The sequence below is a fragment of the Pogona vitticeps genome, chromosome 12, assembly GCF_051106095.1.
Source record: "Pogona vitticeps strain Pit_001003342236 chromosome 12, PviZW2.1, whole genome shotgun sequence".
Lineage (NCBI taxonomy): Eukaryota > Metazoa > Chordata > Lepidosauria > Squamata > Agamidae > Pogona > Pogona vitticeps.
In genome coordinates this window covers 17004775-17243519 of record NC_135794.1, presented here as the reverse complement: position 1 = coordinate 17243519, position 238745 = coordinate 17004775, and the positions used below count along the sequence as shown (strand labels likewise).

The 238745-nt window shown below is 44.3% G+C and overlaps 3 protein-coding genes and 2 long non-coding RNA genes across 14 annotated transcripts; 2 read left to right on the top strand and 3 right to left on the bottom strand.

Annotated features, from left to right (window-relative positions):
- Positions 1-19714: 19714 nt before the first annotated feature.
- On the top strand, positions 19715-68410 carry RGMA (repulsive guidance molecule BMP co-receptor a). Of its 3 annotated transcripts, XM_072981578.2 has the most exons (4): positions 19715-19874; positions 29346-29461; positions 62728-63239; positions 64479-68410. In XM_072981578.2, the coding sequence occupies exons 1-4, from the start codon at positions 19861-19863 to the stop codon at positions 65187-65189; spliced, it is 1353 nt and encodes a 450-aa protein (XP_072837679.2). In that variant the 5' UTR covers positions 19715-19860; the 3' UTR covers positions 65190-68410. The 3 variants fall into 3 exon arrangements, with proteins under 3 accessions (XP_072837679.2, XP_078237034.1, XP_078237033.1); XM_078380908.1 differs by lacking the exon at positions 29346-29461 and having other exon boundaries at positions 19730-19874; XM_078380907.1 differs by lacking the exons at positions 19715-19874; positions 29346-29461 and adding an exon at positions 36900-36969.
- On the bottom strand, positions 30934-36881 carry LOC144584571 (uncharacterized). The gene is made up of 2 exons (XR_013538915.1): positions 34045-36881; positions 30934-31321 (listed from the first exon to the last, which is right to left on the bottom strand). It is a non-coding gene; the product is annotated as an uncharacterized LOC144584571 (long non-coding RNA).
- A 4249-nt stretch (positions 68411-72659) lies between the features above and the next one.
- Positions 72660-142862, bottom strand: CHD2 (chromodomain helicase DNA binding protein 2). 8 transcript variants are annotated; one of them, XM_072981586.2, is made up of 40 exons: positions 142295-142862; positions 141807-141945; positions 122416-122626; positions 121819-121905; positions 121041-121106; positions 116167-116228; positions 115112-115234; positions 113537-113686; positions 111399-111532; positions 110328-110553; positions 109497-109597; positions 107667-107711; positions 105638-105813; positions 104137-104261; positions 103052-103268; positions 100234-100323; positions 99114-99304; positions 97882-98070; positions 97241-97403; positions 96208-96360; positions 95125-95196; positions 94182-94331; positions 92879-93027; positions 91252-91348; positions 89639-89731; positions 88822-88995; positions 87568-87743; positions 86807-86848; positions 85820-85959; positions 84276-84414; positions 83558-83708; positions 82920-83042; positions 82463-82588; positions 82079-82219; positions 81116-81250; positions 80719-80897; positions 80360-80459; positions 78239-78446; positions 76707-76956; positions 72660-76101 (listed from the first exon to the last, which is right to left on the bottom strand). In XM_072981586.2, the coding sequence occupies exons 2-40, from the start codon at positions 141866-141868 to the stop codon at positions 75765-75767; spliced, it is 5553 nt and encodes a 1850-aa protein (XP_072837687.2). In that variant the 5' UTR covers positions 141869-141945; positions 142295-142862; the 3' UTR covers positions 72660-75764. The 8 variants fall into 8 exon arrangements, 7 of the variants coding, with proteins under 7 accessions (XP_072837687.2, XP_072837688.2, XP_072837689.2 ...); XM_072981587.2 differs by having other exon boundaries at positions 141807-141885; positions 142295-142802; XM_072981588.2 differs by lacking the exon at positions 121041-121106.
- A 2030-nt stretch (positions 142863-144892) lies between these two features.
- On the bottom strand, positions 144893-158955 carry LOC144584569 (uncharacterized). Its single transcript, XR_013538914.1, has 5 exons — positions 158818-158955; positions 156174-156239; positions 155502-155569; positions 151485-151550; positions 144893-145278 (listed from the first exon to the last, which is right to left on the bottom strand). It is a non-coding gene; the product is annotated as an uncharacterized LOC144584569 (long non-coding RNA).
- A 60745-nt stretch (positions 158956-219700) lies between these two features.
- FAM174B (family with sequence similarity 174 member B) lies at positions 219701-235767 on the top strand. The gene is made up of 3 exons (XM_072981649.2): positions 219701-220370; positions 229037-229168; positions 232479-235767. The coding sequence occupies exons 1-3, from the start codon at positions 220069-220071 to the stop codon at positions 232480-232482; spliced, it is 438 nt and encodes a 145-aa protein (XP_072837750.2). The 5' UTR covers positions 219701-220068; the 3' UTR covers positions 232483-235767.
- The last annotated feature ends 2978 nt before the right edge of the window (positions 235768-238745 follow it).

Here is a 238745-nt window from a genome sequence, read left to right as displayed (position 1 = left end):
TGACCTAAGTTCATCTTAGGTCAAAAGAAGAAAAAAATAAAAAAAAAACCATCCCCTAGTGGTTGAGTATGGATTAACCGTTTTTGCATTCGTTCCTATGGGAACGAATGCCTCTACCTACGAACAGCGCCTCGACATACGAACGAAAACCAACAGATACAGATTAAATGGTTTTCAATGCATTCCTATGGAAAAGTTTGCCTCGACTTACAAACTTTTTGATGTACGAACTTAATTCCATTACATTCATAAGTCGATGTACCACTGTACTCTATGCCTAGAAAACCCTGGGAAAGGTCACCAGAAGTCAGAATTGACTTGACAGCCCATACTTTTTATTATTATTTGGGACTGAACACTTGACTGATCGTTACTGGCATTAATATGGCCGTTGTTGTTTTGAAAGCACATTACCAATGTAATTTGTCACCCTTATGTTCTCATCTCACTTGGCCCTCACCCTCACTTGACCCTCACGGAGTATATATAGGCCTGTGGCCTACTTAGTACACTCTACATGTCTGAGGAAGTGAGGTGGAATCCCTGAAATCTCACAATGAAATACATAAATAAATTAACAACAACCATAGACCTACAGAGCTGGAAGGGTCCCTATGGATCATTGACTCCAGCTCCTACGTATCAAGAAGGCCTGGTGGGGAATCGAACTCCCAACTTCTAAACCACTGAGCTATCCAGCAGTTCAATCTGCAGGTCTTTCAGGTGCCCCCTCTTTTCTGTTATATTAATACTGATAAATGCATGACGTCAATTCTGACTTATGGTGAACATTTCAGGGTTTTCCAGGGAGAGAATGGTTGATCATCCCCTTCTTCTGGGACTATGCAGCTTGCCCAGGGCCACACAGGCTGGATCTTTTCCTAGGAGGCATAATGGGGGAATCAAACTCCCAACCTTTGGCTCTGCAGCCAGATACCTAAACTTCTGACCTATCTAGCCAGCTTTTTCTGTTATATATGTACTCATATACAGTGGTGCCTCGCTTAACGGCGATAATCCGTTCCAGGAAAATTGCCGTTAAGCGAAAACATCGTAAAGCGAAATTAAAAACCCCATTGAAACGCATTGAAGCCCGTTCAGTGAGTTCCAATGGGGTAAAAACTCGTCGTCCAGTGAAGATCCTCCATACAGCAGCCAGTTTCACTGCCTGTATAGCGAGGAATCCATCCCTAAGCACAGCGGGGAGCCATTTTAAGCACCTGGTGGCCATTTTGAAAACCCGACGATCAGCTGTTTTTGATCATCATAAAGTGAAAATCGGTTCCCGAAGCAGGAAACTGATCATCGCAAAGTGAAACTCCCCCATTTAGACCATTGTTTTGCGATCGCAATTGTGATTGCAAAAAGATCATCGTAAAGCGGATTCGTCATACTGCGGAGCAATTGTTAAGGGAGGCACCACTGTATCTATCAGAGTCAAAGGAAAGACTCACTAAGTCTTTCCAGCCCCACTAGCTAGCAGTGATCATTCTTTCCCTTCAATCCCAGCAGAACAACCTCTTCTAACCCAAGGCCCCTTCTAGTAGGCTGAAATTTACCGTATTTTTCCATGTATAAGCTGTGTCCATGTATAAGACACCCCCACTTTTCTAATCCAAAATTAAGAAATCTAAGTGGGGCTTAGCAAGTGTAGGGGAAAAGGGATAAAAGCGCTGCAGAATCGCTTTGATCACTGCTTTCCCCTCCATTTGTTTTTGTTCTCTCCTCAGCTAACTTCCGTGTATAAGACGACCCTCCATTTTTAGTCTAAAGATTTTAGACAAAAGTCTAGTCTTATACACGGAAAGGTATAGTAAATTCCATCCTAGTTGAACATTATGGGAGTTGTAGCCCCATATATCTGGAGAGCCGCAGGTTGTGGCAAAGAATTCTGGATTTTTCAGAAAGTGCCCTTAGCATACGTTTGGGGCCAATATTTTTAAAAGAAATCCCAAAAGCTACCACTATCATTATTCCCAAGGTTAGCAAACTCACCTTTCTGGACTGAAGCTCCAAAGGTGGCTGGGGAATCCTTGGGCCTTTAATCCAAAAAGTATAGCTCAGTGGTTTAGATCTCTGGCTGCAGAGCCAGAGGTTGGGAGTTGGATTCCCCACTGGGCTTCTTTGGTGTGAGCTGGACTCGATGACCCATCGGGTCCTTTCCAGCGTTGCCGTTCTAAGATTATACATTACATTTCCAAGCTCTTCGCTGTCCTGTGAGAATTGCATAGAGGATTTTCACCACCGTTACTCCTCTACTCCAGGTTTCACCATCTTGGAACGAGCTACCAAATCAGGGAGGGAGTAGATTTCACCTTGAGTTAAACTGATTTGAAACATACTTCCTTTCCCTATTCTGTTTTCCCAGGTCAGCAATTTCTCATTTCCTGAAGATGACTAGGGCAAAGCCTCTGCCCTAGGGGCAGGTGCTTGTAATGTCACAGAGGTTAGACCTCTCGAGAAGAATTGCATCACACATACACACACACACACACACAAATATAGAAACTAAGGTGCAATTAAGGAGCTGCAAAGGTATGTTCCTGATCTCACCAAAAATCATTGCTTTAATGGGAGCAATCTTCCAACTTGGGGACAGATTGGGTTTGGGCTGGAGTTCATTTCCCCGTGCGTTGTGCGATCACTGGTGAACATACAGCATCAGGTTGTTCCACAAGAGGTCCAGACGATGGTTTATTTCCTAATGTGATCACGCCCTCATGCCACCTGTAAATTTCAGCAGCAACTGCTGTTCTACAACACACAGAGCAAACGCAAAAGGCAAGTGTGCTTCTGAGCATGTCTTAATAACCAGAAACAAATTATCCCCACGTTGCAGGGGCCTGTCCACACTGTGAAATGTGGTGTGATCCAGCCAGTGCTTAAAAGGTCATTAACTTCAGTGCAATCTGTTTTAACTCTTGGTATCTGTCCACAGAAAACAGCTCTTTTGCATCTCAATGAGTTGTACAAAGAAGAGTGTATGCCCCAGCCCTGTGCCAGAAAGATAAAGGCCAGCTCCTAAAAGGGAAGGATGGATTGTTTTAAGTAGAAAAAGTGGGCAAGGTCTCTTTTTTTTCCATGCCAAACATTGATGTCAAGGAACCATATATGTTACAACTATACCCCAATGTGGACAGGCTCTCAGTATTTCTTCCCATGATATTTCAAGTCTAGAGCCTGACAATTATATATTCTGAGAACATAGATGCTTGGGAGTGAAATTAAAATCTCTCTCTCTCTCTCTCTCTCTCTCTTTCTCTGTGTGTGTGTGTGTGTTTCCCACTGCACAGGATGTGAGTGCAGCATATGAAAATGATGGCTGAACAGCTGTACAAAATTTCTAGGACCTTGATTAATTTGGGAGGGGAGGGCTCTTTTTTCCTACAATTTCAAGCAACTCTAGATTTATGTCTTTAATTACAGCAAAGCTAAGCAAAAGAACTGATAAAGGAGGGAAAAAAGGGTGTCTTAAATCATCTTCTAACCTAGTACAAAGGATTTAGAATTTTCCAAGAGATAATATGCATGCTGGCACACCGCTCGTCTTCTATAGCCAGAAAGGCAATTTCACTATTTCTTTCCTGAGCTTAAAATTATCTACAACCTATCTTCTCTCTGAGCCTGGATTCGTCCAGTTCCCCCTCCTCTTTCTCACTTCACTTACGTAGCTTTCTCATTGAAGGGAACTGCTACTGCTCTGCTGCTAGCTAGTAAATTGCCCCGTTAATAATAATAACAATGTGCCATTGAGTCAATTCTGACTTAAGGGCACACTTTCCAGGGGTTTGTATGAGGTTTCCCATTTCCTTCTTCTGGAGGTGTCCTGAAATTGTGCCACTTGCCCAAGGCCACCCAGGCTGGCTCTGCTTTCAAGGACGCCCAGTTGGGGGGAATCAAACTCTCAATCTCTGTCTCTCCAGCCAAATACGTAAACTGCTGAGCTATCCAACCAAGTTTAAACTGCCTAATAAAAGTAACTAATTTCAAGTAACCATTTATACCCAGATATGGTGTGTGTGTGTGGGGGGGGGGGTTGGTTGGTTGGTTGGTTGGTTGGTTGGTTGGTTGGTTGGTTGGTTGGTTTAGTGTCCTTTGTAGGTTGCCTTTCTTCGAATGAGGAGACTCAAATTCTGACCAGATGTTCCAAGTCAATTCATTCTCCACGTCTTTCCAGTTGTGTGATTTACAAGCAGGGGACCAGTGGCTGAAAGCCCAAGAATCTCAGCAAATAGAGGTATACGTTTGTAAACAAGGAGGCTGGCACTGAGAGATGGAGCTGCTATGGCCGTCCCATAATTAAGATGACACAGCCAAGCGGTTGAGAACCCTTTTGGTTTAAGAGGTGAACCGAGACACAGATTTGAAAACTTGCAAGTAAAGATACCTGCTGAGACCTAAAAATGGTCTTGACATAAGTATTAGCCCAGAACTCAAGGGTAGACAAGGTGCTGCCTTCCAGATGATGTTGGACTACAACTAGCATCAATTCTAGCCAGTGAGGAATGCTGGGAGCTGCAATCCAGTAGCAGCTAGAAGGTTGCCCCTTACAAATCCCTGCCATAACTCATCTAGAGATAGGAAAAGTTCTTCTCCTTCTTCTCCTCCTTCTCTTCCTCCTCCTCCTCCTTCTTCTTCATCACGACAATTCCCCAAATCTCCTAGGCAGTATGATATACAGTGGACCCTTGACTTACAGACGGCTCGACTTACAGACTTTTTGAGTTACAGACTTCTCTGGCTGCAAAATTTAGATTTGACTTGCAGCCGGAGAATCAACTTACAGACCAGAAAAAAAACAAAATGGAATAAAAATACAATAAAAACCACTGGTTATGGGATTAATTGGTTTTCAGTGCATTGTAGGTCAATGGAGATTCGACTTACAGACTTTTCGACTTGCAGCCACCATTCCAATACGGATTAATTCCTTAAGTAGAGGGTCCACTGTACAATCATCTTGGCTGACAGGTACTGGGAGCTCTCATCCCTCCCAATTTTAACTTTTCTGAGCTTTTCCAGTTCTTATTTCCCAAGGTTGCTTGGTGGTGTCTTGAAGTGGTATCCCATACAAACAGAGCAGATGAAGGTCCATTTCTTCTTCCCTTCTAGTCTTATTAACAAGAGAGGAGAAATTACTGGGTTGGGGTTAATGCAGGCCTTTCAGAGTCTCCCTTGTATCCCTAAATCGCCTCTCTGGATGGCCAGCAGGCAAACACATCAAGTTACAACTAAATTCTCTCTCTTAAAAAAAAAGATTACACTAGCTGTGCAAAAATTGTGTCAATGGAAATTGGAGAAAGCAATATATCTTTTTTTTTTCAGGAAAAAAAATGGGATGCAACTTTTAAAGCTACCACTTCCCAGAATGTTTCAAACAGTGGTGCAATTGTTTTGGAAGATCATGCGAGCTACATGCCAAAAAAGGAGGGGAAGCTTGTTACACTTTTTTCTAGAAAATGATGTGACACAAACATTGCTGCCCTGAGTACGCATCTCAGTGTGATCTCTGGACTCATTATGGACTGGGGAAGCACTTGTGTGTCACAAAATGATGGACAAGGGACAGGCACCAGCTGGAATGAAATGATCTTTTATGTGCCGATGGAAACTTAGAAATAATCACGGTCATTTAAGCAAAAACGCAAGACACAATGGGAAATGATGCCATCAGGGAGCTGTCCAGGTGCTGCTCAGTGCTGGTGGATGGATGGATGATCTCAAGGTCCCTCCTCTGTCTTTGCAGGTTTTGCCTGCTCTTAATCCTTTGGTTCTCTGTCTTTCACCCACACCTGGACCAGACAAATACAGCTAGAATAGGGAAACCTCAGTCCTCCAGATGTTTGGGGGACTTCGTTCGGAGAATCTCAGGCCAGGTGATCCATGAGTGGATCACCCAAACTTCAAGAAGATGGACCAGAAGATTAACCTTTTGATGAGCCTTTCCATCTGAGAGGAAAACACAAGTTTCTCTGCAATTGTTTCTGAACAAATGGGTTTCTTGGGGTTTTGCAGGACAAAATCAGGGTTTTGAGTCACATATATAGATCCTATGTGTGAACAGGAACCTCTCTACTGCAGACATGTCAATTTCCACATATAGAAAGTGACAATGGAGGAGGGAAATGCTAAGCACGGGACCTGCAGAGGTAACGACTGGAAATCCATCCGGGAGATCCATGTTCCTCACCAGTTCCCAAAGCTCTCAGCCTGGCCTACCTCACAAGGCTGTTTTGAGGATAAATTGGGATGGAAGAGGACAATGATGTAAATAAAGTGGGGGAGGAGAAGGTCTAAGAATACTGATTTGAGCACATTAGGGGAAGAGCAGGACATAAATGTAACTGCCATCATCTGTGGTGTATCAGTGAAACAAACTCCAGATACTTCTAAAAAAAAAAAAACATTTTTGCTTGTACTGACATGATCTAACGGATATATTCACTTTCTTGGAAACTGTAGCTTTGTTGTCCTGGCCCCCCAACCCTCCAGCAAACCAGCCAGCCCTATCCTCCGGCTCAAGAAATGATGCCACTGATTCCAATAATGGAGCTAATCACAGGCTTTTAGGGGGGGTGAGCCAGCCACCCCCTTTTCTCATTCAGAAGCAATTGGTAGCTGGCGCAGAAGGAGCCTCTGAAAAGGTGCAGTGCCGGTGGCTGCTTTTGCATAATGCAAACAGCTGGAGGATTGTCCTCTCCTGCATGCTTGGGTGGCTCCTAATTTGTGTTTTAATGGCAAGGAAATGATGAAGGAGAGGAGCCAGAAGCAGCGAATGGGCCCACTGTGGCGTCGTTTCGTGGAGGTTGATGTAGGGAGGGGAGGGCCTTGCCTGCTTGCCACTCAGTTGCCTCCTAAACACAGAAAAAATTCATTTGATTCTATGATTGGCCAAGGAATATCTTTAGGACACATACTTTGCCACCTGGTTACATGCACACAAAAGGTCATATATGCTAAGTTGTCCCCTTCTTCCCAGGACTGATGGAAAGTTATTTTATTTGGAATAAATGTAAAAGCCGAGGCAAGAAAAAATAAAGAGCACACAATGGGATGGAATCCTGTTGATGTGTAAGTTGCACCGCACAAGTCTGGTGATGTCACCAATCTCAGGCATGCTGTGGCTATTTCAGTGGAATTAAAAGCTTCCTGTTCCCACTCCCTGCCAGCCATGTCCCTTCATCCTAGGAACCCGTCAGGGGCCACAAAACTGGATAGGGATAGAGTTAGAGCTGAAAAATTGTTGCCACTAGATTTACGCAGGCTAACTTAGGTCAACAGGATTCCAGCCATTAAGATTTAACAAGATAATTAAAGAAACCAAGAAACTCTTAGGTTATGGTTTCTGTGATGTCACAAAGACCTACTCTCCAGGTTTTAGTTATGGGATGCCGCTGGCCAGCAAACCTAGCTCCTACTCCAATTACTCAAGTGCAGACCTCTGCCAAAGATTGGCAGTAGCCACAAACAGAAACCCAGCAAAGATCACAATAACTACATAGGTTCGTGTGGAAACAGGTACTGTGTTTGCTTGTACCCCCTAAACATTGCTTCTTTGCACACAACCATCTCCAAGCTGCCTTGGTGGTGAGAAAAACTGTGACCTTCAGTAGCGTTGGCAGGCCTCGGGAAGGTCAAATATAATCTCCCCAATATCTCCATCTCTTTTCTCTGTTGCTCTGATTTACTGTGAAATGTTCAGCATGGTTTCATGAACGCCCTGGGAGTGACAGGAGCAACCATTCACATTTAAATGCTTTCAGAGGTGTCAGTTTCACAAAGGGCAGCGAAGGTGGCTGGACGTTGAGAAAAACCGCTGGCACCAAAAACAAGGGCTTTTCCTTAAAGCCCCAGAAAATAATCCAGGATTCCCAAGGTGTTCTAGGAATGTGATTCCCAGAAATCCCTGCCAGCACAGCTAGCGGTGGAGGCTTCTGGGAGTTTTTGCCCAAGAACACTTAGGGACCCAAGGTTGGGAACCGCTTCACTAGAGAAATAAAAGCAAGTGATAGGGAGTTTGGCCTTCTGTTTGGCTGCCGATTTCTAGGGCTGAAAGCATTTCCAGCTGTTCATTTATTTTGAGTTTGTCAAGGGCAAATTAAAGTGGGGCTTTTTGATAAGCATCGGCCTCCCTGATCAAAAGTGCCTCGTGCCAGATTGGCTGGCCGGCCAGCTAGCAATGAGGGAACATGTTATTGTCAAAATGGCTGCAACTGGCCACCCACAAGATGCACTCCAGAGACAATGTCCCCAATCTGGCACCCTCCAGATGTGCTCAACTACAACTCCCATAACCCCCTTGGTTTGATAGAGGGCCAAAGCAACCTGGAGATGGGTATTCTAGAGCAGGGATCTTTTTCTGTGGGGTCCTTACATGGGCTGCGACTATATCACTGTGGACAACAGGGAGATCCTCTTACTTCACCCAGAAGCTGGATAGCTCAGTGGTTTAGGAATCTGACTGCGGAGCCAGAGGTTGGGAGTTCGATTCCCCACTGGGCCTCCTGAACATGGGCTGGACTTCATGACCCATAGGCTCTCCTCAAGCTCTGCAATTCTAAGATGATGATGAGGAAGAGGAAGCAGAATGCTGAATACAGTGCCAGTTCTCCAGCAAAGGTCCTTAACATCAGTTAAGGAACTTTGGTTACGATTAGCTTGGCTTTAAACATGATACTAAGACAGCAGGAACAATAGACAAAAAAAGAGTCCACTGCTATCCTATCATCACATCCAGAGGTCACCTTGACAGCTAAGAGAGTTTTAGGAGCAGAGCATTCATTTCCCCCAATAACCTTGGCAATCGTGGGCAGCTTTATGAGCTTCTAAGGGGCTGTTTGCCATATTCACCCGGTGTTCAAGTTGATTTAATATATAGGACATCTACTCACCTGGGGATGGAGGAGGAGATGGTGGGGAGGGGGAGAAGTTTGACAAGGCGCCACTGGGAGAATACTAAATCTGCCTCTCTTTTATTCATCTTAACTTGCAACGTGGAATGCATTTTCTTTTGCCTTCTCCCTGAGTGGATGCAATCGCACCTGCTTTCTTTTGTAAGTATTTGATCAACCAGGAAAAAAAGCAGACAGCCTCCTTCCCCCCCTCTCCCATTTGCTATTCAAAGGCATGGTTTGGTTTGCTAACGTTCTCTTCTGGTCGCGAAAAGGAGACAGGCAGAAGCCCAACTTGTCCGAGCATGTTTCAATCTATGCATTGAACTGGCGCATGTTATTTGCAGTGTGTTCATACCTGATCACAACAAATGTGTGCTTCACAGCACACCCACTTGCCCCCCCCAAAAAAACCACTCGGGTGCTGGCAGATAAGATTGTACGTGTTTATGTGCATGCATACACTCAGAATATCAGCAAAGGCTTATGCATATTGCTAGAAATAAATTGGCTGTAATACCATTGGTAGGACAACATGAGAATGATAGAATAGTAACGCAGGAAGGGACCCCCGGGGTCATTAGTCCAACCTGCTGACAATGCAGCAAAGACACCCATTCCAGTTACACACAGAAATCCACACACACCGTCATTTCTTCATTTCTCATTTCATTTCCAGATCATCCCATTGCCTTGAGATGTGGGAGGGTGTGGGTGGATTTGGGGCGCATCCAGATTTCGCTTGTGTGGATCTCTTTAAACATCTTAAATAGGCACACAAGGGAAATCTGGGTGGTTAGGAAAACCTGGTGAAGTCAATTCTAGGGAGGGGCAAGTCAAGATCAAAAGAGATGTTAAGAGAAATATGTGTTTCACCCATTTTCTTCCCAGGCCATGGGAATTCATCAGAAATATGTGGCGCAAGACAATCAGCCTTGAAAATTATGCCCTTGTTTACCCTCCAGTGACCTCTGACAAAATTAAGCATGCTAAATGCAAGATACAGGAGTAAAAGAGGAAAAAAACAGGTGATAGGAGAGACAAAATATTCCACCACTTCAGGGAGCATCTCTTTTAAATACGTGCAAAATAAATCAGGTTGTTTGACCCCCTATCTATTTTTGGCTCATGTCACTGGCCCTTTTCTGCATTATTTTTTCATTTGTTACATTCATTCATCATAGTCATTCTATTTCTGGTTCCTTAATTCCTCATTGTTACTTTTTTTATCTGGTACTTTTTTTCCTAAGGATTGGGGAGGGAGCATATATGGTTCCGGTCTGAGAGAGGAACCGCGTTTGTATCAAGCTCTGCTCCCTTTTTTATCTTTATTTTTGATACTTACAAAGTATTCAACTGCTCAAGTTGATTCATTAAAAGAACTTTGCTTCCCGGTGGTGGGTGGAACCAAAGAGAGCAAGAAGCATTAAGTCTCCCCGGGGGAGTTTTATCAGCAACACAATGTTTGGAAAAGACTGAAATTGTTTCGAGGAAATTTCAAGGCCGTACAAGAACTAGGTGGTAACACTGTGAGTTATTTAGAAGATATTTAGAAGTCAAATGTCGGGAGTTGCCTGAGCTATCTAAGAAGGAGACATCACAGAAGGCAAGGTAATAAAAAAATAAAGAAACCACACTAGGACCTGCACTAGGATTTGCAGATGGCTCTAACTCTCCTTTTGCTTCTGATCATGGGGCATTCTTGGCAAATATGTGGAGTGGCATTGCCAATTCCTATTCCAGGTGGATTGCATTTAGTCGGAACTCTCCACTATGACCTGTCTGTCTTGGGTGTCCCTGCACGGCATAGCCCATAGCTTCCCTGAGTTACTCAAGCCCCTTTGCCACGACAAGACAGCTATCCGTGAAAGGTGCTGGAGGAGGCTCTTGAGAGTCCCCTGGACTGCAAGGAGAACAAATCTATCAATTCTAAAGGAAATCAACCCAGAGTGCTCACTGGCAGGACAGGACCTGAATCTGAGGCTCCAATACTTTGGCCAAATCATGAGAAGAGAAGACTCCTTGGAAATGACCTTGATGTTAGGAAAGTGTGAAGGCAGGAGGAGAAGGGGATGACAGAGGACAAGATGGTTGGACAGTGTCATCAAAGCGACCAACATGAATTTGACACAACTCCGGGAGGCAGTGGAAGACAGGAGGGCCTGGCGTGCTCTGGTCCACAGGGCCACAAAGAGTCGGACATGACTAAACAACTAAACACATACTAACTCTCCTGGGTTCAGCTGTGATTCAACAGCATGTATAAACACTACCAATGGACGTTACTAGAGCCCAGAAAACTCGTGCTGGAAGTAACATTGCTCCCAGAAGTAAAACTCAAAGGGCTATAGTACACTTCTGCGTACCTTTAACCTCCATTAGTCAACAGGACTTTTCCAGTTCCACTGGGCAAAGATTTCCAAGGGAATTTATCTCATGTACTCCATCTGTCTTAGACAATCAAGATTTGAAAGGGACCATCAGAGATTCCCAAAGAAATGATGTGGCTGAAGACCTTTCTGGCTACCTGATTGGCAATTGGTCAGTGGACCCAGGATTTCAGGAAAGGTCATCAATTTTATTAATGGACCTGCCTGAGAAAATCCAAATTTATCAAACACCGATCCAAAGAATATATCCATAGAAGAACAAATAGACAAATCATAGGGGCTTGATAATGAAGACATCAAAATTATCCACAATCAATTGTGGGGCGAGTGCTTCCTATCTACAAAATCAACTCAAAGCATCTTCGATAAACTACACGCACTACATCAAGAAATATTTGACCTGAAAGCAATTCTCCAACTCATAGACACTCTAATAAAAACAGGGATTTTGACAGCAGCAGCACCCTGGACATTTCCTAACCCAGACTCAAACTTCCACCAACCAGGAAGCGAGATTCATACATTAGAAACAAACAAGAACAATCCCTGCCTAACTCAAAAAGTACCGCATCTTATACAGCGGTTGGAGGACATAGAGTTGGCCGCAAACTCTGAAAAGGTTCCAGAAACTCAGGCTGAGAATTGCAACGCAAGTAAAGCTGCTGAGGACCTGAATTTAACCCTTTCAAATGTAGACTTCATAGTAATTCATGAATGAGAAGATGTTATCCCAGACGTAAATGACCCACAGTCCTCATTTACAGCCCCTACAGATAGGGACAACATACTGCTGGACAATACCTACCTACGATTTCCTACGGAAGTAGACTCCGGAATAGAGAAGCCACAGTCTAGAGTCTCACCATCCATCACTGTCAGTCATATTACTATATACAACTGGGCTTTAAAAATAATACATGGAAAACTAACACTGATGTAACACGGGATATCTTGGACATTCTGGATAAAGATTGGGATCCCTTATTGTATATGCATTGCTCATGCATATATCTGATAAAACCTGAAATGTGGAGGGGGAGGTGCATCTGTCATTTAAAGAAAACGGGCATGCTTATCATTTTTGGAGCCTAATATATAAGAACTTGACACAACTACGGGAGGCAATGGAAGACAGGAGGGCCTGGCGTGCTCTGGTCCATGGGGTCACGAAGAGTCGGACATGACTAAACAACTAAACGACGACAATATAAGTTTGAAGACATACAGTACCAGTATCATTCAAATGGGGAATACATATAACACACAGTAGGCCCAATTTCAAGTCAACTGCAAAATGAAACTTACAAAGACCATTCAAAACAAACAGACAGCCGTATGCTGCGAATCACAGGGGTCCTTGGTCCCCTTGTTCATTTTCATCCCCAGAACCGCCATCGGAGGAAAGCGAGATGGAGGCAGTGGGATTGACCAAGGTAGTGGGATTGACCATTGAGCTTCTTAACCAACTGGAAACTAAAACCCAAGATGTCTCGTCCCCAGTCCATTGTTATAACCAGTGCAGATTCATCAGTGATCATTTCATTTCTGTTATGTTCTCCAGGTGAGTTTGATGTTCAGATACATGTTTAAGACATACGTGGTTAATTAAATACATTCTCTTTCCAAACACACACATTTTTAAATGGATGTTGTTACACGTGTGTGTGTGTGTGTGTGTGTGTAAAGAACTGAACTGAAATTTTTGAAGGACTTCCACAAGAGTAAAGTCCGAATCATACATTCACTGAGAAAGTGAGGCTCGAGGTTGGTTTGTAAAGGAATTTGCAGAACTTCCAATATGCTTTTCGCAATGGAACTGTGTGCAGTACTCACTATTTCAAGGCAAACTCCCTGAACATAATTGCATTGTTCCTTTTGCACAAATGTTTCCTCATTGCATGTTTCATTGAGATTACCAGTAGTCAGAAAATAGAGGAAAATATTCTCTGGTTCCTTCTAGTGGCCAATTCTGATATTGCACCTTCAACTGATAGTAGTTGCTGCTTTGGACAGAGCAGGGAATGAGTTTAAAACATTAAATATGTCAGTCAAAATGCCTATAAAATGCTTTTAAAAGTAACTTTCAAAAGTAGCTAGAAATTGTTACTTGTTACAGCCCCAAAGCAACTTTGTAAATAGCCATTAATTACTTCTGAAATGTATCTTAGTTACACCCTGGCAACCCAAAAATAATAATTATAATATTATTATAGCTTTGTTACTTATATCTAGTTACTCCCAAGCTCTGCGAATCTGCTCAGGTCAAACTCCTCCCGCATCTCCAGTCATCTCAAAAAACCACTATCAAACCCAGCCCAAGACTGGCATTATAAATGTGCTCAATTATAAAAGTATGTTGGTAAAGTTACTTTATTGGACTATAATTCTCAGAATTTTCAAACTCAGGAAAGTCCTAACATAGATAAACAGAAGTACTGCTTTATATTAATATTTCCAATTTTTTTTTTTTGCTATTTATATTTATATATTTATATTCCACTCTTCCTCCAGCAGGATCTAGTTGGTGTATGTGACTCTCTTCTTCCTGGCAAACAATAGGCCAGGCTGACAGAGGGACAGATCCAAGGCCACCCAATGAGCTTCATAGACAAGTGTGGGATTTGAGCCCAGATCTCCTGAATTCCATTCTACCATTCTGACCTCTACACCAACTGGCTATCTATATTTGGCGATATTCTTGGAATGTCATCAAAACATGCTTAGTTACATTCACATCATGAGAAAGGTGTTTGGTTAATGTTCAAATAAGTAGGAAACTTTCCATCTAGAATCCTAGACCGATGGAAGCTTCTTTCTTCTTATTTTTTTTTCTGTGTAAACGACAGTTATTTTTTCTTAGCATTGAAGCAATCTGCACCTGTTCAGAGGAACATTTCTCACACATTTCTGCTTCCTATATGTGCTAGTAAAAGGTGGGAGATGGTGAATGCAAGCAAGAGCATGTTTGTTTGCTGTCTGGCTGGCTTGCTGACTTTTTATTACATTTATGCCCCACCTATGTAGTTGCAAGCAATTACTCTGGGTGGCTAACAACAAAAACGCGGAACATTTTGGATGCAGAACATCCCACCGTTAATCCACTGCAGGTTGGACCAGGTGAGGTTTCTGTCTGAAGCCCTGGAGATCCTTCCTTGTAGCACCAGGCATTCCAGAGAAAACTGGATCACCCTCTGTCAGATCTACTTTGATTTAGGTTCCTCTCTTGACAGCGGATTGGACTCAACAGCCTCATAGGCAACTTCCAACTCAATTATTGTATGATATGATTCTATGGATGATACCAAGCTAGATGGACCAATGGGTGAGATGTTAGGAAGCAGGCTTCCACCCAACACTGAGATGTTAGGAAGCAGGCTTCCACCCAACACTAGCTTTTTATTTGCAATAGGAAACGTGACCCTTCTCATGTTAAAATAACAAAGAATTCTGTGACCTTCAAAGGCTAAAACATTTTATTTGGCATAGGTTTTCATGGACCACAGCCTACCTTGTCAGAGGTTGGGTTCCATGCATCTGAAGGAGTCACCTCAGTCAACCGAAGCTCACAGTGAATGAAACACGTTCAGGTTTAAAGTATCACACAAGACTCTTTGTTCTCTCCATTGGAACAGAGGGATATCTCTGCCTCCTTGGCAATTCCTGCAGAGCTTGTTGGACTACAACTCCCATTTACTGCTACCCAGGAGAGCCAAAGAACACTTAGGGACCCAGGAGAGATCATGGAGGCTGCACTCCAACAGCTTTTGGAGGCCCGCACATTACTCACCCATAATTTATAACCAGAAGGATGTACTTTAACATCAAGGGAATGACTGAAGCTTCACTGCAAAGGCAGAAGCTTTCCATGCAAAAATTCCTGAGTTGGAAATCCCAGGTGGATCTAAAAAAAGGTTGGCCAAAAACCCGGAAGTCTTGCTTAAAGGCCAGTTGCTACCGTACTGAGCAAGAGAAGCACAGACTGATTTGCGAGAAGACAGCTTCAAATTTAGAAGAAAATCAATGAATAAAATTGCCCTTCCCCAGGCCATACAACCACTGCTGCCAGGAGAATACTGGACAGACCAGTTGATAGTTAAACTATAGGAAACCCATTGAATCGGCGCAGTTTGCATAAGTTTGGATTGTCATCCACCAGTTGACTCCTGGGGCTTACTTTCATTAGGACAAAATACCCAATAATCTTACCCGTCCTGCCCTTGCCTTTTTGTGGCAGAAAGAGAAACAGTGGGGCTCATTTCACAGGTACCTACCTTGCTTCCATTTTGTCCATAGCCAAAACTGCAGTCAATCACAATGTCTCTGAGAAGTCAATGCGTGCCATCGTGATTTTGGCTGCCACTAGCAATAACGTTGTCTGTGCTTTAGCACCAGCTTTTAACAGCTGTACTAACAGTGAACGTAATTTCTGAAATCCTGATACGGCTCGTATTTGAATGTTCCCGGAACTCTTGTGCCCTACGTAAAGTAGCCAGATGGTGCTGCAGAGTAGAAAAAGACTTTTCAGATTGCATGATTTTATTTTTGCTTTTTACTAGACTCTTGGGTTTCACTGTCCAGAGCCAGGTATACAAAACTCTCCAAGCTGTGATGCCCTGCACCCAGGAGATCATCGATTGTCATCATCTTAGAATTGCAGAGCTGGAAGAGACCCTATAGATCATCGGGTCCAGACCCTGTCAATGCGGCACAGCGGGGAATCGAACTCTCAAACTCTGGTTCTGCAACCAGATGCTTAAACCACTGAGCTATCCAGCAGATGACCAGGAATGGCCAGTGCATAAAAGGTGTATCCGAGTTCTAACCTTGGGATCATGAAATATTGGCTATTCTGCCAATGAGCACAGGGACTAAATGTTGCATAAAAGGAAATGAAGGGCCCCCTTTAACCCCTATGAGAGTTAGCAGCTGGGTGAGCAGAACTGCTTGCTTATCCCTTCCCCAGCATAAGTGCTTCTAAAGTACTAAGAAACAACTTAGTACTTTAGAAAACAAACCAAATATTAATGGGAGGGACAGCCATGAAAGTTGGAAGCCAGCAGGAGTGTGAGGTCAATTCAGTTTATTTGACTGGGCATCAGCCATTCCCAACCTTTTTTGGATTACAACCGTGGACACAATGTGAAAGAAATCTAGGTGGAATCAGGATTGTATAAGTGGCATAACAGCCCTTACAAGACGGTGTGTGAAGAATTGCTTCCACTCTGTGACCCCTTTCAAAGGTGCGAGCACACACACACCCCATTGAGCAGATGATTTTTCTGCCTGTGGGAGAGATGTTCTGGGTGTGTGATCAAAATTCTGAGTTCCTGGCCCTTAGGGAGCAAGCGAACGTCCTTGAAAACTAAAACGCAGACCTACAAGGTTGAAGGCGGACGTGAGGTGGGTCGGCCATGCCCTTAGACCCTACTGCATGACTGTGGCATCCCAGCCACAGACTCGTGGTTCTTCTGCCATTGCAGAAAAGAAGGATCTTGGGATTCCTTCTTGAAAGACAGGTCAAACAGATGTTGTCTACTTGAAGTGGACAGGTCTCCAGGAACTACAAGACAAAAATAATAATGAAGATGACAAAAAATATTGTGGCACCTTAAAGAACACAGTGGTGCCTCGCATTACGATGTTAATTCGTTCCAGCGAAATCGCTGTAGAACGAAAACGTCGTAATGCAAAATAAAAAAGCCCATAGAAACACATTAAACCCGATTAATGTGTTCCTAGGGGCTTGAAACTCACTGTCCAGCGAAGATCCCCCATAGCGCGGCCATTTTCGCTGTCCGTGCAGCGAGGAATCCGTCCCAGAAAAGAGTGGGGAGCCATTTTTTTTTACCCGGCAGCCATTTTGAAACCGCCGATCAGCTAGCTGAAAATCATCATTTTGCGAGAATCGGTTCCCGAAGCAGGGAACCAATCATCGCAAAACGAAATTCCCCCATTGAAACCATCGTAAAGCGATCGCTTTTGCGATCGCAAAAACTTCATCGTAGTGCAATTTCGCCGTTAAACGGGGCACTCGTCTTGCGAGGCACCACTGTATACTGCTATATTTTAATGTGAGCTTTTGTGGACAAGTCTGGAGAAGTGGACTTGTCTGTGAAAGGTGGTGTTAAAATATAGCAGTTGGTCTTAGGTTGCTTACTCTCTATGCATTCATGGACAGATCATTTGGAAAGAACTGCTGTTGGGGCACATAAGTGGGGCACGACTCTTGTACAGACACCCTGTTTATGGATCTCCCAAGGGCCTCTGCTTGGCCTCCATGGGGAAAAGATGATGCATGTACCATAGGTCTGATTCAGGGAAGCTCCTCTTGTGTGCATGAAAAGAGTGGGCACATCAGAATGGGGAAATTTGAATTCATATCTCCACTTAGACATTTAGCTCAGACATTACCCTTGGGCCCAATCCGGTTCAGTGGACCGTTCTCAGGATAAAATGGGATAAAAGCACAATAAATAACTGAACTAACTTGTGTAACATCTTCAGAGCATTTGAAGTGTACTGTCACGCACCACACAGATCACTATTTACTAATGTCATTCCACATAACATGAGCCATTTGTGTTTTTAGCCACTTTATAGCGGAGCTGCTGCTGTTCGGATGAAAACAGGTTGGAGTCCTGGTGTGAACGAGCCAATGTGATGTTGTGCTGGTCAAGGCTTTGGACTGGGACAGAGAAGTTCTGTGTTCTAGTTCCCAGAGAGCCATGAAATTCATTGGGCAATTCCAGATTAATTTCTCTCCCTCTCTCTGCCTTATCTACTTTATAGGGTCATTGTTGTGATGATAAAAGAAGGAGGGAGAAGAACTTTATACCTTGAGCTCATTGGAGGAAAAACAGAATATAAATGTAATTAAATGCATACATGAAATAAAGTCTTATTAATGGTCATCCCAGTTCCCTAAGATGAATGAGGCTATAAATTGCCTAGACACTCCAGTTGCCCTAATTTGGCAGGAACAATCTCAGCCTGGTGATCCTTGACAAAACAGTTCCTTCTAGGAAAATCTGGAGTAACTGGGCTGGAGGGATCTCTGATTTCCTTCAGTCCACTTCTTGCTGGATACAGGCCATCCAGGGCTAAAAAGAGATTACTCTTGAGGTTATGGGGGGGGGGGGGAAGAGATCAAGCTTTTTGAGAAACTCCCCAAAAGAGTTTCCACTCTCAAACTGCTCTTGCTTTTAAGAATTTTCCTCCAGATCTTCAACCAATACCCACCCCTGTAGTAGATCGAGTCCTGTGAATAGATGGGGAAAGTTTCTTTCTAGGTGTACAAAATGATGCTCAAAACAACACCCTCTTGGCTTTTTAATTAATAAGTGATAGTGGAAGGGGAAGGGAAACAGCAGGTAGAGAAGGAGAGCCTTCAGCAGACTACAAGCAAGGCAATCATGCCTGACTGATATTGCAAGAAAGACAGATGTGTTACTAGTCCATAAGAGAGTTCCCTTGTTTCTACTCTGTGCAAAGCAGAAGGCTCTTGCCTCAGGCATGCAAAGCTGATGGGCACAGAGAAAATAGATATAAAATATACAGCTACTATCCCATACAATCTGCACCATTAGGAAAACAGCAGGTGTCTGTAGCCCAGCTGGGTCCTTCCCCAACAAGAAAACCTCCTTGTATTGGGGGGGGGCAGCGAGTCCCTCCTCTGTTTCCACCTTCTACAACTGTAAAACAAGACCTCTGCCCCAGAGACACTGCTTTGGGAAAGACTGAATAGGTACATTTCCCAAGGAGGGAATGGCTGAATGGGGGCTTGACCCTTCAAAGGACGCCAAGCAGCTGCCAGCTTTGCCCTTGGGCCAGGATGGTGTGTTGTGGTGATTCCACACCACCTAACACCCCCCCCACACACAAACACACATACAATTTGGTGTGGAGTGGCGGGGGGCACTTTCTCTTTTTTGGCTCAGATAGGAACTTAACTAGTTATGGCTTTGGAGGGGATCGGCTGTTCTGAACCCTCCTGGCTCTTTGGTTCACCTTGTCTGGCCAGCTGTTCCGACCTAACTCTTGCGGGGATCCCCTCCCGCACCGATTCCCTGGCCTTACTCTCTCTTCTGCCTGTCCTCATTGACCTTCTGAAGCCAGGGTCCTTTGGAAGAGACAAGAGGGAGGCTTTCTGCCCGCTGTTTAGGGAACCCCGACTTCCAAGGCTCCTGAGCGGCCCGGGGGATCGCTTGGCAATCTCATCGCCAGCCTTCATCCCACTCCTCTTCCTCCTCCTCCTGCCCCCCTCCCCTCCTCCTGGTCCTTGCGCGGAGATGCTCCGGCAGCGACAGGAGATGCCAGCGCTCCCTTCGCGCGCCCGCAGTCGCTAACGAAGAGGGTGGGTGGGTGGGAGGCAGGCAGCGGGGGGGATAAAAAAAAGAGGGTGAGGAAAGGAGGAGGGGGAGGAGGGGGGGTTCAGGGTCTGGAGGAGGGGGCTCGGCTCTGCTGCGGACCATCCTGCTCATCGCCCTTCCCCCCCCCCTTCCCCGGGTCCACCGGTCCCTTCCACCCGAGAAGCGCCTGCCTGGGGGCTCCCACCGTCTCCCGGCCAGGTGGAAACGCTCATGCCGCCTCTAAGGTAAGCCTCCGCCGGCAGGGCTGTGCGGGGGGGGGGGGTTACCAGAAAAGGGGTGGGGAGGGTCACACCTGTCCCCTTTTTTATAATTGCATGGGTCCCGTCCCCCAATTTCGGCTGTCTCTTATTTTGCTTCTTGGGTATCCCTTCTGCTGTTTTCTTTTTTTTCTTCCCTACCCTCCACCCTCTCTCTTTTTTTGGACATTTGATCTTCCTGGCGTGGACCCTCCTCTCTCTCAATCTCTCTCTCCCTCTCCCTCCTAATCCTGTTTAGACGGGGGAACCTGTTGAGGGTCTCCGCTCTGCTTCGCCCTCCTACTGGAATTCGGTTTAACTTCCTTGCCCCTAAAGCCACTTTGATCCGGACCCCGTTCCAATCATCCCTCGGAGGTAGTTCCCCGTCATCCAGACACCGGTTTCCCTCCTTCCCTCTTAAAGCCACCCATCTAGGCAGGCGCGGCTCCTCGAGAGTAACGCGGGCGGCGGTTCTCCCCCACCCAGCGCCCGCAAGAAGAAAGTGCAGACAAGATCTCACAGCAAAAAAAGAGCCACCATCGCGATCCTGTGGTTTTGGTACCTGCCCTGGGCTGGGGAATGAAGACCCACTGAGAGCAGTGGGGTTCACCCCGCATCCCAGAGGACTCAACATCCCAGTGATGATGTTCTGTTTTTCCAAGAAGGGAAGTCTTAAGCACAGGAGGAGGAAAACTGCCTTACTTCCTTGCAGTTCGGTATGTATGGTTCAGCCACACAGTAAGGCTGCTTGGCTGAACCCACTTAAAGTCATCCTTGGCACCATCATTCAGTGCCACTGAACCTCACAATGTCTCTCACTGGGACTTATTCCTGTTGAGACCCAAGTTGGTGGAGGATGCGTTCCTCTGCACACTTCCACTATAGCACCCCACTAGATTCCGTAGGGTTTTCTCCTTGGGATGTGTGGGTGGGTTGACAGAGCAAGAGAGGGCAGCCCTAACCACAGGTTGTCCTTGTTAACATCTCTTATCATGGCTTTCCTTCCTGGGTCCCTCCTTGATTTACTCCAGCTGGCAGGTGCGCACCCAGAGGGAGGCTGCAAGACTTTCTTCTCCTAAGAAATAGCCAACAAAACAGAGCCATAGACACAGTGATCCAGATTAGGAAAGACTGACATTTTCCTTTCCGGTTCTTTCTTAAATCCGTGGCCGAGATTGCCCTTGATCCTCCCTGCTCCCTCCAGTATGATCTGCTACACCGATGTTGTCCGATTTTCCATCCCAAAGGCATGCATGGTGCATCGTACCAGGCACCCCTCAAAGGGGGGAGTCATAAAAGGCATTTTTGAGATAAGCCCATCAATAACCATGGTGCTACACAGTGCTCATTATAGCCAGGAGCGTGTGTTAAAGGGTGGGGTTTAGCTTTTCTTTCTCCCTTTCCACATATACCCTCCAACCGCATGCTGGTGCTCGCAGTCATAAGCCAGAGCGACAGCAGTCATGTATCTCCCTGCCCAATCCTACCTATTGCATAGATCTGTGATGGCATGCAAGTGCAGGCAATCTGATACAAAGGCTTAGCATAAAATTGAACAGGAAGCAAAGATACTTATTCATGGACTGCTGCTCTCCCCTTTTTTAAAATCGGGTGCTGGGGGTTTTCAACAAAAATCTGCGAGCAGAGCTGGGTCCAACTTGTTTTCTAAAAACAGACGGGGGCTCAGGCATCCATGGGAAGCCTTCTCCCCCCCAAAAAAAGAGCCATCCTTTTATTATAACGTGGCCCTCGTACCCAATATCATGAGCATCCTTCTGGCTCACCATCTATAGATGTTGGGTGGATGTGTGTGCACGCAGGCTCTTATTCATTCCCAGGTGAAGGTGGGGCACTCTACACATGCTCAGTGGTGCCATTTAATTAGCATCCAGGTTGGTCTCTTTATCAAAAGAAAAAAAAGAGGTGGTATGAGTCAATATTCGTGGTCAAAGCAAGGACAGGCCAAGAGCGGGTTTCCAAATCTTAGCTGACTGCATCTCCCAGCATTCCTCACCATTGGCAATGAAAGCTTACAGCTGCTGGGAGTTGGAGTCCGACTGCACCTGGAGGGCTGGACCTGGCTAGAGAGTGTCGGACAAGAGTTTAGGGAGATTCCAGCTTGCACTGAGCAGTGAAACAGGTGGATTCCCCTTTCTCTCTCTCTCCATCTTCACCAGACCGCCTGGCAGGGTTGCCCAAGAGATGGAGCAGGGAAGAGGCGATCCGTTCGTTCGCAGAAAGGTGGGATACCCATGTAATGAATAAATACGTGGAGGAAGGGGATGTGTTTGGGGTTACAAAAAGGCAAACTTTTGTTCTTGTTGTTATTTTAAATCCCCCTTTTCAGGAAACATAAAGATTTGCCCAGAATATAATTCTGTTTAATGCTTTTAAATGATATGTAAAAACAAGAGTAAGTGAAATCTTTATTAAAACACTTAACAACTCCCACCGACTGGGTAGCCTTCCAGTCCGGCAGGCTGTGCCTCTGAAGAGCTCACGTTGGGCACGTTCCCACAGCACCTCCCACGTGCCCGGATCGCGAAGGGCCTTGCAAGACTCGAAAGCTACCCGGGTTGAGAGATTTGAGTGCTATGACAAAGGTATCACCCATCCCCTGGTTTTAGGTTTTACACGAGGACCACACAGCTTTGTGTGTATTTGTATTTGTGTATACACACACAGAGAGTCTCTCTACCTAGACCAAGAGTAAGCAACAGACACCCCAGAATTCTTGGGCACCATATTCCTGCTGGCTTTTGGAAGAATGAGCAGCTAAGCAGCTGGTCAGATGGTGAAAAGTGGGAAGCCAGCTGAACGAGGCAAAGTTTTCCAAAGTGTAACTGGAGGCTAAACATCTGATAGGTAGCTATTGGTTGTGGCCAGAGGAGATGGGTTTCTGTAGTAGAGTTGCCAGCTGATCAAAAAGAGGTGCAGGACAGTTTGGCTAGTTCCTGTGTCCTCCCACCACTAGGGGAAGTATTGGCTTGAGGCAACCAGTTCTCATGTGCAGGTTGGATGATGGGATAAAGCCAGGGACTGTTAACTCTTTTAGAAAAGCAAAACCCTGCACCTTCTTCTGTGCGCTGAACAACAACTTGATCTGCAGCCAAAATCAAGTTTCTTTCCATGATTATTTTACTTATTTCCTTAAAATATTTTTACCCTGCCTTTTCTCCTTAAAAGGAGCCTACAACAATTAAAAGACAATATTTAAAAGCTAACAGCATTAAGTATACAAATATTTTTAAAGAATCAAACAAATATGATATTAAAAATGTTGTGAGGAGCTTTTCAGCTATTGCAGATCAACGTACAAGCCAGGTTAGATTTATTCATTGCTGTTCACAAATGGCAATAACTGGGCCTGTTCTTGGTTTTGTTTCATGTTGCTTTTCTCTGCATCTGGCACTCTAAGATATATTATCTCTAGCCATGGAGGTTCTACTAGACTCTCACGGTAAAGAGCTGGAGCATTTCCCCCCCCCCCCCATCACAGACTAGTGGCATTTAAGACAAGTTTACAGAGACACTAAACTTCTATTCCTTTTACTGTTTTCCTTGCCGGTTGGAATCCTTATTAATTTCTTAAATAAGTTTGCCGCGTTTGTGTCTACAAGATACAGGGAGTCGTATGTGTTTTACTCTCCTGTTTGTGGTGTTCAGGCACGAGATGGAAGTTTGGTGTTGTTTAGATGTGATTCTTGATTGCTGCCTGTTGCAGTAATTGCATTGCAATTGCTCGGAGGTGGAATCAATTTCCCCAAATTGAGATTTTAATGGGAAGCCTGCAAACGGCTGTTATGTCCTGTGGTTTAAAGAGGCTTAGGTTGCATTTATTCCACAGGCAAATCTTTCTGCGCCACCCCCAACAAGCAGGCCATAGAGAAGAGCACCACCTACTGGAAATGGAGGCCCCAGAAACTACTTTCATCTTAAAACCAGAGAAAAGTTACACGGCTTTTTTATCTGCTACGTTTAAGTGCAACACAGAGATAATTATACCTAGTGTGGTGTAGTGGATAGAGCAGACCTGGCCAAAGTGCGGCCCGAGGGCCACATACGGCCCGCAAGTCGCTCCTGTCCGGCCCGCGGACAGTTTTGAACATCAAAACCATTTATAGCTTTTTGTCTAAAGTTGATCAGTTGCTTATCTTTAACATACTGCAAAAACACTCTTTAGTGTTTGTGAAGATTAACCAGTTTAAAATAAAAACAATCATAACATCACTGTTTCATTTTATTTTTAAGTAAAGTTGGTTCGGCCCCCAAACACAGTTCAGATTTTTCACGTGCCCCCCCCTACAGAAATTAATTGCCCACCCCTGGGATAGAGTGACAGACTAGGTCTCAAGAGGCCTGTGTTCAAATCCCTGCTTTGCCATGGAAACTTCTTGGGGGTTGCAGAACTGGTCGAATTAGTTCAGTGTGGTATAGTGCAAATCCTGGAATAACTTATCAGAAGTAACAGCATTATTTGAAGTAAGTTAAAATTTTAACAAGGGCAGCCATTTTTTCCCCTGCTAATGTGCTAATGAATCACAATATTCATGGTTGTTGTTTAAAAAGAGGTAGTTACGTCAGTCTGTGCACGCATTGTTTGGAGCAGGGCAGGTGTGGAGTGCATCTGAATGATACAGGGTGAGGGTGGAAGGGATGTTCTACTTGAAAACAAGGATCTCGTGCCACTGTGACCAGCAGGATCTACTCTGGGTCAATAAGGATCACAGCAGAGAAGGGCAGTGAGTCCCTCTATGTGATGTGACCCAAATATTTCACAGAGTTGCTCGGTATGCAAAAGGTGCACCAGCTTTAAGGGAAAATGGGAGACATAGTTAATAAATAGACAAATTTGGCCTTCAAGCTAATCCATATCAGGGTGCAACTACGTTTCCTAAATAATCTGACAGTTGGGCCAGTGCACTATTGCATCAATTCCTGTCACATGATCTTTGTGTCTCTGTTCCCATTCTCATGGGGCAGCTTCAATTGAACCGGTTTGATTTGGCGCAGGGGACTGCACTGCTTTTCAGATAGAACCGGGGTTGGCCCTTTGATCCACCTATGGGTCTGTCTTGACTTTGCCTGCAATACAACCATCTTATTCAGAGTTAACTTTTTCCTTTTTTATTCTAAGTGGCATAGCGCTGTGTCAATGTTGCAGACAGAAACACTCCAATGTCTATATGATGCAACGCTAAAATGAAAGGGATTATTTAAAAACATACCGAAAGGAAAAAAGTTGGACAGCAGTCATAATTGCTGATTTCCTGATAAGACAGTACCCACACCACCTCAAACACAACACCAAGATATCAGCACAGGGAACACCCCCACACGCAGAATACGGCAACATGGCCATTCAGCACAACCAAAAAGAACTAAACAAACAGCACCATGTAGAGCAATTTAAAATACACAACCTCCCGATGGGTGTTCAAAAAGAAACAATTCCTCGAAGAAAAGTGTGAGTTTCCCCTACACTTGCAATGTCATATAGTTAGGAAATTCTGAATTAATTTGCATTGTGCTAAATCTGGAGCAACTGGAGGAGTCACCAAATGGGAGAATGAATGAATGAATGAATGAATGAATGAATGAATGAATGAATGAATGAATGAATGAATGAATGGTCATACCCTCAGTTTTCCAAAAGATCTCCTGTATGGAGAATTAGTGCAAGGAAATTGCCCCGGAGAGAGACCGCAGCTATGATACAAGGAGATCTGCAAGCAGGATCTGAAGGCCTTAGGAATGGACCTCAACAGATGGGAAACCTTGACCTCTGAGTGTTCGGCCTGGAGGCAGGCGGTGTATCACAGCCTCTCCCATTTTGAAGAGACCCTTGTCCAGCAGGCTGAGGCAAAGAGGCATTCCCGGAAGCAGCAAAATCAGGGAGCTGGACAGGGGACAGATTGCATTTGTCTTCAGCGTGGAAGGGACTGTCACTCTCGAATTGGCCTCCTCAGCCACACTAGACGCTGTTCCAAGTCCTCCATACAGAGCACGTTACCATAGTCTCTCGAGACTGAAGGATGCCGAACTGGAACCCTCAGCTGTAGTTCTGGTGGTAACTCATCCTGGGCATTTAATTAAAGCCACTTTGTATTGGGTTACGTAAAGCTACCAATTCTTCTATAGACCCTGGATCCTGAGCAGTTCATTGTACCTGAGTTTGCAGAGTTTAGCAAGTGATAAGGGTTCTTACTTTACCATGAAAAGATTTGCTTTCTGATTCCCACAACTCAGTGTTCATGCTAAAGGCACACAGGAACAGGTGAGGTTGACTTTTTCCCTCCTGGCCAGACTCTTAAGTGAGAATTTATGACTGCAGTCTCATTGCCACAACACTGGATAGCTTAGTGGTTTAGATATCTGGTTTTGGAGCCAGAGGTTGGGAGTTCAATTCCCCCATGGTGCCTCTTTGACGGGGCTGGACTTGAGGATCGGTAGGGTCCCTTCCAGCTTCTGCAGTTCAAAGATCAAGATTCTAACACCGCAACACTTAATTCTAAAAACTTAATTTTTATAAGGCTTCAAGTGGATCCGTTGACCTTTGCATGAAGGAATAAGATCTTTTGGTCACTGAAAAAAGACCCTGAAAATTTTTTAATCCACCTTTTTTGCTTCCCTGGGAGAGACACTTGGGGAAAAGCCTTGGCATGCGGGTGGGCAAAACTAAGAACTTGTCTGTGCTTTTTTTTCCCAACCAAGTCTAACATTCATTTCTCTGTTGCACCAACATGCTCCATGCCACTGTGGTTGGTACCTTCAAACCTTTTGGGTTCCCTGGCAGCCTATTTGACATCTGGAAAAATCTTCCATCCATGGCCCCAAATGTTGACGATGCCCAGCTGTTTATGAGAGGAGCAATGAGATGGACAGTTTGCAGGACCGAAGGAATGTTCTTTAGAACAGGCTCTGGGAGAAAGGTAGAAGGCAACGCCTGGCCTGCTCCCTGCCGAGAACAAAATATACAGAAGGGAGGATCTCAGCCAGCCCTGCTACACATGGTTTACAAAGAAGGCCACAATGTGTGAAGTTTGTATCTCGCTTTGCTGGGTCTCCTACAGGAGGTGAGCAGAAAACACCATCTGCCAGGCCATGTATACAAGGGAGTCTTTGTCCTGCCCCAAATGCTCTCTCACAAGGAGATACTTGAGGGAATGAAGGTCCTTCAGCATGTGGGGTAAAAGGCCTTACCATGAAGGCAGCATGGGGCACTGTTATCATCATCATTTTGAAGGCTAGCTCCCAGAATTGGGATCCCCCCTAAGAATGACCACAGGCTTACTGTGAGGAAGCTGTGATTTTATAAGACCAGGAAGGAAGGAATGCACATTGTAAGTGAAGAAGGGCAGCTTCAATGTAGGAATCGTTCCTCAATCTCTAAACCAGGGGTTCCCAACCTTGGGTGCCCAGATGTTCTTGAACTACTGCTCCCAGAAGTCTTCACCACCAGCTGTGCTGGCCTGGTTTCTGGGAGTTGTAGTCCAAGAACATCTGGGCACCAAGGTTGGGAACCACTGCTCTAAACGGATGTTGAGGAGCCTCAAGGCTTTGGACTGATTCTGGCCCACAGAGGGACCTCTTCTGGTTTGCTTGGGTTCTTCAGAATCCCTGAGACACCAGCCTTTGGTAGTTTTTGGGGTTTGCATGGAGGTGCACAAACGTTTCTCTTAAGACTTAGTTACTAGTGGCAAGAACTTCTAGCTAAAATACGCTGGTGTTTTTCAGTCCTCTTTCTTCTGCCTTTTACCCGGTCTAGCGCTGAATTGTGCCCTCCGCCTCTCCCTCAAATTGCAACCGAAGTTGCATTCCATTGGAGGCCACTCGCACCCCCGACCCTTACTGGTAATGGTGCTTCTCCTGAATGGGAGAAAAATGGCTCCTAACTGGTAAGGAATTGAAAGAAAGAAAGAAAGAAAGAAAGAAAGAAAGAAAGAAAGAAAGAAAGAAAGAAAGAAAGAAAGAAAGAAAGAAAGAAAGAAAGAAAGAAAGAAAGAAAGCGCAGAAGGAAATAGGGTTGAAATAAAGACTCCCGTATCTGTCATGTGAAACCAGCACCAAAGATAAGAGAGGCTGGAATGACACCTTTATTTGCTTCAGGTCTTAACACTCACTCATGTCAAAATCCCACCCGCTTTCACGAGAGCCGTGGGGGGGGAAAATAATTAAAAAATAAAATGGAAGTCAACACAACACATCTCTGTGTTGTGCTGACTTCCGTCAGGCCTTGCTTGAAGGACTGGCAAGGAACTGGGTTCGCAGAGTCTTGATCCCGAGTCCCCTTTCAACGCAAGCATTCAGAGGGAGGCCTCCCAAACAGTCGGCTGTACTTTAAAAAAAGAAAGAGGGACGTTCGTCAACTAAGGTGGGGGTGTCCAATGGAACCTCCATGGGCTGATGCAGTCTATCTCCGAGCGCCGCATGCTGGGAACAAAGGGCAAAAGCTGCTTCCCGGCTTGTGCTCACCCTGACCGATTTGGCAGGCCGGTTAACATTAAGAGACCCCTCTTTTGGGGAACCTTGGAATGCTGGAAACGGGCCCAATCCAGCTAGCTCTTGGATCCTATTGAGCTACTTCCCGGAGGCTGGAAACACGACTGTTTTAAGAGGCAGGCTTCCAGACTCACCCAGATGGCCTGGGCATGGGGATGCTGGGCCTTGAAGTCCAAACCAGCCCCTTCCGCCAAGCTCTGGGTTGGCAAGCAAGATTCCTCTGAGAGAGGACCCCCCCCACACCCCCTTTCGCTGGGAGCCACAGCAGCGCTGGGCTGCTACAGCTGCTGGGGCCAGATGTGGCTGCTAACCCCTGCCTGCAAGGACCGCCGCCCCCTCGCCTCCCTTCCCTGGGAGAGCCTCTCGAGCCGAGACGCCTGGAATCCAGCTGTCTTACATAGCCCTCCTCCTCCTCCTCCTCCTCCTTTTACGTCGGATTCCTCCCCCCCCTTTTTTTTTTTCCTTTTGAGCTGTAACCAGATGCCTGCCTGGGCGACGCAGGCGGGACCCGGCTGCTGAGTGGCCCGGCCGGGAGAGTTGGGGGGGGTCCAGAGGCAGCGCCGCCGGTATTGGAAGGGACCCGGCGGGGGTCGCTCGCTCGCTCGCTCGCTCGCTCGGGCTGTTTTCTACCGAGAGGGCAAGAAGTGGGACGGGACGGGGGGGGGGGTGAGAGAGAGAGAGAGACGGTGCGGTACCCACGATCGTCGGAGTCCCCCAACACCTCCAGCCTCTCCCGGGTTTCTCCCCTCCCCTTTCCTCTCTCTTTCTCTCTCTCTCTTTCTCTGCTTCTGTTGAGTTCACGTGTGATTTTTCTCTTCCTCCTCCTCCTCTGCAACTGATACCCTTTTTCCCCCTCTCCCTCTTACCTTTCTCTCCCACCCACCCCCGCCTGCCTGCCCGCCTGCCTCTCTCTTTCCCTCTCCCCTGTTCCTTTTCTGAACACCACTCTTCTTATAGGGAGAGGATAGTGGTTAGAGCTGCAGCTGGATGGATGGGTATGGGGAAAGGGGCAAGAGCCAAAGCCCTGGGAGTGATCCAAACCTTCTTTGTCTCTCTCTGCGTCTTCCCAACAGGTAAGGAGGAGCACGGCTCCCCTATTATTATTATTATTATTATTATTATTATTATTATTATTATTATTATTATTATTATTATTATTATTATCATCATCATCATCATCATCATCATCATCATCATCATCATCATCATCATCACTGATATTATTGCTGCTGCTTTCTGTAACCTGTCTTAAAAGTTGAACCCCCCCCCCAAAAAAAACCCTTATAGAATCCACCATTCGGTCCCTTCAGTGACCCTTTCATGGGCCACCTTGCTCAACCCCAACTCAGCCCAAAGGTATCAGATGGACCCCAGTTGTCCCCACCCCACCCCATCCCACCCCAGTTTTTTTTTCTGGGGCCCTGGAAACAAAAACTGCTTTCCCATTCATTCCGCCCGGCTTTTGTCTGCCGTCTCCAGAGGTCTTGGATTTTGCTGAGCGATATCGGCCAAGGCAGATACACAGACGGACCAGGGGCCGATCCACGTTGGCCGATCCCTTTCAGAGGTAGCAAATTCTCCTCTACTTTGGAGCATCCACAAAATTATCATTTCTCTCCCTCCCCCCCCCCCACAATGCCACAGAGTTTTCTTTTGGCCAGTATAGGAAGGCAGTTGGTCTGTGCCTGACCCAGAAGACGCCTACCCAAGCTGGTGGCCGCTGGTGCTTCCCCCCCCAAAAAAAAAAAGCTGTTTAACTTGATGCTCTGATGGTAGTAGTAAAATGTAGAGGAGTCTGGATTCCACCCCCCTCCCTAGAAGCTCAAAATAGATTGCTGATATTTTCTTCCTATGTTTGAAGATCAACATATATTGCTGGAAAGTCCCCATACATCCACTGCTATTTTCTTCCTGTGCTTGGAAGTTTCTCTTGTGTTTTTGCTGTGGGAGTGAGACAACGTGGCCTGACTTCTAAACTGTAAGATCTCTGGCAATTGTATATGCGTACCTCCAGGTTGTTTAGGGAAACGTGAACCAAACATTTATGTATGTACACAAATGTAGCTAGTGCAATAACGCAAAACCAGATTTTGGAATAGGTTTGATGACCGTATTCTGCTCGTCGTTACACTAATTTTACAGGCTACTCATTTGTTCCAAGCACAATTCAAGGTGTTCTTATCTATAAAGCCCCCCCAAGATACTTGGGGAGCATGGTTTTCGAAGGACCTTCATTCCCATAGGATCTTACTCTGCCAGGATGGCTCAAAACGCCTTTGGTACATCCTGCCACTTGGAAAGTCCAAGAGGATGGGATCCAGAATGCAGGTTTCTTTTAGCAAATCCTGAATCTCTCCCTGATTTACTTTAAAGAAACCAGTTCGGTTTTGCTTATTGTTCCACCTGGCTTTTCAGTGATTTCAAATCTACGAACTCATGCCTTCTGCTGGGAACAGATGGTTTTCCTGCTGTTGTTCCCTCGCTGTTGCGAAGCTTTGTGTTCAAAAAAGTGCTGCAAGTTTTAAATGGCAAGTCACCGTAGTCATCACGGGGAAATGGTTTATTTTGAGCAGAACACTCAAACAGAATGTTACCAATACATAAAATAAAATAAGACGGGTGCCTTAACTTGGTTTATCTCTGGAACCATAAATCAAGAAAAAAAAAAGATTCTTTGTTTGTTATGGAGAGTTGATAGGCAAGGAACGGCCCATTTGACATGCTTCAAATATAGATATATGGAGGAACATGTTGGTAGACGCATTTCTCCTGCTGTAACCTGCCTCTGTTGTTGGCTCTTGTTACTTGGTTAGAAATTTTAGCTAGATGGAGGCTGCCAGATGTTCTTCTACTCAGTATTGCAAAGTGGGGAGAGGGACATGGCTGAAAAAGCATTTATACCACCTTTTGGTCTTGCCTCTTCAGATTTTCTCCTGCAAAAAAAAGTGTGTGTCTAGTTTTTTTTTTACTTTGCATGCTCGCCTTTTTCTTTGCTCACATTGCTTCCATCACCCCTACCTTTTCCTTCTTTTTCTGCCCTCTTGTCTCCCCAACCACACACACACTCTCTCTCTCCCTCCACAAAGCCCACAGTTTGTTTTTATGGTGTCAGAAAAAGAGCGAATTTTCAGAATCACAGCTGAAAACGCCATCTGTTTCCAATGAATTCCCCCCATCGCCTTTTTTTTTTTTTTTTTTTTTTTTTGCAGCGTTTTCTGGCGGATTCTTGCTCGCAAATTCCTTCAAGCTCTGAGGGCTTGTTTTTGTTGGGGGAGGGGAAAGTAACTCCACACAGAGAGAGCTGTTCCTTTCAAAACTCCGGTTTCTTGGCTTCTAGCTTTCCTAAACCCCCACCCCGTCCCACTTCATCTGAGGCAAAATGGAGGAGTAAAAAAAAAAAAGTGTTATTAATACTCTAGAACTTAAATCCTCAGATACAGCTTACAATGCGGTTTTATGTGTTTGTGTCTGTATGATTGTGTACAGTGTTTATAGATTTTATTGCAAAACCTCTTTGTGTTGTTTTTCAAAGTTTGGAAAAATTGCATTGATGGGAGTATTTGTTTTATTAAAAGGTGATTATTGTGTGTTCCCTGGGTTAAGGTTCTTGTGGTTATATGCCATCAAGTTCCCTCTGACGAATGGTGACCCTCCAAAATGTCTCATCCTCAGGTTTGGTAAAACTCAATCCTATGGCTTCTTTGAGGGAGTCAGCCCATCTCACATTTAGTTTTCCTCTTTTCCTGCTGCCTTCCACCTTTCCCAGCATTATTGTCTTTTCCAGAGAAACTTGCCTTCTCATGGATGTGCCCAAAGGAGGACAGCCTCCGTTTCAACATCTCAGTTGAAGATGGAGCCGAATCCTTCCCCCCACCCCACCCCACCCGCTCATTTATAACCTTTTGAACCCACATGGAAACGATGCAGACAAAATGCTGTGCAAAACCTATGCTTAGTCCCACCATTTTTGGATTCAGGGCTTTCTCTCACTTAGCTTAAAGAGATGCCTTCAGGGAAACAGATGCAAAAAAAAAAAAAACCCAACAACACAAAAAGAAATCAGTTGCCTCAGTGCAGCTTTGCAGGGAAGATGCCATCAGCTCCAAGATCTTATTGAATTCTCTTTATGCCAAATATGCTAAAGCTGAGATCACCTTGCAGGAAAGGACTTGATCTTTGAGTTTGGGTGTGGGGTGGCGTGTGTGCGTGCGTGCAGAATGCCTTATTCCCGCCTTCAGAAGGGTGTGTGTGTGTGTGTGTGTGTGTGTGTGTGTGTTAACCGCTGGGCCTTCCTGAGAGTCGGTCACCTGTTTGGTGGGGATTTTGGTGAGGGGAGAGAGAGGAACCTGAGGATCTGGGGGCTGGCTGTTGGTGGTGTAGATTTCACTCCCTTGCTCTCCTCCACCACCGACTTGCCCCTGAGCAATTCAGAGAGGGCAGCTCCCTTTGCAGCTTGGCCCGAAAGGCGTTTCAAGGTCCTCAGAGGAAGACCACGGTAATCAAAATGGAACCACCCCCTTTGGGGGCATCCGCACCATCATTCTGTTCCCACCACAGCCACACGTGTAGCTTAGGGTGCTCATAAGGAGCGTTTAAAAAGTCTTTTCTTTGACCCCCAGCAACTGACTTTCAAAGTTGCACAAAGTGGGCGAATAGGCACAGATCGGCCCCTCTTTCGTCAAGAATTTGTGTCATCTCCTGTGAAAGCCAGAGAAACTGGTGGCCATCATCCCATGGCTGCCGTTGCTTGCAAATAATACTTCCTCTCTGTGGAGAGTGTGTGCCACAAGCACATTCGTTTTAAAGATCCCACAATTAGGACCTGATGTTTTCCTGTACCAGACCAACACAGCTCTTCCTTTGGAAATGGACAGACATTAATTTCAACAGTACACACATTTTGTTGTGTTGTTGGTGCCGCTGAATTACATTTCTACCCTTCGCTCCACGACTTAAGGAGTTCTCAAGGAGGCTTGCAACCTTCGTAAAACATAATGGCTAAAATCCTGGGGCTCGGTGTAAAAAAGTTGCAGCTAGAGTAGTCCCATTGAATCACTAGGGATTTAGTGAGGCAGCTCCTCTGTAAGTCCCATTGATTCAATAGGCCTACCCTAGTTGTGACTTACTAAACTAAGCAACAGGATTTCAGTCAGTAAAAACAAGGGGGGGAATTAAACCACGGAATCCTGGAAATCAAATAAAAGGAAACATCAGCTGCAAAAACGATTCAAATCAGTAAGTCTACAGGTAGTTAAAATCATCACACATGGAAACATTAAACATTGTCATGAGCCAATTTTAAAAGATCTGCTTTGGTGCCCTTCCTAAGAGTGGTGAGAGTAGAAAAACTGATCGCAGCTTGGAAAGAAGTACTGGCTATGATCCGGGATCCACTCCGGAGAAAGTACCTCCCGTTTTGTATCCCACACTTATTTCAGATAGTCTTCCTCGGGTATTTCTGACATTATCAAAGGGAAATAAATACATATTTCACTCCGTATTGCTCACAACGTGATAAACATCCTTCCCACCCTTTTGTCTCCCCTTTGCCAAGGATCATAGTGTTTCCTTGTTGGGGTCCCATGGAAGCAATTCCCAAATAACTCTGTATTTGGATGTAACATTCCAATAAATACACTGTCTTTACTAGCCTTACCCCAACCTGATGTCCTCCAGATATTTCAGCCTGGAACTCCCTCTCCTCGTTGGCCCCATCAGTGGTATTTATTGGGACTGACAGAAAGCAGCTGAAAATGTCCGGACATCACCCGCGTGAAGTGCTGTCTTCAAGCTCAATTTTACCCAGGTTGATTTAGGAATACGTCCTATTGACTTCACTGGGAGTTTCTTCCCAAGAAATCACTCAGGAAAACATCTGGCTGGCTGCTGTTGGAAGTGGAATGCTGTGGATCTGGCGAGATATGTTTTGTTTCCCCTGTGTTCAAGGTAGTTCTCCTTTCCCAAACAACAGAGAGTCATCTGGCATTTTTAAAAGACTAACTGAAGTATTTTTCTGCTTTGGTAGGGGGATTGGATGATCCTCAGGGGTATCTTCCAGGTCTACAGATCTGTGATTTTTTAGCTCTATAATTTTCATTCATTCATTCATTCATTCATTCATTCATTCATTCATTCATTCATTCAGTTTATATCTCGCTCCCATTAGTGCCAAAGCACCACTCTGGGTGATTACAACAAATGTAATACAAAACAAAAAATAAAGATAAAAGCATTAAAAACAACTACAGTTTTAGCATGTGCTCCCATGGGTTCACACCCTCAAAGGCCTAGAGTACGGTATGATCTATATATTTTGAGTGTATCTGTACTACAAAGCTGTAGTAGTGTAATACACTGTGTATGGCGAGGCACTTAGAATTCTCTACTGTGGCTCAGGGAACCAGGATCCTAGATCTTCCTAGCAGAGGATTGTACGTATCTCGTAGATTATCCAGCAGGAAGCCAAAGCAGCACCAACCTGCTATATTTCCGTAACAGTATTTGTGATGTGCATTCATTCATTCATTCATTCATTCATTCATTCATTCATTCATTCATTCATTCATTCATTCATTTCCTACCCATCTAGTGACATACTCTGATTGGCTAACTGCAATGAAAAGAACACCACTACCCACCCAAACCCCCAAAGAGATAATGAATGAGTCCCAAACAATAACAACAATACCCCCCCTGCAAAAATAAAATAAACCTAGAGGCAATGGCAAATCAAGATCCGTATTCAAGTCACAGAGCAAAGGAGAAGGATGTTTCCGAAGGCTATAACTGTGTTGTGTGCACGTACTATTCTCTGATAGAGAGCTCTAAGGTTATGATGATTCAGAAGTGTGCGCGCAGCCTCTCCGGCAAAGAGATATACGTACATCACCAAACTGGAAATCCCTTAATTACTAGGATAAAGGTGTGATAATTACAGTGTTATCACTCTTTTGTTTCTATGGGACATCTATTTAATTAAGTTGGGGAAATTCTGAAAAGTCCATTAATTGTACAGAGATCTGGTATTAACCCTGAATTGTGTCTACACCAGGAATAAGGTGCACTAGTAAAAGTGCATTGTTGCTACTGTCTGAGCTGATATCTAGAGAAGAAATTTTTACCCAGTTTTTTTGCAAAATAAATCTCTGGATGCCAACATTGCCAGGAAAGGGGAACCTTACTGATGCGAAAACATTGCCTACATCTTGAGAGCTAGTGTGTTACAGCTGAGAGAATTCTGGACTTTATAGCCATCAGCCCGGGTTCAAGGCTTGCTCAGGAATGAGGCATACCAGGTTATCAAACTGGAATGAGCCTTATATGAACCCTTCTTCTGTCTGGGATACACCTGCCCAGGGAGGGGTATGAGACAGAGCCTTTTATTAAAGTGGTCTTTAATTGTGTATCCTATGCTGTACTGGAAGTGATAGAGGAAGAGAAAGAAGTTGCTACAAGAATCCTCCACCAGGACAGCCAGTGGCACCTAGATGGCACCCAACTTTCTCTGGATTATGCCTGTTGGTATATATATAAAAACCACTGAGCCACTGGGCTGTCGATCGAAAAGTTGGCAGTTTGAATCCCCGCAACGGGGTGAGCTCCCATCACTTGTCCCAGCTCCTGCCAACCTAGCAGTTTGAAAGCATGCAAATACTAGTAGATGAATAGGTACCACCACGGTGGGAAGGTAATGGCGTTCCGTGTCTAGTCGTGCTGGCCACGTGACCACAGAAGGTGTCTATAGACAAACGCTGGCTCTTTGGCTTACAAACGGAGATGGAGCATCAGACATGGCTGGACTTAATGGTCAAGGGAGACACCTTTACCTAGATATAAATTTGCAAAAAGGATAGTCTGCCATTTGGAAATGTAGAGCTCCCCTTCCACAATGTCGTTCATTAGGAGGATTCAAGAGCATCCCCAGAATGCCCAGGCTGTGCTGCTAATCCCAGATAAGACGCTACCCCTGGCTCGAGGTTTCATCAGATAAATGGATAAGTGCCTCTGAGCCCCTGCGTGATTCCAGGCACTGAGTCAAAATGGAGGAGAGAAGTGGGCTGAAAAGATGCTTGTTCTTAGCTCTTAAAGAAGTTCAGAAGAGTCTCTATGTGCCCCTGAGCTAGCCGGACAGTGAGGAAGGAAGAAGCTTGCTCCGAGGGTCAATTTTTGCTGTGGATGTTGGGTCCAGATGTCTGAGCAAACCAAGGAGGTTTGTTAACTGTTAACCATGATAGATGTGCGTTGTATCAATGCTCAAAGGCAATATGATAGCTCGTTGTTCATCTTTCATTGCATTTCAGTCGTGCCCCGCTGGACGATTACCCAGCTCTGCGACGAATCCGCATTACGTTGATGTTTTTGCGATTGCTTTTGTGATCGCAAAACAATGTTTTAAATGGGGGAATTTCACTGCACGATGATCGGTCCCCTGCTTCGAGAACCAATTTTTCGCTTTACGACAATCAGCAAACAGCTGATCGTCGGGTTTCAAAATGGCCCTCCGCTGTTTTCTAGGACGGATTCCTCGCTTTACAGGCACCGAAAATGGCCACCGTATGGAGGATCTTCCTTGGACGAGCAGGTATTCAGCCCATTGGAATGCATTGAATGGTTTTCAGTGCGTTTCAATGGTTCCTTTTATTCCGTTTGACGATGTGTTTGCTCTACAGCGATTTTGCTGGAACGAATTCACATTGTCAAGCCAGGCACCACTGTATATTTTGCCTTCATCCAGTGAGGTTGACATCATACACACCTTCTCTTGTCTCTGCTTTATCCTTACAGTAACCATGTGGGGTAGATCAGAGATAGAGGGGGAATAACCAGCCCAGTGCGTTTCCCCCCCCCCCCGGTCTTTTATGGCTCAGCGATTTCTTAGACTTAGCTTCCTCAAGTCTCAGTCCAGCGTTCTAATCCTGAGGCAGGCAATGTGGGGCCCTCCAGCTGTTTCAGGACTGGAGCTGATGGAAGTTGCAGCTAGCAACATCTGGAGGACTCCATTTTGCCCATCCTTTCTTTTCCCACTTTACTCCGGCTCTCCGTCACAATATGGAAGCTATGCCTTACACATAACGATCTGTAACACATTCCTGATTGGGGTGACAAGAGATAACAATGATCCTTTTGAAAATAACGAAGCTGGCAATGTTGCTAACTTTCCTCTTCTGCCATGACTAATGTTCAGGCATTGCTTCTTCTCATGGGGAAACTTTAAAAATGTCTGGGAGCATTTTGGAGGGATTTCTTTATTAAAAAAAACAAGTCTGCTTCTTAACATGTTAGACGGGGGGGCAAGGTTAGAATTTAAGAGGAACGCGTAATGTAACAAGTTTTAGGAGTTGCGTTTGTCTGTGCTAGCGTTTATCAGGCCAAAAGAAAAATAAAACATAAAGAGGACAAAAACTTTGTGGTGCCCTAAAGACTTAACTGCTCTATTTTAATGTGAGCTTTTGTGGACACGTCCACTTCCTCAGACATAAAAGTGAGACTACATGGCAATATTTAAATATTTCTACATTTATACATGGCCCCAAAACAGAGAGACAGTTTGTTTCCTGAGCAGAAGTTGTTGTTCGTGGGGCATTTCACAAGGTAACAAGTTACTAAGGCAATTCTTTGGAGTGTTAATGGTAACAAGTTACAGGGAAGCGAGAAGTTTTGTAATGAGTTCCATTACTGATTTGCTTTTGAAAAGCAACTTCTCAGGCTCCGCTCTGGGAGCAAGCAACAGTGGGAGGATGATTGCTGTCGGATCCTGCTCATGAGCTTCATGGAGCCAGATGTAGGTCTCGATGATCCTTGGATTGAGTCCAGTTCTCACTGTGGATCTTGCAGGAGGGCCGCATCCATGTGGAAGACATTCTGCACAGCGGGAAAGCAGTGGTGGCAGCTGTTGCAGACAATTAGGCACACTGTCAGATTTTAGGACGACCAAATTAGGAAGCAGAAGTGCTAAACACGAATGCAGAACGAGAATTTTTATGGGAAAGTTCTTGTCTTCTTTTTTTTTTTTTTTGGACGGACTGTAGTTTCCCACAATTCTCATACTGCTATGGAATCCAGGGAGTTTTAGTTCAAAAGAGCCGGTGCAAAGGAATGATTAGACAAGGATCTGGGACATTTGGGCTCAAATCATTGCTTCACTGGGAAAGGTCATTCCTGCTGTTTATTGGGAAGGGATTTTGGGGTCCTGTGGTCATCAGCACCAAAGTATGGAAGGGCAGGGCGCTAGTCCCACATGACCTGTAGAAGCCTTGTTAAGATTACGTAGTGTTTAAATCTTGCATCAGTCTGTCCAGAACTTGTAACTGTTAGAAGGGAATATTAGGAATGTACTAATTCAAGGAAATCAAGTTATGAAGAGTATGAGGGCATAACTTTTAGGAAGGAAACCAGAGAGCCAGTGTGGTGTAGTGGTAGGGTGTCAGACTAGGACTCAGGAGACCTGGGTTCAAATCCTCGCTCAGCCATGGAAGCTCTCTGGAATGGATGGTAATGTTAAATCACTTCTTGACTATCTAATCTACCGTATTTTTTGCACCATAAAACACACTTTTCCCCCACAAAACGGGGGTGGAAAGTATGTGTGTCTTATGGAGCGAAGAAAACAGATTATATTTCCCTGTTTTCTTCTCCTAAAAATTGGTGCGTCTTATGGAAAGGTGTGTCTTATGGAGCGAAAAATACGGGGTATCTTGAAAACCCTACTAGGGCTATCATAAGTTGGAGGTTACTTGACAGCACATAGTAATATAAGGATAAAGAACACATTTAAAGAAGTCTTTACAGTACACAGTTTTAGGAGTTTGTTCATCGTCTAGAGCTGACTTTCATGTCTGCTACTTTGCCTAGCCAAAATGGAAAAAGAAGGGGGAAGGAAGGAGCATAAGAGTATTAATCTGCACGTAGATCCAGTGGGAGGGAACATTTTTTTCTGTTGCCTCTCCACTGGTTCAGGTCACTTGCTACATACTCTGCTCCTCTCTTACAAGTCACCCATTCCCCTTTCAAAACTCCCTTTCCGATCCTATAACTCTGTGCTTTGTGTGATAAATACAGAAGAATGCCAAGAGGGAACGATGTGATAAAGTAGAAGACAGTCTTCAAGATTGGGTGGAACAACTTTTGAAAGGCTTCCTGTTATTTTTATTTTTGTGTTTTAAGAGACGTAGATGGCGCATGGTTTAGAGAGTACTGGTTACCAACACTTTGTGCCTTGATATTGTTGGTGTACAACTCCCATCATCCTATATTTCCCATGTAGGAGTTGTTGGCTATAAGAGTTGTAGTCGACCAAAGGTTTGGAACTTAAAGTCAGAAAACACCAAGGTATTGCCTCCGTATGCTAAGCACAGCAGCTGCAGTTAAGAAGTCTGAATATCTGGGAAAATCCTCTCAGCTTTATACGCTGGAGATATACAGTCTACTCTAGCCTTTGTGCCACCCTTGAAATTTCATAGGTGATAATTCCCAGTACGTCTAACCACTGGCCATGCCTGAGGTGGTGGTGGTAGTGTAGACAGGTTTTGTGGACATAAATACCGAGGGGAAAGCTGGCCCACATAGGCTGGTACAGGTGAACTCGACAAATGATTCATCTTGATCAGTGTACGTTAGACCTTATATTTTCAGATGATTTCCAAATATATAAAGCAATCTTCTCAACCTGGTGGTGCCTTTTAGAATTGTTGAAATGCAACTCCCTTCATCCCCAGACATCTTGGCCATTGGTCACATTAGCTGAAATGACAAGAGGTCGAAACCCCAGACCTCTGGAGGCACTAAAGGTAAAGGTAAAGGTTCCCCTTGACAATTTTTGTCCAGTCATGTTCGACTCTAGGGGGCGGTGCTCATCCCCGTTTCCAAGCCATAGAGCCAGCGTTTTGTCCGAAGACGATCTTCCGTGGTCACATGGCCAGTGCGACTTAGACACGGAATGTTATTTACCTTCCCACTGAGGTGGTCCCTATTTATCTACTTGCATTTGCATGCTTTCGAACCGCTAGGTTGGCAGGAACTGGGACAAGCGACGGGCGCTCACTCTGTCGCGTGGATTCGTTCTTATGACTGCTGGTCTTCTGACCCTGCAGCACAGGCTTCTGCGGTTTAGCCCACAGCGCCATCACGTCCCTTACAGTGGAGGCACTAGGTTGGTGGAAATGTGTATGGCCTTAGAACTGCAGGAAGGGGCCCGATGGATCCCCGGTCAAGGAGGCACAGACGGGAATCAAAGTCACAATCTCTGGCTCCGCAACCAGAGGCCTAAAAACACATGGAGGCTCATAACAAAATATCCATGTTAATACAGTTCTTAAATTATTCTCCCCCAAATTTTCTCTTTTTAATACCAGTGGTGAAACAATTTTAACTGGTGTAATACCAGACCCTCATTTCAATACATCCCCCCCCCCAGGCCATCATACAGTGGACCCTCGACTTACAGACTTTTCGAGTTACAGACTTCTCTGGCCGCAAAATTTAGATTCGACTTGCAGCCGGAGAATCGACCTACAGACCAGAAAAAAAAAACAAAATGGAACAAAAATGGAACAAAAACAGCCGGTTACGGATTAATCGGTTTTCAATGCATTGTAAGTCAATGGAGACTCGACCTACAGACTTTTCGACCTGCAGCCACCGTTCCAATATGGATTAATTCCGTAAGTCGAGGGTCCACTGTAATGGTTTATTTATTTATTGGATTTCTATCCTGCCCCTCGAGACCAAAGGACTACTCTGGGCGGTGTACAAATGTAAGTTAACTCATGTTACCAATTCAATGTGCCATAAATTTTCAACCTTATTGCAGAAAAGTATATAATATATAAGGGAATTTCAAAAGTCCTATGCCTTATTAGCTGGCTGGATAGCTCAGTGGTTTAGGTATCTGGCTGTGGGGCCAGAGGCTGGGAGTTTGATTCCCCTCCATCATGCTTCCAGGGAGAAGAGCCAGCCTGGGTGGCCTTGGGCAAGCCGCAGAGTCCCAGGGCACCCCAGAAGAAGGGAAGGGTCAACCACTTCTGTTGACTCTCCACCGAAACCCTGAAAAGGGTTGCCAGAAGTCAGAACTTCTGGCAACCCTTTCATATGACAGCATATGGAAAAAAAAGTTACACTGGCTGAAATCCTGTTGCTTAGCAAGCCACAATTAGAGTAGGCCCATTAGAATCAAGGGGACCTATGGAGGAGTTGATTAATCCCCACAGATTCAGTAGGCCTACTCTAGTGTGAAACGCTACTCTAAGCAACAGAGCTTCAGCCAATGCTTGTCAAGTGTAGATAACAGTTAACTGGGATTTACATTTCTTCCATTAAAAAGCAGAGAGATTCTTCTACAATTTTTTCCTCTGTAGATATCATATAACTATTTTCACATTGATAATTTCTCTACGGATGTACTGTCGTGCTTTAAGTAAAATGCCTTGAGTCCTATTATTGGGAGAAAGCTGGGTTTAAATAACATCAGTTAATAATGTTAACAGTAATAATAAGTATAAGTTATAACAAAAAAATTCTGTCGTAACATTATGATAGAAGTAAGGGTTGAACCTCTTGAGGCCAGTGTGTGTGCTGAGGTTGTAAAGAAATACTGGCAGGATCTGGGGGAAGTAAAACAGGCAACATTTCATAGGCAGAGTTGTGGGAAGGGGGGTGTCAGAGTCAGGATAATCAATGGGGTTTTCTCCTTCGGGCTGAGGAGGTAGCTTGAGAATGGAAACCAACCCCAGTGGGGCTTGTCGGTGTGGAGTTCAGCTTTCTCTCTCGCTCTTCCTGCCTTGGTGAGCAACGAGTCCCTTCTTCTTTCCCGAGGACTGAAATTTACTCGTAAAATTTTTTAAAAGGCTTTCCAACCTGCAATTGTCAAATTTTGTAATTAAGAATGGAAATCCCACAACACAGACTTGGGTTTTTTTTTTTAATTAAAAACATAGCCTATAATAATAGGGACAGGAGTTTGACTGAAGCCTTAAAACGGTTCATTGCATTGCTTTGTGGGCATTTTCAGAAGCCCAAGCAGCGGCAAAGTCACTACTCTGTCAACATGTGCCTCTGGCGTATGTGCGCGTTTGCGGGCTCATGGTGGAACTGAAGTCTGAACCAGACCCCCTTCTCCTTTCGATGACGTCGCAGGATTACTTCCATGGACAGAAATGCAAGCTGGCTGTCCATGGGAAATGTTCTCTCTAGCTGGGGCCCTCTGGGTGGGACAGGACTATAGATCCAATCATTCCCAGCTGGCCTGGCCCTTGGAAATGTTGTCCAACATATCTGGACAGCCTTTAGTTTGGGGAAAGTTGATATAAAGTTTGACTGCGGCTTGGATTCAAGGCAATGTGCTATTTCTAATAAGCATGACTGAATTTTAAGAACTTACTTACGGGGCTGTAGATAGATCCCCCAATTTGGCTTGCAGGCGAATTGAAAGAACAGAACGATCCCCAAATGAATTCAGAGTGATTTATGCCCCTTTCAATTTCACATCTGCCCGGGGTCTGGATCACCTTGTTAAAGGTTCCATTGACATGCACTGGAAAACCAGAACAGTTCTTGTGTGGGTTTTTCCGTTTTTGCGTTGACACATGTGATCATTCAAGACATAATAGACCCTGAAGAGGGAAGTAAACGTGCCAGATTTCGGACAGATAGATCCACAGGTTTGTGTGTTAGTCCCCTTTAAATTTTACTTTTTTTCAAAAAGGAGGATTGAGTGAGTTGTGCTCCATTCATTTTGATTTATGCTCTGGACACAAATTGGTTTGTAAAGTCGTTTTCCCACAGAACCACATCTGGTCATTCAATTTCAGTCCACACCTCCTATAAATCAGGCCAAATCAGGCCAATTCGGCTAGTAACCCAGGCTCAGGTATGCAGCCCTACCTTCCGCTTGGGTCAGAGCTGAATGTCCATTTGTTCTATAACCAACAGGAGCCAACCTTTGAAAGCCTGCAAGCCTGGATTGGAAGGTTAAACGCTTCCTCTTCTTGTTGGTCCCCTGGACTGGGTGTCCAAAGATAAACCACTTCTGTCCATAAATGTTCTATTTTGGTGCCATCGTGACTAGTAACTGCAGAAAAAGCCTCATCTGGTTGGTCATGATGGGCTTCCTGGATGAGTAGCATCTGGCTAGAATGATCCCCCATGCATTAGTAAACACCAGGCTGGATTGCTGCAATGTGTTATATCTGGGGCTGCCCTTGGAAACAGTCCAGGAATTTCTTCTTGTTTTCCTAGCTGGCAGAACGTGACAGCCTTCATGCCTTGTTTGTAATGAATTCATTTCCCAGTTAACAAAGGTATATTTCTGTTATATTACTACTGTCACTTCCGAGTTTGTTTAGTTACTTTATTTAACGGCCTTTCAAAACCTTATGATATAGCTGGTTGGAAAGCTCAGTGGTTTTAAGTACAGCTGGGAGTTCATTTCCACACGGTGCCTTCTGCGGAGTAGAGCCAGCCTGGGTAGCCTTGGGCAAGCTGCACATGGTCCCAGGGTGCCCATAGAGGAAAGAAATAGTAACACATCTCTGAATATTCTCTCCGTGGAAAACCCTGAAAAGGGTAACTGTAAGTCAGAACCTTTGACCTCTGTGGAGTATTGGGATTTGACCCTCCAAGTTTAGGGGGATTGAAAATGGTCTAGGGATCCTCAGGAGTTACTCCCATTATTCTAACTTAAAGACGGATAAGTTACCCCCCCCCCCATTTTTGTAAACCATTATCACCATTCACTTTGTGTGTGGTATAACAGCCACTTCCTAAAGCTACTTTTATGATCTTTGAGGGCTGCCTACAGCTTGGAGAAGTTCTCCGATATCAGTTCTCAAGATCTCATAACCAGGATGGGACTCAAAGGGGAATGAAAACAGAGAGTGGTAGTCCAGCAAAGAACTTTTCCACAAAGGACTGTCGCGTTGCTTCACTAAACAGTGGAGGAGGAATACCACAAGGTGTAAGTGCTGGCTGCTGTGAGTGTTGAGATGGTAGACTGCACATTTTTGTGCCATAAGACAATAGTTTATAGCAGCCATTCTCGGCTGGGCCATATGACACAGTTGAAGGGGGGCAGTGATTGGAAACAGTTCTTCACGCACCACCTTATAAGGTTCGTTATGTGATTTATACAATTTCTTTCATTTTGTGTCTATGGCCATTCAGAATGACCAGTTAATAGCATTCCAATGAAAATAAAATGAAATAACTAGAAGTAACTGTTCTAGTTATGTTTGAAAAACATAAAGGCTGTTTTTAAGTAAAAATGTCTGCAATAATAACAACTACTTTTTTGGCCCTGGCAATTATAACTACAATGAATTACTTTCAAAGCATAAATTTCCAAGTGCTGCATCAGACATATTTCTAGTTGTAAGCGTTGGATTCAACAATGACCGGATGGGAGTTGCCTCTGGAAGACCTCATGGTCTTCAGAAGCTGGCTGTTTCCTCTTTATGGTTACAGCAGACGAACCTAGCCTATTCCAGGCTAAAAACCTGTGGTCTAGTGACTTATGTGGGTTATTGTCAAGGCTGCGTTACTCATGAGTCTTGCCGATGAATCAACGCACACCTGCAGCCCTACCTTCAACAGGAACGGCGGCTTATGTGCTGTCTGAAACCTCTCCCAGATTAGCTTCTGGCTCTTCTCTTGGCAGCAGAAAGAGTAAATTCTGCAATACTTCAGTGCTTTGACCAAAAAAAAAGGCATTCCGAAAAAGACAGAGGAGGAGTTCAGTAAAGCAGGACAGGAGAATGTAGAGTAGAAGGCTTTTAATTGAAATAATATCAACTGTGTGTCCTGATGCCAATTTTTAGCGTATATATTTTAGTTGTATTTTAATTGTGGCTTTTTAAAAACTGTATTTTAATTGCTGTAAGCTGCCCAGAGACCTTTGGGGTAGTGTGGGTGGCATATATATGAGATAGATAAATAAATAAATTAATGCAACTCATTTCCCATAAATGCTGTAGCTCCCAATTTGGTCCCTGTGTAGGCTTCCACAGAAACCAGGATGCCAGATCTTGCTTAGATAAAGACGAGATTTTTATGCTCGTGTTATAAAAAATGAAAACAAACACATGGGTTGCGCACCTTCCTTGCTGTTGATTATCCCCACCCTTTATTGGAATCAACACCTCCACCTGCGATGCTGCAATGTTTTGGCAGGCTCTCCCTCCGCTACGCTAGCTTTGTTCAGAGTTATGCGCCCGGAGCGCTTTTCCTGTCTCCCTTTGGAGCTTGGCTTATGTGCAAAGCAGAGCATGCGAGAGCAGGCACCCGGGTTGTATTGAGCCTTATGATCTAGGAGCAGCATTTCTGCACAACAGACTCCATGTGCCAGTTGTTTTGCAGCAAGGGGGAACCTGCTGGCATTACTGGGGGTGGGCAGGAATAATGTAGGCATCAGGATTCACCGGCAGTATGTGAGTCGTTCAGACAGATGTGGGTGACTGGGTCTGAAGAGGAAGACTCCAGAGATCTGTTGTGCACATTGTCTGTTTGTGCATAGAGGGATATATGTGTGTGTCTTCCAGTTGTAGTCAGACCTGGACTCCCTTCATCCTGTTGCATAGTTTTGAACTTTGGTTAAATCCCTTTGGCTGCATAGCATAAGTAGAGGGACTCACAGAGCAGAATACCTTCAAGTTCTCCAAAGCCCACCTTTTTCCCCCTCATCAGCTGGCACTTACAGTCTCAATAACTCACTCTGAGACATTAGCTGGAGAAAAGATTAAAGGTTCGTTTACAGTGAACAGATCGAACAGCAAACTGAGAAAACATGACTGCTTCAAGCAACAGGCCTCAACAAACTGACTGACTGCTTCCAACAGACTCTTGAGAGGGAAATTGCAGAGCAGCGAGGCAAGGCTCGCCTTAAATCAGGGGCAGAGAAGGAACTATTGGTTAGCGCTGTGACTGATAGTCACTCCAGCCCAAAAAGATCCCTCCTACCCACACCTGCGAGAGGCAGCATGCGAGGCTGCAAAAAAAAAAACCCAATACATCCTGCATCAATAGGTGTGAAAGAAATGCTGCCGAAGAGAACTATCTGAGAGACTGTGGCCCCTTGGTTGGGGAAGAGGCTGTGCTTTTGAGGATAAATGCTGCTGGAGTGAAGAAATGTTGTTTTATGCCCCGCCCATCTGGTCTTGCGACCACTCTAGGCGGCTTCCAGATGCATAAATGAAAACATACAAATATGCACAAAAATTATAACATCAGCTAAAAAATTAATAAATTATTCAAGATGGCCAGAGAAAAGAAAGAAGAGGTAATCAAGGATTAACTGGAGGGAAGGCCTGTACGAACATTCATGTTTTTAGTTGGTTTTTGAAGATACCCAGTGAAGGGGCCGCACGAATCACCGGAGGGAGATTGTTCCAGAGGCAAGGAGCCACCGCCGAGAAGGCCCGGTTTCTAGTTCTTTCCTTCCGGGCCTCTCTCGGCGTCAGGCTCCTCAGCCTCACCTCCTGACTCGCGCGGGTGATCCGGGTAGACCTTGGTGGGAGTAGGCATTCCGCCAAATATCGAGGTCCTAAACCGTTTAGGGCTTTATAAGTAAACATTAATACTTTGAAGTCAATGCGGAACCATTGTTGCCACCCAGGCCCCCTTAACGGACACAAGACAGGAGAGGAGAGTTCAGCAAATGTGAGAACTGTCTTCGTTAATCGCCCGCTCAGGCCTTGCTGGCTCTCCCCGCCTCTCAAGTGTGTCCAAGTCTGCTAGTTCTCTGTTCTCGGGTCCCCGCTACGGTGGGGGACAGTGGAGAGGTGGTCCCTTTAAAGAAAAACAAAAGCCTTGGGCACCAGCCAAGGAAACCGGGCCGGCGCATAACGAGATCAGATTTCAAGCCCGGGTTTATGGTTTCAACCCTTCAGGAACACGTCTGTTCTGGAGGCTTTGAAGTTCACCTTTGGGAGGAGGAAGAAGGAAAGGGGATCCCCTTCTCTCCACACCCCAGATCAGGAAAGCAATTCTCATCTTAGCCACTCTAAGGCCCAAAAGCAGATGATAAAAGTCACAGTCCACTAGAAGTCATCGGAGGCTCCTGAAGCAGAAATGAGAGCTTGAGCGGAGCAGGAAGGACCGAGGAGGATCCCATCTCTTGCTGTCCCTGGTTGGGAGTTCTTCGCCACCACCTCCTGCCTAGCCCGGACCCAAGGAATGGAGCTATGGTACCTACCATGAGAGCTGGCCAGTCATCTGCGGTTAAGCGAAACCGCGGTTATTGATCCAGTAGATATGGGGATTCTACTGGAATTTGAAAAGGGGTGCTTCCTGTCTCGCCCCTAAAGGGATAAGGAACACCTGGTTGTCCTAGCTAGCTTATCTGTTCCTCCTTTTTGCAGTTTGCAGATTAGCTCATTTCCTTTGCTTTCTGGTGAGTCATTGGGAGGTAAATCCAGGCTTCATTAGCAATTCTGGCTGTGCTTTGAAGGATTGGCGTGCCTGGAAGGACAATGTAATAAGGGGGAGGAAGGTGTTTCACCTAACATGCGTTTTTGACCCTTAAGGGGCAGAATTGTGACTCCCCTTCCTTTTTGGCTTTTAATTGTTTTGAAGGGATCAAAAGTTGGGGCGTGAACTTGTTCTTCATCATGCTAGGACGGAGATCAGGATGGTGTCAGGCCTTAAGTGTGCCTCTAAACATGTTCGGAGGGAAATGCTTTTAAGTCACAGAGCAGGGCTTGGAAAAGACATCAAGCCACAGAGTTGTATTGCACTTTATACGAGGCTGTCTAACTCAGAGCTTTGAAAAAGCCACTTTTTATTTGCTTGCTTAATAAACTTTTATACTGCCTGATTTGTGTTTGGCACTACTGTAGGCTCTTTACATCTAAAGTAAATATAAAATAATGTGGCAAAAATAATGATAATGTAGCAACAAATAGGCAATAATAATGTAGCAACAAATAGGCAAATCATGAAAATATAATCCATACACCAGCTCATAGGTCAACAGATGGCAGAACAGGCAACATTGGAAGGAGAAAAATCATAAAAAAGAATTAGGAGAGGATGCCCTCAAAGTAAACAGTAAACAGCCTTGTTTTGAGCATCGTCTTGAAGGCTGGGAAGGGAAGTGGGGCCTGCTGAAGCTCTACGGGAGCCTGTTCTGTAAAGATGATTCTGCAACCAGGAAGGCCCAGTTTCTAGTAAAGGTTTTACTCTGACAAGTAGCCAAGTCCCAAACCATTGAAGAGCTTTGTAGGTAAGATCCAACACCCTGAATCGGGCCCAGAACTTCACAGACTCTTTGCAATGCTGGCTGGGGATGCTGGATGTGGTAGTTCCGAAAGTTAACTCTTCCAAACTCTTGTCACTGTATGAGATGTCCAGATTTGCTCAAAGTCCACCTCCACTCCCCGGCAGCACGTCCTTGGTTTAAGAAGTAAAGCCATGCCTAACTTCCGTTCAGCCCAGTGTCTCGTAGCTGTAGATAAGAGTGTCAGACTAGCATTCAGGAGGTCTGTGTTCAAGTCTTGGCTTGGACATGGTCCTGGGTTCAAATCCCTGCTGGGCCAAGAAGGCGGGGACAATCACTCCTTGGAACATCTCATGTACCTCGGAAACCTTACTAGGATCGCTATAATTTGGAAGCAACAGAGCACGTGAGCGTTGCACGAAGTGGTTTTGAGACGGAGCTTGGGGCAAGAGAAATATCACAACGTTGTGCTCCCGGAAGCCATGAGTGAGCCACAGCGGCGCCTCCTTTCCTTCTCTGCAGGAGCTAGCGGTCTGTCTGAACTGGCAGCGCCGGTGATGGGGTAGAGCAGTGGTCCCCAACCCTTAGGCCTCCAGATGTTCTTGGACTTCAGCCCCCAGAAATCTTGGCCAGCAGAGGTGGTGGTGAAGGCTTCTGGGAGTTGTAGTCCAAGAATATCTGGAGGCCCAAGGTTGGGGGGAACACTAGGGTAGAGTCCTCCATCACACAGCGGAGGGCAGCTGGCTCGTTTTGGGGTTCCGGACTGCTTGCGTAGCGGAAACGGACATCTCTCTTCTCTGCCAGAGGTGGAAAACATGGAGGGCGTAGAAGGAAAGATGGTGGAGTGGTTGCCTGTGCTGACACCTGAGGCAGTTGCCTCGCTCTGCCTGATGAGCTGCCGCGTAGGACAGGAATGTAATCAGTGATCAATAAAGTACCCTCTGCAATGTGGTCGTCTTTCTCCTCCTTTGCACTGACAAAACAGCCCTGAAAGGACTGAGAATGGCTTTTCCTTTACTCTGCTCTCCTCCCTGCCTGCCGGCAGACAATAAAATCTCCATTTTAGAAATGCTGGCTCTGTTTTCACACGGACACCCCCCCCCTTCCTTTCCTTTCACGCCTCTCCCTACGCGGTTGAAATCTGACCTAATTCCTTTGCACATGGTGGTAAATTTATTGCTCTATCAAATGCTTTCTCCTCCTCGCTGCTTTCTTGTTACTCGGTTGAAAGTGCAGAAATATATTGCCTTTCTTTTTCTTTTCCCCCCTTGGGCTCCTTTCTCTGGGCTGCGCTTTCTAGGCCTCCCATTTTCACAGACTCTTTTTTTTTCCTTCCACCCAAGTCAAATGGGGTTTTATGGGCCCTTTGTACCCACACCCCCACCCTCTTTTTTTGTGTCATGGAAATGAGGCTGTAATAATCGGTCTATTCTTTACAGCCCTAATCTGTCCCGTGAATTAGCAGTTCAAAGGCTCAAGACACGGGGGGGGGGGGGCTTCTGTCCTGGGGAGGAGGCCCCAAAGACCTTTCACATTGCCCTGGTCCTTTTGCAATTTGGGCCCCACATCTCCCCCCCCCCCCAGAACTAGGATGGAGGATGGGGCGGGAGAGCAGGCAGGCCCCCCACCACCCCTTTGCAAGAGGAGACTGCCTTGTTTCTATGATCTCCCCCCCCAATTCCCTCTACTGCCCCACTTGCACCTCTGTCCACATTTCTGAGCCACTGTGCTTGAAATGTTTAAGCCAAACAAGCGAGTCCTATAGGGCAAATCAAGCCTGAACTCTCTCTGGAGGCAAAAAATGTTGAAGATGACACAGTCCTGTTTTGGGCGCATCCTGAGAAGGTAGGATTCTCTGGAAAAGACGATGATGCTGGGAAAAGTGGAAGGCTTTGCTGTCCAGTTACAAGGATGGGAAATGCCAATCTCTCCAGAGCTCTGGAAAACACGTCGGGTTTTTTTTATTGCAACTGCCAGCCAACATCTGGGAGTCACCCCACACACCAAAAATAATTTTTTAAAATCTCAAAACGCAATAGACAGTACCTTTATAGCTTCACCGCACGTATTGTATGATGATTTTAAAGTGGTCTCTAAAGGTACCACCTGTTGCATATATATTTTATTTTGCTTTGACTTGGCTCCCCTTAAAAAACAAACTATACTTTTCAGTGTTGTTTGAAAGCAAAGGAGGATTATGATATAAATGTATCATTCTTTGTGCTTGAACTCAGACCGGGATGTTTGGAGTGCCTCTGAACATGTTCAGAAGGAAGGCCTTTTAGACCACAGACCAGAGTTCAGAAAAGATGTAAAAGCACCGTGTTAGAAGAAACCTTGATCGAACATTTCCTGATTCTTTGGCAAAGTCCTTTGTATTCTGCCTGGCCCGTCCATTTCCAGACAAGCCCCAAATGCTGGAGTTTCCACAGTTTCATGGTGGAAGCAAAAAAGGAGTGAAGGTGGAAGCACAGGGACAGCCATGTCCAGAATCCTAGTATGGCTGGCAGGGGGACGCTGGGAGTTGTGGTGCAAAAAAAGAGGAACTTTTCTAAGCTCTGGAGTGAAAAGATCGATGATGCTGGAGGAAAGAAAATGCCACTTCAGAATAGTATTGGGACATTCCTAATAAAATGAACTGGCGAAAGACCATTCCTGTGTCAGAGCTTGGGAAAAAATGGCTTTTTGGACTACAGCGCCCAGAATCCTCCAGTTAGAATGGATAGCAACTGTGGTAACAGAGGGTTTTTTTTTGAGCAGTGGTCTAAAGAATTAACTTCCCTAATTGTCCCCCAGACCCTGGACCGCAAGCAGCTGTGGTCCAGTGTTTAAGACAGTGGTCTTAAAAGGGAAAGATGGTTTGTTGGACTGTTGTTTTATTTTATTTTAATATTGTTGTTAGCCGCCCAGAGTAGACTTTGGTCTAAATGGGCAGGATATAAAATAAATAAATTCATGTAGTATCTAGACTGAGACCACAGAGATTCCAATTTTCATCACTTCTGCGTCATCTGACTACCTCTTAGGGCGATAAAGCGGGTATGAGAAAAACACCTTTACTTCTTTGGAGGCAAGGTGGGGTAGAAATCTAAGCTATAAATAAAAATGAATATATGACCTGTTACTTCCTGTTACTCTTCACCACTTTCTCCTTGCTGTTGATTTATTTGGATAGAATTTGACTCTCCCAGATCTCATTGCATGTCTGTAACCACTATGCCACACTGTCTAGCCACTGATGCTAGAAGCATGCCATCCTTTCTCCCACCCACCCCAGCTGTTTTATTAGAACTGTTTATATGAAAACCACTGGGCTTGGATAGCTCAGTGGTTTGGGCACCTGGCTGTGGAACCAGAGGTTGGGAGTTCGATTCTCCATTGGGACTCCTGGGGAGAAGAGCCAGAGCCTGGGTGGCCTTGGGCCAGCTGCACCCCCAGAAGAAAAGAATAGTATAGCTACTTACTTTAAAACGCTTCTACAGTGGTGCCTCGCTTAACGACGTTAATTCATTCCAGCGAAATCGCTGCAGAACGAAAACGTCATAAAGCGAAATTAAAAAGCCCATTGAAATGCATTGAAAACCTTTCAATGCGTTCCAGTGGGCTAAAAAACTCACAGTCCAGCGAAGATCCTCCATACGGTGGCTATTTTCAGTGCCTGTATAGCGAGGAATCCGTCCCTAGAAAACAGCGGGGGGCCATTTTGAAAGCTGGCGGCCATTTTGAAGCCACCAATCAGCTGTTCAAAAATCGTTTTGCGAAGAATCAGTTCCCAAAGGAAAAAAAGCTATTTAAAACATTGTTTTGCAATCGAAAAAACTTCGTCGTGAAGCGGATTTGTCGTAATGCAGGGTAATCATTAAGCGGGGCACGACTGTATTCTCTACCTGGAAAACCCCACAACGGGCTGCCACAGATTATTGCCGAGTGGTTTAGGTATCTGGCTGCAGAACCAGAGGTTGGGAGCTTGATTCCCGCACTGTGATTCCTAGGAAAAGAGCCAGCCTGGGTGGCCTTGGGCCAGCTGCAGAGTCCCAGGGCACCCCCAGAAGAAGGGAATGGCAAAATGCATTCTCTACCTGGAAAACCCCACAGCAGGTGACCATAAATCAGAACTGACTAGATTATTACTGTATCAAAACCAAACCTGTACCGTAGCGTAATAAAACAGACTGAAGAAAGAAAAGTGTAACTTCGCATTTTTACCTCCGACAAAGAATGAGATACAGTGATTCCGAGTTTAATATCAAACATCCTTCTTCGGGTCCCATGGGATAGTGTTGCTCTGAATGAAATGAACAAAGTGGAAGCCCAACTTGGATCCATCACCAAACTCTGTGTCTGCTTGTTCGACCAATTGTTTCTCTGCCTGCATATCCACCTTCCCGGGCAGACAAAACTGTATCACCCAGAGGAGTACTGTGTTCCTGAATTCCTCCCGCCAGGAGCCCTGGGAGTTCAATTTTTCCCTTTCTCCAAGCAGCAGAGTCTGCTGTGCTTAAGTCATTCATGGCTAAAACGCTGTGGCATTGTGAGGCGATGGAAAATGGATTAGATGGAATTGAACAAGCAAGAGTTTTCTTGGCTTCCATTCAAATACATTTTCTAGAATTGTGCCAAAGTTGCCTGATGTCGGGAGTGCGTCGGTTGTGTGTGTGTTTGAGGGGGGGAAGTGTTGTTGTTGTTGGTGGTGGTGGGCGGTTGCTTTCCCCGGCTGCAGCCCTCAAAAGATTAGGAGGACAAGGTCCACCACGTTCCAGAAAAAAAAAGAGAGAGAGGACTTCTCATCCAGAGACTGCTCTAGTTCCATGACTTCTAGAATAGCCGTTATCCATCCTTGCTTCATCCTGTCTTGTACGTGAGAACGAGAAACCAAATTGCTCTTCGCCCCACCTGTGAGAGGGTGGCATATTTTTCTGCCTGTCTAGATAAGAGTTTTACGAGGATGATCTTTGTGCAAACAACACAGGTAACACAGGAATTCAAATTATGGGAAGCTATCAGGGCCGCTGGTTGGCTTCATTTATTTCAAGGCGTTAGAAGCACAGAATAGATTGTGTCTTTCTGAATCATCGAGTGGGTCCTTCTGCGTTGGCTGTGTGGGGACTGCGTTGGGTCTTAAAGGGGAAGAAGTCTCATTGAGCGCAGGGATGTTTTGTATAAACTGAGGAGACTGTGATGGGGAGGGAAGGAGCTTGAGGTGAGGAATCCATATGGCCTGGAAAGTTCTCACCCACATCAACAGGAACAAGGAATGTAACAAATATTCACAGCATCTCTTCTCTAGAGATTTAGAGAGTTTTGTGATGGATGGATGCCTGCCTTTTGAACCCTGAGTCATAAACAAGGAATTAGCAACATGCAGCAAGCCATTACACTATGGGTGGGAATCCTGTGATCAATCCATCGGTTGCATAAACCCCAACGTGGGGTTCCCAGGTCCTGTTCCCTTTCACTACAGAGCCAAAGTCTGAGATTTGGGGGGGGGCAGGGTCTCTGTGATGTCACAGAGGCAGGGCAGGCAAGCGAAGGGAGGGGGCAGAACTCCTCCTGGATCAAGGCCCTCACCTTGCTGCTTTGCTAACATGACAATGAAATCAAGTGTGAGCCCCCACTGGGTCCCTCCCCTTGCTCTTGGCTTTTTGGCGTGACCACATTGCACAAGCACAACACACATACAAACACCTTTGCCGCTGAACTTTGTCATCAGCTGGAGTGGGTAAAGGTGGGTGTGTGAACTTTCAAGCCGCTTCCTTCACCAAACCAAGCTTGCTTTCTTCTCCAGCAAAATAGCCACCCTGAGATTTTTCTCTCTCTCTTCCAAGAAAAGTATAACCTTTCCCAAAGACCCCAACCAGCAGACCTTAGCCCTTGAGAGGAGTTTCCTATCAAACTCCCCTTTAAATGAATGAATGAATGAATGAATGAATGAATGAATGAATGAATGAATGAATGGGCTGATGACATCTTCAGAGGGACTCTTTCTCCTCTAAGGTAAAGGGTGCCTCCCTCTCACACCTTATTTTAGCACAACAAGCAAGGTTTTTTGAAACGGGATGCTCTTTTTTGTGTGATTTGAAATGAACTTCCGGTTCGGTCTTCTAGGGGCTGATAAAATTTCATGGAAGGTACGCAAGGTGGGCAAATGTCCCAGCCAGTAGATTTCTGGGGTTTTCCCACCCCTCTACTAAGTATTTGCTAAACCTTCCAACTTAGCCATCTGGTAACTTAGCCATGTGGCGCTGCATGGGACGTGGTGGCGCTGCAGGTTAAACCGCAGAAGCCTCTGGGCTGCAAGGTCAGAAGACCTGCAGTCGTAAGATCGAATCCACGTGATGGAGTGAGCCTCTGTCGCTTGTCCCAGCTCCTGCCAACCTAGCAGTTCGAAAGCATGAAAATGCCGGTAGATAAATAGGTACCACCTCGTGGGAAGGTAACGGCATTCCATGTCTAGTCACGCTGGCCACATGACCATGGAGGATCGTCTTCGGACAAACGCTAATTCTATGGGTTGGAAATGGGGATGAGCATCGCCCCCTAGAGTCGGGCACGACTGGACAATATTGCCAAGGAGAACCTTTACCTTTACCTAAGATGTAATAAAGATTAAGAATACACTTTTTTTTAAAAGCCTTCCTGAATCAGATGGAAGGTCTGCATCAGGATGGGCAGCCTTGGTGGGACCGGTGACAGGATTTACACTGAGGGCTGCAGTTAGCCCAGGAATGATTTTCTTAAAAAAAAAAAAAAAAAGGCAGAAAAGAAACCTAAATTTGCAGTGGCCAGACATTTACTCCCAATTTTGATTTTGGGGGGGTTTGAAAAAAATTGTCATGAAGCTGCCCCCAGACTCTTCCCACATAGAAACATTGATCTCGGAAGCCTTTGGGAATTAAAAAAGGAATGTTTTGTGGTTGAATTTTGTTCTGCCACAGGGACATAGATGTGTGTGTCTTGAGCCCATGAAAAAGGGGCCTCTGTTTGGGCCACTCAGGTTTATGGGCTCCAAGATTTCATTTGCTACACCAGTGGCCAACCTGTTGCCCATGGCAAGCCTTTAGTACGCCTCTTGTGTGCTTGTTTTGTAGCAACTAGATTCCGTGGTGTCTGGTCTCCTTCATTGAGAGCACTGATTCCCAACCGTGGGTCTCCAGATGCTCTTGGACTAAAACTCCCAGATGCTTTCACCACTAGCTGTGCTGGCCAAGCTTCCTGGGAGTCGTAGGAACATCTGGGGACTCCAGGTTGGACACCATGACTCTAGGGGCAGCCACCATGACTAGTATCCATGGAGAACCTTTTCCTCCAAGATGTTGTCTAGTCCAGAGGTCCCCAACCGGTCCATGGGGTGAAATAGGTTGGTGACCTCTGGTCTAGTCTATTTTGAAAAGCCATATCCATCTCACCTGAGGACTGTGAGCTCAATACATGCATTTGGTGAAACTGAATTTCCTTCGGTGTAACTTAGATTTCTTGACCTTCCATTGCATTGGCTGATGGCAGTTTCCAGCGTTAGAAGTACAGCAGAAATGATTTCTCTCTTTCTACTTTCTTTAGACCGTACAAACCCCTTTCAGGTTTCTGCTTAGTTGTATTTCCCCTGATGGGCTGGTTGATTTTCAAAGCCTTTTCAAAATGTGAAGGGTTCCCCCACACATACTCTTAATACTGCCCCCTACTTTTCTTTGCTTTATGCTGCTTCAATAATGGAAAGTTTCCATGTCTTTTTCACATTTCTGGAAGTTTTTCCCCCTAGTCGTTTACCATTGTATTCCTAGCCAGAGAATACCATACGAGCATGATGACTGTCTGTCCTCGGATGCAAAAAAAAATGGAATGCTATACATGGCATGGTCTCTGGCTCCCTCTATTGGCCATTTCTGGTAAATACACTCTGGGAATACATATAAATATGTATTTCTGGGTTTTTTAATTTAGTATTTTCAGGCAATACATAAGAGGATTGGTGGATACTGATCCTGCTGATAGAGGAGTCCTACTGTATACCTTTGTCGATATAGCTCTACTCACTGAGCTTGAAAGTGTGATGGGTCCAAAGAACGATGGAGCCCGGTCCAAGAAGCCCCTGTTTTCATCCCATCCCAGGGGCCATGCATTCACAAGTTCAGTTTGAAGATCTACCTAGGTCTTTGTAAGCATGTTCAGCTCACTTTTAAATATCTCTTTCATTCCTTAGTTAGATTTCCTCCTAAAGTAAGTAGCTTCAGATTTTGGGTATTTCCAGCTGCTTGGTTGTTTTGGTTGGCCTTTTTTTCCCCCCTGCACCTTTCTACAGCACTCCAGTGTTCTTCCCAAGATAGGGTGATCAGAACCATACACAGTAATCCTAGCATGGCTGACCTTTGCTTTTTACGAGGGCAGCGTGATGTCGGCAATTTAATTTTTGATTGCTTTTCTATGTATGCCTGCCATGCGGTTTGCTTTTTTTCACAGCAGCCACTGTCTAGCTCAGCCTTTTCATCTGCCTTTCCATAGCAACTCCAGAACCTCTTTCTTGATCAGTTGCTGCCACCTCAGATCCCTTCAGTGTGTACCTGAAATTCGGGATCTCTACTCTGGTGCCGATCATTTTACACTTGCCTGTGCTGAATAGACCTTTGTGGCTATAGCCTTGCTCATTAAGCCTGAAAGTATGGAGGGAGTGGGTAGAGAGACAGACCAGTGGGTAGAGTAGCAAATTAGGAGACCTGGATTTGATTCCCTGCTTGGCCATGGAACTTCATTGTGGAGTTACAGTAGAACTGGCAAATCTACTCCTTAAATACCTCTTTTACCTTGAAAGCCCTGTTAGGGTCACTATAGTTGGTTTCAGCAAGACAGCGCATAACGATAACATTTCTGTGCCAGTTCGTTGCCGCAGTTTAAAGAAATCATTTTGATGCTTAAGGACTGCAGTGTGGAGATCTATTGTTCAGGGTTTTGCTTCCCAGTAGCACCTGCCATACTCTGAACAGGCTGGATCACACACTGAATTGAAATACCACAAAAGGCTCAGTAGCAGTGTCTTTCTGAAAATCCCTTAAGAAAGAGGCAATTTCCTCTTAACAGAGAATGTCAGAGGAAGTTCTGAAAGAGGACGTAATATCTCTGCAACCAGCTGTTAACTTTTGAGAGAAAACACTGTTCCTTTATGGATAGAGTCCCATCCTTTGCCAATACAGTGGTGCCTCGCTAGACAATGATAATCCGTTCCACTGAAATCATTGATTAGCAAAATCATCTTCTAGCAAAAAGCATTTCCCCATTGGAATGCATTGAAACCTGTTTAATGTGTTCCAATGGGGAAGAATCGTTGTTGTCTAGTGAAGATCGGCCATAGGAAAGCCGCTTTGTGAACCGCCAATCAGCTGTTTAAATTGCTGTCTTGCGAAGCTTAGCTCCTGAAAACACCGGCTTTGCGAGTGCAGAGGGAGCTGTCAAAATTGTCATCTAGCGAAAATCGGTTTGCGAAGCAGGGACCAAACATTGTCCAGCGAAATTCCCCCATAGGAATCACTCTTTTGCAAATTGCTATAGCGATCGCCAAAAGCCAATGTCTAGCGAAAAAACTGTCATGCGGGGTAACTGTCTAGCGAGGCACCACTTTTCCACCTTCCCCATGTAAGGAGATGAGATGGTCCATCTCCCTGTCCAACAGCATGGAGAACTCATCCTGGTCCGATAGCCCAGTTCTGGACTGGACTGGAGGAGTCCCGGGTTCTGGCTCAGTTGAATGTTCGCTTGTGCGTCTTTTCCCCCTCAGGTGAGTCGTCATCGCTGGTGGTGCCCTCGTTTGTGGCTCTCGTGTATTCTGAGCTTGGAGCTTTTTTGGACAGTGAGTCTCATCAGTCTTTCTCATGGGCAGCCCTGGCCAAGGCTCGTGGGATTTGCAATCCAACATCTGGAAAGGCTGCTGAGTTGTCTACGCTTTGGACATGACCCGTCTTGTCTTACGCCTGACTGGGTTCCGGGTTTTGACAGCAGACATTTTAGAGTTTGAGTCTCCCTTTCCGGGTCTCTCGGAATGGTAACTGTGTTCTGTGTCTAGTCACGCTGGCCACGTGACCACGGAAAACTGTCTTCAGACAAAAACGCTGGCTCTACGGCTTGGAAACGGGGATGAGCACCACACCCCAGAGTTGGACACGACTGGACTAAATGTCAAGGGCAAACTTTACCTTTAACTAGGAATGGTGTAGAAGATATATGCACCTCCCCCTTGCACCCTAATACTTCACCTCTGTTTTGTTTTGTTTTTTAAACACCTTCTACCCTCTAGGGGGCATGGAGTCAATTTTGTTGTGTTCGATGGACTCCACACTGCCCCTGGGTCTCTCCACACTAGTCCTGACCAAGAGAAGAGTCGACATGCCCAAAGCTATGGAGCTCACAGCAGGTTTGGCATTGGAACAAGGGGCCTCCAAAGAAAGCTGCAGCTGGTTTTCTCCGGCGGGCGCATGAGAGCATCCTTATATTGGTTTGTGATTGATCTGTGGCTGCTGCTCCTCCACACACCCTCTTGGCTCAGACCTCCCTTTGGCAAGCCGAGGGCTCCTTGGCTTCCTGCCCCCCTTCCCCAAGTGTGCCAGCCCTTGCCAAGAAGACTTGAGTCATCCAGGTGTTTGTGTAATCTGAAGGCACCGGGTGCTGAGCAAGGGGGCAGGAGGCGGAGGCGGCTTTACCAATGGATTCAGCCCACAAGCTGCAATGGGTCTCAGCCTGGGATCCCCGCCGTTGCTCTGTTCCCAAAGGAAAGCTTTTTATCTTCTTGGAACAGGAGGAAGGAGATTAGAGAGGAGGGTGGCACTTCCGGCTTCCACACCAGCTGCACATCCAGCCTGTTAGACCCCCCACCCACTCTGCCCACTCCTCTCAAGTTGCAGCCTTGACTTTATCAGAGATTAATCAGGGTGGATAGATTTGACAATTACTGTACTAAGGACTGCAGTTGACCGGCCCTCCTCCTTTTATTTTATGGTTCTGCAGAATGTGACTGTTGTAGGGGACACTTGCAGTTCGAAGGCGTGCCTGTGTTTTCACACCCCCGTCTCTCACCAACCCATTCAAGGTGTTGAGCGAGGCAGACAGACAGAAAGCACCTTCTTCCTCTTTCAGCCTTGGCCAGGGCTCTGTTTGCAAAGTCATTTTTAAATAGCGTTTTGTTCCTCAGACCCATTTACACTGGCTGGTAAAGTAACGCACGTGCTGTTATTCAGTGCCTAGTTTTAAAAAAAGTAACCCAACACGACACTTGGACAACTCGTATTCTGTTCTTTTTTGTTATATTGAAAGAGGAAAGGCTTAACGATTGATCAGCATAAATAAGACTGATAGAATGGTTAAGATAGTGAAAAATATCTGGAGGACCACAAACGTCCTCTAAACGTACATTAACTTGATGTTGAAATGTAATTTTTTGGAAATAATTAGGAAATGTTACTTACTGCATCAGTAAAGTAACTTAATCATTGTTTTTGAGATATTTGTTGGTTATGCCCTTGTTATCCTAAAAGTAACTAGCTATAGGTAATTACATTACCTAAGGTAAATTAATTACCTGTTAGTTCCAAGTTCTAGAGCAAGGCTGGGCAAACTGCAACATTCCAGATGTTGACTCGCCAGTCCTGGCAGTGTAGCAAATGGGTAAAAATAATGGGAATTGTACAGTGGTGCCTCGCTTTACGATTGCCCCGCATTATGATGAAACCGCAATACTACAAAACTGCATTACAACAATCTTTTTGTGATCGCAATTGCGATCTGAATGGGGTTTTTTCACTTTGCGATGATCGGTTTCCTGCTTCAGGAACCAATTCTTCGCAAAACGACGATTTGCCTCCAGCTGATCAGTGGTTTCAAAATGGCCGCCGGGTAAATAAAATGGCTCCCCGCTGTTTTCTGGGATGGATTCCTTGCTGCACAGGCAACGAAAATGGCCACCCTATGGAGGATCTTCACTGGACGGTGAGTTTCCAGCCCATTGGAATGCATTAAACGGGTTTTAATGCGTTTCAATGGCTTTTTATTTTCGCATTACGACTTTTCGTTCTACAGCGATTTCGCTGGAACGAATTAACGTCGTAATGTGAGGCACCACTGTAGTTCCATACTATAGAAAGAGATGTACCAGTATTCTAGATTGAACTGAAGAATGTAAGGAGATTCCTGCAGGGTCAGAGTAAAGGCTTCTCTGGTCCAGCATTCTGTTAGCCAAGGCAACTGTTCTCGCAATTACTATCTCTGTTTCGCGTTCCCCAGCAACTGAGCACTTCTGATACTGGATCACTGATATTGGATCTGATCAATAACCCCCTTGACCAGTAGCTATTGATGGTCCTAACCTCTGTGTAATCACTAAATGCAATAGCTGGAGATATAAGACAGCTAAGTGGGAAGCTTTCTTCATACTGAGCATAGTTAGCTTACGGAACTTTGTGCCACAAGGTGTGGGGGAGGGCAATAGCTTTTTTAAAAAAAGGTTATGTAAATTCATGCATTTAAGCCTCACCATGTGTACCACAGAACATCTAGCAAAGTGGCGGAGATTATACTCTTGAAGCAGCCCACTTCTGATCAAAAGCATTCTAGTTATCGCAACATTTTATTTTGTGTTAATTTTACCTATATTTCATATACGTCCATAATTTTAAAATGTGCAACACTCTGATACGACTAAAGAAGAACAATGGAAGAGAATTAGGTCTATTAATGGCGGCTAGTGATAACTTAAGGGATCTCCAAGTGCAGGGAGACTGTACAATACCTCTGAATTATTAGTTGGGATAAATGAAATGCCAATAAAGACAGACAGTCTTCTAATCCGTGATAAATCTTCATTTTCAAGCTTTGCAATAACATCAAGAGTTGGGAGCGAAGTTTTGGCATTGGTTTGTTCGCATTTCTCTCCCTCGTTCTCCATTACTGTCTTCCTCGCCCACACGCATAAGCCCTTCGTGTACACCCTTGTCTTGCCAAAGTTTATTTGTGACACCTGGCTTGGGAGATTTAGCCTTATACAGAGACATGTGTGGAACGGCAAGGGGAGAAGATTTCTCAGGGTGGAAATCCATCCTGTTTCCTAGGAGAACATCTCCCCCTACAGGACTCGGAACATATTCAACTGTGCACACACAAACACAACACGCACGCACACACACACACCCAAATACTGTCTAGAGCAGGCTTGGGACTGGTTTTTCCTAGAGTGTCCCCTCTAGTATAACAAAGGGGTCGTTGGGATAGGTAACTTTTCTTGGCTGTATATATAGAAAAGTGAGCCTCGTGCAAGGCTGTTCGTGACTCAGAGAAGTTCGGTTACAGTTCAGTGAAGGAAACTGCCTTCTTCTGATTCAAGCTGGTGATGCATGTAGTTCCGTTGCATCTACACAGGCAGGTTGTGGTCTTCCCCATACACACTTGGAACTAGACCCAGGATGCTATGCACACAAAGCTTTTCCAAATGTCAAAATAGGATTCCAAGCTTCACGGCCTTTCCCTGAATTCTGGTCTCGAGAGGGACTTTGGAAGCTTATATCAAATCAGACCGTGAGGTCACGGTCCCTTGCCAAAGTAACGTTTCTGGAGGCCATTCTATGAATGGGATCTTAGATTCCTCTTTGACGTTGTGGGTGGAGTGATGTTCAGGGAACTTAATATGGATAAAATTCAAGGTGGTGTGAACATGCAGAGGGTTGAACTGGTCAGGATTCAATCATCCACGGAGCCTTCAAATTCAATGGGTAAAACTGGGGCAGAGACTCTCTCAGCCTGACTATCTGGTCGGTTGATTCATTTCTACCATACATTCCCACCAGTGAACTTGGAAGTGGTGAAGAAGGTTCTCTTGCTCTCCACTGGATCCTCCCAACAGCCTTTCAAGGGAGGGTAGAATGAGAGAGTGTAACTGGCCCAGTGGGGATTTGATCCCAGGTCTCTCGAGCGCTCGTCCAACACTCTTAACCCCTCCCTGTCTGTCTCATAAATGTCGTCATGTTGTTTTCTATTTTGAGGAGCCGTTGAGGATCAGTAAAGTGATGTCCGTTGTGTGCACATCATTGCAGGAAAAGTGCAAGTAAATAAATAAATGCCCAGATTTTGGATTTCTTCACACACCTGTTTACCTCCTTTTCTTTTTAGTGACATCTCAGTGCAAAATCATGAAGTGCAACTCTGAGTTCCTGGCCGCCACGTCGGGGCCGCACCCTGTGGGAGCCGAGGAGGCCTCCGAGTTCTGCACCGCCCTGAGGGCCTACGCCCAGTGCACCCACCACACGGCCCGCACCTGCCGAGGGGACCTCTTTTACCACTCTGCCGTCCACGGCATTGATGATCTGATGGCCCAGCACAACTGCTCCAAAGACGGCCCCACCTCGCCGCCCCGCTTCTACCCGCCGCCCCGCGGCGACAGCCAGGAGCGCTCGGACAGTCCCGAGATCTGTCATTATGAGAGGAGCTTTCACAAACACTCTCCGCCGCCCAACTACACCCACTGTGGGCTGTTTGGTGACCCCCACCTCAGGACATTTTCGGACAGCTTCCAGACGTGTAAAGTCCAGGGAGCGTGGCCTCTCATAGACAATAACTACCTAAATGTGCAGGTCACTAACACGCCGGTCTTGCCGGGTTCCGCGGCGACAGCCACGAGCAAGGTAAATACACAGACAAATTTGCCTGTTTTGCTTTCTCCTACGTTCGCGTTCTCCAAATTTTGATAAATTCTGATGGAAGCTCAGGCTGAAATGAAACTCTCATGTAAACTAAACGCTTAAATACAGGCTGAAAGAATTGGGCATGTTTAGCCTTGAGAAAAGAAGACTGAAGGGTGATAGCACTTTTCAAATACTTGAAAGGCTGTCATATGGAGGAGGGGCAAGATCTGTTCTCGATCATCCCAGAGTGCAGGACCCATAATAACTGGCTCAAGCGACAGGAAGCTAGAGTTTGGCTGAATATCAGGAAAAACTTCTTAACTGTTAGAGCAGTACAACAATGGAACCAATTATCTCAGGAGGTGGCAAACACTCCAAACGCTGGAGGCATTCAAGGGAAAACTAGGCAATCTGTCAGATCTGCTTTGATTTGGATTCTTGCACTGACTGGGCGTTGGACTCGTTGGCCTTATAGGCCCCTTCCCACTCAACAATTCTATGATTCTATGAGTATTCTGGTTTAGCCATTACGGTATGTGATCAGCATTTGACTATGCTTGCCAGTGAGTTCTGGAAGTTGGAGCCCAATTTATTTTTCCCTGGCATAACATTTTGAATTCTGTCTGTGGCGTCCAGATGGGCAAATTCGACAACTGGAAGGAAGCTTCCTGGCGCTGCCCTCTCTTGGTAATAATTGAAGAGAGAGGTTGCTGATGAGATGGGCTAGGATCAGATCCAAGGACTCTTGTCAGTACAGTGGTGCCTCGCTTGACGACGTTAATTCATTCCAGCGAAATCGCTGTAGAGCGAAAACGTCGTAAAACAAAATTAAAAAAACCTATTGAAACGCATTGAAAACCGTTCAGTGCGTTCCAATGGGCTGAATACCTGCTCGTCCAGCAAAGATCCTCCATACGATGGCCATTTTCGGTGCCTGTAAAGCGAGGAATCAATCCTAGAAAACAGCGGGGGGCCATTTTCTTCAGCCAGTGGCCATTTTGAAGCCTGACAACCAGCTGTTTGCTGATCGTCGTAAAGCGAAAATCGGTTCCCGAAGCAGGGAACCGATCATCGCACAGCAAAAAAACCCCATTTAATACATCGTTTTGTGATCACAAAAGCAATCGCAAAACATCAACGTAAAGTGGATTCATTGTAGAGCGGGGTAATCGTCCAGTGGGGCACGACTGTGTTAGTGACTTTTTCCCTTTCCATCTTGTTTTCCCATTGTCCATGCAGCTCACCATCATCTTCAAGAGCTTCCAGGAGTGTGTGGACCAGAAGGTATACCAAGCTGAGATGGATGAACTGCCAGCCGCCTTTGCCGACGGCTCCAAGAACGGGGGCGACAAGCATGGCGCCAACAGCCTGAAGATCACGGAGAAGGTCTCTGGCCAGCATATAGAGATCCAGGCCAAGTACATTGGCACCACCATCGTCGTGAGGCAGGTGGGCCGTTACCTGACCTTTGCCGTGCGGATGCCTGAGGAGGTGGTGAAAGCTGTGGACGACGGCGACAATCAAGGCCTGTATCTCTGCCTCCGGGGCTGCCCGCTCAACCAGCAAATAGACTTCCAGGCCTTCCGTTCCACCACTCAGACAACGGAAAACCAGGCTCGACGGAAAGGTCCTAGCCCTCCTACTTCCCCGGAGACCTTCACCTACGAGGCGGCCGTGGCAAAGTGTAAGGAGAAGCTTCCAGTGGAGGACTTATACTTCCATTCCTGCGTCTTCGACCTCTTGACTACGGGCGATGTCAACTTCACTCTTGCTGCTTATTATGCTTTTGAAGATGTCAAGATGCTTCACTCCAACAAAAACAAGTTGCACCTCTACGAGAGGACACAGGACTTTGGGCCAGGCAATGGGGTGGCCTCGGGGCCTTCCCGGCTTCTTGCTCTTCTTCCACTGGTTGTCTCTTTGAGTCAGTGCCGGGCTCTGTTTCTATAGACTATCATCATGACGGCAGGGAAACGGAAAACAACAAAACAATTTTGACAGGGAAACTGAAAATTTTTTTTTCTTACTTGGTTAAGAAAGAGACTGCATCAGTTGGGCCAACTTTTTATCATCCCATCTTTTCCCTTGAGAAGAAAACCAACATGATAAATAAGTTTGGACCTTCATGCCCGTTGAAGGCTTTCTCTGCTTGGAAGACTGTCTGCTAAATTAGAGCTCCCGCTAACCACCTCTCGGGTTGCCTTCCTCCTTTCGCTGAGGATGATGGGAGGTGCCTCCCTTCTCCCCTCCACCTCCTCCTCTTTTTTTGTTGTACTATGAGTGGTTGTGGTGCTGGTGACATTGCCGTCTGTGTACAGTCAAGTCGTATGGGAGAGGGTGGCGGCGGCCATCGCTGCTTCTTGAAAAGAACTAAGGGGTCACCGTTGTGCAAAGGGGGGGGAAGTGTAAAAATGAAAAACAGTGACAACCCAAACCTGGAATGTAAAGAGCCGCACATGAGTCAGAAACCAGCGAGGACTTTGCTACGTTTATGGCCGATGGCTTTCTGTTCGACCCACCTGCTTTGGTCAGGGGATGCCAACTGCTCCTGGGCAAACTGGCACCTACTTGCTGGTGTGTGTGCAAACAGATGCCAGGACACACCTGCTTTTGGTGCCCTTGCTAGCGCGGCTGCTGGCAGCTGCCTTGGCACCGTTGGGTGTGGTAACTGTTCCAAACTGGGTCTCCCTTTCTGGCGGCCTTGGAAAAGCCGTGGGCAGGGCAGGCTGTAAGCAAACCTTCCTCTCTCTTTTTCCGTCCTTTTAGCAATCACCCCTTCCTTTATCTCCCCATCAAGGCTGCCCAAACATTCTCTGAGGCCAGAGGCTAGACGTATTTTTTTCTAGGGGCTGTGGGATCCGTGTCTTCACAGGAATCTGAGAGCACGGGGTGGCCCGTTCCAGAAGGACACAGTGGTTTCCTGCTTTAAGGCCAGGTGGGACCACCTCTCGGGGGCCTCGGGATGTCCACAACCTCACTGTCATCGTCACGATCTCAAATCTCAGCGGACTGCTCTTTTTGTACAAAATCAGAATTGACGGGAAGATCACTTCCAAGGGTTGAGAGAAGGCTATTTCAGACTTCATATAGGCTTGCCCAAATAGTGTTTGAATTACATTTGGAGGCATGGGCGGCAATATAAGGGTGGGAAACGTGGATGTGGAGAGGGACTTAGGAATCCATGACAGATTGCATGTGGTCCACGGACGCTTTTCCTGCTTTAAGGACTGCTGACATGATGGGCCAGTTTCCCACATTCTTCCTCCCCCTCCCCTCGGTCTGATAATCTCAGGAGGAATAACTCGGCCAGTATTGAGGTGGCCCATGCTACCCTTTATTTCTCTCGACCTTCACCAAGGCTGAGACGATGCATGACCAAGCTCCTTCCTTTTACTCTGTTGCTTGTATCCCATCCACCCCCCAAAACATACAGACACACAGACATATTTCTTTTGAATTCTTTAGGGTATAAACCATTAGCCAGATCCTTCTCTGAGGTGACCTTCCCAGATGAACTGCCCAAATTAGATCAGCAACTCAGGCAGAAACTTGGGGCATGAATTCCTTGGAGGGCAGCTACGTCTTCTAGTTGCACAGTCCAAGGGTAAACAGTTTGGGCCCTGAGAAAGCAAGATGCGTCCCCTGTTTACACTGAGGGAAGGAGTCTCTGCCTCAGTGTTTTGGAAATTCAAAATGGCACCTTGGCCATTCCTTAAGCTCTCTCGTCTTCCAGGGAGTGTGCCTTGGGAAAGTATTTAAAGCACAGAGAACTTCCAGTCAGCCTCCCCCTCTTTTTTTTTCTTTGTGTTATTTTTCACATTTCCGGGGCTCACGCAGTCCAGAGTGGTTCCAGGGATGGAGAACATTTGTTCCCAGAACCTGCCCATCCTTGGTGTATGTTGCCAGTTCTGGAAGCTGCCTGGTCTTCCTCTGAAGCACAGCATTTCCCTCATGAATGGTTATTGTGAGCAACAGAAACTGCCTTGCCTAGAGCTAAAAAACCAGCTTGCCAGTGTGCAGGGTGCCAGCAAAGACACAGGTATTCTGCTCCACACTGGCTCTCTCGGGTGTACATTTGAGGCCCGACCATGGTCTTTTTCCACACCTTCGGACGGGCCGCCTCTCTCCACTGCTGTACGAATCAAAACCGTTCCTGGATGTGGGTGAGACAGGGGTCCCCACATTGGCTTGAAGGGAACAGATTTAAAAATAAAAAAGAAAGAAAAATAGAACAGGTTGATACATCAAGGGAAAGGAGACACATCCAGGTCGAAATATAGATGACACGGATACCTGTATGGTGTGGGAGTCCCAGAAAATTCAGGTGTGTGATTTGACTGGGAAAATTGCGCCAGGTGGGAGGTTTAGAACACTGGTTCTTAACCTTGGGTTGCTCAGGAGTTTTGGACTGCAACTCCCAGAAGCCTTCACCACCAACTGTGCCGGCTGGGGTTTCTGGGAGTTGCAGTTCAAAAACATCCGAGTAACAAAGGTTAAGAACCACTGGTTTAGAAGAACCCCCTAGTGGGATTCTCCAGGATGTTTCGAAGGGCTCACATGTCACTACAAAAAGAAAATTCAAGGGATCAGCTGCTTATGTCTTCTTACCGCTTTTGCCCCAAGAATGACGACAGTTGAGCAAGCTCTACTCCGGTCTTCAATCACACGTCTGACAGCTAGAAATGGGTAGTGGATTGGGCCCTTGACCTGTTGCCTCACTCATCCCTTCAATCTCTAGCCTCTGCATGTTGAGGAGGGAGGTTGGAAGACCTGTCTCTGCTTGAATGCATTCAGTGGTTCACAAGATATCCTCAACTGACTCTCCTCCGTCATATCCTCCCATCATCCTCTCTGGTTGACCAGATAAGTTTCCACAACCATTTTCCATGGCTTGCATTATCTCTGTTTTACTGTTCGCATAATTTTAAAAAGCACTTTATTTTGGTTACATTTGGCTTAGAAACAAAGTGGAGCCAACAAAGACCCAATGAATTTTTAAAGAAAACAACAACACAAAGGGGGGGGGGAGACATACAACAAGCTCAATGCCCCCCTTGTGTTCTGGCTTATTGTATGTGTGTGTGTGTGTGTGTAGAACTTTTGTGGGGTGTTAATGTAAATACTGTAAATTATTTATTGATGAAACTGCAATTAAAACTTCTTCCCAACAACATGATCTTGGGTGTTTTTATATATCTAATCCTTAGGGTGCAAAAAGTTGCGAACTGAGTTGTGTGTATTGTTGCAATTAAAGAGCGGTTTAGATGCCCTATCCACCTGCTCTGATGATGTGTCATGACAGGTAGTACACAATCTAAGGCTTTTTCCACACAGCATTTTCAGGTAATGCCAAAACCTATGCAGACTATACTTGTATAGTTGAATATTTACATCCCATTCCACATCAAAAGATCCCAAGGTGGGATACAAACAAATAATTTAAAACTCCGAAGACCATTTAAATTGTACGCAACTGTTTTAATCTGGACAGCCTGATGACGCAACCTGGTTCACCCAAGCTCCTTAAACGCCAAAGATCCTCAAAAATGCAAGGACCGAGTATCAGCACCAAAAAGGAAACTCGTGTTGGCCGGAATAGGGCCTCCATGGGAGAATATTCAACAGTCAAGGACCCCAGAGAAGAGAAGGCTCTGGGTCTCCAGGTACCGTAGAAGCTCCTACAGTTGAGAAGACAAAGCAGGAACCTCCTTGGAGAAGCTAGTGCTCAGGCAAGGGTATCGATTTTAGAGGGGGAGCCATCCCTTCATGCGTTCAGGTCTGAAGCCCTCTGACTAAAGCAATGGTGTCCAACATAGACCCTCCAGATGTTCTTAGACTACAGCTCCCAGAAGCCTTCACCACCACCTCTGCTGGCCAGGATTTCTGGGAGTTGAAGTCCAAGAACATCTGGAGGGCCAAGGTTGGGGACCACTGGACTAAAGCATGACCTTATGAATGAGCTATCTCCAGAACGTTTTGTCCTCAACAGCTCTGCTCAGCTGCTGTAGACTCAATTTTGCGGCTTTGTTTAGGGAGTCAGCCCATCTCGCATTGGGGTCTTCCTCTTCTCCTTCTGCCTCCCACCTTTCCCAGCATGACTGTCTTCTTCAGGGAATCTTGTCTTCTCATGGATGTGCCCAAAGTAGGACAGTCTCGGCTTCAACATTTTGTCAAGGGGGATCGTTTCAAGTGTTTCCCCCCCCCCTGTTGTTTAACAAGGTTGTGTCATCAGCAACTCTCCTGGGCTTCAGGGTGAGAGTATTTCCCAGCCCTGCCTGAGGATGGCAGGAAGTAAAGCCATCGATCCAGAAGTTGGGAATTCGATTCCTCATTGTGCCTCCTCCGTAGGGACTGGGCTCCATGATCCACACGGTCCCCCTTCCAGCTCTGCAGTTTTGCATTGATGGCGGTGGTGATGATAGTTTTTTTGCATGCCAAATCGATCATTTACTTTTGAACCACAGCCCTTCCTGAGAAAGGCAGCCTCCATTCCCTGGTGAAGCAGCAGCTGTGTGAGTGCAAACTGGTGACTGTGTGGTTCAAGAACACCCCTTGGTCTGTCTGATGGCTACTGAGAAGGCTTGACTATCAGCCAAATAAACAGTTACTTCCAGAGATTACTTCTATGAAGTATATTGAAAGTTACCTCCCCAAAGTTACTTTCCAAGGTTTCGTTGCTTTCCATTGGGTCTTTCTATCATCAGAACACCCCATCAAATCATTTAAGAACTGTATTTCCTTCATGGTAGTAAAAAAAAAACCCAACACATTTGCTTGCTTGATGGATTCTTACAGTACTGGGCTTGTTGTTTCTAGCGCTCAATCACATATGCTGAAACAGAAGGATAATCTGAACACAAGGAAAATGAGCATGTTCTGAATTCAGTAAAGCCTCTGCCAGCTCTTCATTATTGCCCAGCAGTTGAAGGCCAATGTTTGTTCCCCAATTTTCAGTAAATCTTCATCGCATTCAGAAAGTTCCATTTTGAAACAAACGTGTTGCATTACTCATTGCTTCTCATTAGCCAAGTTGCTGCTCTTCCCGTTGCTTCCACTGTGCAAGTCACAGGTTACCCATTATTACCATGTTGCCAATTACCATAAAATACAGGTAAATGCTCCTTAGTTCCCTTTAGTGGCCAATTCTGATATTGCACCTTGTAAATATTTATAAAGAGACAAAAGGCAAACCAAAGATCTCTCTTGCCAATTCAGTTTGATAGGAGAGTGCACAGAACCTGAAAAATTTCTGTCAAAATGCCAGGCATTCTGAGAGGATGACAAAGAGATAAAAGAACCATGTGTGCTAACTGGAGACTACCAAAGCAGAATATATGTACAATATATTTAAATCTTTAAACAATGTGTCAGAATAGTGATAGAGGCATTAGAGAACTTTGCTCTAGGCATACAGGGAGAGGCATCTGATGTCCTCCAAGTGTTCCCCCCCTCTTTTTTAAAGCTGCAATTCCTAAAATGTCTTCCACTGGCTGTAGTGGCTAAGGATGATGGGAACTGTTGGTCAACAGCATCTGGAGGATCACAACTGCCCACCTCTGCCCTCGAGTTTTCTTTGACTACAGCGGCCACAGTTTTCTTACCACCCACTATGATGACAAGGGCCATCATTGGGAGGTGTTTGCCAAAAACAAGATTAAAAAATTAAGGCCGATTATGCTCATGTCCAATGTTCTCCGCCCTGATCTACCAATAATCTTTTCTTGTCAGCTTTCAATGGAAGGTTCAGGTGATCAATACATCTCAACAAAGGACTGCACAGTGGGGTGTGTGGTTAACACATCCTTAATTTAAAAAAAAAACATCCTGAAGAACACAGAAAAGGAAACTCGTATCTTCAATGAATATAGGTCACAAACTAGGGCAAAATTCTTCTTTCAGAGAAGCCATATCCAGCTAAGCCCTTCATGGGCAGTGTTAACAGTGTGGTTGCCCTTACAACAACTCCTACGTACGTGGTAATTCTGATCGGAATTAAATGAGATAACCAAGCAGTTTGGATGGATCCTAGGAGCTATAGGGCCCAACAGGCTTATCATGTCACCTCAGGAGGAAACACTTTTCTCCTTCTTTTGCTTTTTGTTAGGTGACTGAGAGGTTTTTGAAAAATAGGCCTCAGGTACTGTACATACGAAAGAGAAATGGGGGGAAATTCTGTATGATCAGAGGCAGAGATCTTTCCTGATTGATGTCATCAAACACTGGATCAGCCTCTGGGGATGCCTTAGCCATTCTGGATACCAACTGAGCATATGAAGAGTAATCCTCTGAAGGAGAGGAAGGATGATTGTCCATTGTATGGGGAGGAGGAGGAGGAGGGAGATCTGGAGATGACTGTGATGAAGAGTCAGATTGAATGCCTTCAGAGGAAGACGAGGATGCAAAAGACGAAATATAACCGGTATCAGGAAACTGGGGAGGTATGGAGGGTGGATGATGTCGAGTTGAAGAACGGTTAGGTTGAGGCTCCTGGGGATCTGCAGTTTCTGTAAAAATAGGTGCAGTGGCTGATAAGATACAGAAAACACACTGCACAAACTCAGAAGCACTCGATATTTTTTCTTTATCCATTCCTGATCTTTCAAATTGGTTTTGTAGTTGAAACAGGAAATGAAGAGGCTCTGGAAACAATGAATGCAGCTGCTTCAGCTGCTCAGGAAAGATGCAGGAATACCGGCATTTCAGCGAACCCCAGACTTTTAGTGAAGGACTGCTGTGATCCAGAGGGATGGCAGGAAACTGGATGCAGACCAGTCTGTTATTAAAAGGAATATCAGGAGGCCAGCCTCCTTGTCTTCACTGGTCTGTTAAACAAGCAACACTGAAAGACCTGCCTCGTTAGGTAGGCTTTTGATATGTAAGATTGAGTGGATGCTCCAGGATGCTGGACATGCATTTGTTTTAAGCAGGTTTTTAAAGTTTAAAAATGCCCTTTAATTGTTCTTACATAACGAATGAATTGCTTATTTTTGTATGTTTCACTTTTTAAAACTTGTCATCCATGGTGTATTTAGGATGACAAGGTGTCTCCTGCCCTCACCAGAAGAAAGTCAACCTAGAAATGGGACAAACCAAGCAATCCTTCTCCAATCCGGTTGCCCTCCAAATCTTTTGGAACCCCCCCCCCCCCGTCTCTGACCTGTAGGCATACTGGCTGGGGCCAGGAAGAGTTGTAGTCTCCAACACCCAGAAGGCCGTGGCTTGGCAAAGCCTGTTCTTCAAGTAGATCTAGAGAGCAGACATAAGCCTTGTGATTTCGTCCCAGGGTCTGAAATCAGCCAGGGCTCTTTCAGATCAGCAAAATCTATGTATTTAATCCCCAAGGTGGTGGAATTTGGTAATCAACGCAGGACAGAATCCCTCTTTCACACAATGCTAACAAAAACAAGACCACACCCAAAATTCTGAAAATGTCCATCTCACATTTTAATATAGAAGAATCCAAAGTACAGCCATTTTACAATGTAGGAAAATTTAATACATACTCTATAAACAACATATTTACATCAGAAATCACTAGGACAGTGGCAAAAGGTTTCTCACAAATATAAATTAAAATTAATAACTTTTTTTCTTAGTTGACAGGGTTGGTTGATTCTCCCTCGAGTCCATGATTTTATGAGCAATTATCTTTCCACTGCTAGATGATGGGGAAAAATGCAGGGGACAGTCCAGTATCATACAGATGACAGATATGGGTCATAGCAAGAGTCCCTCTTTCCATTCCCGAATACAGGAGTAATCCATAGCAACTGGGCACAAGTCCAGCACTCTGCCCTTTCCCTGACACACTGCAAACTTTTAAGTGTTCTACCTCCTCCTAGCCTGAACAGTTAGAGAAAGCTTAAAACAAAGACAAAGCCTATGAATCTATGGATTCCACCCCACCACACACCCCTGGTTTCAAAAATACTTCAGGAATGAGAAAGATGAAAGGCAACACAAACTACCAGCTGAAAAATTTACAACTGGGTCTGGTGCTCTCCCCCCCGCCCCCAAATTCTCACCTATTTTCATGTCTTTCCCATTTCTAATCCCCACCCCACCCATTACCCCCGGGATGATCTGGAGAGGATAACCAGAATCCTTCTATTTTACATCAGCCAGCGTAAATTAAATGGTATAAAGTGCTTGCACTGAATTGCCCATTTAAGAAGTTGAAGCTTTTATTCCTTGTTATCACATGAGTCACAGGATTCAGCACAATACTGTGAAAATTATAAACACTGACTTCTTAAGTAGGGGCAATTTACCACCAGCAGCTTAACACTACTTGACTTCACACTGGCATATGTTGTGTAACAGGATTTTGGCTACTAAAGCGCTCTGGATTTGCCACTCCAGTCTGCTACTCTTCCGTAAATGTAATACAAAACCTGCTGAATACTGATCCCCCCCCCAGCTGTTTTGAAACAGTCACAGGTTAACTCTCTTCCCTATAACCCTTCTGAGAGGCATCTCCCTCTCACCCTGCAAACTGGGTTACCCCTTTTTGTGCCTTACAACAGAATCCGAGACATGTTATCTCACGGATCAGGGCTAAGCTAACTTTTCTATAATACTTTTGAAGCATTTTTCTATTTAAATACCATCACCATCCATCTCACAGGTGTGCACCTCTCTTCTGCCAGCCCCGAAACGTGGTGGCACAGGAATATATATATTTCATGATTACAGCAACATTTTGTGACTCAGGTGAAGTAATAGATGTACTAATCACCGACTATAATTAAAAAGTTCTTTATCTGTCTCTACCTTCGCAAGAGGAGAGATACAGTTGGAATTCACATTATTAAAAACCATCACCCTATGTGAAAACAAAAGGACCTTTTTAAGGAGCTCCATAGTGTATTTTCTACCATCACAGTTTAGTGGAATCAGACGAAACACGGCATCTGGCACATACACACACGCACCCTAAACCCTTCCAAAAGCTAGGATACAACACTGAAAGATTTATTTTGTAGTCCTTCTTCTGCAGGTCAATTCAATGCTTAACACTGCTGGAACTGATCTGGCAAGGACAACCTCACCACACTTTCCAACTCCTGGCCACCCAGCAAGCAGGCAAACGACTGGACTGGAGTTGTGAGCAGAGGCCACTTCATGCCTGTTGAGCAGAAAATTCATGACGCCCGCACTTGGAGTGGAACTGCAGAAAAGCCAGGGAGGCCCCTAGGCTAAACTTTCAGCATGGATACATAGCTTGTTGTTCACAGGGAGCACTGGAGCCACTTGCTCCCTTCTCTCATATTTACAGGACCAACCCTCTCACCTCCACAAAGCAATCTGGGGACCCAGAATGAATGAATGAATGAATGCACACACATGCATATACGCCCCATGGGAGTTCAAGTACAAAGAGGACACATTTGTGACAAGGGTGTGCACTTCCCTCTTCAATGGATCCCTCGTTTCACTTTCACTACTCTAGATGGTAAGCGTGGGGGGGGTTTACATGAAGTGCTGGGGTGGCCAACTTGAGAAGTTCACAAACAGTAGGCAGAGTCCAGCTAGGGTGGTCCCAGGCACCAAACTGGGTTTCTTCATTGATGGGTGTTTGTCTTCCTGTGCAAAATGGATGAGACAGACTTGACATTCTCATCACAAGTGAGAGAGAATAATGGGCCCAGGAACCTATCGAGAAATGCTGACAGTATCTGACATGGAAACACCCTTGGTGCCCAGTACTTCCTTCTCTTTTGCTTCGTTTGACAAAGTTACTGGAATGAGGGACACTTTTTTGGCAAGCCCAGAAAGGTCACCAGTTTCAGAGGGCTTCCGTTATCACTCTTTGTTCTGTTGAAAAAGTAAAATGAAAATGGTGAAAGGAACAAAAACAATGGGCTTATGGGGAAAAGGAGGAGGAGGGATGTGTTCACATATCCTTTTCATTTTTTCTTTCCTTCTTGCTTCATAAAGTGAAATGAGAGGTCCTACATCTAGGAGTCTCTGAAGCCAACAGCAAGCTTTTCCCCCCCTCCAGGTTGGCTTTGTTTAAGGCTGTTTCTCTTATTCACAGATGCGTCCTCCCATTCTCCCACTCTGTGAAAACTCCCTCAGGCAAACATTTATGGTCTCTCCTCTCCAGAAGAAATGCCTCTCCCCTCCTGCAGAAATTTCCATCTCAAAACCAGTATCATCTCCCCTTTCTTCTGCATGGGTGCTGCAAGCAGCCATCAGGTTCAAAATCTGTCACACATCCCTGGGACTCTACATAAGCCTTCAGCTGTAAAAACAGAAACTGGTGTGGGCTCGGCGTTTGCCCAACAGGTCATCTGGATGGCAGGGAAACCCATTCTCAACATATGGCCAGTGGGAATATGGGAGAAGAGATGGGGGGAAGATACCCAGATGCCCCGGCCATGTCCAACTCCTATCATCTTGCCCTTCAAATGCAGAGCCCAACGGCAGAGTTTTCAGAGTCTCTGGCGGAGCATGACCAACCAGTAGTTGCCGTTTACTTCTGGTAAGGTTCTCCTTCCCCTGCTTTCCTCATTCAAGCTCTTAGGTTTTCCGGCCGCTCCAGTTATACTCAGGGTTGTTCTTCTGTTCTAAAGACCTATCCAAGGGTGACCGGCGGTCGAGCGGAGACTTGACCTCATGGGGCGATTTTTGCGAGGGTGGAGAGCGAGGGTCTGAGACTTGAGAATGAGGAGGTGGAAGCAGCTGCTTGTAATCAGCCGATTTCTCTGGATGGAAAGACCGGTAGTGGTCTGAAGGTCCCTGGCTGTGATAGCCAATGGGAGGCGGCCTGTGATCAGACATCCTCCTAAAATCCTGCTGGTGGTAATTCTGGGACCGGAAATCATCTGTTCTTCGTCGCTTGGCGTCATGGTGATGCCTAAATGGGCAGAGAGAATCAAAAAGAGGCATCAGCTCAGGAGAAGGGAAGGAGGAACCTCTCCTGGTCCACACGCAAATCCCCCTCTACTGAAGACTCAGGTGTCTCACCTTAAGGTCGGAGAAAATATTTTAAAGACCAGACAACCTAAACTCTATGACCAGAAAAGAGTCAAAAGCAATTAAGCACTGAGAACTCTCCCACTTCTCCCTAATTACTGAGTCATTAAGGGAACCACACACAAAGAAGATTTACTATTTAAACCGCCTTCTTAATGCATCCCCAGCCTCACTTAAAAAGGTGCTCAGGTATGAGTCCTCCATATACCTGTACGCCACAAGGTGCTACCCAAACCTTTGCCCCCCATGAACAGTTGTTGTGCTGCTAAATCCCCCTCCCCCCACAAATAAAAAACCTTGTAAACTTGTTGGGGAGACACCTGGGGAGACCTAGCCAAAATAGCTTTCAATACACCAAGCGCTCATCTCCGCCTAGTGGTGAACAGGGAGAGATGCCTGGAAATAGACAGCAGGGCAGCTGGAGAACATCCGTCCACAAGTAGGGGAAAGTGGCCCTCTGAGATCTTGGTGTGGTGAACTGCTCACCTGTCATAGTAGTCCCTGTGCCCTCTGTGATCTCGGTCGCTGCTGTACTGCTCATACGGCCGTTTGCGTGATGGGTTGTTTATTCGGTAGTTGCCCGAACTGCGATGAGGATCCCCACGCATCCGCCGGTCTCCATAGTGGTGCTCCTTGTACCAGTGTTGCTCATACTGATGGTGCCGTTCTCCTCCCCACATCTGGTTGGCATTTCCACCATAGCTGAATTTGCGATCCCTCTGCCATTCCCCTCGATCTGCAGGAAAGCAGAGGGTCTTTTGCAAGATGAGCCTTTTACAAAAGGTCCCTGGAGCAGCAAACGTCCTTTTTGGAACAGTGCTGCAGACCACCTGAGGGCTCCGTAAGAGCTGTTCTGGGGCTTCTCTTAGAGGACGCCAGCAAGAAGGACCTCCCGAAAGGTCCCTTAAGCTTTCACAGCCAGGATCCGATGGTTGTTGTAGGTTTTTTGGGCTGTTTGGCCGTGTTCTAGAGGTTTTTCTTCCTAACCTTTCGACAGTCTCTGTGGCCGGCCTCTTCAGAAGACAGGAGCTAGAACCTCTGTGTTCTGGTGTAGTGTGTGGGATTGTTGAGCATTTGTAGCTGTGGGATCAGGTTTTTGTTCTTTTCAGGAGATTGGGTGATTTCTGTGATCAAGGTGTTTTTTTGTTTGTTATGGGTGTTTTGTTGTGATACAGGGGGAGATGATCTGTCACTATGATTGCAACATTTGTCAAAAATAACTAATTCATCAACAAGCTGGTCATGAAATCCTATTTCAAAATACGGAAGTACTGGACAACACCAGCAATCATTATGTTAGACTACACAGGGAAGCCACTGAAATTCACAAACACCAGCACAGTTTCAACAAAAGAGAAGAACATCTAAAAATCAACAAAACCTGGCTCCCAGCACTGAAAAATACAACCTGCAAAAAGGTCAATGAATTCTACCCAGCCACAAGGACCCGTGATCACTGCACACAAAAGACTAGCCAACAACACCCATCAATCACAGTGACAGATCATCTCCCCCCTTTTCACAACAATACACCCATAACAAAAAAAAACCATCCTGATCACAGGAATCACCCAATCTCCTGAAAAGAACAAAAACCTGATCCCACAGCTACAAATACTCAACAATTCCACACACTACCCCAGAACACAGAGTTCCAGCTCCTGTCCTCTGAAGATGCTGGTCACAGAGACTGACGAAACGTTAGGAAAAAAATCTCCAGAACACAGCCAAACAGCTGGAAAAACCTACAACAACCAACTCCAACTTTGTTACAAGAGAATTGGGGGCATTCAAAAGTGCTAATTCCATTGATGTCAAATGAATAGATTTTGCAAACATGATCTCTTTGGACTACAAATGTCAGGATGGGATGGCCACTAGCTTGAGGTGTTCTGGGATCTGTAGTTGAAAATTCTGGAAAAGGCAAGTGAGGCTTAGAAGGACTCGGTCAGTCAGGTGGAATCTCATGGGGTGGGGAAGAGGGAAAGGATGCTGGCATTTCCTCTTTGGTCCCCTACCTGCATTAGTGAAGTGCCTCTTATTTGGGTGACTGTAATTGTCCCGTTGGTGCCCGTGCACCTGGGAAGGATGAGGTGGAGGCTGGTGGAGCTTCTGAGAATGAGGGCCGTGAGGAACCTGAGACATTGTAGGATCTCGGCTGGACCCAGAAGGCTCCAATCGGAACGGGTTCTTATCCCCCATGGTCTCCTTTTTCCTCTGTTCTTGCTGAGGGCAAAATAAGATGGAGGAAAGGGGGGTATTAGAAGCAAAGTCTAAAAAGGCTTCTGGGCTTTGTGCTGCCTGACCCACCGTAGTGGGGCTTTACAAGAGGGCTTCACACCACAAATGTGTCACTGGACAGGGAAATACGCTCTTTCCTATCTATGCTAGAACCCCCTCGGGATCTCCTAAGTCAGCGATGGTGAACCTATGGCACACGTGCCACAGCTGGCACGCGAGTGAGCGGCCGACCCACTCACCCTTGTGGAAACAAACCTTTTGAAGTGGCCACAGCTGGGATTCCCCCTTTCTCTTCCTGTTCTGGGTCTTTTAACTTCCTGTCTGTCCCCATGATTCCCCCCTTTAACTTCCTGTCCGTCCCCATGATTCCCCCTGAAACTGCCACTTCCTGTTCTGGTTCTGGTCTTCCAGGCAACACGGCAACCACTGGTTTCTTCCCCACCTCCTCATTTTGGGCACTCAACCGAAAAAGGTTTGCCTCCACTGTCCTAACTACTCTTTGACGAGGAAGTTCTGGGTAGGCTATTTTCACTGCCTGTTATTTTTACATCTCAATTCCGCCACCCCCATATGCTCATCTTTCTTACAATAGTTAATGCGATGAATGCACACATTCAGTTACCCCTTTTATTTTACACTTACTACATCTCTATCTCACCTTTCTTCCAAAAAAAAACTAATAGTCCACATGGACATCAGCACCAAGTTACCCTCACAAAGTATTCTTGAAGGTATGTTAATCTGAAGAAGTAATTAGGTGAGGGTCACCCAGCAAGCTTTAGGACTAGAGATGGGCACAAATCAGAAAATGGCAACTCAGTTGGATTTGTGATTCATCAAGGTTGACGAATCACAAATAACAAATTTGCAATTTTTCTGACAAATCAGTTCATCAATTTGTTTTTCCCTTTAAAACCCTATAAAATGTACCCCATAATACCTAGAGATACATAAAGTGCCGGGAAGCTTCCCTTGACTCTCTTATACAAGCCCTGCAAATTTAGTGATGTTTGAATTTCAGATGGCTGGTTAATATACCCACAAAGACAGCCCCTCCCCAGGAAAGTTCTCCCTCAGGGACTTAAGAGACACCAAAATCATAGAGAAACTTTCTATGACTCTCCTCTACAATCCCTCTAAGTTTGGTGAAGATTGGGCTTCAGACACCCAAGTTATACACCCATAAAATGAGTCCCCCTTTAGCAGCTGGCTTGGAGAAACCCAATATTCACGACACATGGAGCGATTGCAGAAGACACCAGGGAAGGTGTCTTTAGGTACCTGGGGGAAACTTTCCAAGGGGGCAGGCTTTGGGGGTTTGTAACTTAGATATCCAAAACCCAATCTTTACCAAACTTGGAGTGGATTGTAGCAGAGAGTCAGGGGAAGCTTCCCTACAATTTTGGTATCTCCAGGTGCCTGAGGAGAGTGTTTTATAACCCAAGGAATCAATGAATCAAAAATCACTAAAAAATCATAAATTCGCATTTGTTGGGGCTCTGATTCAGACAAATACAAATTGATGAATTAGCAATTTTTGACAAATGTTGCAAGTCATTTTTTAAATTCATGCCCATCTCTGTTCAAGACGTGGCCGCCCTCAACTGTAGGTCCATCCCTCAAGTCACCAAATACATTTCTCTGGACTTCATTAGTAAGTAAAGATCTTTCTCAAGTTCCTCCAGAAAAGGAACAGGATCTGTACTAAATTAAGCAATCCTCTTCCAAGCACATGCCAGTTTCTGAGAGTGTGTCTGTACAACTCAGGTCTCTCCTTGGGTACATTCTCTTTGCCTCTTTCATTTCTTAACTTATTTCTGCATCTGCCATTCATGATCAAGAGTATGTCCCCAAGGCGCCAGTTTCAAAGAGATTGACATCTCCATTTTCAACCTCACCTCCTCATCCTGCAACCGCTTCTTGTGAGCCATCTTATAGAGTTTGTGGAGCTTTCTTGCATCAAATTCAGTAAACTTGGACACAAATATCCACAGGTTCCTGGAAGATAAAATGATGATTTCCCCCTGCTCTTACAAACTGTTGAATGGCAAACTGAAACCCGCTCTTCCACTACCAGCTGAACTGAAAATCCCCATCTTCCTTTCAACTCAAACCCATGCTCTAGCCAACTGTAATCTAGAGGGTAACTCATACAACTCATGGACAGCTCTCTTTGCATAGCCCAATCTGGGGTTCTGTTTCTGTGTTCTATGAGCAATGTGACTCAAGGACTAGCAGAAAGAAGAGGCAAAATTACCTTCTCCATAGCTTGATGTGCTCCTGGTCAGAGTAAGTTTTCAAGCATTCTGAGATGCGATCTCCAATCTTCAGCAGGCAGCTTCGTGTGTGCTCCAGCTGTTCTTGGACAGAAAGCCCCTTGTCTGGCTTATCCAGCTGCTTCAGAGCCTTTTTAACTGGCCGCATTCTCTCTTTGCACTTGGAGAGGAACAGGTGAGAGAGCAAAGATGCACATCAGTGGCACAAAAGAGTTAGGAAGAGGACCGTTCGACCTTCCTGCATCATTAATAATCCTTCTCCCAACCATTCAAAATCAGAGATGCACCGGAGAGAACAGGGAAGGGAAGGGAAGGGTTCAGCAAGACTCCCAGGCACTTCCCCTCTTTTCTATCTATGTCCCATAAGTAAATCCTTACTATGCTGAAAGTTTCCTGGTCCAGGTCGTCGTCCTCATCTTCTCCAATGGGGACAGGCTCGCTCCCTGCTGTAATGTGGACAGGACCCTGAGATCGTTTCCCTTTGCTTCCAGATTTACCTTCGCTGCCTTTGGGCTGTGAAAGGACAATATGTTAGCCATGCTGGAGGTGTACGTAAAGCCAGGTATGTGCTCTGATTTCAAATCAGAGGGGGAAAAGGGCAAAACGGTGGCACCAGAGTCACATCATTGTGCTCTCTGGGACTCCCACCTCAATGTCAAAGAAGGAAGCGCTGCTAGTTGAGAAGACATGTTTAGAAGTGTATGTCCAATACCTCCTGACTCCCTGGTTACACTTTTCAGAAAAACTTGGGTGCAATATCTAGTATTGCTCCTCAGCTTCCCCAGAGACAAGCAAAGCCAGACTAAAACCACGCAAAGTGAGAAAAATCATGCAAATAGGCATAATTTATAAATGCAAAATATATAAAGCTGGAAGACAGTTATTTATGTACAGACAATACAGAGCACAGGCTGCCATGATACTGAGGCACATCTTCATATATACAGCACTTTTGATCTGTGCAAGCTGATTTGGACAAAAGTAAAAACAAGAAGAAATTGATACACCTGCAAAAGATCACACTAAAATATAAAAAATTTTAAGGTGTTTCCATTTTTCTTTTGTTTTTGCCTGGGTGATCTTGAACAGTGTGTTTTCAACAGACAGCCACAGAACATCTGATGAGCAACTTTGAAGGTGCACTGTTCTGGGGATGCAGCAACTACAAAGGGAAGTTCTACCTCTTGAGTTATAATGGTGATAGACAACCAACACATGCTAAGGCCACGTTGTTAAATACATATGCAATGGAACCGTATTAGGGAAGCCGAAATGGCTTCTGCTGGTGAGAGCAGGAAGAGACAGACTCTGTCAAATTCTATGGCAACGGGTATCTTGTACCTTCTCTTTTTTGTCCTTTGTTTTCTTTCTCTCTTTCTCCCCTTCCTTTTCTTTTTTACTTGCAGTCTGTTTTTCTTTGTTTTCTTTATTCTCCTTTTTCTTCTGCTTCTTTTTCACAGGGCTTTTATCCACTCCATCCTCCTAGAGAAAAGAGAGGGACATCTAACCCATTTATTGTTTGAATAATTTCTCATCCCTCCTTTCCTTGGAAAGATCCCGAGGACGATAACACCACTCAACAAAAAGCAATAAAGGAAGCAACAATATTATTTTAAAAACGAAGAGCACTGGAGTTTAAATCAGAAGGCACCCAGTGAAGTAAATGGCTTCTAGCCAAATCTGAACAACTTTGCCGAAAGACATAGTATACAAAGTCAAGTTTACCTTAACTTCTCCTTCCTCAGACTGGTTGTCTGACTGCTGAGGAGGAGAGACATCATTCCCATGCTCATCCCTGCCTTTGGGAGACTTTTCCTTTTTCACACGGGGCTTCCTCTTCTTCACCTTGCTCTAAGGTAGGAGAAAAGCCAGTTAAAATGAAAAGATAATAAACTTGCAATCTTCCGCAGGAACAATTCCTTCTAGGCCTGACAGCTGACGTACGGCACCCTTAGCACACTGTATGCGAGAGCCAGATGCCACTCCACTCAGACCGCTTGGGCTTCCAGTTCCCCAAAAGCAGTCCCTGCATGCTCCTAAGCTTACATCTGCCACCATGAAGACTTGAAGCTTGAGTTTTCCACTTAAAGCGATTTAATCCCCAACGGACAGCAAATCATTCACGCCACCCAGTCCAATGCTCTTGAGGTTTCTGCTGAATTGGGCTCTTGAGGAAACTAACCTCTTCTGTCTCCTTCGTGCTTTCATTTTTCTCCATGTGTTTCTTGAGGATTTTCAGCAAGTAATCCACACGAGCCTGGAGCTGCTTCCCCTGAGGCTTTTTGTCCGTCTCAACAGGCAGGATCTTAAGGGAGAGGGGAAACATTTTCAAAAACATGGTCAGATTTTAAAGCCAACCTAGGAGGGTGGTGATGGGAAGAAAGCCAGGAAAACCTACCCCTAAAAAGATACCACTGGTAACAAGGACTCATTTGCTCAAAGCATTTAGCCCCTTCCCCATTTCAGATGCAGAAACCAGACTTGGTTGCTTCTAACTGTACAGTACCTATTGCTACACCTGAGACAGCAGGCTGGGGGGGGGGATGGGCAGAAGAAGCTGGGTACCATACCCAGCTCATTTGACCCCTAGAAAAGGGAAGCAGGCACCAGACAGCAGATTACTGAGCCCTCCTCCAGCATCTGGCATCTGACAAGAGTACCCCACTGTGCCAAATGATAGGACTGGCCCTAACTGGTAAGCTCTATAAAGACTTCAGTCACAGAATTCAGAATTCCTCCATGGAGGAAGCCAAGTCCTAGCCAAACACATACACTCACGCTACACAAAAACAACATGATTTGTGTGATGTTTCTTGTTACCTTGTCAGTTAATTTCAACTCTGGGTCTGACTTGATGAGTTCCCAGTTCCCGTAGCCATGTTCATAGATTCCCCACAGCAAGTGAGAGTCATCCTCCAGTCCCCACTCAACATCAAAATGGGCAGCTTTGACTCGATAGGTCAGGCAGAACCTACACATTTAATCAGAGATAAGAGATGTGAGATGGAGTCCTTCTTAGAGATGAGCCTCGTGGCGCAGTGGTGAACCTGCTGTACTGCAGCCAAAACTGGGCTCACGACCTGGGGTTCAATCCCAGGTAGCCGGCTCAAGGTTGACTCAGCCTTCTATCCTTCTGAGGTCGGTAAAATGAGTACTGGGGGGGGGGGGGGAGGCAATGTGTAGCCTGCATAATTAACTTGTAAACTGCCCAGAGAGCACTTGAAGCACTATGGGGCGGTATTATAAGCAGCATGCTTTGCTTTGCTTTCATGTTAGTGCCCTCCTCTGTCTCTGGCTGAGGGAGAAGAAGAATGAAGACTGGATGTAAAGAAAATCCACCAAGTTCATAAAGAACTGTACAGAAAAGTCTTTTTGAACTCCCTAACTGGAAATAGAATACAGTTCCCATAAAAACACACACCTTTCTAAGGAAGCTAATGAACTTTGGGGTTGGGGGGAGCACACAGAAAATGATGCACGCTTCACAAACGGCCATAGACCTGCCTTTGTTCTTCCCACCCAAAGGCTCCCAAGTCACCTGGCCCTTTCCTCTGGATCCTTTGGAATTGTCTGGTGGAGCATGGCAAAATCCTCTTCGTGCTGGATAATGGCTTTCACGTTCACTTGGACCCCAGAAATCTTAATAGTGGGGCCTCTCCTCTTCCCTGGACCTTTGCCTGAAAAAACAACAACCCATAATCTACGTGTCAGTTAAAAGCAATCAAGGGGGGGGGGCAGAGTTACTGCTTTAAAACACACAAGCATCCAGAAGGGAGTTCGCCACTTTCTTCCCCTTGTCCCAAAAGTGCCAAACTCACCCTTCTGGAAAAGCAGCACTGCCTATCCTCAAACTAGGCTTGCATGGCATCCTTTAGTGCAGAGGTCGTCAACCCCCGGTCTGTGGCCTGAGCTGGCCTGGGCCGTGAAGACAGACCTCCCGCCCCCCCCCCGCACACACTCCCCTCCCCACAGCTGCTTTGTGCACATGTGCACGTGCCAGCGCCAGTGTGAGCGCTCCCCCACCCCTTCACACATGTGCCCAAGTGCCTGAGCATCTGCGCAAAGGGGTGGGTGGGCGTGCAGGCAAGCAGGAGCCCCTGCGCATGCACGAAGGGGTGGGGGAGCGCTCGCGCCAGCGCTGGCAGGGGCTCCCCAACTGCTTTGCGCATGCACCCGAGAGCACATGCATACCTGCAGGGCTCCCCCACCTTCCTCAGAGGCTCAGCCGGCCCGCGGTCCCAAAATGGTTACTTTAGTGGATAGTGGCCCTTACCCCCAGACAACTCCGAGAAAGTTATAAAGAAATCAGTTCCCCTTTCAGGCTCAGAAGTGACTACTATGTAACGAGGACTGAAAGGGGAATACTTTGAAAGATGTTTGCAAGTCAAATTTCAAAGGCAATCCAAAACTGCTCGCAGTTATCCGTCCATCGGATAAACAAACAGCAAGAGATTGGAACTGACCCGTTTGATTCCAGACAGGCCAGCTGAAGTCCCTGCGTAACCAAGAGCTGAGCTAAGGCAGCAACTTAAACTCTGCAGTTTTTTTTCCTCACACACTTGCCCTGTCCTCTTGCAGGAACTAGAAAAATCTCCTAAGTCAGGAGAGAAGGGGAGATGTAACTTAATGAGGGCCACCAAGCCCTGTGAAACTTCTAGTTAGTTTCCCCTCCATACACACAACCTCCAAGAGGATCAAACTTTTGGAATTTATTGTGGCCTGCCACTATAACAAGTTATGGGGAAACTGAAAAGGTTGCTTTTTTGGACTACAACTCTAGAATCCACAACTGGTATGGCCAACTGTAGACCAAAAAAGGAGCTCTTCTCATTTCTGCTTTGTTGCTTGGCCTTTCCTGGGCTCAGCAGGAGAATTTATTTATTTACTTAAAATATTCCAGTCCCACTTTTCTCCTTATACATTGTGCAAGAATAAGCAGATGAGCTTATTTGGCCCAATGCGTGCAAGCTGCAGAATTCAACTCTTCTCCCCAAACATCCTAGACTAGCTGATGTGGGATTTTAATTATCGATGGAAGGGTTCCTAATCCCAAAACTTTATCAAGAAGGCCACTTTCCTGACCTTCCGTGGGGTTGTCTTTCAGCTGCTCTTCATACTCCTGCATGGCTGAAACGCAAGTGTTGTGAAGAAGCTCCCCCAAGCGTTTCAGGTCAGCCACTGACTTGTCCACCAGCTCAGCATCCCGAGCGATGCACTCCAGACTGAAGGAGGAAGAGGCAAGTGAGAAAAGCAAAGGCAGGAAACAAGACGGGGTGTGGGGGGGGAGCTGCAAAGAAACAACAACCCAGAAGTGCTTTCATTTGTCCTGCCTTCTGATCAGTGACAATGATAATCCGGTATAATGTTGCCCTCCTCTGCACCACCCAGAGAATGAGGGAATACAGTATGTAGTCATAGTGCCTTTCATGCATTTTAGCCTCAGCTTGCTTGGTTCTTTCCCTATCAGTTACATTCTTTTTCTGCCTTTCCTCCAAACAACTTGAAATGAACATCACGGACTGTCCTTCTCACTCACACATACACTTATACACACAAACACACACACACCCCTCGTCATCACAGCATTGAACCAAAAGCAAAGGAATCTTTATTTGCAGAGAAAAATGCACTTCCCCAGCCAAAAGACAAACTCAGTCCCACATGCCATATAAAGGTGTCTTTTTTATTATTTCAGGTGTCTCCATATTATTTTATTTATGCATGCTATGAAAAAAAGCACCATAACAAAGATGCCATGTTTTGGGCCATGGATACATACCTTCCTTCCACTTTTATTCCCACACAGTAAATAGAATCACTCAACTGTTTGTAATAAACCCAGGAATCGTGGGACTAAGGAAGAGAATGCAACTCAGCCACAGGGCCAGAGATGGGAGAAAATTCAATTTTGGACTACAACTCCCAGAATCCCTCAGCCAGGAGAAATGAGGGATTATGGGAGTTGTAATAAAAAAAACTAACTTGATGCTTATGCTGCATGAATGTTCACATGGAGAAGGTCTCCAAGTTCAATCCCTGACATTGCCAACAAAATCTCTTTGCACTTACCGTTCCAGAGGATCTCCAAACTTCTTATAGGCCTTAATAAACCTGTGGTATTAAAACAAAGAGGCAACAACAACTGTCAGAGACTTTTGTCCAAGCGATCTCTGTGGGGCAGTGACCAGACTGTCACAGCTGTGTCAAAATCCACCCACAAACCCTGCCAACATCTAACACCTAAGCCCTAGTTGTGAGACTGCGTTCCACCTACACTGCTTGGTGCTGAATTCAGCATGGAGCATGCCATGGCACACATTCAAAAGCCACATCTGTCAACTCTTGGCAATTTGGACATGCAAGGGGTGGGAGGACTGTGGATTGTATATAAGTGAAGGTAGATCAACTGATCCACAAGCACGCAATGAGCAGCATCATATTCATTACAACTAAAATAGGCACGGGCTTTTTCTCTGCATTAATGTATTTTATCCATTGCCTTTATACCCCACCTATCTAGTGCTGAGGCACCTATGATTCCAGCTATACTGACTTATAATCCACATGATCTATCAACTACAACTGCCCTGCTAGGAAAAAGTTTTGATCAGTGACTTTGCAATCTGTTATTATTAAAGTCCATCACCACGGGCTGAAAGTAACCATCACTGATTTGGAATTTAGGAACCCCTGCAAAAGTGTTGTGAGGATTTGCTTTTACCCTAAGTACTACAGACAATGAAGACTGTTTGAGAGTCTGGGACTGAGGGAGAAATAAAGGAAAGGAAGAAGCCAGTAATTTGCAAAGTCTGTTTGGGCTCAGCACCAACCTCCTGATCTCTGGATCCGTGAACCCTTCTACCATGTCCTTCCGGACACTGCGAGGCCGCCCTCTGCGCTTGGGCCTCTTTTCATCGTCCGAGTCCTCAGTCTCGCTCTCTGAGCCGGATGACCTCTGCAACTTTCTCTTCATCTCAATGTCTGAATCGCTATCGTTGGCCTGAGCCTATAGGGATGCAGAAGACACGGTTGTTAGAAGTCAGCAAGATTGCCAAATTCCTGTTCAGTACGTCGACTTCCATTGGTCCACAGCACCAAAAAGATTGGGGCCATTGCTTTTTCTGATACTGTTAAAATGTACTCCTGAATTGTGCAAAAGAAAGCTCACTGTCAGCCTGTGCAAAGGTTCTATAGGCTCCTGTGTACTTCGAAAGCTAAACCAAGCACATAAAACCTTTTGTAAGTACCTTTCCAATCTCTTATACAGTTTATCAGGGCTTATTTAGCACGAAATATCTCATTTTGAATTTATTTATCTTGTTTCTTAAACAGGGCAGAATTCTGCTGCTTTTAATCAAGTAACCAAGGGAAACAAACAAACAAACAAACAGATAAATAAATAAATAAATTTAAATAAATAAATAAAACGACAGAAATAGCCACAAAAGACTGGCATTTGTAGCATGTTGCTCACACCTCTTGCCATGCATCTTGTACACATCCAGTGTACTGTCTATCAGCAGCAATAACCTCAGATATTTCTCTTCTACAAGCAGTTAAAAATAAGAGGGTTCTTCCACTTTTTGTAACTTAAACACTGGAAGGTGTCTCTCCACAGCCCCAGACCACACAGCTAAAAGTGAAGGATGATGGGAGTGGCTATCCAGCAACTGTTGTAAGGCCACTAACTGCCCATTCTGAGCACATCCACATAATGTCTGGCAGCCATCAACTGACCTCTCTTTCTCCATCAACTTGTCCAATCCTTTTTTAAAGCCATCTAAGTTAGCAGCGACCACCACATCTTGCGGCAGGGGATTCCATACACCAATTATACATTATATACAGAAAGAAAGTCTCTTTTTTTTTTTTTTTGCTGTCCTCACTCTCCCACCAACTGACTTCGGTGGTTTGCCTCCAAACCTCTACTATTATATAAAAAGTGTTAGAAACATCTCTATATTCAAAAAAGAAGGTTGGAAATTTTCACACCTAAGGCAGATATTCCTAAAAACCTGCCTTCTACACTCACTAACACACTCCACTTTTCTGCAGCAAGGGAGTTCACACAGTCTCGGGCGTACCTTTTTAGCTGAACTGCGAATTCTGGGGAGCATGTAGATCTCCTCTAGTTCCTTCTGTCGCTCCTCTTCCTCCACTTTCTTTCTCTGCTCCTCAGGGATGATATCATCCCAGTCCTTCTGAGATTTCTCCTCCAGCTCAGCTTCTTCTTCCTCCATCGTTGCAAAGTTAGCCACCTGTGAGTAAAAACACAGATCATTACATACTTTGGCAAAATGTTCACGCCACTTTTCAGAAGCCACCAACCCACTTCCCTTGAATCCTCACCACTACTCTGCACCAGAAAATATACAGGCACAAAGAGAAAGGCGAGCACTGATGTGCACCTTCCCCAAGGCCACCAAACACAGCATGCACAGGGTTTAACTGCCAGCATGTCCCTGGAAGACCTAAGGTAGGTTACGTTGATGATTTCCACTGGCTACAGCAACTCAGATTTGCTGTATAACATTTAAAGCAAGCACAAATCTACACTGTGTGTTCTTCTGAACTGGAAACATGTGTGTTTACGTTCCCTTCCTGTGTCATAAACTGCTGTGGACCGATGAGGACCAATTGAGCAACCTGGAGATTACAGGGCCAGGACATATCCCATGGCCAAGCACCTAACACATTCCATAAAACAAGTGTGGCTGCTCCTTTCTTGTGTTTTATGGAAGCTTTAAGATTCAAAGGTTCCATGGATGTGCAGAGAAGCCCCATGTGTGTGATTCACAGGGACCAAGAAGAAGAAGGGAAAGCTTCAGGCCTACATGGAGGTTACCTGAGGCCTCTCCATTACCCTGAACAATAATGATTCCTTTTCTCCCAAGCCCATACCTTAAACTGGGAGAGCAGCTCATCCGTTGCACTTGTAGATACTTCATTCTCTCGTGTTTCTGCCAAGCGTAAGATTTCCTCAATGTCCATTTCCTAACGATGGGGGCAGAGGTCGGAGAAAAGCAGGGACAAGAATTAAACACAAAAGGGAGAAGATGCAGTTACCACATTCCAAGGGAGAGAGCACCTGAGAGGAAGGAAAAGGATGTTCAGTGCTTCAAGGGGAGTGGGCTTAGCGGACAGAGGTGGCATCTCCCAAACTTTACAGCATTTTGTAAGCTGGGGTGTGTACATAGTCCCTCTCAAACCTTCTCTCCCAAAAAGTTCACTAGGAGAGACTTTAAGAAGGGGATAACTGTCCACCCTCAGTGGTACCTGCTGAGGTTTTGCAGCAGCAGCTGCTCCAGGATATATCACCAGTGTGGAAGAAAAGTTGAGTACCAGAATCGGGCAGAGACCTTGCAGACCTGCCAGCCATCTTAGAATATTCAATTCACATCTTACTTGTACAACATCAGTATGGGAAGCAGAGCATCACAGAAACACACAGGGAAGAATAAAATATCAGGCAGTCCTTACAAATCTCACACAGTACTGGACCCAAGAATACTGGTCAAGGAAGAACGGGCTGAAACTGGATCCAGAGAAGATGGAGATCAGGTTCCTTGGGGGGGTGGGGATTTCCCCCTAGCTGTCTGGGGGCTATTTCCCCTAAACCTGAGGGAGTTGCCTCCCTGTAATGAATCAGGTGTACAGTCTGGACATGATTTTATACCCAGGGAAAACAGGCCTCTGTTGTAGTCCGTTCCACCGTCTACCAACATGGGCAAATTGCATAACTGCATCTCTACCTAGACGACAGGTCTCTAGCAATGAGGATAGTCTCAGTTATTGACTACTGCAATGCAATCTATGTGGGGCTTTCCTTGAAGCTGGTACAGAAGCTTCAGGGGTCCAGACTTTAGCGGCCAGATTGGTGCCTGGCGTGAGGAAGTTTGACCACATCACCCAATTCTGGTTCACCTGCACTGGCTACCGATCCGATTCCATGCCATATTCAAGGTCTTGGTTCTAACATATAAAGCCTTAAACAGTTTTGGACCTTGCCACTTGTCTGAATGTCTTCTGCCAAGTTTGAGTGCCTGCCTGTCCTCGTTCTCCCAAACTTCACCCCTGTGGGTGTTAACTTCCGGAGAAGCATGGAAAAGAGTAACCAGAAACTGGGCTTTCTCTGCAATGGCACCATCTGTATGTCAGTATGGAATTCTCTCCTGCACGAAACATAACAAGTGCCCTCCCATCAAATATGCAAAAAGCACCTGAACTGGAACTATTCAGAGAAACCTCGGTGGAGAATCACCTCAAACATATGGGACAATTGGAGGAAGGAGGAGGAGGAGAATGTAGCACTGCAGTGTTTCCAAAAACCGTTTGGCCACCTGTTTTGGGTTATGATTCATATTGTTTGTATTATGATATAATGCACATTTAATTTGTTGTACACCACCCAGAGTAGCAATTTGCTAGGTGAGTGGTATATACCTTGAATGAATGAATGAACAAATGAATGAATGAATGAATAAGTTGCCCAAGAACCATAAAGACAAGATCACCTGTGGTTCAGATTCTTCCCCTTCTGCTTCCTTGAAGAGGTCCTCAGCTCCAAACTTCAAGATGGCTGTCAGCTCTTCTTTGTTAAAAGGGTTTGAGCTGTAGAGAAACAAGAAGGGAAGATTGAGCTTCCATGATGGTTCTCACTCAAGAGTGGATGACTTCTCTTTGTCCGAGGGTAGCAGCTCATTCTAAAATGCTAAGATGAGTCACACAAATGCACATGCCTGTTCTGACCATGGTCCCATTGGCACTTTCTCCCAGTTCTCCGAGGACAGGATTAAACAATGTTGTCCACTTTAATTTGCAATCCAATGGTGGGAAGAAATCTCACCTGGTTTCTATTAGATTAACATACTGCATACTGTACACAATCATTAATTTAAATAAAATGAACTAATTGGTTAATTCTATTTATTTCATTGTGTCAAACTGTCAAAACAGCCTTTGATGGAGAATTGTTTGAAATTACGTCCAACAATCAGTTCCAACATCAACAGATCCACTGAGTGAACACGACTTGTTAAGTCTACATGAATGCAAGTCCCACTAATTCATCAGATCTACTCTAAGTAGACCTTGCAATATGATCTAGCCATGCCAATTCTACAACTGAATTGACTGAAGGGATGTTTCCTCTTTTGTCTCTTCTCATCCTAGTTACTTATTCCAGGTAGTAGGAAACCTACCAACTATTTTTAATGAACTACTACTGACTTGGATTTTCCTGTGCTTACAGGGCTAGAATCAAAGCCACAGGAGTGAGTTGTAGATTTTTTTAATAAAAAAGTTTTTTTTTAAAAAAATAATGCTTTCAGCAGCAGAAGATCAAATCAGGAAAAACAGGCCATAATCACCCCATGAACACAATACCTGATTGAATTTTGGAAAACACTGACAACAGAGTGAGAGGAGAAATTGAGAAGTGAGAATATGAATGCAAAGATATACAGGCAGATATGTTTCTACACAATGCACAAAGAACCACCTCATTCTGGCTAAAATCTTGCTTTGGTTTGAGAAGATATGTTTACATGTTCCCAGTGATGGAAAAGCTGCCCATAGAGCTCAGTGGAGAAAGTAAAGCATTTCACATCACTTGGGCTAGGAACAAATATGTTTACCCTGAGGACACAGGACAGTGGATCCTTCTGCCCCCATTCATTATCTCTCACTCTATTTAGGATGCAAAATTTCCAATTAAAAAGTGATGAAAACTGCATAAACTTGTGTCCAGAAAAAGCAAAGGTAATCCACACGATGGACACCATGTTACACACAGATAGAAACCTATTTTTTTGAAGGCAGCAAGCAGGAACAGTGTATTCTGAAGAAAGCATGTAGGCCACTAAGGCTTTTCATAAAACCCTCAAGTCATCTCTCCCAACGAAGGGACAAGCATTTCTTCTGCAGAAAATGAAGACTCCTGCTCCCAGAGAGTGCAAATCCTCTACTAAATGGTATTCCTACCCACAACTCCCCTTAATGTCACTTCCAGTTGTTTCAAGGCAGGGGGTGGGTACAGTCCATGGACTCTCCCCAATTTGCCCACCCTAGGACCTGCTGTTTGGTGTTTGCAACCCCCAGTCCCCACCTTGGGCACCGTCTTCTTACACCTCTGTGCCTTACTTGGTTCTGCCAGAGCTGTTGTCCAGAACAGTCCGACCGGTGGTATCCATACGCTGTATCACAAGATGGTCCAGCACCATCTTCTTCTTGGCTCTTTCAATAATCTCCTCTTCCACTGTTCCCTTGGTAACCAAACGGTAGATGTTCACCTGCAGGGAAAAGAGGGCATCAGGTAGTTGCACTGATACATGGCTCAAGTCACTGATCCCATCACTGATTCACTGTTCCAAAGCTTAAAAGAAAAAGGATGTTTGTTTTTCTTTCCAGCCCCATGATCTCTGATCCTTTTAAACAGAGATGTTAGAGGCTAAACCTCAGACTCCTGCTTCCTATATCTGTACTCTGTCCACATCTGGCAAAAGCCATGGGGGCTTCAAGAAGGATCACACCGGGAGTGTGGAAAATACTACCCATTTCGTGTTCCGTGGCAAGCCCGCTTGCCCAGAATTCTCTAATTCCTGCAAAAACTTTCACCATCAAAGTGGAAACAAGACAATAAAGACTTAGCTGGTGTTTTCTGCACTTTATGCAAAATGTAGCAGGGTTCTGTAGTTTGTGCAAAATGGCAAAACACCATATTTTTCAGTAATAAGCATCTTTCAGGGAAGTCCATAATCAGTTTCGTGAATCAGCATAATCATCCAGACCAACAGCAACAAATTCTCCCTGACTCATAGCAGTAACAAAAATTCTTGCACTTCCTTGATCATGGAGTAAGTCTCCCACCCTCCTATCACCCATACATCAAAGTCTTTGCTCTGTACAACCATGAAATAAATCTTTAAAGTGCTACAATATTTCATCTTTTCCCCGCTTTTATTTCTTCTTTATTTTTGCTGATTCCTAAGGGTTTACTCAGTAGTCATGACGGTATGACAAGGTGTCACCTCCACACACACCTACCATTATGGATTATCCATCTTTTGACATGTTAACAGTTAACTATGAACCAAATAGCACTTTTTACCACCCTAGTCGTCTCCCGTGGCACTCCAGCTTTGTTACGGAGTGACTTGCAAGATAGGAAAGGGTAAAAAACACTAGCTCATTGGATGTTAGGACTGGGATGGGGCAGAAGATAGATACCCTTCTCCTCCCAGGAGTTCTCCTCATCCCTTTGCCTTCGCTCCAATTCCTTGAAACAGAACCCAGAGGCAAACCAAATCAGACTCAGCAAAAGGAGGTCAAGCGAGAGGAGATCCTGCCCAGGAGTATCTACTGTTGCAAAAATTTTAGGGCTAACATCCTCTAGCTGCAGATGCAACCCAAGAGAGACCCATGAGATTCTGGGTGCTCCCCTCACCTGCTTTTTCTGCCCAATTCGATGAGCACGAGCCTGGGCCTGCAAATCATTCTGAGGGTTCCAGTCTGAGTCAAAGATAACCACGGTATCAGCAGAGGCCAAGTTGATCCCCAGTCCACCAGCTCTTGTGGACAGCAGGAAGCAGAAGTCCTGAACACACGACAAAAGGACCGGCTGTTAAAACATACGTCGCCGCCTTGACTCAGCAAGGATGTTGATTAAGCAAGGAAAAGAACTGTGAGCTCCCAGGCACAAGGGCTGGAAGCCTCTCCATGGGGGCTACCACCGCTATTCTCACGTGTAGCAGGACTTGAGCATTTAGATGGCAAAATTGGGAAAACCCATCACAGCAACAGGAGGAATTCCTTTTGAGCGAAATAGATGCACGGCTGCACTAGGAGGAATAGCTGAAGTTGTACCAATAAAATGACCACCTTGCAGCTTCTGCAGAGACATGGCTTTAGAATCCCTGCTGCTGCTCCCACCCGCCACAACATCGTCCAGGCTCGGCTAACGCTGCTCAGAGAAGCCGAGTGACCTGCCCATGTAGGCCATTTCTAGTACAGGTGAAAGCTGCCAAGGAGACCGAAGACCTTGTGCTTGGTCATGGGGTGAACCAGGGATCCTGCCTGATAAGAACAGAGCGCTCTGCATCCCTTGTTTTCTTTTGGACCCCCCCCCCCCAAATCTTTCAAAGATGGCCTTTTTATCATTATGCTGCTGTGCTTTTTCAGTCCCAACCTTATCCAGAGTTTGGAGATGTGATTTGTTTTTGCAACAATAATTTTAAAAAAAAGAAACCAACACCTTGCCTCTCAGAAGCACACCCTGGCTGGAGGATTCTAGGGGCTGTGACCTGGAAAGGAGGACTTCGGCCAGGACTGCCCAGCTCCTCTGCAAATGCTACTGCTCGCTCTCACTCTGCACCTGCGAAAGGACGTACCTCGGAGCCCTCAGCATTGAAATGATCCAGTGCCTGCTTCCGGATCTCTCCTTTGATCGAGCCGTCCAGGCGCTGCAGAGAACAATGGCAACGGGGTCAAGGTCTGGATTGCACAAACAAGGGGGCGGCCCAGCTCTCCCTAGCTGTGCTCCGGCTGCCCCAGAACCACAAACCCTCACACAGCTTACTCCAGCTTAGAGCAAGGCAACACTTTTAAAAATAACAGTGATTTAAAAATAACCTCCCTGCCGCAGGAAAGGGTGGATGGGCAGCCCTAGCACGTACCAGGTGACTCCCCAGCTCCCGTTACAGGCTCTGAATTAGGAGCTGCCTGCAGATCAAGGCCCTTCCTGAAATGGAGCCTAAGGCTCCAGTGTGTGCTTTTTGTACACAAAGGCCTAGAACTGGGAGTCAATATCTTTGTGCAGTAGAGCAGTGAGCCAGGTCTCATAGGGTGAAAACACCAGGTCAACAAGGACAATCATGTCACATGGCAAACTACTATCATCCTCTCCCCCTCCCTCCCCAAAGCTGGCTTCTCTGTTTGCCCTGAAGGATCCAGTAGGATTTCAGCTGCATTCCTGCCTGCCACTGGAGAATCACTGTTGTTTCTCTGGGACAATTATTGCTATTGTGATCCAACAAATTATTTGGGGAGATGTTCTTGAAGAAGAGCAGCCTCAGAAGATCCGTGAAAGGCCCACCTAATATTTAAAGATATAAAATACTCCCACTGGCTGGTTGATACAGACACAATTCGCCTGGGGCGGGTGGCCCCCGGGACAGTCACAACCTGTGCCTGCACTTCAAAAGTTACCACCACATCACTGATGCATGCACCAAGACTATGGCTTCCAGAGATGCTAAAGAAGCACTGCCAGAGGGTAAAGCACTACACCCCCAAATCCCAAGGAACACTCCTGTTTATTTACTCCTCCTACCCTTGCGGATTTCGACAACAACAACAAAGGCCCACTCATTTCAAGCCCAGGTCATCCTCTAGGAGGCCAAGATGTCTTTACACGTCAGCAGTTTTCATACTGCCATAGAGATAGCTGTGGTCTGTTCTGCCAAAGTCCTCACCTGAAAAGGGTAGTGCTTGATGGCCAAATACTCTGCCAGGATGTCCAGCATCCTCACCATCTGGGAGAAGATGAGGACTCGGTTGCCCCTCTCACGCAACCTGCTCAGTAGTTTGTCCAGGAGGATGAGCTTCCCGCTGCTCCTGATTAAAGACTGAAAAGAACATGGGAGTCATTCCCATTCTCTTGTAGCAGAAGTCAAGATAGTGCAGGGGTTGAAAGTGCTGGCCTACAACCCCGGGGACCTGGGTTCAAATCCCTGTTTAGCCACACAGGTCACTGGGTGACCATAAGCCCATCCTGCCTTTTTTTAATAAAAAAATTCAAAACCAACACCAACAGAAAATAAAAGATCAAAAACCCTGCCTAAAAAGCAGTCCAATGGTTAACTGAATTCTTGGTTTGTTAATCACTAAACAAGCAAACAACAGCAGCCAAAAAGGTGGGTATGGAAAATAGATCCATATTAGAATCAACAAGAACTGAGACAAAAGCCCTCCTGAGCCTGGCCAAGTTACCTGTCTAGGCTGAAAGTCCCAGGATGCCCTTGGAAACTATGTGCCAATTTGTCACAGAAGGGAACATCTAGCTCATAACCCACATGTATTTTCCAGCCATTTTTAACAGTCTCTAGACAACCCTCTCTCCTGCTGGGGGAAAAATGTGTATTTCCGTTCAAAAAAGAAGACCTGTAACAATTAGATGTCTCCTCTAAAGTGAAGCAAAGGCTTATGTTTTAGTATGCATGGACCTTCTCTCTGCTATTTCCCCAAGACTTTCCAGTTACCCGTTTGGAAAGCAGAGAGTCGGGACGGCTTATTTCTGGTGGGCGCACAGTCCCCCAGTGGGCTCAACATTAGCTTCCAGACTTCCTATTGCCCATCTCTGGCCTACAGGAAGACTTTGTCACATAAGTTCACCACTTCAGCAATTTTTGTTGCAAACTCTTGAGACAGAAGACAATCCATTAATGGTGTATTCTCAGCGTATGGGCAAATCTCCATCTAACCCCAAACCCCTCATAAGTGGCTCACCTGGAGCAGCTCCTGACTGTTCTCTCTCTCATTCTCCTCCGGGGTTTTTATCAGATAGCAGTGGTTGCAACATTTCTTCAGTTCCATCACTATGTTCAGAAAGCCAGATGTGCTGCCCCGGGTCCCCTTGGAGAGAGCTTTGTAGTTCCTCGTTAAAATCCACCTGCAGGGCAAACAGAAAAGAAAGGGTCAATTTAAACATGGCTTGATAAACTGGGCAGTGTTCAATGGATCATCATCATCATCACAGTTGGGCTACAACTTTTTGAATCTCCCAGCCTGCAGCCATGCTGGCTAGGGATTTGGGGACGTGTAGCCCTACTCAAGGTTTGATCATCAGGGGATCAATCCTACAGGAAGCTCACAAGCCTTAACACAGGACCAACTAAGGATGTATGGTATATTATGGACAATTCTAGCTCTCTGATTCCCTGGTCGAAACAAAGAACTGTTCTAAACTGGCTACGTCAAGCAAGAGATGGAACAATGGGATTTTCCTGGGGTCGTGAAATACGTGCCCGTAGATATCATAATATAATCAACATTTCCAAAAGATGAACATTTCTTTTACCAGTCCATGAACCAAGTCCTCTTTCAACGCATGCTTTGGGAATTACTAAGCACCACTTGAGGGCACATACTTGTAATACTGCTTCTGGAGAGCCGACATTTCCACTCGAAGAATCTGCTCCACTTTGGCCGGGAGGGACTTCTCTACATCTTTCTTCACCCTACGGAGCAGGAAGGGCTCCAGGACTTTGTGGAGGCTTTGGTACCCGTTCTCTCGCCCTTTTCCATGGTCATCCTCAAAATCTTCCCAGAATTCAAACCTGATAGCAAGAGGTGCAGGACAGAGGGATGAGGCAAATGAGCTACACACCTTACAGAACTCCCAACTTCTCTTTCCTCCCAAAGGTATCAGAATACAAAACAAGTTGACATATCTCAAAAAGAGTTGTGTTCCCTATATTCTGTGGTGTACTCTTATTTTACTGATGGCAGGGAAAAGGAAGGTTATAGGGTAGAGAATGAAAGCACTGACACATTATCTACACATGCAAACTTTTGTGCCAGCATAGCCTGATATTCTGCCAGGAATAACTAAACTGCTTAATCTAAGCATAGTTGCATGCATCTACTTGCGAGTCTATATATGCAGGTGATGCAATGTGCCTATTGGCAGGACTCCTGGCAAGAAATTATGACCAGTATGACATTGTTTATATTTTTATGGTGAACTGAAACTGATTCCAATTTGAAGAAGAAATTCAAAAAACGCCACAATGTTTATTAGGGAGTCTTAATTAGCCACTAGGTAGAGGTGGCAACTTTGTTTCCCTTCCTGGAGTTTGTGAGATGACTGTTTTCAAACACTCTTCACACACCCATACTGCAGGAGTCAGTTTTGGATATTAAACATTCCCACAACCCCGTCCTGAGGGTTCCAAAGCCTCTGCAGGTCAAAAAGGAGCCTTAGGAAGCTTTGGAATTTGGAGTGGGGAATACGGAGTTTTCAATCAAATCAAACTAAATGTTTATGATCGCAGGTTGATGGTATTTGCACAATGTAACGTACGGCAAAAGGATTTCAGCCAATACGTTTGACGTACAAACTGTATTTACACTAGGAAAATATCACGGTTTGGACATTTGACCTAACATTTTTGATATTTTCAAGCCTAACCTTGCTGCCCTAATTATAAACATTGTTTTATTCTTTAAAAAAGGGAGAGACAGGAAGGAGGGAGGGCACTTGTCGGCTTCATCCACACTGGCACATTTCAACTGTCCATAAATCTTTATGTTTCTGTTTACCAGCCCGGCATTTGTTCTACACTCACGTCCTCCCTTCTGTATACATTAGGAGACTTACTTCTCTGGCATGATAAAATGCAGGAGGGACCAAAGCTCTTTGAGGGAATTCTGAAGGGGTGTCCCAGTGATGAGCAATCGGTGGTTGGACTTGAAGTCAATCAATGTCTTATACAGCAAGGAGTCATCATTCTTCAAGCGGTGCGCTTCATCCACACCCAGGAAGGCCCAGCTAATGCTTCCCAGGACAGTCTGAAAGAGGGAGGACAAGGACATACCACTTAAGAAAGCCAGACTATGAGGGGTTTTTTAAACGTTCTCTGTTCCGAGAGAATTTTCTGCACCTACCACAGAATCTCAGTATGCTGCCACAAGTGCCACAGAACCTCAGTACGTACAAAGGACTCTGGTGAATGTGCTAAGAGCCACACCCAGGTTACGACAGGGGTGTTTCATGTCATGTGCTACTTAAATCATGGTTTAAGATACTTTTCCGTTTTGAAAACTGAAATCATCAGACAACAAGCCACAAATCTTCCACATGCAAGTCACACACCCCTCCAGTGAGAAAAAAACTGTTTCCTTTATTGAAAAGCTCATTCTCTAGGGTGATTTTAGGAGCTATAATAAAAAGAAAATGAAGGGACTGTCTCTAAAAGCATGAATCCATGGCAAAGACTTAAAAATCTTTGTCATGGGTTTGGCTGCAGGCAGTTTTCTACATTTTTTCCTGATGAAGTGCATTTCTGTGCCTTTAAAAAATTAGCTTCCTCTGCCCCTCTGCTGAGAAGCAGAGGAAGTATTTAATCTGCCAATATCCTAAAGTGGTCCTCTTATTAAGCCACTTCACAATAATGGAAATTCATTACCAGATGGAGCCTCACTTTTGGTTCATCTCTAGTGATTGCATGTGCTAGAAAAAACCAACAAAACAAAACAATCCTACCCACACCAAAAAAAACACCCAAAAACAAAAAAACCCAGAAGCCCTTAATAAAGGCTCAGAAAGATCCAGGTAGAACCACTCTGGGGGCAGGCTGGTTCAAAGAGATCATCTGATCACCATCTTTAGGAGCGAACCAACTGTCCTTGCAGTGGACTAAATTGCAGGGGTAAATGCCCACGCAGTCACCCCCTCATTTTTCATACTCGGACCTGTTACATACAAAGACACCACACACCTTGTCTTTCAGGAGAATCTCGTATGTCGTGATAAGCACATTGAACTTCAGTCGTTTCGTCTGAGCATGGATCCACTCATATTCACGGATCTGAGAAAAAGCCAGAAACTTTGCATGTTAACTCGTCTATTATCAGTCTTCCTCACACTGGGGTTTTCCAGCTGTGCTGCACTGCAACTCCCACCATACAAGCCAGCATTGCCCAACCCTAATAAGGTTTCTGGGGTGTAGGTGATCACGGAGCAATAGAAAGGCAATTGCAAAGTCACCAATGTCAGAATATTGAGAATTTTACAGGAACTCTGCAAATTACCAGCAAGAAGCTGACAATCAACAAGCAGATGTCCGAGCCAGCAGAGCCTAAAGGCAACACCTTGAGAACTCTTTTATTAACTTAGCAAGGTTTACATCGTATATTGTGAGAATTCAGATAGGATACTGGTTACCTAATCACCACTAGGATTGGCCAGAGAAAGTCTTTGAATTTATGATCCAACTCTAAAGGAAAAAGGCAGAATGAGTAGGTTCCACCGCCTGCTGGCAACTGCTGCTTCTCTGCCAGGACAGTTTGCTCTCACTGAAACAGATAACAATTAATGGCCTTGGGCAGGAGCTTCCCACACTGAGGTTATGTGGTATTTTAAGGAGCAATTTACGTTTGCCATCCATCAGTGAGCTCCTGCGTATGTGCAGAGATTTGAACCCACATCTCCAGCACTCCACCTGTTACACTGCACTGGCTCTCCCAGACCATTTATTCTGTGGCTTTTTTCAGAGACTACAGAATGTAAAGCAAGCATTTGGGAATCTTAGCTTTTCTTCTTTCTTTTTCAAAGAAGAAAAAGAGTGTCTGGTCCTCAAGGGTGGTTCCATCTTTTGGGCCAGAGTTGGATGGAGTTAGACTGTTTGATTTACCAAGACTCCAAAAGTTATGGCAGCTTTATGAAAAGCAGGGTAGGGTGTCCTCCGTCACTGAAATTGTAGTGGAGAACTTCCCCCTCACTTCAGTCCATAAGCCTGCCAATGCCTTTACTTACACTAAGATGGAAGGATGTGGAAGTTAAAAAAAGTTAAGGGCAAGAAGAAATGGGTCAGAGAAAAACTGTTCCAGTGTTTCTTGAACCATTCAAAGGAATGCAACAGACCCTGTTTTCTCAAGGGTGCTGCGCCACTGTTGAAAGAATTCCAATTAACAGCTTACTAATGGAATTGACAGTAGAACAGGTTCCTTCAAAAAGCAGCAGGCAAATAAAATTTTAAAAGGTTACTGGATGACTATCGACCAGGGATGTTCAGCTGTGGATGTCCTGCACCAACAAGAGGTTGAACTAGATAATTCTTCCAATTCTAAAATGCTACATAAAGCTTATTTATTTCAGCAGCTTGGGGTGCCTGGTTGCAGAGGCAAGGGCTGATAGTTTGAATCCCCACTGTGGCTCCTGGAAAAAGCCCTGCTAAAATCTCCCACAGTACATGTAGCTGACTGGGTTACATGCTCTGCCATCTGTGTGACTTTGGGCAAGCTACACAGTCTCAGAGCACCACCAGAAGGACCTTCATAACTAGAAAACCAAGCGAGAGTCACCAAAGGGCAGAATTGACTTGACAGTACATAAGGATTCTAGATTACATAATTCTTCTAACTCCACAATTCAAAGACTCCACGACAAGCCTAAATTGGGGAGAGGGCAATGTGATCTTCCAGCTGTTGGCCTAGAATTTCCATCAGACATAGCCAGCATAGACAATTTCCTCATGGAAAACGCTGTCTAATAATATCTGGAAACATCTGTCTCCAGCACTCTACAGACCACCTTCCATGACCCAGCACCAGAGAGAGAGAAGATAAATTATATAAATCCAGCAGAAACAGAGTTGCATTGGGGGAAAATTCAAAACACCAGTCTGAATCACCATTAAAAAAAAAGCTCCAGTGCATGAACACAGATCACTATATATAATAATAACAACCTTAGAACTGGAAGGAACCATATGGATCATCAAGACCAGCCCCTGACAAGAAGGCACCACTGGGGAATCAAACTCTCAACCTCTGGCTTTGTAGCCAGAGACCTAAAGCATTGAGTTATCCAGCAGTCCTTACAACTATGGCACATATAAATGGTACACACAACTACTTCTTTCAATTTGTTTCTTACTGTGCATGTTCTATCCTGCATATTCTTGCTCACTCCCATTGATGGTATACCCTCCCCTGGGAGCAGATTCAGCTTCCTCTTTTAAGTGGGCTCCTAAAACCTTCCTCTGTTTGCACGCCGTTGGCTAAAATAGGCTTCTAGCTTTTAAGCTGAACTCGGTAGTTTTATTTGACTGGCTTCTGAAATTTGTTTTGCATCCTTAAATTTCTACGGACTGTTTTAAATATCACTGCTTCTTGTATTCTTTCATTTGCCTTTGTTTTAACACTGTTTTGTTCTAACAAGGTTCAACTCTGTTGAGATGCAGCAAAAGGCATCATTTGGAAAGCAGCTTATAAATGCAGCTATTAAATAAACAAACACAATTTCCTCGGCGGGGGGAGAAGCCGTGTTAATATGTTGCAGCAAATGTAATGAAGAGCCTTCCAGCTGCTTTATTTGGTAGACACTTCTTCTGGATTGTGGCCTACTTCAATGGATGCAGTTTAACTACTGAGTTCCTAGCAATATGAGAAGACGATTCATTCAAGGCAAAAACCTGAATTCAGTGTTTCCAACCCTGCATCACACAGCCAAAGGCACAGTTGTAAAACCCACCCAAAGAGGCGGCCATTTTGCATGGTTCCGTTACCCAGCTTCCTTGGCTCTAGCTTACGCACAGCGTTTCTGCTCATCTGATCTCCTATGTACACGACGACGTTGATGTCCGGGCCCCAGATCTCAAACTCCCTCTGCCAAGAGGTCAGTGTCGACAAGGGCACCACAATCAGGAAGGGACCGTAGAGCTGGTGCTGATGGAAGAGGTAGGAAAGGAAAGAGATTGTCTGGATGGTCTTCCCCAAGCCCATCTCATCTGCCAGGATGACACTGTTGTTCCTGAAAAGGCAGAGGAGCAGGTGGCAGAAACATAAAAGCTAATCATCCATTCATTAATTCCCATTTCTCTCTATACCTTATTGTGAAGGCTTGGGGGCAAGGGATTAATTTATAAAAACATGCATGAAACTTGGAGAGAAAAGATTTAAGCCATCTCAAATCAGGAGCCTGGGAAAGCTCCCTCTCTAAATATAGGGTCCAGAATCCTTCAGGCAGCATGCCCAGTGGCCATGCTGGCTTGAGGATGCTGGGAGTTAGGATTCAATTAAAGGGTCAAGGTCTGGGCAAGTAATACAAACTTGAAATGCAGAGATGCCCTTCTAGATTTTTATGGGGAGAGAAAGGTCTAAAAGCAGCTGTCAATCCCACCGAAGGCAGACCCAATGAACCAATGGAAGTATATAAACCTTGACCTCTCCAGTTTAGTATTATGGAAAGCTGGGATTTACAGTTTGGGGAGATACTTTGGATTCTGGGCTAGAGAGCACTTCCCTAAACTGCAGCAGAGAATTTTCATCAAACTACACATCCAAGGATTCTGGAGGGCGAAGCCAGGAAAGTGGAAGTGATAACAAACCCACTTTAACTGTACAGTGTAGATACACTCTTAGACAGCTTCACGGATAATCAGATCAATTCAATGAGAATAAGGCTAATAACATTTATCATTCATAATGGGTATCTTCTCCAGTAACGGAAAAAAAGGTGCATCATCAGATGCGTGAGAACATGCTACGCTGTTGAATGTCCCAGGGTTAGCTGTTATGTGAACAACAGCTGGATGAGGCAGGCCTTTGGTTTAATCCAGTTAGGCTCACTTTTTTTTTGGTTGTTATTTCACCCAGACAAGCCCCCTTCTTTCACCTACTTGCACCAGGAGTGAGCAAGCCAGTTGAGGCCTTCCAGCTGGTAATCTCGGAGCTCCAGATTCTCCCCGCCGATGTAAGAAGGTTGTTTCTTCAAGGCAACAAACCGAGGCCTCTGCTTCAATGCCTAAAATGGCAAAGATCATAAAGATTTACTCTACTGACTACAGTTTCTCAGCCTCTAATATTTATGCCTTTCTTGAGCTTCAAAACACACAATGAACAAAATACATTTGTTGGACCACATCCAACTCCACCCTGCAAATGGACACAGACAGAGAAGTACAACAATCTCTTCCCATCATAGTATTATTCGTGGAGAATGATTTACTACTGAAACTATACATTCTGAACACGGGAGTAGACATTTCTACTTATATAAACATACAGCTGAAGAACACTCCAGTTTGAAGTCTGTTGGGTTTTTAACAGATGTGGGCTATTAGTATTTGTATCCCTGGTGCCATGGAGGCCCATTCCCTACCTGCAGATCCAGCTGGTCCACTCACCAATCGCTACGCAGTGCTGGGGGTCCTTTGCTGTCATCGCGCCCATCCAGGAAGGAGCCAAACACGCCAGCGATGAGGCAGGGCAGGGCGGGGAAGTGCCTGCCAGGATTCTTCCCAGATTGACACCACCACGACAACAAAGGACCCCCAGCACTGCGTAGCGACTGGTGACCAGTGAGTGGACCACAGCCCATTTCCTACTCACTTTGGATTTTGAGCTAAGGAGTGTTTCCAGACACATTAACCGAAGAGATGGCAGAGCAACCCACTGAGCTATCTGAATTGAAGCTGCAGGAGGCGGCACGATTGTTCCCTAACCACAAAAGGATACTATAAAGAAAAATAACCAGCATATAGCTGGGCAGACGGTTAACATGGACCTCTTCCACATTATTTGTTTAGATTACTTTGGCTTTCTTCCACATTATTTTTTTATACACAGAGAACATGTTTCATGGGAGAACATTCAATCGTTCAGTATCTTCCAGAAATACAATCTCATGCTCATGAACAGTTTCACCATCTGACCTATAATTTGGATGAACATGTTTAGAAAGAAGCATGGCTCATTATGAAATGCAAAATGTGAAATCAGTAACATGATAAGTGTATCCTTTTTAAAAAAACACCAGATATTGGTTGCCATTGTTTTCACAGCACACTGACAAACCAGGAATATTTTTGTCCAAATATTATACTTAATCATACAAGTAGTTTCAGAAGAGGTAGCCATGTTAGTCTGTGCTAGAATAATGTGAGCTAAAGTCTTTTGTTTTTGCCCAATATCTTCATCACACAAGCCACAAAGAAGTTATTTTCTCAAGCAAACTACAAGATACACTAAAGAGAGCATTTAAGTTTTAAAGAATGCTATTTTATAACAAAGAAAAATATTTTTCCAGCTCAACACTGACCAACGTAAGTTTAAAAACGCAGCCTTTCTAAATTTAGGGACCTATTAAACTTGAGGCAAGGAGTGAATGGGTGGGCAAACCTTGCACTCCCGAGTGGGCATGGTTTTGGAGTTGTTCCGGTTGTTAAAGCTATCAATGCAATGCTGGAATTTCTTGCTTATCAAGGCCTCGTCCTCCCAGCTACAATCTGCATACGAGAGTCCCATCCACTTGCAAAGGTACTCTGGTTCATTAGAAGAGGACTTGCGGTTGTGTGCTGCAAAGATTGGAGAGAGGGAACAATACAGTCATGAGCTTGTCAGAGACGCAATGCTCAAGGAAGAGCTTCCACAGGAATCTAACACTGTAGAAAAGGCATGTGCCTTAAAGAAAGTTCAAGGGACCAATCTAAGAGAGAGACCACCGATTATTATACCTCCCAGATGCAATTCTGGGACTTGCCATGCAAAAACAGTGAACTTTACTAGCTTTTGGGAAAGACTGCTGCCAAAAGTCTAATTGTGATCGGGTTCGTTAGAAATTTGAAGCAGCTCCTCTCTTTTGGCGGGAAATGACGATTGAGCTTCTTTTGAAATATTAACAGATTTATTTGGTTTAACATTTGGGGATTCTACAACGACTTCTATGGGTTCAAAACAAGTGAGATCTGGCAACTGTCCAAAGTGTGAAGACAAAAACTCAGTCTGTAAATTGGCAAGGTCCATCGAGGGGAAAGCCTTCTGCCAAAAGTCTAATATTTAAGCACTGACATAGTTGCCACAGGCAGCCAGAAATGCCGCACTCTGATGATTTCACTCAGTGACTTGCAAGAAATTCCTAATCATCTATGTTGACCAGACACTGCTCTAGGGCAATGGCGGCAAACATTTTGGGCTCACGTGCCCAAACTGGAAAAAAAAATACAGCAGGCAGTGTGTCACGGCAGCAGCAGAGCTGGAAGTGGCGGCAGAAGGGGGAATCCTGGGCACGAAGGTGCCTCGAGATCCCACTCCAGATCCGCCAACAGCACCAGCTGCTCTAGATCCGCCTGCCGAAGCGCCAGAACCACGGCTGCAGCCGCCTTCTCAGGTATGGATGTGCAGGGGGGAGTAGCGGTCCGGCGACTTATGGCTCGCGTGCCTGCAGAGAGGGCTCTGCGTGCCAGCTGTGGCACGCGTGCCATAGGTTCGCCATCACTGCTCTAGGCCATTAAAACATTTATCTGGAAGTCTCCCTCAGTCTCCAACTAATTTGAATTCAATGCAGGCTACTTAGATCCTTAGAAGAGCAGCCAAAACGCTGCTAGGCTAGCAACTTTTCATTTACTTGGGCTCCCAAGTATCACCCAAAACAGGATGTCCCATGAGCAGATCCATTTATACTCACTCCCTGCAAACATAAACACATATACACACACACACCAACATGCACAGAAGGACAGAAAGCCTTCTTCACCTACATCCGACTGCATCTATTGATAACAGTGGCAGAAACTCTCTGAGGCTTCAGGAAGGGCATTTTTCCTAGATCCTTCCTGGGCTCCCACCCAACTGCTAATCAGGCCTGACCCTGCTTGGCTTTCAAAATCAGATGAGACACGAGTGTGTTCCAGATAATACAGAAAAGAATCCAATTTGCTTCACAAACCACAACTCTTATGACAACCTGCAACGAGCTGAAAAACAGCAGCTTCCATAAACCTAACTGACCAGAACAGGGGTGGAGAACTTCAGAGGTCTGGAGGTCCATTCCACCAGAAACCCCATTATTGCTACACACAACGGCAGCCCTTCCCCAGAAAACCAGAAGCACCAGAACGGTGACTTCCACTTTTTAAAAAACTTTAATACTGATGTCCAAGTTCAAGAGAAAACAAATGCTTCCCACACATATCCAGGATGCCCTAGAGATGTGGTCATCTTCGTTTTTGTCAAAAATTGGGAGAAGAGGTGGGTCCAGGGGTAGAAATAGCAGAGAAACCATGCGGCCCATAGGCTCAGCGATTCCCTCATCTGATAGAGGTCAACACTTGGATTGGCAGTATCTGCCGTCGCTCCTCTTTAACACCACACTAAATCTCTTCTTATATACTAATGGTATTATTTTAGCCAGTCGTTTATTCTGCCTTACCTGGAAAGTCAGACACAGGTGTCGCAGATTTGTTTGTCTTCGTAGCTATACATCAATACCAAAAGAGCAAAAAAATACAGTGTTTTAATGCTTTGGCAGCCATAAAGAAAATAGTATGCATATTCTATACTGTATATTGTACTATTCAGTTTAAGGAAGGAAGAGCCACAACAGCGAGGGCTACCCTGGTTTTCATCTGAGTTGGCCATTTTTCCAAGACACCACTGCTATATAAAAATAAAGTAAAAGGAGCCACCACCATTCCTATGGCATTGCTAGGAATTCAGTCACCATATCATAAAGCTAAGAATCTAACAGATCTAAAGTACAGTATTAACCAATCCTATTGTTAGCTGTTACAGTCACCCCATCATCATGAAACACAGAATGAAATGCACATATCTGAAAAATAAATATCAGTAAGATCAACAAATTACAAAATGACATTTAGTAACCATGTCTTTGAAGTTTAGTCTGTTTGTATAAATAAATATCTTCCTGGTTTTATTAACAACCTGTGAAGATTTGGTACTATTCTCCTTGACTATATTTTACCTGACAAAACAACTGCTTTGCATAGGTTCCCAGCATCTGACAACCTAATGCAACCTAATACCAACAGGAGAGCCACACAATGCCCATCAGTTCTATGACATAGCGCACATTCTAGGCTGAGCCAGCTCCACACCTCTCTTCAAATGGGACAAAGCAGGCTGGATTGCAGCAAAAAACCTGTGTGAAGAATGCTAACTGCCTTGGGTGGTAGCTAGCCAACCTGACATGCCCTTATTCCATTTCATACAGTCACACCCCATTAGCCCCTAAAGCAGTTAGTCAGCCTTCTGTTCAAGTATCCTCCATCATCCACAGCTATTTTGATGGATTTACCCCTTCCTTATAATTGTACAGTGGCGCCTCGCTTAACGACGATAATCCGTTCCAGGAAAATGGCTGTTTAGCAAAAACATCGTAAAGCGAAAATAAAAATCCATTGAAACACACTGAAAACCATTCAATGTGTTCCAATGGGCTAAAAACTCACCGTCCAGTGAAGATCCTCCATACAGCGGCCATTTTCAGTGCCTGTATAGCGAGGAATCCGTCCCTAAGCACAGCGGGGAGCCATTTTAAGCACCCAGCGGCCATTCTGAAAACCCGACGATCAGCTGTTTTTGATAGTCGTAAAGCGAAAATCGGTTCCAGAAGCAGGGAACCAATCATCGCTAAGCAAAATTCTCCCATTTAGACCATCGTTTTGCGATTGCAATTGTGATCGCAAAAACATCATCATAAAGTGGATTTGTCATAATGTGGGGTAATCGTTAAGCGGGGCACGACTGTAAATTTAACTGCACTGTAAATTTGCTAAACAACAGGTACAACTCACCATCAGATAAAAACCTCTCTATTTTTATTTTTCCGTGCCCTCATTCGTTTCTTTACTTACAACATTTATGTTACCATTTCACAATGTTTTTTCAGTAGTTTACAAAATTTCTTAAGTATCAGAACCAAAAAAGTAGGACAACCAAGAAAATCATGTCATAAACATGCATAAAAGCAGCTCCACCAATTAGTTTTTGTCTTGTTCCTATAAATTGCCCCTACTAAATAATCAATTAGTTTAATCTACTACACATTGTAGATGTATAAAAACAACTTTCAGCTGGCCTTCAGTTTCCATCTACTGGAGTGAATAAAGCCGACAGTCAGACATGATGGGAATTATAATTCAACAACATCTGGAAGACCATAGGCCCTTATTTACAGCTAGCAGCTCAAATACCTATGTCACTTAAAGGTTAAAAACCAAAAGGCCACTGCACTCACCAATAACTCTTTCCACTATTTGGTACTGCTTGTTCAATTCAGCAGCCAGTTCTTGCTGGCAGTTAAAGTATTCCACATCTTCTGGGCTCACCTTTGACAACCTGTGCAGGAAAGAGGCAAGCAAGACCGTGTGTGAAAGGGATGCCAACAGGAACTAGGAAACTTTAGTATCATTCTACCCTTTAGAAAAGGAAGAACTGAAAGCTACCTGGGTGGGAAAAGGCCATGGCTCTGCAGCTATGGCATGCCTCCTTTCCTTCCTGAATTCCATGGCTAGTATCCCACTTAGCAAAGTTGGATTGCCCTGCTTGCACAATGTAGAATTGTCCCACTTGCTGCTCTTCATGCAGTTATCTCTATGAAGAAAATCCACGCTTTCCTTATGCAACACCAAGGCTTCTGTAAGTGGCTTAATCCTCATTACTATGCTGGCTGGACTTTCTTCTTAGCAGATGCTTAACAAGACGCTAGCCCATACATTTGTTTATTTCTTCCATTTTATTTCCATTCCACTTTTTAACCACAGAAGGGATCCAGAGTAGATCATGTTTAGGAACCAAAACAGCCCAACATCACCCCATACTCTACAAACCATGCAAGCTAGCTAAACAAAACGTATTTTATTCCCGTATGAAATAAAGAACCCTCTTAATCTATGGAAGCAAGGAGATGTTAAACAAAACTCTTGGCCACCAAGAGATAGACAGGCTGATAACAGCTCACCTACACTGCAGCAGAGTAGCATAAGACTCCATCCTGCATGGTGGCTTGTGCCCACGCATTCTACCAAGTATTATAACAGGGCAGAAGAAGGGTGGGGAGGGGGCTTACCACTGCTTGATTTCTTCCTCTTTCTTCTTGAAGTTCTCCAGCTTCTTCATGCCTTTGACTTTCTGCTGCTGGAGGGAGTCCTCGCTCTCCCAGGTGCTGTGGATGTATGACCAGCCTTTCCACTTAATCAGATACTGAGCCTCCCCTTCCTCATTCTCGGGATCAAAGCCAGCACAAGGGTCACCACTGGCTTCTGTGGCATAGACAGTAGTGGAAGCACCCGTGGCTGCCAAGAGAGAGGAGGTGGACATCAGTAAGATTCTTCCAGGGTACCCCATTTTGTACACTCCATTACATTTCTACTCCCTGCTTTTCTGAGGTTTTTCAGCCCAAAAACTGCTGGGCACCCTAAGTATGTCTTGTCCTCACTCAGCTGTTCTGTAGGTTTCACTCTTCCACACCGTAATTTCTCTTCCGTATATATTTTTATATTTCTTCAAGCCCTAGGATTCTTGCATACAAGTTGACAGCTTCCCCCAACACAGAAATGGTTCTGTTTTGGCTACACAACTATCCTCCCTCACTGAATTCATCAGCTGTTTGTTCACTGGGTGGTCAACCATGTCTTGAAGCCAAGGGCTCCCTTCCTAGTTATGTCACATGGGAAGAGGGGAACGGTGCAAATGTGCACACAAATGCAGCCTACCATAGTAAAAGTTCCTTACTCCCATATAAACAAAAGGGCCTCCTGCATTTCTCACACTACTGCTCCAGTAGAATCTCTTTAGTATGCAGGTGAACATAAAACGGTGCTCTTGCAAGGACCTCTTTTATTTCAGTTCACATTTAAACGGACAGCTTCCTAATGCCCTGGGTCCTTCTGAGTGTGAGATTCTCTGCCTCCTATAATAAAATATCTTCAGCCTGAACACATATTCACATACTGCTTAAAATTCTTGACATGCATATCATAAATTAGGTAGAAAGTGGTGTCTTTTTCTAGGTCACATCAAATTGCTGGTCATTACCCAAAAAGGACAAAATTAGGGTTAAAGCTGCCAGGGAAGGGAGGCAAATCTCTGAACTGTACTGTACACACTGCCATGTCAGAGAAGGCAACTGTTTGCTCACCTCCTTTTCTGCCCACCCTCATGTCCAACACCTTCTCAATCGTCTCACTGTTATCCTGCTGCTCTTCAGCTCCTTCTCCAGTCATCTCAATCAGGTCGTCTGAATCTGTCTCAAAGTCATCATCTTCCTTATAACTATATGGCAGGATCAAGAACAGACAGCAAGAGACCTCTTTTTCAATCTAAGCTGCATTCATACAAACTAGAAAAAGAGAACAGAATCTCTCACAGTCTAAAGGCTGAACTCAAATACTGTATAAAACCAGATCAAGCGACATTAGCCTATAAGAACAAAGCTGAACACCGGCAAACAGGCAATTCCTTTTTTTTTAATCACTGACTGTAGTTTCACGGGAGCTTGGTGAGTTGGAGAGCCTGGCTGCTGAAGCAAGGGGCTGGCAGTTCAAATCCTCAATGTGCCTCCCAAGAGAAGCCAGCTCAAATCATCTGGGTTGGGTGTGACTGGTGCGATCAGGTGCCTTATTTCAAGCAAGCCTCCCGGTCACAGGCTGCCACCAGAAGGCAGAACTGGTAAACCTCTACTGAGTATTTTCTATCTAAAACACCAGGGGAGACTTGTCATAACTTGGTCTTGGTGGCACATGACAGTTATTGTAACTCCACAGAACTGTACAAACTTTCAAACTCTTCAAAACTCCTCATCAGAGTAGACATTTTAAAAAGAGAACATGGGAGAACTCCAAACATCTGCTAGACGTTTTAGCTGTGACGTTCATAGTTAAACTCAGACCCAAGCTTGCATTCCCCTTCTTGGGACACTCCTCATACTTGCTTAGAATTTAAAAACTGCCGAGTTACTTTTAAACGTACTGTACGTAGTTAGAGAATCAACCTCTCCATGGAGTTGGCTGCCAATGTGTTTTTAATTCTTAAGCAACTTTTTAAATTTCTGTAATTAAAAAACAACTAAACATGTTAATGGCTTTATTTTAAAACAACAGTATTCTACAAGCCACTGACTTGTGACACAAGACACACTGTGAGGGGGTCACCATGAGCATCCTTAGCAGGCCATATGGCTCCACGTCATAAGCCCAGGAAACTTTGACAGAGAAAGACAGAGTGTGTGTGTGTCTTCCAGGCCCCCAGTTGGCAGGCATACACCATTGCAGGTGGAGGAAGGGTCACCACCCAATGCCGGCCAGCTGGATGAAGGTGCAAAAGTGGGAGTAAGAGTGTAGACATTGCAGAGCTCAGGGCTGTTGTCATCAACTACATCAGATGAAGGAGAGATGTGGAAAGGGGCAGCCAGGCACTGTGACTCCATCTTCCTCACCTCCACAGAAGAGCAAACAAGGATACACAACAAAGAGGCCCAGCTCCACCCTTCTGGCCAAGGAAGGGTTCAGGGACCTGAGACTCTGGCAATGCAACCCACAGCTGACCCAGCGTCACCTTAGCCTTTTCATCTTGGCATCCTTGCCGCTTGATGGAAGCTGCAGCGCCTACCCCAACCCAGCTTTGGCGCAGAGACACAAGCGGCAACATGCACACTAAAGGAGGCTCCAGGAGGGGCAATACCATGGGACCTGGTTCACATCACTCGTCTTCACCAGCTCTTCCTAAAAGGACTGTGCCCCAGATTGGGACTCATACTTCCCCCCCGCTTTTCTGGATCTGTACTTTCAGAGACTCCAGTGAAATCAACTGTGGCCCCAGCCGGACTGATTGAGCCCAGGGTGTTAGTGCTAGAAACTCAACCACTTGGAAAAGCAACAGAAGGGGCAGTAGGAGCTGATTCTAATTAAAGTTACCCTGCATGATCAAACCAGCTACAACCCATGGATTTTCTGCTGTTGGATTCACATAGCAAAGTGACTACAGAAATACCCTCTTTAATTATAAAACCAGCAAAAAGAATTACTTTTGCACCACAAAATAAGTTATTCCCCTTTAAGTTACAACCACAGCGGAATTTATTTATGCTACAGTTATTGCAAATGATAACAACAACAACAACAACAACAACAACAACAACAACAACAACAACAACAACAACAACAACAACAACAACAACAACAACAACAACAACAACTTGTATTAAACTAACTTGTTACATGTACTAGGTTACTTCCAAATTGCCCTCCCCCTTTCAGGAGGAACAAAACCCATCATTACCTGACATTTTTGGCTGCTCGGCGCCGGGTCTGTCTTTTTGGTGCTTCATCATCTTCATCATCATCTTCTTCTTCAGATGACTCCGTTTTTCTTCGCCTCTTCCCCCGCTGGGGCTTATGACTCTTCTTTGCAATGGTTTTACCCGCTGCTCTAAAATCAGCATTAAATAGACAGTCTACAATCGATTTTGGAATCAGAAGGGCAGAAAAATCCATTAAAAAGTAGTTTTTTAAAGTATTTTCTCCCCCCCCCCCAACAAAGCAGTGGACTCACAATTCCAGCAGGCACAGACCCATTAAATCAAAGTGTGCTCCTGATCCTTTCCTTTAGCAAATCCAAACAGAAGCAGAAACAGAAACCCCATGTGTTTTTAAAAGTAGAAGCCGTTTTTTCAAAAACTCAAGTGGTCACTTCAGGTTTCACCTGGAAGGGCTTGTACAAGCCCCAGAAGGGTCCTGCGGCCAGTAAAAAGGCCACTGGACCTGATTAACTTGCCCACTCCCTGTTCTATCACCAGAGAGTGTGATAGCCGCCTAGAGTGGTCGCAAGACCAGATAGGCGGGATATAAATAGAATAAATAAATAAATTAAATAAATAAATAAATAGAGCTATGGGGAGGCCCTATGGGGAGCAACTGAACAAACAAGACTGCTCCCTGAGGTTCCCGCTAAACTGGGCGCATGCGTGCACATGACTCCACTTCCCTCCACACAGCTGCCTTCCTCCTCTGTGCAGTGATCACATTAGGTTCTAGTCATGACAGAACCCAGCATGTTGGGGGTGGGTGGAGACGCATGTGCATTCAGGGGCAAAGCTGCACACGCGAGAGAGGCTGAGAACTAAGAGGGTAGGTTGCTTGTCCCTATGACATTTAACTAAGGCTGTGAGATGTAAGGTTACATCTAAAACAGAGAAGGGCACAGTGAGGCCAGTGGGCCATATGTAGCCCCCCAAGGCCAAGCTGCATTCTTCAGGCGCCTAAAAGACACCACCCATTCTACGATGAAAAATAACTCATTGTACAACTTTTCTTCTGTACCTGGAAACCTCAAGGTGTTGCAGTTTTTGTTTAGCATAGTGGAAGGGAGATCCCACAACCTTGCCTCCCAAGTAAAAAACCAGAAGTGGTTCTCCAGGAACCTCTTGGTTTTTTCTTTCAGTTTTCTGAGCCTGCTACGGCCCTTGACAAGTGCTGGCGGTGAGGATACAGCCTTTAAGTTTGCTGAAGGCGCTCACCCTTCTTCTGAAGCAAACTGCCAAGTATGAACTGAGTTGCATCTCAAAACTTATTATATTTCAAACTGCGAAGAGATTATTCCCAAGGAACTGCAAGGAAGATGTGAATTGTCTGACCCTTCCTTTGTATTTCTGAACAGCGGCCAGAGAGAGAGAGAGAAGGAGAGGGAGAGAGAGAGTTAGCAGGCAAAGCTTCTACCAATGGTCTGGAAGAAAGGTTCCACCTGCTAAAGATTTGTTCCATGTGTCATTGCTGAAAAGCACAGGAGCAGGGCCCCAAGGTGGGGAGGGGGAAGGTGCCCACCCCAAGACAGACAGCACCTCCAATCCCACCTCACCTTCTCAGGACAGGTCTCCTCGCTTTCACTTTCTTCTGCTCCGGCTCACTGCTGTCTGCACTGGTGCCTTGTTCCTGTCCATCTTCATCTTCGTCCCCCGAGCCCTCCCTCTTCCATTTATCTCTAGATTTATAAGCAGAATGTCAAAGGGATGTATTGTTATTATTACTAACATTTTTGCTGGTATCTCCACTGCACATCTGGAAAACTTTTCTGAAGAGCAGTTCCAAGAAACCCCAGAAAGCAGGGCCACTGGTAGTCCAAAAAGCAATTTTTCTCTTAGGTAGAGTAGCATAGGGGAGTGAAAGGAGACCAGGTTCCAAAGGGCTCTTTCTGTTTACACGGTTGTGTGGAAGAGAGAATTTCAGCACATATGCCTTGCCAGAAAGGAGACAAGCTGCATCAGTCAGAATTCCCTCTTTCATGTAGAGGATTGTACCCCTATGTCCCTTTGCATTTGGCCATTCTAGAGAAAAGAACAGGGATGTACAAGGTGAAAATGTTAGGTTGCATGGCACAGGATGTTATCCTGGCAACATGTTGGACTATATTGTCAGCCATCAAACTGACTAGAGGATTAGGAGTGTTGTGGTGTAACACATATGTTGGGTCACTAAGACTGGTCTAGAGCAGTGGCTGTCAACCAGTGATACATATACCAACACTGGGATGCAAAAGTTGTCTATAGAAATGTTTGCAGATACCAGGAATCTCCAGGTAAGGCTCAGAAAGAATCCTGCCTGAAACCCTGGAGAGCTCCTGCTAGTTATATACAGTAATGCTGGGCTAGAAGGACCCACAGTTGGATTCTGAAAAGGCAGCTTCCTTTGTTTCCATGTAAAGTACACAAGGCTCAGATCGCTGCCCAGGGACATTTCAAAGGCTGCTCTCAGCAGGTGCCAAACCCATCTCAGAAGTTGCCATTAAAGCCATAAAGACAGCTGTGTGCAATGCAGAAGTGGTGGGAACATTTCAAGGATTAACTGAAGACAGGCATCCTTCTAAAAAGGAACCCAAGGTTTCTTCAGAATCAAGATGCAATCCTCAAAACTTACTGATTTTTCAGCTGTTTTTGGCTTCTTCTTTTGGGGCTCTCACTCTCAGACTCGGTATTCCCCTTAAATGAAAGGAGAGAGGAAGGCAATAATAAAACAAGGCTGGCTGGACATGACAGACCTGCCTCCTTGACGTTCCTGCTCATCAGAACATGTCAGATTCACGATCCTTTACATTCCGTCTCCAGAAGCAATTTTACCTAGTACAATCAATAAGATGAACTTATCATCAGGCAGAAATTTCCTTGCAGGGCCACACTCTTGAATGCCCACAACCTTGAAAGTTTATAAAAGGATGCAAGTTGTACCAAAAGTCCATCAATGAGCAAAGAGAATGCCCAACAAGAAGGGGGGGGGGGGGAATGCAAAGAAGCAACATTTTAAATGAGTTATCCTCCAAGAGGCCCAGGGGAAAAAGATCCCTCCCCCCCAAAAAATGCTGCTACTGATGTGGCAGTCGGAAAGGCAACCGGGCAGGAAATAATGTGGGCTTAACAAAGAAAAAAGAAAAAGCGGATTGGCTTAGATCTTTAACAAAGCAAGGAATTACATGGCCCAAAAGCCACATGCAGTCCTGGGATAGTTCCTGTATCCCAAGGACAACTGTCAGAATCTACCACCCAAATAAATATAGAGACGGATTTTTTTAAAGGATAATCTCTCTTTCTGGCGTCATCGGGAGCAACAACAGTCCCCTTCAGCAAAGTGCATGCCCTTGCTTCAGGATCTGAGGAACAAAACATTTCCGGCTCCGCCCCCCCCCTTCCAGTTTCAGGAAGAAAATGGTTTTAAAATGCATTCTGAAAAGGGGTGCAGGCCAAAGGGCCAAAAATATCCAGAGATTCTCAGAGCTTTCTAGAAAGTTCCAAGTATTGCTCACCATAAATGGAAAACCAATGTGTAAAAATGCAGAAAAACTACAAGCGAGAAAGTTGTGCATTGCATCCAGAGTGATTTTTGAAAGTTTTTTTTCCAATTGCAGGCCTAATACTGCAATTTCTCAGTGTGATTCATAAAGGATATATTAGACAGTGCTGGACAGGGGCTTGGGAGCCCATGTTCAAATCCCCACTCAACCATAAACACTCCCTGGGAAGGTCAGGCTTGGGCGCATCATTTTCTGACAGCCTGATCTTCAAAACACAGCACTGCGGTGAGGAGAAGTGTGCACAATGTCTTGGTATCATTGGAGGAAAGGCAAGATACAGTTGTTGCTAACAAATAAAACAACAAGCGATCCAAGCTGTCTCAAAAGTAGCAAGGTTTTCTTCAACAAACTGTGGACTCAGGGTACAAAGAATTTGGAGACAGATGAAAATCGAAGTCTGATAACTTCAGAGCCACACGGGCTGGCTCTCCCTAAGAGTCACAGCGAGAACTGAATTCTCAGCCTCTGGCTCTCTGAGCTAGCCAACAAGCCAGCAAAGATCACTTGCAGATTCTTACATCAGATGACTTATAATGCACAGAGAAAATAAAAATCTACTCAGATCTCAGCAGGCAAGCGTCTGCTTACTGATTTCTTCAGTGGACATTACACTTTGGGGGCAGGGTGGGAGGTCCTAGTCATAAAAAGATGGAAGTTATTCCATGTGTTACTCCCTGGCAGTTTTGACAATGCCCTGTGGGCCACCTCCACAAAATGTGTGCCAAATAAAGCTTGTTAGGTCATCCAGATGCCAAGTGAAGTGACCCCTTGAGAACTGTGCAAGGTGCCCAAGGGCATCAACGTGTGGTGCAAGAAAAATAATTTATTTACATTCTTAATTTATTAGTACTGTTTCTTTCCTACCTTTCCTCCAAGGAGACTGACTGGCATATCTGGCTCTTTCCTTTTTTGACAATACTACAGAGGTGAGTCAGGAAACTAAACTATTGCCCTGAAAGTTACCCACCAAGCCTGACAGCTTGGTGGAGGATCAGAATCCAGCTCTCCTAAACCCCCGTCCAGTATTCCAGCCACTGCATCTTGCTCAGCTCGAGGCCAGTGAGCACATTATTATCATCAGCCCTTTGTCTGCACGAGAATCGGGGGGGGGGGGGCACCCTATCCCTTCAAGCCTCAATGAGGCAGAAAGAGAAAACTAAAAAGAGCCATGGGTATTCAAAGAGGCAGTGGGACGAATTTCTCTCTCCAGCTTCATCAAATTCTCTTGGGCACCTTTGTTGTATTCCACTGCTTTTGTTATGGAGTTTGTTTATTTTTAAGCACCGCACACAGCAACCTTGCAAAAGTCCTCCAAAAATCTTCCCTCTCCCAATCATAAAAACAGTCTTTTATTCCCCACCGGTAGTTTCACCCGCCCAAACACACAACACAACACGCAGAGGTTTATTGTCTTCTATAGTTCCCCCACCCATGCCACCCGCCCAGTTCCCCATAACCAAGGCTGTCCTGTCTACCAACTACTGCTTGCCGTAAAGCCGCCGCACTGTGCTGGTGAATGTGTCACATCCTCCGCCGGATTCTGCTGCAGATAAGAGGTTTTTTATGCACGCTGGACTCTGGCCTAGCTTGGCTGAGATTTCTGGCCCTCTGAAGCTTCTGTAGCCGGCCAGAAGCTCCTCATGTTATGCAGCCCCACCCCATAAAAGAGGCAGTCACACAAATGTCCGCATCACCAGCTACTAAAAAGCACAGGGTCACATTTACTATCGATGGGGCAGGAGAGGGGAGGGGAGAAGACAGTGGCATTGCAGTGGGTACCTGACCAGCTCTCCAAGACAAGAAAGCCTAAAAACTGGGTCTCAACTACAAAATTTCTTTCAGGTCTTTCTTATCCACAGGTCCACCTCAGCATAATTAAGCAGTCCTTATGGACACTTAACTGAATTCAGCATTAAACTGTATTCATTTTAGATGGGAAGGCTCAGTTTTCAGACATTGGCCTACATGCAGTTTGATCTCTGGCAAGACGCAGGGTCTAATTGGGACTACGCCACCATTATTACCAAAACCACCTCCTACAGTACCTATATATATTATTTATATATATTATTTTAAACAATTTCCTCTTGCAACCTTAAAGGAATATGTTGTACTGTAAGCCAAATCAGAATTTAGAGTAAAGATGTTGTACAACAACCTGGGAAGGAAGTAAAACGGCTAGAAGAATTTTGACTGGAAAATGGTAAAAGGCCCCCCACTCCAAATCAGACGTATTGGAACAAAGGGAGCTTTTGAAATAAAGCTGCAGGCTATTCTGCTTTGACTAAGAAATAATTTATGGCCAAAATCCCATCGTGCACTTCTACTGGATCTCATTGCTACTGCCAAAATTAGAGATCCACTCTCTCCCCTACATCTTCATCAGTATACCCTACAAACCTTTTCCAGAGAACCAAAACACCTTCTGGTACCCCAGAGGGCTCAGCAGGAGCAGGAAGGAAAGACAGTCCTGATTTTACTGCCATAGGATACTAGAAATGCACCACTGGATCTTGGCCTCAAACATAAGGTCACGTTTTATCCAAGCAAATTCCTTCACTAACAAATGGAATCATGCCTTTTCTGTAAAATAAAGAAATGAATAAAAATAGAGAGCTCACAGAAGCAGCCTAAGGAAACCTCTCTAAAACAGCAACAGCCAGTATTCACATGTGGGAATTCATTAACTAATTTAAACCCCACTGCTAGAGTTAAGCTGGTGTAATTTAATGTGATGACAATGCCTTTGTTTCCCTTTGGGTGGGCTCGGTTTGCTATTTTCCCCTTTCGGAAGGGAAACAGGTATTCTTTTTTGGTTTTTACAATATTGTGTGGTATAGCAAAATTTACTGTTAAATAGTTTCAAAAGCAAAAAAACACACACTAAGAAATCTCATACCTCATCGCTTAACTGATAAGAGATATTGGGGAAGAAAACAGGCCCAACGATAGCGAAACCACATAATATTGTAAAACAAAAAAGGTCAGCACTTACCTGAGCCCCTAGAGGGCATTCTTGTCTGCAGCGGAGATCTGGGGTGGGTGTGACATCACCAGCACAGTGCATGCTGGGCCATCGTTACAGAGAGAGGTGAGCCAGAGAGCCTGGTATTTGCAGAACTTGGAAAAAGGAAAACAAAAGCTGACATCAATAACATGCCAAGACTCCTAAGATCTGGTCCTTCAGATCAATCTGGGGGCAGGAGAAATCAGAGGACTCTGCGCCCTTCGTAAACTCCACAACCAGTTGAGGGGCATAAACAAACTGAAAGCAACTTCTTGTTGGCTTTTCCCCATGTCCTGTCTTATCAGAGCTCCTAGAATGCCTTGGGAGATCATCACAATAATAATCTGTGTGGATTCTGCAAAGCAACATTACTCTAGAGAATCAGAGCATCCCCACTCCGATACAGAAGGGTTAAATGAAGTCAACGCCTCCAGCAGGAAGGTGCCCCAAAGATCCTCCACTGGCCTATATGGACAGGGAAACAGCAGTTTATGCGCACATGCGTGTATCCTGCAGAGCTCAGCTGATAAAAAAAATTATTGGCATATGGCTACTCATTCCAAAATTTTTATTATAATAGCTAAATCATCGTAAGCGCTTTGGCTGTCACAAAGTATACGGATGTAGCCAAAACAACAATAACACAACAAAGAGACTGACAAGCTCTGGCTGTTTCTGTTCTAGCATTTGTCAGATTGCACAACACAATGAAACAAATTTCACTGTAAGAGGGGAGACCATCAATCCCTCAGAGGGCCAAGCGTCAAAATATTCCAGTCTGAGGCAAAATGTTCAAGCGGGGGTGCCTGATGCTAGGCACCTAAATCCATATATAGGCACCCAAGCATAAATGGACCCATTTTTAGAGGACTCCCCCCAAAGGGAGGTGCGGGTGCCGCTTATATTTTTAGGTGCTTGAATATAAATTTAGGTGCCTACCTTTGGACTTCCAACTTTGACATTTTCAGTCTGAGTCTTAATTTTCCTGAGTCTCATTTTCTCCATCTGTAAAAAACAGAGGGGAAACCACTGCTTACCCTCCTTTGAAATGGGCAGGTTTGTGTGAGGGGAAGTGGGGGGAAGGAATATGAACCAAAAACTGAAAATGAAACAGCAACCACTTACAAAAAAAAGAGAGCAAAGAAAAAGTGGCATGTTTCATTACCATCTCGTTCTTAAAATGATATGACAGAGGGAGGGAGGACGAATGTCTCAACTAATAAATAAATTTTTAAAAGAACCAGACACCAAAACAGAGGTCATCTCATGCACTGAGTTCAAGAGGCCACTAGCAATCTCTATACAAGAAGCAGTGGAGGGATGGTTTGATGAAACGTAACACTACACCAATACACACACAGACACACACGTTTGACATGCACAGGAATGCATTTCCATGCTGTCTTGATGTTCCAAGCAAGGCCGTTCTTGCAATCAGCTTCTCCGTTTTATTGCAACTGTTCCTGACTTGAATTCAGTTTGTGCAACGGTGCCTTTTTGACCAACAGAACCCCAAATGACTCTACAGGGAGACCCTCGCTTGGGTCAGATTGCAGGAACGGGGCCTCACCAACTGCAAAATATAACTGCCACAGCGCCACCACCGACAATTGCAGACCTAAAAGGAAACACGAATCTGAATGGCTTGGCTACTTTCATTCTTTCTAATGATTTCCTTCTGCTCCCTCTTCATCTTTCCCCACCCCTACTCCCTTACCTCTTCATTTATATTAAAACGTGAAGGCTCCTGCCTGCTCCGGTTTGACCTCCGCACCCCATAAACATCTGGATATTCTTCCCACATCTGCAAAATAAACCAAATTAGCATTTTATTCTCATTCTTTGCCCAAAGATTCAGAAAAGTTATACATTTCCCCTTATTCTCCTTACAAGAACCCTGTGAATCCCATTCACTCTCATCACCTTCATCTACTGAAATTAATGGGGCTCTTTCTTCCAAGTTAGTCAGAAAGAGAGGCATCCACACATACACACCTGGTCAGGGATCCAGGAGCCAAATTTTGTACCACATTGATTTCCAAAACACAAAACTAGACATAACCTAAGGTTTAACTTCCAGTTTTGTAACACTACATATTAATTTGGGGGTATAAACAATCTGATGGGTGACTTGAACTGCAAAGCAATCATAAGAACCCTAAAATGGAAGATCTTTTTCCCTGTGTCTTCCAAGAGCACAAGCCTTTGTGCCTCCTATTTATGTCTTACTTCCTCTCCCATAAAGAACATACAAACGGGTCCCATTGCTGAAACTAGCAAGTTATAAAAACAGAGAAACAAAGAAGTCACATACTTTTTTGACATCTGCTATCCTTTCTTTCTTAGAGGCCGGCTTCTCTTTGGCTTCGGGAAGTGTCTGTTGGGATTTGGAACCCGTTGATCCACTTTCAGATTCAGACTGACTTTCGGAGGTCTCTGAGCTACTGTTGGATTCGCTCCCATGGTCGCTGCCTTGCTCAGTGTCAGACTGGCTTGCTGAATCGGACTCTTCAGATGCTGAGTGGCTATGGGGAAAGAAGCACATTTCTTGTGATCAACAGACCTGTACTTTTTGCTCATTAAATATCCAGCCACTTGTGGTCTTCCAGGTCATTATTCAACTCTGTTGCCAAATTAGTGAAGGTTTATGGGAACTGTAGTCAACATATAGAGGAAGACATGGCCCACAGCTGATTCCACTCCCTATAGGAGAAAAAACATGTCAAATCTTGGGCCTTTGTTCCTTCAAGAACACCCCCAAGAACATGAACATCATGCTTTAGTCTTTTTTACAAGATCTCATTCAGAAAAGTTAACAGGCCCCCCAATAGAGCCACAGGAGGCAAAGGTCAGGCCAAGAACTACTAGCTAGAGACTCCTAGCTCCAATTTAGGGGGGAACAGCACTGAATCAGCTACAGGTTTTGATCCAAACTTTACATGAAGTGTCCGAGGTGCCAAACCCGATCCCCAAACCAGGTTCAGAACCCTGAAAACTTACTTTAAAATTCAGACTGAAACCTGAGATGATTTGGCTGTCCTGAAGAAACTGGACCCAACTGACTACACCTGCTGCCACGCCTGTGTTAGCATAGTTAAAAGCCAAGGGTTTGGACTAGCAAAGGTATTTATCTTCAGGAACACTGAGCGTAGTCAGGATAGACAGCCCCTCAGTAGAGGCAGGTCTACACTTAAGGGCACTGTGATGAAGCCTGACAGGACTGCCTGAGGTTGCCAGCCTGAACTGAGCTCAGACAGGGTGCAGCCCTTGGACACAACGGCTGGGGTTGCACCACCACCTGACTACTGAGTCCTGCTGGTCCCCAGAGAGCCGCCAATCGAGGGCCAGTGCCCTGGACCCCTAAGCTCCTGGTCTGAAAGTTACAAGAGGGTTAAGCCCAGGCACCCCCAGGGCTGGCAGCTTCAAGAAGTTACTTATCCGGCCCTGCTGCTAATCATTCACGATCCTTTTTTTATTTTCGGATGTGGCCGAGCAAGCCCTTCGATGGGTGAGCAGAAGACAGCTGTGTGGGGGGCTGACCTCCTTCCCTACCCCCTGCCATCATGCTCTCCCGCCACCCACTTGGCTTTCATGTGCTCTGGCCACCCACACAAGGCCTGCATCAATTCCAACACAACCCTAGTCAACAGCAGCTGCACCCCCTGGACCCAGGAATGACATGCATGTCCAAAATGGCTGCCTCTTGATGAACAGGCTCCAACAGATAGATAGATAGATAGATAGATAGATAGATAGATAGATAGATAGATAGATAGATAGATAGATAGATAGATAGATAGATAGATAGATAGATAGACAGACAGACAGACAGACAGACAGACAGACAGACAGACAGACAGACAGACAGACAGACAGACAGACAGACAGACAGACAGACTGACTGACTGACTGACTGACTGACTGACTGACTGACTGACTGACTGACTGACTGACTGACTGACTCCTTCTATACCACCCATTTGGCAGCCAAGGCCACTCTGGGCGGTTTATAACAAATAAAAACAGAGTAACAAAATAGCAAATAGTGACATTAATACATAGGGGTGGAAATCAAAAATCATAAAATGAAGTAATACAATTATAATACAATAAATACAATTAAAAGCCTAGAAGAAAATAAAAACATGGAGCATGGCAGTATGATAGAAGCAATATTAATGTTGTTCTTGTTATTATTCTTGACATTGTTGTTAATAAATTTTCCATTTCTACCACTTTTGTGACTATTGTTTTATAAAAACTCAGAATCTCTCACTTATTATAAATTAATCAAGTAAAATATCAGAGGTAAAGACACTGAACAGATACTTTTTTACTTCCGTCAAAAGATACAAGGTTAAATGCAAACACAGTTGTCAGAAACAGCCACTTTGGTCTGTTTCATCTTGTCTAACAAAAATAAAAACAAAAGCAAGGTGTCTGAGGAGGGTGGACTGGAAGTTTTGAAAGTTCAAATTGTAACAAATCTATCTAATGTGCCACACACTTTATGTCTGTATTTTGCTTTCCGTGACAGGGTTTTGAGCCAAATGTTCCCAAAATCTGAAAATGTAAAAGACAGAATGCATCAAAACATAGTATATGCTTTAGAAACCCCTCGTGTTGTGAAATCTTTAAAAAGAAGTGAAGAAAATGAAGAAAACTAAAATGTATTTCCTCATGAAGCTGGCAGGGGGCAGCAGGGAAATGGCTGGAGAAAGCAAGAGCTGTGAGGCATGTGGTCAGCAGCCATTTTGGGAGCCTTCTGCCGTCTCCTTTCCACCATTTCGTGCATTTTCCCTGCTCTCCTCTTCCCAAGCAGATGCCTTGGGATCGTTAAAAACAAAATTAAATAGAAGAGACTTTGGATGCACTTCAAGACAGTCTGCAAACAGGTCCATGGAACAGTAAAAGGAGAGGAATTCAATGAAATTGGCCACCTCTTTTTCCCCCCACATCTCCCCCAGAAAAACTGGGATGAAGAGAGACCACCGAATACAACACAGTAAAGGTTTCCCGTCTCATAGATGAAGCCAACATTATCTACTGCTGAGTCTGGAGTGGAATCCAGCCTTGAAACAAGGGATGTGTGTCTGTTCCCCAACCCAGCTTGTATTGAAATAAAAGCACCCATAACGGGCCCCCAATCGGCCTTGTGGGTCCTTCTGGTGACATTTTGACACGACATTTTGTCCAGGCCTGTAACATTATGTGCAGATTTCTGGTTCTCTGGAAAGAAGCTCATTCTCATGAATGAGGAGACACAGATGGCATGGGGACAAACTAAATTGTATAGGCGTGATGGAAGGACTTTCTTTGATCACGGCATTTTCCTCAGTTTTTCCCTTCTCCATTTTTAATCATGGTGTATGAATGACAGGTTTAAAACGGGGTACTACTCTGCTCTGTCATTCTCTCCAGAAAATAAGACCTAACCTGAAAATAAGCCCTAGTAGGATTTTTCAGGATGCTTTTAATATAAGCCCTACCCCAAAAATAAGCCCCAGTTAAGTGAAACCCCGTCCTCCATCCTTGTGCAGCAACCAGAAGATGACAGGACTGTATTTGAATACATGTAGATTGTTGTACTTGAAAAAAATAAAACATTCCCGGAAAATAAGACCTAATGCATTTTTGGAGCAAAAAATTATAGACGACCCTGTCTTATTTTCGGGGAAACACGGTATATATATGAAATTTTGGTCAATGCTTCAGACATCCAAGCAGGTATAGCTTACAAACATTCAAGAATAATAAATTTGTATTTAAGATGACAGGACTATTCTTCGTTTTTGCTGCAAAAAAAATAGCAACCCGAACACAATCTATTGTAATATTTGTTGTCTTTCCTTAAACAGGATGTGTGCGTGTGTGCACGCATGGACACACACAGTATCTGTCTGTCGGTCGGTCGTTGTCCTTAACCACCATAGCCAGGGATTTTAGGAATTGTAGTAAAATAAAAACAACACCCTGAGGACAAGCAATGCATGTCCAGGTACATCGAGAGAAAAGTTCTGGTTTCAGACATGAAATGCCTCCCTCTGTAACCATTCTGACATCTACAGACTTAAATATACTATACACATGCCCTAAAATATCAAAACTAAGTGAGCTTTTCCAGTCCTGCAGGTCTCTTATTCAGGCTGGACATTGCAGTGATGGGAAGAATAGGGTTCTTTCTCAATCTCCCTTTTCTGTTTGACTACTGTATAGAAAACAGTCATCAGGAAGGAGATCTACCATCAGTCAAAGTGTGCATCTTAGACAAGACTCAACTCGTTTGTCCTAACCATTAGGGAATACTCTTATTTTGGCTCCAACTGACTGTTCTTTGTTTGTTTGTTTTGCTTGGTGTGTTACTGTCAATGAAGGTTAATCTCAAGATTTTCTCATACTGTGATCCCCACATTTCTGGATGCTTCTATTCTCAGCCACGCACGAGCAATATGCTTCAACAGAAGTCAGTGCAGGATACAGTGAGTGACTGGTAGTCCTTCATCTATAAAATGGAGAAAGAAAACTGACACCTCAAATTCATTCTACAATTTTGCAGCTTCCATCTTAGGATTCTGCTTTAACGACAGACCATGAAACATTTGGTAAAGCTGTTACCCATTTCTTCCTTGACCCCAAGTTCTGTAACGCCCAGTGTGAAGATTCACAAACGTGAACCAGCTCTTTAAGGATGCAGAAATACTAGCCTCACAAACATAAACCACCCACCCGTAACTTCACCCTGTGTACAAGGACTTCACAGCCTAGCAGGCTTCAAAGGCTCACACGTTTTTATTATTTCAATGATCTAATAAAGGGTTTACAGTGTGATTTTAAATTAAGAATTGAATTATTACTTTTGTTTACATTTACTCCACACTACATACTACAAATATGTTTTGCACTTACAATGGCTGAACTTCTGTCGCTCAGTTCTGCAAGTGCAATGAAGATATCATTAGAGGCCATTCGCCACTGATTATATTAAGACAGGCCTTCCCAGATCACATAACAACTTGATACAACAGTGCCTTTAATAACTCAACATCTAACCTAACACCATGCTTTTCACTTTATTTTAATTTATTATGTTCTCCAGTGTCTTTTTACTGCAATTTGTTTTGTACTTTTTAATTTTATGGATGTTGCCAAGCTCCCTGTCATTATGTTATTGTTGTTGTTTAGTGTTGTAAACCGCCCCAAATGGCCTTGGCTGCCAGATGGGCGGTATAAAAATTAAATAAATAATAAAAACATACAAGGGCAAACAGCAGCTGATTAAAGGCAATTTCAGGGTGCACACAACTCATACAAAATGCACTGAAATCACCTGCACCCAAAATCCTGAGAGGACGCTTTTAATCCTGAGCAAATTGTTGCTGATGATGATGTCAACCCCCCACTGTGCAACAGGATTTCAGCTACAAGGGATAAATGAAACAGAACTCTTGTGAATGTATAAATAACACCAGGAAAAGTGGGCTTTTCGTATCTATCACGGCATTACCCAAGTGTGTTGCTGGAGTGATTGATAGAACATGAAATAAAAACATTGAGAAACTTGCATTTTCTTGTGCTTATTAATTTTCCTCTTTAATCCTGTCTGCGATGCAAGGCAGCTCAGGCCGATAAAGGAAACCGAGAAGCACTCAATATTTTTTCTTTACCCATTCCTGATCTTTTGGAGTGGAAACAGGAAATGAAGAGATTCTGGAAACAACAAATGCAGCTGCTTCGGCTGCTCAAGAAGGATGCAGGAACACTAGCCTTTCAGCGAAACCCAGCCCTTTAGAAAATCTGCTGAGATCCAGAGAGAGACGGCAGGAAGATCAATGCAGAGCAGTCTGTCATTAAAAGAAATGGGGGGGGGAGCAGCTGCCTTGTCCTCGCTGGTAAAAAGGCAGGGAGTAGGGAAATACAGTGGTGCCCCGCATAGCGACGATAATCCGTTCCGAAAAAATCGTCGCTATCCGGATTCGTTGCTATGCGGGGAAAAAACCACTGGAACGCATTAAAACACGTTTAATGAGTTCCTATGGGGAAAAAATCTCACCGCTATGCGGAAATCCTCCATCCGGCCGCCATTTTCACTGCCCGGTAAGCAAGTAAAGGGCGTGAAAACACTGTGTGCGGCCATTTTATTTACCCGGCGGCCATTTTGTAGCCGCCGATCAGCTGTTTTAAAAACATTGTTATGCGATAATCGGTAAGCGAAATGCTTACAAATCATCGCAAAGCAATGTTTACCCATTGAAAACATTGTTATGCGATTGCTTTTGCGATCGCAAAAACCTCATCGCTATGCGGATTCGTCATTAAACGGTACGCTCATTAAGTGAGGCACCACTGTAATGGTGTGGAATAGCAATTGTTCATTTCGTAAGAGATCACACAGTTTTCTCTTAGCCATGCTATTTTCAGAAGCACATTTTGGGGGCACACAAGTGAGGGCCCTTCTGGGTTGCTCCAATGTTGCTAGACTCTTTTCGAAAGAAAGCTAGTCTGCCTCCCCTGTAGAAGTGAGCTTTTCTATTTGGCTTTTGGTAACTGACTATTTAGCATCACCTCCTGGCAAATAGAAGGGGAAGATATGGAGACAGTGACAGATTTTACTTTCTTGAGCTCCATGATCATTGCAGATGGCGATAGCAGCCACGAAATTAAAAGACGCCTGCTTCTTTGGAGGAAAGCGATGACAAAGCTAGACAACTTCTTAAACAGCAGAGACATCACCTTGCCAACAAAGGTCCGCACAATCAAAGCTATGTTTTTGTCTGTAGTGATGTATGGAAGTGAGAGCTGGACCATAAAGAAGACGGACCGCCAAAGAATTGATGCTTTTGAATTGTGGTACTGGAGGAGGCTCTTGAGAGTCCCCTGGACTGCAAGGAGAACAAACCTATCCATTCTGAAGGATATTAATCCTGAGTGCTCATTGGAAGGTGAGGCTCCAATACTTTGGCCATCTTATGAGAGGAGAAGACTCCCTGGAAAAGACCCTGATGTTGGGAAAGTGTGAAGGCAAGAAGAGAAGTGGACAACAGAGGACGAGATGGTTGGACAGTGTCATTGAAGCAACCAACATGAATTTGACCCAACTCCAGGAGGCAGTGAAAGACAGGAGGGCCTGTCGTGCTCTGATCCATGTTGTCACAAAGAGTCAGATATGACTAAACGACTAAATAACAACTGACTAGTTGCTGCAGAAAAAAAAATACTTTTGCTGGGTTTTGGGGGGGGACTATACTTTCTGGATGTAGTTTTCTAACTGATGCACTTCTAAAATTGCTTTCAATCCAGGTTTCATCATCATGTGCTTAAAAGTGTGTGTTAATCACCCAACAACTCATTATGCTTTAGTGTTTTCTAGTTACCCAGTTTGACACACACAGCTCATCAAGATAGGCAAATATTGTTTCAGAGCCACAAATAGAAAAGGCTTGCTGTGGAAGGATGCCTCAGGCAAGAAGAGCCAAAGGCAAGGGACGGGTCAGAGGCAGGCCTCAGAGAAGCCCTCTTCTTCCCCACAGAAACTAAAAAACCTTCTCAGGTCCTTCACACAAACCACATGCAAACACCATGAAAGGAACTGCAAAGCTGAACTTCACGAATAATTCCGGGAAGCCCCTCTGAACTACAAAAAGTTTTTTTTTCCCCTTTTGCTGCTATTCACAGGCTTGTGACTCGAGCAAGGTGGGTGGGAACTCCTGCTCCGAGACATAATTATCTTTGGGTGCATTTCAGAAACACTCTTGCGGCTTTAAGTCAGGCCAGGCGCTCTAGAAATTTCACCCACATGAACCTGCTTGCTGACAGATTTATTATTCTGCTAAAAATGTAATGCTTCACTGACACTTCAGTCTCTGAAAAGACAAGCTAAAACGGCATCTGCTGCTTCCTCAGACAGGAACTCAAAAGGGCTATGCTATTCCACAAAATACTGCTTTCAGTGGATCTTATCCTGAAGGAGGAGCATCTGGGGCTTTTAGCCCTTCTTCCAGCCTGCCACCATTTAACCCAGCACTCCCTTGGTTAGGGCTCAGAATTGTTTTTTTCTAGGCTCCTGTGTTTTAAATTTAAATTCAACTGCTAATGTTTTAATTATTACAGACAGTTTAACTACATTTTAACATACATTTATTTCCTTTATTTTGGCTTAAATTGACTGTTCCTGGTGGTTTAACTAAATTCCTAATCCCAACTCTTAAGAGGCAGGCCATTTTAACTGGGCAGTGGTCCCTCCTCCAACTAATGAAAAGGAGGAGGAGCCCCCTTCCCATTGCGTGCAATTGTCCTGTTTTAAGAGATGGGCCATAAATTCAAAATTGCTAGCTGAAGAACTTGAAACCAACTCACATGCTGCAGCTATTTCCATTTAAGCAGCTTACCTGGCCTCTACACCAACAGCCGTGTGAATTTGAGACATTAATAACAGCAAATAAATTTGGAACTGCCCACAAGAACTTGAGGCACAGCCTCGAAGATGACGATTTATCATCAAAAGCTCACTATTTTGTTGTTGTTTTTGTTGTGTTTTATACTCTTAATGGTTGATTAAAGGTATAACCTGCTCCTGTATTTGCACATTTTAACATGACCGTCTATCATGTATTTTTATCCACATCTAGTTTTTTATCTATCTCTATCTATTTTAATCTTGCTGTAAGCTACTTAGAAAAGAAGACCAAAATCAAAGAAAAGAAGAAAGACATAGATCAAAGCCAGGGTGACGTGGCTAGCGGGCAGAACTGGGACTTGGGGAGATCTAGCATCCAAAGCTGTACAACTCAGCAAAATGACCAAAGCCTGTTAAACGATCAGCCAGACCTACTTTGCAGGACTAGTGTGATAATAAAATAGGTAAGAGAAAAGCATGTACTTGAGCTCACTGGCACGAAGTCAAGATATTATGGACTGGAAGAGATATGTTCTGTTGTAACCCACATGACTGTACTGGAACTGACTTGATCATTGAGAGACACTGCAAAAATCCCCCAGTCTCGCAGGAGGCTAAACAACTTGAGTGGAATGGGTGACCAGTCATTCAGGACCTTTTTCCTTTGAATCAGGAAGACAGCACTTGGCAAGGATCCTATGGAAGCACAATGTGTTGCCCCCTCTCAGTCTTAAAGCACCCTGTAAAGATCTTTAGTCTGATAAATGATGTCTTATTCACACACAGTGCAAGGCAATGCTTTCCAGATGAAAAAAGTGAAATATAGCTCAAGTTTAAATTCAGAGAAAAACAACAAACTCGTGGGGCTGTAATTTGGTTGTACAGTTTCACTGAATAACTAGTAAGTGGAGTAACTGATCACAACCTTTCCATATAACCTGCCAAATCAACCTGGCTTGCCAAAACCCTCTATCTCAGCTCTCCTCAGCATCAACTATCTTTTAGGATGCTCTGGATAACAACTCCCATAATCCCTTCCTGGCTTGGACTGATGGGAGCTCTAGAGCAATTGTCTCCAACCTTGGGCCTCCAGATGTTCTTGGACTACCACTCCCAGAAGCCTTCACCACCACCTCTGCTGGCCAGGATTTCTGGGAGTTGAAGTCCAAGAACATCTGGAGGCCCAAGGTTGGGGACCACTGCTCAGAGTACATGAAGCTTAAATGAGTGTAGCACTCTTATAGCTGTACTCCACTTTAGGCTGAAATGTCCAGCCTAAAATTTACTTACTTACTTACTTACTTACTTACTTACTTACTTACTTACTTACTTACTTACTTACTTACTTACTTACTCCGCCTATCTGGTCTTACGACCACTAGAAATTTCAAAGGTCACTCTCACCACATGAATTCCAGTCAACAAGAAGCAAAATGTCTAAAACAGACAGAAGCTGGGGCTTCTACCTCTTTAAGGATGCATATAAATAGGTACTCTCATTAGATACAGATACCTCCTGTCAGAGGCAGGGAACTCTCACTTGATAAAATTCCCCTTCTTACTCACATCTGGCAGCTGTAACTTTACAACACGCCTATACTTAGAAGTTGTGCCTAAAACCTGCCTTATTCTTTCAGAAGGAAAGTTTGTGACTCAGAGTCGACTGTCTTTCAAGTTCCTCTGAGAAAACCATTTTTCCTCAACTACTTTCTCTCTCTTGCTGTAAAAATGCAAAGTATCGTGCAGGGGGCCAGCCTCCCATGTTGCTTTCTCAGACTCACAAGCAGTAGGACCAAACTTGGAAGAGCATCTCATGCAGCTGAGGTTTACCTAGTTCTATAGGCCCATTCCAGGGCTGGGGCGACGGAGGCTTAAGCCTTTCCACCAACAGATTTTCATTAATGTATTCCCGAAGGCTTTCACGGCCGGGATCTGATGGTTGTTGTGGGTTTTTCGGGCCTTTTGGCCATGTTCTGAAGGTTGTTCTTCCTGACATTTGGCCAGTCTCTGTAGCCGGCATCTTCAGAGGACTGGAGTAGGAACTCTGTCCATGCTCTGTTGCTGTTTATTGGATAGTTGAGTCTTTATAGCTGTGGGAACAGCTTTTGTCCTTTTCAGGAGATAGGGTGATCAGTGGGTTTTTGTTGTGGATGCATTGTTATGATAAGTGGGAGAGATTATCTGTCACTGCAATTGATGGGTGTCTTTAGCAAGTCTCTTTTGTTGCAATGATCCCTGGTCCTTATGGCTGGGTAGTTTGCTGACCTTCTGCAGGCTGTATTTTCCAGTGCTTTTCATTACCTTAAATGAACATATTCATGCAAGCATTGAAATAAAAAGGTAATAGCTATGACACCAATACAAATTCCCACCACCATCAGCAGCAGCCTTCCTGGGGAATGGAGTAAAGGAAAATATATGTCTAGCAAAGACAGCTTAAGCCTAATGAGTCTGGCCTGGGATCTAAACTTAACACATGGCTTACTTGGGAGGAAAAAAATTGAGGCACTTGCTCATTAGGTACCATATATAGAATGCAGTTTTTTTTCTGTCAGTTATGTTTGTTTTCTGCTACTTAGGTCCTCTTTGGTGCGAAACCACGAGATTCAGTTACTCCACCATGCTTCAGAACTTTCACAATATCCTGAGGGTAAGCTGTCTGGATTGAACGATGTCAGACGGGTCTTAATGAGTCAAAAAGGGGTCACCAGGTACACGCCTGTTTAACTGAGTGAACAAAATGGAGCAAGCATGAAAATACATCAGAAAGCTCCTCGGTCATACAGGACTAAACAGAGCTCCAGTAAATTCTAGTTTTTGCCGCTGATTCCGATCAGGGCACTACTGACTTAAAAAAAAAATCATTCCTTATCTTTCTGGCTTTGCAATATAAATGAACAGTCCTATCGTTTGATATCACAACGGATGTTCACAGTGCTGGAAACTGTCACTCAGTGATCTTCATAGCTAAGTGGGGATCTTTGAAACTAGAGACATGAATTCGAAAATCTGGGCTGTGGCAGGTGATAGATCAATTGGAAAAGGCTACTACAGTACATGGAATCAAGAGCTTCAAAATATGTAAGAAATATTCAACTTACATCCGTGCAGATATAGTAATTATTTATTTGATTTATATACTGCCCATCTAGCCTTCCTACCTTTTAAAGTATACTTTACAGGCCAGAATCGTACCGCTTATGTATGATACCGTAAGTGCAATGGTGTTAAAAAGTGGTGAACCGCTACCATTTAACACTTGTATTCCTTGTTATGTGATTTATCACACAATAACAAAAAACTGTTGTTTTTTAACTAGTAACAGTTTGTTACTCTTTACACCACTGCCCATGCATCACAAAACAGAAGCAGCAACATTCTGCCCATAGGTTTTAGGGACCTCAAGAATTGGTCAAATTCTTTTGCACTCTTGGGATATGCATCCCTAAATTTTTGAACTGGAACTCCAGTAGGACAGGAACAGAAAATGCAACCTCCATTAATCCTGTTGCTTGTATTCCCAGAATGCCAGGGTTGGGGGGAAATATGTATCCTGCATAATTAAATTGTAAACCACAGAGAAAGCTTTAAGCACTATAGGGTGTTATATAAGCAACACACTTTGCTTTCCCCCCCTTGGAGTCATGTCATGTGGATCTTTTCAGGTTTGGGAGCATTGTGCGATTTTACCCACCCTTCGTCTTCTCCATTTCTCTCTATGGCTCTCCCAGTGGAGAAAAAAAACCACCGATGGGATAGTCAAAGGCAAAAGTGTATCTTTGTGTCTAAATGCATTTCGATGGAACATCTGAGCACAACTGATTTATTTAGATGACAAGGACACAGCAGTGGATTTAGACTCCTTCCTTCCAGTTTTAGGGTGTTTTCCTACTGTTGCGATTCAGGTATTAGGTAGAAACGTATTTATTGTCACAGGCTCGCAGAAGAGTTTGTATAACATATCTACATCCAACCTTTTCCCTCAAGAGTACTCATGACAGCTTGCAATATTGAAACAAACAATATAAAAACCGGAAGGGAAAATCACTTTTTTAAAAAAAGGCCCCTCGTGAGGTGGGGGGAAGCTTCCCCAAAGGAGAGCAGACAAGGGGCCAGGCTGACCTCCCGTGGGAGGGAGTTCCACAAACACATCTGTGGGAGGAGCAGGACAAAAGCAACAGTATCCCCTAATGATTTTAAAACTAGGCAGGCTCATAAAGGGAGATGATCTTACCGCTAACTTGCCTTTAGACGTCAAAACTAGCAATTTTGAGTTGTTCCTGAAAACAGAACAGCAGGCAGTGGAGCTATTCTAACAGGGAAGTTAAGTGATCCATGTAACAGAAGCAAGTAACAAACCAGCAGCAGCATTCTGGACCTGCTGAAGTTATGAGTTTTTCCAAAGGCTGCCCACACAAAGTGCATTACAGTAATCCAAACCGGATGTAACTAAGGCATGTAGCATATATAAGTGAATGTTTGTTATCTTTGCTGTGTTATCCTAGGTCGTGTGTTTATTTGTCTGTTTTGATTCTTTGGCATGCCAACAGAATTTTAATTTGCAGTTCTGAATGTCTTCAGGAAAGATGTTACATGTGCTTGACTCCTATGAACAAGACTAAGATGCTAATACTGTATAATGAATGAATGAAGCATCCAATATGGCTCCAGTCTAAACCTTACTTATGGAATCATTGTATACTTTGTAGACTCTTAATAATGGCCATGTTTAAATCAGAAGAGATGTGTTGCTGGTAGTTCTGGTGAGGTTTTCCCCTTATGCTCCCATGTGCATACTGCAGAATAGTTTTTTTCCATCTTGAGGACTGTAAGAGTTCCATGCAACTAACAACCACCTGAGTTTTCCCCAAGAAAAACAATCTGTTAAAACATCAACACAGTAGACCATTTTTACAAGTTAAAAATCAAAAACACAAAGCAGGCAGGATTTTAAAATTTACAGTTTGAGACAGAATAGAAAAACTTTGGGGGTGGGGGGGGCTTTACTAGATAACTAAAATATGGCATGGTCCCGACGGTGAACATGTTAGTTGAATATGATTGTCCCATGTTAGAACTTGATACACCAGCTCTTATTTGCTTCTACTGTCCAAAATATGTAATAACAAGAGAGTGATTTCTTAAAACATGGCTATTAAAATCTTCATCCTTCTTGGAAACCTCAAATTAAAATTACTCCTGAGCAGCCACTGTAAAAATTATGTTACAGATGTGACAAACTGTTGTTTAAATGTATTTTTAAACTCTAAAACTTACAGTGCTATTAAACCTAAATAAACCTGAAACTTAAAACATGTTAGTGTGAACCAGTGTGGGCTATATAGTGGATAACACCAGGAATTAACTACAGTAAGGCAATTAATTCCTCTTTTCAGGATACCGAATTCAGCTTTTGGAAACAAGCAAACAATTAAAAAAATTAGAGTCACATTTTTAGTCACAAGAACAATAAGAAAACCAGAGCAGAAAGGAGGACAGGAACCAGTTCAACAGCATTCCTGCCTTCTTAGATCTTAAGCAGATAGAAACTGCTTAAGCAGCACAGAGGTTTGCATGAGCAAACCTGTTTATGTTTCCTGGTTAGCCCTAGTCTTAACACAGGAAGTCAAGTTGAACAGATGTGCAGTTAAAGAAGCACAGTTTATTAAAAAGCAGCTTTGATAAAGGCTCATTGTTGTAAAGATCTGAGACAGCACCACCGGCAATAAGTTGACTTAAGGAGAATGGACACCGCCAAGTATCATAGGGACCTCCCACATAAACGATTATATTCTTCTTGTTGAGCTGCAACAATATGGCCAAACATTCTATTAAAACATTTGACAAAAATGGTTATTTGTATTTGAGGACAGGGTGATTTCGACAATCCATCAAACCCAGACCGTTTTAATGTTGTCTGTATTCCCCCCCCTTGCAGAAATACTGGGGGGGCATATTCCAATCCACAACAGCTTTCTGCCACAGTAGATGTTGCACGGATGTCCCAACGATGCTTGTCATTTTTCCAGAAGTGTTGGTGCAGATGGAGAAAGGGAGTCAGAAAAGCCACATCCCTTTAGCTAATCATTTGTTCTGCCCCTGCTGTTGATAGAAGCTATGCAACGCTTTAATAACCTTACGGCACTCTTCTATTTGTCATCTTTTATTCCTTTCTTTTACAAAAGTAACGGGCTTCTTTTTTTAAAACGACGAGGGAGAAGGCTGGGACTTCCACTGCCGATCTCGGTTTTCGAGAGCACAAGAGCGACCGCACTGTTCCTGCATGAGCTCTTTTTAATCCTCTCTGGTTGGCTGAGCAGGCAGAAAGCCACCTCTGCCAAGCGCCGGCAGAGGCGGTGAGAAACCAGAGACTGCTCCCACTGACGTCACCAGGAAGGCAGGGCTGCAGCCGCCACGAAGCCTCCACAGTTGACCCTCTTGTTACCAAGTGAATCAACAGCCAACCAGAACTCCCGTCCAGCCCAAAATGGCCTTTGAACTTCCCCACCAGCAACTTCCTGCTGAGCTTTTTTTTTAAAAGGGTACACAGTGCAATGCAGTATATGTCTATCAGCTATGCGGCACAAAGGAACAGCCATTTTGTGACAAACCAGACTTGCAGCATAATTCCAAGCGTTTTCTCACTCATCCTTACCCCGTTTCCCCCCCTCCCCAAATAAATGACTTAACGTTTGAAACGCAGCAATTAAACAAATGTTCAGGTTGTCTCCCTTCCCGCTATTCTTCCCTTCTCCCTGCCTTGCTCATTGTTTCCATCTAAAATCCACTCTTTATATCAGTGGTGCTTCATAAAATGGCTGCCCCTAACTGAACCTCGTTTGCTAACAGAAGCCTGTTTCATGCAGCCATTTCTGTGCTTTATCAGGAACTGACCAAGAAAAAAAAAATCACTTTGCAGAACTAGTATTAACAGACATAACAGAAGTGTGCCTCTGTTTGTGTGTTTGTGTGCACTTTAAAAAAAAAACAACTGTTGTCTTTGAACATTACTGTAATATACCCAAGCAAGCATAAAAATTAACAAAATGGAGGATCCATTGTGTGTGTTCAGAAAAGCATGCAATCGAGCTCCAAAGAGCAGGAAGGCTGCTTATAAACCCCATTAACGTTACACAGGACGACTGTGTGTGTGCTATGGATGCCCCAACTGTGGGTAATTTATCTGCAACACACCCCACTGATTAATATGGCTCTTGCTTCCATGCAACTTACTTCAAATGCCAGGCATGCTTCTTGAGAAATATATCATCATAATGAATTTTAATTTTTCTTTTTAAGTAAACACGTTTATGACTGAGCTGGAGGCACAAGTGGCACTGCCCTCTGAAGCCACTGTATGTCAAACTTCCACTGCAAGCCTTTCTGTATGAATAGGCAACCTGTGGCTCTCTAGATGTCAAGCTGCATGCACCCAATATGTCCTCACTTCTGGCCACGGCAGCCAGGGCTGACAGATGGCTTATCTAGTCAACCAACATGGGGAGAGGGTATGCCTGTCTGTCTTACATGGAAGCTCTTTTATACCATGTCCCATTGTCTCAAATATGTGTAGCTAAAACATCAAGAGCTCCAGTTCAGAAATCCCTTGCCAGAGAAATGCACTTCATATCTTCCAATCTCCAAAATTACCAGATCAAGTGTCAACAGAGGAGCAACTTAGTTTAATGCCACTTGCCCACCTCCGCAAAGAATACACTGAACTCCAACTGCTCTCATTTCATGGGTGAGGTGGGTTGCATCTGGTGCCCCTGGCGGGCCATCTCTTCTTGCCCCACACCCCCTTGAGAGCTCATAAGAACTGCCTTTTGCTGGGTGTCATGCAGACACTGAAGCTGGTCAGCTGGCTCAGGGAAACAGGGGGTGTCAGGGAATGAAGACCACCTAAGCGATGGGGCAGGGGCAAGAGCAGCCGACCATTTGACCTTGAAGTGCCTGCAACAGACCTCGAAGTAACAAATGAGGCACAAGTCCCAGAAAGTGAGACAGAGGGAGGGCCAGCAGTGCCACAATGGGCCACCAGTATAAGCTGTCCTTGAAGGGAGCGAACCACTCAGCCTGGACCACCGAGCTTTACATAGGCCCACCCCAAGTGGAGCTAACTGGGATTTGACTAGGACAGGAGGGATCTTGGCTAGTGAAGGGAACTGGAACCAACAGAGGGGAAAGGAACCCTGTCTTGAAGTGTCTAAGCTGACAATAAAGCCTACTTAGTATCTTATCCCAAATCTGGAATCTACAGGCGTTACCACCACAGACAATGGCCTTATCACCCCAACCCAGCTCAGCGACTTTGGAGTGTACACCACACTTCTTTTTCATGCTGTTTTGTGTTTTGAATCTGAATTTTCCATTGTAAAAGTTTAAGACAATGGGCCCAGTAAAGGTTCAGGTGTATCTGAGGATGTACACTGTGTAAAGATTCTATTCGGGCCTCCATGTGTGTGTGTTTTTTTAAGTTGAGAACTAACACATATATACATACCATCTTGAACCCATGTGTTTGCTGCAGAACAAGTCAACACAACTTTTGTGGCATACACTAACATTACCACAACATGGATCTACTACAGCATGCATTTGTTTGCATTTGTTAGAACCTCAATGATGAAAAGGTTTCAAGGGTATAAAACCAGAGAACTCTTGACTGGTGTAGCATGTGGCCACAGTGCAACCTGAAAAATAAACCTGAAGTACCTCTGGCCAGGCTACAACTGAGGATTTTTATCCCATCTACTCCATCTGTCCAAAATATGTAATACCTGAACAGTAATGAACAGAAGAGAGAACAGTTCCAATGGCTATTAATAAAATACAAATGCTATTCTAAGGTTGGCGGTGAAAAAAATTGAAACATTTCCCACAAAAACAAAATGTGAATGAAGTATTATGGTTTCCAACCTTGTGGTTCCCAACTACAGCTTAGTGGTGAAGGCTTCTGGGAGGACCAGCAATACCACAACAGACCACCAGGACAAGCTGTCCTTCAAAGGAGAGAACCGCTCGGACCAAAAACTTCTGGGGACCCAAGGTTCAGAACCATCTATGGTCTCTTTACAATATTCTGATTTTTCTGAAGCAATGGTAAGGAAATTGTGGCCCTTCAAGTATTGCAGGACTCTAAATTCTAATGGTCCCAGCCAATGGAAAGGCATAATGAGAGCTGCAGTTCACCAACATCTATAAGACTACACACTTTCCATCCTTGTTATAAAATGTGGATGAAATAAGACATTTGGCAGTCAAGACATGGGGAGTTGTGGGTGAAGAGAGGGCTATTTCTATTCCTGAAAATCAAATCAGGTGTACAGCACAATTCCCACATGTCTCTTATGTACACAGACTCACTTCCACTTCCGCTCACCATCGTGATCACATGTCTCTCTCAATCAAGAGACAACCTGGTGTCTTAGATGGATTATGTGCACCCCCCACAGAGGAAGTTACAAATACTGTACACATACAACTTTCCGGTTGTCTTCCCAAGAATAATTCATTGCATATAAACGTCTTAATAAAAAAAAAGTACATCTCACACCAGTAAGAAAATAAACTAGGTAAGAAAATAAGTAATAATTCACTCAGAGTTAGTCATTTTCTCACAATACACAAAATAATTGCTGCCACGGCTATGTGTATTCTGTTCAAAAACAGCAGAAGGGGAAGGGAAGTAGTATCTTTATTTTGATTCACCAGATATTAATACAGGGCTGATGCTAAACACATTATGCTACTTAGAAAGCAAAAGATGATGTGTGGAACTCATGCAAATAATATGGTGGGGGATGTAAAGTAAAACAATGAATGGGTAGTTAATCACTTTTAATTCAACTCTGTCTCACAGGCATTGTTTTGATTGCTGAATTCAAAATACCTCTTATGATAAATATTTTTGTTCAGAGTATCACACTAACATTTTGTTTCAATACAGTATTGATTAGCCTATTTATTTCAAATTGACTTTTTGACAAAATCAGCACCTGGCTCCTACCAAATCGACTTTGAACTTGATACAACTGAAAATAATACATAATTTTCTAAAAGTAGTCTTTCCTGTGCCTTTTGTGTAGGAATAGCAGCAACAATCAGCTGTTGTATCAGTTCTGAGTTTCAACATAACAGCCTCCATTGTAGTCCCCCTCCCCCCATTTCTCAAATCTCACTATCCTAAAAATACTTCACATATTGCAAGAAAACACCTTCTGCCAGGTGTTCTATCAAAGGGCATGTTGTCAAACTGTAACATGAGCAGATTAAAATCTGGACATAAGGTTTTGTTCATACACCTACTAATAAGGCACAGGTTGAAATGCAAATGAAATTTCAGTATTATAAATGTTCAAAATCATTTTTTAAAAAATTAAACACATCAGGAAAAGATCAGTAAATTATAGCGGAGAAAACAAGCACTGAATTTATTAAGAATTTATTATTCTTATTATCGCTGTAAATTTTCTTTTACTATAATGTTATTATAAAAACTGACACTATCAAGAAAAAAACAATAAATATTTGTCTGGCTTGCTCCCCACCACTCTCAAAAAAATTAGAATACATAGAGCTTAACCTTAAGCAAACATAAAAATATATACATCCATATCACACATTACAAGAAATCCAATTAAGTATTTTAGGTAATTTTTCCTTTTCAAATCCAGACAACTACCATCAATGAGAAAGTCTGATTAAAATGTATCAAAATACCCTAAAACATCTAAACAATGTCTAAATTCTATAAGCCCAAATTGATTATGAAGGAAGATGTGTCAACCACACAAACACTTTCCTGTTTTAATTTTTAAATGATCATTTTTTCATTCATACAACTTTCTGTAGTTTCTTATTTACAATACTATCAGGCTTCTGTAAGGCCTTCAGTTCAAGTTTAGCCTCCACAAATTCTTCAAAGGAAAAAAAAATCCCTTGTATGTAAAATGGTGCAATGCAGTAGCGGCTACATAGGCAAGGTCATTTTTCACAGCACAAAACGCTTCAATAACACAAATTTTAGAAGCTGGAACTCAGAGAATATACAAGAAAACGTTGTATCTGTATAAAGGTGCTCTACTTTTTAAACATGGCATGGGGCCTTTGAAACACTCGACGACGTTCAGAAAAAGCAACCCCCCAAAAATTAGGGTGTGGCATATTAGCAATCTCAAGGTCATTCCTTACGAAAATAATCAAAAGCATTAAAATGTGTATTTTCCTTCAGTACTGACAGTAATACAAGGCTGTCAAAAGGTAAACAAGGTGATCAGGTTAATAAAAAAAATAAAGTTGGTAGATCATACCTCGATGCATTGCTGTGGACTGAAGCCTCCTCTCCTTGGCTTTTGTCCGTATTTCTCATCATCTTTTAATTCTTAAATACTAAAAGAAAGGTAGAAGGGTTGGCCGAGATTGCTTTGAAGTCCTGTGCCCAGGTATTTACTGTCAAAAGTTGAAAAAAAGGTAAGGTCCCAGTTTATTCCTTTCGCTTTCAACACTACGAACAAAAAAGTCCAGCCGCGGCAACAATATTTGTTACAGTAATGCAGAAAGGGTCATCAACAGAAGAAAAAACGATATTTAAACATTTCCAAAAAAAAAAAAATCACAAGGGCATTCAACCCAGGGGAGCATCCTACAAACTTTCCCAAAGTAACCCTGGAAGAAAGTATTCTCGTTTTATTGCGTCATTCCAGAGTCGTTCAACCCAACCGAAGGAGAAAAAAAAATCTAAAAGTATTCAAAAAGGATGAAAAACACCTAAAATAATAGTTCAAGATCGCCCACCTACCTGATCCAGGCACCGGCGCCAGGTCCAACCCGGTATTAGTTTCAGGTCGTGGGAAAACATGAACTCCGAGTATTTCAGGAAAAAAAAACCAATCGGGGGAAAAATATTTCTTTTGGGGAAAAAAATACAAAAGGAGAGTTTAATCCCAAACGAAACGAACCCGTTTAATCGCCAGAGGCGATAATTAAAAGCAAAGAGGGAAGGGAGGAAAAAAAAAGAATCCGGAGGAAAAGCTCATTAGGAGAGCGCACAAAAATGGAGGTACGCCATGGCTTCCAAGCTGGGAAAAACAACGACCTGGGCTGCCTCCACGGCTGCTTCTTTCCAACAAGGCGAAAGAAAAGAGCCCCCCAAAGCCGCTTTTCTGCCCGAAAAACGCTCGATCCCCTCTGCGCCCGCTCCCAGGAGGGGCCAGGGGCTGCAGGATCCCCGGGAGGAAGCCTAAAAGTTAGGCAAAGTTGTGCAAAAGTGGCGGAGGGGGGAAAAAAGGCAGAGGCTCCGCGCGCTCTCTCCAAGGCACAGCCGCCATCTAGAGCTTTCTTCCCAGCTCTGAGCTCTGCCTTTGATTGACACTCTCTACATTTACCCCACAACTCAGGTGATGTACCATAGACCCACCCCTTCCATTTCCACCCAAAAAAAGAGAGAGGGAGTCTCCATCCAAAGGGACTCTAGCCCCCCATCACCAACATCTTCCACCAACTCCCCATCTATGGAGGGGGCAACTTAACCCCCTCTGGTTTAGACACCCTTTCTAAGCCAGAACGAGTTAATTGGTTGCTTTTGTTGGAAAGGGTTGAGTCAAGCTTTCTTTCCTTGGGCTAAAATTACTTCCTCCATGGACAGGAAGTTGTGGTACAGCAAGCCATTTTGTAGATATAGAACTGGGTTCCTTATCCACTGGGCTAATACTATAGTCTAGATGGGTTGGCAAACTCCCCCAAGGGGTGATTTTAGGGGGGGGAAATGGTGTTGCAGAGTTTCAGATGGTTACTATGAACCAAGTGATCCAAACTCATCACTTTTGAGAAGTAATCCCAATGGCAACCATAGGAAGATGTTTATTCAACCCTTCTGGCTCAATAGCGCCTCCCTAGTGGTTTTCTGTGCAAAAGAACAAAATGGCAACCACAGTTTTCAAATTCATCAGTTATGATGATAGTTATAAAAAAATCCTAGACTCATTTGTTGTCATAATGCAATTCTTTAAAAGGCTGGTATTTTAACCAGATTCCAACGACAAAAGTCTTCTGGGGACCAATGATGAAAGATTAACGAAATCCTATGAAATTCAAAAAGCAAGGGTAGTAGATATTTTTCTTCTCCAGCAAATACTTTGTCAAGGATGGAAGCATAAATACTTAGAATAACCTTGCCCATTCAGAAAATCTTGGCCCACATCACATACCAGAGGGCCCAGACAAGACACTACTGCTCTCCCACTAGAACCAATCATCAGCCGCCATTTCCAAACATCACTTTGTCCCATAGTCCATGGGCACATTTTCAAGAAACCAGACCAGTTATTTAGTTCAAGAATCCTACAAATGGCAACAAACTCTTCTTGAAGATGGGCTCCAAGTCTCCAAATTCATAATTCCCATTTGGCCAACATTTGTGTCATTACAGATGTTGAGTATCTGAAGCAACATTGATGATCCATGGCTCTCCAATATCTCAAATTTCTAGTTTGTCTAGACCTAAACCACAATTTTAACAAACAACAGGATCAGGGTATGTATTAAGATGCAAATAGGCAGCTGTTAAATTTGCAATGTTAAATTTTAGAAACATAAATTTATTCCCTACCAAGAATCATCATTCAATAGAAAACTGGTATTTTAGATCTAGTTTGCCCTCAGGCATCATCTACATCAGTACATCTAGAAAAGAGAAAGCTTCTACCCCAATATATTGTTATAACTATTCAAGACACTATGGATGCAGGCTATCTGTCATGAAGTGGCAAATATTCAGTGACACAGTTACCTTAATTTCATATTTTCATAGACAAAGGAGACAAAAGATTCAACCAAGTAGTGGTTAACATGGCCACCAATCAATAGAACAGGGACCATAACAGATATTGTACAGAAAGTAATAAATTTAATGTACTGTTAACTATACCAAACCAAAACAACAGTGAGGAAACCAAACTTTAAAGATGCTTAGAGAAAGGGGTGTTGACTTTTAGACATCTTTACATCTTTCCAACTTTAGAGTTGTCAGAGGGCTAAAGGCTACAGTGTTTATGTGTGTGGTCATGGAGCACATCAATACATTCCTCTATTCTAACTGCTGCACTAATTCTCAAATATTCTGCTCAAACCCACCATCATTTAACCTAGATCTACCAGACATAAACCACCAGACAAAGGAGGCAAACTTTTACAAAAAATGGAGCAAGCACAAAAAAATAAATTGCCAAAGAATGAATTCGTATTGAGAAATTGAAGGAAACTGAACAATCGAACAAAAATATCTGAAATATCATTTCATAAAATTTTAAATTCCACCAGTAAATACAGAAATTATCATCAATACCATCTATGACAAATCAATAATTTAGGTTTCAGCCTGAAAGATGACAAACAAGAATAAAAATGTAAAAAACATCTTTATTTAAGCCACTTAAAAGAGCATTGCACTTTTGACCAGTAAATTAGGAATGAACATACACATACATTCCTGGCTGAAAAATTCAAACAATCCATTTCATCCCTCCAATAACCCCAAGACAGTTGTTGCATATAAGTGAGTCTGGAACCATTTACTTTTTAAAAAATAATCATTTATCAGATGATCATTGGCCCAAATCTTCTCTGGTTTAGACAACACCGTAGTCCATGCTAAGTGTCCCTGTCTCGGATGGACATACTCAGCAATCATGCATTAGTTCATTTCCTCAACCTCTCAATCAGTGGTACTGCCATCTTGACTTGGAACTCGTGGATTCTCTTTGAGATTCTTCCTTTGTCTGGATTCTTTATAAAAAAATTAAAAGAAAAATGCTGTTGGAATATAAGTAATTTTATCCTTCAACTAAACAACCAACAATTAATTGTCATAATGGAATGCATTTTCAATACATTTTAAAAGGAGCAACAATGTCAACTAGGAGGATTTATTCAAAAAACTAATAAGAAATGCACACATTGCTTTTCAGACCTACCACAGGGAAGGAGGATGCATGCCTCAATATAATTTTAAAAACCTACCTTGCTTATTTAACGCTTCATAACTACAATGATAAAAGAAATAAACTATTTCCAAGTTCTTTTAATATCTGGAAAGAAATATTCTGCCTACATTTATCATGAAGTTTCATAAATTTAGTATCATTTTTTTCAGTGGCTACTTTTAAAATAACCAAACTAACTCTTACTCCATAATGTATATGCTAGCACAGTAGTTCCCAATTGGAGTAACTGAGGTATTCTTGGGCTGCAATTTCTAGAAACCCTGGCCAGCACATCTAGTGGTTGAGGATTCTGGGAGTTTCAGTCCAAAGACACCCAAGTTACCCAAGGTTGGGAACTACTGTGCTAGAGAACACATCTCAAAACTTTTAGACCTGGTAACAGAGTTCACATTAAGTGAACTCTATTCCTAAAGGGCATGCTTTTTTAGGTAGGAAGCCAGTAACAGATGCAGCAAAATGGAGATCTCAAAGAATGGCAAAAGCACATTGAACAAATAGTACAATGACTCTTAGGGTACCAATCCTGTCCCTACAGATATAACAGAATCGAAACAGAAGCCAGAAGACTTTACTAGAAAGCTTCATTTTTCAACCAACCACCCTAAGATATACCCCCAAAATCTTTATTCATTGTTTTATTTTGAACCATGTAGGGAAACTAACAAAAATGCTACAATTAAGCACAATTCCTAACAGGAAAAGTGTTTCCTTCAACTTTGTTCTATAACCATCTGAAAGATTTATCAGTGAAAAACTATCTCAATTCAAGTTTAACTCCATTCAGACAAGTAACCCTGGCTAGTCAATCTGGTTTTGCAACCTTTCCAATATCTGCCTCCTTCTGTGACAGTTCTTAATGTAACCCATCTGGTCCATCAGCTATTATCATGGCTCCAACTCAGTGGATAAGACAGCACTAAGTACATTGAAAGGGTCTCTTAAACAGTGCATAAGAATGATTTGAGACTTTTAAGTCTGTCATCACAATCATGTTTATTACATGCTTGTGTTCTCAGGCACCATACCTTCCTGAAACAGCAAACTGAAGAAATTTCAAATCTTAGCTAAATTCTGAAATTGTGATGGCACAGGATCTTTCTCCCCTCATAAACAAGGACATGAGAAAATCATGTACCAGCCTCACATATGAGGAACAGAGGTCAGTTTCAAGATCAGGGAAAGTGGGGAAATTTCACATTTCAAGTTGTAACCTGCAAATCCTACTATAGCCATCTTGAGCAAGGAGCCAAAGTGGATGAGGCTAGGAATAGAGCATGGCAAGTGGCCGATTTCCCCAAGAACACTTTAAAAAGCCCTAAATCTGTCTTGTAGCAAACACACCATATTATTTAGCTCTACCACCATATGCAGAAGATGCAATAGCATAACATTAATGACAATATAGCCAGTCTGTTAAAGTTAAAGCAATGAAACCTATGCCACATTTCTTCAAATACATGAAGTTTCTAACTTGCTTAGTGTTTTCATTTTTTTTCTTTAAATGAAACATTTCTAAAGAAAGGTTTCCTTGGGTAATTTTGAAGACAAGTTAAATTTAAATCTAGCCAAGTTACCAAAGTTTAGTAATTTGAGTGTTGATTTCCAACAAAATTATATGCCTTCTTTAGTGCTACCAAATCAGAGGAAAGAAGGACATGTTTTGAGTTGCAAGGACATATATAGGTTTTCAAAGTTGAGAACACTTTTCAAAGTCTTCCATCGGGTCATTCCAAAGACTGAACAGGGAACTAAGGACTTTATTGAACTTATCTCCCCCACAAACCTAAGTTTGCTGATGTACCTACTGGTTCCCTTTTAGTAACCATGGGGCAATTTACAATAGGTCTGATCTGGAAAAGAATCCCTTTATGGGTCCTTAAACAAACACCAAGAGAGTAACAGCTGTACCTTCTGTTTCTTTGTATCAAAAACAGCAGAGTCACATATGACAGGACAGAATCAGAACTCCACACTGAAGATTCAGATTCTCAAACTTTGTCGGTTCTTACATTTATACAATAAGGATTGTGAAACTATACTATTTCTTATGAGAAAAAATCAAGGGAAGTTCAACAAGTATTTTCTTCTCTTGAATCAATGCTGTTGTCCAATAAGAAACTCCATAGAACAGAAACTTCTTTTCAAAACCATAAAATCCAAATTTCTCTGAAAGATATTATTGTGGTTCAGAAGTCGTACAACAATTCACGGAGACAGAGGAATCTCAAGGAGACAGAGTATTCAAAAGATTTTGATTCATTTCAGTTTCTCCTTGAGTTTAATTTACAGAATACGTTCCAAAAGTGGAAGAATACTAAATATTTTGCTTTTATAATTCTTCCACTGCCAATTTCTGAGCAGTATGCCTATTCGACATTTAACTTTTTAGTATTTCTATATAGCACAGTGTCAAAATTAAACCTTTTTGAAACAATGTTTCCTTACCATAGTCAATACTGTGCACCATGTACAAAGATATCATCCCTCATGACAGGAGTCAAAACTGAGTTCTGCATTTTAAGGGCCTATGGCCAAGTACTGTATTTTAGGAAGCTATGCAGCATATTCAATTAAATGAAAAAGATTATCATCTGGAAACAGTTCTTTGCTTTGCTTTCTGTTAGAAGTCTTGACAGTCTTGTGCAAGATTTGAGTCCAAATACCATCATTTTAAGGAAATGGAAGTACTGTTTGATTCCCACCATTAGCAATGATATCCTTACATAGGTATGAAAATAAATACACATTTGTGTATTCCTAACTGCTACTAGAAAACTGTGGACGAAGAACCTTTTCATGAAACATGAAGAATGCTAAGACAGATGGGAAAGCAGAAACTTTTCCAAAATAAAATCACTTTTGAATCCAAAAGGTGCAGGAAGAAGCTGGCAGGAGAACACAAAGGAAAAATATAGTATAGAGCAAGGATTTTCAACCTGTGTTCCAAGGAACACTGATTTCCTGGGAAGCTCAACATGATCAGTGATAACTGGCCAAATTTAACTTCAGACATCCTTCACATTGATAATCTTTCTGATGGACAAGGAAGACTTTAGGTAGCACAGGGCAGATCACCTACTGAAATAGTATTTATTTTATAACAGAGTACACACACCTTTTGGATTTTGTGGTAGATATAAAAATGTCCTGGGGCACCTAACTTTTCCAATCCTCTCTCAGTACACCTCTACAAACTAATGCAGAACAGATTCTAAAGCACACTCAATTCATACAGGCAATAATGTGATCCAAATAGCTAGGCCAAGGTTTGATGTTTCCTGGCTGTCTGACCAGGAAAATGTGCTTCAAAATCCATTGCAAACTAACCCTGCTCAACAGACATGTGGGGAAAAATAAGGCCCAAAGAGAGCAAGTTTCAGAACCACTGGCCTTACAGCACTGGTTCCCAACTTTGGGTAACCCAGATGTTCTTAGATTGCAACTCCTTGAAACCCTGGCCAACATAGCTGGTGGTGAAGGCTTCTGAGAGTTGCAGTCAAAGTACACCTGGGTTATTCAAGGTTGGGAACCACTGGCCTAGAGGATTATTGTTGCAATATTGTACAACACACATTTATAAATGATGGCACCATTGACATAAAAAAGACATTATGACAGAACAGCAGAAGACTCCAGGGTGAAATTCAGGAAGAGATTGGACAGATCAGCTCACATAGTTATTTTCTTGGGACCACAGCACTTATTGTGCTTTTTAAAAGAGAAGTTAAAAGTAAAATTACCAGATGCTAAATATTGCTTAAATCAAGACTGTATCTATACAACATTAAAGAAAAGTTTGGCTGGCTTCAGAACTTGTAACACAATGTAACACATGGTCGGGTTAACACCTCTGCATGTATTCCTTGTACCTGTCTAGTGCAATGTACTGTTTGCATTTAAGAACAATAGGCTATCATCTGTAGAGACATAGCTTCCTCCTGAGTTAGAATTCCCCTGCTGACTAAAGTACAGCAAACATTCTCATACCATGAATTATAGTTCCTGATAATAAACCTAAATCTACTGTTAAAGGAAGTTTGATCTGAAGATACAATTTTAAACTATGTCATACAAAACCCACTTCATATTTCTACCGTGTTTCCCCAAAAATAAGACAGGGTCTTATATTACTTTTTGTTAAAAAAAACACACACACACATTAGGGCTTTTTTCCAGGGGATATATTATCCTTTTCATGTACAACAATCTACATTTATTCAAATACAGGCATGTCATCATCTTCTGGCTGCTGCACAAGGCTGGAGGGCGGGGTTTAATTTAACTAGGGCTTATTTTGGTGCTAGGGCTTACATTACGAACATCCTGAAAAATCATACTAGGGCTTATTTTCAGGTTAGGCCTTATTTTCAGGGAAACGGGGTATAAATTATGAGGTCTGGTACTATGCTGTTAAACAAATGAAGTGAAGGGCACATTGCACTGCTCAAGCACCTTCAGATGCATTAAGTCTTCAATTCACTTCCTAAGCATGAGGCTGGGGATGACAGAGGAGTTGCAATCCAACAAATATGCACGTACCACATTATAGAAGACCAGAGATATTCTAGTCACCTGCTGAATTACTAAACACAATCTGCTTTTATGGTTACAAGTGTAACATTTTTAAATCAGCTGGAAACAGAGTTTCCTCTCCTCTGCTACTAAAGATAGTCACCTCTACGTATCTATGCTGTTTGTGTTCAGTCTAGAACAGTCCTTTCTTAAAGTAAAATAGGACCTCTCAAAAGAATGACTGCTTCTCCAATACCACAGGACAGAGAAACTCAGCTTCAAATTTGAAATGGTATAACCAGAACACTTGCATTCTTTCTTAACCATCAGCCTCTGTGACCAAAGGAGCAGTGTGGAAGTTTAATCCTGTCCTTCCTAGAAGTGTTAAGTCTTACTTCTATTTACCAATCAGGATAGAACAGGTATTTTCAAAATGCACATTAGCATGCAACAAATCCAATTATTCTGATGTAAGAGAAATGTTTTACATTTTATATATTCTAGTGTATTTAGTATCACTTTTAGTTCTCTAAAGTAGTGGTCCCCAACCTTTTTAACTCCAGACCTGTTGGGGAAGGTGGGGCACCCCCTGCGCATGTGCAAAGGAACATGTATCCGCTCACTCGCACACACACATGTGCATGCACAAAGGAGTGGGGGTGCATGGAGGGTGCTTAGGGGGCACTCACACGTACTCACAAAGGGGTGGGGGCACTCACATGCATGTGCACTCACACACATACGCAAAGGGGCTGTGCGGGGGGGGGGGGAGAGTGCATGCATGGCGTGAGAGATCTGTCTCCACAGACCGGCACCAGGCTGCGGACCGGCGGTTGGGGACCCCTGTTCTGAAGGCAATGGTTTTTAACTTGTTTCATAATACAATCCACAGTAGCATGCTGCAGATCTATCAAAAGCTGACTTCAGTATCCTTCTGTGGTCAATGGATGCAATTAACATTCTACATGGAAGCATACTGGTATAAACCAGAGCTCAGTCTGAACAACGGGCAAAGTACATAAAGGTAAGGCTTTTCCTGAAGGAAACCAGTTTCAGCTACATAACAGAGGATCTTTTAATGCCAATAAAGGTTTTAAGAAAGAAAAAAAGAACAGAGGATCATGTTTTGAGTATTTCCTATATTTTCAAAAATCCATGTATGTCCAATATTTTACCATATTATGGAGAAGGCTAGCCTGTACCCCTAGCCAAACTATGCTACTTTTCTTTACACTGGCTTAAAGAAAATACATGGGAATAATTCAAAAAAATAATTCACCTACTTGTAGGTTACACTATAGATTACAATGGCTCACTTCAAGAAAAGTTTTACCACTTTATTCTATTGATGTTATCTTGGATTAACATTTAATTCAATCTAGATTTTTAAAAATTAACATACTTTCAACAACAACTTCAATACATACATTTAAAACATTTAAAAACATTTTAAATCAAACTAAGAAAGCAACTTACAAAGGTTGAAGCCAGATCAAGTGCTTTACATAGCCAGTTCTTCAATATGTCCAGTCTTCAACGTATCTGGAGAGAGAAATTTTAAAATACTAGATTCAGTGAGACAATAACTGTGGACACCATGAATAAAAACAAAATCCACACATGGTATATTTCCTAAATGCATGTGTGTCCTGCATTTGGTCCTAATAAAAGTATTAGGAAACTGGACATCATCTGAATTCAATGAATCAGTTTATATGTAACAACAGTGTAATCCCCTCTAAGTTTACAGATAACTCAACCTGCTAGTTTGAATGGATTTTGCTTTCACGCAAGTTGAAAACTATCTCAATGTAAACACTTTACCATTCTCATCTGCTCCTCATGCTCCAATAAGACCTACTGGAAAATGCAGCCACAGCCCTAAATTCTTCCTTATCAAGACAGACTTTCTCATTAAACCTTGTAAAGGAATGGATGCCAGTATGATTTATAGCTTCTTTACCTTGCAAAATTACCACTTGTCCTCTTCTTCTCCAAAGTGTATATAGGAACATGGTAGTATAGTAGAAGCTAATTAGAGGCTCCACCACACTACTGTCTGTTATTAGCCATCAAGTCATATCTGAGTTATGTCAATTCTAATAGGGTTTTTCAAGCTACGCAAGATAACCAAAAAATGGTTTTACCGGTGCCATACACACCCCATGAGCTACTGTGGCCAAGAAGGGATTTTAACCCAGGTCTCAGTCTCCAGAGTCCTAGTCTGTCATTCTATTCATTACAACACACTGGCTATATAGAGGACAAGGTCCTCCTCAGACAATTGGCCAAGGAATCTTACATGGCAAAGATGGAGAACACATTTGTCAGGTCAAATTCCAAATACTTAGATCAGAAATAACATCAGTATTTGCTACTTTTAACAGTGACGAGCGATGGTGGTTGATGGATATGTGTTCTACATCCTTGCCATGTAAGATTCCTTGGCCAATTGTCTGAGGAGGACCTTGTCCTCTGCAATCCAATATTTGGAAGGATATATTCTCCCCATCAAGCTCAAAAGAAGCCCCTCAAAGTAGACTTCAGGTATCCTAATCAAATGTGCAGTGGAAGATAGGAGGGCCTGGCGTGCTCTGGTCCATGGGGTCACAAAGAGTCAGACACGATTAAACGACCGAACGAACGAATCAAATGTGAACCAGTTTTAGTTCCTTAACTTTGTCCAAATTCAGAATTAAAACCTAAAACCACAATTATTTGGGATAACAGCCCAACAAGACCTCACTTCCAATAGCTGAGTGAATCATTTTGGAATTATAAAATTGATCTGCAGAATATTACAAACTGAAAAACTGAAAGTTATTAGTGTTCTAACTCAAGTTATTTCTGATTTAACTATTCGGAATTTGACCTGACTTTTCATGCAATGTGGCAATTTCATATGTATATGTTGGATACAATAAGCCAATATTTGGGCAAGATGATACATTGCTACCACGCAATGCTGTTAAAACCTTTTGCCTCATATGTACATCACAAAAGTGTACAAAAATTAAAAATGAATATGTATTCTACAATTATAGTAGAATTCATTTAAACTTGATTAATAGATGGAGTTCTACTACAACTCAAGCTGAAGTATGATACTCTTTGAAAGCATTTTTTCAAGCAAATCCTACAAATATTCATTTTCATGGTACTGTGCTACAACCTTCTCTAATAATTAAGCTAATTACTTAGATTTTCATTCTGTCTCTGCATTTCATTCTTCTTCCCTTTGAGATCAAAGAAAACTGAATAAGAAGTATAAGTTATTCATATACATTTCATTAGTTATAACCTCATGATGCTGTTAACTTCAATAAAATGTTGAGGAAACCCCAAATTTCAGTAGGCACAATAAAACATTTCCAATAAATGTATCACACTGGCTAATATCAAAGTTTTATGTAGAAAATTTAGGTGTTATCTTACTGCTGTTTAGGCAAATTTGATGAGAAGTTAAAATTAAGACATATCATAAACATGTGAAGTAAGTTTTAGCACACACTGATCTAAACAGATTAGTTCAACAAGACGTCCCTCTGGCACAACAATTAATATCCAGTTTTCATGAGCTAGTAACTTGCTTCATTTTGATTCAAATTTCCAGTAATTAGTGCAGGCTGATTCAAAAACTTCCAAACTGTGCAGACTTTTTGTTGAAATACCAACCAAAATAAGATTGTTTGCTTTATAGGCAGATATGGTAATACTGTAAAATATGAACAATTCTGAATGGTATCTAGTAGCAATTGCTACACAGACAGGTTGAATATATCTAGGGATTTTCCAGTGACTTCTCACATATGAAAATTAGAATTCTAAAGGAATCTTGAGTTCTGAAGGGATTGTTACAGTTCATGTTTTTGCAACCTCGTATCCAGTACAGTACAGCCCAAATCCATCAAGTCTTATAAAAGTTCCCTCTACCTTTGAACTGAATTTGGGGAAGTAAAGGGAGATTTATGATTGAACATTGATCTAACTTACAACTCTTTTGACTTAAGAGAAACAGTGTTAATTACTAAAACTGTTCTATTGGATGCTTAAAATTTCCAATTTCTAGTCGTCCAGATTCAAGTCCTCTATATTAGCCAACCTCACAGTTAGGATATAGGGTGAAGAATATATACTACCTTGCTCTATAGAAAATGAGTAAGATAAATTGTGTAGTTTACTGAAAGGAAACAAAATTCCTATTACACTGTAATTCTAAGGTCAAATAAAGGACATCTTTCTCAAGTGATCTTTATTTATGCAAAAAGTTCCAAATTTCAAAAAGCATTTTCATTACATTATGGATGCAACCCTATGAAAGTTCAATTCAGCTCAAGTCTAGCCGTACTCTTAAAAAATTATACATGGAATTCCACCGTGTGTCTTTTATTGGCATATTTAATGAATAACAATATTGTTAAACCAACTGCCCATGCTCACCAGTTTAGTCACTTTGCTAGCTGTATAGCAAAAACAAGAGTATTGTAGTACAGTACTGGTGAGTCTGTTGAAGATTAACAGTTATTTCAGTGTAAGCTTGGAGAAATAATTATTGCATAAAAATATTTGTGTGTTGCTTTTTCAAGGTTCTACAACACTTCTGTTTTTGTTGTATATGTGGAACAGAGGAACATGATTACCCGTTAAGATGTATCTTATATTGGCAAAAACATCAAGTAATTCAGTTACATTGATGAATTTACTTGTATTAAAAACAGACATCACTCATTCTAAACAATATTGTCAGATATGAATAATGTGAGCAAGAGAACATTAAACTGCCAATATTCAGTGGAATCCTTAAGCTTTTAAATACACCTAATTTATTTTAAATCTTGACAACTATTAGTCAAGAGCACAATTCTATTTTGCACTCGATGCACATCTCTTGTTTTACTGTACCATAGAGTAGGAATTGATTGCAAACAAACACTGAAACTGCCCTATGCTTGATTAGGCAATTTTATGCTAAATAAATGAGAATTAAGTAAAATAATGTTCACTGTGATCTCCACCTATGCATATGTGAACAAATGCAATGCATAATGAATTTAACAAAAGCAAGCGTCTGTTAAATAGGACAGCATGGATTTCTGGAGCATGTACTTAAACTGGAAACCTCTGATTAAAACACAAGCATGGCAATGAAAGTTTAAGGTGGCTTTAGGTCTTCAGAATCTGCCCCATGACTTGCTGCATGAGCTAATGTATGCAAGTCACCTTAATCACATATTAAAATGACATAAATATAATCATTTCCCACTATTCAATTTTTTATATGAAATGCTAAAAGAATACTGATATATGCAAGTACACCAATTGTTTTTAAAAATACTAGATTAACTTTGATATCAACACTGGAAATATCTGGCAGAATCTTGCAGTAAAGAATTTGTACTTTTTTCAATGCTTAAAACATTTGAAATATGGAAGTGGCAAAGAAATACAAAGCACCTATATGATGAAAAGAAATTAAACATAAATCAACCATACCTGAGGCTATTAATGCGTTGTCTTCTACTTTCATCTCGGACTTCTCAGTTATCACAACCCAATGCGATCTTTAAAGAAAATATGTAAGTTTATATATAAGAATGACATTCTATACAGAAAACCAGCAACTGCAGATTTAACACTCTAAAAAGAGACTAAATCCAGAGAACAAAATGGTTTTAATGAAGAAAAAAATATGGAACTGTTCTATTTCAACTGTATTAAATGCATCTTTGATGCCACAATACTAATTACTTACGCATGTTACTTTTTTTCTAAAGTTACATTCAGTTTTTAAGGTTGCTCATCTTCTATTCAGTGTTAGGATCCCTAACCCAAGCCAATGATAAAAGTTTCAAACAAATCCTAAACACGTTTAGTTGGAATAAATACTTAAATTTTCTTCCTTAAGAGTATTTGCTACCTTAAATTTATCAACCAACCACAGAAATATATTCCACTGAAATCAATAGGGCTTCTTCAAAGTTGGCATTTTCACAAGTTACTTAACAGAAGTCTACATTTTATCCTGTTTTTACTTAGTCAGAAATAAATTATGCAAGATAAACTATATTGCTTCCACTTGGCTTTTTCAGGTAAAATTATAAACAATAGGTAAGCATATTCAAAATTGGAAAGGAGTAATTAAAACAAGTTCAAAACCATTCTTACCTTTAAAAATTGTGTATTACTCTTAAAAGCCGTTAGTTATGGAACTGGTAAACATTCAAAGAATACCTAAAGAAGGAAAAGGTGTTTAGATTTTTTTTGAAAAAATGTTTTATTAAAATGCAGGATATTACGTCAGTACAAGCAGTTGTGTTAAAGTTGAACTATGCTTCTAATTTGTTTGGCACAACACAGAATAAAGCCACAACACAACATCTGATATGTTCAGTATTTTACAGTACAAAAAGTGTCAACCTGCTTATTTACCTATATACCAACGTCTGAGCCAGTTGCAAGCTATCAGAAGGCAATATTCAAGTCAAACCTATTTAATCCTCCTATTTACTCCACAAACCCAGGAAAAGTAACATGAAAACATCAACAAACACCTCAAAGATTTCCACTATGTAATGCCTCCGCTTAAACCATCATAGCTTCTATTCCATGTACAACTGTTCAGTGTCCAATTCTGAGACCCACCTTTTTGTAACTCTGTCATAGTTTGTAACAGCACAGCATAGAAGTTTCCAGCAACTTAGGTAATCACAACCATACCCATATGCCTAAGTTACTAATAAACAGTGATCCACAAAAATACTTATGTCTTTGACATAAAGTATGGACCTAAATTTACTGCAAGACTATTACTGGTTTTGTAATCAGTTAGAAGAGTATGCCTTCAAAGTATGCTTTAAAAATAAATGTGCCAACATGCAAAATATATAGTATAAACTCTATGCTAGAATTTTCTTCTCTGTTAAACTTCTTAACTACCTGGAAGTATATCATCCTTAATGTTAGCTCCAACATGAAAAAAATTAATAATTAAAGCCTGATTAGTTAAAACTACACTTGAAGAAAATATCACTGCAAGTCTTCCAGACACTGAAATTCAAATTTTAAGGCATAATGCCCAAGCTTAGGCAATCAAAGACATCAATAATGTAAGGAAAAATAATTGCTAAACACCCCACTGAATACTAGCTGTAAGACAAAATGGACTTTAAAATCTGAATGCAAATTGAATTATAATGATGCCAAATAATGAAAAACTATTAAAACAATGACACTTCAAGGAAAAAAATTATATCTTTGAAGCTAGTCAATTATATTTATCTGCCAGAATACCATTTTACTAACTGTATTTTCCACTCTCAGACTGCAACTCTAATTTTTAAGTTTACTTGAGTGTACAACCAGAGCATGCACAAATTATTGTGTTTAAACTAACAGAATAATTATTACAAGTCCATCATTATTCCTACTTTCTGGTTAAAATGGATTCACAATTAATGTGCCTTTTGAAATAAAAGTATTTTTGAAATGACCCATAAATCAAGAAAGTGAACCATCTTTTCTAAAGGGTCCTCCTTTACAACTAGCTTAGAAAGAGTTAAAAGCCAACACCCTTACATACAGAAAAACAAGTTTTATATTGAGACTGACAGACATGGCGTCTTTTGTTCTTACAGAAAGAGTTGTTTGCCTTTTTCATCAGCAAGTATGGCGAGAAACCAACCTTTCAGGTACACACAAGTTCATTGTCTACATACTAAGAATCATAATGGACCTTTCGTTTCCCCCCCCCACAAAATATTTCAGTAGGGGTGCCCTTCCAATTTGCTGCAGACCCCTGCATTGGGCAGTCCTACATAAATGCTGCATTACAGTAACAAATTGCCCTTAAAGCCATTTGTTCTTTTATTTTTTAAAAAAGATTTCCATTTCCAAATCTTGTCATAAATAATGGGGGATGTGTCTCACCCCTTTAAGTGTTAGGGATACTCAGACCCCCATATTTTTGCTGCAGAAAACGGGGATGGGGAGGAAAACCCCGCAATTCCAATGGCGGCTGTGGTATGACACCAACCTTCTTAAATGTCAGGTTCTACACCTAGACCTAGACTCCCTACTCAAAACCCCTAATTCGAATTGAGAATCACTTTTCTAATGGGGAGTAAGTTTTAACGCCCTTACACTAACGCCTACACAGTTTAAGAAATAACCAGGCTTTTTCTCCAATCGCCCCCCCCCCCAATTTCATGGTCTGTTTCGTACCCCCCAAAAGTCCCTTCTCGGAACCGACAATTCGAATTAAGCACACATCAAATTGGGAGTTTTGTAACTCACGACAATTGAAGTCAAGGGAATGAGGTATGCCACCATTTCGCTCATCTCCGACCCGGCATTACGTCTCTTTCTTGTTTGATGCCCCCAATTCATATAGGGAAGGCACTCCAAAACGGGGGGAGGGGGGTAAGGGGTATCTTCCCTTTTCTCCCCAACATATTTCAAGGAAAGTGCAGAAATGGGGCGTATGTCCCCTGCCCTCCTTGAATCTCAGACTCTGGTCCTCCTAGTCCAGGAAGACATAAAAACATGGCACCCCTGATACGAATTTGGGGGTACACAACTGGAAGCCGAAGCCTCCCCCCCACCGAATGGTGAGTCTCCCCTCAGTCGGAAAGAACAACGAACGACATCCAAGAGGGTATTTCCCTCCCTTCGGTCTCCTCTCAACCTGCCTCTCCCAGGCGGCTCCAAGGACATCTTGTTTTCCTTCTCAAGGACAAAGAGACAATGGCGGGGGAGGGCGGGGGAAGAAGGGGAGAGAACATGGAGGGCGAAAAGGACGGGAGATACTCACCACCTGGAACGGAAAAGCGAGGGAAGCCAGTCAGGCGTACCCCCACGGTCCTGGCCGGGGCGCCTCGCTCGGCCGCCCCGCCAAGGGTGCCCCAAGGAGCGGCCGCAGAGGCGAGCCAGCCCCGACGCAGAAGCTGCCCCGTCTTCTTCATCGCTCGACTCTCGTCCGGGGGTCCTTCTGAGGCGAAACCGAGCCCCGAACCCCTCGGAAGCCTGGGCCCGGTCGGAGCCGGTGGCCGCCTCACCCCGGGGAAGGTCGGCGAGACCGAAAGGCCCGGGACGAAGGAGGAGGCGCCGCCGCAGCCGAGCGCAGCTCCTGCCCCACCGGCCATCTTGTGCCGTGTGTGAGAGAGAGTGAAGGGAAGCCTCTGCCCGTCTTCACCGTCTCTCAGCGAAGCCTTCCTCTCTCTCTCCTCCCCTCCCCCACCCGCGCCCCTACCCAGCATCACAAAATGGCCGCCCTCGTTCCCCTCAGTCACTACTGCGGCAGAGAGGGCAGGGAAAAGGGGGCGGGGCCGGCGCGCGCCCTGGGCTGCCGGCGCGCCCGCGCGCGCCCTCCTGTCTCCGTCTGCGCACGCGCCAGAGTCCCCGTCTTCTATTGGCCCTTGCTTTCTCCTTAGCCGAGCCATTAGCGGCTGTCCGCTTTTCTTCCTCCGTCACGGGACGGCAGCTTGCTATTGGCTTCTTCCGTCTCTTTAATCTCTCCACGCCCCGCCCCTCCCCAGCCCGTGGCGTTCTCCTGGTCTGCTCCACAACAGATCCTGACGAATTAAAAAAAAAACACGAACGGTTGCGCCTATGGAAAAGGGGGGGGCACGACTCTTCCCTGCTTCCGATTGGCTGAGGAAGGGTTGCTCTTGCGCCGTAGCCAACACACCCACCCACCCAATGGTCTGTTCGATGACGAAATGCTTCTCCCCCCCCCCCGTCTCTTAACGACTCCCCGCAGAGCGAACCCAGGAGGACGGAATGAAGTCTGCCCCGCTGATTGGTTGAGGAGCTGGGCCTGTTATTTGCAGCGGGTAGTGGCTCAGAAGTGGAGGCTGAGCCAGAGGTTGGGAGTTCGATTCCCCAGTTTGCCTCCTAGGAGAACAGTCAGCCTGTGTGGTCTTGGGCAAACTGAACAGTACCAGGATGCCCCCCCCCCGCCCCAGAAGAAGGGAATGGCCAACCACTTCCATCTATTCTCCACCTAGAAAACCCTAAAAATGGGTCACTATAAATAGAAGTGACTTGATGCCACATCATGATGATGATGATGATCAACTTAATGGCCTCTTTCCTCCACCACCTTCTTAACCCTGTTTGTTTTGTTTATCCAATTCTTCCAAGGAACCTCCAGGTTATGAATATGGAACAATGTGCTTCTGTATCAGTAATTCAAAACACCATGAAATGGTGTGATATCACTGCACATGCTTGCATCGCCAGCAGGACAAAATGTTACATAGGAAAGGGCAGCCTGAATGTTGATGACACCCATGTCAGCAGTCCAGATGGTATATGGGATGCCTTCTTGTGCTCATTACCATTTCTTCTAGCCACGTTGAAACAGAATTTGTTGAAAAGCAGTCCTCCTGACCATTGCTTTGTGTTTGAATGAGAAGTGGTTAACTGATGGGAAAAGGACTCAGCTTCTCGGATTTTTTTTTCCTGTTTGGTGTCTCTTTGTAAATGATAGTGAGTACAAGAAAGTATCTCATAGACCAGACATTCTCGCCTTTTTTTTTTTTTTTTTTTTTTTTTTTTTTTTTTGCCATGGCCCTTTTAGGAGCTCTTCCTGGGTTCCAGGGCCTTCTGTCAAGGATACAACACAAAGAGATAAATAGGGGGGAAAAAACCCTTCTCATATGTTTCAGTCTGTGGCCCTCTTCAAATGTGCCAGGCGCCCCCAGTGGGCCATGTGCCCCTCCCTTCAAATGGCTGCTGTAGACCATTTAGACTGGAAACAAGACTGAACTGAAAATTTCCTCCTGAAGAGGTGGCCAGAGAGATTCTGGGGATCATGGTCCAAAAAGATAACCTTCTGGAGAATACTGCTACCCCGTCCAAGGCAGTGGGGAGTCCCTCCTCAGGCTTTCTCTCCATAAACTCCAAACTCCTGGAGCTGCTTCAAACTTTGTTAAAGGAAGGCAATGGGGTGCAAGGAAGATAAGAGAATGTCAGTCGCATCCCATTCCATCTGTCCACCCGCACAGTTTAGTCCGCTAGCCCCTCACCAGGTCCTCTTCCCAGCTTTGAGCTTCCGTCCCTGGGGTCGGGCTGCCCACAATCTGTTGGTGACATCAGATCTTCAACGCAGTCCCGAGCCACCCTGCACTCTTCAGTGAAGGTTTTTATACTGCCGGCTGCTCACCAATCAATGGATTTGCTTGGCCCCTTCTGCTGCCACCTCTCACACTCCGTTTGACACTTGTTGAGTGGAGGAGGAGGGGGTTCCGACTGGTCATCAAGGTCTCCATGGAGTAGATGATGGAGGTAATGAGGCCGGTAGGCTGACAATGGGATCTCTGCCGCCGCATCCTTTCCCCTCAGCCACGGAGACTTCCATCCAGATCCCTGTCCAGGGATTCTGCACCAGCCCACCTCTCCAGAGGTACAGAAGATGGAATCCAGCTCATCTTCCACTTCTCCCCACTCCTTGCCCTCAGACTCTGTTGTGTTGTCCAACTAGGTGCCTCCTCCCTCTTCCTCCTCCTCCTCCTCCTTTATCCCTGACTCCTGCCAGTGAAACCTTCTTGCCTACATGGGTCTTATCATCTCCCTCCTCTCCTTTGCATGGAGCTTGTATTTCCATGTCTGGACCCTTCTGGGGTCTACATGCCACAGTTGCCATCAAGGCTTGTAGGGAGTGTGGGATGCAAGCAATCTGCCCGCTAGGGATACCAGCAGTGATATTCTCACACTTCCCTAAGGTCTGAACATAGCTCTTTAGCACATCTGTATTAACCACTGTGTGGCCATCTTGTTCCTTTATATCAGTGGTCCCCAACCTTGGGCCTCCAGATGTTCTTGGACTTCTACTCCCAGAAATCCTGGCCAGCAGAGGTGGTGGTGAAAGCTTCTGGAAGTTGTAGTCCAAGAACATCTGGAGGCCCAAGGTTGGGGATCACTGCTTTATATGATCTGATAATCCTATCTTGGTTGTTCCCACAAATACATCTCACCACCTTGCAGCACAGCCAAAGGCACCTCTCGCACTCAGCACTTGCCCCCAATTTGGAATTGCAGCATGGAGCCTTCCTTCCTTCCTTAATCACAATACAGACCTGTATTGTCTGTCAGAACAAAGTACAGCAGAAATCCCTTCTCTGTTCTTTTGCCAGAACTTGTATCATCCATTCGCCACATCGCTGTGTGGCCAGAGTATCTTTACTTTTAAGCCACCCAGGGCCACAAGAATCCGCAGTGGTTTCTACATCTGTAATTTCAAAATTTTAATTTACATTGGTTGGAATATAGATTTGATAGGCAACAAATCCTTGAAATATTTATTTATAAGATACTTACACAATCATGCAGTATATTAGGGTATCCCATAGAGATAGGCTTGCCAATTATTTGAAGCTTTTAAATGGCTGTGTATATGGCCATGCAATAGAAGTCCACCAAAGGCATTTTGTCCACATAAAATCTGAACATACTGAATTTAGTTACAAAGTTCCTTCTGTTAAACAATACTATCTGTCCGTTTCCTGGGTATGCAGCTATGGTAACATCATTACCTGCAGAACAGGTAATACATTGTAAGCCAAACTAGATGTGTAAGCATTCTGTATAATCAGGGAAATTATACATGTAATAAGTATTAATTAGAGAGGGGGATGATCGGCTGTTTTGATGGTTTGGGGTGGTTCATTTAGCAGCCAAAAAGGTTTTTGGTGCTTCAAAGCCCCACCTCCTCTGGCAGGCACCCACTCAGAGGTAGTGCTTGGAAGAGGCAGGGAAGCCGCATGTCTCTGAGTGGGTGCCTGCTAGAGGAGGCAGGTCTTTGAAGTGCAAAACACCAGGTTAGGTTACTCAGTAAGTGAGCTGGCACAAACTGCCAGGCTGGCAGTTTGTGCCCATCTCTAATATTAACCCAAACTGAAAGTGCACATTTAGATATATATAATTTGCCGGAATCCTGCTGCCAATTTACACTTATTTAAGGGAAATCCTCTAGGTTTTTGCAGCAAATTGCCACTCCTTAACAAGGTGATGGTTTTCTTACCAGGCACATGCACAAGAACACAACCGGCAGCTCATGAATGAGTGGCAATTTGCTGCCAAGCCTATGGAAGTGCAAATTGCTGGTGCAATCCAGGCCATACCATTGGCAATAAAAATAAGAAAAAGCAAAGAAAAATACAAAGATGGCCCAAAGAGCAAAGATTAACTATACCACATGTCTCTGTTTCACAAATCTGTTTCACAAATCCCTGCTCTGTGGTCTCATTAGATTACCAATGGAGAGGCAGAACATTAACTGTTGTATTAGAAGTCTCTGGAAGAGTGCAGTGGTGCATACTCTGGTTGAGATTAATTCTCCAAACAATGAATGAATCCATGGCAGAGAAACTAAAACACACACACAGAAAGAGAAGCATCCCAAGTGATAAGCTAGAGATCAAGTCATGGATGTGCATTTACGCCTATAACAAGTCAACCAGCCAGCATAGCTTTTCCCCCTTGTCTATTTCTTTCTCTTCCTCCACTCCTCCTTTCCAGGGGGGCCTCCAACCCTCTTTCAAAGCAAACAAAATGAAGGACACAAGGATAAAACACTTTTATTCATCTAGTTCTGGTGTTCTTAATCTACTGCTTTTTGCATCCTAAAAAGGGCTCTCAAAGCAATTTTCAATAAATACTCTCCAAAGCCAACAATTCCAAGACAAGAATAAAACAGCTGTAGCTTAGTGAAGGGGGGGAAACACACAAAGCAAAAGAAAACACAAACTAAATAAACACATTTGGAGAGTTCATTTAAAGGTTCAGAGGCATTTCCACAATCTAGATGCTGCAATAGGTACAATCTCATGTTCCCAGCTAAAAAACCCTCTAGGTAATTGATCGAGATGAATAAACCAGACATGAGAGGGGAAATAGGCATTTCACTAGCAAATGAAGTGGGCTCCCTGTATTAGTGTTTGCCTCAGTAACTTAGTACTGGCAGTTCTACATAAAATGACAGCTGCATGCGTAGTGTACACTTATTTCAGTGTACTGACCAACTTCCTCTGGAAACTCCCATAGGGAGTGATCAATACTGCTCAAGAATGAGGGTGGAGATGACTGGCTGGCTGGCTGCTCTAATGGAGGCTAACAAATTTGACTTCCTCTGCCCCCATATACCAAGAAGAAGTGTTTAATTAGTCAATATTCTGAAGTGGTTTTATTAAGCCATTTCACAGTATTAAAGGTAAAGGTAAAGGTTCCCCTTGACAATTTTTGTCCAGTCGTGTTCGACTCTAGGGGGCGGTGCTCATCCCCATTTCCAAGCCATAGAGCCAGCGTTTTGTCCGAAGACAATCTTCCGTGGTCACATGGCCAGCGCGACTTAGACACGGAATGCTGTTACCTTCCCACCGAGGTGGTCCCTACTGATCTACTCGCATTTGCATGCTTTCGAACCGCTAGGTTGGCGGGAGCTGGGACAAGCGACGGGAGCTCACTCCGTTGCGTGGATTCGATCTTACGACTGCTTGGTCTTCTGACCCTGCAGCACAGGCTTCTGCGGTTTAGCCCGTAGCACCACCACCTCCCTTTTTCACAGTATTACCAGACTCAAAAAATAAAATAAAATAGAGGAAGGATTTTTGTTCATTCCCAGCAATTACAATGCACTGGAAACAGACTAAAGAGTGTAATCCTACCCATACCAAAATGTGGAAGCCCTGACAGGGTCCAGAAAGATGCAGGTAGGAATGCTCTGGTGGGGGGGCAGGATGGTTCATTCCAGCAAAGATGTCATCTGATTGCTGTCTTTAGGAGTAACCCAGCCTGTCTCTGCAGTGGACCAAACAGTGCCCATGTAGTCAGGCTCAAAGATTATCAATGCAACCAAGACAAGTTCCCCACCCAGGGTGGAAGGCATATATGCAGAATGCCTGTTGCTAATTAGCCCTATTTGATGTATAGAAATGACTTTTTTGGATCAATACTCTTCCCCAAAAAGTAAGCCTGGAAACAGGCTGATGAGCGATTGGGAAATCAACTGCTAGTCAAACCTGCCTGGTGTCTCCAATCTTCATGTGAAATTGGCAGTGACCATTTTATGATTTAAGGAGGGTATGAAGAACAAACGCGAGAGAATGACAAGAAACCAAGCATGGAGGTTCAGACTCACTGGGTATAAATGGTAATCAAAATTGAATTTCAGTTAATGATTACCACTATCGAACCAAAAACAATCCAAAACCAAATTATGCCATTTACCAGTTAGGTATCTAAAATCAGGAAGCAATCCGAGTCTGGACTTTGATAAAGCCAAGAACGTTCAGGCTTAGCTGTAGCCTAAATCCAATTCCAAGCAGAGTACACATATTGCATTGAAAGCTATATGGTTCGATTCAATGGATCTTTGGGATTAGCAATCAGATTTAGGCTTCTGGATTTTGTGTAACATGAGGGAATGCTTTAATAGAAGCACATCTCATTGAGTTTCTTTGTATTATTAACTCATCATCCTCATATGAGTTTGTAAGCATATGGGAGAGCCTCGGGAATGATCAATTGGTTATTATTATTGTCACAATTTTCTTTCTTTACGTGGGAGTGGATAATTCTTCCCTACAGTAATGCTTCGGTTGTTGACAAATAGCATTCTTACATGCCCTGCTTCACTGCCATTTTTATTGTCTTTGGACTTGAAATGGGAAAATCAGAAGGACTGCCTGCAGTGGATGGAGATCCGCTGAGCTTTCTCTCGACTTTGTCAGCTGGCTGGGTGCTTTTTCCGTCATTATGCGTAATGGTCGTCAGCTCTCAAATGCCAGAGTTCCACACCTAGTAATTTGTTCAAAGCACTCAATCATGGGACTGTTGTGTAACTAGCTTTGGGGCTTAACAAATTCTCTTCTCCTCAAGTTCCCACATAATAAAAAAACTACAGAAGTATTCTAGCTGCACTGCGCCAAGTGGTAGGTTCGTTTTTCCTCAGCTAACGAGGGGGGGATGGGAAAGGAGAAGCTGCTTCTGTCAATAATATGTGTCACAGAAGACTGGAGCTCTGTGGGGACAATTTACTCTTTGATTTAACCATTCAGCTCGTGTACGGCTATAGTTCTGAACACAGAATCAAAGAGAACAAGGCCAGAAAAATAGAATAAGAACCACCGGGCTAGCCGTCTAAATCATGAACCCCTGTAAAATGCCTCCAGATGTGCCATAAACCCATGACGTCATTCACTCAGATCTTATAAATTAATCCCAGGGGCTGCACATCTGTTCGAGTAACACCATGTCGCTGTAGTCAGAAGGACATCATTACCAGGAAGGGCCGACACACATATTATCCAAAACGTATTTATTTTAAAAAAACTGTATTTATTTTAAATATTTTTACCCCACCTTTCTCCTTAAAAAGGACCCAAGGTAGCTTATCTCATTAAAAGACGCTAAAAACAATTAGTATACAAATACCAAAAAGGAACAAACAAACCCTATCCGAAAAAATGGTAAACAAAAGCAACACCAAAACACATTCAGGGAAAGCTTCCCTGAAAAGAAAATTCTTTAGCTGCTGGTGGAAGGACAGCAAAAATGGGGCCAGCCTGGCTTCCAGTGGGAGGGAGTTCCAAAGCCTGGGAGCAGCCACAGAGAAAGCCCCCTCCCGTGTCCCCACTGAGCACCCCTCAGTGGTAGAATGGAGAGAAAGGTCTCTCCTGTTGATCTGAACACTTGAGCAGGATCAGCTAAGATGGCCCATAGAAGCATCCATCTTACCTTGTAGAGCTCCATCAGGCTGAAAGGAAAGTCCAGTTTTGGATGATAAACCTTTGTGTCTTCCCTAGTTTGGAATCTCCTTTAAAATTATTCTCTTCTAGGACATCATAATTTCTTTCTTTCTTTCTTTCTTTCTTTCTTTCTTTCTTTCTTTCTTTCTTTCTTTCTTTCTTTCTTTCTTTCTTTCAATAGCTAAATAGGGCAAGGGGTGTATCTGTTATGTGAGTAGACGCAGGGAAAGCTCAGCTAAAACAGCAGCAGCTGGCTATTCTTTTATAAAGTTTTAAATTATAAAGGTTTTTTTAAAATAAAGTTTTAATCTACTTAACTGTATAGAACTGTTGTTGCAGAGGATATTTCCTTTTTCAATTTATTTATTTATTTATTTATTTTTACTCAAAGTAGCAAAAGGCAGCTGCAGACTGGAAAGGAAGGTCATGATGAGCAGAGGTGCACAACCCTGTCCTTGTGGCCTATTTTTTCTGCCACAACTTTGCCCAATGAGTTCTTTCCAAGGAGATGATTTATTTATTTATTTATTTATTTTAGAGGGGAAAAACAAACTTCAACCACTGCACTTTCTAGTCTTGTGGGTAATTAGACTGGGTCGGGGCCCGATGAAGGTCGTGGTGAAAACGGTGACAGAGGCGCCTTCACACAGGGTGTTGGCAGACCTTTAATTGTTATAGCACAGCTGATAATGACAAACATAGGAAACTGCTTTACAGTATCTTGAGTCAGAAGTGTGGTCCATTTAGTCCGGTATACAAGGTGTTACCAGTTTGAAATGTCTGGCTAAGGTTTCAGGAAGGAGTCTTTCCTAGCCCTACCCAAAGATTCCTGGTTTTATTGGTGGCATCCCATGCAAGTATTCACTGGCACTGAGCCTGCTTAGCTTCTAAAATCAGAAGGGATTAGATGTGTTCAAGGAGGCATAGCAGTGCATCTACAGTTCCAAATAGAGATGGGCACGGATGGCCAGTTCATCCTTTGAACGTGTTCTCCACTTCTTGGGCCTGCCTCCTCCAGCAGGTGCCCACTCAGAGGCAGTGCCTGGAGGAGGCGGGGCAAGGAAGTGCTCCGCCTTTAAGTGGGCATCTGCCAGGGGAGGCAGGCCTGAGAAGCGCTGAACACTTGTTGAAAGGACAAACTGGCACAAACTGTCAAACCAGCAGTTTGTATTCATCTCTACTTCCAAGTAACAGCCACTCTATTCTACACTTTAAAAAAAAAAAAGCTGATGGATGGAATATTGGGGCGGGGGGAAGAGGCACACAACAGTTTGAACATGGCTATACAGATACCTCACACAAATCCACTGAATAAAATACAGTTATTTGACAATAAACATATAGCGTGTTTCCACATGCCATTATACAACTATTTCCTCTCTTCTTTAAACAGATTTTATTTTCTTTTTATTTAGTTTATTTTTAAAAAAATGTGGGAAAAACACAGAAGGAATGAGCAAAAACACCCTAATCTTAGCTAAGTGCCATAAACCAGAAAAGCCAGAAGGTCACACCTTTTGTGGCGTGAGGTTGCAAAAGCAAGTCATAACCGGCTCCTTTGCTGAAGCTTGGCCATTAGTCTAGCCTTAATAAAGCCGTATGCCTTGTAACAAGAAGAACCTTTGTCCACATTTACTATGAATTTATTTTTCTTAGTTCAAATTGTTGGTTGTTCAAGGGATCCAAAGTTCCAGTGCACTGGCTTCAGTCTCCAGAACTAGCATGCTTTCCAGATTTTCCTGACAGCCTCTCTGGATAACAATACAGTACAACTTTATTCTTGTATGTGAGATGCGGTAAAAATTAGGCGCCCATCTCTGCCCATTCCCAGCTGGCTTCAAGGCTTGCTGGCTCAGCATGAGGAGGTGGTTATGCGTGGAGCGGTGTGTGCTCTGTTGGTGCATCGAAAAGCCATGGCAGAGAAGATGGACTGAGCCGTGGTTACATGTTCTACGGCCCATCATATCATGTGGAACAAAGCACAAATCCTGGCAGTGGCCGCACAAAGCTTAGAGCAGGAAAACAGCAACCTTGAACTGGAATTGGGTCTTCCATGGGCCCTGGCTGCCCAGACAAACTCCCTACGGGCCATACAGGCTGTAGGTAAGACTGTCGGGAATTTCAATCCTATGGTGGCAACAGCTGTAGCTGCTGGATGCATTTTCCCCCTTGGTTTTGGGTAAGATAGTTATATTACGTGCCTAGCCGTCACTTGGACTCATTTGCTGAGGTTCTCCTTGCGCCTGTTCCTACAATCTGCCAACCCAAAAGCAGTTCCACCCTTCCAACCTTATTCTGCCTCTGTGAGACCACAAGTGCCAGCTGCTGGTTTCCAGTATGATACTGAATCTCAGAGGAAAGTGCAGAGCTCATCTGCCAATCCTACATAGGTAGCAATATTTCATGTCAGAACCAAGGCAGCAACAGCAAAGCAGACGATGAAGCTGTCCAAAACATACACTAAGAAGCAAAGAAACAACAGGGTATTTATTTACCCAAGTGACAAGCAATTTTGATGTGCACAACAGCAGGGATTCAGATGATAAAAAATACAATGAGGAAATATACCGTGTCCAACCACCACCCAAAGTTTCCTGAGAAAGCTATGTTTTTTATGAATTAAATGAATGGCAAGGCACATGGAAATCTCCAAAGAGTGAATTTCCACAATGCTAGTTGTTTAACAAGCAAAGCCTTCCAAGTCAGAGAAGACCTTCCCAGCTTTGCTCTGCTTCATTATGCCCTGTGTATTTCTTTCTATAGAAGCTAAGAGAAAAAGACCTGGCAACTAGTCACAAGTATTCTTGCTTGTCCAGTATTTGTCTGATATTGTGCTTACTTTTTAAAGGTGTACGACCTAGGGCCCAGCCATCAGATATGACTCCCCCCTGCCACTGTCTATCTTGGCAGATTCAGACCAATTTATACAGGAGTTTGCCTACATCCTGCCAACCTAGCAGTTCAAAAGCATGCAAATGCGAGTAGATAAATAGGTACCACCTCGGTGGGAAGATAACGGCATTCCGTGTCTTGTCGTGCTGGCCACGTGACCACGGAAACTGTCTTCAGAAAATGCTGGCTCTATGGCTTGAAAACGGGGATGAGCACCGCCCCTGAGAGTCAGACATGACTGGGCTAAATGTCAAGGGGAACCTTTACTTTTTACCTACATCACAATCCATTCTGAAATTTGTGTTGGATGTTGGCATAGTTAAAACTGAAGTATTTACTGGCAACCATGTGATGTAAAACTACAAGCAGGGAAGCCCAGTCTTTTTTTCATGGAGGTGTATTAACAGCAACTGGCTTATTCTGTAGTAATTCAGCTGGCATCGCTTTTTTCTGCTTTCTGGTACTGTATGTGTGATCACCTACCTTGGTCCAAAGGGGCAGTTGTGGGCATGTTCTACAGTGAAGGCGGCCATTTCAGTGGGCCATGTTTTTACAGCAGGATAATTTCCCTCAACAGAGTCCCTGTTGTTTTTCTTCCTCAGAACAATGTTTCTATTATTGCCATTACTGTTACTGTTGTTATGTGTGTCAAATTTAGTAGTGTATCAGATAAGTGCTAAGTCACTTCTGAGAAAGAAAAACAAAGAACCAAGGGAAGGAGTGGCGAAAGGGAGCAGTATTGATGAGATGGGGCTGGGCTCACCATCAGGGGTAGAGAGAGGTGTGTTGGAGTCGTCTGACTCAGGTGCCAACATGGCAGACTTTGGACGCCACACAGTTTAACTTGAGTGGGAGCAGCATTTGCTGCTCCATTTCAGACCACAAAATATCTTAGGCTACGATTGCCACATTGCCCAAATGGCTGGATTACAGTGGTCTTTAATGTGGTGCAAGGGAGATGGCAGAAGGACGTTGGCATCAGCTAGTGCCTCAGGCTATGGGCTATGAAGGTGGGTACCCAGTGATGAGGAGAGCAGTGAGGTCCCTGTTGGCTTACCAGGTTTCAACTACTTGTAAGCACAGCTGGATCAGGGCCTAGAAAGTTGCTTACTGCTCAACATGTGAGAACTCATCCAAGATGACATCAGGCAAACCTTCCTGGAACTGCTTCAAGGGAGCAGCTTCTAGTGCATATATTGAGCGAGGGGTCTAAGTGAAGTAGGACAAGTTATGGCTGGTCCCTTCTCTGAACTGTTCGCTATGGAGATTGGCAGACTTTGGCCTTCAAGGGGGTTTTCACACTCAAGGCACGTATTTTCCATAAAACCTCCATAGTTAGCCAGAAGTGGGCTTGATTCCAAAAAGGAAACAATAACCCGAACATGGGGCCAGGGAAACATATCAGGTGAGCCATCAGACTTTTGTGGGAAGGGAGCTACTGGACGCATGTGCTGGGGAGGCAAAGGTTGGAGGTAACTGCTGGGCCTCAAATTGGGAAAGTGAGGTCTTCAGCCCATCTATCATGGTAGCAAGCTGAGCGACACACTCTCTAAGGTCCTAATTCACCTGTATTAGGACCTGCCTTTGCAGAAGGTTAGAGATAAGCCTCAAAGTCCATGGTCTTGACAGTCTGAGACACAAGCCTCCCATGGAGAGTTGCGAACATCAGTAAAGACAAGTCAGGGGTTGAGGAAACAGAATGCTTTCAGAGATCCAAAGGCCAAGGTGACAATACGTTGACCACGCAAGAGAATGTGCATGTGGGAATTTCTCCTCCTCCCCCCCTCACTTCTTGGAGGGAGTTTGCCATCCTTTCCTCCCTTTCAATTGAGGGAGACTAGACTACAAAGACCCTTCGAATTGCCCAGGTCAAGCATCACTCCTTTCCCTTTGGCAGAGAGGGGTTTGCCATCTATGGCAAGAACTACACGATTCGAATTACACACAGTGAAAAGCTTATCTGAAAACAGGCACCAAATTGCCCACTAAAGTAGGATGTGAAGCAACCACCCGCCTGCCGGTGCTTGGAGGCTTTGCACTGGGGTCAGGCAGCAACTCACTGGCTTGACCCCCAGCGAAAATTGGGCCACTGGAGTTGCCACCCCTCCCGGCCCATAAAAAAAAAAAACAATATAACCACCCAACCAGTGCCGAAATGGCTGGGAAATCTCCCATCACTAGCTGGGCAGCAACATTGTTCTTGACCGAGGGGCAGCTCCAGAGGCCCCATTTCCCCCACAGAATCTGGCATTGGCAGTAGCTGGGAAATGCTGGCCAGGGACGGAAGCCCAGGTGCAGTTTTTGAATGTGCACATTGGCACCCTTTTTAAACTGCAGTGGGGCTTGTGTCATGTGCACCAACCAAAGTCACTGCGATTTATTTTGCATTGCACACTAAATGCGGTTACAGCCTGTCTGTCACCTGGCGTCCAGCTGGACTCAGGGGAGCTCCCCAGCGTGTGAGGTAGGATCTGTACTCCCTTTTATTACATCGTCTCATGCTGCATTATTGTTAACTAATGGTGCAATAAACCTTATTTTATCAGTGGGTGTTTGTCTTCATCAGAACTTAGAGAACATAAGCCTCCCATTAGCACAACAGCATTTCACAGACTGTGTTCCAGATTGACAGAGCACTACTTTTCAGCATGTCTGCATCCCAGATACAGTAAGAGGAGCTGCCCTTGGCCAGAGATTTCTGCTATTCAGGCCATTGACCTGGCAGAGGACTGGGAACTGCACATCCTAGGACCTGGTAGTCTCTATGCATCCTTTTGCCCACCCAGTGGCTTGTCTTAGAAGCACCTTGCCCTTAATGCCAACTGTGCTAATCAGAGATTTTGGACCTGTTAGCGCCACGTGAGGGCTGAAGCTCTAGCCTGCTGTGTGTATCATCTCACAGACCTCCTACCTGGTCTTTACTTCTGGTAGATTTTTTTATTTGGTTTGGTTGGTTGTTTTTTTTTTAATAGGAAGATGCAGTATTACAAACATCTCATCAAATCTCTGTGGGAAGTGTCCATCCAAAGGGGGGATTCTCCTTATTTCATATTTTTATTGCTTGCAACAAAACATGTCTTAATTTGGGAAGAAATCCGGTAATATTAAATTTTCATTTTAAATTTCAGCCACACCCCTTTTCTTTGCAGACGCAAATTGCTGTAGAAAACAGAACCATTGTGTGTGGGGGGGAACAACCCACTCATGCTTGGAAGCAATCGCGTGGTATAGAGTTACTGCTGCCTCCTGTGGCTGTGATCACTAAATATAGCTTATGCAAAGCAATGGCTTTCTTCCTATCCTTCCCCCTTAGTCCATAAGCAGGATCCTCCACCCCATCCTCTAGGGATGAGCAGCATCCGTGCCCTAGTTACACAGAAAAGAGGTTAACAGCCTCTTCTTAGCAAACACCTCTCTGGGAGAAATAAAATGTTTCAACTACAGTGGAATTTCCTATGCTGTAGATTTTAAAGGTAGCATAAGAGAAATAGCTGGGTGCGAGTTGCACAGATCAGAACATATTTAAGCAGAGCACTGCCTTTCTAAAGCAGATCATATTTCCTTACCACATTCCTGCCCAAAATAGCCCTGAGCAGGCACGACCACTCCGCTATTTAAAAAGGGGGCCAATAATGAGGCAGTAATGTTGGTTTATAAGGGAGAAAAATTCCTAACAATAGTGTTAGGATGTAATGTCTTTATTAGGCACCAATTCAGACTCAAATGAGAACTGAGTGAGGCAGCCATTTTTGTCCACTGTGTTTAAACTGAGAATGTTATTACAAAAATCACATGTGCAACTGATGGAGTCTGGATTGTGCTTTATTTTACAATGTTCTGTTGCTTTGGTAGCAAAACTGAGCTGGACTGGGAAGAAAAGCATTTCAAGCAACAGGGCACATGGGAGTAAGATGTGGAATGATATTCGGTTCCTTTGCCCGCCCATCTCTTTCAGGGGATAAATTTGGTTGCACAGATATGCACTCAACAAGAAATGCAAAACGGGGGGGGGGGGAGCTTTTATGGCACCATAAAGACTAACTTCTATATTTTAACATGAGCTTTCATGGAACAAGCCCACTTCGTCAGACATAAGTGTGAGAATACAGGGACTACATGGTAAAGCATTCATGCAATGCTCTAAGATAAAGGGAACAGTGGAGTTCGGTTGCATTTCACACCTAGTCATGATTTATGTTTGGTATCTAGTTCTGCCAGCTTCTGTAAATAGCAACAATGATCTCAGCAACACATTCCAGGCAAGGAATTAACTCTGGAGTGCTGGCGCTTCTTCTCCTTACTTGGGGAAAAAAAAAGAAATTGTGAAAGAGCAGCCATGTTAGAGAGCAGTCTTAAGGGCTAAGATGGCCAATGGCTACTGAGTTGGCCATTGGCCAGTTGAAACTGTCCTGAATCGAAATTCCTCTCATCCTAGTGATGTTTCAAGTGGCTCTGAATTACCCTTTGCAACCTTCTAGCTAGCCTGCATAGCCTTGGGCAAGGTGTACCCAAGAGCGCCCACGAAGAAGGGAACAGTTCAGTTCTTCTGAGTATTACTCCGTATCTAAACAAATCCTGGAAAGGGTCACCATCAATCAACATTGACTTAATGGCACCCAATTATTATCAATTATTACACAGTCAGATCATCTGCAGCTTCACCAGCTTGTAATGTTTTGCAACACAAGAGTAATAATGCATTCAGGATTTGCATCTAAACAAACTAGGTCAGTATGTATTTCCAGAGTTTTGCATATCCAGTTTCCACAGGCTGTATCTCATAGCTCACTATCCCATCCTCCCTATTCCCACCGCACATCAGCTACTACTATTCCCATCACCCTTTTCACTTTTCACATCTCTACCCAGGAGGGATTCAAGGCTCCGGTGGGCCCTGGGCAAAAGAATATAATAGTCGGGGGCCCTTTCTCCTCCTTCCCTCTCTGTTACCTCCCATCTAAATAGGTCACACAACAGGAACAATGTAAGTTGGGGGGGGGGGGAATAAGGAGAAGACCTACAGTTCTGGTTCCAAGAATTAATCCATACTGGCAGGTAAAATATTCTCATCTGATAGAAGGAGGACTTTGCAAACACACAACGTTAGTGCGTAAACTTGGTATATCATACCGATCAGCAGTAAATACATAGATTTTGTGTATTGTGCAAATTAGCAGTAAATGCATAAACCTTGTACATCATGTCAGTGCCCTCTGTGCTTCCAAACAGCTTGCCTGTACCATCTTAGCCCCAGAACAGAATCTCTGTGCCATTTTTGCCCCCTAAGAGCCCCTGCCACCTTAGCCCCAAACCAGCCTCTTTCCGCCATCTTAGCCCCTAAAACAGTGTCTCGATACTGTGTCTGCCACTGTTGGCTCCACCGGGCCAGAGAATGATGCGGGTGGTGGGAGAAAAGGCTGTGCATGCCGCCAGTGCTCAAATGGCATCCTGGTCTTGTCACGTGACCTCAGCACACATAAGACGTCAAAGGTCCAGCAAGCAGAGCACAGCAGTAGCACCGGGGGGGGGGGGGAATCTCCCCTCTTCATGTGGGCCCCTACAGACAGTGAGCCCTGGGCAAATGCCTTTTTTGCCCTCTGAATAAAACAGTCCTTTCTCCACCTCCTGCCACCCCCAGTAATGACTATTTCAGTACCCTCTTTTTTCAGGGTACCAGTGGAAGAGGGGAATGTCATGGACACTGTATTTTGAATCTCATTGGATTTAAATTTGAAATTTGAAGTGTGTGTGGCCTATATATATTATAAGCTGCAGTTTTCAGATTCACCATTTGCACATTGCAATAATGACAAGCATTTTCATTCCACTGTTGCCATTTCACCGCTAAAACTAGAAAAAGCAAAGTAAAAGTGACCTGGGGCCACACAAATGTGTTCTTACAGCACAGAAATAAAATCCAGCAAATGTCCATAAAAAATTTGGTAGAGGTCTAAGCAGTGTGGAAGTGTTTCCTTTGAAGGATGCCCCATGCCTGGTGGTGGAGGTGAAGCCCACAGTCTCTCTAGTATCCACCCAAAGCTTGAGAGGTGATATTTGCTGGCCGTACAAAATATCCTGGCCCCACCTAACCTCAATCCTTCTCCCAAACCCACAGTGAGTATCTTGCTGCCCTACAAAAGATGGGATGTTTAACTCCCAGCTCGCTGTACCACAGCACTGGTTACTCCTTCCTCAATCAAAAATTGTCATGTAATCCCAATTGCTTTAGTACGAAACTAGTAGGATGGATTTTTCTCACAGGTGTGGCTGACTAGATAAAAGGTTATTTATTTTACCTCAGAAGTCAAAACAATTTATTTTGAATCATTTTGGCATGCATGAATACCTCTATCTGTGTAAATTGTGCTTATGGGAGTTTGCCACTCACTGGTGTACCTGTCTCTCGTGTGTGTGTGTGTGTGTGTGTGTGTGTGTGTGTGTGTGTGTGTGTGTGTGTGTGTGTGTGCGTGCGCGTGCGTGCATGCGTGTGCCCATGTTTCACACGCTTAGAAATGCTGATCTAGTCAAAATTGTCTGTCAAAATCTAGTCAAATATCTGGTCAGTTTCAGCCTCCCTGTCTTCCCTCTTTCACAAGTCTAGTCAGTTTCAGCCCCAGATCCCTATTTTCCTCTCTTTCTCCACTCTCTCTCTCTCTCTCTCTCTCTCTGTGTCTGTCTGTCGGGCTGAGCTACAGGAGAAATTCATTTGTTCTATCTGTCATTCTGTTCTAGCGCTATTTTAGATAGCAAGACATGATAAAAATAAAACATAGCAGTGGCTAGTAGATATGAGAAGCAGCCAGCATGAGGGTTGGCAGTCACAGGACAAAGTCTTGCAATGATTCTAAAAGCCCCCGTAGCCCCCTCAACCTAAATAAGTTTAAAAACAGATTAAAGTTTTCCCGAGAGGATATACACTGCAACCCCAAAACCATGTGATTATCATGGGACTTTAAACCCAATTCAAAACCCCTGATCCTTCACCTGGTTTATTTCAATAGTATAACTACACTCTCAGTGGGAGTTGGGCAGAGAAAAAAAAAAGGTAAAGGAGGATATGACGGTTAAAGCACGGTGGAATTTCCATCTTTATTATGTGGAAATTTTAAGATGGTGATTCAGGGAAAGAAAACTTCCTGAGTAAATTAAATTGTGTTTTTTTTTTCCTAGTCCAAAACCACCTAATGATCCCAGGTTACATCAAAGTGTTCTGTAACAGGAGAATCAATGCCCGTTCCCCCTTTGAAAATATGCAAAGGTAACTGAATCACCATTTTTAATACAGTACTATTAAATATTGTAGGCAGGAAGTTTCTTCAGATTAAGGTATGTACAGACTGGGCCGGCAGAAAGAGACTTGTCCATTCTTCTCCAGCCCATCAACCACTCCAACACCCTGAGAGTGCTACATAGCAAGTTGGGAGATGTTGTTGAATTGACCTGGGGTGATGATGGAGAGAAGCAGACCCCTGAAAGATCAAGAAACAACTTCTGTGAGAACATTTCTGCAAGCAGAAGACACCTCCTGGAGTTTTCACACTATGCTTCACTAGTCACATCGTTTTGTCTCTTCTTTCCCTTCCCCAAACTCTTATTTTCTGAGCTGAATTTTAAGATATATTCCCCCCACCTTTTTTTTTAAATTGCAGCTCATAGTATTTCATGTAACATAGATACTGGCTGAGAATTGCAATCTAAAAACAAACTGCCATTTTTTTAAAAAGTGTAGACAATTGAAAGCTATGTTATTGTTCTATCTAATAAATGTTTCATGTTGCTATTATTGTTTGGCTTTCTTCTGTTATAAGTTTGGACAAAATGTGATTTTCTCAAGACTATGAAATAACTATTCCGCTCTGTTGAAATTTGAACCCAGACGTCTTCAATACACATCTAATACTGTACAGCATGATTGCTGCAAAAATGGGAGGGGTATATTTATTTTTTATATTTTTTATTTATTTATTTATTGTCATATGTGGCAATGGTAAACCAACACGGGTACCACATTTAATCGATCCAGGTAATCAATAGTATGTTTTCCCCCAGCAATGGGAGCTGTTTATGAAACTAGAAAGAGTATGCAAAAGTCAGAATTTCTGTCCAGTATTAAATTACTGTGGACTACTTTCTGTGCCTCCTTAAGAGGGGTTGGACTTGATGAGGTCCCTTTCAGCTCTGTAGTTCTAAGATTATTATTATTATTACTTGGGCTGAACGTGGAGAGTCAAAGAAGACAAAACTGTGGTTCTTTAAAGACCAACAATTTTTTTCCAAGTGAATATTCTTGGGTTAAAATCCAGTTCTTCCACCGTGTCTAGAGCAGCACATTTTGATTCACGAAACCTCACTCTTGACACAAATGTGTTGTCTCTAAAGTACCAAATTATTTTCTCCTCCTCCTTTCCTATCTTGTTTTCATCTTTAATTTTGCCAGCCCTTTCACAAAGAGTTGCTATGGGGGTGTGGGTGATTTAAACCACATAAACATCCGCCTGAAGCTCTTAAACTAGTACTATAGTTTGCAAACAGATGGAGGAATGGAGGCGAGATCTGTTCAATCCTCAGTCCAGTCTCTCCAGTTGTCTTGCGCAACCGGCCACCCTCACCCTCAAGTATCTGATGGATTGTAAAGCTTGCCCTGCACGTTATGCTATTTTTATTGGTGCTGAGAAAGCGATGGCTGTTCTGTAGCTGGCAGTCAAGGGAATCTGATTGCTTTCCCCTGTGGACTATATACATGATTCGGAAGAAGCCTGCAGCAAAGAATTGGCCAAAAAACGGCTGCATCTAAGCTGGAGGAGGATCAAGGCCCCTCCTTGAAGCCGAGGCACGCACCCTGCATACCGAAACCGGTTGCCAGGCAACGGGCGAAAAGAGCCGGGAGACTGGGCCTCTCCCGTCATGCGCCGCGGCGTGCCTTGCAAGCGATTCCTGCCACGTAGGCAGGAGAGTGGAAAGTTACTGCCGTCCTTTTCTGGGAAAGCGCCCAGCCCGCCCTCGTGGCCGCCTTGTTCCAACGCCCTCCTTTGTTTCCTGACGCCATTCCAGTTTCATGCTGCTAGTCTGCTTTCTGTCTTTCTAAGCAGCACATTATAGAATTGCGGTCAGCTGAATACGCTGGCAAAAAGAAAGAGAGAAAAAAAATATTGTGGCACTAAAGACTTAAGAGAATTTATTTCAGTGCAAGCTCTGATGAATCCAAACCCACTTCTTCAGGCTCCCTGTTGCAGGCTGTTTGAAGAAGTGGATTTTCATTAAATGGCCACCATCTTTTGCTTTTCCTATTTTTCTTTTGTCAACATGCTACGACGCAGTTGCTCCTGTGGTTCAGCTGAACAGAGGCTTACTAGCTATTTTTTCCCCCTCATTTTCTTTTGGGTTTCAGCAAGGAACAGAAAAGATCTTCCTTTTTGAGTGCTTGTTTTTGTTACAGTAGACAGCAGAAACACCCAAGAACATTGCAAGATGTGGCAGCTCTTAAACCTCACCTTGTGCAAGAATGCATGGGGATTGGAAATGTATGCATTTGTAACTGGACATGCGATCTTTAAAAAGGCAAGGCTATGAGGTGCAGGCAAGAATGTTGTGAAATGGGAGATTTAATGGAATTATTTTTTTAAGGTAGTATACACTTAAAACATTATCTTGACTTCGCTTATGAAAGAAATAAAAAATATTTCCAAGCAGGAAATATCACAAATAGTCTGTATATCCCAAGTAAATAGAGCTCTGATGATCTCCAGTCTCCACCAGAAGATGAAGAAAAATGTTTGCAGCAAATATAGGCAAAAAAATATATTGGTGCTACCTTGGTTTTGATATACCACTGAAGCACTATGCTAAATGCTGAGTTGGCGAGAAAGAACTAAAAACCACCACCTACCCACACCTCTACAAATTCCTGGACTGAGTTGCATATCCAGAAGCATGTCCTGTTTATTAATTCTTACTCTATTTCCAGTTGGATGATTAAAAACATGCCATTGCCTTGCCCAATCCACTGAATTTTATGGAATCTGAACATGGTGACATTGTTTTTTAATTCATAATCCTGCCTTGTTTCCCAACGCTTTCTCTATGTTCTTTACCATAGAAAGTATGTTTAAAAGAGGAAAAAACTGGAATGGTTGCACGGGGCTTTCTAACTTGCTAACACTGACAAGCCCCCCCCCCATGTGGAAACACTGGGGGCCCACTTGCCCAGGTTAATGTTTTACTCCCGGCTCAGGGTGAAATATCTCCATAAATCATTTGCATCCTCAGAATCCTCCAGCGACTCTACCACACCTTGAAATGAAACTGGGAGTGTTTTCTAGTATGAAAAATCACTTAAGGATCGAGAGAAGTGCTTTTTGTTTTGTTTTTACTAAAACAAGGTGTTGTTTTAGAGCAGAAACTTAATGCATGGAGGTGCAATCTGCACATTTTTTAAAAGTCCACAATAATTTTATAAGGGGGCTTCAGGAGCCTGGATTAAAAAAAGAAAAAGGCTCGGGAGCCACAGTAATCTACTCCTTCCTCTATTTGGTGAATCTTAACATTCTAGATCTAGTTTTAAAACAAACCCAAAACCAAGTAACTCTACAAGTTTAAATTCTGCCCCCCCGCCCCCATCACAGAGGGTGCCAGAAGGCAGATCACGTTTCAGCTTTCTCAGGGCCTCGGCATGTATCTGCTGAATATAGGATGCATTACTGTAAGGGTCCGCTTTGCCTCCCCTCTGTAAATCCCAATAAACCATGAGGCTGTTTTTCATCAAACTCTGGATTGTCTTATTTTGTCAACATGGGGGAAAACATCTTTAAACGAGGTTTGCCTTAACTTCTCTTGCATTGCCAACGGGGCATGCAAGGGTGTCCATAAATCTGCTTCGAACGGGTTTAGCGACTTCAAGTCCCAACTGTTACATAACAGCACTGATGTTACCTGTCTGTCATGGGTTTGGAGGGAAAGTTCCATCCTATGGGGAGTGGAAGGCGGGACATCAGGAGGAGGGGCTGTACTGTATAAATATGTGATGCCTGTGTGGTGAGAGGGGATGCTGAGACAGACACTGTAAGACACTGGGTTGTGACGAAGCAGCAGTTGGGAAGAAGAAGCTGTTGTGGGAGTCAGTGTGTCAGACAGGGTACTACTGTGTGTCAGAGTACCAACCTGATAGGTTCAGGTGTCTGTTGGTTAGCCAGAACTGATAGGTTCAGGGTCTGTGCTTTAAGTTAAAGGTTCTGGGTGAACCAAACTGTATGCTTGTATGAGTGAGAATAAGCCACGTTACTTTGTTCTATTCACCTGATTGTTTATTTTTCCCTGTGTGTATTTAAATAAACCTTATTCTTTTATTGTTTAAAAATCCATCCCTGGTCTGTGTGACTTCTTAAAGGGAATGGTTGGTGGCAGCTTAGTGTAACTGTGTGACATATCTCAGTAGGTCTGGGGTTGTCACATTGATTGGTGTCCAGCGTGTGGGATACGACTGGTCCAGTTGTCCAGTGGTCCAGCAAAGCCTTGGCAGGTGTGCCCAGAGCAAGGGGGGTCTAGTCAGGGACAGTCTGAGGCGCGTAGGTAATCTTCTAGGTGTACCTCACGGGGAGGTGCGCTAGTGGAAGAACGTGCCAACTGGGGAGACTTAGATTAAGGTGCTCTGAGGCAGCCTAGTTTTGGCGGGAAAACGCTGAGGCAAATCTGCGTAGTAACAGTGAGCTAGCTTGCCAGCTGAGAGGCCCAGCAGAGGGGGGTAGGCTCTGACTCGATACTGTTACAAATTTAGTGCTGAAGAACAGCAGCAATCTCTAGGGAGAGCTGGTTCTGAGGCAAGAAGGAAAAAAAAAAAGTGGTCGTTTTATTTTGAGGCTTGACTTTTTAAAGCAGCCTGTTCTGAGGGGGGGGTATGCCCTTGACTCGAAGCCAAGTAGCAGAAATGAGTGAAGTGAAAGACCCCCAGATTGACCAAGGTTCTGAGGATGACTTTGGCTCAGTGCAGGGTGACAGCACAGGAGAGCAGGACCCAGAACTCAGGAAAATACTCCTAGCCCAACAGCATGAACTGAGGGTGAGGGAAATGGAGGAAAAATTAGAGAGAGAAAGAAGGGAGGAAAGGGAGAAACAAAGGCAATTTGAACTAGAGAGAGAGAGAGAGAAAATTGCTCTGGAAAAAGAAAGAATGGTGTTTGAATTAAGAAAACTGGAACTGATGAACCAGAACAATAATAATAATAGGGATTCTGAGGGAGGCCAATTGTCTAAGGCTGACCTGAAGAAATTCCCTGTGTACCACAAGGGAGATTGTCCTGAGGTGTTCTTTTCCTTAGTGGAAAGAGCGTTTGTGGACTTCTCAGTGAGGGAAACTGAGAAGATGACCATCATGCGGTCTTTAATCAGTGGTAGCCTGGCTGAGGTTTATGCCGAGATGCCTGAGGAACTGATGAAAGATTTTGCAGAGTTTAAAAAACTGGTGTTTGCAAGACATGGGATAAATGCAGAGCAGCTGAGACAAAGATTCAGGTCCCTTACCAAGAAGCCAGAACAGACTTTTACCCAAGTGGGGGCCCAATTGGTGAGGCTGCTTGAGAAATGGCTATCGCAGGAGGGGACAGAGACCTATGAACAGCTTAAAGACTTGATAGCCCTGGAACAGTTCTATTCAGTTCTGCATGGGGAATTGAAATTCCAGGTGAGGGAAAGGAAACCGAAATCTGTGGCAGCAGCCGCAGAAATCGCGGATTTTATCTCCCAAATAAGAAAGCCCTTGGGTGAGGGGAAATCTGTAGGTAAACCCAAAGAAACCTACAGCAAGTACTCTCAGGGACCAGGGAAAAGCCAGCAAGGGGGAGGGGCCCATGGTGAAGGGAAGCCCTCAGGCATGAAACCAAGCCCTCAGAATTTGGAGGGAAAACCGAAACAAGAGGAGAGAGAATCCAAATACACTAGAAAATGTTATTTCTGTCAGGGAAAGGGTCATCTAATCTCAGAGTGTGAAAAATTAAAGCAGCTAAAAGGAATGGTGCCTCAGAATTCTAGTGGGACCAAGCCAAAAGCTGTGTTCTGTGTCCAGAAAGAGCAAGGCTCAGTGTCACAGAGGGAGCCTGTTGCCATGGCCACTCAGTCTGGAACAGCTACCTATGCTGAGCAGGCTGAGGAAAATGGTCCTCTTGTGGAGGTAAAGCGCTGCTTGCTGATAAAAACAGATTCTCAGTTGTTTGAGACAGCCGGGGTGGACGTAGGAATACTTGACCGTCAGTATAGGGGGCTGCGGGACACTTGTTCCCAGGTAACCCTGTGCCATCCCGATATCATTCCCCGGGAGTTTATAATCCCAAATGAGAGCATAAAGGTAGCAGGTATTGAGGGGCAGGTAATCTCTCTGCCAGTAGCAGAGGTACCTGTCAACTTTCAAGGCTGGAGGGGAGATTGGCGGCTAGCGATTTCATCGACTCTGCCAGCAGCCGTGCTCGTGGGAAATGACCTAGCTGAACATGTGAAACGGGTGCTAGTGATTACACGCTCACAAGCCACCACAGGGACAGTTCAGGGGGGTAATGATGAGCCAGAGACGGAAGCAGAGGGGAGTTCAGAAGCTGTGGTGGAAACCTTAACCACAGACAGCAGATTTGGACAGGAACAAAAGGCAGACGCCACTCTCCAAAAGTGTTTTGAACAGGTGACTGACGCCCAGCTAACACCTGAAACCCCAGTGAGATTTCTGGAGAAAAAGGGGATTTTATATAGAGAAACCCTGAGGAATATCTCAAAAGGGGGAGATGGGATCAGAAGTCAGCTGGTGGTACCTGAAAAGTATCGCCCCATGATCTTACAAAGGGGGCACTCTGACATGTTTGCTGCACACTTAGGAGTGAACAAAACACAGCAGAGAATAACACAGAATTTCTACTGGCCTGACATAGGGAAGCAGATCAGGGAGTTCTGTAAACAATGTGATGTGTGTCAAAGGCAGGGGAATAACCGCGACAGGACCAAAGCAAAGTTGTGCCCTTTGCCTGTGATTGACACTCCGTTCAAATGCATAGGGGTGGATATAGTGGGACCTTTGCCCAAGGCCACAAAGAGGGGGAACAGGTTCATCCTAACAATTGTGGACCATGCCACAAGGTATCCTGAAGCCATACCCCTGACTAACATTGAAACTAACACAGTGGCCGATGCTTTGGTGGGGTATATGTCCAGGATGGGATTTGCCTCAGAGATAATCACAGATTTGGGAGCATCGTTCACATCAAAGCTCATGAAACGCTTATGGCAGATCTGTGGAATTAAGCACAAGGAAACCACTGCCTATCATCCTGAAAGTAATGGGTTAACTGAGAAGTTCAATGGGACTCTAATGCGCATGATTAGGGCTTACTTGGCAGAGAATCCAAACAATTGGGACCAGAAGCTGCAACCCCTTTTGTTTGCTTATCGATCAGTGCCACAAGCCAGTACCGGGTTTAGTCCATTTGAACTTCTATTTGGGAGACGGGTGAAAGGGCCCCTTGATTTGATCAAACAAAATTGGGAGCAGATCACCCAGGATGACCCACAAGACGTTGTGACTTACATAGACACCTTGATGAATGACCTAAGGAGAAATCTAGAGCTGGCAGCAGAAAACCTGCAAGCTCAGAAGGTCAGACAGAAAACATGGTATGACCACAAAGCTAGAGAGAGGCACTTTGACCCAGGGGAGGAAGTGCTTTGGCTTAGGCCCTGCAGAGAGAATAAACTGCAGCTCAAATGGGCAGGACCATATAGGGTCATTTCCAAGATGTCAGACCTGAACTACCTAATAGAGCAGGAGGAGAACCAAGCAAGGAGGGTGGTTCATGTGAATGCCCTAAAACCCTACTACAGAGGGGAACAGAGGGTTTTATTTGCGATAAAAGCAGCTGAGAGTGAGGAGGCGGAATTACCCTTCTGGGAGGGTAGAGGGGAAGTAAAATACAACCCAGAGGAGGTAAAGATCAGTCCTGCACTCACCCAAGACCAGCAGCAAGAACTAAAAATGCTGCTTAGTAAATATCAACAGGTGTTTTCCAACAAGCCGGGGATAGTGAAGGGAGTGATGCATCGGATCCACACAGGGGATGCACCCCCGCAGGCAGTATCCCCATACCGAGTAACGGGACCCTATAGGGACAAGGTGCGGAAGGAGTTGGACGAAATGCTGAGGGAGAACATAATCGTCCCCTCTTCTAGTCCTTGGTCCTCTCCGATAGTCCTTGTGGACAAGCCTGATGGGAGCATTAGGTTTTGTGTCGATTACAGGAAATTAAACCGTGTAACCACTCCTGATGCCTACCCAATGCCCAGGCTAGACAACCTGATTGAAACCATAGGGGGTTGTCGGTTCATCTCATCATTGGACCTGGTAAAGGGATATTGGCAATTAAGAATTGATCCCAGGGATCAAGAAAAGACTGCCTTTTGCAGCCCTTTTGGTCTCTATGAGTTTCGAGTCCTGAGCTTTGGTCTCAGAAATGCACCAGCCACATTCCAAAGGCTGATGGACCAGACCTTGGCAGGGCTCAGTGACTTTACAGTGGCCTACATTGACGACATAGGGATCTTCAGTAATACCTGGGAAGATCACCTGATACACCTGGAGTTAGTGCTGCAGAGGTTAAGTGCAGCAGGGCTAACAGTAAAGGCCAGCAAGTGTCAGCTGGGTAGCCCAGAAATAAAATACTTGGGTCACATGGTAGGGGGAGGAATGATAAAACCCCTGGAGGCCAAAATAGAAGCAGTTCGTGATTGGCCTAGACCCAACACCAAGAAAAAGGTCAAATCATTTCTTGGGTTGGTGGGCTACTACAGAAAGTTCATCCCGAGGTTTAGCGAGATTGCGGCTCCGCTGACCGATCTGACGAGGAAGAAGGCTGATGACCGCATCCCGTGGACCGGCGACTGTGAGGCGGCGTTCCAGAGGTTGAAGGAGGCGTTAATCAACTATCCTGTCCTGCGTGCTCCAGACTTCGACCGGGAGTTTATCATCTACACCGACGCGTCTAACAGCGGGGTAGGAGCAGTTCTGTGCCAAGAGGATGAGAATGGTGACCAGCATCCAGTGTCCTACCTGAGTAGGAAACTTCAAAAAGGTGAGAGACATTTGGCAACCGTGGAGAAGGAGTGTTTGGCCATAGTCTACGCGATCCAGAAGGCCAAGCCTTACATCTGGGGAAGACATTTTATTCTGTGTACTGACCATTCACCATTGCAATGGTTAAAGACTATGAAAACCCACAATAGCAAACTTATGAGGTGGGCTTTAAATCTACAGGACTATGACTTTGAAGTGAAGGTGGTCAGAGGGTCAGTGAACAGTGTTGCTGACGCCTTATCAAGAAGACCTGAAGAATGAAGACGGCGAAAGAACATGGACTATGTGTATATAATGAGAACAAAAAGTTAAAATGTACCTGGTTTTGAATTGGTTTGTATGAATAAAGGTAAATTGATGTAATGTAGATGGTAAATGTTTAAATGCCTAGTTGCTATGGTTAACTTAGAATGTAAGTATGAGTAAGTATAATATGGTATGTATAACTGTTTTTGTGTATTTTACCTAGGTTGTTTTTTGGTGAAAAGCACGTTAGCTTTCCCCCTACAAAACAACTTATAAAGAGGGGAGGTGTTACATAACAGCACTGATGTTACCTGTCTGTCATGGGTTTGGAGGGAAAGTTCCATCCTATGGGGAGTGGAAGGCGGGACATCAGGAGGAGGGGCTGTACTGTATAAATATGTGATGCCTGTGTGGTGAGAGGGGATGCTGAGACAGACACTGTGAGACACTGGGTTGTGACGAAGCAGCAGTTGGGAAGAAGAAGCTGTTGTGGGAGTCAGTGTGTCAGACAGGGTACTACTGTGTGTCAGAGTACCAACCTGATAGGTTCAGGTGTCTGTTGGTTAGCCAGAACTGATAGGTTCAGGGTCTGTGCTTTAAGTTAAAGGTTCTGGGTGAACCAAACTGTATGCTTGTATGAGTGAGAATAAGCCACGTTACTTTGTTCTATTCACCTGATTGTTTATTTTTCCCTGTGTGTATTTAAATAAACCTTATTCTTTTATTGTTTAAAAATCCATCCCTGGTCTGTGTGACTTCTTAAAGGGAATGGTTGGTGGCAGCTTAGTGTAACTGTGTGACATATCTCAGTAGGTCTGGGGTTGTCACACCAACGTCCACTCAGTACGGGTCCATCAAACTCCCCATCGAAGTCCCCCATGTCCCCTTTCAGAAGCGGGGAGGTCTCGTCGTCATCTCCGATTCTCCAAATGGGGTCTCTCTCTCTCCGGGAGGAGTCTCCCACGGACCAGGTAGCCCATCCTCCTCCTCGCCTCCTCGACTCGCCATGCTCTCCTCTCAGTCGCTTCTCTTTCCACCGCTTCTTTCTCGGCTCTCAGACATCTCCTCCACTCCTTAGCCTCAGATTCCCCCCAGTATGAGGGGCATTGGGAAGACCTTTTCTTCTATGGTAATCCGCCTCCTCTTTTGGAACCTTAACCTGTTCCCACTTGCCCGTCCATGGATCTTCGACCCAGATTAATTCCCAGCCCCCCGGGATCTGGTCGTCCTCCCTATTTATGGTTCCCATTCCCTCCTCCACAAAGGACCTGCTCCTTTCTTCCTTTCCCACCAAATTCTCTTCTGTCTGTGTCGCTATTTTCAAGCCCCTCAACTTCGTTTCCATGTCCCGAGTATCCGTACTCTGGTTTACCCTCCTGGGAGGCGAGGGTGGTGGGTTGGTCTGCACTTCCCGATTAACCGTTTCCTGCTGTCTCTTGGTGCGTGATGATGAAGGGATAGCTTTTACCTCTTTGGGGTTCCTACCCGAGGACGGCTTCTACCCTCTCGTCAGGTTTATCAAAATTACAGAGAATGAAACGTATGTTCCCTCTGCATCAGTAATGCTCTCTTCATAGAGAACTACCCTATATTGGGTGGGTTCATCTCGTTGTCCATCCAGCTCAGTATGGTCTTCAGGCTTGCAGGCTCCCAGAGTCTTGGAGGTATCTGTCACATCCCCTGCCGCCTGATCCTTTTTTCTAAAATTAGAGCTGGTAGGAATCACTCGAGTGAATTTCTAGAGGAGAACCACGTTCTCTACCACTTTACGGCTTTTGCTCTACAGCAGCAATGTCGTGTCTGTTTCTGTTGTCGGAATATAACATTCATTATGTCTAACTAGAGTAGACTAGGCATTGTTCCTAAATAAATGGGCATCCTCAGGACCACTCACCTTACGCATATCCTTTCACTGAGACATAATCCGAACTCATAGAGAAAAACAGAACTTCGAAAAATTCACTTCAAGAGTCTGCAGTCCACAGAATCCCCAGTGGCCATGTTTGCTGGGGAGTTCAGGGAGCAGCAAGCCTCAAAAAAGTAACTTCTCCAAGTTCTGGAACACCTCCGACTTTCTGCCTTCCTCCCTGGTAAATAGATGTTGTTAGCAGGTAAGGTCAGCACTGTGCTTCTCCATTTCTGAGCAGGTAAGCTAATCGAAAGAATCCATATTAATAAAGCATCGACAAAGTCACTTAGGCAGGCGTTTCAGTTGAAATATTAACCTGTCTGCAGCTTTTAGGTAACTTAATGGACTCTCTGTTTTCTCTGAGGCTGCACTGGGATACCATAAACCTAGTCCAGATCTAATTTGTCTTCTGAATACTGTAGTTGTTTCTCAAGTTGTCACAGACACTTAAGAGCAAACGTCCAGTTATGCAGCACATGTTCTTTAAACAATATGATTGCTGTGGCCTTTTTGTGGGAGAAGGGGAAGGGAAAGTATCTGTGTGGTCCTTTGATTTCAAGCAGTGACTTGCAGACAATGGTCTTTCTTTCAAAACAGAAGTGGCCAGTTTAAATATACCTTTTTTAAAAAACATAAAACAACATCATTTAATTGTTAATAACTAACTGGTAGTTTGACTGGAGTAGATCAACTAAACCAGCTGCCCAGGCAATTCTGCACTTACGTAAATCCCATTGATTACATGGATCTACTCTAGATGGGACAACCAACTGCATTGAGACCAAACAGATTCTCTTTGTTTTTCTATGGTGCCGCCATATATTATGTCACAAGAAGCACTAGTTTTAAAGTAGTAACACACTACCTCAGGACTACTAACTTATAATCAAGCTGATTCTAACCTACAGTGACCCTCACTGGATTTGTCTAGATATAAACCACCTCTCTTTGTTAAATAAAATAAAATATAACAACAACAACAACAACAACAACAACAACAACAACAACAACAACAACAACAACAACAACAACAACTCCATCAACCGCACAGGTTCTGGGTTACTTCAGCTAGCACCTCTCCTGGTTAATTAATTAGTTAACCACTGTGCCTTGCTAATAATGGACAAAACTAGCTCAAATTTAAAGATATAAAAGCAGTACAGTTGCCATGGAGTGACTAGTTGGTAACAGAGAAATATAAATTATAAGAAGCTGGCCTCTTTTGTACTATCTATGTCACAATAGGGTTACCCACTGATCATAGCAAAACTAGCCTGATCTTCTGACTCTCGTGGGCACATAATGTGGATGTTCACAGTACAGTGGCAAACTTTATTGCCTATTAATGTTACATCAAGTTACTTATTAAAAGAACAAACACAGTGACCCAACAAAAAGTCGCAGAGCTATATGTTTTCTCTGCCAGTGTGGTTTCTTTAAATCCCTCCCCCTATGCTGGAAGTGAGTGGAACAATTGGAATTTCCCCACCAGTTAGAGCTGAGTAACAAGCAGCACAGCCACTAGACGGGAAGCTGCACAGAACAGCATTCAGGGCGCAGTGGCCATCTGGAAATAGTCGCAGGCGGGCATAATGGGAAGCAGGGCCAGCCCTATCGATGGGCAGAGTGGAACAACTCTCTCAGGCAGCAGATTATTATCTTATTCCTTTGTTATTGTTGTATTTTGCTTGACCTAGTTGGGAAGAACATCTGTAGGTTCTTCTACCAAAATAATATGTCTGGCTTTGGGTACTATACACTCAGATGCGCATGACAGTGGCTAATATTTGTTGAATCTCTTGAAGCAGCCCTGTAAAGAAGTCATCTGATTCCAGATCGGACCATTTCCACATCTATCCCTGTGTTAGCGACACTCCTCTGAGTTGCAGCAAACCTTTAGTGATCAGGGACAGGGTTCAGTTGTTACTAGAGATGGGCATGAACTGGAAAACTGGTGGTTCGTGAATGGTTTGTGGCTAGGCACGAACCATAAACCATCACAAACCAACTGGAAATCAAACCACTTCATGGTTTTGTTTTTCTGGTTTTTGCCTGGGGGGGGGGCTCTACCGTCCACTTCCACCACCTTTGCTGCAGGTGCCACCAGCAGGGAAGCCAGGCCCCCTGCCTCTGAGGATGGTGGTGGCGGCACCAGCAAAGACGAGGCAGCAGGAGCCAGTGGGTAGAGGTGGCGGGCGCAGTGGAAAGGAGGCAGAAAGGCATCCCCTTTTGCCAAAGCGTTGTTGTTGTTGTTTAATCGTTTAGTCGTGTCTGACTCTTCGTGACCCCATGAAACGTCAAAGGAAAGAAAGTTCTGCATTTTGTTTTCTCCAAACTGTCGCGTGAAATTAATCATGAACCTGCCCAGTTCATTCATTTTAAAAAAATTTTTTAATTTTTTAATTAATTATTTTTTGGGGGTTGTGGTTCATTTCGTGCCCATCTCCAACTGGTGCATATTCAGAGGCCAGAATATGGCCGTTATACCTGCCATTGTAATCCTTGGGCATAAATTTCACTAGCAACATGCTGCACGCCAAGAAATCATCACAGATGGTTGCCGGAGTCATTGTGCAATAACAAATGCCTATGCTGATTTCTAAATATGTGGCAATATGTTGCCTGAATTTATGATGAGGAAGTTATGTTGGTGTAAACATATAAAGGGATTGCAGCCATAGTCTCTTTTGAAATGAAGGAGCTGTGTTTGGGATCTTCTGAATACAAAGCAAAGTTTTGCACCCTCACTGAGCAACAAATAGCTCTGTGTGGAAGTTTCCACTGTCCAGAGCCCAGAACTAGCAGTTTTGGTTCTCAAGAGTTTGCTATCCCATGGGTTACTGCTATGTCATGTGCAAACAGGAGGGAGGACAGAGGAGGAAAACCTGGGTGTGATCATGTGAGGCCCATATGGTGTTTGCATGGAGCTTGCTAATTTTACTTTTGCAAGGTGCTCAGTGGCCAGAGCCAATATCTGTACTTCAGATTGGTGTTTCTTCATCTTTCTAGAGGCAAATACAGTGGTGCCCCGCATAGTGACGATAATCCGTGCAGCAAAAATCGTCGCTATATGGATTCATCGCTATGCGAAATTAAAAAGCCCATAGGAATGCATTGAAACCCCTTCAATGTGTTCCTATGGGCTTAAAACTTACCTTTTAAGCAAAAATCCTCCATACGGCGGCCATTTTAGCGGCCCGGTAAGCATGGAATCCGTCACTGTTTTACCCAGCAGCCATTTTGGAACCGCTAATCAGCTAGGGAAAAAACATCGCTATGCGAAAATCGGTAAGTGAAACAGCTTACCGATCATCGCAAAGCAATTTTTCCCCATAGAAAACATTGTGATGCGATCGCAAAAGCGATCGCAAAACATCATCGCTATGCGGATTCGTCATTAAATGGGGTGCCCGTTATGCGAGGCACCAGTGTACCAAATGTGTGGGCATCCTTTCCTCGCCAGATTTTTTTTGTGCCCTGCCAATTTCAGCACTCTGGGGCAATGCCCGGGTCACTCCACTCTAGTTATGGCTCTGTTATATTGTAGTCTGCGTCTGTGGGGACTGCTGTCTGCCATGGATCCTCTTATTTGACAGCAGAAAACTGTAAATACATTAAATCTATGAGCATCTTAGAGCAACCAATGGATTTCTCGATGTTCCACCCCCATATGGATAAGGATCAGTATCCTATCCTGAAAAGCTGCATCCTCTTGCCTGAACAGAGCTCAGAAGCTTTTCCATTGGGGAGCTATGGTTTCCAAAATCCCACAGCCATCACCAGCCTGGGTTGCTAGTCAGTAGCAACCCATTCTCTGAGACTCGGGGCTAAAACCTGGGGAAGCGCTTGTCATGTCACAAAGGCGAATTAGGCAAAGGGTGGGAGTAAGCTCAGAACTGCTTCTAGGCCAACAGATGGTAGAAATCAGCATGCAAGGTGTATGTGTAAATGGACCAAGAGATTGGGTAAAACTTGGCTAAAGATGTAGGTTTCATTAGGGCAGAAAAGTAGAACAGAAAACAAGCAATACGATTACAGTACATGGCAACCTAGAACGAGGGGAAGGAAGCTTTTTTTGTATGCTAGGCAAAATGCCCCCGAGCAGCTGTAAAAGTTGCAATCATTTCTGCTAGGGCTCACCTCTTCCTCAGCCTTGCCTACGGCTCACATGACATACAGGGAGTTTGCCGGGCTCCGGACTACTACCGAGGAGGCTTGTGGAAGGTTTTCCCCACCTCCACCCAGGCCTTTCCAAGGCTCCTGCAACGAGAACGCTCATAAGATGTAGTGCTGGTGCTCCACATTCTGCCTTGCTCCAAAATGACAGAATCATCCCGGAAACCCATGCCCCCCATTGGCTCTTTCCCAATCTCCTTCTCTCACTATTGGCTTTTCGACATTTCTGCAAACGTTGCTGTGATTGGGTTCATTAAAGATCTGAAGCAGTTCCTCTTTTTTTGTGGGAAATGACAACTGAGTCTCTTTTTGAACATTAACAGATTTATTTAGTTTAACATTTTTTGTTGTCGTTTAGTCATGTCTGACTCTTTGTGACCCCATGGACCAGAGCACGCCAGGCCCTCCTATCCTCCACTGCCTCCCAGAGTTGGGTCAAATTCATGTTGGTTGCTTCGATGACCCTGTCCAACCATCTCATCCTCTGTTGTCCCCCTTCTCCTCTTGCCCTCACACTTTCCTAACATCAGGGTCTTTCCAAGGAGTCTTCTTGTGAGATGGCCAAAGTCTTGGAGCCTCAGCTTCAGGATCTGTCCGTCCAGTGAGCATTCAGGGTTGATTTCCTTCAAAATAGATAGGCTTGTTCTCCTTGCAGTCCAGGGGATTCTCAAGAGCCTCCTCCAGCACCACAATCCAAAAGCATCAATTCTTCAGCGGTCAGCTTTCTTTAAGGTCCATTAGACGAGTCTATAACAACTTCTACTGGTTCAAAACAACTAAGTTAAGGCAACTGTCCAAATTGTGAGGACGACAACTCTGTCTTGGAACTGACAGGATTCATTGAGGGCCTGGCCCGAAACATTCCCGATCGATGGGCTTCCTCAGCGGAGCACTCCGGACCGCGCACATTGTCTCACAACAAGGGCGTCTGGCCCAATCGCCCTCCAATGGCGGGTGGTTGAAAGGAGAGTCTGGCCGAATCGCCTTCCTTGAGTGACCTTGACCTCACAGAAAAACTACGAGCGTCCATTCTAGAGATTCTACCGATGTCCCTTTTTCTTTAGATGCATCCAGATCAGCTAGCAACCCTCCTACCTTCAAATTAGCGGAGTCTTCCAACAACCCTCGCATTCTATCATATTCATATTCCCTTTCCCCCCTTCTCATTTCCTCTCCTTCCTTCTTTCTATCCTTCCTCCGTACACTGAACTGTCTCCTCCCACTTTGCTCCCCTACCTCTTCCTCTCCGTCTCCCTCTCTTCCACTAGACAGATTTCAATCTTTTCCTCTTTTCTCTTTGATTCCTTTCCTTTCTCTTCCTCCACCTTCAACTCCTCATTTCCCCTTATCTTCCCTGCTTCTATCTCTCTCTTCCGCTCAGGCGTAGGGTTGCCAGATACACAGGTACTAAAGGGAGGACATAGAAAGACAAAAAGGTGGACAAAGGAGGACATATTGAATGTTTCATTTGAATCATTCTAGATTAAACCCACAATCAATACAATTTTATTACAATAACTGCCAATAAATGTCTTTTAGTGAACCGACCAAGAAACGGTCATGTTAAAAATTTAAAATAAATTCAATGGAGGCTTTTTTTTCAAAATACCGGGGGTGGGCGGGCAGGTGGGGGTGGGGAAAGCCAGGGGGAAGGGGGTCCTTCCACCTCTCCCCCTCCCATCCAAAATTATAACATAAAATATACAAATGCCTGACATTTTAAAGGTTTTTATCTTTGCCTGCCTGACGGAGGACATTAGGCTAAAAAGGAGGACATGTCCTCCTTTTGCCTGACATCTGGCAACCCTACTCAGGCGTCTCTAGCTGGGCAGACGGCTCACTCTGTTCTTTCTCCTTTTGGTCTACCGTTCCTTCGACATCCCTAAGATATGTTTGCTCTATAACATTTCAAATTTAGAAGAGGTAGTTGTGTTAATCTGTGCAACCATATCAGGCAAAACCCGAAGGGGTAAAAAGAATAATAGGATTTTTTTAAAAAATCCTTTATTTTTTGACAATCCTAGTCTAAAACTATGAAAAAAATAAATAAAAATAATTAAGAAAAAACATGCCACCTTAAAGACTCACTGTTGTATTTTAATGTCAGCTTTCATGGACTTAAGTTCACATTAAAATATAACAATTAGTCTTTAAGGGGTTGCGGGTTTTGGCCTTTAAAAAAAAAATTAATGTTTAAATTTTTTAAAAAACTCCTAGCTGGTAGCAAACCCTGAAGAATGGCTTTTCTGTAATTCATATTAATTAAAGGCACGGTGAGAATAGGGACAGTGATAGAGCGGAAGTTGTTTCGGCCCCATGCACAGCCATTTGCAGCCTCAAAGCACATCAAGCGGAAACGCAATCCATGGCACACCGCTGGGGTTGTTCTTTTCACAAAGCCGCCATTTTCCTGTTCCTTTTTCCAGCCTTCTCCATGATGAGCTCATCTCAGGTCTCTCGTTGCCATAGGAGCCGCCTGGCCCTGCAGCTGGAAAGGCCCGTCAGGAGACAGGAACTGCTGCCACCCAGCGGCAAACTGGGCAGAGGTTCTGGGAGGGTGAGGAAGATGACTTTGGCACAGCGGAAAGGCCATTTTTGAAACCTCCCTTCAGCACCTCAGAGAGAGAACACCAGAAGCGAGCATCATCGAACGTCAAGGAAGTGGCTTCTACGGCTGCTTTTGAAGACATGCTTTAAAGAAAGCTTCTAAATATGACAACACAGCAAACAATAACACCATTCATGAAATACTTTGCAGGCAGGGGAATACCTACTGTTTATTGCCATTAAATAAAGATAGTTTTTTAAGGTTAATATTTTGCGGCGGCTTTAGCCACCACATATAATGGTTGATTCCCTAATTCCACGTTGTTTTCCCATAGAAACTCATAGCAGTGACTGTGCTTCTCCTTCTTGTTAGCAATCTTTTTAAATATTGCTATTATTCTCTAACACTGCTGTTCCTTCCTCCTGGAAACTTAAAGTCTCTCCGGTGCCTTTTCCCCAAGTGGACCATGGCAATTATAAGGGAAAATGTGTCATTTTCCAACACCCACATTCTGTGGGTAGAACCAGCTTGGTGTAGAATACACTTAAACCTGGAATGTGTTTTCCTGGAGGAAAATGTGGAACATTACACCTACTGTTCTGAGTCAGGGGACAGATTTCTGAGTTGCACCTTGTAAGTATGCAGGGTCTATCTGTTTAAGTTACTTCCATCTTATGGTGACCCTATGAAGTAAAGAGAATGATTGCATCCTATCAGGTCAATTCTGACCTATGGCAATCTTTTCCAGGGTTTTCTAGGTGGAGAATATACAGAAGGGGTTGACCCTTCCCTTCTTCTGGGGCTGTGCAGCTGGACCAAGGCTACGCAGGCGCTGTCTCTTCTCCTCAAGAGGCACAGTGGGGGAATTGAACTCCCAACCTCTGGCTTTGCACCAAATACCCAAGCCACTGAGCTAAAAGGTCTTGACAGCCCTACTTGTAAACTCGAGGCTGTGACTTTTTTTAATGTAGTTGATCGATCTCATAGGATCTTCCCTTTTTCTGGTGCTTTCAACTTTTCCCAGCATTATTGCCTTTTCTCGTGAAACATATCGTATATGTGCCCAATATACAATAGCTTCAGTTTAGTCATTTTTGCTTCCGGAGAGTGTGTTTGCTTGATTTGTAATTGCAACAGTTATTTGTCTTTCTGGTGGCCCATGGTATCTGTAGAGCTTTCCTTCAACATTATATTTAAAATTATAATTTCCCCCCCCTGTCAGATCTCTTCACTGTCCAGCTTTCACAGTATGGATCATTGTGGTCTTTGTTTCAATGACACATCCTTACACTTGAAAATATACAAGTTTCTTCATGGCTGCCCTTCTGAGCCTCATCCTTCTTCTGCTGTCTTGGTTGCAGTGTCCAAATTTAGACTCATGATTTAATTGAGGTACAGAAAAGCTTTAACAATTTCTGTTTCTTCATTGTCAACAGTAAAGTCATGTAATTATTCTGTATTTATGGTTTTTGTCTTGCTAATAAATGAACTGCAGGGTTATTTTTGTGCTGTTTTCTTTCGTCTTTGTTAGTAGTCATTGCTGTTTACTGCCAGTAATACCATGTCATCTGCATATGTAACCCCTCCAGTGTCTAGGGGTGTGCTGTTATTCAGTTTTGACTCAAGCTCCACAGTATTCGAGAGTCTGAGTAGCCATCTTCCCTTAACACAGACCTAGGCAAAGTGCGGCCCTAGGGCCACATATGGCCCCCGAGCCGCTCCTGTCTGGCTCGCCAGTCGTTGCTCCAGTCCGGTGTTCAAGCACTTGTTCAAGCCCAAGACAGACTGGATTTCTCTCATTGAACAAGCTGAACATCAAAACCATTTATAGCTTTTTGTCTAAAGTTAATCAGTTGCTTATCTTTAACATACCGCAAAAAAAAAACTCTTTAGTATTTGTGAAGATAAACAAGTTTAAAATGAAAAACAATCATAACATCACTGTTTCATTTTATTTTTAAGTAAAGTTGGTTCAGCCCCCGAACACAGTTCAGATTTTTCACGTGCCCCCCCATAGAAATTAATTGCTCACCCCTGCCTTAACACATACTGTAGAACAATAGTCCAATACACAAACCGTTGTCCCAAAATCCAGCGAAGGTAAGGAAGCTCTGTGTCTTTAATCCTTACTCACAGTAATCTCAAAGAGGCAGCAGGAGATATTAGGGTGCATAAGTCTTGGCAGCTTCCAGATGTTATACAAAGCAGCGCGCGCACACACACACACACACACACACACACACACACACACACACACACACACACACACACACACACACACACACACACACACACACACACACACCTCCCCCAACCTGCATTAGCCTCCTGGCATGCCCATGCACCCTCCTTGGCAGCCATATGGAGCTGCCATGATAGGTGAAGAGATTGGTAGGGCCACCGCCATCATAGCAGGGGTTGCTGCAGTGCCAACATATATATGGGGGCATATAGTGCATAATCAAAACCATGCTGCTCAGATCCATGCAGTTTAAAAGAGAAGCATGCGAACCATCAATCTCCACTAAGATATGACAAACTGGCTTATTAGTGGTGTTTGATAAGCATATCGGCTGTCTCAGGTCTCCTTTCTTGCCAGACAGTGATGCTTGCTCATCTTTTGACCCATCTTCGCCCTTACCTTCTTCTGGGGTGCCCTGCATGACTGGCTCTACTTGCAGGAGGCACAGTTGGGGAATCAAACTCTCAACCGATGGCTTCACAGCCAGATACCTAAACCCCTGAGCTATCCAGCTAGCTCCTGTTTAGCCTTGAGAAAAGAAGACAGAGGGAGGTATGAGAGCACTCGTCAAATACTCGAAAGGTTGTCCTGCAGAAGATGACCAGCATCTGTTCTTAATCATTCTAGTGTGCAGGACACATAATAATGGGCTCAAGTTACAGGAAGCCAGATTTGGGCTGAATGTCATGAGAAATTTCCTAACTGTTAGATCGGTATGACAATGGAACCTATGACCTCGGGAGACGAGGAGTGTTCCAAAACTGGAGCCATTTAAGAAAAAAACTGGACGACCACCTGCCAGATACACTTTGATTTGGATTTCTGCATTGAGCAGGGAGTCAGAGTTGGTGGGCTTACACACCCCTTCCAGCTCCATTATTTTATGATTCTATGAAATATTCCAAATTTTAAAGAAATAAAATATGCATGCAGTACTCATTGCCATCACTTTATAACAAACACAAAATAATGTGTGGATGTACTGGCATGGGAAATCTGTTGTCGTAGCGCATGAGAAGTTCACTCCACTTCTCTGTGAAACAATGTGGTCATGTTCTGCCTTCTTGTCAGTTTCATCATGCCTACGGGCCCTCTGCACTCTATTTAGGCAATCACTCAAGAGACAGTGGGTTAATTTTTCTCCACTTGTGACTGATTGCTCTTCATGCTCCTGTTAATAAGTGGAAGGTTATTTCAGAGTTCCCTGTGCAGACTGCATTTTTAACGTTATTTAATAAAATCATTTCTTGATCCTGAGTCAAAATGGGACCTGCCCTTTGTTCCCCCGGTTTCTTTTACAATAACAATGATGTTGCTGTGGAGTTGATTCCAACTGAGAGCGACTCTTGCCAGGGTTTTCTCGCTATCAAGTACAGTGGTGCCTCGCTTAATGATGATAATCCATTCCAGGAAAATCACCGTTAAGCTGAAAACATCATAAAGCGAAAATAAAAACCCCATTGAAACACATTGAAACCCATTCAGTGCGTTCCAATGGAGTAAAAACTCACCGTCCAGCAAAAGATCCTCCATACGGCAGCCATTTTTGCTGCCTGTATAGCGAGGAATCCGTCCCTAAACACAGCAGGGAGCCATTTTAATCACCCAGCAGCCATTTTGAAACCGCCAATCAGCTGTTCAAAAGACGTCATTTTGCGAAGAATCGGTTCCCGAAGCAGGGAACCGATCTTCGCAAAGCGAAATTCCCCCATTCAGACCATCGTTTTGAGATCGCAATTGCGACCATCAAAAGATCATCGTTAAGCAGATTTGTCATAATGCGGGGCAATCGTAAAGCGAGGCACCACTGTACTCTGAAGCAGTTTTCCATGCTTTTCTTCTGGAGGTGCTGTGGGACCATGTCTCTTGGCCAAGACCACACAGGCCGAATCTTCTCTAAGAAGGCACCGTGGGGGAATCGAGTTCTTGATGGCTACTGTATCTCTGCAGCCAGGTGCACCTGTAACTCACCAGGCCCTCATAACCATCCTCTAATGTCCGGTTTCGAACTTATCAAGAGAATCTGACCTATTTGGGATAATTACACCTACAGTTATAGTTTACCTTAGGCCAAATCCCATTAAACGTCACTGCATTCAAATACTGTTAGAACAAAAATCCTCTCTTACCTTTAAAGCACTTGGAAGCACTGTTTTATTGTAGTTGTGCTTCCTTCTGGAGAACATAATTCAGAAAGAACGCTGGGGGATTTATGTTTAGTGCTATGGCTGGGAGCCTGTAGTACCCTTGAGAGTTTTTTTTAATTTATTTTTATTTATTATTAGACTTATGACCCTGCCCCTCTAGACAAGTCTATTCCAAGTTGTCTGCCATGATATTGACCATCTACATGAGGTTCCTGCAAGTTATCTCAGGTTCTGGCTTTTGGTGCCAGCTGGTGCACTTCTACCTCTCCCTACAGGACAAATAGTATCTACCAGACCATACGCCTCTATGTAGCTACAGAAGCTCTGACTTCCATGCATCTGGAGACCCTTCCTACTGGCTGCTATAGTGTCCAACTTTGGAACCAGCCCATTCCCCAATAACTTGTGGTTGGAGGAAGCTCACTGTACCATTTTAGCTGGCTTGGACTGTCTGCCCCTTCTGTTGTCACTGTGGCTATACCCATGGCTTCCCCTGCAACAACGAGTAAGACAAATTTTACACCAGTCGGTCTCCTATAGATGTATTGTGTGAAAATGCCCATTATCTCCAACCCTTAAGGGTCAGTTGGCAGGAATCTTGGAAGTTCCAGTTTGACACATTTGTAGGGTGCCAGTTGATAAAAGCCTGGTTCCTGGATAAGGCCCACGAGCCTCCGTAAGAGAAAAAGCTTTTCCTCAAGGAGACCCACGACTTCAATACGAAGCGTCTTCTTCCCAGGAGACTTTCCTTGCAGCTCAGCGGTGGGCTTTCGGCAACTCTCACACCCTAAGGACACCTCCAGAGGTCTTGAGGGCCATCCAAGCCCATCTTTGGACCCTGCCTCAGAGACGTACACCTGCTCCAGCCACCTGCACCCACTGTGATGAGATGGGTTTTTGAGTTAAAATCTTTTAAAGGCATATGGGTTTTGTAATTAAAAAATAAGCCAGAGAGGTTCCATCTTGTTTCTTTGTATAAAGTATCTTTGCTATGCTGACAAGTGTTTTCCAGACGAGCCGACAGAATGTTATTCTGAAAGCCTGAGAAAGGACTCTGTGTGATTAGATAGATGGGAATTGTTGTGACTCTTTGAGAAACCACAGTTAACCCAAATAACATCTGCTGTGTATGAGAAAGAAGTCATGTGGTGCAACAGGACTGTTTGCCTAGTAACGAACTCTGATTGGATGACATTGTGGGAAGGTGCATTAAGCCCTTGCCAGTTACTCTTGAAAAAGGAACTTTTTCTCTATAGACTTTGTCTTTCCAAGACCGACCTTTCAGTCTGGTGACCTACCTACATGGACTAGTTTCTATGCTTTGCTGGGACTTATGGGATTTTTCCTAAGGACTGTGCATGGACTATTTTCTATGGACTGTTTTATGGAATATTCTTTATGGACTTCTTTTCTTGGAATACTCCATATGGACTATGCTCTTGTAATTTTGTAAGGACTATGGTATATTTACTGGATTTTTCTTTTCTAAGGACTATGGGACATATAAGGGATTTTTACTTTGGTTAAGGGATTTTTATTCTATAGTATCACTGAGGACTATAGCCTTGTTATGACCTACATGGATTATTTGGTTTTTACTAATGATTTCTTGTTCTGGAACTGTTTTGATTCTTTTTAATGTCTTTTTGTATTTTTAATAAGGTTTTTGAACTCTTTTATATTTTTCATGTTTTCTTTACCTCACTACATCTTTGTAACTAAACAGCACAATGCTAGTTTATTTGTTTTGGGTTAATTTGGCTCTGATACTTAGTAACATGCTTTTTCTTTAATAAAATAAAGATTATAAACCTCATTTGGTTTCCTGAACAGTACACTTGTCATAGGGTCATCTGAGAGTGCTGCCTCGGCCTAGCTTACTTAGAGTCCTGTCAGTGGTGCAAGTTAAGTCTAAGGACTACAAAGCCCACTTGACCTTTTCACAATAATATCTGAGGGTACCAGGGTGTTCTTATGTGGGCAGACCTGCAAGAAGGAGTGTTGTATCATGGCTAGCTGAATTGGACTCTTTCAACTCATTTTAGCATGTGCAAACTCCTGATTGCTCTCTGTCCAAGCTTACACGTGTGTTTCCGAACCCGTGTTCGCGACACCCACCAAAACAAATCCGTATGGGATTGTTTTTAAAACTAAAAAAAACCCTTGCGCCCTCTTGTGGGCAAATCTTTTAAAGAAATGTAGGGGACGGGCCCTAAGGATGTGGGAGCCCCTCAAAGCTTGTCAACATTGTGCCCCCATGCCTCTTAGAGGCCACAGGGGGGACCCTTTCTAAACCTATTTTTACACACACACACAAAAGAGGAGAAGATGGGTTTGTAGGGATGTTGGGTTGCGACATGTTGCCTAACCTGCTTTGTTGTTGTAATGTGTTGCCACATTGCCTCTAACGTATAGTGGTCCCATGAATCCAAAATGTCCTGCTCTCAAAAGCCCTGCTCAGCTCTTGTAGACTCAAGCCTGTGGCTTCCTTTAGGCAGTCAGTTCATCTCATATTTGGTCTTCCTCTTTTCCTGTTGCCTTCCACTTTTTCCAGCATTATTGTCTTTTCCAGAGAATCCTGCCTTTTCACGATGTGCCCAAAGCAGCGCAGGCTCAGCTTCAACATTTTTGGCTCCAGAGAGAGTTCGGACATGATTTGACCTACTTCAGGGGTACAAGATTGGGTGCTATTTTAATCAGTTGACAGCCTAGCTTTCCCCCCCCACCCCACCCCCGTCAACACTCCTATGTGTTTTTGACAACTTTAGAGCAGTCAGAAAGCAACTAGTGAACTACTATCCATCTTTCTCTTTCTAATATATATTAGGAATCTGGGATGACAAAAAAGTTAAGGAGGGACACAGCTGCAGTTTAACATATTAAGACTGAATTTTGTACACTTCTGACAGTTTTGAGATAACAATAATAGCCACTACTTACTTATTGTCTGTACTCTTAACATAACCAAGATAATTATGCATCTGCTGGCTATTGCTGTGCTAAAGTTAAAATAGTATTTCATGATTAATTCAGATAAATATTCTTAGCCGGAAGGCTAGTCTAAAGCTGACACATTTTTGTACTGGTTAAGTTGTTGAACTACAGGTATGTAATAAGATAATACAATTTTAACAATTGCTGGCTTTTTTGGGGTCCCTCCCTAAATTTGGGGGGAAATGTATTTACTTCATTCCTGAGCATTCCATAGATTTCCCCCCTTTACTGAGAGATCCTTTAAAAATGTGATTTTGTTGTAATTTCTATTATAGCTGGAACAATAAATATGGTATATTTAAGCATTCCTGGCAGACGAAAAACATGTAAAGTGAGTGACAACATTCTCTAGTGGCAACATTTATAATTGCAGTATGGCTTCTGTGTTTATTTCTTCAACAGTGGGACAGCGGTATCTGTGGGGGATGGGTTCCAAGCTCTTCCCCCCACAGATGCCTGAAAGTGCAGATATTTTGTTGTTGTTTAGTCATGAAGTTGTGTCTGACTCTCCGTGACCCCATGGACCAGAGCACGCCAGGCCCTCCTGTCTTCCACAGTTGGGTCAAATTCATGTTGGTTGCTTCGATGACACTGTCCGGCCATCTTATCCTTTGTCATCCCCTTCTCCTCTTGCCTTCACATATTCCCAACATCAGGGTCTTTTGCAGGGAGTCTTCTCTTCTCATGAGATGGCCAAAGTACTGGAGCCTCAGCTTCAGGATCTGTCCTTCCAGTGAGCACTCAGGGTTGATTTCCTTCAAAATGGATAGGTTTGTTCTCCTTGCAGTCCAGGGGATTCTCAAGAGCCTCCTCCAGCACCACAATTCAAAAGCATCAATTCTTCGGCGGTCAGCTTTCTTGATGGTCCAGCTCTCACTTCCATACATCACGACAGGAAAAACCATAGCTTTGACTATTTTGACTTTTGTTGGCAAGGTGATGTCTCTGCTTTTTAAGATGCTGTCAAGGTTTGTCATCGTTTTCCTCCCAAGAAGAAGGCGTCTTTTAATTTCGTGGCTGCTGTCTCCATCTGCAGTGATCATGGAGCCCAAGAAAGTAAAATCTGTCACTGCCTCCATATCTTCCCCTTCTATTTGCCAGGAGGTGATGGGACCAGTGGCCATGATCTTAGTTTTTTTGATGTTGAGTTTCAGGCCGTTTTTTGCACTCTCCTCTTTCACCCTCATTACAAGGTTCTTTAATTCCTCCTCACTTTCTGCCAGCAGAGTGGTATCATCTGCATATCTGAGATTGTTGATATTTCTTCCGGCAATCTTAATTCTGGCTTGGGATTCCTCCAGTCCAGCCTTCCACATGATGTATTCTGCATATAAGTTAAATAGGTCGGGGGAAAATATACAGCCTTGTCGTACTCCTTTCCCAATTTTGAACCAATCAGTTGTTCCATATCGAGTTGCTTCCTGTCCCACATATAGATTTCTCAGGAGATAGATAAGGTGGTTAGGTACTCTCATTTCTTTAAGAACTTGCCATAATTTGCTGTGGTCCACACTGTCAAAGGCTTTTGCATAGACAATGAAGCAGAAGTAGATATCTTTCTGGAACTCTCTGGCTTTCTCCATAATCCAGCACAAGTTAGCAATTTGGTCTCTAGTTCCTCTGCCTCTTCAAAATCCAGCTTGTACTTCTGGGAGTTCTCGGTCCACATACTGCTGAAGCCTACCTTGGAGGATTTTGAGCATAACCTTGCTAGCGTGTGAAATGAGTGCAATTTTACGGTAGTTGGAGCATTCTTTGGCACTGCCCTTCTTTGGAATTGGGATGTAGACTGATCTTTTCCAATCCTAAATACAGTTACTTAGTGCTAAAGCTGTACCTATTGGACAAAAGTAACTGATCTAAAATGTGGTAAGAGCAAAAAAGAAAGAGTAGGAAATCCACGGAGGATAGAAGAAAATATCCCTAATAATTACAGAAGCACCTAGATCTAGTTTCTGTCCACACAGTTCTACTGGTTGCCATTATGGAGACCATATATATATAGCCACCTTTTAACAAATAAGATCAGTAACAACATGCAGTTTTTGAAGAAGGAGAAGAAAGGAAGTGAGCCTGGCAGTCACAATCTGCATATAAACACTTAGTTGGAAGAGAGAGGAGAATATGCCTCGGCCCACTTAGCTATTCCCTGTTTCCGCCATTACCTCTTCCTTGTTTATCAGCTACACGTATTGGTTCTGTAATTTAAGTACCTAAACTTCAGAAGGATCATTTTGGTTGGACATGGAGAGAAACCTCTGGACATGGAATTGGTTGCATAGGAACGGTCTGGAATTGCTTTGATGTGCTGATATCTAGCCAGGCCATTTTGCATTAGTTGACAACCTTTCTCACTGTGGCTTTCTACTAGCCTACAGTCATTCATTTTCTTTACTCTGGGTTTCTTTTACAGATTGCATTCCCACCAAGGAAAATGCTGTGAATCATAGGGCCAGTATTTCCCTCGCTTTTTGCATATGATGTAGCTACACGAAGTTCTGAACAATTTGAATATCAGTTATCTTAGAAACAGACAGTTGGTCCTGCCAGAATGATTCAGTCTTTGAGAGAGAGAGAGGCTTCCGGGCTGCTGGTCCCTCTCCCATCCATTGCTCTTTCTTGTCTGTCTCATTCCTGAAATTGATCAGCAAGCGTGGATGATAAAAACTGAAATTATCATTGACGCAGTTGTGGTTCTACGCAGCAGAGGGCAGTAGTCACTAAGTGGACTTTCTGCAGCTACAATTTACAGTTGGATTTTATAAGTACTGTAATTAATGTGGTGGTCTGGACCCCCCCCTTTCTCAGACACACACACACACACACACACACACACACACACACACACACACACACACACACACACACACACACACACACACACACACACACACACACACACACACACACACACACATTTTGTGATTGCATGGTGCAAATTTTATCTTTGAAAACCTCCAGTGCCAAAATCAAGGAATTGACAGGTGGCTGGTTTGTGTTCTTCTAGGTCAGGCGTGGCCAACTTTAGCATGGGGAGGGGGCGACTGTTCTGCTAAAAATAAGAAAGAATAGCAAAACAAACCAAAACAAACTGCAAACAGCCTGAAAGTGCCAGTTTAAGGGGAAAATGTATTATAGGATGTTAAACCCTTTAAGAGGGTTCCTGTCCTATAGTGGATAAGGCATTGCTCGCCAACCTTTTTGGGACCAGCTGGAGGGTGTGGGATCTGTGTGTGGAGGGGCTGGGGCACCCCGACACTTGCAGGTGGGCATGTCACGCTTGCAGGTGGGCGTGTCACGCTCACGCATATGCATGCAAGCATGACACGCCCCTCTGCAAGCACGACACACCCACAGTGCGGGCAGGTGGGGGGGAGATCCGTGTCTGCAGCCCAGTTCAAGGAAGCCCACGGACTGGGGGTTGGCGACCCCTGGGGATAGGGTGTTGGATGAAGACTTGAGAGATCTTGGTCATGGAATGCATGGGAGGACGCGCATTGTTAAAACCATTCCTTATATATTTCTAAAACGCTTTGAAAACCCCCACTAGGGTTGCCATAAGTCAGATACAGCGCAGAGCCACAAACAGCTTGAGAAGGGTTGCAAATCTATTGTTTTTCAAAGGTGGCTTCCTCTTCTTTCTCCTGAAGCTTCCAGGGGGAAGAGGAGGGGTGGGGAATTGCTGAGAAACACGAAAACAGCTTTGGCCCTGCTTTAGGCTGAGATCTCTGGATTTTATTTCTTTTTTAAAAAATCCACCCATGGTGTTCTTTCTGTGGACCACTCTGAATATAACTCAAGGTTGCCCCAGACCTTTTTGTCTTCTGAGATGTCTGGAGTTGTGGTCTTCCACAGAAGACCGTTGCAGCCACAAAACAAGGGCTTCTCCCTCCTAAGCCTGTCTGTTTTGCCATCTCCTCATCATTTTGGTTGCAACCTGTTGCTGGAAGGGACGAATAGCCTGACCACATTTTACACATAAGAGTGCCGTCAGGTGTCAACAAGGAGCGACAACAGTAGAGTCAGATCACCAGGCCACCAGGCTGACAAAGATTAAAAAACAACGAAGCTGTGGCACCTTGAAGACCGGGTGTTTTTTAAAGCACTTTTTAGGACACTTGGGTGCTTCTCTGTCCCTTTCTGGCTGTGAGGGAAGCCCTCTGGCCTCATCCTGTGCCATTCCCCCACCCCCCATGGACCCAATGGAAACCCTGGCAGGAAGGGAGCCGAAGGATGCCCCGGAAGGGAATGGGAGGCCCCAGATGGGAGGAGAGAGATGAAGGCAGACCAGCTGTGCCTGGAGGAAGGGGCAGAGGTCAGGCTGAGTTGGTGAGACCCCAGCTTGAAAGAGGAGAGGGACTCATTTTGCACAACGGAACTGGAATGAGAGGACCAGGCAAAGGTGACGGCAGAACAGGGCCTCCCTCTTTGCCCTCAGAAAGGATTGCCCGTTGATTAGAACCACTGCATGGAGGTAATCGGTCTAGTTTCAGGCAGCGATGGGATGATGATGAGGATACAGAAGAGGTACACCACGCCTTAGCTTGCCACCAACTCTGATCCGTCAGCAACCAGGGAAGCCCACTGGACATTCAGATCCTAATCTAATCCACTGGCAGAGAGAGTTCCTTCGATACAAGCCACTGGAGGCAAGAAGGGACTCCATGGACATGGGAGCCTGTAACACGACCAATCCTTTTTAAAGGGTTTCAGCTGGCGGTGAGGGGGGCGTCAGTGTGGAAAACTAGACTCCAGCCGTGGCCGGTGTACTGAACTGGCCCAGTGACAGGACCTCGGGCTCAGGCAAAGACTGGACTTTGTGCAGGGCTGGTGGAGCTCACTCAGACCCCCCCCCCCGGATGGTTGGGATCAAGCATGTCAGGTTCCTGATCTATCCTTGTACCCCATTCCCTCACCTCAATGAAGTCAAGTTCCAGTCGTGACAAGAATCTTGACGTCATGGAGCCTTGAGTAGGGATGGTGGTGATCCCGAAGGCTCTGTGGTAGATTTAGGCACTCATTCCCTTTTCCCTTTATTCTTCCTCTTCTAGCTGTCTCTGTAATAAGCTAGGAGGGCAACCTAATGGTCCTATCCTGAGGTGGAGCGCCTCCTACAATAAACCCGTTTCCTTTGTTTCTCATGAGCTAGACTTTTGCCTTCTTGGTTAGACCCAAAACGGTACCTGCATTCATTCTCTTTCTTGTTCCCCATAGTTCTCAAGGAAAACCAGTAACGGCCTTGGACTTCGCCCCAGGCCTTCTTGGTGAAGTTAGCGAAAGCCCAACTGGAAGATCAAAGCAACAGTTCTGGTGTCAGCTTAATTGTTGGCTGATGCGCTGCCTCTGCAATCAGGAGGTACGAAAGTGGTATTTAGACACAAGGACCGGAAATTTGATACCACTTTAGCTATCACGGCTCATTCATAAGGAATCCTGGGATTTACAACTTGATGAGAGATTTAGAGAGGTGTTTACCTCCAACGACAATTCGCAAAGCAAAATCATGCTGATTTGCAACTGGCAGAGCAGCAGAACAAAGCAGGACAAAACAAATGCCATTTGTGATTCCAGTGATTAACTAACTGTATCACAGTGTGTATCTTCCTTGTATATTTATAGCCATTCAATTTTACTCCAATCACCATGGCTTTAATCCCACTGAATCATGGGACTGGTAGTTTGATGAAACATTTGAGTTATAGTTTGGCGGGGGGGGGGATTAGAACACGAGAGCTCTCTATTGAACAATCCTAAATCCTTCACCAGGGTTTGGTGGGATGAAGCCATGGCAGTTAAAGTAGCATCAAGCTGCTCTAACTCTGGGTGTGACTATATGGCCAAACTGAAGCAGGCTGGATCTGGCTAAACAGGGCCGCTTAGAGGTGCGTTATGCCTCTTGGTATGTTCCTTGTATTCACATGCAATGATTGGGTGGGTTTTGAGTCAGGAAAGCCCACAACACTTCAAGCAACCCTGTTCGACCCTTTCTCTCTTTAAAAGGAAAGGAGGGTGGAGGAAAAAATAACATAAAAGACCCTCCTCCTTTTCTCCTCTATGGGGGAGCAGGAGGGAGTTTTCAATTTCTTAAAAAATTGTTCTAAGTGGCATAGCGAATCAGAACTGCCATATTAGGGCTTTTAAAAAACACTTTTGCATGGAGGAGCAGGAGGAAGTTTTCAGTTTCTTAAAAAATAGTTCTAAGTGGCATAGCGAATCAGGACTGCCAAAGTAGGGCTTTAAAAAAACACCTTTACATGGAGGAGCAGGAGGAAGTTTTCAATTTCTTAAAAAATTGTTCTAAGTGGCATAGCGAATCAGGACTGCCATACTAGGGCTTTAAAAAAACACCTTTACATGGAGGAGCAGGAGGAAGTTTTCAATTTCTTAAAAAATTGTTCTAAGTGGCATAGCGAATCAGGACTGCCATACTAGGGCTTAAAAAAAACACCTTTACATGGAGGAGCAGGAGGAAGTTTTCAATTTCTTAAAAAATTGTTCTAAGTGGCATAGCGAATCAGAGCTGCCATACTAGGGCTTTTAAAAAACACCTTTACATGGAGGAGCAGGAGGAAGTTTTCAATTTCTTAAAAAATTGTTCTAAGTGGCATAGCGAATCAGGACTGCCATACTAGGGCTTTAAAAACTTACATGATGTCACTTTTTATTCTTTTGAATGCCTTTTGTGTGTTATGTGCTGCTTAGTCACATCTGACATGGCGAGACCCTCATGTGGGTTTCAAGGTATGTTGGATGTTTAAGGAGTGGCTCTAGCCATGCCATCCCATAGGGAGTTTGGGTGGCCAAGCAGGGATTTGAACCCTTGTCTCCTGAGTCTTAGTCCATCACCCTAATCACGACACTGCATTGGCGGAAATGGCTAAGCTCCACTTTACTGTCCCTGCCCCGCCCCAGTCTTAAGCTCAACACTTATTTGCATTGAAACAACACCTCCATCCACATTATGAGCTCCTCTTCTTTCATTCTGATTCCTTCCCTGTCTCTCTTCCCCTCCTCACCACTTCTAAACCTTGGCTTGTCTAAATTAGGGGGACCGTAAGCGCTTTGGGGGCAGGCATCTTTCCCAGCTTTGATTTTGCTTCATCGCTTTCTAAAGCCCTGCGTGCCTGAATGGCATGCTATAAACAAGCACCCCAAAACCCCATGCTGTTCTTGACGCAGCACCACCTTTTGAAACAGAACACTATTAAGCCCCTCTCGCATCAGCTAAATCTCCTGAAAGTACGGCTTATAGCAGTAGGTCTATTGTCAGCCAGAGGAAGAGAGGAGACGGAGAGATCCATGGCGACCCGCAATCGCACAGCCCCGTAGTATTCTTTGCTCTCGGACAATCTATTAAAAGAAGAAAAGGAGCTGACATCCAGCAACGAACCGCGCATTGTGAAATGCCAGGTGTCATTTAGCCTGCCTGCCTTATTGTCACTTTGGCAAAAGCGGTGGCATTTTTAGCCTTTTCGAGTGTATTAACCTCTCTTTCAAAACCCTCTTGGCAAGCTTTGTTGATACAAAAGGGGATGTTAAAAGAGAGCTCATTGCCTCCCCCCCTCCCCCTTTCTCCTTCTCTTTGCTCTGCACTGGTGGAGGTATCTCTGTTTGGCAGATAGAATTCAAGGTAGTTGAAATTTCACACACACACACATCCGCTGAGTTCTAAGGACCTCTGTGGGGGAGTTGGAGGCCTTGGCCTGTGCCACATCATCTGCCAGTAAGTTCTGATAAGGGCAGAAGGGGTCTTAGTAGAGAGTCTTAGAACTGCAGAGCTGGAAGGGACCTTACAGACCATCGAGTCCAGCCCCTGTCAAGAAGGCACAGTGCAAATCGAACTCACAACTTCCATATGAACCTACCCAGCAGTTAAGATCTAGCCAGGGGGCCCTTTTGAAAGAGCCGTCCCTTAAGGAGGTAAGAGGGACGGCTTGTAGACAAAGGGCCTTTTCGGCAGCAGCTGCCCCCGGACTATGGAATGCTCTCCTGACTGAGATTCATCTGGCGCCGACACTGATGACATTTCGGCGCCAGGTCAAAACCTTCCTGTTCCAGAAGGATTTTAATTGAAATAATATTAGCTGTGGGTCCGATGGCAATTTTATATATATATCTTAATTGTATTTTAAGTGTTACAAATTTTTATTGTATTTTAAATGTTGTAAGCCGCCCAGGGACCTTTGGGTAATGTGGGCGGCATATAAATAAAATAAAATAAAATAAGTAAATAAATAAGTAAATAAATAAACAAACTCCGCAGGTTGTAGCTTGTTGGCTCCCCAGTCAACGACCTACACCATGGAGGTATCCAGCAGTGATCTCCGCTGAAATGGCCCAGGTGGGTGCTCCAGGCGGCTGTCCGTCCACATCAACAGGACGGTCAGCGATCTGAAGGGCTAGCAGAAGACCCAGCTTCTTTAAAGGATGTCAACAATTTGGAGGGCGGTTCTAGAGACAGGTAGGTTTTTGAGACAAAAGCCCATATGAAAGAAGGAGACCAGGTTCCCTGCAGATCCAAAGCTAGTTGTACCTTGATGGCCGGCCTAGCAAGCCCACAGCTCACCTTTTTCAGGGTCTTCTCTGCTATGGTGATTCTGTTCACATTAGAAGCAGCATGTCTGATTTTACATCTGCACCTATAGACTGCAAACCAAACTGAAGTAATGGATTTGGAGAACTGATTTCACATACCAACTTGGCCATGGAAACTCACTGGCGGGTGGCACCAGAAAAGCCACTCTTTCAATATTAGGGGTGTTATTTTTCATGTTTTTGGAATGCAGTTCCTGGAATTCTCCCAGGAACTTCAGGAATTGCAGCCCATGAATCCAGTTCTGCACATCTGTAGGTTTTGTCCCTAAAATAAGAGTTATTTACCTGCCTCAGCAGCTTCTCTGCTCTTTGCTTCTTGTTCTTGATTTTTAAAAGAAAGAAAGAAAGAAATGTGCCATCAGGTCAATTCTGTCAAGTCAGTTCTGACTTACAATGACACTTTTCAGGATTTTCTTGGAAGGAGGAACGGTTGGGAATCGAACTCCCAACTTCTTGCTCCACAGCCAGATAGCTTAACCACAGCCAGGAAAGGTTATGGTTCCCCTTGACATTTATTCCAGTTGTGTCCAACTCTAGGGCACAGTGCTCATCCCCGTTTCCAAGTCATAGAGTGAGCGTTTGTCCGAAGACAGTTTCCGTGGTCACGTGGCCAGCGCGACTAGACATGGAACCGTGGTGGTACCTATTTATCTAATCACATTTTTATATGCTTTCAAACTGCTAGGTTGCAGGAGCTGGGACAAGCGACGGGAGCTCACTCCGTCGCGTGGATTCGATCTTACGACGGCTGGTCTTCTGACCTTGCAGCACAGAGGCTTCTGTGGTTTAACCCGCACGACGAAAGGGCTGATTTGGATTGGTTCAGCCATTTTGCTCCCAAAATGGCTTTTTGTAGCCCTCTGTCACTGGGGGCTTCTGTTTTTTTCAAGCCAAAATGATTTGAACAGGCTTTTCCCCATGTGGTTAGTTGTGACATGTTCTTGTAAAGAGGGGGTGAGGGAGGCAACCCCTCTGCAGGCTTTGGTGATGTAGGCAGTTGGGGCATAATGTTCAGGACTAGGACAAAATGCCCCCTCCCCAATTCTTTCCTCTCCCACGATCAACTTCAGAATTTGTAATTTTTAAAAAACTATTCTTTCATATACAGTACAAGATTAGACTATCACTTTATTGCTGGTTCCTCATTATTATTATTTCTCTTGTTTATGCCTCATAAAAGGATTGTCAGAGGTGGGATCAGAGGAAAGAAGGAAGGAAGGCAGGAAGGCGGGGGGGGACTGTGGGCTGGAATACAAATCTCATCACATCCAGTACGAACAGCGGACTCCGGAATCAATCCACAATCTCTGTGTGAGCACTGACTGCGATTTCAAATATCATATAGGCTGCGAATCAAATTTAGTCGCACCTTAATTGGATACTGGAAATATCTTAACCGCCATCTCATACAAGAAGAAAAATAAGAGGGCAAAATAAATTGCAGACCAGCCACCCACTGGCCTACCTGGCAGTCATGTGTGCTGGAGTTAAAGCCTTTCCCCCCAGGAATTAGGGACCCCTGCTTCACTGGATCCATGCTGGCAGCCCCAATTCTGGGGCTCCTGTTGGTTGTAGTGCTTCAGGGTTGCTTAGTGAGTGACGGTGACACAATGGAGCCCAGGCTAGCAAGGGCAGAAGTGCAAAGACTTAAAAAAAGAAAATTGATAAAGATGATGCCTCTTCCGGCCGTCCCACTCCAGGCTTACTTGTTCCCTCTGAGCTTAGCGGCAGACCTCAAAGGGGCAATGAGCCATCTCTGTTGTGCTGTGACTCTTACCACTATATCCCAGGGGTCTTTTTGTAACTTTATCAGAACTTGGGAAAGTTAGCTGCGAGACTATGGGAGCTGTCATTTAAAAAAAACAAAACACCCTTTCAGCTCTTAATTTTATTAGCTGCTCCAGCAGGTTTTTATCTGAAAAGGCACACAAGACCAGTCATCATCCAGGCCATTTTAATGCATTTTTCCCCTTGACTAAATCTTGTTGGCACGTATCTTCCAAAAAAAAAACAAGACGGCTAGGATCCTGTTCAGTCAAATGTCAGTGGATCATAGCCCAAATGGTGCGACATTTTTCTGCTACTGCAACAGCAAGTCTGAAGAATGCCCAGGGTTCTTCGGCTGGAGTGTGTGTGTGTCGATTCCACTTCACTTCCAGTGCTCCATCGGATCTTACCCTACGCTTTTTAGTGGTATGTGTTTGCTTGGCAGTAATCCAAAAGTGAAAGAAAGATAAAAAGCCTGGTGCTCATGTATGTTTGTTTTTCCTGATGGGAGCGGAGTGCCCTTTGGCTGGTAGTTTCGCAAACCATGAAGCAGTAGCAGTTCGTGAATCCAATTTTGCACCCGCTCTGAGTTTTTGTCCTTTCCGAGGGGCGAGGTTTTAGCACCTTGAAGAAGTTGGTTTTTAAAAAGAGTGGGTTCACAGGGGTTTTTTCTTTTGAGTGGTACACTTACGGTAGATCCAGCTCTCCCTATGGAGTTGCAAATACCTGCTGTGGCCAAGAGTGCCTTTTATCAGTGGATCATGCCACTGCGCCCTTACCTGGATAAGAAATGCCTAGCAACAGTGGTTCGTGCTTTGGTGAGCTCCAAAATAGACTACTGTAATGCTGACTACATAGGGCTGCCCTTGAAATCAGTACGGGAACTTCAGCAGGCCCCAAATACAGGGGCCAGATGTTATAGGTGCCAGCAGTTATGAAGACTGATTCCCAGTCTTGGCACACCTTCATAGGCTCCCTGTTAGTTTCGGCACTCGATTTCAAGTGCTGGTCATAACCTAAAAAGATGGAGGGCTGAAAACCTTGTGGAGAAAGGAGAACAAAACAGATACATCAATAAAAGAGCCTATGGCTGAGTCGCTACAGAATGGTGATCTGAAGAAACGGATGAAAGTTCTGTGTTTGGGGAGGCACCGAGGCATTCCGTTGATATTCAGAGCTAGCTAGCAAGCAGGGAAAGCCAAGCAGCCGATGCCACTGTGGAATTGACTAGACAGATTGGCCAGGCAAAGAAAAGATTAAAAGGGGGAAGAAAAAGCCCTGGGGGAGACTGAGGAGAAGCTTCAGGCAAAGGAGGGAGAGCAGGAGGGTTCATACCAAACCCCACTGCCCATTAGTGGTGGCAAGAAAGCCCAGTGAATTGATCACCGGGTGGAACGTCAGCGACAAAGCTCCATTTGATTTTAAATGGTGTGGCAATGAGTGGAGAGCGCAGGGAGCCTTTTCTCTGGAAACGACCTTATAGGCTGGGCAGTTTAGAAACAAAATCTGCCAGGTGTTGATTCCCAGGCTCAAAACAGAGATTGCAGGCAGACTGAATTGGCCTTCACAAGGATCCAGATGCATCTGCAGGGACCAAATCCTCCACCTCTCACATCACTTCTAGGATTCTGCAATAACAGGTGCCTCCATATATTTTTTTAAGAATAAAGACTGCCCATTTCTCATCAGATCAGTCTGCTTGTGGTGAGGCAGCCTCCGTGGATAATACCCAGTGGAGCCAAGGGCCAAGTCTCCATGGATAAGAGCCAAGGGCCAAATGTTCCAGCATTTGCCTGAGAAATGGCCCAGTTGCATCCATTTGTGACCCATTACAAGCTGGATTTTGAAGGGGCAGAGGAACTAGAGACCAAATTGCTAACATGTGCTGGATTATAGAGAAAACCAGAGAGTTCCAGAAAAACATCTACTTCTGCTTCATTGACTATGCAAAAGCCTTTGACTGTGTGGACTACAACAAACTATGTCAAGTTCTTAAAAAATTGGGAGTGCCTCGCCACTTTATCTATCTCCTGAGAAACCTATATTTGGGACAGGAAGCAACAGTTAGAACTGGATATGGAACAACTGATTGGTTCAAAATTGGGAAAGGAGTACGGCAAGGCTGTATATCATCTCCCTGCTTATTTAACTTACATGCAGAATACATCATGCAAAAGGCTGGACTGGAGGAATCCCAAAGTGGAATTAAGGTTGCAGGAAGAAATATCAACAACCTCAGATAGGCAGATGATACCACTCTGATGGCAGAAAGTGAGGAGGAATTAAAGAACCTTGTAATGAGGGTGAAAGAGGAGACTGCAAAAAATGGTGTGAAGCTCAACATCAAAAAAACTAAGATCATGGCCACTGGTCCCATCACCTTCTGGCAAATAGAAGGGGAAGATATGGAGCCAGGGACAGATTTTACTTTCTTGGGCTGCATGATCACTGCAGATGGTGACAGCAGCCACAAAATTAAAAGACTCCTACTTTGGGAGGAAAGCGATGACAAACCTAGACAGCATCTTAAAAAGCAGAGACATCACCTTGCCGACAAAGGTCCGCATAGTCAAAGCTATGGTTTTTCCTGTAGCAATGTATGGAAGTGAGAGCTGGACCATAAAGAATGCTGACCGTCGAAGAATTGATGCTTTTGCATTGTGGTGCTTGAGGAGATTCTTGAGAGTCCCCTGGACTGCAAGGAGAACAAATGTATACATTCTGAAGGAAATCAACCCTGAGTGCTCACTGGAAGGACAGATCCTGAAGCTGAGGCTCCAATACTTTGGCCATCTCATGAGAAGAGAAGACTCCCTGGAAAAGACCCTAATGTTGGGAAAGTGTGAAGGTGAGAGGAGAAGGGGACGACAGAGGGCGAGATGGTTGGACAGTGTCATCGAAGCTGCCAACATGAATTTGACCGAACTCCGGGAGGCCGTGGAAGACAGGAGGGCCTGGCGTACTCTGGTCCATGGAGTTACAAAGAGTTGGACATGACTTAACGACTAAACAACAACAACAACATGACCCATTACGCTTCTGGGTCAAATTCAAGGTGCTAGTGTTAACCTATAAAGCCCTTTAAGGGCCTGATTGCCTTCTCAGAGCAGTGCCACCTTGAAATTTAGTGATGCCTGTTAATGTAGAAGATTTACTGTCTGTTTCATTTTAATTCTGTTTGTACGTCTATGTTACTTTCTTTTCAACATGATGGCTTGCCACTGGATGGGTGGGGGTATAAGTTCAATAAATACAACAAAAATAAATTTAAAGATTTCTATCTTGGATTATAAGGAGCTGTTTTAGATTCCATCAACACCAAGGGATAAAAAGCTGGTTTGCTTACATAGTCAGAGAATCCTACCTGGACTTAGAAAAATTACTTTTTTGGATGCCAACCCCCAGAAGTTCCAGCTTGCATGTTATGTGTGTTCTCTGAGATAGTTACAGAGTGGTTTTACCAGAATCACCCCCATTGAGCTTCTGTGGACAAGCCAGGATTTGAACCCAGGTCTCCTGAGTCCTAGGCTGAGACTGTCCACTACATCACACTCTTGCCCAGCCTGTATGGCCACAGAATGTACAGTATTTGCTGGGGGATTCTGGAAGTTGTGGGTCAAACAATTAACTTCCCCAAGTTAAGTGGAGGACTCCTACTACCATATCTCCATTAGCAAGACTTAATAAGCTGATGATAAAGGTGAAATAAAAAGCAGGTATAATAATTGGAAGCCATAAAGATCTGTTTGAAGGTGCTGCTTCTGATTAGAAAAGGATGCAGCTTATATTGAAATGGAATAGGTTGGGTATCCATTCTGAATGTTTCAATTTCTCTTTGCTTAGCAGCATATTCCTGTCACGGAAGACTGAAATAATTCAACCTTTAATAGTCTACAATAGTATTCGGTTTTATTACATACTCCATTCAGATGTTAAGTTGTTGCCCAACGATTTCAAGTTGATTGCCTGCCATCTTGCAATTTTTTCCACAATATGTTTCAAACTAAAATTTCTTTGAATAAATGTTAGTTGCTTTCAAAATATTACCAAGATCCTCCAGACTGTATAGCAGAGTTAACTATAATGGAGTTGACATCCACCATCCCAGCTGCCATGTTTCACTTTAGAGTCTACACCATAGCATGTGGCTTAGGCAAGTTTTGACTGGCAGGTCAAACCACCCAGCTACTTCACATCCAGGTGCAGTAAAACTGGGAAAGTCTCCTGGTGAACATTTTTTTTTTGAATATGGAAGGCTGGGTTTTGACAGCAAGAAGGCACCCTATATGAAGACAATAATTACAAAGAAGACTGGATACATTTATAAGATGCTTTGAAAAATTTAGCTTCCCTGTGGTGAAAGACATATTCATGATAGCACTGTGATTTTCATCACCTAGTATCTTGCATTTAGCGTGCTTTGTTTTGTGATTGTTCTCTGGAAGGTAAATGGTGGTTTTCATTAAAACATCCAAATGCCCAGGCTTTTGTCTTATATGATATCCCATTGTCAGAGGGGTAATGGTCTCATTAGTAGGGAAATACACATTCTCCTTAATGTTTAATTTGACCTTAAGTTCAGTGGGTATCCAATTTCTGACCTGCTAGCTTGTTATTTCCTGAGACACCCCTGTACACAGGAAGCTCTAGGCATATTGCAGGCTGCACAATTAGCTTGACGAAGAGACTGCACCCTGGAAAATGATTCAACACTCCTCTCGGGCTGCACATTGCAGGATGTTCAGCAAATAATTATGTTTTAAGAAGGCATAAATTAAATCCTAAAGGAGGATTTAATTAAGAACCCCCTCGTAAGCTTTCTAGAGAAGACTAAGAAAGCTACAGCACCACATGGGAAGGAAAAAATGCTTTTTCAATTAGGCTAGGGACATAAACACAGTGTAGTCTTTTATGAAAAATCAGTTTTATGAAAATGAGTGCATTTGTTTTATTGCTGTCTAGCGCCCAGAAGAGTGCCTCGTGCTAATCGGGTGGTATAAAGTGGAATAAATCAATATATACTGGGAAGACTGTTCTCCGTTATGCAAATTCTTAACATCATCTTCCAGGAGCGTGGGTGTGAGTGACCCATCCACTGCTTTAGCTTGTGGAAATGATCCCAGCTGTGCGTACAGCTTCAAAGTATTGCTGATTGGATACAGAACAGCGAGTACTTAAAGATAACTTTATTTGCCCGTAACCTTGTTGAACAAACATCACTCTAGCTGAAAGTGACCAGGGCAAAAAGATAGGAAAGCATTAAAGGGTTCCCGACCTGGAGGGAGAAGAATGGTTAGACACGGAGAGTAGTGGAATGGGAAGAACAAAGAGGGCCAGCTAACACGACACAAACACAAGGTTAATGGATGACTGTTGGTGTGCTTGGCTATTTTTGTTGGCATTCAGCGTAAAAGCCAGATGGCTGAAAAGCCGGAAAACCAGTCGGAGGACTTGGCGTTCCAACCTAAAAACAAGAACGACACAGGAACAGCCCCACGTGATCACCTGGCCTCTTCCTCAAGGTAGCCTTGTACTTCCAAGTGTGAGCAGTCGGCCAAGGAGCGGCCTTTGGTTACACTGCTCTCAGCTACAAACACAAAGCAGGCGGGGAGCACCGTACAGTGCATCACTTCTTATCCCTGACCCTCAAATCCTAACTGTTCCAGAGATGCAGAGACACTGAAATAGATATTTTTAAAAGACATGTGCTGCATTAGTATTTATGTAGAGATGAGTGGCTGGTCATTATTATAAGCCGTTATTTGGTGCATTACACGTTACGGGTAAATTGTGTTCCCACTGCCCCCATGCCAGAAAACTCCAGGGAATTTTTTTGTTGAACTTGAAATGTATAGATATCTTATAGATACAGTCTTACAAATAAGTACTGTATAATGATTATGTGTCATCAAATACATGACCAGGAAAACTGGTTTGTTACATTTCAAAAACAAAAGACCACATAGTAACTTTCTCCCAATTGCTTTTGAAGGATATAAACAAAAGATAGCTCAGGGGTTTAGTTATCTAGCTCACTGGTTATTAACCTTGGGTTACTCAGGAGTTTTGGACTGCAACTCCCAGAAGCCTTCACCACCAACTGTGCTGGCTGGGGTTTCTGGGAGTTGCAGTTCAAAAACACCCGAGTAATCCAAGGTTAAGAACCACTGAAGCTGTGGAGCCAGAGGTTAGGGGTTTGATTCCCGTCCGTGCCTCCTTGACAGGAGCTGGACTCAGTGATCCATAAGGACCCTTCCAGCTCTGGAGTTCTATGGTGATGATGATTCCACAGAAGATGTCGCAGTGGGAGTGGGGGTGGAGGATGAAATTTATTTATTTATTTATTTATTTATTTATTGGACTTATATACCGCCCCATAGTGCTACAAGCTCTCTCCGGGCGGTTTACAATTTTTAATTATACAGGCTACACATTGCCCCCCCAGCAAGCTGGGTACTCATTTTACCTACCTCGGAAGGATGGAAGGCTGAGTCAACCTTGAGCCGGCTACCTGGGATTTGAACCCCAGGTCGTGAGCACAGTTTTAGCTGCAGTACAGCGTTTTAACCACTGTGCCACGAGGCTCATATATATACAACTCTCCAGTTAGAGGGCCCCTTCCCTTTGCATGCCTTGGACTTGCCTCGCTGCTGAACAGAAATAATCGGCATCATTCATCTATTAAGAACCCTTTGCACATGCTCAGAGGTGCTGTCTCTTCTGCATCCGTGCCTTGTCTTGGTGTTGGGCTTTACAGGTGAACTGAACCGTCAGCATCTCTCCAAGAAGCCTTTTGCACATGCTCAGAAGCTTCTTCGTCCTCTTGTCTCTTTAACGGCCTTCTAACAACATCCTGGAGAAAGCTTTGCTTGCATTTAAGAGCACCTGTATGTACTTTTAATGAAGAACGGGCAATACATCTGGATGGAGACCAGACGGGGGGGGCACGCGCATCGAACACCCCCCTCCTCAAAAGCAATTTAATGGCGACTAATAAGGGAATGGGTAGCCCTTTGAGGAACCCGAATTCTGTGCCCCCCCCCCGAGGAGCAAGGGGTGGAAAGCGTGACTTTTTAGGGGAACTTGGGGGGCGCCGCCGTCCAAAGGTGGAGCTGCCCGTGGCAGCCGAGGGAGGGGGGTTTGGCCGGGCTTTCGCCCTTCCAAGGAGCCCCCCCCCGGGAGAAGGGCAGCCACCCTCTCCCCGGTGAATCCCCGGGAGCCCTCTGGAGGGAAGGCCGCCCCGCTCCCTCTGCCCGAGGTAGCCCCCGATCTCCGGGTGAGGTGGGGGGCCCACAGCCGCCCGCGAGGGGGCGCCCTTTCTAGGGCGGGGGAAGAGGCCGGCCGGGCGTTTGCAAGGAGGAGCGCACTCTGCACTTGCGCAGAGATCCGCTTGACGTGACGGCCGCGCGGCGCCGCCTGCCTTTCCCTGCCCGTCCAGGCGCTGAGGGAGGCCCGGCAGGAAGGCAGCCCGGCCTCGGTGGGTGGGTGGGTGCGTTCGCCGGAGAGCCCGCCGCCTCGCTTGCCCGCTCCTGCCAGCGCCGCCGCCGCGACGCGGCTCCTCCTCGGCCCGCCCCTTCGCGCGCCCGGATCGGGGCTCCGGCAGCAGCCGGAGGAGGAGGAGGAGGAAAGGAGGCGGCGGCGGCACCTGCGGTCCTTCTTCCCCGGCTTCCCCGCCGCCTCCGCGCTCCGGCCTCGGGGCCGCCATGCCCTCCGCCGGGCGCCGCCTCCTCCTGCCGGCGCTCCCGCTGCTGCTGCTCGCCCTCCTGCCCGCCGCCGTGGCTGCCGTGGCTGCCCCGCCGCCGCCGCCTTCCAAGCCGGAGCGCCCCCCCAACGGCACCACCGCGGGGCCCCCTCCGCCGCCGCCCGTGCCCCCCAGCGCCGTTCCCCCGCCGCTCGGCCCGGTCTCGGCTCTGCTGCGGGACTGGCCGGCGCTCAAGGCCGCCGCCGTCGGGGCTTGTGCCGCCAGCGCCGCCCTGGTCGCCTGCCTCCTCTTCCGCCTCCTCAGGTACGGGCGGGCCTCGGGCGGCTCGGGCCCTGGGGCGGCCGGGGGTGGGAAGAGGGGGCGCTGAGGACCGAGGTGTGTGTGTGGGGGGCGGGTTGCCAACTTGCCCGGGGACCTTGGGCTCCTGTGCCTTAGGAACGCGCGGGGGGGCGCACGGAAGCGGCGGAGAGGCGCCTTCTCTCCCTTCGTTTCCAAAGGATGCTTTTTCACCGGCTGGGCTCGGAGGTGGCGACGGGAGGCCCGGGTGGGGGTGGGGTGGGGGGGAGAAAGAAAGATGATGGCGGGGAGAAGGGCATGCGTACAGTGTCGTGGCTTGGTGGCTTCCTTGGCACAACCCATTAACAGCGCTTGGGGCGCAGCCGTTTTTACAGCCTGGGCGAGCAGCTCCGCGCTCGCCAGATGTTGCCCTGCAGTTCCCATCATCCTTTGTTATCCGCTCGGTTGGCTGTGGCTGCTGGGAATTGTAGGCCAAAAAAAAACAACCCCACCACAACAGCCCACACCGGGAGAGCTGATATATTTATATATTCCCTGGAGTGGAATATATCAAATAGTACAATTTCTTGAAGATGGCCAGCACAGACCTGTGCTTATGGGATCAGAAAGTGCGCGGTTGAGATATGTTCCATATTGCAGCCTTCCGATGTTTGGTGGTGGTTTTGTCCCTAATGCCTGCCTCGCCTACATAAGGCAGGCCAGTACTTATCATGGCCAAGTTCTAGGGTTGGAGTTAAGCCCAAAAATGGCAAATTGCTTTTAAAGGCAGCCTCCTAATGACTGTGATTGTTGGCAGTGCTTTTACCCATGCTTATCGTTTTGAACTCTAGCCTTGATTTGATTGTTCCCTTGTTTTCTTAAAAAGTCCGGTTGGTCCATAGGGTCTTCCAGAGTTTTCACGGTGTTAAAAATCAGACTTAAAATGCTCCCTGGTTCAGGTGGCCTTAGTGCAAACCTGTAAATAAGAGGAGGGTTTTGCTAAACTTTGTGTCAAGTTTCAGAGGGTTGTGGCCTCAGGCAAACAGGACGGGGCTCCTGTACCTTTAACATTGGAATGGAAGAGGAAATTTCCGTAGGTAGAACTTGTGTGACAAAGGGGAAGCATATGGTAAGCTATAGGAAATGTAAGCTGTTGGCTAGCTCAGTGGTTTAGAGCTCTGGCTGCTGAGCCAGAGGTTTGGAGAGCCAGAGGTCAGGCATTCAGTTCCCCACTGTGCCTTCTAAAAGAGCCAGCCTGGGTGGCCTTGGGCAAGCTGCACACAGTCCCGGGGCACCCCCAGAAGATGAGAAGGATCAGCCACATCTGAAACGGGTCACCATGAGTCTGTATTGACTCGATGGCCCTCGATGGGCTATGATTATTATAGGAAATGTAGCTACCATCCCTCTCCTCATCTCCTGTCTACCATAAAAAAATTAAATGGGGGGGGGGGAGCAGGAACTTCTTTTCCCTTTGGGAATCCTTCTCTCACCCCCACCACCCTGGCTTCTCAGCTTGAAGTCTTCCCAGCCTGGAAGGAATTGTTCGTCAGCCTCTTGGATGTGACTGGGAAAGCGTTGTGGGAACGACAACTCTGTCCGAATTGTTAAATCGAACATCGTTTCTGAAGCATGGGTGACGAAACAGTTTGTGGAAACATCAACAAGGAAGGAAGAGGCTGAAGGTGGGGAGTCTTGTCTCCCCACTTCCTTAAAAAAAGGGGGGGGAATACTCTGTGGGAACAGCAGGAAGGAAAAAAGCTCATCTCGTGGCAGGATTCAAACACAAGCTCAGTAAGCTGTAGCTACGGGGCCTCCGTTTATGGGGTGCCGCTAATAATTTTGCAAACATTCCTTTTTCATTGTCTTTGCTTGTTTTTATAGTGCGATGGAGTCTCTTAATTTTGACATAGCCCAATACAGGGATTGCCAAAATATGACCCATTATATATTTAGTTGTCCTACAATTCCCATCAGCCCTAGCCAGGAGAGCAAATTGGGGGGGGGGGATGCTGGGAGTTGCAGTCCAATGGCAGGAAGGTTGGTCCGCCCTGATTTAGTCCCTCACTGGCCAGAATCCTCTTGGAGTTGACATAAGCTTTGTGTGACTTGCTGGGACTCCTTGCGGCTAATTCACGAGGTGCCTGCTCATGTGCCTGAATACACCGCTGACATGACCCATTGCCACCCTGTCAGTTAGCAGCAATGAGCTATGTCAAGTTGTACAAACCTTAATGCAAAACAACATCCTGGCCGTTACATCTTCAGCTGAGTCTGGGTCTTTCCATAAGGATTGTTGTGATATCAGCAGCTCCTACAGACATCAGCCCTAACCCTCTGCCGTTCCCCTTTGCATGTCTGAACATCTCCATGGTGTGTAGTGCAGTGGCTTCTGGAAGTTTGCTTATTTGTTTTTTTTATTCATGCATGCATTCCTTCGTTAAAGTTCTTCCCCACCCATCGAGTGCACAAGCCCCTACTCTGGGCGGCTCCCAAGAAAGAAACATAGAAATAAAAAAAAAAAATTAAAATAATAAGCCTACCAAACACACACACACACACCCCTCTATCCTAAAAACCCCAGTCTAGCAAGCTTTTCAAGATGGCACACTATTGGGGGGGGGGGTCATCCAAAATTGCCTCAAAATTAAAAGCCAGGTTTCAATTTGCTTCCTGAAGCTCAGGAGGATGGGGGATGTAGTCCAAGAACATTTGGACGTTTGGCAACCACTGGTGTGGGGATAAACTAGACAGCCATATTGAAGCATTAGACAGTCATACTTATTGGTGGTCAGCTGGCTAACACAGTTTATGACCCTCATTCCTGAGTTTCCAAACTGAAATGCTCCCAGCTTCCCCTCATTCTCAAATGGAGCATCTTTTGGTGCCACACTTTTTCCCAGCTTGAAAATAAATAGGGTTTTTTAAAAAAATTATTTAAAATAATATTTTTACCCCAGCTCTCCCCTTTAAAAAGGACCCAAGGCAGTTTGCGTCATTAAAAGACAATATTTGAAGCTAAAAGCAGCAAGTATACAAATACTGTACTAAAAAGCATCAAACAGATACAACTCTAAGAAAAGATAAACAAAAGCAATAAAAAACCCACCAAAAAACCACACACATTCACAGCAGCAGGCACAACAATCCATTTAACCCCACACACACCCACTCAGGAAGCCAGTCACTAAGTGGAAGCTTGCCTGAAGAGAAAGGTCTTCATCTTTTTGGGGAAGGATAGCAAAGATGGGGCCAGCCAGGATTCCTGTGGGAGGGAGTTCCACAGTCTGGAAGCAGCCGCAGAGAAGGTCCTCTCCCGTGTCCCTACCAAGCGCACCTGTGAAGGTGGTAGAACGGAGAGAAAGGCCTCTCCTGATGATGCTCAGTATACCGACGGGCCTGCTTATACTGTTTATATCTCTAAGCCCGTAATGACAGCACAGCTACAGGATTTCAACTGGAGAGGTTTTAAGAGTTGTGGAGGTAGCTGTTTTAGTCTCTTGCAGGGGAAAAACCCAACACAGAATGTTGTGTTAAATCTCCTTTTTTTGTCTGGTGAAGTGGACTTGTCCACGAAAGCTCACATTAAAAAAAATATAAAGTTGTTTTTGAGGTAGCACCACAGTTTTGTTAGTTTTTTTACTTTTTTATTTCTATTTTGCTTTCATCTATAATACAAAATCTTGTGTCACCTTAAAAACTAAAAATTGTATTTGGTACAAGCTCTCCTCGGACTGCAGGACGAGCTGTTTCCTCAGATGTGTGGGGTGTAGCCTCAGTATTGAGATCTGGGAGAATGAAGGGGGAAGGTGTACCAGCTGATGATGGTCTTAACAACTGGTTGCTTATCGGTTGTTGAGATGGTGGCAAGGCCGTCCTGGCATACACAAGTAGCATGATGAGGAATAATACGTGTCCAATTAAAATATAAGAAGTGAGAATTCGACCTCTTGGCAGGACCAGAAGGAAAGGAAAGGCAAGGATTGATTTATTTTATGTTGTAAGCCACCCCGAGTAGACGTGGTCTAGAGGGGCGGAGTATAAATTAAATTAAATTAAATTAAATTAAATTAAATTAAAATAAATAAATAAATAAATAAATAAATAAATAAATAAATAAATAAAATAAGGATTAAAGGCAAGAGTTTCCTAGATAGTGGTAATAAAAGAAATGAAAAGTTGGGTGGTAATACAGACAAACCTGTAAAGGTGAGCTGCTTAACTTCAGTTGTGAGATACAAAGCCTTTGTACCTATTCAAGCAACAGGAAACAGGAAGCCTTTTGATGTTTCCCACGAGATTCCAGTGACTAGAATCAGTGGTTTAGTGATCAATCTGGAAGTTCACTACTCCTCTTGATAGTCCCCGTAGCCATTGGGCCCACCATTGCAAGCAACTGGATCTGTCTTTATTGAACCAAGGAAGACCAGGTCTTTTGTAAAGCTAATGGCTTTTAACTGCCCGTTCAAGAGTAGCATTATACAACAAAGGTGGCTTGCAATAATGTCCTTTTCCTGCAAAATTTCTCTCCCAGCTCCTGTGAGGATTGCTGCTAAGCCGGTGGTGGGAAGGACCAAGAATATTTGGCCCCATCTTTGAGAAACCTGGTGTAGTGACAAACCTAGGGAGTCACGATGAGGATTCAGATATTCATATATTTTGGTGGGCAGATGGCTGGCACTGTTTATGACCAGCATCCTGAGTTTCTAAAAAATGCTTCTAAACTTCCTGAGCATCTTTGTCTCTCCTACTTAAAAGTCCCGGGACTTCGACACCAATGGAACAGGGGAACTTCTGTGTGCACAGCCTGTATTCTTCCACAGATCTCTAGGCATTTTAGCTAGCGATGGTACCAGAGGAGGTAATCTAATAAAAGGAAAAAAGTCAGATGGTCCTTGTATGCAATCTGAAGGCAAGAGTAGGTGATACCTCTGTTAGACCCCCTAAACAGTCACGAAGAAACACTGGTTTTCTTATAGCCACGATTTTTGGAAATCTTGTGTTCTGTCCTGCACTATCCACAGATAAGTGGTGCTTAGCCTAATGAACGCCCACCTGAGCTGAAAGCTAGCAATTGTTTGTGATTTTTGTTGTTGTTGTTGTTGTTGCTATAACCAAGGCATCACCTACCCTTGTCCTTTGGACTGAGGAAGTTGTGTGTGGAAAAAGCCACATCATACTTGGCTGGCCTTCTAGGTTATTTGTTTTCTTTTCAGGAAGCACATGTGACCCAACATATCCGGCTGGCAATATTTCAGGATTGGCCCCTCCCTAGGAATCGGGTGGGCAAGGGAGACAAGAGTGAAAACTGATTTTACCGCTTGGAAATGAAGTGGGAAAATACTTTCCACAAGAAGAGATTGGGAGACTCTTAACCCCCACAGAGTAAAATGACCCTGCAGGTCCACTCATTACGTTCCTAGTAACCTGACTTTCTAGTTTGAATCATATTTCCATCATCTCATGAAAACAAGGACAGGCAGTGAAGTGGTGTGCTGTCACAAAAGGGATGAGAAAGTTTCCTACCATCTGAAGGCCGCTGTTCTATGTCCACCCCCTCATCTCTCTCTCTCTCTTTCTCTCTCTCTCTCTCTCTCTCTCTCTCTCTCTCACACACACACACACACACACACAGAGCTGTTGATACTGGGGGATTCTATTTGTAAAAAACCCAAACAAACACACACCTTAAACTTGGGACCTTTTGCATCCAAGAAATATCATTTTTGATACAGCCCTTCTCTGGGGTGAAAAGTAAGCTGCTCCTCCCTACAGTTCTGAACAAGTAGACGCGGTATGTTCACTAGAAATCATGGGAGTTGTGGTCACAGTGGGAGTTGTAGTGCAGTCTGTATTTCAAGGGCACGTAGTACGGGACCAATTTGCATTTATTTTAGAAAACTTTTAAGTGCTTCCTCAATTTGTGCCATACCTTAGCTCTTTTTGATCATTCCTTATTTTGAGGAGTTTTATGTGGATGTACAGATTCATAGACACACACACACACACACACACACACACACACACACACACACACACACACACACACACACACACACACACACACACACACACACACACACACACACACACACACACACACACACAATATTAAGGTTGTGGTTAAATGTGTTGCATATTTGTACGTCCCTATTTTAGAGATGGTCACGAACCACTGACTGGGTGGTTTCTCCAAACCACTGTGGTGGCAGTAAAAAAACAAACAAAAACAGAACGAACCACCAAACCAGCTTTTTGTGCCCATCGCTAATGGATTTTATCGGACGACACTTTGATGTAGAATGCAATATTAATTGTCGTCATTGTTATTTCACCTTCTTTGAGAAGATGCACAAGGCGTCTGGCTGTAATTTCTCCTAAGATCTGCACCTTCTCAGACAAAATGTCATTTTCCTGCATTATTTTCCATTGTACAGGATGCAGCTGGGGGGGGGGGGGAAGCTCGCTGGGCTGGAGGTGAAAGACAGAGACGTGCCAAGACGACTTACTGCCCCTCTCCTCTTTTCAGTGGAGCGGCGGGGGGGGGGGGGGGAGCTGGTTTGGCCAAAGGATAAGTCACATGAAGAACAGCTGCTCCCAATCTTTCTCCCTCATGTGATGATGGCCCAACGCACTCTCCCTGGCTGATTGTGAGCCACCCGTCTATTTTTAGCCCAACAGCCTTCAGGATTAAAGGCTCGGCTGTTGACACCCCCCACACACACACTAGGTCTTGAGCAGCTGCTACTCCTCCCGACAGCTTTGACTACGACACTTTGGGAAGGGAGAAGTGGTGAAAAACGAAAACTGGGAATCTGTCCCCCAGCTAGGACGGTCATGAAAATCTGGGATGCGATGGGCTAGGTGCAACGGTCCAGGACTCTGTGCCCTTGAAATACGGACTGCACTACAACTCCCACTGTGACCACAACTCCCATGATTTCCAGTGAACATATCACGTCTACTCGTTCAGAATTGCAGGGAGGAGCAGCTTACTTTATCCCCCAGAGAAGGGCTGTATCAAAAATTATATTTCTTGGATGCAAAAGGTCCCAAGTTCAAGGTGTGTGTTTTTACAAATATCATCCTCCAGTACCAGCAGCTAGGGGTTGGTGTGTGTGTGTTTGTGTGTGTGTGTGTGTGTGAGAGAGAGAGAGAGAGAGAGAGATGGGGTGGACATAGAACAGCAGCCTTCAGATAGTAGAAAATTTTTCTCATCCCTTTTGTGACAGCACACCTCTTCACTGCCTGTCCCTTTCAGAGGTAAACGGGATTGGTTGGCAAGTCTGATTGCTGGGGCACTGCCTCTTTGAAGGAACTACGTTTCTTGAGGGCAAATGTTGAAATAGCAGGAAAGAAACTTTTCTGGTTACGTGTGATTTGAGCCTGGCCTTGGCAACAGGTGCAGCGGACCTTCAGCTGAGCCTTGCATTGATGGAAGAAGGCAAGGAAAGTAAGGGTGGGGCCACTTGTTCAAATCATACGAGACAAATTGCAAGGGTGCTAAAAGGTGGCATGGTTAGTGAAGCAAAGCGTGCTGCTTTTATACTGCTTCATAGCACTTCAAGTACTCTTTGGCTCGTTTACAGTTTAATTATGCAGGTTACACATTCTCCCCCCCTTCAAACTGGGCACTCAATTGACTGACCTCAGAAGGATAGAAAGCTGAATCAATCTCCAGCCAGCTACAGTGGTGCCTCGCAAGACGAGCGCCCCGTTTAACGACGAAATCGCATTATGAACTTTTTGCGATCGCAAAAGCGATCACTTTACAATGTTTTAAATGGGTTTTTTTCACTTTGTGATGATCGGTTCTCTGCTTTGGGAACCGATTCTCACAAAACGATGATTTTCAGCCAGCTGATCGGCGGTTTCAAAATGGCCGCTGGGTAAAAAAAATGGCTCCCCGCTCTTTTCTGGGATGGATTCCTCGCTGCACGGTCAGTGAAAATGGCTGCGCTATGGAGGATCTTCACTGGATGGTGAGTTTCAAGCCCATAGGAATGCATTAATTGGGTTTTAATGCCTTTCTATGGGCTTTTTTATTTCGCATTACGACATTTTCGTTCTACAGTGATTTCGCTGGAACAAATTAATGTCATAATGTGAGGCACCACTGTACTTGGGATTGAACCTGCATCCTGAGCAGAGGTTTGGCTGCAGTACTGCAGTTTAACCCCTGTGCCACGAGGCTCTTACTTGAGCATTAGGCCTAAGGTAGGCAGACACAGGTTTAAATCTCTGCTCTTAAGACAGTGGCACACATTCATTGATGGCACTGAATTTCCTTTTTTTAAGGTATACATTTGGCAGGTGGTCTCAGACTGAGTGGCAGATTGGTAGAGAAAGATTGTTGAAACTTTTCAGACCAGAACAAAGAAAAAGAGCCAGGCGAAGTCTTCTCAGAGGGAAGCCCGTGCAGTGAAATGGTTGCTGTGTCAGTGTAGGAGATCTGTGTTCTAATCCTCGCTGAGCCATAAAAATCACCATGAGCAGACCCGTCTCCCTGGGTGTTGGAAGGATGAAACTGGGCTAGAAGAAAGCCTTGTGTGCTATCTCAAAAAACAGGATACAGATGCAACATATGAAATAAGCCAATTAATGTTCTCCCTCGCCATGGGAAAGGAGTTCACAGTGTTTTGGTGTTGTGACATTAAAATGTGTGGGTTTTCTTCCCCCCCTTCCTGTTTTAGGTCTGGCAGAAAAGTGAAAAAAACCCGCAAGTATGACATCATCACGACACCGGCTGAACGGGTAGAAATGGCCCCCTTAAATGAAGATGAGGATGAGGATGAAGATTCCACAGTGTTTGATATCAAATATAGGTAATAAGTGGAGGAAGGTGGTGATAGAAGATGGTTTATTAGAGGCGGTTGGCCTTTGAGGGTTTACATGGCCCCAGATACAGAATATTAACACATATTTGGGAAGCATATGCTGATGATCAAGCAAGAGCATCTCTGAGTGCATGCCAAGGCCACACAGGTAATTGGAACCAGAATTGGGTTCACAAGCCTTTTTGCTTCTAGATCCCACCCCTGCTTTCAACCAGTAGTTGTTTCCAGCAACAGGATGAGGAGAGAAAGTTTTTTCCCTGTTAAAGAATCTGGAGTCAGAAGCCCTTGTTGATTCTGTAGATCTGCCTACCTTTTGCTTTTCACCTAGGTAAAAAGATTGGAATGGGGGGGGGTCTAATCGCACAGGGAAATCGCCCGCAGTTTGAACCGCTTGTTCCACTGGTCCGGTGTGAGCCATTTCCCGGCAATTGCACAACGTACGGGCAATAGCGATCTAGCCCAACCTGAGTCCGTGCCCAAAGGTGGACCCATTTGGAGCAAAAGGAAGGAAGGAAGATCAATCCCTGCGAAGCCACCTTTTATGGTGGAGTCTGTTGCCCGCCCTTTCCGCCGTTCGATCGCTTCCCTGAGCTTAACGCTTCTCAGGGAGAATCATTTTTCTCAGGGCGTGTAAAAGTAAGGGATATCCAGGCAGGTTTATCTACGGTCAGAAATAAACAGGACAAAACTGAGTAATCGCTAAACCTGAGGATGCACATAGGTGGGGATTTGCCCTGCTCTTTGGTTTCCAGTCTGAGGGTGGGCTGGTTCGCTCCTTTTTCCAGTGACCACAGGGCGTAGAGGCCATTGCAAGGTCCCTGATGTGTTCTTTCCTGAGCCTTTTTATGGCTCCCTGACAAATCAGGGGCAACTGATTTTTTTTCTTTTTCTTTTTTTGGTATGGGTAGGATTACTCTGTTTTGGTTCTTTTACACAACGCTTGTTTGGGGGTTAACACAAGGCCTTTCTTTTTCATCCTCCTCCCCACCCCACAACTTAATTTTGTGTACTGTTCAGTCTGAAGAAGACCTCTGAAGGAGTTCAAAGCTTGCCCTTGATCTTTTGAGATCTTGGTTCCTCATAATTGTTGCAGACTTTTGCATTTCTGGTAAAACTGCCTTTTGCTACACAGTAGAAGTACAAAGATCACATAGGAGAATATTGACGAGTTCTCCAGAGTCCACCAGTCTCACTCTGAGACATTTATGAGAAAAAGAAAAAGGATGTTCCTTTACTTACAGTTGCTTGAAATTACAGACTTGGGTATATTGCCTTTTTTACTACACACATTCATTCGTTTGTTCGTTTAGTCGTGTCCGACTCTCCGTGATCACATGGACCAGAGCGCGCCAGGCCCTCCTATCTTCCACTGCCTCCCGGAATTGTGTCAAACTCATGTTGGTTGCTTTGATGACATTGTCCAACCATCTCATCCTCTCTTCTTGCCTTCACACTTTCCCAACATCAGGGGCTTTTCCAAGGAGTCTTCTCTTCTCATGAGATGGCCAAAGTACTGGAGCCTCAGCTTCAGGATCTGTCCTTCCAGTGAGTACTCAGGGTTGATTTCCTTCAGAATGGATAGGTTTGATCTCCTTGCAGTCCAGGAGAGAGTCTCTCAAGAGCCTCCTCCAGCACCACAATTCAAAGGCATCTGCTTTCTTCGGCGGTCTGCTTTCTTTATGGTCCAGCTCTCACTTCCATACGTCACGACAGGAAAAACCATAGCTTTGACTATTCGGACTTTTGTTGGCAAGGTGATGTCTCTGCTTTTTAAGATGCTGTCGAGGTTTCTCATCGCTTTCCTCCCAAGAAGCAGGCGTCTTTTAATTTCGTGGCTGCTGTCCCCATCTGCCGTGATCTGCCGAAGAAAGCAAGTCAAAACAAGTCGGCATGCAAGCAGGGAAGGTGCTGGCTCCAAACCTCCTGGAAAACCGAGAGCTCAAGTCTGAGGTTCAGGCAGCTTCTTCCAGAGATGAGCTGTGATGCTCTAATAAACTGCAATACAGGATCCTATGACTTGGTGTATCTGTTTTCTAGGAGAATACAGTGAGCAGCTCCAGGGGTTGGGTGGAGGAAGGATCACTGACAGGTATGGAATACGATTGGCAGAGGCTGCTCATTTGCATAGGGATGGAGATTGGCTGAGAGAAAGAGAGTGGGAGGTGCTGTCTGGATTGCAGTGGTGCCATAGAGGATGAAAGAGGCAGAAAGAGAGTCTTGGGTTCAAGAGTTGGGAACAAAAAGCTGACACCAAGTAAGAATCGAAGGGAAAGGTTATTTAAGGGTTCAGAACGCAGACACTCAATACTGTTGACATGATTATATGGAGAAGGTTGACGTCAACATAAATACACAAGGATGACACCTGGTTTTTCTTCGTTTTTCTTCTGCCTGACACAGAATGGTTTGATGGAGGAGCAGGAGATGCGCTAGAGGAAGAGTGTATTGCTCTGGGCGGAAGGGGAAATGGCTGGGAGGAAGGAAGCTGGGATGAGCTTTCCTACACAGTTCTCCTGCAAGGAGAGCAAACCTATCCATTCTGAAGGAAATCAACCCCGAGTGCTCACTGGAAGGACAGACCCTGAAGCTGAGGCTCCAATACTTTGGCCATCTCATGAGAAGAGAAGACTCCCCGGAAAAGACCCTGATGTTGGGAAAGAGTGAAGGCAAGAGGACAAGGGGAAGACAGAGGACGAGATGGGTGGACAGTGTCACTGAAGCACCCAACATGAATTTGACCCAACTCCAGGAGGCAATGGAAGACAGGAGGGCCTGGTGTGCTCTGGTCCATGGGGTCACGAAGCGTCGGACACAACTTAACAACAACAACAAAGGGTTTCCCCTGTTCCAGATGTCATGGGGTGCTCTGATTTAAACAAGCCATCCCTGCTCTGCCATAGTGGGAGGAAAGGAAGAGTGCATGGTGCCAGCATTCACTCCTTGTTTCATAAATGGCAGCTAATTCAGGCCCTGCAAGTCCCCCTTTTTAAAGAGTCTACAAAAGGAACTTGTCCACACCCTGGTCCAGAATCACAAGATGCCTCGGATAGTTTCATTTTGTTCCTTCATGGGCCTATTGTTCAAGAACTGAAGCTGAAGCTCAGGATTTCTTCCCCATGACGGACGGGATCCCCCAAATCTCACCATAATCTCACTGGGAATCCCTGAGATTATCGCCCCCCAAAAAATAACTCTTCCAACTGCTGGTCTTCGCTGGTTTGCACCCTCTTGATTTTCAGGATGCTCACTTTTCTGGTTGTGCTAATTCCACCCTGTTTTGTTTTTCTTCTTCCCTCAGGTGAGGCTGCCCCAGAAGGCCTGTCTGAACCAAAGAACTTTCCAAGACCGGCCACGGCAAAGCAGAGCTGAAGAACTGCTGCTTTGAATCAGTGAAATCCAAATTTTCAATTCTTTCAAAGAATTTCTTTCAAATCAGTCTTGATGGATTTAACAAGAGGCAATCCAAAGTCACCCACAGACTTGACTGTTCTGTTCCTGGGCACCAGCGACTGAAAGGCCTGGAGAATATATTTTTTTCCCCTGGACTTTGCTTTTCAGATTTAAATGCTTTTGTTTTTTTTCAATTACAAGTCTGGGTCCTTGTAACACATTCCTCAGGATGCTAGGCTAATCCCAGGCCCTGGAAGATGAAGCACAACCCTTTTGTTCATCCAACAAGCTTTCTGCTGTAAACATTAAACTAGATGGAGTGGTGTGTGGTTTTTTTTTTCACTTGCACCTAACACGTCTGAGATTGTGTGGTTTCCTGCTGGCAAAATCATTTCCTCGCCATGAGAAAGCTTGGGACTCGTTTACGAACTGTGTCGAAGTGGTTAATCCCATGTTCTTGTGTGCTCAATGGTGGCGGTGGTGGTGATGTGATTTTTGTTTTGTTTGTGAGACATAGGCAACTGTGAAGATGAGACTTGCCACTGATGATAACAATTGCACTAAATAATCTTAATTTGCAATAAAGCTCCCCCACTTTTTTCTCCCAAGGAGAGAGAGTCCCCAAATGTTTTTTTTTCTGGGCAGTGAATTCTAGGCAGCCAATTTTCCAATGAGAAGGGAATCTATTTTTTTGTTACATCTCGCTTCTTCTTTCCCCAACCACTTCAGTGGAAAGCGGATCTTGCCATAATATGGCAACAGGCAATATGTAGTGCTTTGGGTGTTGCCGAACTGCAGGACCCATCATCATTAACCATTATAGCTGAGAATGGTGGGGGTTGTAGTCTGGCAACACCAAGAAGGCCATGAGCTGGCCACCTGCTGCATTAAGCATGTGTATGCAGATATGTACCTGCACAGGTGGGTGCAGACACTAAGAGATTTCCACAACCTCAACAGTGGTTCTCTTAAAATGTGAAGAGAGAACATCTGTTCACCAATGGGATGCTGTCATGCACAGACTTTGTTTTCAGTGGAAAAGAACGAAAGATACTTCTCATCCTGATCAATACGAGCCCATTTTTGCATGGCGGAACACAACATAAACTAGAAGATCTGTCTGGGTTTTCTCCGCTTTCCATTGTAGAGCTAATTAGTTCTTCGTTATTGTAAACAAGACTGCACAGTCAACCTGTCACCGCTTTAAAAAAGGTTACTACTCGAGTAAGGACCAGGGACCCATTTTGAGGGGAGGGGTATTCCTTCTCCTGGAATGATTCCACCCAAGTCTATTTCTTCTTCCCTAGGTTCCAAACATGTGCTACTAGGCGTCCATCTGCTTGATGTCCCATTCCCAGAATTGGAACTGTTGAGGGCTGTGTTATGGAACAGCCATTCCATTTCTGCAATGAATTTCTCTGCTGTTCATAGGACGGGAGCAGAGAAATATTGAAGCCTACCGAAAAGAGGTTGATGGGCTTTTTCTTTCTTGGCCACCACATAGATGTCCATCAAGTAGATGTCCATCTTCTGTTCCAGCAGCCATTTGCAGAGATGAAAAAAGGTCCCATAATATCTTAGCCAGCAGATCCAAAAAGTTCTTTCCCCCTTCTTTGGCCTTCCATCGGTCTTTGTGGCTTTCAGATACATAGTATTGGATTGGGCCAAAGGAGAGGTACATGCGTGAGGTGGTGCCTGCAGAAGGCAATTTTCATATTTGGGTGCTCCCCACATTTTTTTCAGCCAAGACCTATAACTCTCTTGCTTAAAAGAAGGTTTCTAAAAACGTTGACATTTGATTCCTCTATTTTCAGTAGCTTAAAATAGTCTCCGCTCTTCCATTGGCTTTCTATTAGTTTCCGGCTTCTGGACCGACTTATTTCCTTATAAAACAGTCTCTGATGGTTTCAATAAACCTCCCTTGACTGAGCACGCAGAACATTCTGCTTGATCCGCCTTTCCTTGCCAAAGAACACTGAGATTCCACATTCGTCTCCTTTTTGCCCTGGTTGCTTCCGTCTGATTTCCGATCTGCCTGATCCTCTGATCTATATCTTCCTTGTTACCTCAACAGCTTGATTTCATCCAGGTCATAAAACCTCTTCTGCATCCACCAGTTACATTAGTTTTGTTTAGCAATAACTCATGAAGAAACAGTGCATGGGGGACGTGAGCATCAGGCTGAGAGGCGTCTGTGAAAGGATTAGCACAGGACAATAGTGAGCAAGGTGGATCTTTCAGGAGATATGTCTTGGAATATTGTGCCACGATAATTGAAAACTTCAAGCCCTCTGGGTTTCTAGGAATCTGGCTTTAAAGCACTTCTTGACCAGGAAGCATATTTTTTTTTGTTTTTTTTGTTCTCTATGGAGTTTCTTGGCTATTTTAGGGAAATCGTTTATAAATGTGTTTGTTTGCTATGAATCTGAGAGTCCTCTTGGTGCATACAGGTTCTGTTGGAATATCTTAAAATGCATCAGTATGGGTTTGTTTTGTTTTATTTTCTTTCTAACCTAGTTCATGCAGACATGGACTAACAGGTGCTTTGATCTTTAGTAGTAGCTGCAGGCAGAAATGTACTTTTTAAAAAAGAAAGGTAAATCTTCGTGTTGTGTCACCAAAAAGTGCAATACAGGTTGTTGTTGGGTTTTTTTGTTTTAAAAAATCAGGCATTGGCACCATGCTAATTGCATGTGTTTTTTTCCTTCTGTAGACCCCAGCACTGCTGGAATCTGGCAGAGCAGCAATGGGAGAGAGAAAACCCTCAATTTTTTTCCCATTCAGAGATTCAGACGTGATGTGTGAGGAAGGCCTGTCATGCTTTAGAACAGATTAATGCTCCTTAAAACCTTCTGGAAGCCAAGCTCTTATTTGAAACAGGGGCGTGTTCCTAATGTGCTAGCCTCTAAAATAATAACTGAAAAAGTAGTTACTTCCCCCTGCAATATTTGCCATTTCTATGTTCATTAAAGAGAGTTCAAGCTAACTTCAGGTGATCAACATGTAACTCCAAACAGTGATACTTTCTTATGAAACTGGAAGGGGAGTATCATGTTCACCCATATGAAATACTTGTGATCTTATCTGTGTATATATATATTTTCCTTTCTGGAGAAAAATTCTTTATGTACTCAACCACTTTGTTGATGGGAAACTTCTGTCTTTGCCATATTAAATGCTGGGAATTATGCATCTGACAGTTCATATGTACGAACATTTCTTTAGTTTGTTGGCTGTGTGTGTGTGTGTGTATATATATATATATGTATGTATATATATATATATGTATGTATGTGTATATATATATATATATATATATATATGTATGTATGTGTATATATATATATATATATATGTATGTATGTGTATATATATATATATATATATATATATATATATATATATATATATATATATGTATGTATGTATGTATGTATATATATATATATGTATGTATATGTATATATGTATATATATGTATATATATGTATGTGTGTGTGTATGTATACATATATATGTATATATATGTGTGTGTATATATATATATGTATATATATACACACACAGACACACAGTATATATATGTATGTGTATATATATATATATACACACATATATACACACACACACACACACACATATATATATATATGTATATATACACACACACACACACAGTATATACACACTGTATATACACACTGTATATATATGTGTGTGTGTGTGTGTGTGTGTGTGTGTGTGTGTGTGTACACACACACACACACACACACACACACACACACACATACAGTGGTGCCCCGCATAGCGAGGTTAATCCGTTCCGGATTAACAATCGCTATGGGGAAACATCGCTATACGGGACAGAAAACGCCATAGAAACTAATGCGTTCCTATCGCTCTAAAACTCACAGTTGTGTGAAGTTTCCCCATAGCGCCGCCATTTTCGCACCCTCGGTAAGCGAGGGCAGGGCGCAAAAACAATGCGGGCAGCCATTTTGGGTGTTCCGGCGGCCATTTTGGAACTGCCGAACAGCTGATTCCCCGACATCGCAATGCGAAGATCGGTAAGCGAAACACTTACCGATCATCGCAATGCGAGTTTTGCCCATTGGAACCATCGGTATGCGATCGCATTAGCGATCCCAAAAAAGGGATCGCTATGCGAATTCGTCGTTAAACGGTGTGCTCGTTATGCGAGGCACCACTGTATATGTATGTATGTACGTGTATATATATATATGCATGAAAGCTAGTTTGGTCTTCATGGAGAAAAGAGATACACAACTTAGGTGCCCCAACAGAGAAGACCATCTGAAGGCAACAGATTGTAGAGCCAGGCCTCTGATACTCTGTGAGCAAATTCATCAAAAGGGAATTAAAGTCTAATCCCAACCTTTAGGATAGCCTTCAAAGTCTGAAGTCCCTAGACTTTGTTGGACTACCAATCCCATTTTCCAGTGAATAGGGATGCTGGAGACTCAAGTTTGGAAGAGGCCGGAGTAAGGCTGTAGAAAGCAACACGTCAAAGTGGTTCTAGAAGATGGCCAGCAGCGCAGCTTGAGGAAATCTGCTCACAAAAATGAATTCTCAACAGTGGTGTGAACTTGCCAACCACCTTGTGGGTCAACTGGAGCATGGGTGGCCCATGGCAGCAGGACAAAGAACCCATTTTTCAGATCTGCTGACAGTGTGAGAGTGGAGCTAAGGGAGTGTCATCGTTGTAGAAACAAATGGGTGTATTCAATTTTTTTAACTCTATCCAATGCAGTGGTTACGTACTACAACTACTGCTACCGTTAAGTTTTTGCTAATTGGAGCATGTGCTTACAGACCAGAATGAGGCTCTTTTAACTGAGGAAAAAAAGAGAGACTCCTTTTGCTTTTTAGTGGGAAAGAGAAAATTGTTTTCAATATTTATTTTTTAAAAATGTTAAAATAAATATTTTCCTGGGTGCCCTGGAAAACAAGGAAAAATTGCCACCCATACCTCATACAAGGAGCTTTTAAAATGTGGGGGTATGCGGGAGGGGACTGGGGGGGGCTCAGGACCCATCAAAATGGGACTGGGGGGGTTGAAGGTTGCTCATTTCTGCACAAACCTTCCTATCACTTTTAAAATGTCATGTTGTCCCAGAGAGAAATGAAGAGCCAGGAGTGGCTAGTTACCCGTTGGAATGACCGCATCAGCATCGTTGGCGCCAGCAAAGACTTTCTTTGTTGAGTGTGCGCGCCCGAGTGTGCGCGCCCTCGTAGGCACGAATACACTCAACAAGGCAGTCACACAGAGGAGGGGCAGGGTCTGTTCTCGATCGTTCAAGAGTTCAGGACACACAACCGCGGGCTCAAGCTGCAGGAAGCCAGATTTAGGCTGAATATCAGGGAAAACTTCTTAACTCGTTAGAGCAGTACATCAATGGAACCAATTACCTCGGGAGGTGGTGAGCACTTCAACGCTGGAGACTTTGAGGAGAAAATTGGACAACCGTCTGTCAGATATAATTTAACTTGGGTTCCTGCACAGAGCAGGGGGTTGGACTCAATGGCCTTAGGGGCCCCTTCCAACTCTGTTATTCTGTGATTCGATAAAATATCCCAGGCTCTGAAAAGACCAAACCATGTCTGACCGGCAAAGAATTGAGAGCACCTCTTTTCCATGGCAATCTAGCCAGGTTTGCTCTGCTGTTTTCCACAGTCCCGTTGCCTCCTTTTCTCACTCCCTGCCCCGCACAGGAATAGCTGGAAAGTAATTTTGTACAATAGGCAAAGGTCAATGGCTGTCCAGCCGGTCCTACCTGAATTATGTCCTTCTGCCAGGAGCACAAATTTAAGCTTCCTGGCTCCCAATAAACCCATCAAAAGTCCCCTCAAGCAGCAGCTGGCACAGGTCAACCCCCATTCTTTGTGGGGAGGAGAGCCACCAACGGAAACCTCTTGCAAGTGAGTCTCTGAGTCTCTCGTAGCTGTTAAATACCGACGTGTAGGATGCTTCCAGATGGATGGCTCCTCGCTTTACTGATCAATAGACACGGCGCAGCTCTTCTTTCGTTACCTCCTTAATGGATTTTCTGTGCCAAGTCAAAAAGAGAGTGGCAGGGGTAGAAAATCATTAGGAGGCTTACAAATGGAAATAGCTGTGTCTTGCATGCATGAAGCAAAGGAGTTTCACTACAAA

Bases quoted from the DNA above. Each gene is read 5' to 3' on its own strand.
- RGMA (XM_072981578.2), top strand. The intron at 29,462-62,727 runs GTAAGGAGGAGC...TTTTCTTTTTAG, and splicing joins TCTCTGCGTCTTCCCAACAG to TGACATCTCAGTGCAAAATC. The intron at 63,240-64,478 runs GTAAATACACAG...TTGTCCATGCAG, and splicing joins CGGCGACAGCCACGAGCAAG to CTCACCATCATCTTCAAGAG.
- CHD2 (XM_072981586.2), bottom strand. From the start codon at position 141,868: ATGATGAGAAATACGGACAAAAGCCAAGGAGAGGAGGCTTCAGTCCAC. The intron at 111,533-113,536 runs GTAATGATGGGT...CCTGCCATATAG, and splicing joins CGAGCAGCCAAAAATGTCAG to TTATAAGGAAGATGATGACT. The intron at 76,102-76,706 runs GTGAGCAGTTCA...CTGCCCATTTAG, and splicing joins CACAGGGACTACTATGACAG to GCATCACCATGACGCCAAGC.
- FAM174B (XM_072981649.2), top strand. From the start codon at position 220,069: ATGCCCTCCGCCGGGCGCCGCCTCCTCCTGCCGGCGCTCCCGCTGCTG. The intron at 220,371-229,036 runs GTACGGGCGGGC...TTCCTGTTTTAG, and splicing joins CTCCTCTTCCGCCTCCTCAG to GTCTGGCAGAAAAGTGAAAA.